Source organism: Gopherus evgoodei, chromosome 1 (assembly GCF_007399415.2).
Source record: "Gopherus evgoodei ecotype Sinaloan lineage chromosome 1, rGopEvg1_v1.p, whole genome shotgun sequence".
NCBI lineage: Eukaryota > Metazoa > Chordata > Testudines > Testudinidae > Gopherus > Gopherus evgoodei.
The window spans coordinates 253,977,300-254,264,013 of record NC_044322.1 but is presented as its reverse complement, the minus strand read 5'-3'; the positions used below and the strand labels follow the sequence as shown (position 1 = coordinate 254,264,013).

Sequence of the window (286,714 nt, the reverse complement as noted above, 5' to 3'; positions counted from 1 at the left end):
CATGTGGGTGTGAGTCACTTGCCAGGATTATCTGGGTACATCTCACTTAATCATTTCCCTGCCATTGCAGGGACCTTGGGCACTGGTGCACCTTGGTCCCTCCTATTCTCTGCCTGTAACACAACATGGTCTCATCTCCTGTAGGGCTGTAATACTTTGGTCTCCTTTTGGGTGCTAGGTGGTATTGTTGGCCTGTGCTATATAGGAGGTCAGAGTAGATGAGCTAGTGGTCCTGTCTGGCTTTAAGCTTTTTGACTCTGTGATTGAAATGAAACTGTTTAGACTGAAGCTTGATGCAGATTAGGCCCATAGTGCTACTGTGCTTCACGAGGTGGAGAGGAGGTGAGGGGTTGAAAGTGTTTGCTTCTGTTTTCTTTGCTTGCTGCTTCTCTAGGCATCCACCTCCTCCCAGACTCACGTGGAAGGAGGTAAATGTCTAGAGACAGGCAGCCTTGCGAGGCTACCTGGCAATCCTGATTAACACGATATTGGACACCATCCTCCGCCTTCAGTCCAATTTAAACCAGTGGACGATGGGTACAGCGAAGGACAGCTGAGGTGAAGATGAGACTCTGATGACAGCCTCCCAGACTCTGCAATTGGAGTTAGGAGCCTAATTACCTTTGAGGATCTGGGGATGATGGTGTTTCTACAGCAGTAGCACCCAGATGACCAAGGTGTGTGTCAGGCTGGATGCTGTACAAACACATAACAAGAATAGTCCCTACACTGCATGCCTCTGTTTCCCCTGTAAAAGGTGGATAGTTATGCCCACCTTTATACAGCCCTTAATGATTCTCAGCTGAAAGCTGTTCAACACCATCCTCAGAGCTGGAATTCAAAAACTGCCCTTGGAGCTCTTAATTTGTGTCCTGAACAGGTAAGTTGTGTAAAAAGGTTAGTTTTCAAAAAGATCATTTCCTGTTCTCCCAGAAGGGCAGGCTAAAGCCACCCCGATGCCTTCATACTTCCCAGGTAGCTGTGAGTAAAGGAGGCAACACCCCCACTCTGCCCCACACCCCTTCCCACCAAGCGAATGGTGACTAGTGTCATAACAGGATTAGGGCACAGGGTTACTGGAGTCCTGGGAGCTAAATTCTTTCTCAGTCAGCTACTTAGCATGAAAAGGTAAAGAATGGGCATATTTCAAAACAGGAAGGCTAGAGCCTGGGGGTGATAATGACAGGGAGAAAGAGGGGGACAGATGCAGAAAGCAATCGCTACTGCTTACGGTGCAATCTCTGTAGAGGGCATAGATCCTGCAGGAATATTCTGCTACTGCTAATGGGGTCACCTATTTAATAGGGCTCCCCAGGAGGCCTAACAGAGAGGGAGAAATGGTGCAGGCCTGAGAGAGGGGGGTGGAGTCTAGGTAGAAATTGATTGGGACCCGCTCTATAGGTGGCTGGTTTGCAGTGCTGTGACTCCACCTGCTGAGGCTTATTCAGCCCCTTATCTATTAAGCAATCCTGGCAGTGGAGCTACAGCTGTGGGAAGGTTTGGACTTTTTATAGGGGGGCAATGAAAAGCAAAGCAGTGTAGAGGCTAGTTGTGTTAGAGTCTCTTTTTCTAACCCCTTCTCCCCTCCCCTCCCTTTGCTGGATGGGGGTGACAGTTTGACTTTGGTGTACTTTCATATGGCCATGGGAGCATCTGTGCAATCCCTCCTGTTTGTTTTTCTCTCTGCTCAATGTGGTAAGTGAGTTCCTCCTTGTTCCAGCTCAAGGGCATGAAAGCAGAGCCTGTAAGAAGCATTGGTGCTGGGTCAGGCAGAGCTCTGCCTGGGAGGCTGGGCTAGAGTTCTCATTGAGCCCCTGCATAAGGCTGGAAGGGAGCTGAAGGATTTGAGAGAGTTACTTTCTCAGTCTAGAGAACAGGCAAGAATCTCTATCCCCTCTGGATGGACCAATTTATGCCTCAGAACACAGGGTTGTGCCATGTGACTTTATAACTTGTGAGCCAAGTTCCAAATGAAGTGAGAAACTTGGTCAAAGCGTAGTTTGTGCTACCAAATGTCAGACCAGGAAGCAGACACCACATAAAAATTCCCTCTGGGTGATTTGCTTCACAATTGTTCCCTTTTCCCTGCCCCTTATAATTTTGTCTCTTGGTGGCTGATATCCATGATAAAATGTAGTTAAGTGTAATAGGAGTAGTCTATATACTGTGTGTTGTCTTGGCATCTCAACCACAACAGTCCCTGATCTCCATGTGCAATGGTTAACTAGTTCAGGGGTTTTCAAACTTCATTACACCGCGACCTCCTTCTGACAACAGAAATTACTACATGACCCCAGGAGGGGAGACCAAGTCCTGAGCTTGCCTGTGCCCTGCTGTCCTGGGTGGTAGGGCCCAAGCCCCAAAGGCTTCAGCCCCAGGCAGGGGGCCTGTAACCTGAGCCCTACCACCCAGGGCTGAAGCCCTCAGGCTTTCTCCCTGAGGGGTGGGGCTTGGGTTTCAGCTTTCACCCCAGCAACTGTAAGCCAGCCCTGGAGACTCCATTAAAATGGAGCTGTGACCCACTTTGGTGTCCCGACCCACAGTTTGAGAATTGCTGAACTAGAGACGTTTTGCATGATCAATTATATAAACTGCTGTAACTTGAATAGGAGCAGCTGTTACCCCTTCCCTGTACTACTTGTCTGCTACAACACCTGTTCATTTTTCTTCTTTCTCCAGGAGAGATCCCCAGTCACGCTAAACTGTAATGCGTACAAATGATGATAAATAGGCTGAATCCACTAAACTTAAACTGGTGACCTAAGAAAGCTCTGTACAAGCTGGGGCTCAGAGCAATGTTCTTCAGCTGATATTGTTTGTGTTCATAAAGCCTTTCTACGTATCCTCCTTTATTAGTTAACATACTAATGAATATATGCCTTGACGCCCCCCCCCCCCCACAAGACCTTCACTAGATTATAAGGGACTCTTCTTCCCAGAAATGCTTGCAGGGGAGAGGGGTAAAATGGTGCATGTTGGAAGCACAGTAAATTCATCAGAGCAGAGGATGTCAGGAATGTAGCATTGTACAAGGGACCCCCATGACCCTCAGAGAAACTTACAGATGTTTTTCATGTGAAGATCACAATAAATAAGCTTGGAAGGATTAGATGTTGGTTTCACTGTACACACACAAATGATGGAAATATTTTTCATCAACTTAAGTTTACGGATAGGCAAAATAAGAAAAATGCTGTTTGAGAATTGAGCTTGATTTGATATTTACTTTGTATATTTTGACATGGGACAATGCCAATGTGTGTTTTTAATGGTCATAAAGCTTTAGTTTTTTTGAATCTTGTCTCCTGTCCTCAAATAATTATCTGACTTCCCTGATAATTTTGGGAAACTGAAAAATTTAAATAGATAAAAATTAAAAATGCTTAAAAATAAACTTTTTTTAATGATTTCAACAGAAAATATCATCTAATTCTGCCAAGCTTAACAATAAAAATCCTGGCTGGAAATGATGTAATTAGCTGTGAGACTGTCTAGCATGGCTAGTTCTCTGCTGTTCCTTCCACTCTGTTATGGTGCGTGCTATTCCTCCCTCGTGAGCATGGTCTCTCTCTCCACCTAGATCAATGGTCATCTCCCATGAAAGCCTGTTTATTTTCCACTGCTTACAACAGTCCTGACATGTTGCTGAGACAATAGTGTCCTTAGGCATATGCATCCAGGAGTGTCTTATCTATACATCCAACCCACCAAGCATGGGCCTAGTTATAAAGAAGAGGGATTTACCCCAATGAGAAGGCTTTGAATGCTGCTGCCTCTTTCTGAGCTTTCTGGGGTCATTCAGGACCTTTAGACTAGTGGTGGAAGGGAGAGGAAAACATTTTTCTGGTGACTCTGGTAACAAAATTCAGTTTAAAAGCAAAAAGAAAATATTCGCTATGGTCTGGGTGGGACTCCAGCTTGTTTTTCTGTAGAAAACATTGACATAAGAGTTCTGTGGGAATGGAAGCTTCTTCTGGAGAGATGCTGTTTCCCAACTATTTACCATCCTAGTCTCAATTCCACAGGACAAGTTCTCTATATGGCTCACCACGAAAGTAATAGATAAGGAAATATGGGGCTTTAATTTGGTTTGAACTCATACAAAGCTTTCTAAAACCTCCATCGTGTGATCCTTCGTTTCTGATGCCGATTAGCCAAAACAAAGAATGAGCAAATAAAACCCCTTCAGGTTTGTGTGGAACCGAGATAAATATGGGGTTGCCAATGAATGACATTCATCCACATTGCAGAGCAGCGTTAGGGCTAAAGGAGTATAGAACCTGTTCTATAGCAGCTGCTTGTGAAAGAGCCAATGACATTTAGTAACTAGATTCTGGTCTCTACTGGACCAGTATTAATTGGGAATGACTTCCAAGGAGTTACTTCAGGCATATGCTAGTGTAAATGAGATCAGAATCCAGCCTTTAAGGTGTGTATATATAAGCACAAAGCTGTGGCAACCTGGCATTCTGTCTAGGGTAGAACTGAACAACTATCCAGTACTTCTAGGTTTCACTTTGCGTGTGTTTCATTTCTGGTGGTGGGGGGGAAATTCCACCTCTCAGGTGTTCCTGTGGGAAGTGTGTTGGCCTTGAACTAATGGGGTACTGCTTACAGCCCTCTTAGGTGTAGGAACAGACCAGCTGAGTGGTGCAGAAAAATTGCTGTTGTCCCATCAGGGGAGGAGCAAGAATGCTGAAGATCTATCTGTCTCTGAACCATCCAGCCTGGGGATACAGGACCCTGGTATGAGGAGTTACCATACAGTAGCTCTTTTCTTTGTGTCTCAGATCTTTACAGTCACTTGTGTATACTGTTAACTGTGATTAATAACTTTCTGCAGTGGATAAAGTGAAGAGGGGTTTCTTCAGGCCCCAGCATGTCTTCTGCCAGGTCTGTGAAACAAGTACGTTATTTTCTGCTGGGTGATTTTTTTCACCCCAGAAAACATAAATGAGATTGCAACAGATTTATTTTGAATGTTCTGGCTTATTACAGTACCTAAAAGCAAACCAGACACAACTGGGCACAATCATATTTTCCCTCTGTTTGTGTCTCAAGTTTCAAAGGTACAATCACTTCTCAAATGGATTCAGGAAATGTATGTCTCTTTGGACTGCTTGTCAACCTGAAGCAAAAGATTGCATGCTGAGCCTGTTCAGTTCAGTCAGAGAGAGAGGATCTTTCATAACTGACTCTAGCTGGCCCCTTTGTGTATTGCACAAGGGGCTTTTTAAACTTGAAAGTAGTAAATACTCAATTAAATATTTAATATTGCAGAGCCCTCTTGGGTACTGAAAAAATAGATTAAACAGGCCAGCACTGTATCTCATAGCACTTTTTAGGTAACTTTATAAGTGCCAATAACATTTGATCAGTAATAGTTTTATCGTCTCTATTCTTTCTTCAGCTGCTGAGTGAATGAATAGCTTTGATACATTTGATGGCAGCTGAATTAACTATTAAGCACCATCACACTTAAGACAAATTGACTTCAGTCTCTCTCTCGTTCTGATTTATTCTCTAGACGCACCATTCCTGTGTACTCTATATATTCTCCACCTGAGTTCACTTCATTTTGGAAGTCAAACTTAGTACAGTAGAGCCTCAGAGTTACGAACACCTCGGGAATGGAGGTTGTTTACAACTCTGAAATGTCTGTAGCTTGGAACAAAACGTTATGGTTTTTCTTTCAAAAGTTTACAACTGAACATTGACTTAATACAGCTTTGAAACTTTACTATGCAGAAGAGGAGTGTTGCTTTCCTTTTTTTAAAAAGTAGTTTATATTTAACACATTACTCTACTCTATTTGCTTTTTTGGCCTCTGCTGCTGCCTGATTGCATACTTCCAGTTCCAAATGAGGTGTGTGGTTGAGTGGTCAGTTTGTAACTCTGGTGTTCATAACTCTGAGGTTCTACTGTTGAAGGCAGTGGTTCTCAACCTTTCCAGACTACTGTACCTCCTCCCGATTTGTCTTGTGTACCCCCAAGTTTCACCTCACGTAAAAACTACTTGCTTGCAAAATCAGACATAAAAATACAAGTGTCACCGCACACTGTTACTGAAAGTCTTACTTTCTCATTCTTGCCATATAATTATACAATAAATCAATTGGAATATAAATATTGTACTTATATTTCAGTGAATTGTACATACAGGAGTACAAACAAGTCATTATGGATATGAAATTATAGTTTGTACTGACTTTGCTAGTGTAGCCTGTTGTAAATCTAGGCAAATATCTAGTTAGGCTGATGTATCCCCAGGGGTGTGTGTACCCCCAGTTGAGAACCACTGGTTTAAGGCTTTGTAATCCAATACTTAAACATGCAATTCCCAGTATTGGCCACTAGGGATTCTGTTAGAGGCTGATTACAAAATCAGCGTTATGTCCTACTGAGACTCCTGAGGCTGTACACTCATACGTATCAATGTTGTTTCAATGCATAACATTTTCCTTTCTGTCTGGCGTAGGATTAAAATGTGGAGTTCGTCCCGTTGACTTGGAGAACCAGAAAAGTTTCCTGCTGTCTGGATTCTTTTCTAGAATTGTTGGAGGCAGAAATTCAGTGGCTGGGGGGCAACCCTGGCAGGTCTGTGACACAAATACAGTAACTTCTTGAGGGAGAGGTGATTTTTTTTTTTCATGGCATAGACAATAACTGAGATGTCTCCATTCAGTAAGGAGCCAAATGCCCTTTCTTAACCTGTATCTTAATTTAAAATCCCTTTTCTCCCTTAATCCCTGAAGTTACTGAAGTACAAGTTGCTTACAGTTTTGGCATATGGCTTTCACAAAGGATTTGGAAGTAATCTGTGGGGTGAATTAGTTTGAGGGATTTTATCCCTATCACTGATAACTCTGAGGTTACGTCTGACCTTCAGGGAATAAATTCCAAACTGTTATGCCTCTAACATACAAAAATTGTCCCGTCCATATAAGGAAACATTTTATTAACAGTATTGCATACTGGCCTTCTGTTGGCTGTAAGAGTCCTAAAGTTCATCTGTTGCTTCTTCATAGTAGCTCAAAATGCTGGATTAGCTGTATTTGTGGTGGAGGAATTCTTGCCTAATTGGTTCTTCTGTTGGCAAAGTCAGGGAAGTCTCACTTCACAGAAATGTCCTCACTCTGTAAACTTAAATTCATGTAATAAAAGGATTGGGTCACTGCTTCCAGACTTTCATTTCAAAGCAAATTAGCAATTTTTGACACTGTCAGTGGATGTAACATTACTGCTTCCTGTTACTATAGTCCTATCTTCACCCCATGAAACAATTTCTGGTGATACATAACAGTAAGCAGGAAGGACAAAATTCTCCTTCTAAGCACTTCTCCATTTCAGAGAATTCCGAGTTTCGGTCTACACTCTGCTCCTTCAGCTCTTCCCAAATATCTGTGAAATTAGGGATAGCTATCAAGGATGAGTCCACAATTTAGACAACATTTCTCTGGACACCAGTCATCTGGAAATTCTTGTCTAGAAATGAGTACATTCAAAACCTCTTTTTTTTTTTTTTTGAGCACTGCCATCTGTTATGATCTAGGGCAGGGTGGAGAACTTCCTCAGATCTTTGTGAGATTTCAGATGTTCTTTTGGAGGGCAGTATAACAAGCTTCACCTTAAATGTGTATGACTTTCTTTTTGTAAAGGTATCTCTCAAGTTGGGTCGTTTCCACTTCTGTGGTGGCAGTTTAATACAAGAAGATGTGGTTGTAACTGCAGCTCACTGCGTATTCACCCTTGAGCCGTAAGTTAGAGAATGCTGTTTTTGTCTTTAGCCTTTAAGTTACTTTGTTAAAGCCCTTGTCTATTAGTAAGGAAAGCTCCATACTGTTAGTATGTGCTGCTTCCCAGCTGGAGAAGAAAATGGCATTAGAATATCTGAAGTAGGGCTGTGCTGTGCTACACTCATGTTCTCTTTGTGGAGCAATAGCGTCTAATCCAGGGGTTCTCAAACTGAGGGTTGCAACCCCTCAGAGGATTGCAGGGCTATGACATGGGGGGGTCCCGAGCTGTCAGCCTCCACCCCAAATCCTGCTTTGCCTCCAGCATTTATAATAGTGTTACAAATTAAAAACTTTTTTTATATACTTAAGGGAGGGTGTCTCACTCAGAGGCTTGCTATGAGAAAGTGATCACCAGTACAAAAGTTTGAGAACTACTGGTCCAATCCACTGGGTTTTTCCGACTGTTTCATTCTGCAAGCTACTTCAGGAGCTATAGATCTTAATGGCTTTTCTCCATGGCTTAATTTGTGCTGGGGCTTGCAAGGGCAGTTCATAGTCCCAGCACCTCTGGGCTCATCAAACCTGTTATGAAAATTTTAAAAATTGTTTGAGCCCTGGCGCCTCTTTCATTACATACAAATTAAGCCCTGCTCTTCACCCCTCCCAAAACCCTAGCTGCCCACTCCTTGGTGCTCAGAATATTTCACCTGATTACTGGTGGTTCTCAGATGGCAACTTAAAACCTTCACCATTCTCTACATGGATTAAATGGTAGTAGAGCTCACAATGGCTAGGACTCTGACTTTGCTAGCTGAGTCTTGTACTTTGAGTGAACATACTCTGTCCAAAGAAGGAGCTTTTACTGAGGGCTTGTCTACACTACCCACCAGATCGGCGGGCAGCAATCGATCCAACAGGGCAATTTATCACTGCACCTGATCTGTGACTAAATGGGGGATTTCACTCTCCAGGACTGGTACCTTTCAGGAGCACTAAATCCACGCAAAATAGGAGGGAGATAAATGCTGCACTGCAAGGGAAAGCACCTATGTAATTAACTGTTGTCTGCTGTACTTCTCTGCCGCACTTTAAAACATTCGTCCATGCTGAAAGTAACTGTAAAATGACAGTTGTTAAAACCCAGCAGAGGGAGAGGAGTTTGAACCCCTTAGTTAATAGTTCTGAAATCCTTCAGCACTGAGTCGGAAATGGGGATGGGGAGTAGTTAGGAACAATGATAGCTGTAGATATGAGAACTGATGACTGTAGGAAACAATCAACAGTGGAACCCACTGTGGTTTCTCCTTTTTCGCTCACCTATTCAGTATTTGAGCTAGAAATAATTATTTTTGAGCTTCCAAAAAAAATAACTTATTTCTGGAGATTGCCTAAAAGATTGGGTGGGGGGAATTTGTGAAAATATCCTTGATTTTTTTTTTCTTTTTTCTTTATTGAAATTGTGACAAATCTTTATCAAACTTGAAATTTAGAAAACTTTAGTCAGCTCTACTTATCTCCCAAGAGAGATGCACAATCTCCATAGTTCTGAATCGTTTATCTGTCTCTCAATACCACAGAGAACATTAGGAAGAGGAAAGGATGTTGTTTACATAACTTGCTTGTGGGAGACCTGCTGAATACATCAAATCTTGTTCGCATGTGTATCTATAAAACAGACATACCGTGGAGTGGGAGAAAGGCAGTATTAGGGTTCCTATGAATAGGTTAAGCAATTCCCCTGAAGTCACACAGGGGATGTCTACGCAGCAAAGAAAACTCCATGGCTGGCCTGAGCTAGTCAACTCATGCTCTGTGGGTTCAGGCTGCAGGGCTATTTAATTGCTGTGTAGACTTCTGGCCTCAGGCTAGAGCCAAGTTCTGGGACCCTCCCATTCCATAGGGTCCTCCAGCCTGAGCCTGGAAGTCTACTCAGCAGTGAAATAGCCCCACAGCTGAGCCCAGTGAGCCTGAGTGAGCTGGCGCAATCCATCTGTGGGTTTTTCTTTGCTGTGTAAACATACCCACAGTGGGAAGTATGTGACGGAGCTGGGGATTGAATCCAGACTTCCAGAGTCTTAGTCCAGTGAAAAACCATTCTACCCCTCAGTTATAACTTCCTGATCTGTTACCCTCCTGTACAGACTAGATCCGGTTTGTACACAACTTAGATACTACTTGTCCTTCTCAAGAGACTATAGTAAATACATTGCAAGTAAAAATAAGGGGATCATCTGTAAGCTTAGTGTACAATAAAGATTAAATGTAGCTTACTAATTAACATGGTAAATGCTAAAAGAAGTAACCCAGTGTGATTGATTGTCCCAGGCAGCACCAAAATGCCTGAGTTCATTGATCACAATGCCACATTGCTGTGTTCATAAACCCCCAAGAGCTATACCAGAGACATGACTGTGTTTTCAAATAAATATTAAACATTTGTCTCAAGTATATGTAACCTTCTAAAGCCCTCTCAATGGTTTTATTCTTGTGAGCAATCCTCCTCCTCCAAATCTTCTCCTCTAGGTGCCTCCTTCTCCCAAACACCGTGAATTAAAAACAAGCAGGGGATTTTTTTCAAAGGGCTCAAAAGGACTTAGGCACTCATTTCCCACTGATTTTAAGGTGTCTTGGGACTCTCTAAAGATCCTAGTCTAAAGGCTGCAGGTGGTCCATTGTTGCAAGCAGAATCCAGGCCCAAGCTTATCAGTCCTTGTATTACTGAGTGGGAGGTAGAACAAAAAGCCAGTCAATTAAGAAATAAAATCTCAACAGTATTCTAGCACTCTGACCCTGAGGCAATATGGCCCCTTAAGGCATGAGGCCAAGTGAAAGCAGCATAGCTGGGAAAAGCCTGCTATTGAAGGCTAGATTCAGGCCCTCAGCAGGGAAGGATGTGGTAAGGTCACATTTTCCATGTATTGAACTTCCCAGTAATGAGAGAATTGCTTGTACTTAGCTGTTTCTTACAGGAAACTATCAGACTTGGCTCCATGCGTAACAGGCTGAAGTGTGTTGGCAAATCTCTCCATCATTAACCTTGTCCTTTGTTTGTCAGGAAACTAGTGAAGAATCTCATTGTGACTGTTGGAGAACATAACCTCAGAAAGACAGATGAGCAAGAACAGAACATTCCTGTCTCACAAGTCATTGTTCACCCTGACTTCAACAGACTTGGCTACATGCATTCTGATATTGCTCTGCTATATCTGAAATACAGAGTAAAGTACGGTAAGGGAGGAGACTGAGTGAAAGTGCTTCAGAGCGGATCCTTGACTACATGTAACTTGTTAGTTTAGCGCATCCTTTTATTCTCCTATCTCTCTGTAATGCTCTTTCCAGCATATAAAACACTCTCCTGGTAGTGTCTTTACTCCTGCCCAAGTAGGTTACCCATGCTAAATCCAGTCTAGTCTTAGTGACCTTGTCCAAATAATTGTTCCTCAAGTCTTTGTTCTGGGGCTTCTCGTGTATTGTTCATAGTACTGATCTTTGCAACGCTTGAGAGCACAAAAAGTCACACTGTCTTCCAGTTGTAGTAATTCCATGTTTTCTTTACCTCTCGGAAAGTTCTCTCCTCGCTAATTAGCTTGCTCCTCTTGTCCGCTTCATTCAGCACCCCCAGTGTCCACTGTTTGTGATAGCGGAACTTTTCACTGTAGGAAGAGATGTGATGCCACAAACAGCAGATTGTTCCATCACTGAATGGATCTGGCAAAATGAGAAGACGGCTTCAATTTTAATGCCCCTGATTTGAACACACATCATCCAGTATCTGTCATAGCGGCAAAGGTGAACACAAGAGGAATTTTAAAGCCATTTTAAAAGGCTTTCTGGAGTGTGGCTTTTTGCATACAGATTCATAGATGGTCAGGAGACCATATGGGATACATAGATCCTTTCACTGCTTGATCAAATCCCACCCAAGTTAGCTGTGATTAGCTACCTTGTGGTAACAATTCCAATCAGTGGCCCTTCTAAAATGACTTTAGTCTTAGTCTAGCTCCCAGTGGACAGGTGTCTGCATCACAAAACCATTGTGATAAATGGCACTAAAGTTGCACCTGTTTGCTGCTCTGAGTGGAGAGGAATGAATGGGTATGAAAAATCAAACTACGCTCGTTAGCCAGGAAGTGATCAGTTAAGGGTTGAGGCCTGTTGACTGGGCAGTGAGAGGAAGCTTGCTTTACTACTACCTATGTACCTATTTTGTGGATAAAAAAACTTAAGTCTCCAGTCATAATGCTTGAAAACAGCTTTTGAGTCATCTAGATGATCCCTCCAGGAGAAGGTGGGGCTGTCTTCTATACTGGTACGTGTTCAAGGTTTGTCAATATCTTGACTTGTCATGGCCTAATTAATTTATTTTCAAATATCTTTGATTCCTTTCTCCTCTGATCCCCCAAAAGAAACTTACAAAGGTATTTGCTTAGTTTGAGATCAGAGCTGACATTTGAGTTTTGAATGTCCTGTGTAAATCAGAACTCCACTTCTTTTGACATATGGTCAGCATTCTTGTCTTCAGAGAATAGAATGCTCAACAGGATCTACAAATGGACACTATCGCAGGCTGTATGAGAATTGTACATAGGACAGTTTCCTTTTCCGTCCTCTTCCATGCTGCTGCTCCTTTCCCTCTCTCCATCCTCCCCTTCCCCCCCACACACCCCCAGTCTCTTTCCTCTAGTCTTGTTCTTGCTGCTTACATGTCACTTGAATATGGCCGGCCAAAACATTGTTCACATTATTTTGTCTAAAACAATGTGATGTCTCAAGATTACCTCAATTTAAAGGTGATTGACTTGACTTATTTTTAGCCGTTTGATTGAATTGCTTTAGAAAAATGTCTAGTTCAAAGGACCTTGATCCATTCTGTTCACACAATAAAGGGCATTGTTGCTTTTATCTGGTTGGTGCAGAGAGAATCACTTCCGACAGCCTGTAGCTCATGTACTCACATCTGTGTGCACTTTCCTCCTTAGGACATAGGGTTCAGCCAATCTGCCTTCCCCACAGAGATGATAAATTTGAGGCCGGGACTCTTTGTGTTGCTAGTGGCTGGGGCAGGGTGTCTGAGGGTAAGTAAAACGCTCGGTTCTTACAATGACAACATTGATGTGTGGGTACTGAGATAAAGAAAAGGGAGCTGCCTTGTTTCTGCAACAGAAATGCAACATCTGTCAAAGGGAAAAGCCAGTCAGTGGTTCTCTATTTTTCTGATACCATGATGAACCATCATGTCTGGAAGAGACTTCCAGAGCATAGCATGTGCAAAGGACCAGTGTGCCAGAAACACTGTCCTGTGCAGAGCTTTGGAATCTCTATACCCATTATTCTGCAGCTCCATAGCGCTATTCCTCCACCCATCTCACAACTTTTTGTAAACAATTAAGTTCCTTAACACACTTGTGAATTAGAGAAGTATCCTTCCCTCCTCTTTTCCCATCCCAATCTCACACATGGGAAAACTGAAGCACAGAGATGACTTGGTGAAGGGCTAGACATAAAACCCAATATTCTGATGCCCAAGTTCCATGATCTAGCTGTAGTCTTTTTGTGTTACATAACCACTAGATGATGCATCTCCACCTTCTTCCTAGTTTTTTAAAGATATATATAATAAGATCACTTGGGCCTTAATTTACACACGCACACTGTTAAAAGAACATTATTAAGGTTGCAAAGTCAAGCACTCAAAAATTAAGCAATGCCAGAAGTAAGGTTGCTTGTGCATAGTATTATGTAGCCCTTTATATGATCAAAGCAAAGATCCCATTGACTTCAGCTGCAGATCAGAGAAACAGACCTTCTGATCTCAATTCCAGTTCTCGGAATCAATCGTACTCAAGCCAGTTCTAGTGGTGAGTGAGCAGGGCTGTCATCCTGGGTGCCAGCTACCAGGGGGTTCTGTACCAGTGTGCTGCTTGGCTCTTTTTTGCTCCGTTCTCATTGGCTGGCCATTTTTGTTCTGCTGATTGGCTGGCCTTTTTTTCTTTTTACTCCGCTGCTTGGGAGCTCCAGAAACATTTTCCATCCTGGCCGGCAACATGGGTAGGGCTGCTCCTGCCCCTACCTGAGGCAGCTATTACAGGAAATGTCTTTCTGAGCCCACATAGCCCTGGGCTGGAGGGAATATGCTCAGTCACCGTGCATGCATAATCCAGTTACATGGAGAAGCTGTGAGGGGATGGAGGATGCAATCATCAGGAAGTTTGTGCGCAGAAATAAAAAAAAAAAAGTCTCTACTGAGCATTTGAAAGCAGCAGTGTTTTTTCAAAGACTTCTAACAAAAGTAGGCAAACTTTTGTGAGGACAGTAAAAGGCACATCCCTGATACCAAGGCTGTTCCTCTGCTAAATTACAGGTCCTTGCTCCAAAGCTGGAAGCACCAGAGCAGTTTAGATAAAATGTCATTAGAATGATTTTACCCAGGAAAATCAGTGTATTTTTTTTCCCTAGCCTTGTTTGTGGATATGGTCGAACCATTTCGGCTGAAACTTTTTGCCTCAGGCTGAATTGTTCTGAAGACACCAACATGAAAAATGTTAGCTTAAAGGGTTCTAGTTTGGCAAAATTTATACAGACCTGAAAACAAGGCCTTTTAACGAGAGGTCTCCACTAATCTAAATAAGAGGCAGCATTGCCAGTCCTGCCTTTGTAATACTGAATGAAATCATGGTAGCTTGGATGTGGCTATAGATCTGCAGTGTAACTTCCTGCTCTGTGCAGCAAGGAGGGTGTTTCTAGAATGTCTGATGTTGTCTGTTTCCTTCCTTCTGTAGCTGGTGAACTATCTAATGTTCTACAGGAGGTTGAGCTCCCCATCATTGACAGGGGAACCTGCAGTGCCCTGTTAAAGCAAATGAATCTGCCTCCAGTAGCAAACTCCATGCTGTGTGCTGGCTTTCCTGATGGTGGGAAGGATGCTTGCAAGGTAAAGGGTCATTGTTCGGCAGGGTCTTCCTGTATAGTGAGTTCTGCAAATGGAGGCAGGCTCCAATCCTTCCCACCAGCCACTCCTGTATTCTTGCTTACCAGAATGGCCACCTGCCGTAAAGAGGGAAGGAAGGGGAAGGAAGGAAAGGAATCTTGTCCACTACTACTTGTACATTGCTACTGAACTGAGGCCTTAAAAGGAGCTTTAGGCTAATGAAGGCCTTGTCTATCCTAGCCTTTTGGGGGAATTTTCCCACTGGTAGGAGTGCTGCTATAGACAAGGAACTGGTGTGTGTAATCACCTTGTTGTCTAGACCTGGCCTGAATGGGATTAAATGACATCGTGAATGATATGCCTGATCCCTGTCTAAGCTACTGTTGCTACCACTGGTGAAACTGCACAGATGGGAGAAGAGTGGCAGCAGGCAGCCCAAAAGGCTACAGGAGACACAGCCTAAGGGGTACATGATACCACTGTATTGGGAGAGAGGAGGCTGAAGTGAGTTTTTTGCCTTCTCTTTAGGCTTTAAAAAACATACCTTGACAGTTTCTATTAGGTGTATTCATTTTTCTTGTTGTCACCTCTCCTTCCCATACCTATCAAGCTGCTGGCAGCTGTGTTCATCAGAAAACCAGCCTTTCTCTGATAGAAAGGTGCTTCTACTGCCAGGAGACCAAGTCGTGCCCCCTCTGCCCCGCAGCGCGCACACAGTCCACTGTGCTGCCATTGCGGGAGGGCCAGATGTAGTCCGCTGGCTGAGGTACTGCTGCAATGAGGACATTAACATCTTAGCGCAAAGGGGGCAGAAATGGTTAACAGACATATAGTGACACCGAACCTTTCTGTCAATCTTCTAAAGAGCTGCAACTTCTGCCCTGAGAGGTGAAACCATGAGGTGATTCACTGAATCTGTACCATCTCATTTGAACAAATATCTGCTCTTCTTTCCTGTCTCCTCCCCAAACCCATGCTTGGCAAGGGCGATTCTGGAGGGCCTCTCGTGTGTAGAAGAGCCAGTGGCATCTGGACTCTGGCCGGCATCACATCATGGGGAGTTGGCTGTGCAAGAGGCTGGGATGTCCTTGAGAAAAGCATCAGTGAAAGGGGTTCCCCAGGCATCTTTTCCAATGTAGCTGAACTGATGGACTTCATCACCCAGAACATTATCCCTGGTGGGTACATTTACCAGCAATTTTTCTCTTTTCCTGCTTGTTTATCATGAGGTTCTAGAAGGTACCTGCCATGTGCCTCACAGTTAGGCTCTAGAGTGTTTCCATCAAGGTGCAAGAAGCATTTCTCATTTTAGAGCAGGAAGTGGGGATAATGAAAGTTAAACCAGAACTACCACCTCTCTTGGAACAGCATCTGTATCTAGGCCCCTCTGCCGTAATGCTTTGAGGGCAGCTTTGATCCACATGCCCCACTAAATGGAATGATGATGGCCAATCTAGCTAGCATTTCCGGGTGCATGTGGTTTTGTTGATTTTGAGAACCACTTCTCTGGCCTAGAAAACTTATCCAGTTCTAATAATACATTTTCTAATCCTTGTCAACTGGGAATCTGTAAACTGTTATTGTAGAATCCCTGAAATGGTCCACACTATTTATTTGGCGCAAATATGACTTTAAACACACACACGGAGCAGATCTGTGGAATAAACTTGCCATTTTTTTAGCTGATTATCAGGGCCACACTTTTAAAGCTACAAACAGATCTATGAAATCCTTATAGCCCAACCATACACTTAAAATTGCAGTTCAAATAGAACCTATTGAATAGAGGGCATTAAAGTTTCTGACCTACACTTCATCTGTGTTGTTACTTATTTGCCACAATATCTTGTTGGGGCTGATATCCTCATAAAGGGAAGAACTAATCTGCAACCATGCAGTGCCTCTTACTCTGGAATAATAATAAGTAGAAGCAGAATAAAAAATGTTCGCATGAACCCTGCAAAGCAGAACTTGGAAGATTCCTGCAACTCAAACTACGAGCATGATTGGAGAAGGAGCAGCGTTCAACTGTAACCCATAGAAATAGCATTAATAAAATAGTGCATTTAGAGCCTCAACTAGTGTAAAACCATGTAGCTCTATTGACTTTGATTCACGTTTGCAAAGGATTTTGGCTCATTTATAAGTAGGACTCTAAGGGAAGGCCTACACTTAATGCACTAATGCAACTGCACCTCTGTAGTACTTAAAATGCTCCTATGCGTCTTCTGTCAGTGTAATTAATCCACCTCCCCAAGAAGGAGTAGCTATGTTGATGAGAGAAGCTCTCCACAAACATAGCATTGTGAACATCAGGGATTAGATCTATATAACGGCGTCACTCTGGGCTGTGGATTTTTCACACCCCTGAGCGACAGTTATACTGATATTAGTCTCTAGTGTTGACCTGGCCTCAGAAGAAGTGTGGCTACCACCTAAGACCCATCTCTGGGTCTTTCTCAAGCACTCAGAGTGTGAAGTGACATTAATCGAATGGTTTCACAAACTGTAGACCTGCTTCTCCCAAACAATGCCAGTGTCAGAACTGTATTTCATAGATTTATAGATTTCATCTATTTCTCTTCTCTTTCTAGCTGCAGAGCCAGATCACCTTCCCCCGCACTTTCCTGAAGGATGCAGCTCCCATGGAATGCTGGTCTTCGGAGAAAGCGGCCGCATTCAGTATCCCCAACCCAGTGAGATTAACTACCTAGATAACAGGTATTCACTGTACATCATCAAAAACACCTGCCCTTTTGTGAAGGGCCACTTTTCATGGGGAATTTTGTTTGTCTGTAAAGCCAGAAGGGATGACTATCTCCTCTGACCACATGCGTCGCTCTAGCCATAGGACTTCAGCCTGCAAATGCATGAATTCTTACTCTGGAATAGTCAGTGAACACAATCAAGTCAATAGTTTGTGGCTGAACTTGCAGGTATGTGTCAACCTGAAAAAATTAGTATCTAGAGTTAAACGTCTCTGTAGAGATGTTTGCTTGTCTGGGATTGGTACTGGGCAACAATAGTTACCCAGAAATAGCACGTTAGAATGAGAAACCCAACTCTTGTTGGTCTAGTTCTTATGTGAACTGTGCTAATAAAATTGATGCCCTTGGATTAAGCCTGTGAATTAGCTTAATGTTAAAATTCTTAAACTGTTCTAATATCAGGTTCTGCAATCACTGAAGTCTTTAGGACTTTCAGAGGGAACAGATCCATCCCTTAATGTCTTCTGAAGATACTTGAGAGCTGGACATGTGCCAAAAGAAACCTCCAGATGAGATGAGTTTATTGCAGATCCTACTTGCCTGGCCTAACAAGGAGATGCCATTTTGTCTCTACTACAGATGCCTGTGTGCCTATCCACACTAGGATAAAAGGTGGTTTTGTTTTAAAAATGTGTGAACTCCAGGATATACTTGGCAAGTTGTTCTTTAACCTGTTCATGGGCTGAATAATGTGCTGAAATATAACTTGTTCCGTATACGCTAACGTTTTGAGCTGTTTGCTAACAGATATTAAAGGATCATGTTTTGTCCTAATGCGGATATGCCCTGTAGGTCTCTGTATAAGTTTTAGCTGTGCAATGTGGAGGTTGTGCAGAGAATGGGCCAAATTCAGTGCCAGAATAACTATTGACTTGATTGGATTTATCCTGGGCATGAATTTAGCCCAGTGAGCCCAGTCACTGGTTGGGGAATGCTAATGGTTAAGATCTCGGTAACACTGGCCATAGGCGCCGACTTCCCTTCTTTCTAGTGGGTGCTCGAACCAGTCCCCACACCATCCCTTCCGTGAGGCCCTGCCCCCATTCCGACTCCTTCCCCAAATCCCTGCCCTGCCCCAGCTCCTCCCCTGAGCACGCCACATTCCTCCTACTCCTCCTCCCTCCTGGAGTGTGCTAATGGTGCCAAACAGCTGTTTGGCTGTGGCAGCTGGGCGGGAAGCATTGGAAGGTTGGCAGAGGAGCAGTGACACGGAGCACTCAGGGGAAAGGGAGAAGGTCAGCTGGGGGGTGAGGGGAGCTTGGTTGCCAGTGGGTACAGAGCACCCACTAATTTTTCTCTGTGGGTGCTCCTGCCCCGAAGCACTCATGGTGTCAGCGACTATAACACTGGCCATAAGCTGGTATAGGCTTTTGCATGTGTGAGTATTTTCCTGGCTTCCTCTCTTGCCGTGAATTGCCTGGGCACACAATCCATTTGGCAGCACAGCCACAGATGGAGAAAGAGTATTGTCAACCATCTGGATTTCCCTGCGTTAGAGTTGTGGAAACACATCTGGAGTGAGCTGGAGGGCTTTAAGAACACTTAATGCTGAGGCCAGACAAAGTTAAAGTGGGTGGCTAGTTGGTGATGCGGTGCAGAGTGAAGAAGGAAGGTGATAGTTCTGGGAAGAAGCTAAGCTTCTCTCAGATGAAGCATAAACTACTTTGCTTTATGATAATGTGCTCTGTCCTTTGTGTCTTTTACACTCCTTCTGGCACTCCAGCATGCACCCCCCCCCCCATCCCTGCCCCTCGGAGCTGCTTGGGAGGGAAGGGTGCAGTCACATGATTTTTTTACTCTAGCCCCAATTCTGTTGTCTGACTTAATTGTTTCTTTGTTTTGAGCCTATGCGTGTGGAATATAATTGTGCCAGAAGACAAGATTATATTGATACGGTTCACCAGAGTAGACATAGAGAGCCAGATCATGTGTGACCATGACTACGTGTCCTTCTGTTCAGACAAAAGAGAGCTAATTGGTACGTAGAATGCCTTCATCTCTTATATCAATACTTGGCATGGCAGGCACTCAACAATCTGAAACGTGAACATTGATGACGTTAGAGCCTTTTCATGTCTTATTACAAATCAAGGAACCTTTAACTTCATCTGCCCTGGCACTGAAGCTGTCAAAGCAAAGCTAAGTAAAGGAGGTGGTGGGGAAGGTAGATATTCTTGTCCATTCTGACAGCTAGTGCATGTCTATAGTCTGAAAACTGTCTATGTAAAAATGTCTTTCTCCACTGTGTTTTTTCAAACTCCTATTTCTGTCTTGTATACCTGAACTGTCATCTAATTCACATTGTACATCAACAAAACTGCCAGCTAGTTTCTGTTGCTGGAGTCTTTACTGAAGGATGTTCAATGGCAATGGTACAAAGCAGAACATGCTAGATAAAGACGCAATTCTACCTATCTGAAAAATCTTGTCTCAAACTTTTTACATATACAGCACAATAAATATGTCATGTCTGTTGCTTTATGGATAAACAACGATGGGACTTTTCCCTTGCAGTCTAATTTTATTATCCATTCTTGAGACTGAATTGCTAAAGAATAAATATTTCATGCAAATCTTTGCTCCTTCTATTCTCTGAACAGTACTAGTGGCTATGTGCCAGTACTAGCCCACCATGAAACCTTGAGCTGAATCGCCTCTGTGGGTGTTTTGGATGCAGTTCTTTCTCCAAACATTTTACCTTATAGACAGCTGAAACTGATGTTGGAATAGTCTTCTCGGAGTCTGCCCTGGAATATGAGACTTTCCAATATTGTATACAGTTTAGTGAATCTGAAAAAGTAAGCTGTCTGACAAAGTGGGTGTATGCTACCACCCTAAACAATAAGTCTAACCTTTTCCATATAGGTAAAATCTGTGGGGATGTGTTACCAACCCCCCTGCTGATAGACTCTAACCGAGCAATTGTTACACTCGTTTCTGATGGAAGCAACACGGGCAGTGGCTTTGAATTCACCTTCACGGCTATACATAAGGAATCGGAAGCAGGTGACTTCAGACATACCGTTTGTACATACTTCTCTGCCACCTGACCCCCTTTAAAACCAAAGAAACTGTCGCTGGTGCCCGTGGTGGTGGTGGTTGGTTTTTTGTTGTTTTTTTAACTTTGCTATTAAATCTGACCTTTTCTTCTTAACCCAATGTGATAGGTTCTGGTTGTGGAAGTGTTGCAGTGCTGGTGGAAGAAGGAAAGATGGATACTGCTAATTACCCTGGCTTGTATCCCAGTAATGTAAAGTGCCATTGGTTCATTGAAGCCCCAGTAGAGAATGTCATAAAGGTAATCATAGAATATCAGGGTTGGAAGAGATCTCAGGAGGTCATCTAGTCCAACCCCCTGCTCAAAGCAGGGCCAACCCCAACCATCTCCCAAGTGAGGGGAGATGCTGCACTTAAACCTTTGCCATTGACTGCTCAGGGAAGCATTTAAATAAAATCCTGCTGGAAACATATACAGTGCACAAGCCTGTAAGATGTAAGGTTTTCTGCTTAGGCTTCTAGCAGGGTGTGTTTTAACCAATTTAGATGGTGTGTATAGCTCTATGTGAACTGGAATACTGAACTGCTGCTGCTGTAGATGCTTGAAGCTGGTTGGTACCAGCCCTTCCAGTTAATGTAACTGCATCTTGGGAAAGACAATGCAAAGTTTCAGTAGGGCGGGGTGGGGATGTGGGGGGAGGAACCTGACCACCTGCCCCCCTTGCTCTCTATCTAGTCACCTTCTTCCACCAAAGTGTTAAATGTGCAGAAATGGTACTGAGCTAAGCAAGCAGTTGCTAGGACTGACCCATGATGACTGTTCCTACTGAGGGTGCTGGAAATGACATTTTACTGTTGCAGTTTGATGCCTGCCCTTCCTCCTGTTGTCATTGCAATTGTGCCAGCTAAAGTGAGGTTCCCTGTTGGATTAACCTCATCCAAAGATAAAAATAAAGCTACCGTATTGTACCATCCAAGGCAACGTCTGCTGCCTTTGTGTAAAAGCAAAGAATCATTAAATCCATGTTGTCTGCCTAAGAGCATGCGGGTTTGTTGCTCATGGGCTGGCCTCACACTAATGCTCATGCAGTTCTGTGATCTGCTGTTTGTGTTAAGACACTGAACGTACTTTTTCCTCTTCACACGCTCAAGGTTTTTATACAGGCAATGCTATTGTTGCTGTGAGTGTTTCAGAATCACAACAGCAGCCAGCCATGGTTTGGATTTTTAAAGGGTCATTGTGACGATGATGTGGTTTTAAGGAGAAAATGTAAGCCTTGATTTAAAAACTTAGAAATTGTCATATTTTTTTTTTCTATTTAAACCCACCTCTGTGGTTCAGCTGCCGCAAACTCTTCAGCTTTTTGCTGGTCACAGAAAGCAACCCTGGCCAGAAGGGGACAAGCTTAGGTCCACTGCGTGGTGGGTCAGCTCTACTACAAGAGGTGCTCAAAGTAAACGTTGATTTAAAGAGTCCATGCATCTTTTAACTTTCTTTTGGGGTGCACTAGGAACAGGCTCTTTAGCTGTTACTCAAATCTTGGCAATGACGAAGACTCACAGCTAAATTTAGAGTTAATGTTTTGCTTACAAAGGGAGTAAAAAGAGATCCCAGTTATTAATTTTTTTCTCTTCTCTTTCCAGCTGGAGTTTGAAGACTTTGCCGTTGAATTCAGTGAGGGCTGTATCTATGATGCAGTTGTCATTTACAGTGACACTCACGATGAACACCAGCTGGGTAGCCTGAATTAGTTCAATCTCACATGTAGAATCCATTACAGAAATGAAGACTTATATAGCTTGCTGCCAAAAGAGTACAAGCTACATTAGTGACACTTCAGTGGTAGAATTAAACCACTTTAGTCAGAAAATGCAAAATTAAGGTTCCTACAACCACCTTAACTCTGCCTCCTTGCACATCTAAGTACAGCAGGGTGTTCCAGTGCCACAGTGATTCCCAAACCTTTGGAGTTCTTGCTGATGGACTGCAGAGATCTGACTGGTCATGTGGGGCTTAATCCTGCCAGGTGCTGAGCACTGTGCTGCTGATCCAGCAAAGCACTGAAGTATGGGCTCCCGTGCTCTGTGGAAGGGGGACAGAGTGCTTGGCACCTTGCAGTCCATAGTACTGGTTCTCCACTTTGCTTCTAGCTGCTTTGTTGCATTCAAAGAAGGTAAAAATTAAAGCTGGTCAGGGAGACTTTGACATAACCATAGTCTGCCGGACTATGCAGGTCTGTCAAAATTTGAAACACTTCAGCAAAATTGGTTAGATTTCATGGACTGTTTCGTAACAAAATCAGGGGCACGGGAGGGAGGGGGCAGATCTACCAATGTCAAAATGAAATATTTTGTTTACGAACATCTTTTTGTGTACAAACATCTTTTTGTTTAGAATCTTAATTTTTTTATATGGTATAAAATTCTAAAAGTCTCTAAATCAAAATAATATCCACCTTATCTTTCAGGGTGAAATGTGAGGGGATATATAATTTATTGAACCAACTTCTGTTGGTGAAAGAGAGATGCTTTCAAGTTACACAGAGCTCTTCAGCTGGAAAGCTTCTCTTTTTCACCAACAGAAGTTTGTCCAATAAGCTACTACCTCAACCATCTCTGTCCCAGGATAGCGGAGAGACAGCACAGCTGTAACAATACCATGAACAACATTTCATTCTCAAACTTTCAGTTCGGAATATTCCCTTGAGAATTTTGAAATGTGGGACTTTTGTTCCAAGTAGAAATGAAGCCAGACTTCAAAATCTCAGTCCTTTGTGACATGGAACTTCTTTCCTCCACACATGTGAGTTAAAACACAGTTCAGTTTCCATTTTGAAGAAGAAAAATAACTGTACTCAAAGTGGGAGTTTACAAAATTTCAGGAAAACTTTTGGACAGCAGACTTGCACCTAACTCAAGGGGGAGGAGGGGAAACCAGTACAATGCGGAGGAATAAGAGGCAAGGAATTCTGATCCTGGCTTTGCCACTTGGCCTTGGACAAATAGAAGGGAAGTGGCTTGGCCATCTGCCACCTGATGGTCATTGCACTTCATGTCTTTAATGTGATGTATAAGGGTTTTTAAAAATAAATATTAGCACTAGAGTGAACCAGAAAACAGAAGTTAGTTACCAGAAAAAAATTGTGAACTCTTGAAAACATTTTCATTCTGAATCAGGATGAAGTCACAGATTCAAATAAATTTTGTGGGAGCTAAATTCTATTTTTTTTAAGTCAATTTGGGGAGAACCAAAACAGAGCTTTTCAGTTTTTTCCCCAGGCTGCCAGTCTCCTCCTACAGTGATCCTGGCAGCTCAAAGAGCTCTCATTTACATTTTCCTGAGGAAAATCCAAATTTTCCAGCAAAAAAAATCCCCTCACCCCCGAATCCACATGTTCTATTGGAATATCATTCCGGTGGAAAATTTCCAAGCAGCAATAAGTAGCAGCCGGGCAGCAGGGAGACGGAGTGCTTTATATAGGCACAGAGAAGGAGAGCTGCCAGTTCTGCTCCTAGTCCTCAGAATGGTGGCTGATGTGTGTGCGCAGGTTTAAGATGCATTGAATGTCCATCATATCTAGCTGGCAAATGCAACTCTCTTAAGAGGCTTTCCTGATGGGAGGCACTTATGCAGCTAACTTGTTTTTTGTTAGTTTAGTTCCTATAGCGGGAAAACGAGGAGGCTGTCTCATTCCTGAGAGTATATAGTAGCTTATTATAGGCTTCTACTTCCTTCTCCTTGGATACCTTTTGACTGGACTTGGCCAACATGTTTGTTTCAAATTTAAAAAAAAAAAAGTTCCCCACAAAATGGCTTTTGAGCTAAGTGAAAATTACAAATCCCTATTTGGTTTTTCCTCCTGTGGACAAAATTTAGCAAAGCTGGAAGTGAGTTTAAAGTGATATTCTGATTTTAAAAACATGGGGGTTTTCTTGCTTTTTCTTACAGCCAATCTATGTGGGTTCTCAACCCGCAGTCCAATTCTGAGCCCTGGCAATGAAATGTTGATACATTTTGAAAGCGATGGGGAGAACAACTTCAGAGGGTTTAAGGCCAGATTCACCTTTGTTCCTTCAGGTTAGTAGAAAGACCTTTGGGTTCTGAGCTCTTGATCTTAGTTTTGAAATAATCCCCTATCACTATGCTGGGGCAGTTCAAGATGGAACAGTTTCTACTGGGAGAATTCAGCTCTTTCAACAATGGTAAGGAATCAGAATTCTCACACTGGGAACACCAATAGGACACTAACACTTTTTTGATACTTGAAACTTGCAGACTCTGTGGCATTCTGAACTACTTCTAGAAGTATCCCATCCAGGGACTGCAGTCCTGTTACAGAAGTGGGCTTGGGAAATTGGGGTAACAGTCCCCTGAATGACTGGCCTTGCTTCTCTCTCTTATATGCCAGCTGCTAACATTGAAGGATCTGGCGTTCACTTGTAGGAGGTCCTCCTACAGGACTGGGGCTTTGGGAGGAGGAGGAGGAAGTGGGGCTATGACTGATGCCTTGAGAGTAAAATAGGTTCCATTTATTCTGTCTTCAGCAGAAGAAGCTGAATCGGTAGTTGCAGAACCAATTGTTCTACAGACGACCACTCCAAAGAATATCCCCTTAGGTAAGCTGGTAACAAACTCATTGTAATGGGCTGTGTCAATAGTTCTTCCTGTCTTATAACCAGAGGATCCTCAGGAAATAGACTTCAGTGGTGGAGGTGCACTTGGGCTGTAAGGTATACACAATAAAGAGGTATAAAGCATGTTCAGAGTGAAGAAATGGAGAGAAATGCCCACTTATTTTTCAGGGGTTGTGCCCATCCAGTGCCACATTATCCATCTAGTATAATCCTTTCTAACTTGCAGGGGAGAGAGAACTTGAAATTGATCCATGTATTTATAGGGTAGGAGAAAGATACTAGCATCTATGCCTAGGCCTTATTTGTTCTTTGAAGTATAATATGGAATCTCTGTCGGGGATTCAAGTTCTCAGCCACCTACATCAAGCTTACATTTCTTCTGCTCAAAACAACTGACCACACCCAGCTGCTACCCCTATGAAGGGAGCCTGCTGTACTGCATCTTTTTGAGGTGTATCTGCTTTATAGTCTTAGTTGCAAACAAAACTAGTGTGATAGATGCAAAGGAGAGACAGTCTCGGAAGTTAGTATGTCACTCACTAGCTTTCTGGCTGTTGTGTTGCAGATGTCTGTGGCTTTCCCCCATTTAGTCCCCAGTGGCTGTCCGGACGTGTTGTCGGGGGAGAAGAAGCATGTCCCCATTGCTGGCCTTGGCAGGTAGCCTTGCAATTTTTAGGTGACCATCAATGTGGCGGTGTCGTCATCAGTCCAACATGGGTACTCACAGCAGCCCACTGTATACAGTCGTGAGTAAATCTGTCTGGAAAATGTTTCCCTGTGCTCCTATGTGCAGATATTCCTTTTGGGACGGTGTATGTCCCCTCCTCTAGGATAGAGAAATAATGCTGAAAAGTACCCACACTCCCACTTTTAAAGCTCTCCTTTGCTTATTTCCAAGGCTGTATTTTAGCCTTTTCCTGTGGAAAACATTGGCTCAGTGCGGGAGATGGGGTTCACATGAAATTTGACCTGGTGTATTTCAGCAAATTCCACTTGTAGAAGACTGTCATGGTGAAACTCTGACTTGTCAGTCTGGGGGATTGGTGACTAATTAAACTGGCACTGAAGACCAAGCAAAAGATGGTCAGTATGCTGAATAAAGAATACATAAGGCTGGTTATACGCAGATCCAGTGCAGTTATTTCTGTTTTACAGAACAAACAGACCACTGCATTGGACTGTCATCGTGGGAGACCATGATAGAATCCTGAAGGAGTCAACAGAACAGGTAGAGACTGAACAAAACAATCTAAAATGTGGGTTGTGTTGATTCCTCTTCCCTGCTTCTTTGTAATAGATCCATGTACACTAAATAAAACGCGATGCTAACCAATAAGATGAAATAACCAAAGAAAGGTGGGTGTCTTGGGTGACCAAAGGGGGGAAGAAGAGCATTTGAAACAAAATAGTCTGTGGACTTGCATGGCAAACCTAATCCTTGATGATACCCTTTTTTTAAGGCTTTCTCATGTTAGTGTCTTTTTAAGTCTAGTAGTTGGCAAAACACAAGCTGTAGTGCTTTCAGCGTCTTGCTGTCTTAATGTTGGGCTATATGTCTTCCTACAGAATCACTTGTTGACCAGTGCCTTTCTGTGCATTAAGTTGAGCCAAGGGGGCAAAAGCTTAGGGATAGTTTATGTTGGTCTGCAAAAATATATCAGCTTAGATTAGCAAAATGAAATAGAATCCTTGCTCCTAAATTCAAGGAATTTAAATACAGTCTCTTCCATTTGTGGCCCATCTGTAATCAAGAGTTGAGGGATATACTGAGCTGACTTCCAGAATCCTGAATGTTCCCTCTTTTTTAATCTGTTTTGATACTTCTCCAGCCTGACACCAATTTGTCTCTTCCAAAATGTACTTTAAACCTATCTCCCTTTAATGGCCATTTTCAGCTGTATCTTCCTTGGTCCAGCCTCTTCTATCTCATCATTTTTTGCTTTATTAATGTTTGATCCTGTTTGGTACAGGTGAGAAGGGTGAAAACTATTGTGGTGCACCCTGAGTTTGATACAGTGAGCTATGACTCTGATATTGCACTGATCCAACTGGATGCCCCTCTGGAGTATAACACTGTTGTGAGGCCAATATGTTTGCCCAACAGCACACAACCGTTATCTTCCTCTGTTCTGTGCACCATGACTGGCTGGGGGAGCACCCAAGAAGGTATGTAGTATGTTCTTCTCTAACTGGGCAAACAAGATGGAAATATCTGTGAAGATTCTACCTCTGTCCTGCATCTCTTAGTATCATTGTCGGGTGTGCTGAGCATTATGCTGGGTGGGGAGTGGATGGCAGGATCCACAGCTCTTCGTACACACAGGTGATTTTTAGCATTTAGGAGCTTTCTGCTATCACTGTGCAAACAGATATATCTCTTACATGTTGCTTATGGGCTGACTGATTTGCAGCTGTCTAGCTATAATTAGAATCATGTCCAGGATTGCAGGCCTAGCAGTTGCTCTTAAAACTGCCGTGCTTTTGATTTTATGTTCTGGGTCTTACTTTCTGGTTTGTAGGGAGTGGGAAGCCTCACAAACCATAAAAGGGTTAAAATGATCAGGGCACTGAGGAGAGATTCATAAACAAGAGGTTTGTTCATTCCAAGACAAACTTAGTGGGCTGGGGAGACACTAGCTAAAACCTGGGCTTTTTCTAGCAGGAGCTGTTTTGAGTCCATTTACTGAACAAAGCCAAATTGAGCATCTACTTCTGCTCTGAAATAGATATACTGTACTGTCGGCAAAGGGGATCCGCCACAGTGTGTACAGGCACCAGCCATATTATTACATAACCAGAAGGTTCAGAAAACCTGGAGGAAAGTCCAGTTCCCATACTCAGCTGCCTGGTTGGATCAGAATTGTGGCTGTTAGCAAGGGGGCAGGAGGAAATGTGTGGTTTTAGCAGACTTCTTTCTGTTGGTTTCCGTCTCCAGTTTTGCATTCTCAGCAGGTTCTTTAACCCTGCAAATAGCTTGCAATGTGATAAATGTTCCTCTGCCAATTTCTCCCCCCAGCAGATGGTAGCCTTGCTAGTCGACTGCAGCAGACACAAGTACCCATACTTGAGAGTGAAATCTGTGAGAAAAATTACTATTTTAATCACCCTGGAGGGATCACAGCTAGGATGCTTTGTGCTGGTTTTGCTTCCTCTGGAGGGCAGGATTCCTGCCAGGTGAGTTGCTACTAAATGCAAGTACCATTGAAGAAGAGTCTTGGTGATTTGTTTTTCTGTTGTATTTTAATGTGGTAGAAAGCATTGGGAAAACGCTGGTAGACCAAATTCTATCAACAAGGCAACCGCCCCTGATAACTGTCTACAGCAGGACTGGGCAACGCACAGAGCATCAAAAAAACCAATAAACATAATTAGCCCAAACTAGAACTGAATTCAAACCATGGAGCTGGAGAAGCTTACTGGCAAAAACAACCATTGGTGTATTTGGGCTTTCAGCTGTAACTGTGATCAGGCCTGAATAACTCTGGGTGACGGGATGCTCTTCCTTTTTGTTTCTTGAATCCTACCCAGTGAATAGATGGCAAAACCAGGTTAGAATATTGGGTCACACTTTTTATATTAGTTATATGAAAGAATAATGTTCAATAACTGTTCTAGAATCCAACCAGTCAATAGGTTGCTTATAACAGTCTGTAACACCTACTGGTGTGTTTACCTCTAGAATACAAAATATTCATGCCTGTTATGCATTTCTATTTACCTTTATTAACCCTTAATAAACTAGTAGCTGAAGGCTTGTTCTGTTGCACGGTTATGGCAATTAGTCTATTACTTGGCTCATTTGTGCAGTCTCCCTCACACAACCAATGAAATTGAAGCATGCAAATTAGCTGTGGAGTAAGGGTGGTGATTGGTTATCTATATCACAGCAGTCTAGGAGTACTGGCAGAGCCTAGATACATGTCTTATGGTAGCTGACACTGCACAGGTGTCATTTGTAAAGTGAGAATGGCTGAGAACTTAAAAAAATGGACAGTAACAGACTGCAAAACCCGGTGATGTTTTGAACCTGGTGGTACCCTAAACAAAAAGAGCTACAACCATAGTTGTTGCTGTTTACATCACTTCACACTGATTCTACAGGTGTGCTACATTTCAGAGTAACAAGCTTGGAATCTAAAAGAGATTATAAATGGAATATTTATTTCAAATGTGACTGAATTTAATACCTCCTGAGTCCCAACCCTGTGTTCAGTCTTCCATACCACTTTGCCTTACTAACAATCTGATTTATTGAATTAACCATCCCAGTCCATGACTAAGAAACCAAGAGAGTGAACTGGGCACACTCAGTTCTCGTATTCAAACTTTTCCCCTTACCTATGATCTGTGACTGCTCTTCACTTCTGTGACTAAGAGTGCAGAAGACAAATGAAGGAAGTTTCTACTAATATTCTAAGAAGTCCCTCTGTCTGTGTGCTTTCAGGGTGATTCTGGTGGCCCACTGGTTTGCCGTAATGAGAGAGAGCCATTTATTCTTTATGGCATCATCAGCTGGGGTGTTGGTTGTGCCAGGCCAAAGAAACCAGGAGTTTATACAAGGGTGAGAGTCTTCCTGGATTGGATCAAATCCACAATAAGAGGTAAATATCTTCTTTCTTCTAAGGAGTGTGTGTCCTAAAGGAAGAGCTTGCTGGAAGTATTCAAAGTATTTTGTGGACAGCAGATAGAACATTTTTTATCTAAAAACAAAAACCTTTTTTTATGACTTTATTTGATTTAGAACCAAGAAAAAAATTAAGAAAAAAACCCAAACTTTTTTAAAACCAAAATTTTTCCAGTTTTCAGGGAGGAGTGTGTGTGTGTGTGTGAGAGAGAGAGAGAGAGAGAAATGTTATAGGAAATTTCAGACAAAACATTTGTGCATTTTTTCCACATTTCTTGTGAAAAATAATGGTATTTTTCTATCAGCCCAATTTTAGAGATGCAGAACTTCCAGGATAATCTGAAATGAAGTACAATCCACCAGTACACACCAAACTCTGGACAAGTGCATTTTGTACACTTCAGAATATGTGCTATAGAAAGAGTAATCAATAACACAGCTCACTAGAGAATGACTGACTAAAACACAATATGTGCCTGTTAAAAGGAAGTGGACCGTGTTCTTTACAATGCAAGGAACACTTAGAGATGACAGGAAGAATGTTTTAAGGCAGTGTGTGTGGTTTCCTACTTGTTATCCTCACAAACCGCCATGCCGTGGGAATTGGGGTGTTTTCCTAACTGAAGTAGAGCAAACCACTTATTTCTTCCCCACAGCAATTTGACTGCTGATGTGGCTGCCATCCATCCCAAGGGATATTCCTAATTATCCATCCTGTATCTTGTCAAGCTAGTTCAGGAGGATGCAAAACTAAAACCTACTTTGGTTAGCAAAAAAATCCTTTTGATATTCTAGCTGTGTGTGACTCAGCATAACGCTTTTATATATAGATTTTTTTTTTTTTTAAATCATCTACCAGCAGAACTGCAGTGGTGGCAAATGCAGCTCCTGTTCCCTGTCCTGATTTCTGGCATAAGAGGTTAATACTATTCACTTGTTGGCCTGTTTAGAGCAGTTGTCATCTGGTACCTTTTCACAGAATAAGCATGACTTTTAGATCTGCTGTTAACTCAAATAAGGAAGAAGAAATGAATTTCAGCATAGTCAGGGACTCAGTATGAGCTTTTTTTTTTTAAGTCTTTTTACAATGGTCACTACTAATTTAGGATTGCTAAATGCCGTTCATGAGGGTAGCAGTCTCCAGTCATCTCCCCCAGATGAATTATATGACTACTAGAGGTCTCTTCCATATTGGAAGATCTAGTATCAATAATTGGTGGGCATTAGCTTTCTATAGTTTGCTTTTTGATGAGTTTACTCTAAGATAACCAGTCTCAGGAAGAGAAGTGCACAGATCTTTACCTGTAAATCAGTTTCTATGGTGGAGGTTTTACTATCGCTTGCTCGTGTTCACTTCTGCCTCTATATAGATGGCTTCATTTGAAAGGTTTAGCGTACCATTATCACTTCACGAGCAAGGCTATGGTCAATCTGACTCTTGCTGGGATGTCTTAATCCTGAGAATGCAGGGCCGGGGGGGAGAGCCACGATCGTGATCTGCATCTCTACCACCACCGCTTCAGTCTTCGGCAGCAATTCGGCAGCTCGTCCTTCAGTCTGAGAGGGCGTGAGGGACCAGCCGCTGAATTGCCACTGAAGACCTAAACGTGCCGCCCCAAGCAGCTGCTTGCTGGGCTGGTGCCTGAAGCCGGACCTGTGAGTATGGGTACTGTCTGGTTTCCCACAAAGCTGTGTCTCTACAGATTATACATAGCCCAGGATCTCTTTATTAAACTGTCCTAGTAATAGACATGTTGTATCTTTCTCTACAGAGTTTGAACCAAATGCCCTTCAGGTAAGCAATAATGGACATGAAACCTTAACACAGACATCAATGAAACGGCCTACAACACCAACAGGAGCTGCATACAGACAAGGTAAAAGCTCTCCTGCAGCTACATTCAGTTAATAGTGCTGCTGGTCTGTTTCTTGCATACCGCTGTATCCTGTGGAAAGTGGTGGGCCAAGATTCAGCCTGGTAGTACTGTGCGGGGTGCCAAGCTAGGCAATTGTTGCCAAAGTGTATAAAGACCAAAAACTTTGTAATTACAGCAGTTTTGTGGAATTGCCTATTGACAAGGGATCTTAGGGTTAGATACAAATAATCCTCTTTTAACCCCAAGACTAGTGCAGACAAGCTGAGAGAATCTATAGTTGCAGGAGTCTAAAGTGGGAGCACGTAACGGGGTCTCTTCCTCAGCCCCCCTTGCTGCAGCTCCCTGCTGTCTCAACAAAGCACTCTGAGCCTCCTAGATGCAGCACCTGTGGCTTTTTATTCACACACAGTTCCCACCACCAGTGATTCTATTTACAGCTTTACAGGTCTTACTCTCCTCCTCTACGGGGAGTCTACCCCAGCCTGGAGACTGCCGTGCCTCTGGCTGTTCTCTTCCCCACTTCCTCTGGCTGCCAGCCAGCCTTTATGGCCCTTGAGCCTGCAGGCCCACAGGTGCAGCTGTACAGAGGCCAGTCACCAGCTTCTCTCCAGCCCCAATCCATTTCACCTGATTGGGGCTGGCTGAGCAGGGGCTAATTAGCTGCCTCTGCAGCAGCACCCTGCTACATACCTCCCCCTTTAAGCTGGTGCCAGACCTGGTCACCCTCAGCCTCTCTTCCCTCTGCCCAGGATATTACTATGCAGTGGGGCCGCCTGCCTTGTGGAGGGGCCCCCAGGACCAACCCCCTGGGGCTTTTGCACACCCCACCCACAAGAGATACATTGGGTAGGGGGTGGGGCACCCCACCGGTCCACGCTCACCCAGAGGTCCTCACACCATTCACACGGCTGGGCCGGCCGCTCCAGAGGCGGCTCCTCCCTTTTCCCTGGAGTTGTTGACTCCGAGCCCCCTGCCCCAAGTCAGCCCCCCGCTTCCGGGCCAGGCCCTTCACCTCCATGCTGTGAGGCCTCCAAGTGTGGGGTGTCTTTAATCTCCCCCCGGGTGTCACCCTCCCCAGGGGTCTGGCCCTGGAAGCTTCCTGGGCTTCCCAGCCATTCCCTCTGGTTTGCTATTTTGGTTTTGTTGTCTAGGCTCTTTCAACTGTTCCCCTGGAGGTTGTAGGTCCATCCCTTGCTCTGGGTCCACCTTCCCCAGGGTCTGGCTCCCCCTTTCCAGGGTCCTCTTTCCCTTCTTCCTCTTTAATGGTCGCTCCCGTCCGGCCGCCCTTCCCTTTAGGGGAGAGCGCCAGTCCTGCCCTAAGAGGACAGGGTAAGCTAAACCTTCTCGTACCCCCACCCACTTCCAGGCAAACCGCCCGTTTGCTTCAAGCAGTACCTGGGCCACGGGATAATATTCCCTGTCCCCGTGGATGCATTCCACACACATCTGTCTCCCGGGGATAAGCCAATGCGGCCTCACCAAGGGCCGCTGTACAAAGGAGTGGGCGAAGGCCGTGTCCACTAGACCCCGCTGGGGCTTTCCCCCTACCCTCACCGGGACTGTGTCCAACCCACGCCTCCTTTTCCGCACCCCACTCCAGGTCCAGCCACAAAAGTCCACCGCCCCACACTCCATCATCGGGCAGTCCCGACTTTTGTGTCCCAGCTTCCTGCACCGCCAACACACGGGCTGCCCTGGGCAGCTAGGGGTCCCCTTGGGCTCCTCCCGTCGCTTGTCCAGCGGCTTCATCCTGCCTTGTTCACGGGGCTTCCTGCCCCTCTCTAGATCCCGCAAGGCTCGAGGTTCCCTCGCTGAGAGGTCAGTCTCCGCATATTCCTCGGTCCTTTGTACTGCTGCTTCCAGAGTGACCAGCTGGTGTTGCCGCACTGTCTGGGAGGCCCTGTAAAAACTGCTCAAGGACCACCTGGTCCATTATCTGGCCCACCGTGTGGGCATCGGGCCTCAACCATCGGGTTGGCCAGTCCGTTAATTTCTGCGCAAAGGCCCAGGGTCGCACATGCCCTGCCCACTGGGCTGCCTGAAACTTCTGGCGGTATTTCTCGACCAACAGTCCAGTCCAAGGTGGTCTAAAATTGCCCCCTTCACCGCATCATAATCCCTGGTTTGGATCTCTGTCAGTGCCATATATGCAGCCTGCGCCTCCCCAGTGAGATAAGGGCCCAGCCGCAGGGCCCATGTAGTCCAGTCCCAACCAGCGCCTAGGGCCACCCGTTCAAAAGTGCCCAAAAAGGCATCGAGGTCATCGGCGGGGGCCATTTTACAAAGGCTAAGGCCTGGGGTCTGGGTACCATCCCCCACAGCAGGACTCACCACTTTCTGCAGGAGCTGTTGCTGCGCCATCGACTGCTCCTTTATGAAATCCTGGAGGGCCTTCTGTTGCTCTGTCTGTTAGACGAGGAGGGCCTGCCGCTCCACCTGGTGGGACTCCTGCAAAGACTGTAGCATCTTCTGCATTTCAGTCTGTTGTTCTGCTAGCAATTGCAGGGTGTTCTCCATGCCAGGCTGCCACACTGCATCTATGGCACTGGTTCCCGGACAAGCCCCCATGTGTAACCGGGTCTCTTCCTCGGCCCCCCTTGCTGCAGCTCCCTGCTGTCTCAACAAAGCACTCTGAGCCTCCTAGATGCAGCACCCGTGGCTTTTTATTCACACACAGTTCCCACCACCAGTGATTCTATTTACAGCTTTACAGGTCTTACTCTCCTCCTTCACAGGGAGTCTGCCCCAGCCTGGAGACTGCCGTGCCTCTGGCTGTTCTCTTCCCCACTTCCTCTGGCTGCCAGCCAGCCTTTATGGCCCTTGAGCCTGCGGGCCCACAAGTGCAGCCCATTCAGAGGCTTCTCTCCAGCCCCAATCCATTTCACCTGATTGGGGCTGGCTGAGCAGGGACTAATTAGCTGCCTCTGCAGCAGTACCCTGCTACAGGGCAACAAACAAAATTACTTGTTTTCTTTTGAATTCCATCAACCATAAAGTATTTTCCTCAGTGACTGTTTTTTCTTTTTTTTTTAAACAAACAAAAAATCCTTCTTGCTGTTAGTTTTTCTTACATTGCCCCACTCTACAGTCTTAAACCATTTGATACCAGCCACCATGTTCTCGTGCCCTTCCCAGTCCCATACTACTAGCATAACTGCCAATCAGAAAAAAATTTCCATCCTCCCTTTAATTTGCTTGAACTATTAGCCACAGGATTCAATATATTTTGATTGTTGGCTATAAAATAATTCTCCATTGTCTACTTTCATAAGAATTTGGCCCTTAACTAGCAGGTTTTCTCACAGAATTATGACTCGCTTGACTTAAAATATTAACTAACCCTCATCCGTGTAAGTTAGGTAGATGTCAGAATGCCCTTTTCACAAACTGGTAAACTAGGGAGTAACCAGCCCAGCTTGGGCCAAGAGCAGGGCTTGAACCTGCTCCTCTCGTAGCTCAAAAGCATGGAATGCGGCCACTTGAGTTGACTGACCAAGTCCCCTACCTGAAAGTGGTGGTAGACTTTCACAACTCTTATATGGACCAGCCTCTACTAGAATGACCAGTTTATAATGTAGGTTACCTACTTTCCTTAATGGAACTTACTCAGTACTGTAGGTGGTCTGAAAAGTAAGTGACAGCACTGGGACTGAATCCATGGTGCTGAGGGGTATTTTGCACCATCTGCTTTCAGAACGTTCTATTGAAGAATAAACCTTGGACAGCTTTCTTTGAGAGATAAAAAGGACACAACTGGAGTGCATGATTTTTAAAGCCCCACCTCTCAGGGCTCTGTACTCAGAGGAGGGGACCACAGGGAGTGCTTGGCTTTTTTTTTCTTTTGGAATGGGGTGGATGAGAGCAGACCCAAGCACATCCTTAGAAGAAGGATCCTTTTGTGGTTAACGGACTGGACTAAATCAGAAGAACTGGATTCAGTTCCTGCATCTGCCCAGATGTCCGTGTTATCTTAGGCAATTCACTTAATCCTTTCTACCTCAATTCACCATCTGTAAAAGGTGTAATATTTCCTGTCTGCTACCCTTTGTCAGTCTTGTCTATTTAGACTGCAAGCTGTGCAGGGTAGAAACAGTCTTTCTGTGCTTATGTACAGCACCTAGCATAACTGGGTCCCAATTTTGGCTGGGGCTCAGAGGCTACTGTAATACAAATACGATGATGATAAACAATTTTGGCTCTTGACTTAACCTCTCCCACCTGTCACACACTTAACACACCCAGAAAGGTTTTCTCCCACAGCTGAGCAGACAGCATTGAAGGAAAAGAATGGTGAAAACATGGAGTGAAAGCAAAAGAACCCTTAAACAAGACACTAGCTTTGGCAAGGCCCCAAAATCCAGTCTGTTCAGGAGTTAATGCTACCAGCTCAGCTTGCTCGCACTGTTACCAGAGAACCCAGGCAAGCAATACATGCCTCTAAACTGTCTATCTGGTGATGCTAGCCAGTTAGAAAATTGTGCGAAATCAGGATGGGGCAGCGGGCTAATAGGTGCCCATATAAGAAAAAAAACCCAAATATAGGGACTGTCTGTATAAAATTGGGACATCTGGTCACCCTATAACTAGCACCCATGCTGATAATTTCAGCAGAGGTCAGAGATTTGAGTGGCCATCGAGACTGAAATATCCCGACTGAATGGTGCCTCCAGGACAGTGTGGGGAAATAAGGGGGGATATGATAGAAATGTATAAAATCTTGACTGGTGTTGAGAAAGTGAATAAGGGTGTGTTGTTTACTCCTTTGAATAACACAAGAACTAGAAAGTCACCAAATGAAATTAATAGGCAGCAGGTTTAAAAACAAAAGGAAGTATTTTTTCACACAATGTACAGTCAATCTGTGGAACTCCTTGCCAGAGGAAGGTGAAGACTCTAACAGGGTTCCAAAAAGAACTAGATAGGTTCATGGAGGATCGGTCCATCAATGGCTATTAGCCAGGATGGGCAGGGATGGTGTCCCTAGCCTCTGTTTGCCAAAAGCTGTGAATGGGCAACAGGGGATGGATCACTTGGTGATTACCTGTTCTATTCGCTCCCTCTGGGGCACCTGGCATTGGCCACTGTCAGAAGACAGGATACTGGGCTAGATTGACCTTTGGTCTGATCCATTATGGTCATTCTTATGTAGTAGGTGGGGATGCTCACACAATTGTTAGCAATGCTGTTCCTCTTCCATACAGAGAGCATCAGTTACCAGCATAGCAACTTCCGCATAGGATACATTTAATTTGCTTGCATATAGAATAGAGATGGGGTGCACTCTCCTTTCTTTGGGTTCCTAGCCTAACCACCCAGCCTACTAAACTGTGAACTGCAGGCTTTTTCCCGTTGTCAGCATTCTGTGCTCATGCATAATGTGTGGGGCGAGGTGTGGTGAGGTCAGTGCTAGCTTTAGCAGGGATTTCAGAAACTTCAGTGGTGGAGGAAATGATTTACAAAGTACTAATGGTATTGCATAGAGATTATGGCTTTTAAAAGATACTGCTGTGGGATGCAAAAAGCCCTATTGTATACAGGATTAAAGGGGGACACAGATCTCACTAGCAGTTTTGTTTTCTCTCGTCCAGTTTACAACACTCTCACAGATGCTTCAAAATATTTCCCTATTGATTTGGTCTCTTTCCACTTGGGAAATGCTGCATTTGATTCCCCTGTGTGTGCATGGAGCACAAGCCAACACAGCTCTGTTTTTCTTATGCCTTTATCTGTGTGTTTTTTCTAAGCAGGGAAAGTATTCTTTGCTTTCCCAGAAAACATCCATTAACTTGCTGAGCCTGTTGCCTAATCCTGGACAGGTTGGTAAGAGACCAGTGTCAGATAAAGATTAAATCATCACACTGGAAAATTGTCCAGATCAATGAATATGTGAAAGCTTGAGCTGGATAGCTTTGTGAGGTTTCTCCCCATTGAATACCCAGTTCACTCTGGAACTGTCCTGGGTCATTGGCTGTTTTTTGGTCTCCCCTCTTGCAGGCCGGCCTCTGTCACTTTGGGGATGTTGCCTATCTTGCTTCCAGTAGCTGGATTGCTGGGGCTTTCTGCAAAGCACTGTGCTTGCCTTTTAGCACTGGAAACTCATCCTCTGTATTGGAGTATTTCACTTCTATCATTCCAAGCACTTGAGACCAGGGGATTGCTTAAATAATAAATTATGGGAACTATACCATATCTGTATTAGGGACAAGCAAAAGTTTGCTCTTGGTTACACCTATGCATTTCAACTGGCTTCTGAGGACTGCATGTTTGTAACTGAGGGCAAACTTTTGCTCTTTGTCTTACTAGAGAGACATTTAGTGCCCTGGGTCTCAGTGATGACTGAAGCAGTAACATGCAATACTAACAAACTGTTTCCCATTGGCCATATTGTCTTCTTAGGATCTCTGATTTAAGATGTAATTAATAGGAGTTGTAGAGCAGTAAAAGCTCTTTCCCAGTGCTCCTGTGACCAGCATATGCTCTTCTGTGCAGAATGTCCATCGGAAGTGGAGTTAACAGAGCCCAGAGGTTTCTTCTCATCCCCTTGCTCATCAGGCTACATGGGGAGCTTGAATTGCTCTTGGGTGCTCAGAATGTCCCCCAGAGGCATGGCAAAGCTCACAGTAAAGCATCTATCAATACCAGCCTCACGGAACTGCCAAGTGGAGCTCCTAGGGATATATGAAGAGAGCCAGAGAGGAAGAAAAGTAGTAGGTAATCAATAATCTAACTGAAGCTTTTCAGCACTCTTAGTTTCTCCTCTGTGTGTGGAATCTTTTTTTAAAAACTGGCCAGTGTCTATAGAGTGTGCCATACTGCAGGCTGAATTTACTTTAAGCTACATTTTAAGGCCAGATTCTCTGAGTGTACATTTGACTTAGTTCTGTTGACATCAGTTTTTAAAGCAGCAGAGAATCAGGCCCTTAATTGAATTGTATGAATGGCAAGGGAGGGTGTGTGGAAATCATGGTGTAGTATTTGGATAGATATGCAGGTACTATACATGAGACATTCTGGACTAAATCAGTGTTTCATGACCTTTTTTTTTTTCTTTTTTTTTTTCTTCAGGTGATGTACCCCTTACCTGAAGTAAAAACATTTTACAGTTCTCCTTACAGGTCACTTTTCAATGATAATGATAGGGTTATATATGTATGGCTTCTGATTATAGTTTTTAACTGATAAAACACTCCTGATTTAAAAACGAAAAAGCCCAGTCATTTCATTATTCAACAAACATGGGAGATGGCTACCTGCATCTAAAAGTTTGTCTATTCTGAGCAGTAAATTACTCCTGGGGGAATTCTGTGCCATTGCATATATGCAGAATTTGTCCCCTGAAGGCTTTTTTTTTTTTTTGCTTCCCTGCAGAAAAATGACTTTCTGATGGGGAAGCAAAAGGAAGCCACAAGATCAGTCATGTGACCCTCCCCAGCAATATGTTTTGGGTGCCCAAGGCATCCAGCAAAGAGGTAAATTACTCTGGGGCAGGAGGTGGAAGCTGGAGGTTCCTACCCTGCGCCAAGCTCAGCTGCTAGTCCCAGGTGGGCTGGGGGGGATGGAACTGCTTCTTTCTCTGCACAGCATCCAGGACTGTGTCAGGCCCACCCCTAGATTTCTCCCCCAGTTGTAGGAAACTGCAAACTTCCCCCCCGCCCGATTTTTCTCCCTCCCCCCAGCTTCCTGCACCCATCACTCCTCAGATGTAGGGGAGGGATCACTGTACAGGGAGGTGCTCCCCCATCTGCCCAACCCCTGTGCATCCAGGTACCCCTCATACCCTGATCCTTCCATTGAGCCTCATCCCCTCCCCTGCACTCACTACCGCCAGATGAGTCCCACCCTGTTCCTGGACCCCACTACTGAGCCCCCAACTACCTTCACCTGGACACCCCCTGCAGGGTCCCATTGCACCCAGCCCCCCCCACAAGCCCATGTGCATTCAGATCCCCCCGCTACTCAGATCCTCCACTGAGCCACCTGCACCCAGATTGCTCCACACACAACCCTCTCAACCCACACTTGGATCCTGCCACACTAAGCCCCTTCACATTGAGATCCTGCCTTGCTGAGCCTGTCTGCCAGCACCTGGTGCAGAGGGGCACGGCCCTGGGGTGTTTTCTGGGGCAGGCCCAGTCCTTGTGCTGTGTCTGAGTTGGGTGCAGCCTTGCCGCTGAGTCCATCTCCCAGGGGAGAGCTGCGCAGTGATCTCCAACCTCTGTGGAGCCAGTGGCCTGTGCTCCCCAATGCCATGCTGGAGCCTCCATGTTTATTTGACAAATAAATTATGCACAATTTTAAAATATTGTGTGCAGAATGCCCTCAGGATTAAGGACAGACTACAGGGATTTGATGGGTGGTGGTTATCCATGTAGACCCGCTGATGCATGCTAAAAGTTTCCTACTGTACTTCAATGTACTGCTGTTTGAGGTAGAACTACGTTAACACCCATAAGGGAACATTGCAAAGAGATCACTTGTTTCAGTGTATACTAGTGTAATGAGTAAGACTGTCTACACTACAAATTACTTTGGTATAACTTAAGTCGCTCTGGGGTGTGAATAATCCACACCCTGAGCAACATATATTACTGACCTGAGCATCAGTATGGACAGCACTATGTCAGTGGGAGAGCATCTCCCACTGACATAGCTACTGCCTCTCACAGAGGCAGGAGTTAAGTTGATCAGAGAGCTCTCTCTCTCATGGGCTTAGAGTGTCTTCACCAGAAGTGCTGCTGTGGCGTGGACAGTATAGAATGTCCTATAATATACTGTTACCCTTTTGGCCCAAGCAGCTACTAATTTATTACAAGATTTTAGCTTTTTAGCCTGAATCCTGACCCGAAAACCTCCCCAGGTTCTTTCCAGGTTCAACCACTGTGCCTTCAGCTGCTCCTTCGGGCAGTCTTCCCCTTCCATGTGGTCTTGTCTGGCCTCTGTTTCTGTGTGACTTCTTTCCCCATTACCCCTCTCATCACTTACCAAAAAGAATACTATGCCAAAAGTTCCTGGGTGGGTTCTCATGTACTTCTTGTCTTAGTTATGTTAATAGAAGGGAGAGCTCATGCCTGCCCATTTCAATCGGGTTATAACTCAACCCATAACAAGGTTTCACCCAGCTCATAACACGTTAATCATTACATTATACAAAAAGAAGGCCCTGAAAAACCTATTTTTTGGCTCAAAAATTGCTAAACCTACAACTCACCCCAAATTTAATAAAGTCCCCCTGTCATAGTATAATTCCCAACTCTGGACCTTAGTGTCCAGGATATGGGTACTAGCCTAAAGTCCTCTAAGCTTAATTACCAGCTTAGATTCTGTAGCGCTGCTACCAATCAGGAATTCCAGGGCCTGATACCCTCTGGTCCCCCCAAACCCTTCCCTGGGGACCCCCAAGACCCAGATTCCTTGAGTCTCAAAACAAAGGGGAATAAACCATTTCCCTTCCCCCTCCTTTCTTCCTCCCAGCTCTTTCCCACCCTGGGTACACTAGGAGACCACTGTGATTCAATTCCTTGAATCCCCACCCCAAGAGGAATGTTACCTTCCCCCTCCCTTCTTCCCGGAGAGAGATACAGAGATAAATGCAGAGAGCAGGTTTTTCTTCCCTCCTCCCTTTCCTTTCTCCCACCAGTTCCCTGGTGAGTGCAGACTCCCTTCCCTGGAGTCTTACAAAAGATAACCCCAAAAAATCAATTAGGTTCTAAAAAAGAGGAAAACTTTATTAAAGAAGGAAAAAACATAAAAATTGTCTCTGTAATCAAGATGGTAAATATACAGGGTTTTTCTAGCTTATAGACAATAGAAAGAAGCTTTCTCCAGCAGAAATACAATTTAAGCTACTTCCAGCAAGTACACATCTGCAAATAAAGAAAAACAAGTTAAAGAACTATAACCGCCTTTGTACTTACTCACTATTCTGAATAGATAAGAGACTGTAGCAGGGAGATTGGCGGAAACCTGGTTGCACCTCTAGTCCCGTCCAGGACCCAGAGAGAACTACGCACAAACCCAAACCCCACAAACAAAAGCTTCCCTCCACCTAGATTTGAAAGTATCTTGTTTCCTGATTGGTCCTCTGGTCAGGTGTTTGGGTCTCAGTCTCTTAACTCTTTACAGGTAAAAGAGACATTAACCCTTAACTATCTGTTTATAACACTCCCAAAACCCAGAAGACCTAAATATATTTAAGTGGTTATGAGAGGTTGACAACAACCCTGGAAGTGTAAGGGAGCATGGGGATGGAAGAGGGAAACTTTTTTTTTTTGCTTTAGATTTTAACACTTTCAGTTCCTCATGACCCCACAATTGTCTTTTGCAACCCTCTGCACCCACTGGTTGAGAGAAATGGGTTTAATAAATAAACGAAGTAATATTGTGCCTATATTTTTTAAAATAGGCCGAAACTATGGAATCGGGTTGGAGGGGGAGGGTCAAAGAAAGTAAGGTGCCAGCTCCAACTTCATCTTACTTGTTTAAGTCTACAAATCTGTAAATCTGCATGAAATATCATAAGGGACCATCATGATCATCTAGTCTCACTTCCTATACATTGCAGGCCACAGAACCTCACTCACCCACTTCTATAGTTCAGGTGCACAACATTCTGTACTATACAACCATAAATAAAATAGAACCGGAGCTGCTATGTGCAGAGGAAAAGGGAAAATCAAAATAAGAACCTTGGAATCCCTGTGAGGAAATGGGTAGGGGAATGGCTATTTCTTCTCTATTTAAAAGTGCTGTGCCGATGGTGAGGTGAGGGGTTAAGAGGAGGCAAATGACTAGCTAGCAGCATGCTCCCATTGCTGCTTGAATGCCAGCTTCATCCCCAAAGAGCTTTAACGTTCTCCTTCCTATTCCGTATGTGCTCTGAGTAGAACAGGAAGTGGAGTGAATTGTAAATGTTTCAGGAGAGGGCTTGGTGTGCGCTTGGGGAGAAACAAGGCCTTTCTAATTGTTTAAAACAAAACAATGCCCCCCACGCAGAATGTTTCTGGGAAAAAGGAGGGGCTAAAAGCCCCTTGGAGGAAATAGTAGTAGCAGTTGATGTAGTTAATCATAACAGAACAAGAAGCGCAGGGAAACAGACCTGAGATGGGAGGACTTTCTACTGTCCTTGAGACCTGCAGTTCCCTTGGCAGTTTGCATTCACCCTTGGAGAATAGGATTAAAATTCAAAATGATCTGGACAAACTGGAGAAATGGTCTGAAGTAAATAGGATGAAATTCAATAAGGACAAATGCAAAGTGCTCCCCTTAAAAAGGAACAATCATTTTCACACATACATAATGGGAAATGACTGCCTAGGAAGGAGTACTGCGGAAAGGGATCTGAGTGTATAGTGGCTCAACGTGTAACACTGTTGCAAAAAAGCAAACATCATTCTGGGACGTATTAGCAGTAGTGTTGTAAGCAAGACATGAGAAGTAATTTTTCCACTCTGCCCTGCGCTGATTAGGCCTCAACTGGAGTATCATCCAGTTCTGGGTGCCACATTTCAGGAAAGATGTGGACAAACTGGGGAAAGTCCAGCAAAGAGCAACAGAAATTATTAAAGGTCTAGAAAACATGACCTATGAGGGAAAATTGAAAAAATTGGATTTGCTTAGTCTGGAAAAGAGATGACTGAGAGGGAACATCGGTTTTCAAATATATAAAATGTTACAAGAAGGAGGAGGAAGAATTGTTGTTCTTAACCTCTGAGGATAGGACAAGATGCAGTGGGCTTAAATTTCAGCAAGGGAGGTTTAGGTTGGATGTTAGGAAAAACTTCCTAACTGTCAGGGTGGTTAAGGGCTGGAATAAATTGCCTGGAGAGGTTGTGGAATCTCCATCACTGGGGATTTTTAAGAGAAGGTTGGACAAACACCTGTCAGGGATGGTCTAGATAATGCTTAGCACTGCCATGAGTGCAGGGGACTGGACTGGATGACTTCTCAAGGTCCCTTCCAGCCCTATGATTCAGCGAGTCACACTCATTGTAAACAATGCTCTGCTTCTGATATGCCTAAAGGAAAAGCTATTTTCAGACCTCTATCCAGCTTCTTGCATTGAGCAGGCAGAGCTCAGACATTCCTTTAGCCCCATCGGCATTAATTCGGAAAAGCTGGAGACAAGGGAAATCAAAAAATTGGGAATCAGAGGATCCAAACAGGACGGAGTGCAACAGGGGTCCTGGAAACAATTTCAGATTCAGAGGCCCACACACAAGGTGTCCCACAGCAGAGGACCACAGTTTAATCCAAACTGGCTCTTTGGATGGCAAGCAAATAGTCCATGTGATCTCAACTATCTGTGGGTCATAGGATGACCAACAGTTCTGTTCCCTATCTTGTCCTTAAGTTATTGCATGATGATGGAGTTCTGCTCTATAAATTATATGTAAGCTTGGAAGGATTAGGTTATCAGTAAATATTGATTTTACTGTGTACACACAAACCGACAAAGTATTTCCATCAATGACAATCAAATTTACAGATAAGCAAAGTAAGAGAAATGTTGCTTGAGAACTTTAGTTCAATTTAAGGATATTTACTTGGTATGTTTTGATGTGATGTTGACAATTTTTTGTTTTTAATGGCTAATGAAGCTTTAATGCTTTGAATTTCCATGTCCTTTGTCGTTAGTCTGACCTCTCCATAATTTTCATCCTGTGAACATTTTAATTGATAAAAATTAAAATGCTTAAAAATCATATCCAAAATTAATTTTAAAAAAATCAGTCAGTGGGCTTGGCAGAAGTTAGGCTTTTTTAATTTTCATCAAGAAAGATACTGAAAAATACAAACAGATAAATGACTTACAGCCAGTATGTTTCCGAATACTGTATGCATTAGGCTTTATTTCCTCTTCCCCTTAATTTTTCAACTTCCCCGAGAGAGAGCGGTATATTAATTTTGTAACTATTATGCAACTAAAAGTTGCACTTCAGGATTTGTTTCCAGAGCAGTTTCTAATATTTCTCCTTTTGCTTGGGTTTGTTTCTCTCCTAGCTGAACTATGCGGTGTCCTGCAGTCACCTAGGACCTTTCTGAGTCCTGGCCCTGTGGTGAAAGTGGTGTTCCATTCTCTTACCCTTGCTACCTTTGGCATTGAGTACATGGTCTTCAGAGTCCAAGGTATGGTAAGATGACATCCCCACTGCTAGAGAGAGAGAGAGGTGGCTGGTACAGAGTGAGCTGAACCATTTGACCTCCAATTCAAACTAACCTATACAATTTCAGGACTCTGCTTGCTTCCAGAAGGCAGTGAGGTGGATATAGAATAAGGGACTCTCTTCTGGAGGAACCAGTTGAATTCTTATTGAGCACCAAAATAGAGTTCTTATTTTACTGAGGCCTACATGGGAAATTAGAAAAACACAGAATGAAGAAAGCTGGAATGACCCTAAAATAAGCCTTGATATTTCTTTTTACAGAGAACTTAAATAGCAAGCAGAAATATCTTGAATAATGGAAAATAATCACTATTGGTATCAAATTAGTTGGCAGCCCAACTGTTTTGTTTTCCAGACTAATTTTAATTTTTAAACGAGGCATTTTTAATTTTCAGCTTTCTTTAGATGGACTTTAGCCTAGGGACCATCTTCTAGAGGCACTCATGTGGTATCGTCTTGGAGATTGGTAGAAGTGTATTTAAAAGACAGTAGCAACTTGAATCCCAAATTTTACATCCAGTTTCTTTCTAGGGCCAAAGATTGGAAAGACAGTGAAACGTCCCAAGGATATGAACCAAGAATTGTCACGCTGCAGGGATGTCATTCTCACAGACCCAGAAGGATTGATCCAGTCACCAGGCTATCCCCATGGCTATCCTAATGCCACCAGGTGAGAGTGAACTTGTTTAATCCTGATTCTTGGAACTCAGTTCTACAAAACTGTGGCTGAACTGGGATGAACAAATATGACTTTTTCCACATCTAACTTCTGTATTTCATTTACACATCTTTTAAAAACTGAACTGGTGCCACAGAAAGCAATTGTGGAACCTGTCTGCCTTTCACATAGAAACATGGTGATCAGAAGGGCTAATGCTGCTACACCCTTTCTAACAATTAGTGGCCAAATCTAGCATTGTTCTGGTAAAATCTTTCTTTCATCATGTTGTCAACTGGAATGTTGAAAGGGACTCTCCCTCCCCCCTCCCCTCCTCTGGCATAGAATAACTCAGCAAGGTGGTAAAAAGGGCACTCTTGATCAGTTTTATCCTCACCCTTTTTGCAAGGCTTGTCTAGTTCTTAGCCCTTTCTTCCCCCAGCTTTTCCTACTAAGAGGGAGCAATGAGTAGGAGTGGTTGCTCAGTGAAGTGTTAAGCAGCTAGGAAGCTTCATTGGCATTGGTCCATCTTGTTTCTGAATAAGTGTCATAATTTTATGTACACTTTCATCAACTGGTTGATAGTTCATTTTATTCATAATTTCTATACCAAAATGGATTCAAACCAACATCCCACCCTGGATTAGAATCTCCACTTTGTTGTTTGGGGTTTGTTTTTTAAAACAGACTCAAATTCTTTTCTTTCCTTGTTCCTTCCACACCATTTTAATAACGATCCCGTGGAAATATGAGCCAGTTGTAGGGTGCATGTGATTGGGTGTTAATTTGTTCTTGCTCTGCAGCTGCCACTGGCGAATCGTAGCCCCGTTAAAATTCATTATTCGGCTTGATTTCCTGGCCTTCTGGACTGAAAAGACTGTGTCTGATTGCCATGGACAACTGATGGTGTATGAAGGATTTGAGCCAACAAAGGAGCTGATAGGTGAGAGATTTACTTGTGGTGTTGCTGGGAGTGGAAGAGGAAGAGGGAAACTCTGTCCAATGGTCTGCTAAGAAAGCTGGAAATTTGCCACACGAAAAGAGGAATTCCAACTTTGTTTCTATTTATACTGACTTTAGGGGAGTGTCTTCTAGCTAGTTCATCATCATTTCCATTTCTAGGAACCATTTCTGTAGTTCTATTGTAGAGATGGGATTGGTTGGTGGTTTCACTGTTCATGATAAATTTCCCTTAAAGGCAGATGTCAGTCAAATTGTTGGCCATTCAATATCTTAGGAACAAATGAACATTAGCATGTGGAGTGCTTCCTATGATGCTTCTCTCAACACTGCTATGCACGACAGTGAGCAAATGACAGTTGAACTGGAAATAAATTGCAGCAGATACTATTATGGGGCCCTCAAGGAATTTCTACTAATTATTTATACATTGTCTCAAACAGTTCTGGCCTACAGGGCACTGAAGTGGCTCATTCTCCAATGAACGTGATGCCCTGTGATCGATCCATTGGTCTCCACATAAAAATGTGTCTTATGAAAACTGAAATAACAAAATAACTTCCAAAGAGACTGTTCTCTCCCTTGTGTGCAACCCTAACAGTCCAGACAGTTAAATAGAAAAGTAACTAAAATCTCATTAGTGCCATAGTATACGACGTCTATGTGGATCAGTTAACTTTCAGCCATCAGAGATGTCTATCTGAAAGCATTCTCTTCCCCAACCCAGCCACCACATCCTAATGCTTTTAATAGTTACAGCAAGGGTGTTTTTACCTTTTTGGTTTGGTTTGTTTTAGTCAAAGTGCACTTCTTCTGTTGTGAGGAGGACACTGTTTTGTTTATAAGAAGTGTGTACAATAACCTTTTGAAATTCTGCTCTATCTTAGCACCAGTCTACACTACAAACGTAGGTCAATGTAACTGCGTCACTCAGGAATGTGGACGTTCCATACCCCCTGAATGACAGTTACACCTACCTAACCCTTAGACTAAACAGCATAATGTTAATGGGAGGGCTTTTCCCATTGACATAGCTACCGCTTCTCAGGGAGGTGGAGTACCTATGTCAACCGGAGAAGGTCTCCCATCGGCGTAGGTAATGTCTCCACTAAAGCTGCACCAGGGCAGCTGCAGCTCTGTAAGTGTAGACAAGCCTCTCAGTCTGTTAATCAGAGTAGAATGAACTCAAGGCGGCTCAACAGACTGAGGTTTCATTTCTCACTGATACATGAAGGATTTATACAGGTATAGTTTAAGGCTTCATTTTTCTGAGGTGCGGTATAACAGGTCTGGGCGAAATACAATAGCCTAGCCTTGTGCCCTTCATGGTTATCAACTGGAATCCTACTTCCTGGCAGGTAACTTCTGTGGGGAAATTTCACTCTATCCTTTAAAGTCTGATGGTCCAGTGGTGACGCTGACTTTCATATCCAGTGCTGAAGTGGCTTCAAAAGGATTTGTTTTGACCTACTCTTTCCATGATCTACAACCTGGTAAGTTGGTTACAGATTTGGTTTTGAGTGGAGGAGTGGGAGTGCAGTATAGAGGAAGGTTATGCAAAATGTAAGAGAAAAATACATAGCAGGAGAGTCTCATGACCATTTATAAAAAGAAAACAAACCTAAAGAAGAAGCATTAATGTTCAGACAATATCTGGAAGATGTAAAGCACTACGAGAGAGAGAGAGAGAGAGAGAGGCTCCCAACCTATCCATTCCAGAGAGGAGGCTTATTGAGTGTCAGAAATCTGGTTCTAACCCAGTCTCTACTATTTACTAGGTATTGAAGCAATTCACCAAACTTCTGCATCTTCTTTTCCCATCTGTGAAATGAAGGTCTCTAATTAACAGTCTAACCAATGTACTGTATCTTCCAGTGACCCCACTGATTCTGCTCTGCATAAACTACTAACCCCTATCACCATCCCTACTTGTTGACTTCTTTCACGACTATTCTTTTCCTTTCCCTCTATCCTTATGCACTGAACTCCCTCCCTGAGCTAGTATGCAAGTTCATAGCTTTTCTCCTTCAAATGCCTCCCCGCACCACCAAAACTCACTTCTACTGCACCTACAAGAAACCAACTAACTCATACAGCAGTTAAGGTTGGTTAGTTTTTAAAAAATGATAGATTAAAAAAATCAATTTTTTTAATCACCTTTCTCTTGTAGCCCTGGATTGGAAGCCCTTTGGGGCAGGGACCCTCATCTTTGTGAGGACAACAGCTAGCACACAGTGGGTGCTATGGTCATACTACGAAGTAACTTTTGATACCCTGGGATCAAAGACATCACAGATGTGAAAAATTACTGCTTTGTCCCTTAGGATACTACTTCTGTTTTTCATGAAAGCAAATCACTTTGTGACCACAGCAACCTAATTCATCAGTCCCCCCGACGCCCTGCATTTGTTATGCCACATAACAAAACAAGCCAAATGTTTTGTCCATGTAGAAGGTCAATCCAATATAAATATACTATCAGTTCTGGTAAATGAGCTTATCCTTGTAAATTAACAAAACACAATCATATTTTTAAAACTTCTCCGTTTTTTTTTAATATTACACATTTGGAGACCACATAAGGGAAACTACCTGTCCTTGTGTCAGAGTATGGTTCTTAATGCCTAATCGCTCAAGAGTTCTTGTCTACCCATTGAGGCATTCAGAATTCCTAGTTTATTTGTATGGTGAGTGTAACCATTAATGATAAGTATGGTGACTCTCTCATTTTAGGTTCTGCATTAGGAAAATTGAAAGCTGCTGAAAAAGGTAAGGTCAGTTCTAGGTCTTTCTACCAGCTATGCGGGGAGGTAGATGCAAACAATCAAACCATAAATAGCTTTTCTAAATGTCTCCTGGATTTTATTTGGAGGAGAGGCTCTGTGGTGGTTAACTTCAATACCAGAATGTATCCAATAAAACAGCCAGCTTAGTGCCTTAACAGTTGCCCTTCATTCAGTCTGGGTGGTGCTTCCACAGTTGTTTCTTTAATATCAGCTGGCTGCTTCTTTGTTTCTGTTCCTGCATGATGAATTGTCACACAGGACCAGAGAAGTGCGTTGGTAGCCGGAACATAAAGGAATTCTTAGCTAATCTCAAAGTCAGCCTCAACTCCCTCAGATTTTGAGTGATGGGAAAGGAACTCTATCTGCTTTCCCCCCTTTGCCCTTGCATCCTGGAGTTATGGCTTGATAGCCTAGTCATTTTAGCTGCATGTGACACATCTGGGAGAAAGAAAACACTTTTTTTTTTAAAGCTTGAAAATGTGAACCAAGTGTGACATCCCGTTTTTCCAGACCCTTCCCCATGTCATTCCCAATAGCCTGCAGTTCTCCCTCCCTCACTGCCCCACCAAATGTACCCAGCGTGCACTATCAGTCCCATGCCCACCTTAGTCTTAATCTAAATGTATGTGATGCCAAATTGCTAGTGGTGAAATAACTGAAAGTGACTGTCCTTTCACAGCTATGTAAATGAAATGTACAAGCAAAAGGACTTTGGAGAAGTCTGGAGTAAATAAAGAGTAAAATTTATTTTAAAAATAAGTTAATTCCAGCCCTGCAGCCTGCTCTACTCTACTAAATAAAACTGAGGAAATACATCCATTGGTTTCAATGGGCTTAGCCCAGGGATGTTTTTCCAGGTATGAATCTGTCTAATTAGAAATGTTACTCCTATGGCTGAATTGCACTGGTTGTAGGATCTCAGATAGCTTGGCTTTTGGCTCTTCCAGAGTTCAACACACTTTCCAAATGATGGATCCCTTTTCTTTCTTCTAGAACAGCTCTCCTATATTAAATATACCTGTTAAGGGCCCTGTCTCAAGCTGTGTGGAGAACTACGTTTGCTGGTCAGGTAGATCTTAGTATCAACAGGAGCTTTGTTCAAGCAGAAACCAACAGAATTTAAGTTCCACTCATGGGTCTGCTTGTTTTTGTTATTAGAAAATCATAGGGGATCAGGATTTTTCCAAAGCTGGGTGGAAATTTTTGGATGAAACTTTTTTTTCCACACACCTCCCTCTCCAGCCTCTCCCTCTCCCAAAAAAGGGCTTGAGGTTGACTGAGCCCTTTTGTGAACGTGTATAGAATTAACTGAATTGTTTCAGTGGAGGTGGAGGAGGGAGAGAAATGGAAAAAAATCAAAGCATTTTGTTTCGACATTGAAAATGACTTCATTTTGAATTTTGGTTCAATTTTTGCTTTTGATATGCCAAACGCAAAGAAAATGTTTTTCCTTTTGCGTCTAACAAAATGCTTCCTTTGACTAATTTTTTTTTATCTTCACATCTCCCAGTTATGCCAGTGATCCAACCCCCCCGCCCCCAATCAGTTGTTTGTACAGCTGTAGCATTTTCAGACCATTTTTAATGGATGTTAGAGAAGACTGATTTCTGTCAGGGCAAAATCTTAACCACTGAAACTCTCTCATTTTTCTCTTTAAGGGTGTCCAATCTTGGATCTAATTCCAGTTGGATCTGCTGAGATAACATCTCCTAATTACCCCAACACTTATCCCAACATGCTGAACTGCACCTGGACAGTTTATTCCACTTCAGGAAATAGGTTGAAAGCTGTGATCAGAGACTTGGTAACAGAGAATGCAAGAGACTGCATTTGGGACTCTTTGAACATCTATGATGGCCCAAATCACTCTTCAGGGCTGCTCGGTAGGTTGATCTCTCTCTCTCTCTCTCTCTCTCTCTCCTGCCTTGTCTCAGGGAAGTTGGCCAACATATGATGTGGGGACCATCTCTCTATGTGGGGAACTAAACAAGGTGAGGGAGTGGGAAATCTGAGTTACTGTAGGTTTTCCAAAGGTAATGAGTGCTTCCAGAATTGTTCTACAATTCCTATTGGGTGTGGACTGGGATGGACTCTGAAGAAATTTGAACTCAGGGACTTCTATCTTGAACTATTTGGTGCGGGGGTGGGTAACAGTAAGAGGGAGCTGATATCTCATACTATCTTTCTCTTTCCACTGTTCCTTTGCTAAGTCTTGTGTATCTTTTATGACCTGCTGCACTTTATTCTATTTGTGCATCTGATCTAATATGCAGTTAATGGAACAGATACTACTCCTTTGTTTTGAATAGTGAAGGTAGTCTTACTGTCTGGGCATAAACAGAGTAGGATTGCTTTAGGATGTAAGTGTCTCCTTTTCTTGAGTATGGCTCTTCTTTTTTTAAAAATTCTGTAGCTTTGACAGAGGACCTTTAAGGGCTGAAGCTGTTAGCTTGATAATTAAGGAAGTACTGTGTCTTGTGAAACACAACAATATGGAGGACTTTGTCAAAGCTTTTCCTCAGACAGTTTACTAACAAATGGCCCAGAGCATCTCACAACTGAATATTCTTGAGGAGAAATATTTTCATAGACTCATAGGTCAGAAGGGACCAATATGATCATCTAGTCTGACCTCCTGCACAAGGCAGGCCACAGACCCCACCCATCCAATTTTATAACAACCCCTAACCCAGGACCGAGTTATTGAAATCCTCAAAATTGGTTTGAAGACCTCAAGCTGAAGAGAATCCACCAGCAAGCGACCCGTGCCCCACGCTGCAGGGGAAGGCGAAAAACCTCCAGGGCCCCTGCCAATCCGCCCTGGAGGAAAATTCCTTCCCGACCCCAAATATGGCGATCAGCTAAACCCTGAGCATGTGGGCAAGACTCACCAGCCAGCACCCAAGAAGGAATTCTCTGCAGTAACTCAGTTCCCATCCCATCCAACATCTCCCCACAGACCATTGAGCAGACCTATCTGGTGGTAATCCAAGATCAATTGCCCAAATTAATGATCCTATCATAACATCCCCTCCATATACTTATCAAGCTTTGTCTTAAAGCCAGAAAAGTCTTTTGCCCCTACTACTTCCCTCGGAAGGCTGTTCCAGAACTTCACTCCCCTAATGGTTAGAAACCTTCGTCTAATTTCAAGTCTAAACTTCCTAATATCCAATTTATACCCATTCGTCCTCGTGCCTACATTAGTACTAAACTTAAATAATTCCTCTCCCTCCCTTCCTTTTCACCCTCTCCAGGAAGGATATTAAAATACTCCTGTACTTAAAGTATTATCCCCACATATTGTAGCAGTAGATTTAGCCCAGAGCACTCAGACATGGAGTGACTTTGGGCAAATCATTTAAGATCCTAGCAAAGTTAGCAAAAGAGCTGTAAGTGGACCCCTGCCCCAGGAATCTTCATTGTCATTATAACGTTTTGACATATCTAATTGGCCTGGGTTTTATTTTCAAAACTGTGGCTACGCTAGGAACAAGTTTAGCTCAATTTGACAAACAAATTTGCTTTGTCACTCTGTAAGTGCTCACCTCTTCGTAATTTGCAGCTAGTTTATGTGGCCAAAAAAAGTCTCTCAGCCTGTTATCAAGCAGCAGCTACTTGACTCTACATTTCAAGACGGACAGGTCTGTGGGGAACCGAGGCTTTAAAATTCTGTTTGAAGAGGTGAATCAGTGGCCAGCACAGAAGAGTAGGAGTGGCATAGAACTTGAAAGCAAATGTAAGTAATGCTGTAGGTCTTTCTTCCTTCCAGTCCAAATAGCCTTCTTGTGCCTAAATAGTAGTAGAGGTTTCAAGGAAGGGAAACTTGAATGTATGCAAGCCTGCTGAGGTGACCTGTCTCCTAAAGGAATCATCCTACACTCAGCTGAGGATGCCATGATGGCCAGTTTTCATTCTCAGCTATGGACTTGGTTGTTAATTGTACTAGAGGTATGTTGCTGGGGGGTTGATTTTCAGGCCTCTGCATAATTCCAGTCATGAGTGGATCAAATAGCAATATTCTTACTGAATTAATGTACAAAGCAGAACACTAGAACGTACCTTAGTGGAGGGAGAATACAGTTAACATACCTAATTGGACTTTGGTTCGGACCACCGCACCAAAGGCTTAACTGAAAGAATGGTTCTCTAGATGCTGATTACACCCACAGGAAACCAATAAACTCTTCCATGTCTGCTCATGTCTCTTTGAGAACTCATCCAACAATTCTAAAAGGATGTGTCATCTTCTGTGGCTCTGGATGCAGGCCAGAGGTGTCTGTCACAAGGCTGTGTGATACAAGGCAGTGTGACCCAGGTGCTGGAACTAGGGGTGCTGGTTTCCATCATATATAGGGTTTGCAGTTTTGTTCAATGGCTTTCAGCACCTCTATAAAAATGGTTCCAGCACTACTGACCTGTGGAATGTTCCAGACTATCTTCCATAGAGATCAAAAGAGAGGCTCTAATGTACCTTGTCTGTTACTGTTCTTGATAATTTCCTCCACTACACTTGCACTGCCAATGAAAACAGCTTGACAAGGAATTTTTAACTGACTGTCTTTCCCTTCAATTTCTCACAGGTCCACCTGCTAAGTTAACAGCTTCTGAGGAAAGTAAATATTGTTCATTTAAGGTTTCAACTATCTCTTCTCTCTCACACCAGCCCCTCCCACAGTAAACACCTATTGGAAAATTAATGGTGTGGGAAACAAATGATTCACCCAGTTTTTCAGGCTCTCCCCTCTTAATCTTACCAGATGTACTTGGGGATCTTGGAACTCTTGATAGGATATTGCTTCTGTTTGAGCATATGTCTGATATTTCACTGTCTGGATTTGTATGCATGTTTAGCTTTGTAAAGCTATGACCAGTAAAATATTACTAACAAAATTAAACCGATTCCAGACAAATGTGGTATTCCAGTGGTGGATCCATTCCCAGTGGACAAGTCTGAGATGAACATGAAAGCAGTCAGAGAAGACCCAGGCAAGCCAAGGGTGGTTGGTGGCAGCCCAGCACCTCAAATGTCCTGGCCCTGGCTGATCAGTCTACAGTACGAGAATGAGCACTTCTGCGGAGGCTCTCTGATTGCTGAGAAGTGGGTCCTAACAGCTGGACACTGTAACTTCAGGTGGGCAATGTCTTTAACCCTTCCAACACCACAGTGGCATGTGCTAGCCTGCAGACTTTGGCAGCCTCTAAACCATTGTTGCTCCGTGACAAGCAAAACCACTTCATACTACTTCTTGCTTCACAGCTGTCCCAGAAGTGTGTATTTACCACCTCCTCCCTGCTGCTACAGCCCTTTTGAAAAATCCCAGACAGACACACATTCCTCCTTCTCCTCAAAACATACAATTTCCAGGGATCATCCATCGGGGCACTTGGTGGATACTAAGGTTTAATTCATCTTGGTTACTGGGTGACCAGTGTAATCACCCCCCCTCCCCGTCAGTGAAAATATCCTCCTAAAATAACTTCTGGCACTAATAGGTCTCTACACAGGTTTGCTTCTACACATACAGTAGTATGGCTAGCTTAGTGTGGTGCCTTTGCCAGCCCAAGCCAAAGAGTTAATTATTACACTACATATGAGGGTTAACTAACTTGATGTATGCCCTGGTATCTCTTCACTATTCAGTGGTGGTGAGATTGTGGCAATTGTGCCAAAATTTCATACAAAAGCATTGCGCTGAATTGTCTGACACGACTCCATAACAGAGAGAGACGTAGAATGATTCTTGGAAAGGTTTGGCATTTAGCTGCTGACATAGACACTAAGTTGGCACTGTTGTGTGGCCTGAATATTTGTGTCAACGTAGACTTCAGCAAAACTAGAATCCAGTTCCTGCTCTACTGATTAGTTTCAGAGTAGCAGCCATTTAGTTTGTATCTGCAAAAAGAACAGGTGTGTGTGTGTGTGTGTGTGTGTGTGTGTGTGTGTGTGTGTATATATATATATATATATATATATATATATATATATATATATATATATATATATATATATATATATATCCACATACAGAACATGAAAAGGTGGAAGTAGCCATACCAACTATAAGAGGCCAATTAAGTTAAGCAATTATCAGCAGGAGAAAAAAACTTTTGTAGTGATAATCAAGATGCCCATTTAGTGTCACTAAAACTGAGTTTCGAGAATACTGGACTGCCTTGTTTAAAAGTACACATGAACAGTAGTGCATTTTGGAAACTGAAGGTTGATCTCTACATTTTTTTTACAATATGGTAACTGATTGTTTTGGGTAGAATTTTCAAAAGCATCTGTGTGACTTAGGAGCAGAAGTTCCATTAAAAATCAATCAGATTTATGCTTCAAAGTCATACAAGTGCTTTTGAAAATCTCATCTATCATCTTAAGTAGAATTTTTGTATATGGAGGTTTTGTTTCTTAAATGAACTGAAAATGTGTGTTCTGTTTTTCCTTGCCCAGTGCTCAGACAGACAGGATAGTTCTGGGAAAAACATATTTGTTGCCAGACATAAAAGACAACAACCCTGTGCTTGTGAAAGCTGTGCACACACACTATAACTTCGGTGGATTTCCTTCCAGCAATGATCTCTCTCTCTTGGAACTGGAGAAACCCATCAAACTAGGTACTATCTGGAGTCCAGTTTTTGTACTACAACTCTAGCTGTGTCTGAGTATGTGGTGTGGGATTGGCATGCTCCACTGAAAAAGTTTTGATCCAAGACATGCTGTCTGATAAATATATGTAATAATATAACTCTGTTCTCTTCAGTAGCCATTAGGAACAGACTATCTGGATAAGCTCATGGGGAGCCTGATCCAAAGCCACTCCCATATTTAAAATAGTATTTAAAATACTAAATTTAGAAGAACCAAGAGTAGGTACATAATTTCCATTATAAGGCCCTTCCTTTTTCTCACTGCCTAAAGATTTGCGCGTATAACTCTCTGGCACTAACAGGTACATATACCTTTTTCTTTTGAAGCGAAGTATATTGCTTTGAACAAAGTATCTTGTTTGACACAGCAAGTTAGCCGCGTTCAGAATTTAAAGGAATAGTGTGTTTCTTTACCACTCTACCAAATATCTTCTTAACTGTGTATATAGAGACAGTCAGAGAATATCCATCCATGGTTAAACATAGATTTAATTCATGAGTGTTTGTTCCAAAAAATATTAATGTTACAGCTCGGTCAACAACATAGTGGAGGAATAGAAACATGGTGTAAATGGAGTTAGTACCCGCTAATATTGAACTTTGAGTGAGTGAACCATGGACATTGCTGTACATCCTCTTTGTGTGCTGTTGCTAATGCAGATCAAGCGCCTCTTTCCCTCAATCCATTGAATCACTGTGTAGCTAGGGGGAGATGGGTCCACTAGTGAAGGTTTTTTGTGACTTGCTTGCATGACAGGGAATTGTGACTGATTTAGGAGTGTGTACTTGCTTGAGTTCTGCAGGAAGCCTAATTAAGTCTCCAACTTGGTTTCTCTGTCAGTGTTTCAGAAGTCTCCCTCCCTCCCTCCCTCCTTTATCAGACCAAAGTAAAGTGATGTCAGCCATATTGTGGTATGGTCACTAGGCCGAGACTTAATATTGCGAAAGACCCACATTTCATGTAATTGTGACTCTTTAAAATGGTTCTCTCAGGCATTCAAACAGTCTGTGGGGAAAACCTAAACAATACTAGAGCCCATATGGTGCACTGATTTGTTTCATGGAATACTGGGTTGTTTGGTTTTGGGGGAAGTGGTGACTAGGAGAAAAGGGATTAGAAAAACGAGATGGCTTAAATAAAAGAAGGAAAACTATACCAAATACTGACCTGATTCTTTTCTATTCAGGAGACGCTATAGCAATAATTTGCTTACCAGACAGAGATGAAGAAATAAGCATTGATGCAAGATGCTTAACAGCAGGATGGGGAGCAACAGAACCGGGTAGTAAGTACATGTTACTTCTATAATACTAAAGAAAACCTATGCAGTCCAGAGCCTTGTGAGAGCTTAGCTGCTTGTTGCCTTCTAAACTCGGTTCACTTTTTGTTTCCAGTATTGCCCAGATGTGTAACACATTTTCCAAACAGAAAAGGTGTAGTGACTGTCCCAAAAAGCTCACTCTGTTAAAACATAGGGTAGGGAAAGGGTAACAACAAACTTTTAATGTGGTGAGACAACTCTCATGGTATCTAGATAATTCTGATCTCCTTGACCCTTGTCAAATGGTACGTTGGTCATGTTAGATGATCTCCACTTGTAGGGGAGGAGCTGGTGTTAAACCCCTAATTACTCTTGAATGATAGTACAAGAGAACCAGGACAGTTGTTTGGTTTTTTGTGGGGGGTTTTCCACTGGCTTTTCCCTGGCACGGGTTTATTAACATGCTCAGTGTTCTGTTGGCTCACTGCATGCATGTGTAACTGAGCTACAGGAGAATGGGGCTTTGTCCCCATTCAACGGCTGGTCCATATAGTGCTTCCTGTGAATGGACTTAATTCATGCTTTAGCTCAGTTGACCTTCAGCTATAATTTTAGCTCTCGGGGTCCAGGGTTCAAACTCTGCTGCCACAGGTGCAGTGAATTATACCTGGCTGTGTGAATGGAGGGGAATTCTTTTTCTCTGAAGTCACACATGGAATCTTATTCTATGGAATGTGTTGAATGTGCATATGAAATGATGCAAGGTTCTAAAACCGTGTGTAAATAGAAATAATTTCTGCAATAGTAATCCCCAAATTGTAGTGTCAAGAGATGCCTGGCATGGCTGAAGAGGTTAAAGGATAACTGACATAGTACACGTCTTAAATATGTAACCTCTTGTCATCCTGCCTCAATGGCATGTCTCCGTGCATTCCTTTGTTTTCACTAGAGGATGAATACTCCATCAGACTGCAGCAGACAAATATACCTCTCCTTTCCAATGAGGCCTGTGTGAGCTATTGGGGACAGGATATTAAAAATACCAACATTTGCGGTGGAGCTGCCGGAGCAACTGCTTGCTCGGTACGGACCTGGAGGGGGGGTATGAATACATTTTTCCAGGCTACTACTGGTGGCACAAATTTAGCTACATAATCGGCTCCTGGGGACTATGGTAATACTACTAATATATCATTGAAGATCAGAGTTTGAAACAGTACCCTTGTAATTCAGCTGATCTAAATATTTGTGAGCTGATTAAAAAACCCTTTTTACTCTCTAGTAGCAGCAAGTAACTTTTTTTTTTCCTTTTTACAGGGAGATTCTGGAGGGCCACTGATATGCATAATAAATGGGTATTATAAGCTGATCGGCATTGTGAGCTGGGGCAGTGATAATTGCCATCCAAAGTCACCAACGGTTTATACCAGAATTTCTGCTTACAGGGACTGGATTTCCTCAGTCACTAATGGAAAAGTGTGATTCCTGAACTGAACTCTTATTTATTCCTTTTTAAATGGGGAGGAATTTGTGAAATATGCCTGGTAAAAATCCCCAATAAATACGGCAGCATCTGTCACATACTCTGATTTTCTTTAAACCGCTAAAGTGACTGTGTTAATGCTCAATCTCAGCTGCCTCCTTCTAATGGTAAATCTAACACTGGCAACTCTAGCATGAAAAATCCATCTCCCAAAAGGTGTACATATGTGAATACACATCTCTCCTTACATGGTTAGCATTGCCATTATTAGGGCCAAATTCTCTGCTGGTTTAAATTAGTGCAGCTCTTCTGAAGTCAAAAGAACTACGTTAATGTACAAACAAAATGTGTGCGTTTAAATATATATATTTAGCATGGCAATGTTCAGCTGTTGTTTCGTTGACCACGCCCAGAACTTTTAGATCCACTATTCCCAAAAGAATAGTACAGATCAGCTGATCAGATTCAGTTCAGGATCACCGCTGTACTTAACACACTGCACTTAGATCATCTTATTGAAACAAAGGGGCTTGTCTGGTAGAAGTAAAAGTGGAGATAATGAAGAAGCATCTTGACCAGCTGTTCCAGGGTAAAGGAGCCTAGAAAAGGTGGGAAAAGCACAGACATGGAAGCTGCTGACCATGTCCCTTCCCAGTCATTACTATTCATAGGAAGATGATGTAAATGAAAACACTGTAGAAGGTAAACCTCAACAATCCAATGAGGAACAAGAGTGTGGTGTACCTCCTGCTGCTACTGGTCTTGTCCCCCATGACCTCCCACTTCAGTGGCCATTCTGGGCATGCTGGGTGATGCACGGTTGGTCTGGCAATTGGAGGGAATCAGTTGTCAGCAATTGTAACAGGATATGAGGTGCAGCTCTATGGCTGTTTGTTTTTTTTAATTCTTCAAGTTGAGAGGATGGGGTGGATCTGCTCCATTTACCAGGGGGGTTTTCTCCTCTCATAAACCCTTTATAGAGGGGAGGGAAGGGGACTAAAAGAATTACCTTGGCAGGAAAGGATCTGTGAAGGAATAGGATCCAGAGATCTCTAAAATACAAGGTTCCCCCCACTTCTCTATGTTAAAGGTGAAGATGACTAGCTGGAAGAAATTACTGCAGCTACATAGCATCACGACACTTCATTTAGCTAACAGGCTTTTGTTTCTGTATTGAGAAGTCTGTTTCTTGCTGTTAGTTTTAAGATTAAGTTAACTAGATTCATGAACTCGTGTTCTTGCATCTTCAAAGTGTTTTCTGTGCATGTCTCTTGTATCTGATAGTGCGTTTTCATTACTCCACCCAGTGCTAAATGCTCATCCTGTCAGATGCTTCCAGCCATGCCATACACGCAGACCTCCTACACCACTAAAAACAAGTATTAAAAACTACTACAGCTGAAAAGAGTAGTGTGTGACTAAGACACAACTAGGCCTTTTGTCTGACTGCTGTCTGTACCGCCAATGCCAAATATTTAAAAAATCATGAGTCAGACCCTCTCAAAATTATGAGATTGGCTTAAAAACAATACATTTAGGGCTCTTTTATTTTCCTTGTGGTTTAAGATTCATGTTTTTAGCCCTTCTAATTAGGGAGAAGAGCTTGAAAAAAAAATTCCCCTACAAAAGCTGAGATTCTCACAGTAACATGACTCTGGGGCATTAAGAAAACCCCCCAATAGGAGACTATCTCTACAATCATGAGTAGACCATATTGTGTGCTCAGACACTACTAGAAGTCTCCTGTCTGTACAGGCAGCTGCCATTTTTGTGTTATAAAAGAAAAATGCCCTGTTCACACGCTGTCATGGAGATCTCCTGGAGACTTGACTTTTCTGTTTTGATTTCTTGTTTGCCCTTTACCTACAATGAAAGTAATTTAGGCAAGTTACATGGCTGCTTTGATATATGCAAAGCAAACACTGAACTTCAGAAATTGGAGAGAGATTTCTGAATGACTAGTTTAGATTGATCCTTATTGATTCTGAAGTCAGATCACTTGCTTCCAGATACCAAAACATACATGGAGAGCATGTGATTCTGACAAAAGGTCCATAAAGGACAGCAGCTTACACTCCTTTTTGTACAAAATTTTCAGATGCAGGAGACTTGGTGTTAATCACTTCTATTGGAAGGGAGGGGGATCTAATTTTTCTTTCACTTCAGCATATAACCTGCTCCTTGGATCATAAAGTCATGTGACCTTACAAAAGTCCCTCTGAATACTTTCACTAGCTAGGAGGTAAGCCAGCTCCCCTTGGCCAGTGCTGAGCTCAGATGCCTTCTTGGCTGTTATCGGTAGCTGCAGTTTCAGGAAACAAGACGCCTAGTATGGTGAGAGACTTCTTAGAAATCCCTAACCAAATAGCTGTTTTCTCCTGAAGAAAGTAAATAGGAACAATTGGAAGCTGTGGAAGTGCCCTACTAGATACTCAAGGTTCCTGCTCAATATTCAGGATCCTGGACCTGTTCCTTTTAATGTTCCAGGTGGCTTGCTGTGTGTGTGTGTGTGTGTGTATGTATGTATGTATGTATTTTATTTGTAAGACAAAGGCCTTGCAAGAGTGACTTTTTTTAAGACTCAGAATAATAGAACACTGTATAGATCTAAAAATTAACATATCGATATGTTTTTTGAAACAAATTACTTGGAAAATAATTTATTCTCTTCCTTACTAGCCAGGACCTGAGCTCAGGACTCTAGATTTCCTCTACTTTAGCTGATGACCTTACACCTAAAGGAAAGGTAAGGAAGACACACAAATGATCTGATCTTCAGAGATGTTACGCACCTACCACTCTCATTGAATTCAGTGGGTTTATTCATGTGAGCAACTTTTGGCCAGAAAAGAAGCTAGTGTGCTGGAAGCTAGTGTCAATTGGAAGTTGACATACAAGCGGGAGGTTGGGAGAGAACCCTCTTCTGTTTGTGAAAATAGGAAGTTCTTGGTTGAAAGGTTTGGTTTGGTGTCTGTATGTAAAACTGTGCAGAATGTGTGTGTATTTATATATACACATACACACCCATTTTCTCCCTTGTTAATTATATTAGATACACTGTCAAGTTTAGAGCAAAACTGAAAGCTATTCTCTCTGTACAACATCTTCTGAATGCAGCTGACGGACAAGGAATTTTACCTGAAGAAATACTGCAGGCTTACTTATGCTTTCTCTCCTCCAAACCTGCTTGCTGCAGTTTTAATGCCTAGTCATTTCTCTCACCCTTTTAAACAATGCAGTTTTTCACCATGGCTATTTTCCTGTTACGTTTAGGATAAAATTTCCAAAACATCTATGTAACTTTGGAGCTTGCACCCGATTTTCAAATGTGACTTTAGATGATGTAGGAGCCGAAGTCACTTCTGAAAACGAGGTGTAAGCTCCAAAGTCGCTTAGATGCTTTTGGATACTTTTACCCTTCTTCTACTGGACAATCACTTTTAAAATTAGCCTGTGCTGATAGGACTTTGCTGTGGAAAAATTTTTAGGGGATTGCTAACTATTCCTGAATCTACAGGGTCTAAGCCATATTACTTGAAAGCATAGCAAAAACTTACTGCTGATTAGCAGCTCTTCAATTTCATGTTGTTATAACCTTATTCCCAGATCTGGACCTTAGCGTCCAAAATATGGGGGTTAGCATGAAAACCTCCAAGCTTAGTTACCAGCTTGGACCTGGTACTTGCTGCCACCACCCAAAAAATTAGAGTGTTTTGGGGCACTCTGGTCCCACTGAAAACCCTTCCCTGGGGACCCCAAGACCCAAATCCCTTGAGTCGCACAACAAAGGGAAATAATCCTTTTTCCCTCCCCCCCTCCAGGTGCTCCTGGAGAGATACACAGACACAAGCTCTGCGAATCCAAACAGAGTGACTCCTCCTCTCCGTTCCCGGTCCTGGAACAAAAAGGGCTTTCCTATTCCCCCAGAGGGAATGCAAAATCAGGCTAGCCAATTCAACACACACATAGATCTCCCCGATCTCTTCCTCCCACCAATTCCCTGCTGAGTACAGACTCAATTTCCCTGAAGTAAAGAAAAACTCCAACAGGTCTTAAAAGAAAGCTTTATATATAAAAAAAAAAAAGAAAAAATACAAATGTTCTCTCTGTATTAAGGTGATACAATACAGGGCAATTGCTTAAAAGAATATTGAATAAACAGCCTTATTCAAAAAGAATACAAATCAACGCACTCCAGCACTTATATTCATGCAAATACCAAAGAAAAGAAACCATATAACTTACTATCTGATCTTTGTCCTTACACTTAGAAACAGAAGATTAGAAAACAGAACTACTTCTCCAAAGCTCAGAGACAGCAGGCAGACAGAAAACAAAAGACCCCAGACACACAATTCCCTCCACCCAAAGTTGAAAAAATCCGGTTTCCTGATTGGTTCTCTGGTCAGGTGTTTCAGGTGAAAGAGACATTAACCCTTAGCTATCTGTTTATGACACATGTGCTGCCAGATGTAGTATAAATATTAGATATTAGTTTTGGTGGGGATTAACTGAAGCACTGGCTGTATCACTGGGTAAATACTAGTTCCTATCCGGGTGTGACTTAAAAAAACATGGGCGCATAAGATCATAAGAACTCTTGGTTTGTCAGCTGCATTCAAAAGAGAAGTTGCACAGAAAGAATAGCTTTTAGTTCCTGCCCTGAATATATGGCAGGTTTCAGAGTAGCAGCCGTGTTAGTCTGTATCCGCAAAAAGAACAGGAGTACTTGTGGCACCTTAGAGACTAACACATTTTTTTTTGCTTGGGGCAGCAAAAAAGTTAGAGCCAGCCCTGTCCCTGATCGCTGCCTCGCAGTATGGGAAGGGCCAGATAGTGGTGGTAGCTCACAAGGGATACCTGGGGAAGCCCAAGATGGCTCAGTTCCTTCAAAATGCTGTCAGCTGGCTCAGCATCGCCCCCTGAGCAGTGTGGGGGGTGGGTCCATACAACTTGATGTCTCTCATGGAGATTCTCCGTAGGTCCGGCACTAGAATGCAGCCCTGCTCTGCAATCATGTCCTCACTTGGCGTTTATTATGCAGATGCCTATGATACACAGAGGAGGGACCTGATCCACTTTGTAAAGGAAGGTGGGAGGTTGCTCACTGGGGGTCAGGCTTGGCATTGGACCTGTGAGCACAGCCGAGAAAGAGTGCTGTTTGATTTCCCTGGGAACCATGTCACCCGTGTGGCTGATATGTACTTCACAGCCAGATATGGTGAGAAGAGGATCTTCAACTTCTCAGGAACAGTGCCAGCAATTCCTTTGATCACTCCATGAGTACCAGAACCATTCTACACATGTTTAAAGGTATCATAAAAAGTACTGTAAAATATTATGTAGCCCGTCCATAATTAAGGTGGCAATATGCTTCCATTATAAAGCTCTTTGTTAACATCCTTATAACTTCAATATGGAAAATCTATTTGGCCTGAAAAATACTGTGCAGTCTCTGAAGGCAATAAATAAATAAATAAAATTTTTAAAAATTTCACCTTTTGAAGGAAATTGGTGAACCCATTTTCTTAATAACGAGTCATCAAAAATTACATCGATTTGAGTTTACTTTTCCCCTCTAGCTCAAACATAGCTGGTTAGCTCCCCTTTCAAATTTTCCATAATTAGTTCTCCTTAAAGATTCACCTGCTAGCTATATTGGGGGGGGGAGGGGAAATACATTCCAATTACATAAGTAGTTGTACATTTTTGATGGGATAATAAAAGGGGTACAGTCCTGCTTCCACTGATTTTTGCTGTTGATTGCAATGAGTGTAAGATTGCACAGCGTGCACCTTGTTTTCAGAAGACTTCTGAAAAAACAGGTTCAAGATAGGTAGGCAGGGTGTGTGTCTGTGTGTGTGTGAGAGAGAGAGAGAGAGAGAGAGAGAGAGAGTGCAATTTTGGCTTATCACACATAAGGAACCTTCCACAGGTGACGGTTAACAGAGATTCCTATAGCACAAGTGCTAGAAACATTTTGTTTCTTGTCGCTGTAGGACTAGGGTTTGAGTTCTGACTCTGTGTGGTTTATTAATAGAAATGTGATGGCCTCTCAATAGCCAAGCCTCTGCCTGAGGCCCTATTCTCTGGGCTGATCTTCACTACAGGGAGATCGATGCTGCTACAATCAATGCAGCAAGTGTCGATTTAGTGGGTCTAGTGAAGACCTGCTAAATTGATGGCAGAGCACTCTGGCTGACCCAGTATTCCAGCTCTCCTAGAAGAACAAGGGAAGTCTACCAGAGAGTGTCTCCCATTGATGGAGCACAGTGAAGACACTGGAGTCAGTCAACCTAAACTACATTGACTCCAGCTACGTTATTCACATAAGCTGACAACCCCGTTGTGAAGACAAGCCAAATGGCTGATATCAATCCCTAGTGTAACTTGTAATTGTAAGAAATCATGGTTCTTTCACATGTGGAATTTCGAATGTCAAAACTTTGAAGCAAACTCTTAAAAATTAAAAAATTTATCTTTTTGCTAAAAATGTTAATGGTTTAAGAAAAAAAGGATCCTGACCAGTTGTGTCGGCACAAGCACTGTGACATGCGTCAGCACAAGAGACCATCACAGAATTTTGAACATAAGTAGATTTTTATCCTAGCTCATGCACAAGTTTTCTAGGGAAGTGGTGGTGAAGGATTTAGAAAGTTCTCATGCTTGAAAACGTTATGTGACTATCTGCCATTGAAGCAAGCGAAGAAAAGAGACTATAAATGACTTGCCAAAAGTTGCATAAGAAACTTGTAGCTGCTCTTTTCAATTTTTGCAGTAGCACTGCAATTTGTGCCTCTGTGTTTGTGCTTCAAAAATATTTTTATAAAGATCACATTTTCAAAAGTGTCATTCTAGGAATATAACTAAGCCAATTGTACTGCTGTGCTTCAAAGCAAAGTGTTTTCAGATATCCGAAGAGCTGAGTTGCTCAGTGAAAAACACATCTCCTGACCTCTCTCATTCCTTTTATCTCTGCTACCATATCTGTCATTTGCATCTCACCCTGATCTCAGCTGCTCCCCACATGTGGCCATTTCATATAACAGAAAGTAAAGGGCAAGAATGAATGACCTGTAACAGCCACATCATGATGATGCACAGTAAAGGGTCAAAAAAAGGCAGACTTTGGTTTTTCATACATGGAGGGGGGGAAGACCAGATTTGCTGTGGAGAAAAGGAAAGGATATTTTGGGTGGAATGAGAGAAGGGCCAGCTTGGTGCTGGATGTGGATAAGAAAGATGAAGGATTTAGGCACACACTCTTATCAAACATCTCCAGCAGAATTGAGCAGTCCTCAGAAGGGCATTACCTTGTCATGGCTGAACTGGCAGGCTTAGGCAACCAGATGACTCTAATTGAAGGATATTTTGATCCTACAATGGACAGTGTGGATAAACCAGACTCATGTCTCAGCTCAGATTATTCTATGCTAGTGTTGGTGTTTCACCTGATGGTGACCTGTCTTGGTTTTGCAGACATGGGCTAGATCTCTGCAGAAACTTAAAGCTTCTCTTAAGAGGGGTGTCTGAGCTGGACATAGTGACGGGTGGCATGCCCTCTCATTTTCTTGTCCATGGGGCTTTGGCCTTCCCCCTGAGCATGGATGGCTCCTACCAGTGTTTTCTTGCAGCAGCTCACTATGGCTAGGGCTGTGTGGTAGTAGCTATGCATGAGAGCCAAACTTATGTGCTGCAGCTGACGCGGTTCCTTCTCGATACCATTAAGTGGCTAGGTGCTGGGAAGAAAGGGAGGATTGGCATCAACCCTAACCTAAAGAGCCTCCATGACCTGCTAACTCAGCAGAAGGTGGTGTGCAAGATCTCAGCTCCGACTGACAACCTGAGCATTTACTGCTGCCAGTCCTACAGCAACACAGAGGGCAAAAAGATCCATGAGTTTGTGGCAGAGGGAGGGGGCCTGCTGATTGGAGGTCATGCTTGGTGTGACCTGTCTGTGACTCTTACTTAAAAAAGAGGGTAGGGGAGAGCTAACTGCCTGGGGGGGAGGGGGCTGACTGTTCAGCCCCCCACCACCTGTGACAGCTGCGGGGCCTGCAGCAGCAGCTCAGAGCTCCAGGGCTGAAGCAGCAGATGTCATGGAGGTCTGTGAAAGTAATGGAATCTGTGACCTCCATGACAAAATCTTATCCTTAATCATAAATTATCAATATACAATGGGTATTGGGTTAGGTGTATTCCATTTCCATTCTCTTCCCTCCATCCCTTCCAGATACCAGGGTAGGCTTGCCCTACAATCTTGATGGGAAAATACATTTCTAAGAAGTGCCAGTTGCTTGAGTCGTTTAATATTGGACTGGATAAAGCAATTGAGAACAGGACCTAAGATGTGCCCCTATGGTGATATGCAAGCACAGCATTGAAGATTGGGAGATGTCTGTCTCTTCTCTCTAGGGTGGCCTCATTTATATCATAGTGCCAAAGGGCAGCCAGTTGGGTGTGAAAAGGGTTATGCAGGCTCCTTTCAGGCTTGGTAAGTACACAGATAAATGTGCTGCACAGCTTTCACTAGACAATGTTGCTACAGCTCCTGTTTTGAAGACCTAAACAAAAGCATACCTCTAAGTATCAGTGACTCCACTTGGAACAGTTTTCATTCAGCTGTTCAATGCTTGCAAGTGCTTTTCCCCCTTCATCTTTCACCTCTCCGGACACCATGTGGCAGCATCATGTTTCTCATTTAACATTAATATTAATTTTGGGGAAGCATAGTTTATATTCTTCCTAGTCCTTTGTGTATTCCTTTTAGTCTTGTTCTTTGTCATGCATCTCTGACCTCAGAGCTGTCCTCTACTTCTGGGTCCCCCTCCACATCCTTGTCCAAGATTTCCTCCTTCTGGCTCGATCCACTCTTGACTGGCACATGAGCCACTGAAGTATCCACAGTGGCCTTTGCAGTGGAGGAGGGGTCGCCGCTGAGTATCACATCCAGCTCTTTGTAGAACTAGCAGCTCATGGGTACAGCATCAGAGCGGCGGTTTGCCTCTCGCACCTTGTGATAGGCGTTCCACAGCTCCTTTACTTTGACTCTGTTCTGCAGTGTGTCCCAGTCATGGCCCCTTTCTGTCATGCATCATGAAATCTGTCCATAATACCATAGTTCCTATGGCTGAAACACAGCTGGGACTGGACAACCTTCTATCCCCAAATGTTGATGAGGTCCAGCAGCTTGGCACTGCTCCAAGTGGGGGATCGCCTGGTGTGCGGAGCAGGCATGCCCATCTGAAAAGATGTGCTGAGACCACTGCATGTGTCATCAAGCAAACAGGAGGGGGACTTTCAAAATTCCCAAGGAATTTAAGGGGTGAGACACAGTTGGTCACCTGGAGGCAAGGCAGTAGAGGTCAAACTGATGACCAGAGAGGCGAGAACAGTGTGCAACACCTCCTGGAGGTCAGTCGCAGTGCTGTAATCAACCAGGGTGTCTATACTGGCACCGCAGCGCTGTACCTCCGGTGCAGAAAGCGGTATGCCTCTCATCGGGGTGGGTTTTTTTTAATAGCGCTGCAACTGTACACTAAGTAGCTTGACAGCGTGTACACCGTGGGAGTTACACTATAGAAAGTGGCTTTACTGCATAGAAACTTGCCAGTGCAGACAAGGCTGGAGACAGAATCATTATGGCACATTCTTGTGTATTTTACAAGTCTCCCGCTTCAAGCGCTTAAGGGACGTGAACTCCATTGACGTGGACAGGAGCCATGTGTGCATGGAAAGTGTATTTAAGGCCTTGTCTACACTACACAATGAAGTCTACCTACGTTAGGTTGATGTACCACCACCATAGTAATTACTGTGGTTTTTCATGTTCACACTGCCCTTTTGCCACTGGTGTGTGTTCTCTCCAGGAGCACTTGCACCAACTTAAGTGGGGCAGTATAGGGGGCTGAGAGCCCAGGTTCTCAGTGCCGGGAGCTGGGCTCCCACCTGTTGCTGACAGGCGATATAAGTAATTCAGTGTCTACACTGCATTCACCTCTTGTGGTGGTGGAGTTATTAAGTCGGTGTAGTGGGGGACTTATATTGGCAGCAGCAATGCTGTAGGATAGACACTTACACAGTTTGGTCGACTAAGGCAGTTTATGTTGACCTAACTCTGTAGTGTAGACCTGGCCTAAGTCTGTAGTGAGTATGTATAGCTCACTGAGTAGAGCAAACTCTAAGACTGTTTGAGACTTCTCATAGGTAGGGGCTAAACTCAGACCTGCGGCAACATTATCACTGGTATGGAAATGCAACTCCACTTAACCCAGGGGAGTGGTGCCTGGGTACATTAATTTGAATTTAGGCCACAGATTAAGATTATTAATTTCTGATTTAAAAATTAATTGTGAAGTATTTTCCTACATAATTTTTCTTCAGTTTTATCTATAAAGCTCATAATTAAACTGACTCATAATCTTCAGTGCTTCTTGTACATAAGGCACAAGGAGCCCTAATGAAAGTAAACTCAATGCCACGGAAATCAGTGAGGTTATAGTAGGTATATTTTTGCCCCATAGCCCTTAAAACATCTGCTAGTCTAACAAAACCGATCATCATCAAAAGAATTTGTGAGGCAAAAACCTTTAGCCTTGAGTATTCAGACAAATGGAGCAGGGACTATGTGACAGCAACAGCATTAAATTTTCCCTCACAGTAAAATGCCTGAGGTGCCCTCTACAGGAGGGAAGAGGATTTAACACTTTCCTTCCCCTGAAGTAATGACTCTAATTCCCTTCCCCCTTCACTGTTGCTATTGTCTTTACATGGAAGGTGTTCAGATACAGAGATGAGCAGCAGGATAAAATCCTAAAACGATCTTAATGTTTTGTTTGCTTTTTTTTTTTTTTGACTTTCACTAAAGACTAAGCAGTGTTTTTACTGAGCTGTCGGCAGTGACAGCCACATTTTTTCCCCTGAGTGGCTGCAGTCAATTTAGAACCCATCAAAACAAATAGTACAATTTTCATAACATTTTGCATGGAATATATGAATTTAAAAACCTAAATGAATCCACACGGCACAGGGGGTGCAATATAACTGTGTTAATGTTGCTCTGGGAGATCTTCCTTTTGAATTTCCTGATTTAGAATTCAAACAAACCAAAAAAGGTACAGCTGAAGTGATATACTCTGCTGTAGATGTTTGCATTTAATCTTGTTGCCACATTGCTACAGGAGAGAGACGTCTAAGCACCAGTGGCTGGCCAACATCTGTCACTATCCTGCTCCATGGTGAGGAACTAGCTACCAAGAACCTCATCTTGACAGTCCCTTCTGACAGCATTTGCCATATAGAGAACCCAGGGCCTTTATCTGCTCCCACAGGGTCAACAATGGCAGCTGTAGCTAAGCTGGCAGCAGTACTGCAAAAGTTTCCTCGGCCAGAAAGGATTGTAGCAGATGTTCAGTCTAGATCTCAGCTGATGAGTATAACCTACTGTCATAAAAGGCAGTTGAGTAGCCCTGTAGTGCAGACAACTGAGCTGGAGATTAAGAGCTCTTACATTCCAGTCTCTCACTGTGTAACTTTGGGGCAAGTCATTCGACCTTTGTATGCATCCTAAGGTTCCTATGGGCTTGCTTCTGGCTGTCCTGACTAAAAGGCAGGGCCAGTAGAATTTGTCATTGTTACTGATGCTCATAGACCATATTTAAATAGGCTTTTTCTAGAGTGCACCTCCCACTCACCCAAGCACTTAGGGAAGTGGGTATAATATGATAAGAAAACACTAAGATTTGTGGTATTCACCTAACCCCAAATATTTTTCCACACACATCTATTGTAATGTCTTAACGAATTCTGTTCTAATACCACCCTCATCACCCTAGTAATCAGGCACCTTCCAGTAGTGCATTGCTAATAGTTGTCACATGTGGCTTGTTCGCTCATCCTCTCCCCACAGGGAGAATTGGGTGTGCAATGGAGTGTTTTGTTTGGGAGCAGGAGGGGATTTTTAATGTGCATGCTTCTATTATTATTACTTGCATTTCTGAGGAGCCCCAGTCATGGACCAGGACCCCAATGTGCTAGGCGCTGTACAAAAACAGAACAAAAGGATGGTCCCTGCTCCAAAGAACCTTTTTTCCCCTGTGTTGAATTCTTTTGCTGTGCTCCTCTCTTGTTTGCTTGTCTCACGAATAGTGGAGCAAGCATTACTGGTAAATGCTCACGGAAAACAAATCTGAGTTGCATGATCCAGTATTTGTGAAAACTGAATTTTTAAAACCCATGTGCAAGTATTCTCACCAGAAATGCATTACTTGGGGCGGGGGGGAGAGAGAAATAGAAACAAAATCATGTGACTTACCTGAGCAACATGGATCAGTGTGTGAATGTGGAGCATCAAATACAGCAAATGGTGTTTTTAAAAATAATTTAACTTGTCAAATAAAATGTGAGGAAACCACAGACTGCTTTAGGATAGCTCACAAGCAGAACAAGGGGTTGAATTTGCCAGATCAATTACTTCTTGTGAATTGTTGTATAGCTCTAAAGCGTGTAATAAAGTAACAGTTTTTAAATGAGTTCCCCTCTGGGCTGTTAGCTCCATCTCTTCCTACCAGGCTGGATGTATGCTGGGTTCCCCATCATGTGTCATTTGGATTCAGTGAAGGAGTTAGTGAACATGGAACACATACAAGCCAATGTTCTGTGCAGGGCCGGCTCCAGGGTTTTTGCTGCCCCAAGCTAGAGGGGGAGAAGCCGTGATCGCAATTGGCAGCTGCTCCACCCGCTGCTTTCTTCTTCGGCAATTCAGCGGCAGGTCCTTCCCTCTGAGAGGGACTGAGGGACCCGCCACCGAATTGCTGCTGAAGAACCCGATGTGCAGCCCCTTTCCCTGGGCTGCTCCAAGCACCTGCTTGCTGAGTTGGTGCCTTGAGTTGGCCCTGGTTCTGTGGGATCCCAGTCATGAGCTGGGACACCACCAGTTGTGGGGAAGCTGGGAATTCCCCCCACACACACACACAACACTGAGGCCACCTGGAACCTCTGCTCTGTCTATGTGCATGAGAAAGTGCTAGGGATTCCTAGACAGAGAGCTCATGAAGAGCTTCACCTGAGGTGCCAGAGGGAGAGGGTCAGATGTTAGCCTGAGAAAGGGACCTGGCTAAAGGACTAGACTGTCTGGATTGTGCTGGAGACTTACCTGTAGGTGAGATGGGGAGAATGGAGTCAGACATTCTTATGAAACTGCTTCTACAAAAATGGCTCCTTGATTAGATCTCACAGCTTCCACAAAGTGGTGTTTTATCAATTTTCTCATCTTTCTGTGAGTGTGAGGCCCTTCATGGACAACTCCATAATGTACTCCTCAGGGAATTGTGTGCCAAAATCTTAAATTCTACAGCAAAAATTAAAAATTCTGCACACTATATTTAAAATTCTTCAAAATTCTGCACTACAGTCCAGCTAGTTTCAATTATTTTGGTAATTTATTTCAATTACAATACAATGGATGGAGAATGGGAGTGGGGAGCTGTGATAAATAAGGGGGGACAGCTCCCTTTTATGGACATCTAGCCAAGCCGTAGCTATAGAATCCTCCTTAACAGCTGTACCCTAATTGCCTTAACTGTAAAGGGTTAAGAGAAGCTTAAGCTGAGTTGGTACCTGACCAGGGAATCAATAGGGAGGCTTTACACTTTCAAATTGGAAAAACTGCTGCATGTGCAGCAACTTTTTTTTTCTCTCCAGTTCTCACAGCAAGGCTAAATTAGGGCAAGAAACAGCCCAGTACATGAAATTGTGGTCAGGCACCGAAACCCAAGAGTAACCAGTCTTCCTAAAGTGACATGCCCAGAGGAGACAGACCCAGATCAGGCCCAGCCATCCAACCTCATGGCAGAACTGTTGGGAGAGGCTGTGGGACTAGAGATTTCCCTGGCAGGGATGGTCAGCCCTCCCTAACCCAAGATCCAGGTGCCAAGATGGAAGGAGGCCCTTAACCCAGACCGAGCTCTACCTGTGGAAGACAGGAAGTTCTTCCCAGAGATGAGGTGCTTAGAAATAGAGGTGGAGGAGAGAAGGGAGGAGAAGCATCTAGCAGTGGAGGAGAAGAGGGAGAAGATGCACTTAGAAATGGAACTAGAAAAGGCTAAGCTGCATCAGGCAAATGCCCTGAACCACCCACGCAGACTTAACAACCCTACTCCAGGTACCGCTCCCCATTCCAAAATGTTTCCCAACTACAAGGTAGGCAATGATACAGAAGCCTTCTTAAACAAATTTCCAAGGGTCTGCCTTGGATTCAGTATCTCTACAACCAGTACTTGGTAGAGCTGAGGCCACAACTCAGTGGACACTTAGCAGAGGTGGCAGCTGCACTGCCTAAAGAACACATGAATGAGTGTGAACTTTTTAAACAAAAAGCCCCATCCTAATTCTGGCCAACCGCCGAGCATGCCTGTCAGCAGTTCAGAGCCGTAAGGTGGAAACCAGACGTGCCATTTCCCCGACATGCCTGCCACGTTATAAAAAAAAATTGTGAAACCGGGATATCAGAAGCAAAAGTTAAGTCTCTGGAAAATCTCCTTTTCCTAATAGAAATAGAGCAGTTACTAGATGGTATTCCTGAAGAAATAGAAAGATATATCCTACAGGGGAAGCCCAAAACTGTAATCAAGGCAGGGGAAATCGGAGATAAATGAGTGGGAGTAGAGGAGAAAAAGAAAGCTAGTAGCAGTTGGGGGGGATACCAGAATGAGCAGCCCGAGATGACACCCCACCATCGGGGTCAGCCCAAAACCCCACCTCACAAGGAGGAGCCCTCCACATAGCCAGGACGACCCCAGATGCCCTCTTGTCCCACCACCCTATTTTCCAACAATTCACCTCACCCCAGCCCCCTATCAGTTGGGTGATGCTTCAGATGTAATGAGCTGGGGCATGTAAAGGCCAACCTCCCCAAGAGCACCGGCCAGCTGCAACTACTCACCCAGGGGATCCCACCAAGAGCCTTTGAGCCCAGATGCCTCGCAAATTCCCCCAGAGTGGAGGGAAACTGTGAGTGTAGGCGGGAGCAGGGGCGGCTCCAGGCACCAGCGCTCCAAGTGCATACCTGGGGTGGCAAGCCACGGGGAGCGCTCTGCCGGTCACTGCTAGGGTAGCAGGCAGAGTGCCTTTGGCAGCTTGCCTGTGGAGGGTCCGCTGGTCCCGTAGCTTCGGCGGACCTCCCACAGGCATGCCTGCGGAGGGTCCACTGGTCCCGCAGCTTCGGCGGACCTCCCGCAGGCGTGCCTGAGAGGGTCTGCTGGTCCCACGGCTTCGGCGGACCTCCCGCAGGCACGCCTGCGGGAGGTCTGCCAAAGCCGCGGGACCAGCAGACCCTCCGTGCTTGGGGAGGCAAAATGTCTAGAGCTGCCCCTGGGCGGGAGGAAGTTTACTGCGTGGATGGACACTGGAGTACATGTGTCAGCTATCCACCAGTCCCTAATGGACCTCAGATTCATCCACCCAAAGGCCCAAGTGATGGTGCAATCCTTTAAGGCTAACTCTTTTAACTTGCCTACAGCCAAGTTGCCTGTCCAGTACAAGGGCTGGTCAGGAATATGGACTTTTGCGGTCTGTGATGATTACTCCATTCCCATGCTGCTGGGAGAAAACTTAGCCAATCATGTGAGGCTAACCAAAAGGGTGGGGATGGTCACCCACAGCCAAGCTAAACAGACCTCCACACCTAACTCCATTCCTGAGCCTTCTACAAGAGCCCAGTCTGTGTCCCCAGATACCACAGACCCAGGGACCCAGCCAGAGGTGGGGGAACCAGACTGCAGACCAGAGTCTATGACAGCAGTTGTAGATCCAGTTCCTGGGACCCAGCCAAAACCAGCCCAAGGATTGGAACTGGCAGAGCAGTCAGCACCAGATCCAGTGCTTGCAACCCCACCAGAGTCAGGGGAGCCAGCAACAGAGGGTGCAGCAGCAGCTAAACCTGCACAAGAGGCTCAACTGGAGCCTGAAATACAACCTAGTGCACCAGCAGAGAGCGAGTCACAGTCGATGGAGACACCCCCATCACCTGCATCGCTTCCAGTGGCACCAAGCCCAAGTCCACAACTCAGCAAGGAACTATCATCTCCAGCATCAAGGGAGCAGTTCCAGGCAGAGCAGGAAGCAGATAAAAGCTTCCAGGGAGCTTGGACAGTGGCACAGAGCAGCCCACCACCTCTCAGCATTTCTGATAGGTCCAGATTTGTTGTAGTAGGAGGACTCATACAAGGAGACCCTTTCTGGTGGGCATAAGGAGGACTGGCATCCTCAAAAACAGTTGGTAGTTCCAACTAAGTAGAGGGAAAAGCTCTTGAGCTGAGCCCATCATCACTCTAGTGACCCTGCTGGGATGAATAAGACCAAAGACCATTTGGGAAAGTCATTCCACTGGGAGGGAATAGGCAAGGATATTTCTACCTATTTCCCGTCTTGTGAGGTGTGCCAGAAGGTGGGAAAGCCCCAAGATCAGGTCAAGCCCCCTCTCCAGCCACTCCCCATAATTAAGGTTCCATTTCAGTGTATAGCTGTGGATATTCTGGGTCCTTTCCCTAAGAAGACACCCAGAGAAAAGCTGGTACATACTGACCTTCTTGGATTTTGCCACCTGTATGGCTGGAAGCAGTAGCTCTAAGCAACACCAGGGCAAAAAACATGAGCCAGGCATTGGCAGACATTTTTGCCAGGGTAGGTTGGCCCTCCAACATCCTTATGGATTTGGGACCTAACGTCCTGGCAGGGACCATAAAATGCCTTTGGGAAGCTCATGAGGTAAACCACTTTGTTGCCACCCCTTACCACCATCAAACAAATGGCCTAGTGGAGAAGTTTAATGGGACTTCGGGGGTCATGATACATAAATTCGTGAATGAACACTCCAATGATTGGGACCTAGTGTTGCATCAGTTGCTCTTTGCCTTCAAGGCTGTACTACATCCCAGTTTGGGATTTTCACCCTTTGAACTTGTTTAAGGCCATGAAGTTAAGGGGCCATTACAGCTGGTGAAGCAGCAATGGGAGGAGGTTACATCTTCTCCAGGAACTAACATTTTGGACTTTGTAACCAACCTACAAAACACCCTCAAAGACACTCTAGCCCTTGCTTAGGAAAATCTACAGGATGCTCAGCAAGAGCAAAAGGCCTGGTATGATAAACATGCCAGAGAGCGTTTCTTCAGAGTAGGTGACCAAATAATGGTCCTGAAAGCGCTCCAGGCCAATAAGATGGAAGTGTCATGGGAGTGACCATTTATGGCCCAAGAGTGCCTGGCGCTGTTAATTACCTCATGGCGTTCCCAGACTGTATCCTAAAACCCAAAGTATACCGTGTTCATTCTCTAAAGCCCTTTTATTCCCGAGAAATCAAGGTTGTCCAGTTTACAGCTCAGGAGAGAGACGATGCTGAGTGACCTGAAGGAGTCTACCATAAATAGAAAAGCAACAGTGGCATGGAAGAGGGGAGTCTTTCTGTGACACTCGGGCATAAGCAGCAGCAGCAAATCCAGGAGCTGTATACCAGCTTTGCGCTGATGTTTTCAGCCACCCCAGGATGGAGAGAATTGGTGTACCATTCCATTGACACAGGTGATGCTCGCCCAATTAGAGTCGAACCCTACCGGATAGCTTCTCAAGCAAAAATTGCAATAAAAAGGGAGATCAAGGACATATTACAGATGGGAGTAATCCTCCCCTCTGAGAGTGTGTGGGCCTCTCCAGTGGTTCTGGTTCCCCAACCAGACAGGGAAATCCGCTTTTGCATGGACTACTATAAGCTAAATGCTGTAACTCTACCAGAAGCCTATTCAGTGTCCCACACATATGAGCTATTGGAGAAACTGAGACATGTCCAGTTCATTTCTACCTTAGACTTAACTAAGGGGTACTGGCAAGTGCTGCTAGATGATGCAGCCAAAGACAGGTTAGCCTTCATCACCCATGTCGGGCAGTATGAATGCAACATGCTCCCTTTTGGACTGGGAAATGCACCTGCCACCCTCCCGAGACTGGTGGATAACCTTTTGGCTGGATTTGGGGAACTTGCAGTTGTCTACCTTGACGATGTGGCCATATTCTCAGATTCATGGGCAGAACACTTGGAACACCTCCAAGATGTCTTCCAGCACATAAAGGAGGCAGGATTAATCATTAAGGCCAAAAAGTGTCAATTAGGTCTAAACAGGGTGACGTATCTTGGACACCAAGAACTATCAACCCCCTACAGGCCAAAGTAAAGGCTATCCAAATGTAAGCAGAGTCAAGATGAGCTCTACCCTGACATCTGGTGGTGAATTATGAGGAGCATGAAAAGGAATTTTAGGTATTTGCGTTAGCACACACACCCCACCTAGCATAGCCTATGGCAGCCTGGGATGGTTATTTTGACAGCTCTGGGATCCCCAATTTCTTTGTTATTGGGGCAGGAGGAATAAAGTGTTGTCACCCTGATTATGTGAATGAGGAACTGTGAGACTGCTTTTTGACAGAGATGTCTCAATATCAATTAAGTAGCACTTGCTAGACAAGGGACATGGGTGCTAAAACCCATTGAAATGAGAGAGGTTGGGGACTGGTGTGTGTACCTGATGGTATAGGCCCCTTTTGAGGGCCTGGAACACCAATTGCACATCCTCCTGTCTCCACTGTTGAAGAGTAGAGCTAATTTTGATTCCATTAGGAGTCCATCTAGAGGCTGCTGAACTGAAATCACATTTGCGCCAATGGTGCACCAGCACCGGGGTTCCCCTACTACAAGCTGAAATCACTAAGAGCTGAAATCACTAAAAGAGCTAAGCTTACTGAGCTGAAATCACTGAGTGCTGTGTTAACTAGTGGAGGAGCCTGAAGATCTAACGCTAAGCGGCTGGCAGAGCGGAGCAGTTTGCAGCATGTTGGAGCAGCCCATGGAACAGTGAGTGGAGTGGTTTGCGGGGATGGCTGGAGTGGTTCACGGGTCGGCTGGAGGAGCAGCACAGCTGGTGTAGTGAAGCTGGTCGTGGGGAAGGCTGCAGCAGAACTCCACAGAGAGACAGAGCAGTTGGCCCTGGCCCATGTAAGGTGCCCCTTAACACCCTGTGTGTGCCCCCTCTCACTTCCACCCAGGCTGAGGGGGTAAAACTCTGCAGATAAACTTTTGAACTCTGAGGTGGCACTGACCAGAGACTTTCGGGTTGTTGAACTTTGGGGTGATTGGACTTGACCCTAAGGGGGAAAGGACACTGCCAAACGTACTTGGAGGTGGGTTTTTGCTTATGGTTTGTGTTATAATCCTGTTTGTGGTGTTTCTCCAACGTGATGCTGCATTGTTTCCCTCCTTTATTAAAAGGATTTTGCTGCACTCAGACTCCATGCTTGCGAGTGGGGAAGTATTGCCTCCTAGAGGCACCTGGAGGGGTGGTATGTAATTGTCCCAGGTCACTGGGTGGGGGTTCAAGCCGGTTTTGCATCATGTTATTGAAACGGAACCCCTGGATACTGAACCCGGCCTTTGTTGCTGCCAAATCAGAGGGGCAGAAGGGTTACACAAAAATGGCCTGTCCCTAAGTCAAAAAAGCAGGTCCAATCCTTCTTGGGCTTAGATGGGTATTACAAATTATTTGTACCACACTACAGCCAAATTGGCACCCCACTGACAGACCTGACCAAGAAAAAAAGTCAAATGCAGTTCAGTGGACTGAGAAGGGTCAGAGAGCCAGCTTAAGGCAGCCCTTATGTCTGACCCTGTATTAAGGGCCCTGGACTTTGACCAACCTTTTGTCGTAACCACAGATATTCCCAAGCGTGGTGTAGGAGCAGTTTTAATGCAGGAAGGCCTAAATCAACAATTTCATCCTGTTGTGTTTCTCAGCAAAAGCTTTCTGGGACGGAAAGCCACTCAGAAAAAGAATGTTATGCCATTGTATATGCTCTGAAGAAGCTACACCAATATATTTGGGGACATTGTTTCCAACTGCAGACCAATCATAGAATATCAGGGTTGGAAGGGACCTCAGGAGGTCATGTAGTCCAACCCCCTGCTCAAAGCAGGACCAATCCCCATCTAAATCATCCCATCCAGGACTTTGTCAAGCCTGACCTTAAAAACCTCTAAAGAAGAAGATTCCACCACCTCAGTAGGTAACCCATTCCAGTGCTTCACCACCCTCCTAGTGAAAAAGTTCTTCCTAATATCCAACCTAAACCTCCCCCACTGCAACTTGAGACCATTGCTCCTTATTCTGTCATCTGCCACCACTGAGAACAGTCTAGATCCATCCTCTTTGGAACCCCCTTTCAGGTAGTTGAAAGCAGCTATCAAATCCCATCTCATTCTTCTCTTCTGCAGACTAAACAATCCCAGTTCTCTCAGCATCTCCTCATAAGTCACGTGCTCCAGCCCCCTAATCATTTTTGTTGCCCTCTGCTGGACTCTTTCCAATTTTTCCACATCCTTCTTGTAGTGTGGGGCCCAAAACTGGACACAGTACTCCAGATGAGGCCTCACCATAGAGCCCAAAATGCCATTAGCCTTCTTGGCACAAGGGCACACTATTGACTCATATCCAGCTTTTCGTCCACTGCTGCCTAGCCATTCGGTCCCTAGTCTGTAACAGTGAATGGGATTCTTCCATCCTAAGTGCAGGGCTCTGCACTTGTCCTTGTTGAACCTTATTAGGTTTCTTTTTGCCCAATCCTCTAATTTGTCTAGGTCCCTCTGTATCCTATCCCTACCCTCCAGCGTATCTACCACTCCTCCTAGTTTAGTGTCATCTACAAACTTGCTGAGGGTGCAGTCCACGCCATCCTCCAGATCATCAATGAAGATATTGAACAAAACCAGCCCCAGGACCGACTTTTGGGACCCTTTGCTTGAAACCAGCTGCCAATTAGACATGGAGCCATTGATCACTACCCATTGAGCCCAACGATCTAGCCAGCTTTCTATCCACCTTATAGTCCATTCATCCAGCCCATACTTCTTTAACTTGCTGGCAAGAATACTGTGGGAGACCGTATAAAAAGCTTTGCTAAAGTCAAGGAATAACATGTCCACTGCTTTCCCCTCATCCATAGAGCCAGTTATCTCCTCATAAAAGGCAATTAGGTTAATCAGGCATGACTTGCCCTTGGTGAATCCATGCTGACTGTTCCTGATCACTTTCCTGTCCTCTAAGTGCTCAGAATTGATTCCTTGAGGACCTGGTCCATGATTTTTCATGCTGCACTGAAGTGGCTTCACACAGTCAAAAAGACTAACCGAAAACTTCTTTGGTGGAGTTTAGCTCTTCAAGACTTTGACTTGGAGATGCAACACATTTCAGGGGCCTCTAACAAAGTGGCTCACCCAGGAAGGGTTCCCAGAATTAGCTGGTTAAAATTGTCCTTGTAGTCTGTCATTTCCCTCCTTGAAATGTGGAAAATACTATTGATTTCTTCAGGAAGAAATCTCAGCCAGTGTGGACCCAACCTAAACCAGGCTGGCCAACACTGTCTGTGATTTATGGGGCGTGTGATAAATAAGTGGGGGTAGCTCCCTTTTATGGACAACCAGCCAGTCAGTAGCTATAGAATCCTCCTTAGCAGCTGTACCCTAATTGCTTTAATGTAAAGGGTTAAGAGAAGCTTAACCCGACTTGGCACCTGACCAGGGGACTCAATAGGGAGGCTTTACCCTTTCAAATTGGAAAAACTGCTGTTGAAGGGGGAGGATTCTTTGTCTCTTGGGCTGGAGAGAGGGGAAGGCAGCACCAAGCTTTAAGCCAGGTATGGGAAATCATCAGCATCATACCTAGAAACTCCTCACTTGGAACCCCAGATATGTAAGTAGCACAGGAAAAGTTAGGACGGATGTAATTAGGAACCTTTTTGGGTGCTTTGGTTTGTGAATTCCTCTGTGCTATCCCCAGGTGCTTTTGCTTCGCTTGTAACCTTTAAGCTAAACTCCAAGAAAGTTATTTTTGGTGTTTAATCCCTGAAGCCTGAGTTTTCAGATGTTTCTTTTGTTTTTAATAAACTTTACCTTTTTTTCTTAAAGAATCCTTTGATTCCGAAGTCCTTAGACAAGTGGTTGATCTGTGCTCACATTGCTAAGGCAACTGGTTGGTATTTTATTCTCAAGCCTTCCCAGGAAAGGGGGTGAAGAGCCTTGTGGGGATTGGGATTCCAAGTGACCCTTTCCTGAGTATTTGGGAAAATCATTTGGTGGTAGCAGCAATATCTGTCCAAGGCAGAAGACTATGCCTTGGAAAAGTTTTGACCTAAGCTGCTAGAAGATAAGATGAGGGAGTCTTTCATGTGGGTCCCCATATCCGTACCCCAGAATTCAGATTTGGTGGGGTATACCCTGGCAGGAGCATTAGAGGGAATCCCATAACCCTCTCTATCTAATAATAATAACAATGTAGCTAGTGTTGACCCTTTACTTCTATTATTAGTCAACAAATATGCAGGCATATTCTCCGTGTTACGTCATTGGCAACTGAAGAGCAGTGAGGGTTGGGGACTCAAACTCATAATTTATATTGGCTACTGACCATCTCCAGAAAGGTCAGTAGTAAACAGCTCTTGGAGCACATTTTAATAGGAAATTTTTTCAGTCTAAAAATTTAGACCATTTCTAATCACTAAAGCTCAATAAGCATTTATAAGGCCATACTGTCCTTTACTATAAGGCCATACTGTCCTTTACTATAAGGCCATACTGTCTTTTACCATAAGGCTCCTTTACACCACTCTGGCAATGTAAAGAAGCCTTAAAATTTTTACATCTGTTTTATACTTCTGGGGGAATTCACTAAGAACAATGGGAACAATTCACTAAGCAGGCAGGCAGCTACATTCTCCTCTGCCTGAGGGAACCCACCCACCCTCTACCCAGCCCCTTCCAGGCAGTGATTTATGTCTCTACCAGCTGCTCTGGGTGCCCAAACTGATCTGTCTGCACTGCCAGGAAGTGGGCGCATGACCGCTCTTGTGGCTTTCCTTTACTTCCTCATCAGAAGTCATTTTTCTGTGGGTAAGCAAATAAATCTGCAGGGGCCATGAATTCTGCATGCACACAGTGATGCAGAATTTCCCCAGGAGTAATAACGGGATTCTGAGGAAAGAGATTGCTTCATGCGGTGCTTCCCAGATGGCTACATTGATTTCCACTCCACCCCTCTTTCAACACTTTGAGTCACGGGCTGCCCAGCTGCATGCTCCATTCAGTAAATTCACTGGTCTAGCAACAGGTGAAAAAGAAGAGACCTCTCCAAGCTGAGTACTGAACTTCAGATAAAATAAGAATCTGTTCACTGTATGGCTTATTTATTTATTATGGGCCTAAGGCCATTAAAGGATGCTATAGTCACATATTTGAGCAATTCTAACACACTGTTTAATAGAAGGCAAAGATGGCACATACACACCAATCAGCACATTAAAATATGCAAGCTGAAGTGTTTCTCCACTCTGGAAGGTGACTCATTTGAAAATGGAACCTTCTTACTTCACAGATGTACTTCTAGAGCGTATCTATTCACTTTGGTGAGAAAACTGTTTACTCCTGTTGGTTCTGCAGAACCCATCTAGCCAAGAGAATACTAGCTGTTTCCTATACTTTCTTGTGCATCATAAATAGAATTGTTTGACTCACTTACACACACCGAAATCCACTGAAAACAATGGTGTTGCACAGATGTTAGTGGGGGCCTAGTTCAGTCTGCAGAGCCTTTATTACTGCTGATACGCAAACAGTTAAGAACCCAGGTGTGTCCCAGTTCTCAGGCTGACTTTTCAGGGCTGTTTTTTCAAATAAACCTCATCTTGTTTATAAACTGAGCGTGCCTGATTTGGAAACTTGTGAGTCACATGAACTACAGAGACGCAAGATACTACTTTGAGCATCACTTTTCAGAATAGAACAGTTTTCAAGGTCCCTCTTGGTTATTTAAGTCTGAACTCTGAAGTTTATTTTCAATAGCTTTACCCCCAAGACGACAGTGACCAAAGAACTAGATACTCAGAGATGTAGTAACCATTTGGTGTTCGTGAGGTGTAATTGGAAGCTTAATCATGAATGTTCAGGAGGTGGGATGAGGTGCAATGTCTTTAGTTAACCTTAATTTAGGGGCGTAGGCTACAGCTTTAATGCAGCTCCTTTTGCCTCCTAGCTGCAGAAAGCCTTTGGCTGAGAACCCTTCATTCAGCTCTTCTCAGATGATCAGAAAATGTCTAACATCTCAACAGACAGCCCTTCCAAGATTAACCTGTGGGCAGAGAATTTCTCTCAGCAAATGAAGAAGAATTTGGCCCCTTTCTTTAGCACATGGGGGTGGTCTATTAAGGTGGAAGTCTCCAAGAAACTGGAATCTCTGCCCAAATGGGATAAGAACCCAGTGAAAAAGATTGACTTAGTCCTAAGGAATATTAGCTGTAATGTTGTAAAGATCTTTGAGAGTTTTATGTTTGCTATAATATAGGAATATTATAAATATAATAAAACTGTATTAGACTCTCCAGGATGTAAATGTACTATCCGTTTCAGATTATACTATGTTGATGGGTATGGTTTATAAGGACCTAGAGAGAGAGTTATTTCCTGGATCTGCTTTCTTGGTCATGTGAGACAAATATCTGTCATGCACCTGAATTTCCTTCTGAATATGCTAATTCCTTTCTCTTTAAGGAAGCAAACCTAGGTCCTGACTGTGGCATTTAGTGACTGGTCTGAACTGGGGATTGTACAGAACTGCACATCTTTAGTAGGCACAATACTCGCTCCCAGCTTGCTGATGTATGGTGAGCATATATATGGAGAAATTGAGGGGAAAACTCCATCAGGGCTCCAGTGTATGGTTATATGTTTGTCCTGGAAACAGGACAAATGCAACCATGGTAATCGCTTAGCATTTGTGTGGAAGGAAACCCATTGTACGTACATGACTCCTGCACCAGAGATAAGAGACTGGAAAGAAGCAGTGAGAGAGGGCTAGGGTTGTGGCCAAGAGCAGGTCAGCTTGAGAGAGGGGCAGCAGTAGTGTTGGCTCTGTGACTGCATTTGGGTGGGAGGGGGACTGGAAGACAATTGTGGGTTTTGTGCATCTGCCAGTATTCTGGGGTGGACGCTCAGCTTTGTAAACTGTTATAGTTTTTAGGAAGAATGACTGAAATTATGGAGATAGCTTTGTAATTGGGTGGACTAGAAAGCCATTACAAGGGTTAAGCTCCCAGATGATGATGGCTTTCTTGCAGTAGCATTGGCTTGGAAGTAACTGACATAAAAGGAGCCAAGCAGGAGAATACTGGTCAGATCAACATGTAGTTTCTAAGCTGGATGTTTCATATTACCTTTTGTGTTTTGTTAACATTACAATATAATATCAGAATGATAACTTCCAGGGGAATTCACTGCATCAGGGCCTACCATTATGCTTCAGTCTCTGCATTTTATGGGCAGACCAAAGCATGCCTTATTGCCCATAAAACAGGGAATTTAATTAGTTCCTGAAGTCTCAGTCAAATTAAATGGAAGAACAAACTACCCGGTGTTTGAATGAAGGAAGAGGTACTGTACACTGAGTCTTCCAAATGGCACAAGATTTTAATTCATTTTAATAATCTTTTAGAACAGCAGAGAATGCATGAAAGGTTTAATTATCACTCATTTTTCAAACAAACAAGGAAATGTAACACTTATTAAAACGTATCATAAAATACACTGAACAAAAAGGGAAAATCGAGCCCCCTGAATGGTAATACAGTATAACAAAGTGAGTTGGGTAACTTGGCTCAGAGGAAACTGACTAATCCCAAACACCCAGGAAGTCACTGTAATAATTTTTTGGCTCAATTAAGAGTGTTAATGCAAGAAGATCTGAGACTTTCAGGAAGGAAAGGAGGATGTAAGAAGTTCTGTCCCGCATTTCCACTGCTGCTGCAACGTCTCACTGACTTTGTGTCCTACACTCCATGGGTGCTCAAAATTAGTAATAAGATAAGTTTTAATGCTACAAAACTTTAACAATTTTAAATCTTGGGGAGAAAATGGCCACGATGGTCTAAAATAGAAGCCCGGCATTAACCCCCTAAATCTCCATTTAGGCATCTGTCCAACTTTCAAAATCTTGGCCCAGGTTTTTTTTTTTTCAAACTTAGTGAAAATATAACCATTGATAACATTTGTACTAATGTACTGTGTTGAACAACTATTAGCAAACTGCCCATCTGGTGAGAGGAGACCTCTGGAAACCAAATGGACTCCTTTTTCAGGTATGCTGGAAAGCTTTTAGACATGTTCTTACCTAGCACTCTCTGTGCATCCCCATGAGACAGGTTGTAGAACATTCTGTAGGGATCATGGCAGGAAGGAGATGGGGTGTGGGGGATGGAAAGGATGGTGTGCTGCTCCTGGGAAGTGTTGGGTGTCCTCATCAGTGAAGCTTCATATTCATAGTGAACATTAACTGCCCCTCTTCCTAGAGCTGTCCATCAATCATCTAGCACCACAGGGTCAGATAAGAGTTTGTAGCTGATCAGGAAGTATGGATAGCACTGGTAGCTATTGAAGATCACATAAATATTTGGACTGGTCACATTATCCACACATGAGTCAAAGCATTCCCTACCAGACTGTATTTGTGGAGGCTGCCAATAATGCTTTTTCCCGCGTGTACATTTGCCAACCAATACTTTGGCCAAGAACATGTGGCGCAGTCCACCCTTCCCTGCCTGGGAATAGCGGTCAGCCTGGTCTGCGTTCACACTGAAATAGCAACCTCTGCCATACATATGTGATCCTGAGAGGTGAGTGTCAAACTTTATCTGGCAGGTGAACCCCAGGCGTTTGGCTGAGGTGCTGTGGAAGAGGTGCTTCTCTAGCCTCAATTTCTCCTCTGCTGAGAGACTCTGTGACATTAAATCCTTCTGGCTGAGGAGGGAGCAAAGGAGAAACAAGTGTGGTTAGTTACCGACCTATGGGGAAACTTGTTACTTCCCCAGCACCTCAACCAGGAACCTAATCCCATCTCCACCCTGTGCGTCCATCTTTTTGCTTCCTCAACATGAAGAAAACAAATTGTGGGCTAAATGTTTCTCTCCATTAATCTGGAGTTCAAGTTCAAATAATCTAATCACTCATTCTGAAAAATGGAAATGGGGCTACAGAAGCTCACCAAACTTCTAGATGCTCTAGCCCTCTAAACCTGGGTAATAAGCACAGTTGTATAGAGCATGTCTAAGAGTAGGAGTGTAGCTCATGCATTTGCAGTTGTAATTCCTGTACTTCTGTCTGCATCAATAAATCACCCTTCATTTAAGAAATTAAATTTGACCATCTCACTTATTCCTGCCTTCACACAGTGAGGCTTCAGCTTCAGCTTCATCCCAAACCTAAATATCATTTGTGACTCACTGTGTCTTTCTGGCTACCATGGAGGTAGTGACAGAGAGATAGAGTTAAGGTTGTTTAGGTAACCTTAACCATGTATTTCTGCACTCTAGCCCTCTTTTTAAAGAATAATCACACCACGTGGAGGCTGGCCATTTAAATCCCACACTGGAATGTAGATACTGACATTGTGCTGGTGCATGGTTCAGATGTTGGAAATGTAAATCCTGGCATTAGTACCATGTGCTGCTGATCCGCACCCTAGGACTTAAGCCCTGAGATTCACAGTTCTTGTTTATATATGCAGCAAGATCCCACAGTGCTCAAACAGGTCTTTCTTCCCATCTCTGAATATCGCAGGATCTGCACAGTGGGGCATTAGCACCTGGATTCACTCATCCACCTACCTACTGCAGGATCCACACACTAGCACATTAGCAATGAGAGACAGATTTCCAGTCCTCAAAGGGCTCATGTTTTTGCATCCCAGGCAATGAGCAACACAATCAATACTTCCACTCTGGTATAACCCTCTTTCTCTCCGAACCCCTCTGGAACAGCATCAATTTTACCTGCAGTATTTTTGCCAGAGAAAGTCATTCCGGATCCTGTGAACTGAGAGCAGAAGAACTTTGTCCTCTGAGAGAGACTTGTGGAAGAGGGTGTAAATGGTTTGGTATGCTGCTTCTGATGGCAACACCTCCTCCTGCACAAATGGGACACTGCCTTCTGGACGCTTGATCCAGTAGGCAGGATATGGGCCATTGTAACCATCTGTAGGATCTTCTCCAAGGATGTTAGAAGTGGGAGGATAATGCATTTCTGAGGGGCTGCTTGGAATTGTCCTAAAGTGAGAATAAGACACAATTGAATTCATCCTAGCACCACTTAGATGCCATTAGTGATGGTATCACCTGTTGTGTTTCTTACCACAGCTGTGGCAACATCTGGAGGAGTGAGCGATAAGTGGGCCGGAGCTGGATAGTGTGGCTGTTTCCTGTATTATGGTTGTATATTAGACTCTGCTTGAAGTCAATGGTGTAGAGGTGACCTCGCAGCTGAAAGACATGCTCTTGTGTGCAGTCTTCAAAGGCAGCAAGGAAATCTTGCGAGAGGGGCTGAGAAGGGAGAGAAAGGGGGAGCTGCAGTTACAGTAGCTGGAAGAAAGCCAGTCACTTCCACCACACATGTTGCTCCTCATGATTAGAGCTCACCCTCGTGCTGGAGCAACCAATCTCCTGGCACTAAAAGGGATTCCAAATCCATGTTCATTCAGTCCTGGCCTTTACCACCATACACAGACAGATTCTCAAAATGGATTTATACCCTGAAGAGACAGCCCTCCCCCCAAAAAGGGTGATCTGAGTCCTACTGTTTTTACCCCCTCGTATTTCTTCCAGATGCTGCCATCCTCCCAGTATACTGTCCACTCAGTGGGGAAGTAGGAGTTCTGCTCAGGATGACTAGTGTTGGACAGCCGCCGTATATTACTGAAAGGCCCATGGTGACCTATTTTCAATGTATTCAAGTTGACTTTCCCAGCCAACACCTTCCTAGGAAAGAAGAAAAATTACTCTTCTGTAACTGGAGTTCTGAGAGCAGATTCAGTACAGATCCCCATTTTTGGGATGCTCTTGTGCCGCTTACATCGAGCCTGGAAGCCTCTAAGATATCCTGACTATTGAGGCCTCCACCATGAACAAAATTGTATCTCCCCTCCTCCCCTTTCCCTATTCTCAGTTCCTTCCACCCTCTCAGGCTCTGAAGAATTGAGGATGAAGGGTGGGTGGTGTGAATTTGTATTCCAGTTACAGGTGAGTAGCTGTTATTTTTCCAGATATTGTCAGGACAGAGCCACACAGTTGGGACAGTCACAAGCAATTAGTCCAAGGAGGTAGGGATGAGATTATTCTAATTAATAATTGCAAAACTACTCTCCTGAACTGGAGCCCAGGGCTAGGCTGAGCTCCAAGTAGCAGGTCTACAGCTTTCCACTATGGAACTTTCTGAAGGCATAACCTAGAAGCTTCTGTGAACCTAATGGAATGCACCCTGGCACCTTCAGGCACTGGGATACCTGCAAATCCATGACATGTTTTGATAGTAGCTTTAGTCTACTTCAAACATTTGGAGATATCTTGTTCCCTAACTCTGTCACCATAAACCACAGATAATCTAGGGATTTATGACAAGGAAACTTTCTAACTCGAGCCTTTCTTTTCTGGAAGGAACTTCTTTCCTATTCCATCATTAATGGAATCTTCAGCCTCTAAGAACTCAGGTCTGTTGCAGGAAGGACTCTACTCCTGGCCACAGCTCCCCTTTATTTCTGCTTACTGAAAGAGTACTACCTACGCTGTAGGGAAACACTCAACAACTGATAAATAATCCAACTTTTAGAATACCGGGATCATTTAATTTTATGATTGAATTGTAACTTTTTGTACAGGCTACACTCAGACATATTCACATCAGGAGGCCAAAAACTATGTCTTCTGTTACTCTAGTACAGTGGTCCCCAGCGCAGTGCCCACAGGCACCATGGCGCCCACCAGGGCATTTATGTGCACCCACCTAGTGCCTAGCAGTGGAGAGAAGCCATGGCCCCACGCCTGATGAGGACAGAGAACTCAGGCTGCGGGCGCGGTGTTCTCTGTTCCCGGCAGGTGTGGGGCCAGCCTAATGCCCAGCAGGGGAGAGAAGCCAGGGCCCCCTTCCCCCACCATGATCTTCTGCACTCCTTTCCCTATGATAGTGGAGGGAAGGCATAGAATACATGGTTTGGATATTTCTGAGCAAGGCCATCTTTTCCCAGGAACTGGGTATCTGCTTCCCTTGTGAAGTAGAGGCAGGTCTTTGCATTCCTCTTGCAGGCAAACTGATCCACTTCAGGTTGGGTGAGATGTTGAATCCTGGTTCAGCAACCATTCCATGTTGGCTGAGCAGGGTTCTCAAGAGAGAATCTGCTTTTTGAAAGAGTGCTTTTTATATGGGACGCTCGCATGGGATAAAATCTCTATTGCCTCTGAGTAGAGTTTCTAACACCTGGCTCCTTCCTGAGTGGTCAGACCACTACAGTTGTAGTATTGTTGAATTGCATTGGAAAATAATCTCCACTGATCTATAGCTGGACCACCAGAAGAGTCAGCCTACCAGCTCAAAATTTTAGCAAACTGATGCTCTCCTCCTCTGTGGGAGTCCATTGACCTTGTGCTGTCACATTGTACATAAGAACAGCCATACTGGGTCAGACCAAAGGTCCATCTAGCCCAGTATCCTGTTTTCCAACAGCAGCCAGTACACCAGAGGGAATGAATAGAACAGGTAATCATCAAGTGATCCATCCCTTGTCGCTCTTTCCCAGCTTCTGGCAAACAGAGGCTAGGGACACCATCCCTGTCTAAAACTGTTTCCAAATCCTTTGTGGCTGTCTTAGTGGTGAGCACCCTTGGGTCTAACAGTCATAGGGGATAGACTGGATGCTAAAGTTCAAGCAGATGGAGAATCAGTCTGGTGCATTTCTGTCACACAGTCATCTTAGGCATTGGGTATGAGGGTCGGAAATTGGGAATTTCAAACTAGAAAATTGGCATTCTTTAATAGGAGTCTATTTTTTGTGGACTACCATCTATAAGGGCTACATGTTTCCAAGAATCAAGCTCTCTGGAGGATATAAATTTGCCCCAGTAGGACTACAATTATCTATCTACATAATATCTAAAATGTATGCACAACTGTTCCTACCGGGGGCAAATTAAAAATGGTGAGTGGACTCTCAAGGGGAAGGCCCAGAAACGTTCAGCTCTGCTTCTTTTGGCAACTGGAAGTCACTGAAGTGGGAGTTTGGGAGGGGAAAAGGTAGCACATCTCCTTGTATAACCTCACATAGAGCATTCTATGGCTTGGTGCAAAGTCCTCACAACTCTAACCTGTCAAAATTTTCTAGAGGGATGCAGGCTCAGCCCAAGATTGGGTTGTATTGGAAATACTTGAAGGAAAAATGTAGTTCTTAGTGATTCCTGATGGGAAAATACCAGCACAGGAGGAGCTGTGAGCTTCCTATTCTGCCACCACCAGTGTATTCCCTCTAGTGCTCCCCACTAGAAGAAGCAGGAAGAGGGAATTGTGAAGCTCAGAGAGGAAATGAGTGCTAATTATTTTCAAATGTAAATCCCTACATTCTTACACTACCTTCCGTTGGGAAAGTGCAGCATCACAGCTGCTAGTCCCTGTTTTCCCTGACAATGGTTTTACCAATCTGACTCAGAGAGGATCAGGTTGCTTGGAGGCATAACTAAAGCAGTCCAGCAATCTACTCTGGTAGTCAGAGACAGCAGGTTGTCTACTATGGTGGCAGAAAATAAAGACCAGAAATGGAGCTCAGTTTCTTTCTAAAGGATAATAATGGATGATCCAGAGTGATGGACACTGGTCCTCACAGGAAGTAACATGAGGAGCCACTGCAGAGCTTCTGCCAGGTTACATCTGTGCACGACATGTATGCTGCCAGAGCTGTGACCAGCAACCATATTTGACTTGGTATTCTATTTGTTGTCAGTGCATGTGCACCTATGCAGATCTTCATTATTTAAATAGTATTAAACACTTAAATCACAAACACTTGTAAAAGCAATCACTGGACTGGTTTGTATCAGTCCTGGTACACAGCTGCAGTATCCCATAGGAAAGCCAGAATGAAGTAATGGTGCTCTCCCTATGGAGTCAGTGTTTCCACAGCCAGATTAGGACTGGAGTTTCTCATCAACTTACTTGTCAATCAGTTTAACATGCACTCTCCCAATGTCACTGTATAGCTTCTCCAGATGTCGCTGAGCCGAGTCATTCACACTCTGCCAGACCTGGCTATCCTTCCACTTTATTTGCCAGTGGTAGGGATAGCGAGTGTGGTGAAGCTCACAGATAGACCCATGAGGGCAATTCCCCAAAAGAAAGTGGTCACAGATCTGGATTCCCTCTTTCTGATGAGTGTGGAATTGGATTTCCGTCTCACTCATTGGCCGCTTTGGAAACTCTCCTTGGTTACATGAACCAGCTACTTTTGAGCTGCACCTGCGCTTTATGGGCACAGGGGATGGGCTGTGGGGATGTGACATTTCAGAAGCTGATATTGAGGCCAGAGACGAAGCAGACCTTGGTCTTTTGAAGGAACATGATTCCTGGAAGAAAAGGAGGGAGTGCAATTTAGAAACAAGATGCAGATTGACTTTGGATAGAAGGCCCGGAGGCCTGGCTCCTGCCCTACATGTATTATCTCCCAATGGCAGGTGCCTCTTCTCCTGGGCATCACACATGCACCACCACCATCAGGACACTATTCCCCTCAGCTTCACCTCTCAAAGCACACAAATTAGAATCCTTCCTCTTCTGGGATTCATCCCCCTATGGCATATACAAACACTGCTCCCCTAGTTTACTCTCCTGAGATTTACCCTGTCCCTGAACACTTTTCCCCTACAGGACCCGGGCCCTGCAGATCTCTCTGCTTGCCTCAGGCTGAGAGGGGAATGGAGTTGCTATGCCAGGTCCGGAAAGAATGAGTTTGTCAGTCCACATTTCCTACAAAGACTCCTGATAACATCCCCTACCCCTTGGGCCTGGCTGCAGCAAAGGGAATATTGACTGATTCTATATGGAGGTTATGCTGACGGCATTCGCATAGGAGTCTAAGGTTTCTAATCACAGGATTAATTTTTGTTTCACCCAGAAGCTCATCTGAGACAGACTGACCATTTGCCCCCTTCCCCAGCAGTTAATGCTAGGAGGGATTCTCCCAAACACTTTCTGTGTCTTTGCCCATGGCAATTTCAACACATAAGCCAGAGGAGCTGATAATTTTGGAGTGACTGCTGCTCCCTCATTCACTACTGAGGTTTCTGCCCTCAGTTCTCTCCTCTTTTTCCTCTTCACCCTCTGTATCAAGTGGCACCTAACAAAACGGAACTCTTATTGCTCTTATTGCTGCTCTGTCTACACTGATGAGTTGCCATTTTTACCTCTTCATTTCTGACTTTTCACCCATCCACCCAGTTCTGCAACTTGGCCTGGTTATCTTACTTCTCTTCTGTTATCTGAAGATTAAAATGACCATAACTGAACTCTTTGTCTTCCTTCCCAAACACTCCCTTCTACCTCCTCTCATGGTTGACAATACCGCAACCTCCTCATCATTCATTCTGGGTTATCTTTCGAATAGATGCCTGCCTCTCTCTCTCTCTCTCTCCTCACACACCCAATACAGATCCAGATCTTGCCTCGCCTTCTGCCTTGATGTCTCTAAAAGATCTGTTCTCCTCTACCTCTGTCTCCACTGCAAAAGGGCTCAGCTAAGCCTTCCTCAGGTCTCATCTTACTTCTCTATCTGTCTTCTGCTCTATCAGCTGCTAAAATAATCTTCCTGGTCTATTGCTCTGAGCAAGACTCACCCCCGGGTTCTTTGAATATCACCAGTGGTTCCCTCTCAGCTACTTCACAAAAATCTAAATTTCTTGTTACTATCTTTACAGGCCTCCTCCCTACTTATCTGCCCTTGAAAAGGCAAGGCCCAGGTCTAAATATTTGAACAATAATTTCTGTAGAACTCTTCTGGTTTCATTCTTAAATTCTACAGGATTTTTTCCATCAGACTGACATTCCAGAGAGAGGACAGGAAGCACTGGCTGAAACCCAGAACTTTGGAAACAGGGGGCCCAGTGTACAACTGGAAAATGCAAAATCAAATAGGAAATTACTGTGAGTAAAAGCAAGATCAAAAAGGCTATTTCAGCTCCAGTGCAGCAGGGTGAATTTTGTCTGACAGCATCAGTCTGCAACCAGAGAACCAGATACACAACTCCAGAGATCTACATTGATGAGAGATGTCAGGAAAAAACTGACTAAGAAGATTTTGGAGGGGGTGAGTTACTGGCAGCTGGAGAACATATTAGGGTGTGCACTCAATTTCCCCAGTCCCTCTCCCCTGTCAGAATAAATACACTACAGTGAAAGACGGTAGTGTGAGAAAAAGTTTATTTACCCTTCACCTTCCTTGAGTGCTTTGCCAGCCTCTCTCTTGTTTTAATTGCGCTGCCCTGCTCTGAACCTTACCTTATTCCCCGTCTCTTCTACATCTATATATTCTCCTCCTCCTCCTCCACCTTCTGTAGTTTCCCTATTTTCATGCTTTTTTTCTCGCTTCCGTTCCTTTTTCTCTCTTTGTCCTTCACTCATAAAGGAGTGGGGTTTCAGCCTTTCAACCTCCTGTGTCAAGGGCAGATGACAATTCTTCATGATGGAGCTGTTCTTAATGCTGGGCCTGCCCTGAAAGCAGCTGCCTCCTCCCTGCATACTTTGATGACCCAGGAGGAACTAGCTTACACAGACACAAACACACGCTCTCACTCTGCTCCTACAATAGGACACTATTAACCTGGACTTCCTGCCCCAGTACCGTACTTCTCCCTTAGTGAAATCCCCTCTGTTTATTAATTATAAATAATTATCAGTCCTAAACAAGCCTATGGTGGTTAGTCAATGAGATGCCCTCCCTTAAGCTTTACACACACACTTCTACCTTTGCACAACATTCCTCGAAGGGAGCCTGTTTTCTTAGGCGTTACTCTTTCAAGAAAAACACCCACACTCATACATGTTTAGTCCATGTCTAGACTAGGAACCTTCATAGGTGCTGGCACTAGAGGTGCTGCCACAGCCCCTGGCTTGAAGTAGTAACAACACCACAAATACATGGTTTCTGCCTTCAATAGCCCCACTATAAAAATTGTTCCAGCACCAGTGGGAACCTTGTAGAAAAATCTCCATTGGAACCAGTAGTAGCACCTATAGAAGCTCTAGTGTAGATGAGGCTCCTGCTCCCAGTGTAGTTCTTTTAGTGTTAAATTCCACTTCTCTTTTTCGATGTCTAAAGTTCTGCTCTCCTTCAAGATAGGTCTTGGAATGCAGGTGACAGCCTCAGGCCCATCTGCACTGTTCCAGTCCAAGGAACGTGGAGACAGAGTGTGACCAGATTGTGAAAATGAGATGCTGAGTTCCCCACTTTAGTGTGCAAGGGCATGTATATGTGCACGTGAAATCTGTTGTTGGAGAGGTTCCTGCTCCTTTCTCCACTTCTGGCCAATCATCTCCCCACCCCCCTTTCAAAAAACTAGAACACATTACAGTACAGGATGGAACAGGGTAGAAATCAGTCTTCACTCCTTAAATACCCTTTAGCCTGGTCCTGGTTCCTATCCCACCAGACTTTGCTCCCTTTTTTTTTCTCCACACTGCCACCATCCTTCCATGAATCCTGCCTTATTTTTTTCTGCTCCTCCTTCAGTCTCCAGACTGTCTGCTCCTTCTTCTCCTTGGCCTTTTCTTCTGAGTTTTTTCTGCTTTTGTCTTAATATATCTTTCTTTTTCTCACCTGGTCCTTTGCTCAGAAGGGAAGTAAATTTGAGCCTTTTGGAGGGAGGTGCCTCCTGGGAGAAGTGGAGATGAGGATATTTAATAATGAGGTATGGAACCTGAGTGCTGGTCCCTGGGCTTCAACAACGGTCCACCACACACACATCCTCTGTAGTAGGACCTAGCTAATTTTGACTTCACTTCTTAATGCAACAAGGCTCTAAGGGAATTCTCCTGCTAGTAGGCTTTGCAGCTAATACACGCAGTGCTCTCTGAATGGAACCCCCACCCTCTTCTGGGCTTCTTCCCTCACTGCACAGCTCCAATGGGAGACTGGTTTCTTATGCTTCACTCTCTCACCTCTCAGATGTATGTGCCTACAACCTACACATCCCCAACTCCAATGCATAGATTCCATCATCAGTGGGACTCCCCCATCCTCAGTTTCACACACACACACACACACACACACACACACACACACACACACACACACACACACACACACACAGGTCACCACCTTGGCATCACCCCCTCAACATGCACTGCGCTCTAAAATGAAATGTCATCTTTGCATAAAAAAACCTATCCCAACCCCCTCACTTTTCTTCTCCAGTGGGACGAGCGACACTGCTCTTGGGGAGACTCACTTCCTCTGGGGGTGAGAAGGAACGCCATACCCATAGTGCCTTGCTCTCTGCTGACCACCACAATGTCCCTCATGAATCCATAGGTCGAGAGTCTTTCCAGTGCGGGCCAGATAAGGGAGTTATAATACTTGTCAGTGCTATGTGCAGAGCAAACCCCGCCCCCTTCCCAAGGTAACCACGGCAAAGTGTCATGGCAACTAAACAGCCAGTCCTGACATTCCACATTATCCCTATACCCGACACTGTGCGAGAGGAGGGGTAATTTGTATAGAGGGATACTGGCTCCACCAGTTGGGGGCCAGATTGGTGTCTTGACTGGCCCAATCTGCATAAAGTAAGGACATATTATCTGAAGGAGTGGCTACTCTAGGAGTTCAGCAGGCTTCTAGGCTTCCCACACACTGCTCCTGTAATGTGAACCCCCAATCCTTGCCTTCACACCTTCTCCCAAAAACACACTTCTAGCTCAAAATGACATCCTAGTCTTCTGGGTTGCCTGACCTCATTATACACACTACTTCCTCAGCGGGAAGCTCAGTCCACTCTGACTCTCATGCACTAGCTCAAACAGAAGCCTGCCTTACCCTGGAGAGATCCCCATAGGTAAAGAAAGATTTCCTCAAAGACTTTAAAAAAAAAGTATGAGGAGAATCTCAGCTGGAAGGAGCTCTAAGAATTATTTTTTATGATGTCAGACTCAGGAAGTGGCACTTAGGTTGATAGTCTGGCTATTAAATCTCTGCTCGCCCGTGAGCCATGGCCCCTATTTCCCTGTCCCAGGATGCAGATAATAACCTGCTTTTTACATAACCAGAGACAGGGAACAGATTTTGAAGTGAGAAACCCAGGACACTCATATGGGAGTGCAGGAAATCTGCAAAAGTGGTTGAATGCAAGTATGTTATTGGGTGGGTAGCTGTATCTTTGCCCTCAACAGCCTTTGTCCTCACAGAACATGTGACACTAAAGCAGTGGAGGAGGAGAATGGGACACACACACTCCACCCCCACCCCCGACCTGCTTCCTTTTTCTTTATCTCTCTCTCCCTTGCCCCTTCTCTTCAACCTGCCTCATTTCTTCCTGTGCTTGCCCCCATGTCTAGCCTCCCTCCTTCACCTTTCCTTGCATTTTTTGCATTGCTCCATCTACAGTGTTTTTTACTCATAGACTTTAAGGTCAGAAGAGACCACTGTGATTATCTAGTCTGACATCCTGCACATTGCAGGCCATAGAACCTCACCCATCCACTCCTGTAATAGACCCCTAACCTCTGGCTGAGTTACTGAAATCCTGAAATCATGGTAAAGACTTCAAGTTACAGAGATTCCACCATTTACACTAGATTAAACCTGCAAGTGACCCATGGTCCATACTGCTGAGGAAGGCAGACAAAAAAACCCAGGCACTCTGCCAATCTGACCTAGGGAAAAATTCCTTCCCGACCCCAGATATGGCAGTCAGATAGGTCCTGAGCATGTGGGCAAGACCTACCAGCCATATACCTGGGAGAGAATTCTCTGTAGTAACTCAGAGTCCTCCCCATGTAATTTCCCATCTCCCACAGCTGGGGATTTTTGTGACAAAGAAGGAAATTGGATTTGGGCCTTTGGAAAGGAGGCAGAGGACTCAACTGGCTTCTCCAGGCTGCCAATTTAAAAGGCCCTGGGCTCCCTGCAGCAGCTGGAGCCCAGGGCCTTTTAAATCACCCCTCATGCCCCAGCCACCTCTGCAACTGGTAGCTCCAGGGGTGATTTAAAGGCCCCAGGGCTCACAGCCACAGCTGATTTAAAGTTGATCTTGATTTAAAGGCCCTGCCTCTTCTGGTTGAGGCCACACCCCTGCCCAGGACTCCGGTGTACGGGTAAGTCCTTTAACTTTCTTTCACCCCTGAAGGGAGGCGACTCCTGGAAGAAGAAGAGATACAGCAGTTTAATACTGAGATGTGCACTCAGGACTTAAATTCAGCTGGAGCTGTCTGGAGCAGAGCACTGGTAAATATTTTCAACCCCCCACGATGATTTTATAGCATGTTGAGTCTGGGGCAGGGGGCCTCTAGGAAATTTAAGCCCTGTGTGCGCTGGTTTCAAATGTAGGACCTGGGACTTCAATTTTCCACTATGATTGCATGCACTGGTTCCCTCAGTAGACTTGCTCCCTTTGTAAAGACATTGCTCCCCAGTGGGGGCTCAACCCACTCGTCTCCACACGAACACGCGCAGCCCCTGATCATGCCACAACTCAGCAGTGGTATGGTTTCACAGGTATGTTAGAGAGGGTATATTAATGAAAGTCTGTGAAGTGTGTGATGCTGGCAGACTAGATGCCAGCTCTTGCCAAGGGCTTTAGGCCTCAGCTGAGCTCTGACAAATTCATTGCTGGAAATCAGTCTGTTTCACCTGTGTGCTATTATAGTTAAGATTATATTAGACTTATAAGAATGTGTTTAGTGTTTAGACTTCATGAAATGCTTGTAAGTTGCTGCCTGCATTACTCTCACAATATCTTTATTACATGCTACAAGGTACCATTTAAAGTTTTTTTGCTTTTTTAACTGTAAAAAATGTTTGCTCTGAAATTGAGAACCCAGTCAGGAGGGATCATCTCCTGCCTTTCAAGAAGACCTATCAAAATAAATGGACCACTGTAAGACATCACAATACAAAGACGTTGTTAATTGACCCCTCACACCCATGAAGAAGCTAGATGCAAAAGGGCTTGTCCCATCAGCTTGAATTCTGGAAGAAGGAAATAAAAATAGCTGATAAGAAAACTTTTCATCTTTTGCTGTTTGGATGCTCACAGGGCCAGAGTGATGGAACAGAAGCAGAGATCCCCAGGGTCAACATGAGTTAGCCCTAAAAGACATTCAGAGCTGACAGATTACTACAACTCTGCTATGTATGTTTGGGGAGTGTTAGGCTGGGTGAGAATTTGCTTTTAATTGTATTTATTTTGGTTTTATAAGGGTAAATTCCATGTTTCCCTTTGAAGTAAAAAGCTCTCCAGTCTTGAGCCTTCTGTGTCTCTCAAGGTGCGGCTAACAGCCTCCTTTTCACCACAGTGTTCCCTCTTTAGGCCTCTGCAGAGAGGTGTACGGGATTTTTAAAGTAAGTAATCAGGACCCTGCCATGAGAGTGCAGATAGTCTGTTACGTGTGTGCATGCAAAAGTATTGCTGGCGGGGAAGGGGTTCTGTTCCTTCCCCTCCTGTGGTAACTTCCTCTCCCACTTCTAGACTGAAAATACTGAAAGGAAATTAATAAGGGAATAATTCAATCTTCACCCCTTCACACCTCCTGTGCTGCTTTTCCCAGTTCTAATCTTCCCATGCCCGAGGTGTCTTCATTTTGCCAATACACGCCCTCTGCCCCTTATGTGACTCTTACCTCATTTCTTCTGCCTGACTCTAGTCTCTGTGCATCTCCGTCCCCTTCATTTTCTTGTCTTTTCTGTTTTCTCTGGGTTAGCTCCGTACAGTGTTTCGTTTTCTCATTTTGTGCCATGTCCAGAGTAGAACTGGATTTCAGCCTCTTGGAGGAGCCCAGCTTCTGGAAGAAATAGACATGATGCTATTTAATAACGAAGCGCAGAGCTGCCATAAGTGGAGGTTGCTGGACTCCAAATCCTGCCCCAGCACTTCACGTGCCATTCTACCATATTCCTGTCACTGGTTTCTCCTAAGCTGATTTCTCCCACACCCTGCTTCTTATAATGTCTATATCCTATCATCCTTTCTGTGAATCCTTAATAATAAGGCAAGAAACTGTTCTGAACACCAGGCTTTAGTCCCATCTTTCCTGCCACACTTACATACACTGTCCAATACTTCTCTCATACTAGTGTCCTGCTGACTTGGTCATTACTCCCTGATACCCATCTCCCTTGATGGAACTAATCCTGTTAGGAGTCACACTTAAACATATGCAAAGGACCACTTGTCTTAGGTTTCATCTCTCCACACACACCCAACATTTGTACTGCTCTCTGTTCTTTTAGGCCTAACTTTTCCAACACACACTCCTCTAACCAGACCCCACATAGTACAGTCTTCATTAGCAGTAGGACTCTAATTATGTGTACCTACTCTACTGGCTATCACCTTCTCCACTCCCAGCATGCACAAACTCGTACCTTGCCATAATTAGAGAGTTCATCCCTGGGCTTCAACTGCTCCCCAAGTAAATACAGTTAATCTCCAGTGAGACCCAACCCTGCAGGTTGCCTTCCACTGGCGGGGCCTGCTCATCTTTCGGTTTAATCTCCCACCCTGCTCCAAATACAACCTTCATTCTTGCCGCTGCTGCTTCCTCTGCTTTTGTCTCCAGCCCATTTTCATCACCTTTCCCGGTATTTTCTGTTCTCCATTTCATGTGTTTGTTCTTTCTCTCCCTTTGCTCATTGCACAGAGGGAAAACAGACTCAAGCCTTTTGGAAAAAGGTGTCTCCTGTTACAAGAGAAGAAGGACCAAACATTATGTAGCACCTCCGGCTTAATTTCTTCCCATGTTCTATCCACAGTACTCCCCCCGTGGAAGCTCGACCCACTCTGACCCACACAGTAGAACTACAACCCTGCACTGGAGAGATTCCAGGGGATATATCAATCTGCATTAATAAACATTTGTAAGGTGTATCCAGAATCTCCACTGGAGGGCACTACTTACTAAGTCATATGTCAGACTGGATTTGGGAAGGGCAAATTGAGTTTATGGAGATTTCTTTCTGGGGAGCGCTGTGGTGAGACAGAAGGAGATGTAGCCTTTAATCATTTTAATTTTTCTTTATTATTTAGAATTTCATTTCATTTTTTTTTTAAGTGGAAAACTGTCTACTTTCACTTGGGAGAGTCTCCTGCCTGCTTTTCTCCAGTAGCCAACAACCGCCTCATTCCCACTTTTAAGTCAAACTCTCTGTTCTCCTTTGGGAGAGTAGCCTGCCTGTGTGTCTCAGGATGCAGGTATCAGCCTCATCCCCATCACAATGTGTATCTACAGGGAGAGTGAGGACACATTTTGAAAGAGAGAAAGTAGCACAGCTGCTAGGGGAGTGCAAGACATTACCAGTGTGCATGCAGGAATGTGGCACTGGGGTGAGCTGCTCATCCTTTCCCCTCTTGAACTAAAACAGGAATACATTACAGTGAAAGAAGGGGAGGGAGAAATCTGTATATATCCCCCTGCTTCTCTTTTATCCTTTCTCCCAGTTCTAATCCTCTTATACCCTGGCCTCTTTTGCCTTCACTTGCCCCTCCTCTCCACTTCTGTGATTCCTACCTCATTTCTCCTATCTGTTCCCTCTGTCTCTTGGCTCTGAAGGTGTACCCCTCCTTTGCTTTGTGTTCCTAATTGTTTGTGCTTCTGCTTTCCCTCCCATTTCTTTCTGTCGCTCTGTCCTTTGCTCAGAGGGGAAGTGGGTTTCAACCACGGAGGGGGAAGCAGCTTCTGGCAGAAGGAGCGAGTATGAGAAACGAAGACTGTGGATGTGTGCAGGTAAGTGTGCTGGGAGGTCCATGCTCTAGCCACATCCAGCCCTGATTCTGCTTCATCTGCTTCTGTCTCCAGACTGTCTTTGTCACCTCCCCCAGTATGTTCTGCTCTTCTCCATTTCCTGTGTTTTTTCTTTTTCTCTTGTTTCTTTTCCTGGCTTTGTCCATTGCTGGGATGGAGAGTGGATTCAGGCCTTTTGAAGGAAGAGGACTTCTGGCAAAAAGAAATACATTGAAATGTAATGATGAGATACGGAGCAGCTCTGAATGCAGAGCCTCGGGCTTCACTTCTCCTCTAGCCCTATATACACTGGTCCCTCAGTAGGACCTGTAAGCCTGATTTCCTATACCTCTCACATAACCAGCCTGCTTGGTCTGAATTCCCTATTATCTCATCATATGTTACACCAGGCCCCAGGCTTCCTCTCCACAACATCACTACTTTTCCCCAATGGGGCCTCCACCCTATGATGGAGCACATCTCTCTGGAGAAGCAAAATAATTTCCATTATTAGTTGTGATGCTTATTTATTTGTAGTAGTGTCTGCTGTGTGCTAGGTGCTTTCCAGCTCTAGAAAGACTGTTACTGTTCAAAGGCGCTTTTAGACAAGGCTAGACAAGCAGAGGTCAGGGAAAGGGGAAGAACAAGAGGAGATTTATATAGCAGTGAACTAGACAGAGTGGCTTAGAGAGCTGGAGCTGATTTGGTACTCATTTTCATGCCTTTTCCACAGGAAGTGCAGAGAGTCCCTTGAGGAGTAATTAGCCTGAGGAAGGCCAACAGGTTCTTGAACTGCACAGCGCTACACACCTTTCATGGAGAGAAGGGAAAGAAAGCTTATCTACCCTTCCACATTGCCGCCATTGTTTTTCCCCAGCTCCTGCTCTTTGCAGTGTTTCATCTCCCATCCTGCTGTAACTAAAACCTCAGTTATTACTGCTGTTGCTGCTTTGTCTTCTGCTTCTGTTTCTAGACCCACCTCATCACCGTCCCCAGCATTTTCCATTCTCCATTTCCTCTTTTTTTTCTTTTGCTCACTTTGCCAGTTGCTAAGAGGTAAAATAGATTTAGGTCTTTTGAAGGAAGGTGACTCCTGGCAAAAAGAGAGAGCCTGAAATTAAATGATGTGACATGGAGCAGCTGAGAATGTAGGGCTCTGGGATTGGCTTCTTCTCTAGCTCTGCATACACTGCTCTCTAAGCTGGCTTCCTACCTCAGCAAGGATGCTGCCCCTGGACCATGAGCTCAAACTATTCTAATCCATGTACACACAATTACCTGGGGACACCACAGTCCTGCACTGGAGGGATCCCAGGGATAAATCTGAAGTTACATTGTTTGGTTTGTAATAGCCTCACTCCTGTTTGCCCTTTAACTTACTGGGTGCATGTGGAAAAGTTGTAACCAGAGAACTGAAATATAACCAAGAGCACTTGCCGTAAGGGTCCAGGGAGAGGGAGAGAGAGGGTGTGAGTGTGGGTGGCTATGGGTATGTTGGGGGTTCCGCACTATGTGCACATCAACTCTGCTAAATTCTGTGTTAAATCGCCCCACCCTGAATTGAATATTACCTTAATCCTTGCTGCTGCTGCCGCTGTCTGTAGAGCATCTGCATCACCTTCCTCTGTATGTTCTGCTCTTCTCCATTTCTTGTGTTTTTTCTTTTGTTTCTTTTCCTCACTTTGGCTGAGAGGGAATCTAGATTCAGCCCTTTTGAAGAAAGGTGACTCCTGGCAAAAAGACACTGAAATTTACTGAGACATGGAGCAGCTCAGAACATAGAACCCAAGTCTTGTCTTCTCCTTTAGTTCTGCATACTATACAGTGGTCTCCCAGCAGGTCCTGACTCACTTGGAATTTGTTCTCCATTATCCTACTGTATGGTATAGCTGGTTCTGGACTTCTCCTGCCCTACTATTTCAGTTTCTTCCACAATGGGACCCGATGCAGATACAGCTATAGTGCTGAGCAGTGGGGCCCTGATCCATGATTTGGGCCTCTACACACTACTGAGGTACAGAATCTATTATTCTTTATTATTTGTAAGTGAGAAATCAGGACACCGGCCATAGGAGTGCAGGAAGCCTTTAGTCTTTACACAAAGAGCAATTTGGGGTACAGGGGTGTGGTGATTCCTGCTTTTCTCCTTTCCTCACTAAATTTTTCCCACCTCCTCACTCCCCTCCTTTTGGATTAAAAAGCAGGGATGGATTACGCTGCTGGGTTTGTAAACTAACAAAAGGAACCTTGAGACAATATTTATTTAACCATCTGTGGCTGTTTTTCCTGTTTCTCCTTTTTTTTTTTTTTTTGATCCACTCAGACTCCTAACTTTTTTATCTTCCTCTCTCCTGTATACAATCAGTCCCTTCTATGAATTCTAACTCATTTTTTCTACTGTCTCTTGACTCTGATCTTTATTTTCTATGCTCAGTGGTTTGTGCTGCTGTTTTCTGGCTTTTGTCCCCTCTACATTCAATTGAGGCAGCTTCCTCTTCCTCCTTGTCAGGGCATCAGCAGGAATGGCATCGGAGAGAGAGGCTCTCAGTTCCTGTGCCCAGACCTGGCATAGCCAAGAGCCACTGAGAACTATAGTTTTGCAGAGAAAATTCTGCTGAGCCCTGAGCTGAAGCATGCTCAGAGTGGCTGCAACCTTAGGGAATTAAGTTACAAAGCTCTAGAAAGTGTCTGAGTATATGCAAACTGTGATTTTTTTTTTAAAGGCTGTAACCATGGCCAAAGTTGAGTGGATTTTCACAGGGACAGCAAAAGGTATGTCCCTGACATAAAGAACATGCCCCTGGCCAAATTTCAAGTCCCTGCTCCAAAGTACAGGAACACTAGAGTTCCTCAAATAAAAGTTATATTTTAACATGGACAAACCAACATATTTTTCCCTAGCCTCATTCTCAGAAATGACTGACCTGTTTTGATTGAAATTTTCCAAAAAAAAATATAATCAGTGAGACAGGTGGCTGGTATGTAAAATGTCAGTCCAAAGAAAGTTTGGTAAAGTTATAAGCAACTAAAAACAAGATCTAAACATGGGAAATATTGGGCAACCTTAATAATAGGTAGTGCTACCAACCCCAGCTATGCCATGTAAAATTTGACTCCAGAGCTGGGGTTTTGGCAGATAGAAGCTGTTTTGGTTGATTACTGGGGGCTTTTTGCACATTTGGCTTTAATGCATGAAAAATTCCATTTTTTACTCTGAAATTTAAAATCTCAGGACTCTTTTGGGCTAGTTTTCCTTCCTGTCTCTCTCTGAATGCAGGAAACACCCTCATTCCTACCTTCACTCATTTCCCTGTGGGGACACGGAGAGAATGTGCTCATAATCTGAAAGTGGTAAACTGAGATATCTACTACAGGGATGTAGGGAGATTGCAATTATTAATCTCCTCAACCTGCCTTGAATATTATTACCATAATTCCTGTTCTTCCTGCTGCTGATGCCTTTGTTTCTTCTGCTTTTGGCTCTAGACCACTACATTTAATGCTTTCCCCTGCATTTAATGCTTTTCTCCATTTCCTGTGGTTTTTCTTTTTCTCTTGTTTCTTTTCCTCACTTTGTTCTTTGCTGTGAAAACTAAACTCAGGCCTTTTGGAGGAAGGTGATTTCTGGCAGAGGGATAGTTTCTGAAATGTAATAATGAGGCATAGAGCAGCACAGAATGTAGGACACAGGATTTCAATATTTTCTTTCTCCCTTTTCAGAATAAATACTGTAAATGCAGAGATGGCAGAAGAAAGTGTATGCCCCTCGACTTCTCTTTGTGTTTTTTCCCAATCTAGTTTCCCTTTTCCCAAACCTAGGCCCAGTTCTTTTTCTTCTTAACCTCCTCATGCTCTTGTGAATCCTACCTCATTTCTTGCTCCTTTTTCTTCAGTCTCTAGACTCTTTTTTCCTCCTCTCTGTTCACTGTTTAGTGTCTGAAAAATCAGGATAAACTTTCTCTCTTGTTTCTTTATCACCCCTTGTCCTTTGTGCAGAGAAGTGGAGTTCAGCCTTTCGAAGGAAGGTTTCTCCTAGGAGGAGAAGAGATGGTGTCACTTAATAATGATGGTTCCATTGCTCTGAAGGCTGGGGCCTGAGCTTCAATATCCTGCTTCCTCCCATCTCCTACATACATTGATCCCATAATAGGACTCCACTTTCCTGGGCTTTGTCTCCCAATGTCTCACGACTATTTAATGGAATTTTCCCTTTATTTAGGTTTCACCCAAAATGCTTAGTAACAGTATTCCCTAAATGGGAACCCACCCTCCCGTGCTTCATTCCTCCTCATCCCTCCACATATGCTCAGGCGCTTCAGTGGAAGTCTGTTCTTGGGCTTCATTCTCCCAACACATCCACAAATTTAGGCTGCACCTCACATGTTGGGATCCACCCCACTCCCTACTAGCCCACATTTCTCCATTAATTGGACTTTCCCATCCTGGGCTTGACCCTTCAGCACATACTCTTCCCCCAAGGGACTCACCCTCTGTCTTGGATTTCACTGTCCAAACGCATATGACTCTATCACATGCCTGAGCTCCAGCCTCATCACAGACACACACTCATACTGCTCCCCCCAATGAGAAACCCTGCATGTGATCTTCACGACAAAACACACTGCTCCTTCAATGGGGGGAGCCCCCTTTCTATGGTCTTGCCCCACCAGGGACACACAGTACCTGCACCTCCCCTACCAATGGGGGCTCCCACTCCTTGGTTTCATTCCTCCAACAGGCACCATGCTCCCCTTGTAGCCTTACTCTGTTTTTCTGGGCTTCACCCCCCATGACATATACAGCTTTCCTGTCAATCCCCACTGCAATCCCTCATTGCCTGCTGCCACATTAGCACCCAGCCCTGCCCTACTGGGGATGAGAGGGGTGAAGTCCGAGGGTGGCTTGCTTTCTGTTGGCCACCACTCTGACTCCCCTAAGAGGCACGATCCCAGATGCATACCATTGAATCCAGCTGGGGAGTCACACAGGGACCAGCCCAGCATTGTATCTCCCCTCTCTACCATTGGAGTAAACAACACAAGCCCTCATGACAGTTAAACTGCCCTCCCTGACATTCCAGACCCCGACACATATTCCCTGCTTCTCTCCACCATCTCAGCTCAGGAAGGGCTGTTGCATATTGGCTTGGCCAGTCTGGTGCCTTGCACCAAGTCGTTTCTTCATATACAGGCACTGAATTTTAAATGTTCCCAATCAGTATTAAAGTGGTAAAGTTAGGGATGCAATAAATCACACTTAGTTTTGAGGTTTGAGTCTCTAAGTCAGTTACAGACAATTTAATTTAGTAGAAGGCCCTGGATGACCCTTTGAATGTGCCAGGAGCTGTACCAACCCCCAGCAGCGCAAGGACAGGGTCATCCCAAGATGCCGCAGCCTTCCCATAGTCCCTGTACCAAGATCTGCACCTGCATGAGTCAGACTTAGAGGCTGGCAGCTGGTGCTAGATACACTGAGGGAGATGCGAGGAGTGTGACGTGAGCAAAAGTCCAAAGGGGCGTTGAATGAGAGAGGACGGGGTGGGAGTCAACTGAGGGGCCTGGGATGGGGCAAAGTGTATGTATGTATGTGGAGAGGGAGGGGGGATATTAACAGCAAAAATTCATGCCAACCCCTAGAGCTCAGGGCTGTTTCTAGTGTCCCTGCTCAAAGCTTTCCGGGGCTAGTGGGCTGGGAAGTGGGGCCCGGGCATGGTGCTATGGGGTGAACAGCTCAGAAAACTGCCCAGACATTTAGGACACCACGGGGGGGGGGGGGAGGGAAGGGAAGGGAAGTATCTGTTTTTCTCACATCTGGTAACCTGGGGGTTAAAGTTACAGAGCTGATCAGCCTGTATGTCCTAGAGAGGAGCAGGAAGTAGCGGGTGGGGTGGGGGGTAGGGAAGAGAGAGGGACCCTTAGGTGCCAGCCATCAGGTTTAGTGAAGGATGCTGCTCCTGGTAGGAATGTGCTACCAGCAGCACAGTCTGATCCTTAGAGATGTTAGAAGCTGCGATTGTATTAAGCTGCTACCTGATGTAGCAAATGCCTACAGGTAGCAGTTTCTTGCACTATATGTTATATGTGAAATTGGTACATGTAGAAATGTGCTATCTGTAGCAGTTAGTGATATATATAGAGATTGTAAGAAACAGCTTCTGTAAAAAGATGTTACTTTATTAGTACACGCTTGAAAATTGTTATCATATATCTATGCCATTATCTCAATCTTATGCCATTATCTCAGTCATTAAGATTTTGAATAGAAACATATCCATAACATTGTTATGCCCATCTTATTTATTGTTATGGCCATCTAGGTTTCATTTCCATAGTTAGTTTATAAGAAGGTCGTGTAGGCTTATTACACTGTTAAAGAAAGCTATCAGGTTGGTTTTACATGTGAGAATGCTTGAAATACCTTTTTTAGCAAAGTTTGACCTTTCCCTGTTGCGTGTAGCACAGTCCTACAGACAGCATTTTCACACACACATTTGTGTATGAAACTGCAGACTACAGGGATGTGCTCCCTACAGCACTGCAATGTGGTAAAGCTAATTCCGCCAGGCAGCAGTTTCTCATCCTGTCGATATATGGGACTGTTCTTTTAGGAATCAGCTACATCTGATGGGCTTTTTTTTAGCAAAGTTGGACCTCTCGCTGCTGCGGGTAGCACGGTCCTACAGGTAGCATTTTCACACACACATACATGTATGAAACTGCAAAGCTGGACCTCTTACTGCTGCCGGTAGTGAATTCTAACTATTAGCAGTTCCTGAGGGCTGCGAAGGGCCGTACCCAGAGGTGAGCTGGAACAGGTTCGCACCAGTTCGTGAACTGGTTGTTAAATTTTGAAGCGGTTTTAGAACCACTTGTTAACCCATTTCCCTGTGAGGAGCGGGTGCTGTGGCTTTGATGGGCTCTGGCTGGGAAGTGTGTAATTCCTCCAGCCGCTGGGGGCGCTGCACTGTGGGAGACATGTGGGCCGCTGCCTGGCCCTGTTGCTGCTGCTGCTGCGGCCTGGTGGGTCCCCAGCTGCTCTGCTGGGCCTGGGCTGCATCCTGCTGCTCTGCTTGAGCTGCTCCGAGATGCTCTCCTGGTGAGTACCCGCCACCCTGCCCGCATCCAGCCCCTGCCGCACCTCCTGCCCTACACTGTCTCCTGTCAAGAATAATTGGGTGTAACAATTTTTAAAGTGGAAGACCAAGATGAGGCTCATCCTTTCAGAATATCATACCAATGGTGCATTTTCAGTCAGTTGCATATTTTGGTTATTTTTCTTCATTAGTTTGTACAGACTTGTCCAATTGACCCACAAAGACAAGTTAAAGTTTAGAATATTACTGGTATCCAGTGTGTTAGTTCTTTTATCCTCATGAGTGGGGAAGTAATAGGTTAAGATGGGAGTTTTTAACATAGTTACATTACACACATTGCTCTACTGGTGGTTCTTGCCACAAAATCTTCCCTTATCCAATGGCACTGTAGCGAGGTCAAGACTCACCAACACAGCGCCACCTGCTGGTCATCTAGGAAATTAGCTCTCCAGTGTACAGAGCACCTCCTACTGGCCAGTGTCTCACCTGCTGCTGGCACCTGTGTCCTGCTGGACCCCAGTGCCCTTTAGCTTGGGGTGCTGACCCCACAGTAACCCCTTTATTCTGCATTTCCCCTCCCAGGGGAACCCCCAACCCTCTAAACACACCTTGCCTCAGTGGCTACTGCCAATCATCATCTAGCCCACGCTTCCTGGGGCAGACTGCAGTGTAATGGCCACTCATCATTGGCAAGGGACTACAACCTGCTGCCTTTCCATATCCCTGGGCTGCCCCCCTGCAGCTCCAGTACCTTTTCATAGGCCTGCAACAAGGCCTGCAGCCTTTGGGTTTAAAAGGCTGGAGCTTTCCTTGCCCTTTCCCAGCGCTGCTCAACTTCAGGTACTTCTCCAGCTTCTGATCCACAGCCCCCTTATCAGGGCCAACTGGGCCCTAACTGAGTTGACCAGAGCTGTGTACCATCCAGAAACATATGTTAGAAAAAGGTTATTTTAATGTTTTGTCAGCAGAGGAGTTAAGACTGTCATATCTTTAGGTAATACCCAATCCATCTCACTTTCTGTTAGCATAATAGCTAATAATTGTTCAGAACACCACAAGACTAACAGGTACGGCCCTTTGCAGCTCTCAGGAACTGCTAATGGTTAGAATTCACTACCTGCAGCAACGAGAGGTCCAAGTTTGCTTAAAAAAAAAAAAAAAAAAAAAGAGGCCATGAGATGTAGCTGATGCCTACAGACCGCAGTCTCACATACTGGTGGTGTGAGAAACTGCTGCCTGTGGGAATTAGCTTCATCACATTGCATTGGAACAGGTAGCAGCACATCCCTATAGTTTGCAGTTTCATAGTTGTAGCCGATTCCTACAGAAAGCAGTCTCACGTGCATATAGGTTGGATAAACACAGTCAACAGCTATCTTGCGTAAGGTATATATTAGCTATGTCATATCCATATCATAAGCATATTTTCATAAAGAATGTAGAGTATAATGTCACACCCCACGTGTATGTTTGCTGATCTGCAAATAATAAAGGGTGCAAAGACTCATGACAATAGTACAGAGCCATGCAATCTCCATGATTCTGTGTGAGATGGCAGACCGTGAGGAGGGCCAGGCAGGTTAGTGAGTTTAGAAAAAAGGGTGTAAACATTATGTATACGTTTATGCATTATAAGAAGTTTGATCCCCTGGCCACAATCACCCCTGTCTGACCTGTTTGGTACCCAGCATACACTGCCAGACCAAAGCTTCACAAAACACAGTGCATACATACAAAATACATGCAAAATACCTGTGACATAGTAACCATAGTGACTCTGTGGTGACATAACTTGAGTTAACCCACACTTAAACTGTAGGTATGGCCTTAGGTATATTAAATGTTTGGGAGTATGAGGGTAGACTACAGTTCATTCAGGTGTTTAGGCTCAAGGCATTTGAATTGGCCTTACTGCACCCTACAGACTCAGGAACAGAGACGCACAAAAAATATCATTTATTTATTACAATTTCTTGACTTGAGGGTGTATAACTCATGATTTTAAAATTCTTGTGGTTGTAAATATATCTTGGGGTTGAGATGTGTGTTCATTATATTTTGAAAGGAAAAACTATGAGTGAGTTGAACAAAGAATTAGATCAGTCCCTCAAGTAGATTGGCTATTAGTCAATATAATCAGGGATGCAGACCCATGCTCTGCATGGCCCTAAAACATTCTTTGACTGCCAGATGCTGGGAGTAGACAATGGAATGGTTCAATGAGTCATTGACTGGTCTGATCATTCCCTTAGAAGCACCTGGCATTGGCCACTGTCACAAGACAGGATACTAGATTAGGCGGACTATTGGTCCGACCACCAATATTTACACCATTGATGGATTGACTCAAAACAAAGTTTTGACAATAGCCCAGAAATTCTGTCAGAGTGGAAGTCAGATGATCCAACAGAATAAACATCTGCTCTAAAAATCAGAAGAAAAAATTAAAATAAAAAATTCAGGGAATCCCAGCAGCAGAAAAGACAACTTGGGAAACTGCTCGGAGACTCTATGCATTCAGAAACAGTGATAAGGGATTCTTTGTTTCTGAGGGGATATATGTAAAATGTTTCACTGAATTAAGTATCAGGGGGCAGCCGTGGTAGTCTGTATCTACAAAAACAACAAGGAGTCTGGTGGCACCTGGTGCCTTATTTGGGCATAAGCTTTTGTGGGTAAAAACCTCACTTCTTCACACCCCGCCAGCGCAGCAAGTTTGAGCTCTTTAAAGCGCTGGTGTGGACAGACTCGTCTCCCAGTGCTCAGAGCTAATCCGCTCATCAAGGTGGATTACCAGGAGCACAGCGCTTTGAAATTTGTAGTGTAGACATAGCCTCAGTAGATTATATCTAGGGTGACCAGATGTCCCGATTTTATAGGGACAGTCCCAATTTTTGGGTCTTTATCTTATATAGACTCCTATTACCACACATCCCCATCCCGATTTTTCACATTTGCTGTCTGGTCACCCTAGTTAGATCAGACAAAGAGGAATTGCATTGATGTGCCTGTGCCTTTAAGAACCCAGCCCTAGGAAGCCAGTGCTGAGAGGTGCTGTCTGTGAGAGGGGAAATAAAAAAGGCCCTCTGCATCCCACCATTTTTGCAAACACTGGTTTCTCAGTCACACTGGGGTAACTGCTACCCCCTCTGCCCCTGACTGTGCTGGGTTTTGCCCTTGGTCACCCTCTGCCAGCACCTCACCTCGAACTTAACTCCTGCTCCTCCCCCCTGCCCTGATTTTGCCTTTTAGCCCCTCTCCTCCTGCTGCCTGACCCCCCTGACCAGTCAATTTTCACCTCCTGCTCAGATCGTGGGCACCCCCTGCTCCGATTCACCCTCTTTGCCCCTTTTTAACCCCTCTAAATAGCAGTCAGCAGATTTTTATGGCTAATAAGGGCAGAGTGAAGGGCAGTGGCTTCAGCAACTATAACTGAGCATGCTCAGTTCATGTGACCATACAAAAAAGCCACTTTGCTCAAATAAAAAAGCCTCTGCCGCCCCCCCCCCAAAAAAAACTATTTTGCCAAGCACAGATGTCTCAGTGCCAGTGGAGTAACTGCTGCCCCCCCAACCCCTGCCGGGTTTTGCCCTCTGTCACTCTCTGCCAGCGCCTCCCTCCTGGGATTAACTCCACCTCTTCCCCCATCCCTGATTTTACCCTTTAGCCAGGGCCGGCGCTACCATTTAGGCAGCCTATGCAATCGCCTAGGGCTCCAGAATAATTGGTGGGCTCCATTTTGCTGGAGAGGGCGGCAGGCGGCTCCGGTGGAGCTGCCGCAGTGGTGCCTGTGGAGGGTCCGGTGCTCCGTGGCTCTGGTGGAGCCTGAGGCTCTGGTGCCTGCGGACAGTTGGCCGCTCGCGCGGCTCCGGTGGCCCACCCGCAGGCACGACTGTGGCAGCTTCACCAGAGCCACGGAGCACCGAACTCTCCGCAGGCACCACTGTGGCAGCTCCAGAGGAGCTGTGGGACCAGCATGCGGGGCGGCGAAATTGCCATCCACCTAGGGCACTCAAAACCCTAGCGCCGGTACTGCCATTAGCCTTTCTCTTAATGCTGCCTCCAGCTGCTTGAACCCCGCAGACCAGTAAATTTCCACCCCCTGGTCAGACCCTGGCCGCCCCCCTGCTCTGATTCTCCCCCTTTGCCACTTTTTAACCCCTGTTAAAAGCAGTCAGCAGAATCCTACGGGTTTAAGGGCAAGGTGAAGGGCAGTGGCTTCAGCAGATGTACTGAGCATGCTCAGTACAGGGTAAGTAGCACATTTCTACAGGAGCAGTATCCTTCACTACACCCTTGCTGGGCTTGCCCCTTTAGCATGGCCCAGCAGCCTGGTGATCAGGCTGGGAGGGCTCGTGAGCTGATTAGGCTAGTGGGTAACCAGATCCTCTGCCTTTCTGAACCCACCTCTGCCCCCAGGAAAACATCCCCTGCCCGGGCTCTGATTGTCTCACCCCTCTGGCATGTCTGCCCCTCTCCTGTGTTTCACATCCTTTGTTTTCACCACTGTTCCTTCCTCTGCCCAACCCTCCCCATCCTTTCCCTCTTTACTTTTTCTCCCCACTCTTTCCCCTCTGCTCTGTTTAATCACACAGCAGTCTCTCTGCAGGGTCAGGAGCAGAAGGAGGGGCTGCCACAGGACATTCTGGCAGTCCCAGTCAGTGGCTATCCTTGGGATTTGTAAGCAGGACTGCCCATAGGTTTCTTGAGGTCCTGCTTGAAAGGGACTCCTTCCCTCTCCCCCTACCAACCCCGAGGCCTCAAGGGGACTGGGAGTGACCGGAGAGCAAGCCCACACTGCAGTCACCCCACAGCGGTGGTGGTGGTCTGTTGCAACAGCACTCAGGTTTTGCCTAGCTGCCCCTCTGTCAACAGAGGGGTGACCAGGCCAAATCTGAGTGTAAGGCATTGTGACCTGACCCTCGGAGTGGGCATTCAAACATGAAAGAAACCTACATCCAAAAGGTCTCTGAGAGTGGATTGTATCTGTGGCAGAATGATTTAAATATCTGGCTGCCAAAGAACATCAGACCCAGAGCCATAGGAAGTATGTGTGCATTAGCTATTGTAACCCAAAAATGTAACCCTTCTGCCCCTCTGAGTTGGCAGCAACAAGGGCCGGGTTCAGTATCCAGGGGTTCCGTTTCAGTAACACAATGCATAACCGGCTCGAGCCCCCACCCAGTGACCTGGGACACTCACATACCACACACCCCTGGGCGCCTCTAGGAGGCAATACTTCCCCTCTCGCAAGCACGGAGTCTGAGTGTAGCAAAATCTTTTTAATAAAGGAAGGAATCAATGCGGCATCCCATTGGAGAAACACCACAAACAGGGTTATAACACAAACCATAAACAAAAACCCACCTCCAAGTACGTTTGGCACTGTCCTTTTTCCCCTTAGGGTTTTAAGTCAAATCACCCCAAAGTCCAACAATCCAAAAGTCTCTGGTCAATGCCACCCCAGAGTTCGAGAGTTTATCTGTAGAGGTCCCTCCCCCCAGCCTAGGTAGAAAGGGGCACCTTACGTGGTCCGGGGCCAACTGCCCTGCCTCTCCATGGGTTCTGCTTCTGCCTTCTCCACGAACTGCTCTGCTTTACCAGCTGCTCCACTCTGCTCCTCCAGCCATCCTCAGAAACTACTCCGCTCCAGCAGCTGCTCTGCTCCAGTTCTCTCTGCAAACTGCTCGGCTCCGCTCGCTCTGTGGGCCGCTCCACCCATCCCACAGCTACTCCGCTCTGCCAGCCGCTCTGCTGCCACCAGCTGTCCCGTGGTCCGCTCCAGCCGTCGCCGCAACTGCTCCACTCCACCAGCTGCTCTGTTCCACAGTATAACTTCAGGCTCCCCCACTAGTTAGCACAGTACTCAGTGCTCTCAGCTCAATTATTTCAGCTCTTTAGTGATTTCAACTCTTAGTGATCTCAGCTCTTAGTGGGGGAGCCCCAGTGCTAGTGCACCATTAGCCCAAAGTGAGTTCAGTTCAGTAACCTGTATTTAGATTCTTGAGGGAATAAAAAAAAATCAACTCTGACATTCCACAGTGGAGAGAGGAGGGGGTGGAACTGGTGCTTCTGGCTCCACAAGGAGACTGCACCACCAGACACAGATACCTGCCCCCAGCCTCTCTCTCAATTCACTAGATTTGGAACCCATATCCCTTGTCTAGCAGGTACCACCCAACTGAGGGTGAGTCATTTGTCACCAAGCAGTCCCACAGCTCAGCAGTCTGGGATAGGGTAGGCGTGCCTATGCAAATACACTCTCTGAAATTCTTTCCACCAGATGTAAGGGTAGAGCTTATCCTGACTCTGCTTACACTATTAATAGTGGAGTTCTTGGATTAAAAACAGGAGAAGAGACTGTAGTTTTTGAAGCTACTGTCTCTTTGAGGAGAAGCAGTGCATGCACAAGACAGAGGAGAGGGAATGGAGGTATCAGCCTTTATGACTGATGCAGGCAATCTTTAATAGCATTCTGTTAGGTATCACTCATTGCTGTCTGAACCTGGGTGTGTACACAGCTGGGTGTGTACAGGGGCATATTTATTTCTAGAGTTGGTCAGACATTTCCCCAAAAAATATAGCTTTGTTGGAAAATGCTGATTCATGAAGTCTGAATTGTTTTATGCAAACAGTGAACAGTCAATGAATTGTCAGCTAAAAGAAGGCAGGGTTCTGCTGGAAAACTTCCAGAGTCTGTGGCTCTGGGCTTCCAGGGTCCATGATTCAGATGCAGCCCTGGGAGCCAACTAGCCTGGGAGTCTGGAAGCCTTGGGTTCCCGGACCCCAAGGCAGACTGCATGGTGGGTATGCCGCAGAGCCATGGACACAGGAAGCCCATTCTAAGACTTCCAGGATCCTGGTTCTGTAGCAGGGAACCTTGAAGCCCTGAAAGCCCTCATGGTTTCCAGGCTCCTCGCTCCATAGTAGGGAGGCTGGAAGATCTGACAACTCTGGCAGGACTGCCAAGCTCATGGCTTTGTGGCAGGGAGATTGTAATCCCTGAAAGTGCCAGGTCTAACCCTATAGCAGCCATGAAACTGACAAGAATGCCAGTTTCAGTCAGTGGCTACTGGGATTCAGGGAGCCTATTTTGTTTTGGAAACACCATGTGTCAGTGTTTCTGAAACTTTTTTAAAATTGCCAGTGTGATAGTGCACCAGTATTCTTCATAGTGGTATGGTTATGATATGACTATGACATAATTATGCTGCATCTTGAACAATATATGTCTTGTAAGGTGTCATTGAAAAAGTTATGATTTGCTGAATGTGATTATCCTATTTGTATGCATGTATCATTTTTGTATCTGGAGTTATGAATATTGATGGTGTATCTGTATTTCAAATGTGCTTACTCTGGAAAACTCCCCCAGTCAGCTAGCATTTCAGGTAAACAATGAAGAAAATAAGCAGTGCTGATGACCCATCAGCAAAGACAATGGACTGTGGCAGAGCTTAGCCATCCTGTAAACATTTCAGCCAGTCTGTGAGTAATGGCTGCTATGACTCAGCATGGGCATGTGACCAGACTACATGATACTGAACTCCATTTTGGATAGCTGTATTTTGACACAGACTGGGCTGGGAACTGTTTTTGGAACCAAGGGTTCCTGATATGTGTAAAAGCTATATAAGGTGGGGTGTAACATCATTTAGAGGCCTCACTTTCTACCCAAGGAGACTCCTGGAAATACCTAAGGAACAAAGATTGAACTGGGGGAAGTGCTGGACCCAGGCTAAAAGGATTTTTAGCCTATGTATGGAAACATGGTGAACTGCTTGTATCACCAGCCAGGGTGAGAACTTGCTAATTCATATCCAATCTGTCTAGTATGTTAGGTTTAGTTTGTGTGTTGTTTATTTGCTAGGTAGTCTGCTTTGATCTGTTTGCTATCACTTAAAAATCTATCTTTTGTAGTTAATAAACTTGTTTTTTGCTTTATCTAAACCAGTGTGCCTTTGAGTGAAGTGTCTGGGGGAAGAAATCAGCTTTGTTAACAGAGGGTTGTTGCATAGCTTTCCCACATTGAGAGGAGAGCGAAATAATTATGAATTTACATTGTGCAGATCCCTGTGCAGTGCAACTTGGTATAATTTTGGATTTATACTCCAGTGGGGAGGTGGGGTGAGCCTGGAGAGCTGGGAAATTGGCTGGTGTCTACTGTTTGTACTTGGGTTGCTTAGGTACAGCACTCAGGTAGCTCACTTTGGGTGAGTGGCAGCACCTGCTGTCGTGTTGGGTGATAACAGGGCCTGAGGAGGCTGGCTGTGTCTCCAACTAAGGAAGCAGTGTGAGTAGGGCCAGCCCAGCTGGGTGGTTAGAGGAGTGCAGCAGTTCCCACAGCTCCCAGACTGTGCCCTGTGGGTGGCAACCTGTCAGAAACAGGTTGTAAGAAATTTCAAAAAATTCAACTTTGGTCCAATTTGGAATAAACCCAAATGTTGAAATATCAAAATTTCCAAAAAACTGGAAGTCCTGAATTTTGGCCAGCTCTATTTATGCAGTCAATTACAAGTGGCATTTTCAAAAGCCGCTGGCTCAGAGATACTGTCTGAAACTATGCTATTGAATTCTATTTCGGTTCTTATACCATGTCTGTCACTGTGGGCTCTGAGCACCTGGCTCTCATTGAATTCAGTACAAAGCTGGAATTTCAACATAGCTGATACGAGCTCTTGTACTTCAGTCCCATCTCACTGTCTCTGCAGTGGTCTGGCAGAGACAGAAAGGAGCAGTCATGTATCTGACTTGCCAATGAGCCTTCACTTTAATATGAACTGCTTTGGGATTTTGGAGGTAGGAAAATTGTATCCCCCACCCCATAGCAGGAGATGCCACCACAAAACTCCTCTCCTGATTTACCACTATCTTACAACACAAGCCTTCAAAAGTGGGGGGGAGGGGAGAAGAGAGCAGATTCCCCTTAAGTTCACGCTCCTCACCATTCTTTCACTGGTATCTCCTCCCTCCCCTCTTTTCCCCCTTCATCCCCATACTCCCTCCCCTCCACCCCCACTTAGTCACTCTTTCTTCCATGCCTCACCTCCAAGGGTACAAGAGGGGGAGGCTCAAGGAGCCCAGCCTTCTGACCCCTCTCTTGGCTAGCTCTAAGCAGAGACCCAGCAGCCCCTGTCTCCCATCCTGGACATGCCCAAGACAGTAAAGCAGGGAGGCCCCATGGCCAGGGCCCACTGCCTGCATGGGAGTTAATGGCTGGGGCACCTGCTTCCCTATCCAATAGGGGAGCTCCTACTGGAGTCTCAGTACTGCAGACTGGGAGGAGTCCTGGCACTTTGCTGAGCCCTGTGCTCCTTGCGGGGCAGCAGCAAGGAGGGAGTCTGCCGCCTGGGTGCCAGGGCTTTCCATGGGTAGTGGGGGTGCTGGGCTGGACAGTACTTCTCCCTGCAGTCTCCGGGCTGGGCCCTGCCCTAGCATCAGGGGACTTGGCTTGGTATGTCTCAGCACTTCCTTCTCTGGCTGAAGCCCCAAAGCCCTATCTACAGCTGGCTCTGCCCTCTCTGAGCTATGTGCCAAGCTGAGCATGCGCATGGGGGACAGTGTGCCCTGCCATTTTCTCTGTGCCAAGACAGGTGCCCTACTGGAGAGGAGTCCTCTCCCTGGGCCCCTTTCTTAGAGCATTCTGATTGCTCATCTCATTCCCTGGATTTTGCTAGAGCTGGACCCAAGGTCTAACATCTTATGAAGAGTGGGTTATTTGTGACACAGACTTTTCTTCTCTCTGAGATCACCTTTCTCCCAAGCACAGGAATGAAGCATTGTCCAGATTCTCTGTGTCTTCTGGTAGATGGCAGGATTGTGAGAGAAAGTGAAGAGGAGGATCCTCATCTGAGGAGACCCTAAACACAGAGCAAACCTATGTATGTACTGAATGTGGGAGAAGCATCAGTGACAGATGAGGACTTTACTGAGCATCAGAGACTGCACACAGGAGCCACATCTCAACATGAGAAAAGGTTCAGCAATAGCTCTCTCTGACTAAACAGGCTGTAAGAGTATCTGCATGCAAGGAGAGCTTTTTGACCTATGCAGCACAGTAGACCAATGCTTTTTGTCAATGGTCTTAATTTAGGTCACAGGACCGTATTTAATTTGTCAGTGAATGGGAGTGATACAATAGTCTTAACTGATGATGAAGATGGTCAATAACCAAGTGTTATTAAAAGCTAAGAATGCATCAAACATGGAAAGATCCAGCAAATGGGGGGAAAAGAGAGAAAATAGATTTGCCTTAGAAGCTGGAGAAATTATTTTTTTTAATCATTAAATTCTAAATCAAATGGTTAGGAACGTCTCAGGAGCTCTGGTGCAACTAGACATTCTGGATGGCAGCCACATACCTCTTCCTACAGGACCACAGAAAGTGTGTGTGTGTGGTGGGGAGGTGGAAGTCAGAGTCAGACGGGGCAAAGGGGAGCAGTGAGACTGTAGGAGAAACAAATGCCATCTGGAACTGCTAAGCCATGCAGGAGCAAAACTGAAACATTTTTGTCATGGCAAGTGCCTTCCTATGCCATGCAGCTCCCAACTGGGCAGCACATGCTGTGAGGATCTCCTCTCCTAAGCCATCTCTGCATGGTCTAGGACCTGAACAGGAGTAGAAGGTGAGTCTTAAGCACTAAGGGATGGCAATTGCGTCCCTCTGCTCTTCCACCCTAAGACACTGCTTCAGCTCCATCTCCTGCTCACCCCTTAAGAGCAGCTCTGATGGATCATGTCATTCTTTTCTTGCTGTTGTGAGTCACAAAGGATCTCAGTCTCATTGCCTCCCACGCTGTTCTTTGAAGGCAACAGCATGGAATCAGGCCCAGCTTACCCATCAAACTGCCCCTTGTGAGCAAAACCACAGAAAAAGGCACATATGTGGAGAAGGGAAGCAACTTGGCGGTCAGATAAAGTGAGGAGCTGGAAAATAACAGGAGAATTGGAGTTGGTCTATGGGACAGAAATGCAAATTCATACAACATATTTGTAAAAAGAAATGATATAGCCACTTAAAGAGCTCAAGTGTATGAAGGATGGATGACAGAAATCCTCTTGGGGTGCACTTCAGACTAGACTTTGTGGGCAGAGGGAAAGGGGACGGCTGAGAAAACAGTGGATAGGCTGTGTACAGGAGAGCAGAGTGGATATGGAACAAGTGATGGACTGGCAAGTCCAGGAAAGGCGGGGAAAAGGGGAAAAAGAAGACTTAAAGAGCTTATATACCATAGTAATGAACATGTATGAACCTAGTGAAGGAACAATAATCCACACCATGTAGAGTCAAGCGCAGGAGTTTATTATGCACAGCGCTGGCGGAGTGTCACTTTGCTTATTAGGCTCAGAGACACTGCAAAACAATTAGTTACAATAGATTATATATGGTGCTCTTTGGGTGGAGAGAAGCGACAAGGATGGGTTTTCCCAAACCCCTGGATAGGTTCTAACAGCAAGACAAGATGAGCACAATAAGCCAATGGTCTAAAAGATTACATAATGGTTCCGCCCATGGCCCAGATTAACATATTGCTGATACACAGGTAATTACCCCCAAACTATGTCTATTAAAGTGTATAGGTTAAATCCTAATTTTGGAGTTCAGGGGAATGAGGTAGAAGCTCTCTCAGTTGACCAACAGGTACATTCCTAGAGATTTAAAGCTAAAAAGCAGTAATTAGTACTTAATAATTTCAAAAGTTTACCCTTGCATTTCTGTGGGCTAGGACTGGCATACATCTGTGAGGGAAGGGTGTCATAACTCCTGTCAATCATATTAGGCCTTTCTCCCGAACTTTGTCTAGAATCTGAGGAGTATTGTACCACTATCTTCTTCCTGCATTAGGGAGTAACCGTGAGGCCTTTCTCAACACTTCATTTACATTTGGAGTTATGCTGACTCCGCTCACTGACTTGAAACAGACAAGGTTATCTGTTTACCCCAGCTTCCTCCGAGCTATGTATTGTTCTCTATTAGCCAGCCCCTGTAGCTCAAGCCAAGCTCTGGACTCTGGGCCTATATTGAAAAGTTCTTAGAAGAAACTGTAGATCTTACATCCATAGCTAATGGATTCTGACCCTTCACCTAGATAGAGAGGATCCTCCCTGTAGCATTGAGAATGCTTTTTATTCTATCCAGTTCAGCTTGTGACTGAACAGACACTTTGGCCCTGGAGTACCTTGATATCTGATTTTTTTCCCATGTATATTTCCCATCTGTTCAGATTACACCTTTCCTCAGCAGAGAAAGGTGTTGGTTTGGTGAGTTTAACCGTTTCATAGCATGGACAATTAAATAGCTCCAGATCCTCTCCAGAGCAGCTTCTTTCCCAGAGCCTGATACAATGACATCAATAATATTATCTCAAGTATCTTATTTCAATGTATTTCATATAGCTCATTGAATTCCAATGAATGAGTGATTCATTTCTAAGTGTCAGAGGGGTAGCCATGTTAGTCTGGAGCTGTAAAAGCAGCAAAGAGTCCTGTGGCACCTTACAGACTAACAGACGTATTGGAGCATGATTGGAGGCATCTGATGAAGTGGGTATTCACCCATGAAAGCTCATGCTCCAGTATGTCTGTTAGTCTATAAGGTGCCACAAGACTCTGCTAATTTCTTAGTGTAAACTAAAAATCTAAATTCACATTTCTTGGTTTGTATTAACGCCCCCCCCCCCATAATGTAACTCTCTCTCCTTTATTTCTCACCTCTCTCCTACCCTACTTGCTCCTCCTTTAGTCTTCCACCTCAATCCACTGAGCTACGGCAAGCCTCCTAGTGACCTGCTTTTCACCACATGCAGTAACATATTGCAGAGGGCCAGACTGAGAGAAGGGACAATAGCACATAAAGCAGCTTGCTCTGTGCGATAGAGGTGCAGTGGTCCTATCTCTTGTGGTTTTATCTAGAGTCTTGCAATATTTGGTGTTCTCCTTAAATCCCCAGCTCCTGAAGCCAAGTGATTACGTGAGAATCTTTTATTTAAAAAGGAGAGGATTTTGTGGACAAAATCTTGAAAATACAAGCTCTGTGTGCCCTAAAGACTCAAAAATCAGAAGGTATTTTTTTCAAACCCAACCATAAAATATGACTTTTTAAATTCTTAAGATTTGTAAGTCAGTCTCCTGATTTTGGGGGCCATAACTCATGAGTTTTGAATGCTTGATGCTGAGAACACTGGAGGTAGGAGACCGGAAGTCTGTTAGGGAAAGAAGAGGGGTAGTAGTCTACAATGTAGGAGGCGACTGCTAGAGACTGAGGTGTGCTAGAAGAGGCACAGGACTGGGAGGAAGCTGCAGGAAAGTGTCAGAAATCAGGGGTTTCCAAGGAGGGGATGCTGCACAAAGGAAACAGGAGGAAAGGTGGAGGAAGAGGAAGTGGCTCTCATTTTTGTGTTGGTTTCCGGCTGAATTGCCAGGCAGAGTCCTTGACTTAGGAATCCTCTGACACTTTACCTCTGAGTGCAGAATTCAACTCACGGACTTTATTTTTTTAAATATTGCCTGATTATTTTGCTGGAGGTTGTTCTCAGATTTTGGGGCGGGGGCCTATTGAAAGGAGGCTGCTAAGGTGCCAGGGGCTGCAGAGAAGAAGTCTCCCGCACAGCACTGCGGGCAGTAGCAGGCAGCAGTGTGATGAACCTGCTGAACAGCACGTTCACTCCTGGGCTACCCCTGCCCCTAGGAGTGACCCTGGGGGATCATATTCTGGCAGGGGGAGGGTAACTGCCCTTCCCCTCTAGACACACCTGACCAATGAGAGCAGGCAGGCGGAAACCCTTCTAAAAGGAACAGGAGTAATTGTGGCACTGTCATAAACAGAGTGTTAAGGGTTAATGTCTCTTATACCTGTAAAGAGTTACAAGCAGGAAACTGGACACCTGACCAGAAGACCAATCAGAAGACAAGATACTTTTAAATTCGGGTGGAGGGAAGTTTGGGTGTGAGTTCTGTGTTCTTCTCTCGGAGAGTCTGAGAGAGACCAGACATTACTGCTGTCTCTCTAAGTTTCTTTTCATATAGTAAGTAAAACAGGCGATTTAGGCTTTTTAATTGTTTTACACTATTTGCATTTGTGGATCTGGCTGGTTAACTTTTATATGTGTAGTTGCTGGGAATATTTTGATTTGTATTGGTACTGGTGGGAAAGTCTCTTTCTGGAGTCTGTAAGCTATAAGACCCTGTAATATTTACATCTTGAAGTTACAGCGATAATTCTTTACTTTTTCCTTTCTTTTATTAAAAGATTTCTTTTTGGAGAACCTGATTGATTGTTTTTTCTCTGTTTCCCTTGTTTTATCCCAGGGGATTGGGATAACTCACCAGGATGGGTGGGGAGACAGGAGGGGGAGAGATAAAATCTCTCTCTGTTTTCCTTGAATCTGTTTGCCTCGTTGTGGAAGGGAAGGGAGATGCTTCTCTGTATGGTGATTTAAGAGGTTAGAGCAGTATCTCAGGATAGCCCAGGGAGGGAAGTTCTGAGAGGGGGAAGGTGGGGGAATGGTTTATTTTTCCTTGTTTTAAGAACCTAAGGGATCTGGGTTCTTGGGGTCCCCAGGGAAGGTTGGGGAGGTCAGAGTGCCCCAAAACACTATATTTTTGGGTGGTGGCAGCCTATCAGATCTAAGCTGGTAATTAAGCTTAGGGAAATTCATGCTAGTATCTCATTTCTGGACTCTAAGGTTCAGATTTGAGAAAGAATGCTATGACAGGCACCTTAGAGACTAACAAATTTATTTGAACATAAGCTTTAGCCCACAAAAACTTATGCTCAAATAAATGTGTTAGTCTCTAAGCTGCCACAAGTACTGCTGTTCTTTTTGTGGATACAGACTAACACGGCTGCTACTCTGAAACCTTCTAAAAGGGGCTGCCGCAGCTGGGAGGGGCCTTTCTTGGAGACTGGGCTGGTGCAGGTAAGAGGCCAGCTGGGATTTCCCTGGCAGAGTCACAGAAGCACTGCAGGCCAGAGAAGCAACATCTGGCAGCCTGTGAATGCTGGCGGGAGGCTACTAGCAGCTGTTGCTGGGAATGAGCAACAGTGGGGCCAGGTCTGAGCACAGCCTGTGGGAAACAACAGGTTGAAGGGCCCTGCTGTGGGTGAAGGGGCGCCCCAGGAGCAGAGGCAGCAGCCCTGCAGGCTGCCACGGCTGAGGCTTCCCACCTTTCCGCTCTGAGCTGGAACGAGCTTTGTAGGGACCTTTCTCACTGCCCTGTCCCCCTGGCCCCAGCACAGGAGTCTTTTCTGGCTTAGTTTCCCACTCTCCCATATGTGTTCCCCTTGCAGCTGTTCTGCCTGGTGCTCCCTTCAGGCTCTTCCACCCTTTCAGCTCCCCTCTGCCATCCCTTGTCTCCTGCCTTGTTCCTTCCAGTCACTCCCTGCTTCTATGTGCCATTCCCCTCCCATAACCCCCCAGGCCTTGCCTGCTCTCTCTGCCAGGGTCTCCACCGCCTGTCCAGCACGTACTCCCTATTTCCCATGCTCCACTTCCCTTCTGCCCCCTGGCACCTGTTCTCTCTCTGCCCCTCCTCCCCAACTTGGTTCCCTTCCCCCTTCTGCCTATCTAATACTGATATCTGGTCCTCTGTCCTCACTTTCCTGATGGTGCCAGCGGTGAAGGGATGAGGGAGGAGTGTTAGGCTCCATTTTGGGGCTGCCTTTTACTGGCAGCTCAGGAATGTGGGGGTCAAATGCTCTGTGACTACCAGTAGGAACAGCCCTGGGCTACATGCTAGCTTGTCTGCCTAGGCTCTCAGCCCCACTCGCAGCTCCCTGCTGGGAGCCTAGGTGCTGCCCCAAGGCTCTCGACCCCCCACTCCCTGCCAGGAGCCCAGGTGCTGCCTGAGGCTTCCCACCCCCTGCTGAGAGCATGGCTGCCACTAGGTGGGGAGCAGAGAGCTGGGGGGCACCCCCAGGCTTTGGGCAAGAAGGGAGGATCTGGGAGCCTTGGGGCAGCATCTGGGCTCCTGGCGGGGAGCCTCAGTGAACTAGGGCTACCAGTGGGGTATGGGGAACCAGGAGCCCAGGGGCAGCTCAGCTGGGAGCAGGGAACCAGGAACCCAGGCAATAGCCGAGTGGGGAGTGGGGAGTCAGGTGGGTGCAGCCTGGCACTGAGTGGGGAGCCTGGCAGGTGCTGCCCGTCTTGGAGTGGGGAAGCTGAGCAGTAGCCTGGCTCTAGCTGGAACCCCCTACCCATGCCGCTTTCTTGTCAATTTTACAGCTCTATCTTGGAGCCTAGACAATGACAAGACTGACAGCCAACTGCCGATGTAAGTAATGTGCAGTGTCTGCATAGCAGCAACTACATGGACATAAGCCCTAGGCCTCTTATGTGGGTGGCGTTATGATGGCAGTGTAGTAGGTCACTTACATTGGTGGGACAAGGCTGCAGTGTGTACACTATTGCTGCCTTTCAGAAGCCACCCCACATTGACAGTTAAATTGGTGTAAGTGCTCCTGGGGAGGACACACACACTGCTGACCCAAGGAGCATAGGGTGGAGAAGATGCAAAAGCGATACAATTACTGTAGTGGGAGTGGCTGTATATCTGTGTAATTTAGGTTAACTAATTTTGTAGTGTAGAGTTGCCCCAAGGCATTTATTTCTCTCTCATGGTTTTCCCGCTAATCTCTTGTCATTTGGTGTTACTTTGGGGTGGGGTGAGGTGTCATGATTTTTGCCCTCCTGGGAGTGGCAATACAAGATTCCAGGGAGCAGTGGTGAAGCCCCCAGTACCCTCCAGTAAGTGGAGAGAACTGGATGGGAGAATATAGCAGGGTAGCTGCTATTAGGGCTTGGCTACACATGGAGTTATTCAGGACCAGCTGAAGCTTCTTTGCTCAAGGTCTTGCAGGGGGTCTGTGGTAGACCAGGGACTTGCAGCCAGATCTTGCATGTCCCCTGTGCCCTAAGCACTGGACCCTCCATCAGGTCCAACTATTACTGTGGCTTTGAGCAGTGCTGCGGCACAAGTACTCCAACAGCACCCCGCCCCTCAGCGTGCCCCTTGGCACTCCCCGATTCTGGGGGCTTACCAAGGGCCAGCTGAGTGATTTGCAACAGCTCAAACCACCCGAAAGGGGACACAGCAGAGCCCTGAATCTTGCCCCTGTGCTTGAACCATTTTCCTGGCTACGGCTGCCCAAAACCAGGAGGGGGAGACAATGGCCCAGGAGCCCGTGGGAGCTTTGTCTTGAGTGGCAGGGGATGGTGCAGGCCAGGGGGCGGTGAGTGCCCTTTAGCAGGAAAGGAAGCAAAGGAGCACAACAGAGGGAAAAGGGGACGTTTCTCTCCTGTCTGGGGAAGTGAGGGTTAAAACCAAAGAGCCAGTTCTGGAGAGAAGGCCTAGAAAGTCCTGGCCCGGGGGACTTCAGCGACCTGGAACGTCTTGTTCCCTGCAGCCCGCCGTGCACATGGTACCTGGCGCCGAGCAGCTACTGCCCCGCACCCCCGGGCGTTCACACTGAGCGACCCGCTCCTGCGGCTTCCCCCAGCCACACGGGTGAGCCGGGCAGGGGGGATCGGTAATGCGGGGGGAGGGGACGGAGCAGGGCGGGGGCCCAGGACGGGAAATCACTGCCTCGAGGAAGTGACCGCAACAAAGGTGGAGCTGGAGTCTGGATTGGGGACTGACTCAGGAAAAGAGAACGAATCAGGAACCCTTATTCTGAAGGCGCCCACATCAAGGAGTGCCCCTGCAGGATTTCTCCCCTACCTCTCAGCTGGACAGCTGAGGGACAGCATGGGACGGTGGGGTATCGCTGCGGATTTCCCCCCAGCTCGGGGGCAGCATGTGGGGAGTTGTACAGGGATCCTCAGGCTCTGGCACAGCTGATAATCTTTAGCAAAACCGAGTACTCCGCCTACCCTGATTTCAGAAAATCGTGGAAGGGAGATTGGGGGAGATTGGGGAATGCTAAGGGAGTGGTAAAGGGAGGGAATTTAAAATTAAATTTGGAGGCAGGAGATAATGGGAGAGGGCTGGGGTTAAGGGAAGAGACTTATGGTGATGCAAGTACATTTTTTGCAGTGGGCACACTTGATTTTTTTTAAACAAAATAAATAAATTGCAAAACACCCTCCCCCCTCATTAAAAACTGTTCTGAAACGCTGCATGAATGGTGGAACTAATCAGAAATTATAAGCCATTACCAGATCAAAATAAAAAGCAGAAAGTGAGACCTTACATACTGTAACTTAGGGTTTGTCTAAACACAAAAGTTGTGTTGTTTTTAACTATACCCCTATGCTGTAGTTTTAAAGTGGCACAACCCTCCCAGTGTTATATAAAAGTGCTTATGCGGATATAGCTTATTCCAGTATTGAAAGGCAGAGTGGATAGAAGTTGATTTGTTTTACATTCAAAAAATTGGATTTTTTCATTTAAATATATATATGTTTTTAAAAATAAACCCATTTTAAAATTAAATTTGAATATTATGACGTTAAGGCTGAAAGTTGCTATAAACTATTTAAATAAATACATGGGCTGCATCAGGGAACTCTCCTCAAATTTGAATGAGTTAAAGGGTGCTGCTTTTTTAATGATGTACATCGTTGGGGGAAACATCTTTAATTTTTGAGGTCAGGACAAGCTTTATAAATATGTAATAAAGTCCTGTACTGCGTTAAGTAAGAACCTGTATCATTTTCCATTTTTACAATGCAATGAAAGTTGGTATTCACATTTTTCCAAATGTTAGTACTTCAGAGGTCTTTGTTCAGAAAAAGTTTTTCCTTCTATTCCTTTTGGTTTCAGTTTAGCTAGCTGGTGTAGAGAGAATATTTCCTTCATTTGGACTAGTTCATTCGAAGTTGAGAAACTACTTGGGATTTGAAAAAGGAGGAAAGTTGGGCTTCTCTTCCAAGCTACAAATAAAAACCACATGCAAGAAGATGAGATTTACTCATTCTAAAAACATGAATGCTACTGGACCACTTTTTTCAAAGGTATTTCGGCACCTAAAGATGCACGTAAGTGCCTAGTGGGACTTTCAAAAGTGCCTAAGCAGGCGGCTATTATTATTATTGTTGTTATTTTACTTGTTTGTTTTATCCTGGCACTGAATAAAATCAAAAGAAAAAGATGGTCCTTGCCCTGAGCAGCTTGACAGAAAGTGATCTGAGCTCATGAACATGGTCAATGTTTTTTTGTATGATCACAGCAAAGAAGAGTTTTGAGGAGAGCTTTGAAGGATGCTTCCAACCTCCAGGACACTCAGGGCTTGTCTACATCACAGAGTTGCAGCGCTGGTGAGGGGGTTACAGCGCTGCAACTTAGGAGGTGTACACATCTGCAGGGCATCACCAGCGCTGCAACTCCCTGTTTGCAGCGCTGGCCGTACTCCCGTTTTGGTGATCCAGCGCTGGTAATCAAGTGTAGACACTTACCAGCGCTTTTCTTGAGCTCCGTGGAATAAGCAGGTATCCCAGCATACCTGAGGAAGCCTCTCCATCAAGCAGGTCTCTTTCCCTGCGGTTTGCAGGGGGGTCCGGGGAACACGAAAGCAAACCGCGGGGAAGCTGGTCTCCTTCCCCGGTTTGCTCTCGCGTTCCCCGAACCCCCCGTGCAAGCAGGTCTCCTTCCCTGCGGTTTGCTCTCGCGTTCCCCGAATCCCCAAGCAAGCAGTTCTCCTTCCCTGCGGTTTGCTCTCGCGTTCCCCGAACCCCCGAGCAAGCAGGTCTCCTTCCCTGCGGTTTGCAGGGGGGTTCGGGGAACGCGAGAGCAAACCGCGGGGAAGCTGGTCTCCTTCCCTGCGGTCTGCTCTCGCGTTCCCCGAACCCCCGAGCAAGCAGGTCTCCTTCCCTGCGGTTTGCTCTCGCGTTCCCCGAACCCCTGTGCAAGCAGGTCTCCTTCCCTGCGGTTTGCAGGGGGTTCGGGGAACGCGAGAGCAAACCGCGGGGAAGCTGGTCTCCTTCCCCGGTTTGCTCTCACGTTCCCCGAACCCCCGTGCAAGAAGGTCTCCTTCCCTGCGGTTTGCAGGGGGGTTCGGGGAACGCGAGAACAAACCGCGGGGAAGCTGGTCTCCTTCCCGGTTTGCTCTCGTGTTCCCCGAACCCCCCTTGAAGCCGCCCAACAGCGCTGCAGTGTGGCCACATCTAACACCACTTGCAGCGCTGGTTGCTGTAAGTGTGGCCACTCTGCAGCGCTGGCCCTATACAGCTGTACTAATACAGCTGTAACAACCAGCGCTGCAAAATTGTAGATGTAGACATACCCTCAGTTAAGAGCATGCTGAAAGCAGGGGTGGGACAGGTGGTAGCTTGCCTGGTGGCTAACTGCCGGCTGAATGTCAATGAGAGTTAGGAACCTAACCTGGGTTCCTAGCTCTCATTGACATTGAGTCAGGCAGTTGTGAAAATTCCTCTAGGCATCTAAATACCTTGTTGGATTTTCATCTGGCTTTGGTCACTGGCCTCTCCCAATTCCTCCTCAAATACTTTCCTATTGTTTTACAGTAATAAATGCCCAGGTGTGTGCTGAGCACTTCACAGGAATGTGTAAAAGCCAGGTCCTGCCTTGAATAGCTCACAGTACTGCACCACCAGTCAGTGGGAGCTCTGTCACTGATCTCAGGCCATGGCTACACTCACACTTTACAGCACTGCAACTTTCGCGCTCAGGAGTGTGAAAAAACACCCCCCTGAGCGCTGCAAGATACAGCGCTGTAAAGCGTCAGTGTAATCAGGGAGGCAGCGCTGGGAGAGCTCTACACCCGTAAGAGCAGCGCTACACCTGGAAGGGATGTGGTTTACATGCAGCGCTGGGAGAGCTCTCTCCCAGCGCTGCCACTCCGACTACACTCACACTTCAAAGCGCTGCCGCGGCAGCACTCCCGCAGCGCTGCCGGGGCAGCGCTTTGAAATTCCAAATGTAGCCATACCCTTAGTGTGTGTAGGATCACACTTCTGGGTCCCAGTTCTGCCAAAGAATCAGCAAGGATGAACCCTGCTGCGTGTGCAGAGTCGTGACTAGGGCCAGTCGTGACACTGGCGCTTTACAGCACTGCAACTTTCTCGCTCAGGGGTGTGAAAAAAACACCCTCCTGAGCGCTGCAAGATACAGCGCTGTAAAGCGCCAGTGTAAACAGCGCTGCAAGCTAAACCCCATGAGGATGTGGAGTACATGCAGCGCTGGCGCTGTGACTACACTCACACTTCAAAGCGCTGCCACGACAGCGCTTTGAAGTTTCGAGTGTAGCCATACCCTAAGGGTATGTTTATACTTCCCACTGGATTGGCGGGCAGTGATTGATCCAGCGGGGGTCAATTTATCGCGTCTAGTCTAGATGCGATAAATCAACCCCCGAGCGCTCTCCCATTGACTTCTGTACTCCACCGCCATGAGAGGCACAGGCAGTGTCGACGGGAGTGGCAGCAGTCGACTCACCACAGTGAAGACACCACGGTAAGTAGGTCTAAGTACATCGACTTCAGCTACGTTATTTACGTAGCTGAAGTAGCGTAACTTAGCTATATTTCCCCCCTCTCCCCCCACCGTGTAGACCAGGGCTAAGTCAATAGGACTCCATCCAGACGCCACACTCTCCCTGTACTGATTCCTATGCAGAATTGGGGCCAAAATGTTCTCACTTGTCTGTCTTGTGAATCATATCATTCCCAAGAAAGGGAACAGGTCAGGAAAGACCGACTCACAGTGATAAGACTTAAGGTTAGGCACCGGGTTTTCTCTGTGTGGGGCTTTTGGGCATACTTTCCCTCATTAATCACATCTGATTGTTATTGAGGTTTCATTGCCCCTGTTTTCTTTCCCAGGACCAGGATTTTTGACTGCTAGGGGTGAAGTGACCTCTTAGATGGAACAAGGATAAGAACCTTGTATCTTTGATCTCCGGAGCCCTGAGAAAATGGAGAGCCTTAGAGGCCCCTATACAGGTGAGAGCTATTTTTTAATAAATTTACATAATTAATTAGCAAGTTTTAAAGCTGTAATTCCAACACAGCTCGTGAGTAAGGCTAAGCTTTTGTCATAGTTATTTTTAGTAAAAGGCATGGACAGGTCACAGGCAACAAACAAATTCACAGAGCATGTGACTTTTATTAAAAATAACCATACAAGCTGCGGGGCAGACGTGCACAGCCCCAGCGCCAGCCCTCACTGCGAGGCAGAGGTTCACAGCCCCAGTGGCAGCCCCCACTACGGGACAGGGGCGCACGGTCCTGGTGGTGGCCCCTGGTGCAAGCGGTGGGGCAGGGGCGCACGGCCTTGGTGGCAGCCCCCACAGTGGGGTTATGTGGAGAGCATAGCTCCAGGCTCAGCCACGGCTTCAGCTGCTGACAGCTGAAGCTGAAGAAGTCACAAAGGTCTGGTGAAGTCACAGAATCCGTGACCGCCGTGACTAAACCGTAGCCTGTCTCATGAGTTCTCGTATCAGTCTCATTTTGTGATCTCATAGGCTTTGCTCTAGTAGAAGTGCATTGTTAGGCTCTGAGCAAGAATCACCTATACATTGGTATGCCAAGCACTACTTTCTTGGGATTCTTCTGCCTGTTTTAAAAACTTGAGTCTGCCCTATATAAAATCCAGAGTATTTGTCCAACTGTCTTAATACCCTGAATGTTGAGGAGAAGAAATAGACAAGTTTCAAAAATCAGAGCCTAAAGCTTAGGCTCCTAAGTGACTTACAAGGAAAAGGTGCCCAATGAGACATGTTCCCAAATCACTCAGGCCCCAAAGTCCATATTGAGACATACAAGTGGGGATTTTTATAAAGCACATATCTTTTTGACTCCTCTTTGGAAAGATTTGGCCAATATTTTCTGGTTATTCACACCACATACTTTCTCTTTATTATGGAGGCTTTGTAGCAGATCCCTGGCTAATATATGGTTTTCCACTTAAAGTGGAGTTCAAATCTCTTATAAAACAAAACCTTACCCTTGTCATGACCCAAATTATACCATTTGAATCAGAATAAGCTTGAATTTTCAATATACTTTCCATTCTCTAAAAATGTCTAATTTGAAAAGTTTAACCCACTTTAAAATCACTAACTTTGTAATTTTTTTTAAAAAGCAGTCTTAAGTTTTGGTTTTTTCCCCCACCAGGCCCTCTTACTGCACACTGCCAACATTTACATACTTGGTATTTCATGCACCGTGAAGCAGACAATATTCCACCCTTTTGAAATTACAAACAGTAGAAGGTTATTAGGTGAGGTGTGGGTGGCAAGATGTGACATGATGTTGGTGTGGATAGTAATGTTGCTCTAATTGGTGATTTTTCCTGTTTTTTTTTTTCCAGTGATTGCATTGATAGGAAATGCACTGGAGCACCCCAAGCACCGAGTTAATTTTTTTTTGTATTCTTCAAAAGGTACCTCAGTCCCCTGATGTGGGGGAGAGGCAAAGTCCACTGTTATCTTGGGTTAAAAATAGATAGGGTGGGCTTTTGCCTCAATAAGCTGGGGAGACCCATGTAACAGGAGATGCTGATGGCAAACTGCTCCTCTAAGTTTCCCTGCTTATGATGGACTTTGCTTTTCTTCCACATCAGCAGCCTGAGATACTTTTTGCAGAATAAGTCATGCTAAAAATGGTCCTCAGTAGTCTAGAGGGAAAGAGCTGAAGGTCCCACGGTCCATTTCCCTCCCCAGTCTCTCCTCACACCCATTTACTTTCCCTTTCATCCTCATACCTTTCTCCACCTCACTCTCTTTCACTCTGTTCCTCCTCCCAACTCTTTCTTCCATGTCCCTCTCCTCACTCCCTGTTCCTGTCTGGGGAAGGATTGTGCTGGGGCTGGATGCAAAGCTTATAGTCTTAGGCCTGATCCACACCTCACACTTAGGTCAACCTAACTACATCACTCAGACCTGTGAAAATTGTCATGCCCTGTGCAATGCAGTTAGCTCGACCTAACTCCCACTTTAGACATAGCTAGGTGGATGGAAGGATTCTTCCCTCGACCTAGCTACCTCCTCTAGAGGGGGTGGATTTACTACAGTGACGGAGAAACCCCTTCCGTCACTGTAGTGAATGTCTGCACTACAGTGGCATAATTGCAGCGCCGCAGTTGTGCCAGTGTAGCACTTGTAGTGTGCAGACACACCCTTAAGATCATACCCTTAAGCTTAGCGGCTTGCTTGTAACACACCCTTTACCCTTCCCTGAGATTGCCTTTCTCTTGAGAACAGGAAATGAGTACTGTCTGGATTCTCTCTTTACTTCCCTAGATGATGCAATTGCGAGAGAAAGCGAAGAGGAGAATCCTCAGCTGAAGCTAGACACAGAAAAGAAACTAGACACATATGCTGGCCCCATTAACTGTCGGAGGCCACACAGCAGAGAAAATCACTATCAATGTACAGAATGTAGGAAAAGCTTCAGTGTTCATTCGGCGCTGATCAAACACCAGAGAATCCACACTGGAGAGAAACCCTATCAGTGCAGTGAATGTGGGAAAAGCTTCAGTGTAAGCTCGACGCTGGTTACTCATCAGAGGATCCATACAGGGGAGAGGCCCTACAAATGCGTGCAGTGTGGGAAGAGCTTCAATCAAAGCTCACACCTCACTCAGCATCAGAAGATCCACAAGGGAGAGAAGCCATGTACATGTACTGAATCTGGAGAAGGCTTTACTGACAGCTCAATGTGCGTGAAACATCCAGGACTGCATGCTGGAGTGGGGCCCTATAAATGTGCTGAATGTGGAAAAAGCTTCAATCGGAGCTCCACTCTCTACAACCACAACAGGATCCATACGGGAGAGAAACACTACAAATGTGATGAGTGTGGGAAAAGCTTCAGTGTGAGCTCCAACCTCATTAGGCATCAGAAAATCCACACAGAGCAGAGACCCTATAAGTGTCTTGAATGTCGTAAGAGCTTCAGCCTGAGCTCAGATCTGGAAGCGCATCAGAGACTTCACCTGGGAGAGAAACCCCACAAATGTTCTGAGTGCGAGAAAAGCTTTGATCATGAGTCACAGCTCCGGAAACATCAGCGAGTTCACGCTGGGGAAAACTCATATGAATGTGTGGAGTGTGGGAAGAGCTTTAGTAGGAAGGGGAACCTCCTGAGACACCAGGAGATCCACACTGGGGACAAACCCTACCAGTGTAATGAATGTGGGAAAAGCTTCAGCCGGAGTTCATCGCTCATGCAGCATCAGCGGATCCACACTGGAGAGAAACCCTACAGCTGCATTGAATGTGGCAAGAACTTCAGCTTTAGCTCCCAGCTCACCACCCACCAGCGGATCCACACAGGGGAGCGGCCCTACAAATGTAACGAGTGCGGGAAAAGCTTTGTGGATAGCTCAGGTCTCATTCAGCATCGGAGAATTCACACAGGAGAGAAGCCCTACCAATGCACTGAGTGTGGAAAGAGCTTCCGGCAGAACTCGGTGCTGATTCAGCACCGGAGAACTCACACCGGTGACAAGCCCTTCGAGTGTGGGGAGTGTGGGGAACGCTTTAGCCAGAGCTCCACGCTGATCACACATCAAAGGATTCACACCGGGGAGCGGCCTTACCACTGCAGCGAGTGCGGGAAGAGCTTCAGCGAGAGCTCGCACCTCACGCAGCATAGGAGAATCCACACGGGGGACAAGCCCTACAAGTGTGGTGAGTGTGGGAAGAGCTTCATTCAGAGCTCGCAGCTCACCACCCACCAGAGGATCCACACAGGAGACAAACCCTACCAGTGCCACACTTGTGGGAAGAGCTTCAGTGACAGCTCGGCGCTCACCCAGCATCAGAGAGTCCACACGGGGGAGCGACCATACCAATGCACGGAATGTGGGAGGAGCTTCAGCCAGAGCTCGGCCCTGGTGCAGCACTGGAGGATCCACACTGGAGATAAGCCCTATGAGTGCACCGAGTGCGGGAAAACTTTCAGCCAGAGCGCAGGGCTCACTCAGCACCGGAGCACCCATGCGGGAGAGAGACACTGAGACAGAGACCCGTGGGCCATGTGGCACTCTATGCCCATGGTGTCAGGAGTGGCTCTTTGCTGTGCTGAATGATGCAACAAAGCAGAAGCAGTGCTGCTATGTTAATTTATCATGAAACTATTGACTCACAATCAAACTCTTAATTAAAATTCCTCCTAAAAATGCATTAGGCATATGGTGATGCCGAGAAAGCTAACCCCTCCCCCACACATGGCCTCCAAACATAAGAGGATATTTTTATAAATTTTTATGCCGAATCTTAGGGGAACTTAGCAAGAGCTTCTGTGTAGCATGGTTGCCTGCTTACCCCTCCTATGTGGCTACAAAACTTGGGAGTGGGAGCAGTCTGAGAAGTGGCGGAAGCTCTGTCTGAAGGAATATGAGGGAGACTGAAAGAGAGACTTCTGAAGCAGTTAGGCCAGTTGTATCAGGTAGAGAAAATGCCATTCAGTCAGCTAAGCAGCCCATCAGCTGAGCTCCAGTCCTGAGCTTAGGAACTCTGCATTAGAGTTGCCGCTCCCAGCTGTGCAGCTCCCAAACTGTGCAGCAGGGAAAGACCCCACCATATGTCTCTCCTCCGCACCTAAAACATGCATGGATCAGGGCCTGTACAGGAGGAGGTGACTGTCAGGACAACCCTTCAGGATGTCAACCAGCTCTGTCTGACCCTCCCACAAGTCACTGCTTCAACCTCTTCTGCCCCCTTACCTGAAAGAGGGGGTTGTTCTTTTCTTTGCTATCCTGAATCACAAAGGATTCCCCATTCCGTGCTTCCCACTCTCCTTTATCAGGGAGCAGGGTGAGAAGAGGCACAAGAAGCCCCCTGATCCCCCCATTATGGGGAAGACCCAACAACACAGAGATCAAGAGAAGGAAGGCAAAATGTTAGGTGGCCAGGCTGATGTGGAAGAAGGCAGGAGAATATCCATTTTGTTGAGTGTATGCAATACAGACACAAATGTGTGTGCTGTTCTGGTAAACAGAGAAATTATGAAGCAGTTTGTAAGCTTAGATACCATGGGAACAGTTCTGGTACAAAGGCTTAGCTAGATAATGTCCCCAGCACAACACTAGGAACACTGTTCGTAATAGCTTGCCCTTCCCTTCTTGGCCTGTGACTGAGCAGTGGGCTTGTCTTGGGAGCAGCAGGTGCTGCATGAAGAACACCTGTTTCATGTGCCAGTGACCTTCAAGGAGGTGGCCATCTATTTCATCTAGCAGGAGCGGGCTCTTCTGAACAAAAGGCAGAGGACGCTCTGAGGGGATCTGCATTATTAGCCATTAGAAGACCTACATGGCGTTGAAATGCTGTCAGTATACTGAATATGGGGGCATTTCAGTGGTAGCTCAAATCTCATACATCAAGAGAATCTACATGGATGAGAAACCCTATTGTAAATGGACAGGGCATATGTGGGAAAAGTTTTCAGTCATAGCAAAGTCCTTTTATCTGACCTACAGAATGATGAGTTCCATGCCCATTGTGTTGTACAGGGGTCAATAGCCAATATGGGTACAGTGGCAGGTGGGTGGGTTTCCTATTTGGGTTTGGATTTCTTTATATCTAAAACTCAAAGTGATAACTATAATTTTGAAACATCCATTTATTTGTTATTTCTGAAGCAGGGAACAGCCTGCAGCTCTGAACTTCTTAAATTTGGACAGATCACTGTAAGAATGCTGGAACCCTTCCACCCCCTAGCTTCCATTCATTTTCTTTCACAAGAGCTTTAAGAAGTCTGCATCACATGATGGTGCACTGCTTAAACTTGGAAAGGACTCTGGGCTTGTATGCTTTGCAGGTGATAGTTGTGTGTGACTGTGATGACAGATCTTTGGGTTCATTGCTTTCATACATAAAGCACATGCTATACCATTACATTAAACTTTGTTCTGTCTTACAACCTTTATACCGTGATTTCAGCTTATGAGTTTTGTATAGGTAACTCTGCTATCTAGTTGGCTAATGACACTTGTATAGCCGGTGGTTCATGGAATCTGTGCACTGGGAAATGATTGCTTTCAATAAGTTGTTTGATCAGGAATTAGAAAAGAAAACCTCTGACCTGTGTGCACCTGTATGAAGGGTGCACTATACAAATAAAAGTTAAAAAAAAAAATCTAGTTTTGTGATCATGGATCACCTGACTCTGCTTGTTCTCAGAGCATCACTGTGGGAGCAGAGTTAAGGTGTTTGGGTGACAAATTGTCTGTCTTTCCAAAATTTCAAATGTTTGGATTTCTTATAAAGTTAAACTTGCAGAGGAAAAAAACATTGGCTTTTTCCCACTCTTTTGATTTCTTTGAGATGTTTAGAGTCTTTAAAGTAATATATGCTATTAAATTAGAAACTCAGGCCTTGTCTACCCTGGATGTTTGGTGAACAAATAGCTGAGATTTTCACTGGACTGAAGGATTTAGCCACAGAACACTTATTCGCTTCCATGGGAGTTGTGTAGCTAACTCTCCTAGTCTGCTTTGAAAATCTTAATCAGAGAAACCATGCTACTGAAATTTGATTAACCGAGAAGGGAATTGATGTGTGGGCCTGTGTGTGGAGAGGTTGATTAGAACTCTGCCTTCTGAATTGGGTTTTTGTGTGTGTGGTTTGCTTGTTTGTTTGAATACCTATTTAGAACTCTGGTGAAAAGGTGCCTTGGGAGGCTTCCTTGTTAAGGTACCTTCACAGAGGGGCTGAGAAAGACGCTAACCCATGTGTGAGGCATCCAAGGAGACTAATAGGGAAGACTAGATTTGATGATCTCAATACTTCTAAAGTAAAAAGCAGAGGGCAGACTAAAATCTTCTGGTGCAGAATATGGGGAATCTATAACGCTGTCCTTACACATCAAAAAGAAGCAGAAAAGGCACAGATCCATTTTTCTTCCATTATAGGTCACCCTTAAGACTAAACTCTGAACTTCTAACACTTGTTTTTTCATAAGTATGGTTGTTATACCAATTATATTAGACCAGTAAAAACCAGCAGGATCTTATTAAAGGGGACAAGACAAAGATGCCACATTTATTATGATAACAATTTGATTCATGACTAACGACTAATATCTTAATTCTTATATATACACACACACACACACACACACACACATATTATACCTAATACCTATACACACACACACACACATTCACACACACACACACACATTCATCAGGTGTTCTGCAGCTGCTGCATAGTTACCAGTCCTGAAGATAGTTTAAGTTCGTGGCTTGATTTTGCAGCTTGGGTTCGTAGCTTGTGGCGGCTAACTGGCCAGGAAAGCCAGGCACAAGGCCGAGCTGGATCTCTGTTGGGCATGCACCGATGTTCTTCCATGTTGGCAGCAGAATGTTACCCAGATTCTCATCACACCCTTCTTTTTTATAGGCTTTTAGTTTGGATTCAAAGTCTATAGGTCTTGCTGTGTCACGCTGCCTCTGGGTTTAGATTGATCACCCATCAATTGTAGGCCTGACTTTCAGCCTTGAACCTGGCTTTGATCTTCCTTCTGTTGTCCTTTTCTTTTTAGGGTGGATGCTTCTTACTTTGTTTAGGGCTGTTGTTTAGGTCTTCAGCCGTTGGTATTTGAACTTTATCTCATCAGGACAGGCTGGGGCTGGAGGTTGATTCCGTCATTCATACATACTTCATTCACACATCTAAACTAAACTAATAAGATTACAGCAGGGTTTGCAAAAATGAAGGTTGGAGGAAGCTTTTACAAAATGGAGTGAGTGTTTTAAAATGGGGTTTGAATTACAATATGGAACAGAAGTTACAGTGTAGGCAAGTGTAGTGAATGGTGAACAGAAGTTACATTAATAAAGTGAACAATTAAAAACAATTTCATTTATCAGTTCTACATGGCGTTGTAAGTCTTTTTAGTATGTATCAACTTTAATTCCAGTGTAGCAGGGATTTTGTGTGTATAGGTGTGTGGAATGAACACTATATAGTTTTCAGTAACTTAACCCTTTTCTCACCAGTAACGTGGTGGTGGTGGGGGGGAAGTTATGGGACTTGGTTCAAGGTAACATTAAGGGTCACAGTAGGATTGAGGGCTAAAGTGGGTGAGGAAAAGGCACTTTTTGTTATCTGATACATTCTGTCTTTCCTGGCCACAGGTGAGTGGTAATTCAAAGGGGAGAGTTTTAATGAAGGTAAGGGATACATAAACCTCTGCAGAAACTGAACATTTGACACCTGTCAGGAATGGTGGTGTAATTATGTAGTCCTGCCCTGAGTGCAGGGGACAGAGCTAGATGACCTCTCAAGGTCCCTTCCAGTCCTACACTTCTGTGATCTCAGAGATGGTGTCAGCAGGAAGAAGCAGAAGGGTTTTTTTGTACCAGTGTTGGATCCCCAATGGAAAAGATCCTTGACTGTCACGACCAGCTGTAATTGCTGCAAGCAGTGGGACTGGAGATCTTTCCTAGAGACATTACAAAGCAGACTAATTAAACTATTCTAAGAGAGGTTGTGGATGTTTACTCCCACTAAGGACTTGGTTGCTAGGAATCTTGGATTGCCCCTTGCCAGCTGGACAGTGAAATCTTTACTAGGCAATAGGGTTAGCAGGTCTTAGCTTTTATTTTTTATAGAGTGGTGGAATGATGTAGAGCTTGAGGATAAGGAATGGGACAGCTTGAGAGTAAGGAATGGGACAGTTTTTGTATACTATTTCTGTCTTCTCTTAAGCTTGTCTCTTTATTACACTAAGAATATACATGGAAGAGAGGTGCTGCAGAGGGTTTCTAATGGTGCAACCTCCAATAAAATGGCATGATCGATGCAGTCGGAAAGCATGAATTTAAGGACATTATTGAACATCCAGTATCCAGATAAACAATAAGATGCATTGACTGCGTGTATTTATTTTGGCTGTAAAGGTTGACATTTTTGAAGTAGTATTAAAATAATGGACATCTTGATAAATCTGACCCTGTTGTGAAAAACTTAAGTCACTCTTCTGTTTTAGGATGCCAGCCAGCAAGAAACCCATTACATTTCCCCTTGATGGAGAAACAGATTAACACAGAGAGAAGAAAGCTGGAATGGCAGCTGGAGTAGAAAGGCCATTTCACTGGATTTATGGGACAGCTTGGTAAATAGATAAATTGTGTGGCAATTTGAAGCCCTCAGCCACTACAGAAATGAACTCTGACTTGATAGTATCCTTCCTGCAGCCTTGGGGACACTTCCCACTCTACCTGACTTAGTTTTGCCCTTTCTCTGATCACCCTGTGCCTGAACACTGGGTTTATCACCAAAGCAGCAGGGCCTGAGTGGGGAACACCTGTTTCATGTGTGCCAGTGACATTTGATAAGATAGCTGCATATCCCACAAAGGAGAAGTGGCTTCGTTTTCAGATGAAAGGCAGAGGTAGTTCTAGACGGGCAACATGCATGAGCTTATGCTCTCTAGCTGCAAAGTTATCCCCTCCAAGAAGCTGTGTGTGCCTGAGGCATCTGCATAGGTTCACGTTTCCATTTGGTCAATCTGATTTCCCTGGTGTCAGCAGCAATGTTGCCTGCAACCCAGTACTTGCTGTCCTAGAAAGTTTTGCCAGCCACACTTATGCCAGCTGCCTGCCGCTATAGCAATTTTGCTAAGAAAGGAAGGACTCCTTTTTAATGGTGTAGGAGACCGGGGAGGGGTTAGAGGAGAGCAAGTGACCTCGTTACATAAGTACCCCTGAGTCATCAAGTTCCTTCTTCCTGAATCACCGGAGGGCGCATGTCACAGCGATTCACTTGTCATGTGACCGGGGCCTTGCAATTTCCTGCAGTGGGTTTTCCTGCTATATCCAGGGTAGCAAGTGGCGGCTGTCGCAGGCTCTTGGGAACATCCAGGGCCAGCCCTGGGTACGTATATACAGACCGAGCGGAAAGCCTTCCTGTAACCGCGGCTTCATGAGCCTTGGCCAGATAACGGCTTGTCACAGGTGCTTTGGCCGGAGGCTTGGGGGTTGTGTGAATTTCCCGCTGTCCTTAACGGCGGCACTTGCGTTTGTTGCACCCGCGCCCGCACAAACTCTGCGTGGGGCTGCTGCAGCGAAACTAACTGCGGTGCGCGTTAATCCCTCGATCGCCGGTTTAATAGAGGACAGTAATTGCTGCGGTTTCTCCTAGCAAAAACCAAACCAAACGTTTCAAACCCAGTTAGTCAGCGGGAGGCCTAATTATTGCCTTGGGGGAGGGGAGGAGACGGGAATCCTGTTGGGGTGTCAGAAACTGCTCCATCCCAGCTGCCTGCTGCTATAGCACTGCGAGCCTGTGTCAGCTACTGACCCCCAACAGGAGAGATGCAGGGACCATGAGTGCAGAAAACCTTAGACCCAGGAGGAGAGTGGAACCGCAGACCGGTGACTCTCACCCTTTCCGGACTACTGTAGCCTCTCCAGGAATCTGATTGGTTTTGCCTACCCCAAGTATTACCTCTCTTGAAAAAACTATGTGCTTACAAAATCAGACAAAAATACCAAAGTGTCACACGGTTATTATAAAATAAACCAATTGTAATATAAATATTGTATTATATTTCAGTGTATAGTATATAGAGCTGTATAAACAAATCATTGTGTGAAATTTTAGTTTGTACTGACCTTGCTAGTGCTTTTTATGTAGCCTGTGTAAAAGTAGGCAAATATCTAAATGAGTTGATGTACCCCCTGGAAGAGCTCTGCATTTGGGGAGGGATAGCTCAGTGGTTTGTATTGGCCTGCTAAACCCAGGATTGAGAGTTCAATTCTTGAGGGGGCCATTTAGGGATCTGGGGCAAAAATCTGTCTGGGGTTTGGTCCTGCTTTGAGCAGGGGCTTAGACTGGATGATCTCCTGAAGTCCCTTCCAACCCTGATATTCTGTGAGTCTATACCCTCAGGGTTGCATATCTCCTGTGGTTGAGAACCTCTGCTCTAGGCAGCCTCTTGACAAGGTTTGCCTAAAGGGTAAATACCACCCTAGTTGAGACTGTTGTAAAACCTATTCAGGGGCTAGTGATCAAATCTGGACCTCTCTGCTTGTCAAAGCCTCTACATGGGACGCAATGTGTGACTCATTGAGATACATGGAAAATATGTATGGGGCTTCTCCTTTATGGTATGTCTGCACTGCACTGGAGAGTTGGGTTTGTAACATGGACACCCGAACTAGAGTCAGTTTGCAAAACCCAGTAGTTAAACCCAGATAACATAGCTGGAGACATAGTGTAAATAGTTCTTTCTGGTCACTCTTGCTCCTGGGGATGTAGGGGAGACACGATGGTGGGGGAGGGAGGACTCCAGCCGGGAACCACGTGTGGGGTTTGCGCTGAGGCCAGTGGGAGATTAACAGGGAGGAAAAGACAAAGAAACTAGTTCGGCTCCGGTTTGGGCAGGATGAAAACCATCGAGCTGGCAAAGCCTCCAGCTGCTAGAGAGGACTGCACAGTCCTGCGCAGGGGGAGGGGAATTTCGGAGGGTACAGCTTCCGCTTCCCTCCCCGCAGTCAGCCCGCTCGCTCGGAGTCCGCAGCGCTGGGAGCGAGCGCACATGGGCGCTGGTGGCGCGGGCCCAGGAAGAGACTAGGTCGGGCCTGCGCGCTGGTGAGTTGGAGGGAGGGAGTGAGAGGAGGGGGTCTGGACTGAGGGGTGCGGGCAGAGCCCTGGTAGGCAGGGGCAGAGCCAACAAATCGGTGCCTCTGGGAACTGCCTGCTACGAAGGGGGAACTGAAACAGGAGCCACGTCTCAGAAAGAAAGAAGAAAAGCCGGGCAGGGTCCCCAGGCCCCCCACTAGCCAGCTCAGCTCTGGGGAAAAGTGGAAGGAAGTTTGAAGAAATTTGAGGAGCAGATGGGTTATAGCAGGAAGGAGGAAGTGGGTGTAGAGGGAAGTGGTTTAAAGGATATTAGGGGTCAGGGAAATGGGGGATGGTGGAAGAGAGCCGTGGTTAGCGGAAACTGGCCTAGGGGAAATATAGTACATTGGGGTGATATGGAGGTTTGTTTATTAAAAGCAAACAAATACAGCAGCAGAAAAGGTGAAAATAACCAGCAGCAATCAGCTCAGCATGAGGAGGGATGGGCTATAAATGCTTTAAAATAAAAAGTTAGGACCTGGAAACGTAAAGGACCAACAATACTTTTTAAAGGTAAAAAAGCATGTTAGGTGTCAGCAACAGTGGTGAAACTTACAGTGCACCAACCAGGATCATTCATCTTGTTTATTGTGCTGGAGCCTTATCCCCATGGTCCACCTGTATGTTTGCCTGCCTAGATTTTTGGCTTTTTGGTCCAGTGTGCACTGAGGAAGCTTTCCCCCCAGACTGTAAGCAGTCTTAAAATCATAACGCTGGAGCTGTGGTGCAGATCAGACCTGCAGGCAACTTGAGCCATTACTTCGAAACTGGCTAAAAGTGGTTTTGGCCCGTGAAGGCTTGCCCTTTGAAGTCAAAGGAAGACTTGCTGTTAATCTCAATTTGGTGGTTTTTGAGGAAGTGGTGGGAGGGAGGGGGCATCTATGGGGAGCCACAAGGAGACTTCATGAGAACACCTCACTGCTATTTGGCTATCAGCTGTGTCCTCCTCCTAGCCCAGAGGTTCTCAAACTAGGGGTTGGGACCCCTCAGGGGGTTGTGAGGTTATTACATGGGAGATCACAAACTGTCAGCCTCCACCCCAAACCCCACTTTGCATCCAGCATTTATAATGGTGTCAAATATATTAAAAAGTGTTTTTAATTTATATGGATGTCGCACTCAGAGGCTTGCTATGTGAAAGGGGTCACCAGTACAAAAATTTGAGAACCACTGCCCTAGCCCCCCCTCCATGTTCCCCCTGAAGCTGAATTGGTCTTGAGGAGGGAAGGTGATAACCTATGGGCTGAGAGGAAGGCATGATCTACTGGTTGGAGGCAGCAAGGTGGAGTGGAGGGGAGTCCTGGACTTCCTACTCCCACTTCAGGGACTAGTGGTTGCAGGAAGAGGGCTCTACATAGCCCTTTTCAGCATCACCGGATTGCAGTGGTGTGAAGTAGTTTATTCATCTCAATGAGATGTTCCCAGATGAATCGGAACCCCCCATGGAGATTAATGTAACCAGCCACTGATAGCTCTGAGTGATGTGAGCTGACCCATTCCTCTCAGTGGGTGTTCTTTCTTCTTTCCCAAAGTCTTCCCTAGCCCCCTGTTGTGGGTTTTAGAGCAACTTGAATATTCAGAACCACTCCTTATTTGTTGGGGGTAAGTTGTATCTGAGGAACCCCTAGACCACATTACTCCAAATTCCATACTCCAGTTGTGGCATACCAGCATTTGAGGTAATCTCACTACGCATATAGATTTTCAGGGCGTTTTGAAAACTATAAGATTCGATCATGTGGACTAAAAACACCTCAGGCCATATGTTCAAATATGCTCAGCACCCACTTTTGGCAACAAAATGAAGTGAATTTTCCAAAGAACCGTGGGATTTAGTGAAAAGGGGCATCAAAACGCTTCAAATTTAGGCAGTTACTGAGTCGTGCTCACACTTCATCTTTGCACGTGTAATCGGTATTGCCAGCCCCAAATACTTAAAAATGATGAGATTGGCTTAAAAATCATGAGAATTTAAAAGTAATTTTGGAATCTTTTTGTTTGCCCTCTGGTTTTGAATCTTTAGGGGTCACATTTTCAAGCATTTCTCCACAACCACCAAGGCTAGAAGCCTTTTCTTTTTATTTTTTTCTTTAAACGAAGACTCTGAGATCAGCATGGATGATTTAAATCACCAAGTGCAGAGCTGCACTTTTAAATAATTGATTTTAATCAACTTTTTCATTTGTATTTCAGTTATTTTTCTAAAGAAAAGTGCATTCTCCTTGGTGGATATAACCATTAAACTAAGCTGGTTTACAATTAAATAGAACCTTTATAGTAGATTTGATACATTTTTTGCTACCTAAGAGGTACACTATAACTATATAGATTTATTTAAGCAATTATATAGCTTAATATTTTCAGTTTCTTTTTAACTGTACATTTTTAGTATGTTAGAAAATGGTGAATAATCTTGCTTATTTACTAGATGGTTAACTTTTTGCTCATGATTTATGTCAAGCTGCATTAGGATGGAATTTAATTAAAGACCCCAAATAGCATATTTATTCGTATTAAACAAAAACAAGCCCTTAGTACAGTACATGACCCATTGTGCCATATTCGTAAAATTCAACCTCAACAATTAAATTCCCCCTCCCATTCTTTCTTTACATAGAAAAGCATCCTTTAACTTAAAGTTTTTAATAGAGGCTCATGGATTCAGCATACTTATTTTTTATTTATCGTAATTGTTTTTAAGAAATTGTAATAAGCTTAGGCCTTAACATATTTTGTATTAAATTCAGATTTCATTTTAAACAGGTTTACTTTAGCAGAAGATCTTGTGAGCTGGATTCAGATATCACTTTCCCATCTGAGACAGGTGGGCCCACTTATTGAAATCAATATTAGTTCTTTGTTTTTATAGATATTTTATTCCAGAGGCAGATCACAAGATACAGACACCATGATTGTAGGAGAGGAAATGCCCTGAACCAGAAATTACCTTGGAGGGCAAGACCTTCCTGATTTTAGACTGACTGTTGTTCAACTGGAAAGTCTCATTTAGAGAAGGAAAAATTTGATGTGTGTTTTTGGCTCTGAATGGAAACATCTACACTTGCAGATGAAAGGCCTGACTTCCTCCTAATGTATTGACTGAATCACACACACATCCCCTCTCATCTGTGCAGAACAGACTTTATTTTGGGGGCAGGATACAAACCCAAACAGGCAATATGAGTCACTTTCTCCACCACCATTCCCCCTCCTTTCTGGGAATGGAGACCTGCCATTTTAAAGAATGACACAATAGCAGAATTCATATGAAAGAGGGAAACCTTCACTTAGACCTATTGTTTCCAAAGGGAAACTTTCTTCCTGTTGAATCCTTGGTCATCCCATTTCAGCTGATGGGATTCACCCTTCTTCAAACCCAAAACAGCCACGCATTCTCTCTTCATTCCCACACCTGGGCTATGGGAAACACAGGAAACCTTAAAAGAACTTCACATATTTAGTAACCTGAGCACCTCCCTTACACTGATGGTTCCAAGGAAGTCCCATATTTAAGATGCTTTCCTTTCAAAGGTCAGCTTAGACTGAAGCTTGCATATTGGACTCTTCTTTTATATAAACCAGCCAGCATGGGCTTCATGGCTGTTCCTTCCCTGCTGCCGCTTCTCTCTCCTGAACTGTTTCTGTGGCTGTTGGCTTAGCCTCCTGCTGTATGTCTGCATGGTTCAGTGCCATCAGCAGCTTCAGGGAAGTAGCCTGTATCTCTTGTTCTCTTGCTGGCTTCAGCTTGGCCAGCAGCACCTGCATTGCCTGCATCCAGTGCTGCACATTTGGGTCCTGTAGCCGCAGAAAGAGGTCTTCCAGGTCGCTGGTGGGTAGATGGGACTCCTGGGGGAGGGACAGCTCTCGTTGCTGTTGGCCACTTTCAGCCTCCTCTCTGATCTGGTTGACAGGGGAGTTTTCTGGTATGCTCTGTGGTTTAGGTAGGCTCTGAGATAAGATCAAGAATATTCTCGTGTGGGAGTTGGTTTGGGGTGAAGTTGGTAGGAGGATATCCTTGACAACAGTTGCTCCTGTACCAGAAGGAGGTAGGGGTCCTGTGGTGATGGTGGAAGACTCGGGAGATGGCTTTGTTGGGGACAGAAGTCTGTCGCTGGCAGTGACATCTTCGTTGAAGATTCGTGTCCTACCAGACTTGCTTTGGATCTCTTCTGGGCATATAACCCTCTGAGGAAGAGCAGAGATGCATAGGAGGAAGGCAGAAAAGCACAAGGACCCTGCACCCGTTCTGCTCTCAGGTGTATAGGGTCACTGCTTGCTACACAATTATATATCTCCCATTCCCATTATCTAAAGTAGGCACCTGGACAGGCCAAAAAAAAAAAAAAAATCTCTCCCGGACTCCTTTCCCTATGGTGTCTTGCCCACCATATTTTTCTGAATGTCTGTCTTCCTACTCTCCTCTCCTTCCTTCTCTTACATGCTCCCTTAGTTTTCTCCTCATGTTCTGTTCTTTCCACAGTTCTTTATCAGCCTTCTCCCTTCATCTGTTCCACCGCCCATTTTCCACTCTCTTTGAGTGCTACCAGCCATGTCCTGTGTCTGCGTTCCCCAGTGCATTCCTCAGTAACAGTTTCATCCGGAAACAGTTCAGACTCACCTTAACAAAATACTTTTTCATAGTACAGCGATAAAAGGTAAATGTACAAAAGTCTGCGAAGAAGGGAATTTCAGGCAGGTCTGAGCATACAGGTCCTAGAGAGAGGTAAATAATCAAATTTATTGAAAAACTCCAGTGTTGGACAGTCACTTCCCCTCACCCTCAGTTATAAACCCCATTGCCGGGCGGTCCACATCTGGCAGTGATAAACCCCAGTGCCATCCAGTAATCTCCCAGAGTTTGAATGGTTAAAAACCCAGCACTGGCTGGTCATCTTCATGACCCACAGTGATTTAAAAAAAACAAGACAGGATTGTAAGAACATATGAATGGCCATACACGGTCAGACCAATGGTCCAGCTAACCCAGTATCCTGTTTTCCAAAATGGCCAGTTGCTTCAAAGGGAATGAACAGACCAGGGTAATTATTGAGTGATCTATAACCTGCCATCCAGTCCGAGTCTCTGGTACTCAGAATTTTAGGGACACCCGGAGCATGGGGTTGCGTCCCTGACCATCTTGGCTAATAGCCATTGATGGACCTATCCGCGATGAACTTATCAAATTATATTTTGGACTCCATTTTCTTTTGGCCTTCACAACGTCCCATGGCAATGAGTTCCACAGATTCTTATGTACTTAAAGAATTTCCTGCTTAGTTTTTTTTATCTTTTGCTGGTTGCTCTTCAAGATATTTTTTGTAGAGTCTTGCACGGATACAAAATTTATATATGCGGATATCTGTGGACTTGCAGGGCTCTTCCGGGAACCACAGCAGTGAAAGCAGCAGAATGTCAGGCCGTCATTCGCAGGAGCCAGTGCTCTGCGTGAACTGCTCCTCTAGCGTAGCTGTACCACCCCCAGCCCCACCCATTGGGGCGCCCACCAGGCTCACACAGTCCCTTGTCGCGCTAGTGTATGCAGGTGGCTCGCATGCTCCCAGACAGGAGTCTCTTCCATGCAGAGGTGTGCATCTCCTGTCTGGGAGCATGTTACTGTTCAGCAGTATCAGTTTGATCATATTACTGAGTGCTACTTTAAAAAGTGGTTTAAAATGTGTTACGTTTACCCTATACTGTATATCTGCAGGATGTGCTGTTTAAATTGTAAGATTTTTTTCTGTAAAATCATTTTTTTCCCATTGCAATCCAATTCTGAACATTTTTATGCATTTATAGTAAGGCTACTTAATTGCTGTCAACGTATCAAACAACTTTGATTAAAAAACATAAAGATGGAATTAATTTTTTAAAAAGTGGAAAAAAATCAGAAAATAATAAATCCACAATAATAAAACGGATCATACGGCTCTATGTTGGCCCTCTTACTGTTTTTTGTTTTTTTCTGTGATTTGGCATATACATTTAGTTTGATCTTCTATGGTGTTTTAAAACAGATTCCATGCAGCTTCCAGGAATTTCACTCTTTTGACTGTTTCTTTTAATGACCATTTAACTAACTCCCTCATTTTTGTGTAGTTCTCCTTTTTGAAGTTATATGCTGTTTCTGGTAGGCCTCCTTGGAATATCTTCCTCCCACAAGGATGTTAATTTGGTTACATTTTGGTCACTATTACTTAGTGGTTTGGCTATATTGACTTCTTGGACCAAATCTTGTGTTCCACTTGGGGCTAAATCAAGAATTGCCTCTCCCCTTGTGGGTTACAAGACTAGCTGCTCCAAGAAGCAGTCATTAATAGTGTCTAGAAATTTTATCTCTGCATCCTGTCCTCAGGTGGCATGTACCCAGCCAATATGGGGATAGCTGAGATCCCCCATTATTATTGAGTTTTCTGGTTTTTGTAACCTCTCTACTCTCCGTGAGCATTTCGCAATCCCTGTCACCATCCTGGTCAGGTAATATATTCCTGCTGCTATACTCTTCTTATTCAAACATAGAATCTCTGTGGATAAAAATTCCATGTACTATTTGATATATTGAAGATTTTTACTATATTTAACTCTATGCTTGCTTTCCTATATAGTACTTCTCTCCCACCAGCATGACCTACTCGTCATTCCTATACATTTTGTACCCTGATATTACCATGTCCTGTTGATTATCACTCTTCCACCACATTTCTGTGATGCCTATTCTATCCATAGCCACTTTTAATATCAGGCACTCAAGTTCATCCATCTTAGTATTTAGATTTCTAGCATTTGTATACAAGCATTTATTAAAAAATTTTCAATATTTAGTTGTGTCCCTTCATGTGATGTAATTGAATGGGACTGTTTCTCTTCAGTTCTATCTCATAGACTTTAAGGTCAAAAGGGACCATCATGATCATTTAGTCTGACCACCTGCTCATTGCAGGGCACAGAACCTCACCCACCCACTCCTGTAATAGAGCCATAACCTCTGGCTGAGTTACTGAAATTCTCAAATCATGACTTCAGGTTACAGAAAATGCACCATTTACACTAGTATAAACCTGCAATTATGCTGCAGAGGAAGGTGAAAATCCCCCAGGCTCTCCGGCAATCTGACCTGGGGAAAAATTCCTTCCCGACCCCAAATATGGTGATCAGTTAGACCCGGAGCATGTGGGCAAGATCTGCCAGGCAGATACCTGGGAAATCATTCTCTGTAGTAATGTAGAGTAACTGTATTCTAGTTCTATTAGAGAAGGAAAGACACACTTCTTCAAACTTGCCTTCTCTAATATAAACACACAGTAACGTGGATAATAACCCTCAGAACCTCTACCAAAACAAAACCCTCCACTGCACACACTTATGCCTCTGGGAAAAGAGGGACAGAGAACAAATAAACCCCATCAGCAGATGGCTCCCTCCCCATCCCTGTTATAAATCCAGGCACATAAGGACTCCTTCCCATCTGTCATTTGATCATTCCCGGTGCCGGATGGTCTGAGACCCCAGTCCTCCTGCTTTTGGATGCTGTGGTCAGCCTTACCCTGAGGGATGACTCCATGGTTTTCATATTGGTCCAGTCTCTGGATCAAAGGATTCTGGCAGCCATACAAGGCACGAATGAGGCAGGTGGCACTAGCTCGGTAAGGGGCACGAAGAGGTTTGAAGAACTGATCATACTCTGGCTCTGAGAGTGGTGTTCCAGTTAGCAATGGGCCCTCATCCTGAAGGTGGGCAGCAGAACGCCAGCTTGAGAGTACTGCAGAAGAGGAGCAGGAAGGAAGTGAAATGCTGCAGATGATAGACATTGGGAAAAGAATTGCAGGGCTGTAGATGTGGGTATAACCTTTCTCTTGGGTATGGGTCCAGAATTGTGGAAGTTACAATTTCTTGAAAACATGGTGCAGAACTGAAGGGTGACCTCCTGGCCTGACCCGCTGGGAGGAACCCCATCCCCTGGGGATTGGGTCCATAGCTGTGCGAATGACCCCTTGTGAATGGGGTCCTGAATTATGAGGGAGACCTCTTCTCACCTTTCCTGGGAATGATGGTTGTGACTCCTTGTTCTGGGACTGGGGCCCTGAATTGTGCTGTTAATTCTCTCCTCCACACACATACTCTCACACCCTCATTTTTCCCAGGGAAGGGAATTGTGGGCTATTGTTTTCTTTCAAGAATTTGTTCTATAAATCCCCATTCTTAGCAAATGGATCCAGAACCTTCTAGAAATCAGTGGCGGTTGGATTTGTGTGCATGCTCTCTCGGGCATTCAAACGTTCAATGAACCTGTATATAACATTAAAAAACTTGGAGCTGTGTACACACGCAGACTGCTTTTAAAGAACATTATTAAGGTTCTCCTAGTCTCCTCATCTGGGCTCGTTGTTGAATCCTGGTCTTCCCACCTAGTGTCTCCTATGCCTCTTCCATGCCCTGCACCTAGTCCCAGGCAGTCCAATCTATCCCCTCTCCTCATCTCCTCCGGACTCAGTGTCCCCCACCTCCTCTGAGCCAACCAGTTCCTGGTCCTCCCCCTGTTTCCCTGTACTGCTCCCAGTCCCTGTCTCCTTGTCCAGTTAGTCCCAGCCTCCGCTCCCAGTCCTGGTCTCTTTGCTCGAGCAATCCCAGTTTATCTTCTCCCTGCCTCCAGACTGTGTCACTAGACTCCTTGTCCCAAATTACTCCTTTCCCTTTCCTGGGGTCTGACTTTTGTCCACTCTGCATTCTAATCAGACACTTTCATCCTCTGCATGGCCTGGGCACCAGCAGGGGTGTGTGTCACTGATAACACAGGAGAGACAGGCCCCTTATGCTCCGTTCCAGTGCTCTGCTTCACCCTAGTTGGGAGCAGCTATTCCAAGGAAAGTTTGGCTTCAGCCTTGTTGACCTGGGCTGGAGGGAGCATACTCAGTCCCCCCATGGTGATGGCATATATGCAGCCAGCTCATGTGTAGGAGCTGGGAGGGGATGGAGCATGCTCAGTGGGATTGGTGCATGTGGTTAGCATTATGAACTATGAGAGGCTTGAGTGTGTTCTGTGAAAACCATCTTTGGAGATTTTAGTTGCTGAAATCCAAGAAGTCTCTGCCAAGCTTGTGTGAACGGATTTTTTCAGAGGTTTTTAACTTGGCCGGATTTGAGTGGGTTATCAAACAGTCATGCTGGAACATTTTTAATAGTGGGGGTGCTGAAAGCCACCCCCCTTACCTCTGTCCGCTCTCACCCCTGAGCTGAGGCTGGCAGCCGGGACACCGGGGGTGCACAATCCCACACCCCTAGTTCCTGTGCCTATGTTTTCACAGAGATGGCAACGATACCTCCCTCGTGCACAGGCTAGCACCCAGCCAATTTCAAGACTGCGCTCCAAAGCACAGGAGCACTAGAGCTTTCCCAAGAAAAGGTTACCAGAACATGTATTGTTCCTTTAACCCTGTTCTCAGAAACGGCTGAACCACTTTGGTGGAAATAAATTAATAATTAAAAAAAAGAAGTCTCAGGCTGAGGCAGACATCCAGCATGGAACATTTCAGCCTAAAACTGTTAGTCTGGCAAAGTTATAAGCACCTGGAAGCAGGGTCTGTAATGGGAAGCATCTGGCCCTGTCTGTAGTTCAGCCACCTGCAGTTTTTTTTCTTCTGTTGTAGGATACTGTTCTGACTAATTGCTGTGGCTAAACCTTTTCAGCTCTCTGGCCTGCTTCCAGGCTACTGCGCAGAGTTCAATTCTTTTATATAGGAGAACTGGTAACATTTTTCTCCCTAACCAACACTGAAGGGACCAGGATCAATGTGGCAGACTGTGGGGGTGGCGGGGAGCCAGGCTTCGGGTGTTTCTCTAGTTGTAGCTATAAGGTGTGTATTCAAAGTCAACAAGTGGGCAGGTTAAAACATCTGGAAGAAAGGGACTGAGGAGGCAGTGCTTTGTGCAGCCAAGATTTAAATGACAGTTACTGATATGTAAAGCTGTCCCCTCCTTCCTTGTTCTGAGGTGCCAAGGCTCCTGATTTGCAATGAGCGAGGATGGGGAACAGAGGACTCTCCTGTCCCCTATCACAAGTCAGTGTCAGCGGTGTATGATGAGGAGACGTTTCCCTACTCACCAGAAACAATCAGGAAGGCCCATGCTGCTATCTGACATCTCATCTTTCTTGTATTATATGTGAGTGGGGGTGGGAGGTGTTAAATACCATGGAGGGAGTTCTGGGTTCCTTGCCTTTCCCTCACTTTGTTCCTTTTTCCTGTTGCTGTTTTTACCTGAGGTGGGTCAGGAGGAGAAGGCGGGGAACTCTCTGAGTAGGGTTATTGCTGCAGACCAGTTCACAATAGCAACTTGATGACATCATAAACTTGGTGACATCACAAACTCTATCTCCTCTCCCTTTTGCCAATGCACCATTTTGCCTGTCTGCTGCCTTTTCTGTCCTTCGTTTCCTCCCTGCTCTACATCTCTGTCTGTCTTTTATGGTTGCTGGTGCTATGTTATTATAGAGCCTTCTATGAATCCAGGGGCTGTGCACTGGTTTGTTTGGCTTTAGGAGTGCTGAGTTGCCCATACTGGCTTCTTGTATGGTTTCTTATAAGCACTCGCATGCACTATTTAGTTATTGTACAAGGCCCAATTCATATTTAATTATTCAGTTATTTAAAGTGGAACAACTTCAGGAGACGAGATTGAAGGAGACACACCCTTAGACTATCCTGAAATCCTGAAACAGTTGTTAGGGCACTCATCTGACAGATGCCTGTTCAAATCCCTTCTCATCAGGCAGAGGGAGGATTGAACTGGTGGTTTCCCACATCATGGGTGAGTGCACTGACCGCTGGGCTGAAGGTTATAATGGGGGAGGTGGTGCAGATGCTTTGTGTGGTGTTAGGCGGCCTCCGAGCATGCTTACTAAATTAGGCTTTCACAGCTGACTTGGGCAGATGAATGCTTATTTCCCCTGGATAATGGATTGTTCTGGGGCTCAGGCAGAAGATGGGCATCTGGATGTCCAGTGTAGGACAACAGTGCAGGTGCTCTCATATGTACCTAGCAAGTGCAACTGAAGTGCTGAGCAAGTTTAGGTGTCTGTAGGGTTAGACAGAAGCCAAGTGAGAGTTTTGCGGATCACAGTGGCATCTGAGAATGGGACTTAAGTACCTTTGTGGATCCCATTCCAATGCACAATTTTGGGGTTCTTCCTCCCATTCAGCAAGAATTAGTTTATAAAATAAATTACATTTCATGCATTTTTGTAATGTTAGTAACCAGAATGTTGGAGAGAGGAAATAACCAAATTGTGTGGTGGTTTTCACTCCACCTGTATTTTCTTTTTCTTATGTTTTTATTCTGCAGCGTTGGGATCCATTCCTTGCTTCAGAACTGTGCATCAGAATCTCAGCTTTCATTTTAAATGTTTCTATCTCTGATGGTCATAAAGAAAACCTTGCAAATTAGTATAGTCAATTCAGCATTGTCTTCCTAAGTCTGCAGAAATCATGAAACAATAGCTGAAGGGTTTGAACTGCCTCACTCATCTCAAATTGTTAACACTGACAATTTGAATGGCAAATGAAAATTGTTAACTATTCCATTGCTATTTGTTTAAGCAGAAGCAACCAGTTAATGTTTTTCTTCCACATTCCAAAGTTTCTTCCCAGGTGAGGAACATAGTATCATTATAAATAATAAAGGGGCTACTGTACTCATTGTATTATTCATTTTCATATTTAATTCTTAAAATAACTGGTGGCTTTTTACATGAAGTTGCTATAGAATTTCCAATCTGCTGTCCCAGTGTTGTCGACAAAATTTAGGGTCCAGCTTGTTACAGGGATGCATGGGGCTTTGATTATTTTAATTTGAAAAGATGGTCTAGCCCCTGAAGTGAGGGAAGGGGGACAGTCTAACCAGGGAAAAAAGCCCATTAGAACTCTTTGGTTCTCTACCAGTTAAGCAGAAGACGACCAAAGGAGGAGGAACACTTGATGAGTTACAGGGAATGAAACTAGTAGGGAGAGGAGTGGTTACAGTGGGAATTTCCGAAGGGGAACCTAGGTTACCACGTTCCTCCTCTGCCCCCTTGCAAAATCTGCCAAGAGCAGGATTTTTGAGGAAAGGCAAGTGATGGACTTTGTCCCACTGAGTACATCTATACTGTAGGTTAGGGACATGTGATTCACATTGTTGCCCAGATCCACACACACAACCCTTAAACATGGCCTCCTGTGCTCAGCTTGGGGTATGGCCTGTTGCACTTTGGGCTGTGGTCCTACCTGCCCACTTTGTAGGGTGGAGGAACCTAAAGCATGTGTTGCTGAGCAAGTGTTTCAACAGAATATCCTTCAAAATAGAGGGTGCACACCCATTCTCTTGACAGTTTCACCTCACTCCCTTTGTGATCCTCATTCCACTTCCTGCACGCATATTGGAGGACTTGGGCTCTGGGATTAAAATGTTAGGAAGAGTGGTTTATTTGTGGGAAATCATTGTCGTTATGTGTTGGGGTTTTTTTTTTAAGGCTTCCTCTCTCTTACAAGCACAGGGAATTATTCATGTCTCATTTCTCTTTCTATTCCAGCAAGTGAGAGTTGTGAGTAAAATTAAGAAGGGCATTCATCTTCAGGAAGGTCCTGGGAAAATGAAAACACGTAGTGCATTGTTGAGAAGATTTAAAGGGAATATTTCCAAGAATCCTGACCAAACAGAAGCTTGCAAGAGTCAGGAGAAGTCAAAAAATGAAATCAGAAAATCTCCTCGGAAAAGAGAGAGAAAATCCCCTTCCCAGGAAGTAAGTGTCAGGCAACCTGAAGATGATGATCACACTGAAGATAAACCAAACACATCTGATTGTGAGAATGACTCTGACTCTGTTTTGAGCCCAGGCCTCTCTGGGCAAGAAACAGCGCACACAGAAGAGAAACCCTATCAGTGTTCTGAATGTGGGAAAAGCTTCAGTCGAAACTCCTACCTTACTCAGCATCAGAGAATCCATGTGGCAGAGAAACCCTTTGGTTGTAGTGAATGTTTGAAAAGCTTCATTCGGAATTCAGACCTGGTTAAACACCAGCGAATCCACACAGGAGAGAAGCCTTATCAGTGCAATGAGTGTGAGAAAACCTTCAGTCAGCGATCAAATGTTATCAGACACCAGAGAACCCACACGGGTGAAAAACATTACAAATGTAAAGAATGTGGGAAGAGCTTCAGTCAGAAGTCACACCTCATCGTACACCAAAGAAGCCACAAGGGTGAAAAGCCCTACCGTTGTACTAGATGTGAGAAACACTTCGGTGATTGCTCATCGCTTATTATACACCGGAGAATCCACACTGGGGAGAAACCTCATCAATGTAAAGAATGTGGGAAAAGGTTCCGTGACAGCTCCGCCATCATCCGACACCAGCGAATCCACACAGGAGAGAAACCCTACAAATGTGGTGATTGTGGAAAGAGCTTCCGACAGAGCTCATCACTTATTACCCACAGGAGAACCCACACAGGAGAAAAGCCCTACAAATGTTCTGTGTGTGATAAAAGCTTCAGTCAGAGCTCGGCACTTGCGAGTCATCACCGAATCCATACAGGAGAAAATCCCTATCGATGTTCTGAATGTGGGAAAACCCGGAGTGAGCGCGCAGCACTTATTTCACATCGGAGTGTCTACACACAAGGAAAACCTTACAAGTGTGCTGAATGTGGAGAAAGCTTTAGACGGAGCACAGCACTTAATGTGCATCTGAGAATCCACAGAGGGGAGAGACCATATACATGTGATAAATGTGGGAGAACCTTCAGACAGAGCTCAGCACTTGATGTGCATTCGCGAATCCACACGGGAGCAAGACCATATAAATGTAGTGAATGTGGGAAAAACTTCAGACAGAGCTCAGCACTTAAAGTGCATTTGAGAATCCACACAGGAAAGAAACCCTATAAATGTATTGCATGTAGGAAAAGTCTCAGTTTGCGTTCACATCCAATATAGCAGGGGTGTCCAAACCATGACTTGTGAACTGCATGCCGCTCTTTTACAGTTTAAAGTGTAGCTCGCAGATCCCCCTCTCTCTATTCTCCACCTACCAGACTTGGGGGGAAGCTCAAGACCTCTGCCTTGCAGCAGGGTGGTGGGGTAGGGCCTTCTTCCCAGTGGGAAGGGAGTCTCAGGGCTTCAGCCCTGTGGGGCCTGCCTGCTGGGGTTTAGGGCTTCAGCAGGAGTGGGGTTGAAGCCCCAAGCCCCATAAGATGCCACCCGTGGGGCTGAAGCCCAGAGCCCCAGCAGGTGTGTCCCGATTTTCAAACTTCTAAAGATTGTCAAATGTGGCTCAGAGGGTCAAAGTAAGTTTGGCCACCCCATAGTATAGGATTAGAGTGGCCATATGGAATAGAAAGCAGTAGCAGACATTGGTTGTTTGGGGTATATAAAAAGGAGTGAGGCCCAGATTCACAAAGGAGCCTAAGTTTCAGTTTTAGGCACTATTACAATCCACAAAACCCCCAGTAAGCTGCTGCTTAACTCTGCAGCACCTAATTGATTTAACACCTACATTTTCACTGTAACCATCTCCTAGTCAAGTAAGTATTGGCCTCTGGGAATGCACCCTGCCCCATCACTGTAAGCATATGGACACTTAAGCACCAGTGTGATGCTCAGACCAGAGGAAGTTGGGTGATCCTCCTGCCTTGCCTGCAGAGCCCAGGCCAGTAGGCATGTTCTGAGCACAGCTAGCAGATTTGGGTTACATTCAAAATCCTGATGGAGGAGGAGGAGCCTCCTGCCCATAACTTTTAGCCTAGTGGTTAAAATGCTTACCCAGGAACAAGTGGAACAGCTTCAACATGAGAGACTGAGGAAGCCCCACATCGGAATTAAGGGTGTAAAATAAACTGTTAACCAGTAAGCATTAGTCTTACCAGATAACCCACCCTAACCGTTACCCCAGCTGCAGCCCCAGGCCAGCGTGAGCAGCCACAGCCCAGCCACAGCCTCTCTCCCTTTAATCAGTTAACTGACTAAATGATATAATTTTAATCATTTAAGTGGTTAACTTTTTAAACAATATTTACATCCCTAATCAGAATATCCCATAGCCCAGTGGTTTGGGCATTTTCCTCAGAGATAGGAGATCCCTGTTCAAATACCTTTTTCCTTTCAGGCAGAGAAGGGGCATTGAACTGGGCATGAGTGGAAAAGACCTGGCTGTTGGACTAATTATTTTGATATCGGAGCGAGGCGGTTGATGCTAGACTGGAGTATTCTGGAAAGAATGAGTGAATTGTGGGGAGCTGAGTGCTGGTGGAGTGGGTTGTTTTACGGATTGTGCAGAAGAGGTGTAATGCGGATCTGAGGGATGGGGTGTTGGGTGCTGGATAATTTGGGGATTAGAAGTGGGAATTTGTGGTAGAATAGAAAGGGAGATTATTTTTTTTTTAGATTTTATCTTATTTTCTTTAGGTACAAGAAGGTTAAAATAATAATTTCCAGATTGGGCCTCGGCCATACCTTCAGTTTATTACAAATTGTAAGCAGTCCTGGGGATGTCATCTCTTTTTAAACTGTGGATAGCAAAGTAATGTGTTTTTGGTGACTCTCACCTGGTAACTTCACCAGGTTTTAGACAAGGGATTTGGGCTGTTTCCTTTCTTTGATCTTAAAGATATGCAGCTCCATCTGTTTCTTTTCTTCCTCTTTCCGAGAGATTTATGGTAGGACTTCAGAGTTATGAACTGACCAGTCAACAACACACCTCATTTGTAAGCAGAAGTACATAATCAAGCAGCAGCAGATGGGGGAAGCAAGTACAGTTCTGTGTTAAACGTAAACTATTTAAAAAGGGGAAAACAGCATTTTTCTTCTGCATAGTAAAGCTGTATTAAGTCAATGTGCCATTGTAAATTTTATGGTGGTTCTTTCAAAAGTTTTGTTCAGAGGTACGACAACCTCCATTCCCAAGGTGTTCATAACTGTGATGTTCTACTGTGTTCAGTTCAAAGGATTCTTACCTCCATAAGCAAAAATCAGGAGAGACACTCAAGTCAGAAGTGAAGTGGCTGTTCTCAAAGAGGATGGATACATAGCACTCACTGCGAAAGTGTTTATCTCTATCTTTTCCTCCCTGGCAACATCTCCAGAATTGTCTCTTCGCATTGAAACACCTTTAGCATGTAGAGCGGAAGACTAACAAAACCTGGGCAATAATGTAACCTTCTCATTTAAACAAAACAAAAGAAGCTTTTGGATGTTCTGGCTAGGCCCATTTCACAAACTGTTTCCAGTTTTCTAGTCCTTTTGGTAATGTGATACTTTTGTTCCTTTAATTAATGCTAGTAAAATATTTTTAACATATAAAGCACCGCATAATTGCTAGCAATCATTACTTTCATTACTATGTTAATGTTTCCATATTACATAAAACCTCTCTGTATTGTATATTACTATTATTGTTGCACTTACTACTGTCAACAGTGTTTCTATATTATATATATCCTCTCTTTTCCCTATTGTCCCATCTTCTGTTTGTGAATGTATTTCAGCTGGGGCGAAATCCTGGCCTCATTGAGGTCCGTGGCAAAACTCACATTGCCTTCAGAGGGCCAGGAATTCATCCCTGGAGTACTTCATAAAATTTTATATAAAGAGATACAGTAGTCCTATATGAGGTTTTATTTTTGTGGGATGAGAGATTCTTGGAGAGGTCTAGCATGTCCTGAATTCTGCCTTGTGTAATTTTATTCATGAATATGTCACCATATCTGAACAAAGGCAACACAAACAGAAAATGTTTAAAGCAAGGCAGTGGAAGAATCAGGAGCTTTCCACATGAAAAGAGGTTTAAAGTCCAGGACTGTTACATTTGAGAAGAGAGAGAGAATACAATAGAATTTTATAAAATGTGAAGGCTCCCACTTATTTGTCCCTTAATACAAGAACATTAACAGGTATGTTGTGAGCAAGACATGAGAAGTCATTCTTCTGCTCTACTCTGCGCTGGTTAGGCCTCAACTGGAGTATTGTGTCCAGTTCTGGGCACTGCATTTCAGGAAAGATGTGGAGAAATTGGAGAGGGTCCAGAGAAGAGCAACAAGAATGATTAAAGGTCTTGAGAACATGACCTATGAAGGAAGGCTGAAAGAATGGGGTTTGTTTAGTTTGGAAAAGAGAAGACTGAGAGGGGACATAATAGCAGTTTTCAGGTATCTAAAAGGATGTCATCAGGAGGAGGGAGAAAACTTGTTCACCTTAGCCTCTAAGGCTAGAACAAGAAGCAATGGGCTTAAACTGCAGCAAGGGAGGTTTAGGTTTGACATTAGGAAAAAGTTCCTAAGTGTCAGGGTGGTTAAACACTGGAATAAATTGCCTAGGGAGGTTGTAGAATCTCCATCTCTGGAGATATTTGAGTAGGTTAGATAAATGTCTATCAGGGATAGTCTAGACAGTATTTGGTCCTGCCATGAGGGCAGGGGACTGGACTCAATGACCTCTTGAGGTTCCTTCCAGTCCTTGAATCTAAGGGAGCATTCAGTGAAGTTAAAAGGCAGCAAATTTAAAATGGATACAAGTAATTTTTAAGGCAATGTATCATTTGTGGCTAAAGAACAACCAAAGAGCTTAGTACAGAGGTCGGCAACCTCTGGCACTAGGCTCGCCAGGGCAAGCACCCTGGCAGGCCAGGCCAGTTTGTTTACCTGCCACATCCACAGGTTCGGCTGATCGCAGCTCCCACTGGCTACGGTTTGCCGTTCCAGGCCAATGGAGGCTGTGAGAAGCAGAGGCCAGCACATCCCTTGGCCTGTGCCGCTGCCCCCATTGGCCTACAGCGGCGAACGGTGGCTAGTGGGAGCTGCAATCCGCTGAACCTGCCGACGCAGCAGGTAAACAAACCGGCCCAGCGCACCAGGGTGCTTATCTTGTCGAGCCGTGTGCCAGAGGTTGCTGACCCCTGGCTTAGTAAATGTGAAAAAAGGAGGGTGGAAGAAAATCAGTCATTTGTGAATGAAAACAGCATTTGGGAGGATGAAAACAGCTGGTGTAGGAAAAAATCTTCCCCATTGTATGCTATTGCACAATTAGATGGATTGTATGTTTCAGAACTTCTGCTTGACCATCTGGCATTAGCCACTGTTGTTACCTGTCAGCATAGTGTTCTTGAGGAACCAGGATGCAGTATCCAGCCTGTCTGACTCATGAAAGACATTCCCCCTCCCACTCGCCTCTGCTTGAACCAAAGCTGATCAGAAGAAAGACATAAAAAGTCAGTGGGAGACACACCTAAATTCCGGGACAAGGGTGACAGGATTAAGGAAACTCCCCTAGCTTTATTTGCATCAAAGATAGGACAGGGAGGCCTCCACATTAGCATACAGAATGGAAAACAAAGATTCCAAGGCAAGAACCGCATGGAACTTTGGGACCAGAAAAGCAAGGAAGCACTGCATGATGGGGGATCTCTGTTTCTGATGTTAATGAACCCACACCTATACACATCCAGCTCAGTAGTTATCAGACCAATTCTAGTAATAAATCCTTTACTGGTATCCAAAATACCGAGGCATCCTAATTGCATTATGAGCTCCCTCCAAGGAACACTGCCCATAGCCAGGAACAATCAGTTCCTATTGTCTAACCTGAACAAAACAACTTTGGTATACTTCCTTGAGCCATCAGTTTACCCATAAACAAATCTAGTATTCTCCCTTAAACCATTGTTTCCCTAACCCCCCCCCCCATGCTCAAGTAAGTGTTCTGATGCCTGGATCCAAAATCTGCATCGGTTCCATTGGGACTCCATCTTCTTCTGACTGATCGTGCTGTGGGCTCTGGGAGGGAACGTGCAGCAGGGAGAAACAGAGCTCTGCATGAGAACACAAGTAGTACAGTAACAATTACAGAACCTCTCAACCCCAAAGAGTAACCCTAATAAATCAGCATACCCCAAAATAAGAGGCAAATCAGGTAACACTGTTGTAGCTGGGAATATCAGACTAAACTGATTCGTTAGTCTGTTCTAGTATCAGAGGGTGTCATAAACAGATAGTTAAGGGTTAATAGAACAGGAGTACTTCATGTCTCTTGACTGTAAAGGGTTAACAAGTTCAGTGAGCCTGGCTGTCACCTGACCAGAGGACCAATCAAGGGACAGGATACTTCCAAATCTTGAGGGAGGGAAATTTTTGTGTGTGCTTAGTTTTTGGTTGTTGTTCTCTCTGGGTTCGGAGAGTGACCAGACGTGCAACCAGGTTTCTCTCCAATCTCTCTGATACAGTCTTTTATATGTCCAGAATAGTAAGTACTAGGTAGATAAGGCGAGTTAGGCTTATGTTTGTTTTCTTTATTTGCAAATGTGTATTTGGCTGAGAGGAGTTCAAATGTGTATTTGGCTGGAAGGAGTTCAAATTTGTATTTGGCTGAAAGGATTTTAATTTGTACTTCTATACTTAGGCTGGGAGGGTATGCCCAGTGTCTGTAGCTGAAAGACCTGTAACATATTCCATCTTAAATTTACAAAGATAATTTTTACTGTTTTTCCCTCTTTAATTAAAAGCTTTTCTTGTTTAAGAACCTGATTGTTTTTTTTATTCTGGTGAGACCCCAGAGGACTGGGTCTGGATCCACCAGGGAACTGGTGGGGAGAAAGGTTATTTTCTCTCTGTGTTAGGATTACTTTCTCTCTCAGGGAGAGTCTGGGAGGGGGAGAGAGAAGGAGGGGGGGAGGTGAATTTTTCTCACTGTTTTAAGATTCAAGGAGTTTGAATCACTTATCTTCCAGGGTAACCCAGGGAGGGGAAGTCTGGGAGAGGCAACTGTGAGGGAAAGGGTTTACTTTCCTGGTGTTAAGATCCAGAGGGACTGGGTCTTGGGAGTCCCCGGGCAAGGTTCTGGGGGGGACGACCAGAGTGTACCAGGCACTGGAATTCCTGGTTGGTGGCAGCGCTACAAGTACTAGGCTGGTAATTGAGCTTAGAGGAATTCATGCTGGTACCTCACCTCTTGGACGCTAAGGTTCAGAGTGGGGAATTATATCATGACAGAGGGGCAGCCGTGTTAGTCTGGATCTGTAAAAAGCAACACAGTCCTGTGGCACCTTAAAGACTAACATATGTATTGGAGCATAAAGCTTTCATGGGTGAATACCCACTAGTGCTTGCAACTGAGACAGAAATCTGTATACTTTATTAGGTATGTCTACTCAGATCAAGGAAGTGAGCCTCAGAGCTTAAGTCAGGCTATCAGGGTTCACACGGGCACTCTAAAAATAGCTCTGCAAACAGCGATTTGAAATTACAGCTTGGGTTCTGAAGCACAGGAATGGTGGATAGGCTTCACAGCCTCATCTACACAGCCAGCCTGAGTCTCTTGCCTGGGCTGGGAGGCTCACTTCAGCAGGTCTGGGAACACACTTTTTAGGTATGTCTACACTGTAATGCATGCCCAGGCTCAAGCCTAACCCCCTTTACATCTACACTGCAATTTTGTGCTAACCCAAGGCTCAGATCCAAGGTCCCAGGGACCCTGCAAAGCTGGAGGATCTGAGCTCGAGTTAAACTGGAACCCAGGTTCTGAGCTCTATTACTTTGCTGTGTAGATGCAGCCCCGCTTGATTCAGGTCCTGGGAGTCAGCTGGAAGTATCTCACAATTCCACAGGACAATTGCTAGTTCTCTGTAGCTCAATGGTTCTCAAACTTCATTGCACCACAACCCTTCTCACAACAATTACTACATGACCCAAGGCAGGACCAAAGCCTCAGCCCACCTGAGCACCACCACTAGGGGGGAGGGAGCGAGCAAAGCTGAACCTCATTGCTTCAGCCCCTGGCAGGGGGCCTGTAATTTGAGCCCAACTGCCAAGGGCTGAAGCCAAAGCCTGATCCCTGCAGCCCAAGGCTAAAGCCTTGGGCTCATCTTTGGCCTCAAGCAGTGGAGCTCAGGTTTTGACCCTGGGCCCCAGCAAGTCTAACACCAGTCCTCATGACCCCATTAAAGCAGGGTTGTGGCCCACTTTGGGGTCCTGAGAAAACCCCTGCTCTAGCTCAACAATGTACAATCCACTCTACTGAAGGAAGTCACCTATGCTTTGCAAACAGCAGCAGTTCTGGTCAGCATTAACCCATTCTCTTCTGATCACTCATCTGCAAGCATGCTCTCAGCCATCCTCCTGGGTTTGCAGTGGGGAGTGAAGAAAATGTAAGTGCAGGCTGGACAGTAAAGTTTTCCAGTAGTACACCATGGTCCTAGGGCTAGAGTGGCCACATTTTGGGAGAGGAGCACTAGGGACTTTGGAATATCATGATTTTGACTTGGGTCTGCATACCACCCTGCGGATGCCAGAGCCCTAGTTTTGAGCATGGGTTAGAAAAGTCTTAACATCTGCTTAAAGTACAGCATAGAGATGCTCAAGCCCAGGGTTCCCTCTCACAGGTCATTTGACTCAGGTCTCACTAACCCTGATCTTACATTGCAGTGTACCTTTTGAAGCCAGTGGACAGAGATCACGTAGTCCTCCCTAGCCCTCTGCTACTGACTGACTAATACCGTCGGTGCTGCCTGCTGTTATTGCACAGGGTGTCCTTAACTGCTGTCCTAAATAATCACATAACCGAAATTACACTATCAACTACATAATCCATTATTGACCTGAAAAAAGCCTTCCCCAGCCAGCATGAAACTACTACCAGACAAACGGTAAACCCGTTTGTCCCGCTCTCCCCACTCCAGATCCTGATTCCCGTGGTCTGAGTTCCCGCTTCCTCGCCTGTTGTTCCCTCTATTCCCCCATTATTTGTCCCTCGGCCCGTTCCCCCAGCAAGGGGCCCTGCCGGGTTGCACTAACGGAGGGATTTAATGCCCCCGCTCTGGGGGTTAATCCCAGGCTGCAGGCGGTGACTCCACGCCGCTGCCCTGGCGCACTGGAAGCGGCAGCGCGGCCGGAGTGCAGCTGTGGCCTCCCCCGGTGCTTCCCCGGCCACGGCTTGGCCCTGCACAGGAGCCGCCCATGCGCGTGCTGCCTCCGGCCCGTATGCAGATGAGAGGAGGCGCGTGGCTGCCTGCGCCGAAAACCGCGGCGGGGTGGGGGAGGAGGAGCATCGCTTGCAGAAAACGATGCTTTGACGGCTCCCCACCAGGCAGGCGCCAACAGCAGGCGTAACTTCATTCCTCGGTCCGCGCGTGCGCAGCGCGAAGATTGGCAGGGTCTTCCTGTGCGAGAAACGTCTGACGTTAGCGCTGGAGCGAGGCCGACGTGATGGCGTCAGACGCAGGGGGCGGGGCTGAGGCCGCCCCACATCTTTGGCGCTTCGTTCGAAGTGGAACCTGTGGTGACGGGTCTGGCGCGGCCCGTGGGTGGCGCGCGGGGCGCCATGGAGCCTGGGCGCGGAGCGGGAGCTCTGCCGGGCACGGAGGTGGGCACCAGGGCTGGCGGCAGAGCGATGCCGGGGAGCGCGGCACCTGGCATGGGGACTGGCGCTGGGGGATCAGGCTCGGCGCTGGGGCCCCACTGGGGGTTGGGGGATCAGGCTCGGGGCTGGCACTGAGGCTGCATTGGGGGCTGGGGGGTCAGTCTTGGGGGCTGGCACTGGGGGATGAGGCTCGGCGCGGCACTGGGGGCTCAGGCTCAGGGCTGGCACTGGGGGCTGGGGGGTCAGTCTTGGGGGCTGGCGCTGGGGGATCAGGCTCGGGGCTGGCACTGGGGGCTCAGGCTCAGGGCTGGCGCTGGGGGCTGGGGGGGTCAGTCTTGGGGGCTGGCGCTGGGGGCTCAGGCTCAGGGCTGGCACTGGGGGCTGGGGGGGTCAGTCTTGGGGGCTGGCGCTGGGGGCTCAGGCTCAGTGCTGGCACTGGGGGCTGGGGGGGTCAGTCTTGGGGGCTGGCGCTGGGGGCTCAGGCTCAGGGCTGGCGCTGGGGGCTGGGGGGGTCAGTCTTGGGGGCTGGCGCTGGGGGCTCAGGCTCGGGGCTGGCACTGGGGGCTGGGGGGTCAGTCTTGGGGGCTGGTGCTGGGGGCTCAGGCTCGGGGCTGGCACTGGGGGCTGGGGGGTCAGTCTTGGGGGCTGGCACTGGGGGATGAGGCTCGGCTGGGGGCTGGGGGCTCAGGCTCAGGGCTGGCACTGGGGGCTGTGGGGGTCAGTCTTGGGGGCTGGCGCTGGGGGCTCAGGCTCGGGGCTGGCACTGGGGGCTGGGGGGTCAGTCTTGGGGGCTGGCGCTGGGGGATCAGGCTCGGGGCTGGCACTGGGGCTGCACTGGGGGCTGCCAGAGGGGCTATGGGGTCAGGCTCGGGGGGTGGCACCGGGGCTGAAGTGGGGGCTGGCAGAGGGTTTGGGGGGTCAGGCTCTGGGGCTGGTAGAGGTAACGAGAGGCATGCAGAACTGTGTTAGCACACTTCACATTGAATGTGTTTTCTATGCCAGAAGGCGGCTGGTGCAGCTCAGGGGAAGGGCCGGGTTAATTTCCCATTTCCTTACACTCCTTACTCCATCCAAGAGGATTTCATGGCCAACCTGTATGATGTTCTGGAGGCTGGCAAAGTCGGGATCTTTGAGAGTCCTACAGGGACGGTAAGCGAGAGCTGCATGTGGCTGAGCTTGTCCCGAATTTGGATATTGAAGAGACTGCAGTTAACAAACAGTACCCCCACTGCAAGCTGCTTCAGTATCCCTTTCAATCCTGTTTCAATCCAGAATTATTGAGTTGTCAGGGAGCGTAGAGTTGTTCATAGCCACCTTTGGCTTATAATTGTCATGGAGACAAGGTGCAAACAAAAATATGAGAAACATGCTGGCAATAAAAAGGTTCTGCCTGGACAAACTACATCTAGGCTGGGGAATAACAGCAGTAGTTAGTCAATGGCTTGGAGAAACCTGGAAAGCAGTAATTCTGAAATAGGTCATAGGGTAGGTAGCAGACTTCAAAACTTGTGCTACTAATATGATATACTGTAGTAGCTTAAAAGTGCCCGTGGAAATTTGAGTTGTATATTAAAAAGAATAAATCACACTGTATGAAAGCAATAGCCCCTGTCTGTATGCTAGTGATGGGAATATACCTGTAATAGTGTGTGTAGATTGTTCACCTCAATACCAGAAAGATTTAAAGAGAATCAAAAATAAGTAGGAGCGGAAGGGACTGACTTAAGGTGGAAACATAAAAGCATTAAAAGTGAAATGTGCCTTTATATATAATGTAATTATGATTGTGGTGTTCTCATTATTGCAAATACTACCGAGCCACATCTGTGGGGCTTGTCATCTAGCAGTGGGCTAGTGCTTCTTCCTTATGGAAATCCTTCTTATGAAACTTGTATTAATACATCTTGTTTTGAATCAATGTATCTCCTCTTGTGGGTTTTCTATGATTATTTTTTTAATTGATTTTCTTAAAAAAACAGATGAGAAATACAAAAAAGATAAAGGACTTGCAGCTTGTATATGTTTCTGAATACCATGTGCTTCATAGTAGAATTTATGCAATTACTCAATTTTACAGTTTGTCAGAAAGTCAGACCAAACAATACAAGACCAGACAATTACAAAATCAGGCAACACTATATAGACACAACATGTTAGGGTGGAGGTAACAATAATAAAACAGAAGAAGAAATACATGAATAGGGAGAGGAGGGAAGGAGGTAATGGGGGGAGGGAAAGAGAGGAGGAGTTAAATGGAATGGAGGTCTGGCATTCTTTGAGTCAACTCAGCATTTTTTTTATCCCAGCATATCTAGAAACAGGGTCCAGATTTCTTCAGATTCATATAATTGATCTCTGTGGTGATAAGATATTCTTTCTTTGGCTGCTAACTCAGACAAGTCTGAGTACCACTGCTCTATTGTAGACATAAGTGTACTCCTCCATTTTTGTAAAATCACGCACTTGGTGATCATTGCAGTCCTCAAGAACCAAAAACTTTGTGGCGGAGTTAACACAGCTTAGCATATAAATGTAGGATATACTTTTTGGTTGAGGTTTTGCTGCTGAAGCTGAGCACCGTTTTCCCTCATGTCCACCTCTTTCCACAGCTGCCTGACTGTTGGACTGTTCCATAGCATATGCCTTAGGGTTCCTATTTCTTATTACAATACCAGCAAACATCAGAGGCTAAGGCCTTTATCTTGTGCAACCTCTATGGCAGGGGTAGGCCACCTATGGCATGCGTGCCAAAGGCGGCATGCAAGCTGATTTTCAGTGACACTCACACTGCCTGGGTCCTGGCTACTGGTCCAGGAGGCTCTGCATTTTAATTTAATTTTAAATGAAGCTTCTTAAACATTTTAAAAACCTTATTTACTTTACATACAACAATAGTTTAGTTATATATTATAGACTTATAGAAAGAGACCTTCTAAAAATGTTAAAATGTATTATTGGCACACAAAACCATAAATTAGAGTGAATAAATGAAGACTCGGCACACCACTTCTGAAAGGTTGCTGACCCCTGCTCTATGGCATCCAGTACATTTTGAATAAAATCTTTTGTTGTTTCAAGCATAACTTGAGATCCACAGAGGCATTTTTAACATAACAAAATATGTTTTGCCATTGGGATTATTTTAAGGGCTGTGATAATTCCCATTTCCACCATGTGTTTTTGAATATTTTTGTTCTTTTTTTAATTGCAGGGAAAATCCTTGAGTCTTATCTGTGGAGCACTCTCTTGGCTCAGAGATTTTGAAGAAAAAAAGAAGCAGGAGGAGGCCCGCCTCCTTGCAGATGAACATAGTGGACAAGACAAGCAGCAACAGCCTACATCATGCAGCGCGGAGGCCTCGAACTGCCAGGGCTCAGCAGGGGAGCTAGTTTGGATCACTGAGTTTATGCAGAAAAAAGAAGAGCAGGCCATGGTGGACAGACTAAAGGTCGGGAATGCTTCTTGTAGTCAGGATTAGTAGCAGTCTGTAAGGAACATAATGGATAGCATAATAGGAACAGGGAACTTTATAAAGTCAAATGTTCTGATCTGCTAAGCACTTGTAGCTGATCATATATAAATGATACTTTTACTCTTGTCTCTAAGGACCATAGCAAGTGTCTCAATTAATATTCTTTTGATTATTAGTATAGGCAGGACATGCAGCTATTTACATGTTCATAACTTTCAGCTGTATTTCTGGAGAACATCCTCTCAATGAGCTGGAACAATGGCAGCTGAGAGGGACTTTCAGCTCCAGTGGTTTAAACCATTAGCTGGATGTTTCTGGTGTGTCTAACTGCAGTGAAACAAGACTGGCTCACAGTGACCATAAACTGGCTTCAAAGATAATCTCATATTAAAAATGGGAGGATTCCCAAACCCTCTCTGCACCAATGTCTGGTTGTGTCACTAGATGACAGAGATTAATGGTCACATGGCTCTTCACAGCCAGAAAGATCAGAAACTGTGCATGTGTGAGAGAGAACAAAAGCATAGGGTCTACAGCAGTGGTTCTCAACTGTTTACCATCGTAGGCTGCTTATGAGGCTCTCTAGGTGTTATATATATTGTGTGGATGCCGCCCACATACTACCTATACGGTCCTGAGGATGTCACGTGGACCACAGCTGTGTGCTGTTTGGCCCCAGGTGAGCTGCGAGTTGAGAACCACTGGTCTAGAAAAACATCTAAATCAGCAGATGCCCCATAAATCATCAGAATTCGCTGATTCCGGAAGTGCCTTAGCCATATAGCAGATGGCTGACTGCTGATTGCTGGCAGTTGGAGGTATAAACAGGCTGGCCTTTGGGGTGGGCGGCTGGGGCTGTTGCGCAGGGCGGCTCACCAGAGAGGGTGCTGTGCACTGGCCTGGCCTGGCACTCCACTTGTGCACTGCGACCAAGCAGTTGCAGTGCTGCTTCCTCTTTCTCCCCTGCCCAGCATCCCCCCCGCAGGGCCAGGGCTGCTTTCTCCCTCCCCACTCCCTTCCTCCCTCTCCCCTTTGCCCCCTTGCTCCTCTCGGCCGGCCAGCCAGCCACAAGCTGAGTGTTCCCGCCAGTGATGGCGGCTGAGAGGAGCCCTCAGCTGCTGTGGTCCCACCTCCTCCTCCCAGAGGCTCGTACCACTTGGTGGAGTTGGGGAGGGGAAGGGGCAGAGGCTCGGTGGCAGGCCTGTAGGGTTTCTGGCTGCCTCGGACAGCTGGGCTCTCCTGTGGTGTGACCACTCGCCACCTCCCTGGGCTCTTGGGCCCCTGCCAGGCCTGGGGCAGTGCTGGTGGGAGGATGCTGCACATGTGTACAGAAGCCAAGGAGTGTGGGGGTCTCGGACCATGCTGGGCAGGAGGTGGCACTGGCACCCAGTGGACAGACACCCTGACCAGTGGGTGCTCCTTGCTCCAGATAAGCCCTCTCGGCACAAGCCCCACGGAGCATCTGGAGTCCTCTCACCCCATCCTCTCACCAGTGCCCTTGGGGGAGACACAGTGCCCCCTGCCCCATCCCCCTGCCAGCACCCCTGGTCTAGGGAGGGATGTGGGTCTGGTTCAGTTCAGGGGGGTTGGTCTGGGGAGGGATGCGGGTCGGGTCCAGTTTGGTCTGGGGAGGCATGTGGGTTGGGTCTGATTTGGAGGGTTGGCCTGATCTTGTGGAGGGCACAGCTGGTCTTGATCCTAGTCTCTGTGCCTCTCTGCCTGCAGGGGAGGACTAACAAGATGAGTATGAATAATGATACTGTAAGAAAAAAAAATGTATTAAAGTTCTTCATATTTTTTAAATGTTTTAAACAATTTTTAAATTCAACCCAATTTCATATGAAAATTAAATTCAAACCCTGGTAGTTAATATGAGAAATGTGAAGGATGCGATAGTGTGATGGTTTCCTTTTAGTAGGAGCAGCACATAGCTGGTGCTTTGGCTTTTGTTAGCTGTACACCCCTCCCCCCCCCCCGAGGAGGGGAACATGACCTGGATACAGGGAGCCCTGATTTTGCTCCTCCCCCCCCCCCCCGCCCCACAGCCCCTTAGGGGTATGCGGGGCAGAGGAGCAGCGGTCCTGGGGGAGCGAGCAGCAATGTCCGCTGCTTCATGCATGCAGGTCAGTTTCCCCATGTGGGTGCAGGAGGGGGTGCAGGGGTTAGGAGTGAAGGGGGTGCAGGAGGGGGATCAGGCCTTCAGGGCAAAGGGAGGTTGGGGAGCCTAGAGAGGAATGCTGTTTGGGTTCGAAGCCTAAATTATTAAATTGACCTATATACATCTTTTGTTTCAGGAAGAACAAATCAGGAGGAAGAAGCGAGAGGATCGTCTTGAGAAAATTCGCCATAACGTGCAACTCAAATATGCATCAAAAAGAAAGGTGAGTTATCCAAGAGTGCAGAGGAATTTCTGTACCAGAGGTTCAAGTCCTGCTATCGCTTGTTCATACATCTGCCTTTACGCTCATGAATATTCCCGTTGAAGTCATTGGGACTACTTGTGTGCGTAAGTGTTTGCAAGATTGGGGTGTTAAAGTCTTGGATTGTGGGTCACAAATTTCTGTCTGTGTTTGTTTTGGAAGCTCTCGAGATATGGGTGTGAAATGTGATTTTGATATGGAATATTTCCTGTGATTGCATTTGTATGCCTGGAGAGGAAGAGGCTGTACTTTGGTGGACTATACTCCCTTTTGTTGTCATCCTGTATGTCTACTTCTAGTGTTTTCGAAAAGCTTTATTTGGTTGCTTTGAAAATTCACTAAAAATAGTACAAATGTGTTGGATTATTATTTTTTTAAATAGTCTCTAGATTTGGGTTCAACTTCAGCTCCTGATTGTGGCAGAAAACCCCCCCAAAACGGCTCCATGAAATTAATCTGAGGGTTTTTTATTTCATTGATTTATTTAGGTACCCCTTTGGGGAACAATTACATCTATTGTCTTGCTTCGCAAAGTGATATGTTAAGGTGGTTTGGAAATGGCCATGCTTTGTGAATAAAGACAGTAGATTTTTTTTTGCTCGCTAAGAAGAGGGCTGGTGGGGCGGGGGGGAGGGGGCTGGTCTTAGTTCTCCCAATTCTGAGCATCTAATTATGCATCTGGTTATGCTGTGGGCCAAAGTTTCAGAGACACCTGCTGAAATTTGCGTACACTCATTTTGTGTGCCTGAGCAGGCAATTCTGTGTTCAGTTGCCTATTAGGAAAATATGCTATTATATAAATTGTTGGCATGCCTTCACCTGGAATACGTATTCAGTTCTGGTCACACCGTCTCAAAGGATATAGCTGAACTAAAAAGGGCGCAGAGACAAAAAATAATTAGGTATAATGAAAAATTTCCATGTAAGGAGAGACTGAAAAAAATGGAACTGCTTAGTTTAGAGAAGAGACAAATAACAATAATGTGGAGTTACACAAAATAATGAATAATCTAGAGGTTGAGGATCAGGTGCTGTGTTTTCCCTTTTTCATGACACAAGAACAAGGGGGCATTCAATGAAACGGAAAGGTGATTAATTTAAGATTGATAAAAGCCCCCCTTTTTACAGAGCACAAAATTAAGCCATGGAACTTACTTCCATAAGATATTATTGATGACTGTTTCAGTAGAATCCATAAAAGGGGCTAGATACTTCTAGGAATAAGAATATCACAATGTTTTTGTTTTGTTTTTTAAGCTGTAAGGGATAAAAGGATATGGAATATGCTTCAGGACATAAATCAACCACTAGTAGCTTGGAGCTAAGAGAAAATTCATTTATGGACAGTTTATGATCTACTACATGCTCTCTTACATGCTACTTGTACAGTACACTGTCTTGTACTGGCCCCTGTCAGACAAGATGATGGACTAAATGGACTACTGGTATGATCTGGTATGCCGGATACTTATGGGCAGTTCTGCACATAAGTACTTATTTTTGCACATCTGTTCACTGCACAAGCCCATCTGTATTGTCTTTCTTGTACTGACTGCATCCTGTGGTGCTGTTCTGCTGGGGATGTGGATGAATCCTGTTCCCTCCATTCTGAACTGTCTGTTGTACAGAGTGGTGCTCTCTGTCCTTGAGTGAATGATAGTTCTTTGTGTTAATTTCAGAGGCTTGAAGATGATGAGACACAGCGGCTGCTCCAGCTCAGTAAGGAGATCTTGTCGACGGAGTTAGGGTCAGATGTTCTAGAGCAGCTGGATCACGAGGAGGAGGAGCTGATCCTCGCCGAGTATGAGAGTGATGAGGAGAAGAAAGTGGAATTGGGGTAAGGGTTGGGAGTGGGTGATTCCTTGCCAGGGACTTGCTGCTTGTATCACGTTCAGATAGTGATAATGATGTGGGAGGGTTTCTAGTTTGCTGGTTCCTGGGGTTCTTTTGTGGAAAATCAGGCATCCTTCTTTTAGATCTACATGTATCTCTCTGTCACATAAATCTGGAGTTTCTCCCCTATGTGGTCCTTGGAAGGCACAATTTGTGTTTCCATGTTATTACATGAACCCCGAAGGCTTTTGTTCAGCTGGATCAGCTTCATGCTGACAGCATTGTGGCTTGAACTCCGATCTGAAGAAATGCTTCTTATCTGGAATGTGTAGAGCCATTTACTTCATCCAGGCCTGTTTCCCCACATAAACCCTCTGAGTGCTGGGTAAATGACTTGAATTCAAATTCCTTACATCAGAGAAGCAAAATACTCCTCAGGGTGTCAGTAAAAGATGTTAATCCTGCAGATTAGTACTGACAGCTTTTGAGGCTCTAGCATTTAAAAAGAAGACATGAACATCTTGCAGGACACTGAACCTCTGCATAAAAACCACACACAATCTCTCTCATATAAACACAGTTGTTCCTTTGACATCTGGATTTCAGTTTAAACCATGTGTTACCAGGGAAAAACAAAACACACTTAAAGTTTGGATTTACCAGCAAGTATAATAAATACTTATATAGCACTTTCCATCCGAATAAATCCAGAGCACTTATTAAAATACATGTAAATGGAATTGCTTTGCCTAGGACTAAAGTGCAGTCACTTGTGGGGTAACCTGGAGCGTATGTTGTTATACAGTAGTATGGGGAGTAAATAGCACCTGGAGCGTATGTTGTTATGCAGTAGTATGGGGAGTAAATGATTTTAGTCAAAGACACTAGGGCAAATACCTATTTGCCCCAAAATACCTTTGATTCTTTACTGAATGCAGAGAGCAGATCGCACCTCAGTTTCATCCTAAAGGCTCAAACAGATGGCAAACTGCATCAAATTCTGTTTAAAACGTAATGCCTGCACCACTCAGCCAGGCACTCTGGTTTATTTTAACACCTTATGGAGATTCTCGTGTGTTAAATTTTTGGTTCATCTGACCTCTGTCTCTGCTTTGTGTGCATACATATGTGTTTGAGGTTTCATTTTAAATAGTGTAGCAGGGAATATTGTGGAACTGATAAGCAGTGGCCTGGAGCTCATGAGCTAGTAAATTCTCATAAACTTTGTAAAGTGCCTAATAAAGAGAATGCCAAAGAATGCTCAGGTTAGTGCTGGATACTGGAGTCGTAATTGCTAAAAAGTGCATGTTTGACCCCTGTTCGCTGTTCATCAGACTTACATGCCACTTCTAGAAAATCTGACTTTAATACAGCTAATGGTTCAGGAGACTGAGGTTTCTCCTGAGCTGATGCTGCCACCTCACTCGAAGTCACCTTCTCATGGGTGAGCACTGTATATGAGACAAATCTTTTGGAGAGCTGCTGAAAGAAAACGGTTTTGTTTTCCCCACCCCCGCAGGTTGGATGATGATGATGATGATGATTTGGAGGAGGAGCATGTGACCAAGGTAAGATGTGGTGGGGCCTCTAACGCTTCCCCTTTACAATGTGTGGAAAAGAAGAATTCAAGTTTCCTTAGAGCTACAGTGTGATATGGGACAGTGGGATCTAAGAACCGGGTATCTGGATTACTCCTCAACCTGTCAAAAGCAGCTTTGTGGATGCCACTGCCCAGCTAAGGAGATCTCTGCCACCATCTCCTTTTGAATTATACTGGCTGTTTAGGCAGCTTCCTCTGCTGAGATCACTAGGATTTCTTCCCTGAAGTCACCGTAAATGCACACTACTGAAAATGGCCATTTATTACTTTTAAGAGCCACTGCTTGCTTGCCACTTGGTTCTCTAGTGCCTGGACTGGTGGAGCATGCTGCTGTGTCCCCTGGAGAGTCTCTCTGAAACATGGGAGAAATGGCAGGAATCTCTTAAATTTTGTCTTAGCAGGTATTTTTTCCTCTGCTTTACTCCTGTTAGTAAGAGACAATGCTAGAATCTGCTGGCCCCTGACAAGGTTCAGCCTTTGAAAGGCGCACCTGATACATAAGGCAGGAAATGCTTTATTAAATGTCCCAGCACCTTGTAGGGGCTATTTGAAATCCAGTCGCACGTTGACTCCTTGGTTAGATTGGGAGACACAGATGTCACCTTTCACTGCTAGGTTGTATTGTAGGTAACTTGCTACTCGCGTGCCCCCTGGCATCTGGGTGTGGCATAGTGAGTCTGCGACTTGCCAGCTGTCAGGTTTGGTCCTCAAAAGTGGGATACTAGTTCCAGGGGCTGAACCCGCCTACTGAGTCACACAGTGCCTTATTTTGCTCAGGATATTCAAGAGCCAAAAGATGGTCCTGTGTGCGGTCATGAGGTCTTCAAGCATCCAATGAGTCTGTCTCAAAGTCCCTCCTGCCCAGGTTTTGAGGGTCTTTCCCATCCAGATTCTCTCATGGCAGGGTAGGCAGACAGCCCTCCTTGAGTTCCTCCAGTCTTCCTTTTCTTTTTTATCACAGATTTACTACTGCAGCCGCACACACTCCCAGCTGGCTCAGTTTGTGCATGAAGTTCAGAAGAGCCCTTTTGGTGAGGAGATACGGCTGGTGTCACTGGGGTCCAGGCAGGTATGGAGCACTCTGAGATGGTTCCAAGGGGAATTGAAATGCTGTCTTACAAATACCACAATCCTTGAAATCCTGGGAGATGTGTGTGGTATGGCAGCTATGTCACCAGTAAACACCTAGTAAAAATATTTGAGACTCACTTCCTCAGGTGCCCAGATTTTGCTCCTCTGAAAGTGACATTAGTGATGCGTGGGCTTAGCTTAGGTTGCCAGAATCAGAGTGAATACTTGCTACCCTAATCTTTTTAATTTGGCATTGTGGTGGTGCCGTATGCCCCACCATGAGCTTGGTGTGATGCCCTGCTGAGTGGCTCACAGTTCTGGGAACCTGTGTTACCCCTCTGAGCCTCAGCAAGTGAGAGCTTTGCTGCTGCTAAGCAGTGTCACAGCTCCCTGACATGCCAGCTTGTCTGCCTTGCCAGCAAACTCTCTTCGGGACTCTGCCAGCCCAAACGTTGCCTAGCAGGTAACAGTGAACTCCAATTCCTGAGTTCTGCAGAGACCTCTTTCTCTGCAATGCTCTGCCCTTGCTGTAGCACCCACAAAATCTTACCAAGTTTGCTGCTCCTTTCAAAGTACACAGCATCTTACTAACCTAACTGGGGTTGACAAACCCCCCTTCTCAGTGAAAGCACTGAGTTGGTTTATGATAAAAGTAAAACAAGTTTATTAACTTGTGGCATAGGTTTAAGTGATACCAAGTGTAAGGATAGAAATGGTTACCAACAAATACATGCTTCTAGGACTCAAAGTTAATTTCAGCAAGTTACAATCTTCGCCTATGCCGGTTTCTCGCCTATACTCCATTCCCAGAGACTTCAACCCCCTTGGCTGAAGGATCCATTATCCTGTGACTTCAAGAGCTCTAGCCTCGTTAGTCCCTCAAGTGAGGGATGCCAAAATGGCTTTTTTCCTTTCTGCTTATATCCTCAATCCCTTCTTGGGGCTCAGCTTGCTGTGTCCACCAGGGAGCTGATGCCATATTCATGTTTGCAGTCTCTCCTCTCCCTTCCCCCCCTCCACCCCTTGAGTTAGTAAAGTGACTATCTTCTCACTTACTAGTTTGATGGCTGTGTTTGCCTTTTATGTAAATGTACTTTCACTGTCTCTTGCTCAACTGACATTGGAGACTCGTTAAAGCAGGAGGGACCGCATTCCTTTGTCTGAGGTGGGGGTGTCTTAGGCTTTCTCTGCCAAACACATCTTAAAAACACATTTCCAGCACATATGTATAACTTGTCATAGATCACCTGTACATACATGACCCAGTATTAACCACTAGTGTGTTATTAGTTTGCTTATGATACTTTTTAGATACAGATTATGACAACAGTGTGTTAGGTTTAGTATGTCCAGCCAGACAAGAGTTGCTGACACAGTGTAATGAACCAACAGTGGGTCTCTGTGTCGCACTTGGATCAAGTGCTGGAACCTGTAACCTCCAGAGGTGAACGTCTATATTAAAAATTAGAGCACCCAGGGGCCACGTTTGGCCCATGGACTGTGCTTTGGCCACCCTTGTCATACATTCAAGAACCTTGCTTTCCTCTTCTACTTTGGGGACATCACAAACACCTGAAGTGTTAGGAGAGGAGTTGCTTGCTTTGTTTTGTTATTCCTGCAGGTTCTGATGTAAATGGGAAAAGCACAGAGCCATGGATGCAGGCATAGACCATCTTTGGGGCACCTCTCTTTTTGTTTTGGTCTGCTTGCTGGTTTATAAACTTTATGGTGGCGTACAGGAGATTTGGTAACTTGTTCCTGAGTAAGGCAAACTATGCACACCTGGCAGCATCCATATACTGTACAATAGTGGTTCTCAACTGGGGGCCTGGGGGCTGCGAGCAGGTTTCAGGGGGTCTGCCAAAATAAACCAGAGAGCATGGCCAGTGTTAGACTCACTGGGATCTGGGGCTGAAGCCTGAGCCTCACCGTCCTGGGATGAAGCCGAAACTTGAGCAACTTAGCTTTGCAGGCCCCCTGTGGCGTGGGGCCCGAGGCAGTTGCCCTGCTTGCTGCTCCCTAATGCCAGCCGTGGCTTTTAATCTACTGGTGGCAGAGGAGGGCCATGACGTTTTTAATAGCATGTTGAGGGGGGACTCAGAAAGAAAAAGACCTTTCCAGTTTCTAGGGCTAGTCTTAGATTGACTGTTATAAAGGAAATTATACCTTGCAAATGAAAGTGAGAACACATAATAGCCTCTCTCATTCTGTTTCTCTCGAAGAACCTCTGCGTGAACGAGGAGGTGCGCCATCTGGGGGCTGTCCAGCTGATCAATGACCGCTGTGTGGAAATGCAGAAGAACAAACATGGTATGAGCACTTCCTAACTTGGACTACTGGGGAAGCAACTGCTACTGCAATCAGTGTGAACACTTTTCCAGTGCAATGTGCTTTGTCTGGCTGCTGATAGAGTAGCCTGTGGAGGTACAAGGGGCTTTCTTCAAATGCTGCTGTTTCCCATGTGGGAAGTGGGGCTTGTCTCTCTAAGCCAGCTAGGCTGTGTCTTGGGGGTGTTTGTTTCAAAGGGAGAGGGTGTCATTTCCAGCTGGACTTTGGAGCTTTTGTGAACGGACAAGTGGAGATCCAGAGTGATGCTTCAGTGAGTGGAAGGTTGTATTGTAGATATGGAAAAGAGTTGTCTAGAATAGGAGCTAGAAGTCAGGAGATCTTTTTCTTTTTTCTCCTAAATCTATTCCCAGCTCTGCCACTGAGGACAATCCTTCCCTAAACTACCATCCACCAAGATACTCACTTTTTAGCTCCCTAGAGCACGACTGACAAGAATTCCCTGAACTCGTTGGCCTTTAACATCAGTGGTGGTAGGGTAGGTTGTGAGCCAGAGTTCCTGCTTCCTGTCCTGGGCTAGCCCTGGATCTTATCAGCTGCACTTGGAATGTTCCACTTGGATTCTTTTTGACCACGATTGGTGATGGAACTTGCTGCAGAAGCCCCACCTTCAATACTAGCTGCTCCGCTTCTTCTGCATTACTCAAAGCTGCTGAGTCACCTTTTAAAAATTCAGCTTAGCCTTCCCGTCAGGTCCATTAAGGAAATCGAATTTTCTCGATGAGGCTTTTGGTCTGTGATTGTTTTGGTTATCCTCACTCACCCATTCCATCTTCCTTTGGAGTTTAGAGGTTATCTTTGTTGACATGGGGCCATATTTTCAAAAGCAGCTAAGTGAACGAGGAGTCCATGTCCCACTGAAATTCAGTTGGACTCAGGCACTTTTGAAAGCATTGCCCTCAGCGATGCTTTTTTCACTTTGTTCTGAAGCATATTTTTGATTCTGGAAACTTTCACCAGTTGTGTAATTGGAATTGACTTGAATGTTCCAAGTGCACTCGATATTCTGGTGATAGGCTTTGTACAGGCACCTGGATGGAACAGAATAGAAAAGTCAAGTGCTAAGTGTGTGGTAGCTTGTATTGCTCCCTGCTATGACTGCCCTTAAGAGCTAAAAAATCCTTTTAAGAGCTTGGAGAGTTCTGGGGAGAGACTGGTGGGAGTGAGAATCCTGTGGGAATGGTATTTTTCAGAGAAGCAGAACTAGTCCAGTAGGGTGTGGAGATCCTTCGAGACTGTTGTGCTCATTGAGTACTTTGAATCTGTCACTGCAATCGGGAGGATGTTGAGTGGAAGGTCCTTGTGTTTGTAACTCCCTACTGCTACTAGAGGCGATCAGAGTGATCCCCAGTACGAGCATTTTTTACAGTCTGTTGTTGAAGCCAACTTGTGATAATATCAGAAGCTGCACACTGGTGTGGGGGTGAGAAAAGAAGAAAAAATTCCAAGTGGCTAAATCTCATGATAGTAAGAGCAGGATCCACTGGGGACAATACTATGTGCAAGTCTTAATTCTCTATTCAGTGTCTCGATAGTACAGCACTGGGCACTATATATACAGCAGGTAGGTAGTGGATGGTCAGATGTGTTGCAAAATCTACTTTGAAATCCCTGGATGAAAGGTGCTGTAAAGATGCAAAGTAATTGTTCTGACTCTTGTGAACGTTGCTTATACTCACAGTTCCTTTCTGCCTCCTGCACTCAGGGAAGAAGAGTGAGGGAGAGGAATCAGAGGGAAAGAAAAGGCGTGTGAGCCGGGCTGTGTGTCCATTTTACTCCTATGAGCAAATGCAGTTTCTCCGGGACGAGGTTCTTGTCAAGGTGAAAGATATTGAGCAGCTGGTGGCCTTGGGCAAGGAGACTAAAGCCTGTCCATATTATGGGAGTCGCTATGCCATTCCTGCTGCCCAGGTGAGAGGCTAGGGCTGTTGGTGAGGAATAGCTCCCTAGCACCAGAAAATAAACCAACTCGCTTGTTCTCTGTAATGCTGTATTCCTCAGGTTTCCTGCTGACCATGTTAACCAAGAACTGGAAAGTTGAGTGTTTTCTATGCATCAGCAAAATTAGATCTGATCGAAAAATGGAAAATCCAATATTTCAGCTTTGGTTTCAGTCCCATTTTGGGATGAAAAGTCAAAGTATTGAAACTTGTCTTGGAATGAAAAGTTTCTGAAAGATTTGGAAATATCTAATTTTTTTTTCACTGTTTGTGATTGGAATGAATTGTTTCAATGTTCCTGAATTGAAATATTTTGTTTGTTGATCAAAAATGAAACGTTTCTGGTTGTTTCCGCATTATTCTCTGGCTACCAGGGTTGCCATGGAGCCTCATGGGAGTTGTAATTCAGATGCCTCAGACTCCCATTTCCCAGCATGAGTCAGGACTATGTCTTCCATGTTCCACCTCGTTCCTGGGAAACCCAGGATGCACATGGCAGCTTGGCTAGGCGAGAACGTGGTGTGCCATGGGACATGTAGTCTGGCTGGGGAGCCCAGCCCATGAGAAAACGGGGGCATGAGGCACACAAAGTCCAACTCTCATGGTGCACAGTGGTGACTCAGGCTGATGTTGGGATGAAGGTTGAATTGACTCACAGTGAAACATATTTTGTTTGTATTTTCCTGAAGGAAAACTGAAAAATTTCAGCAAAACTGACCCATTCCCATGGAAACGCAGAAACCAAATTCCCTACCAGCTCTAACCAAAACGTAGAGCTAAATATAGCCCTTTGGAGGAGTGGGAGAGGAGGAGAGTGGTTAGAGCGGAGGGTTGGGGATCAATGCCACTATTTAATTGTGATGTGGCGCAATTTGTTTAGTCTCTCTGTGCCGAGTTTACTATCTATAATACCTAGCTCCCTTACCAGGGACATCGTGAGGCTTACTTAATGCTTGTAAGGCATTTTGAGATACTTGGCTGAAAGGTGGCTTATAAGTGCAAAGTGGTATTTGCAATGGTACTGTGGTGCCAGCCTTGACAGGGGAAGACAGTCTGAGCCATTTCCATTGCTCGCTGTGTGTTTCTGTCGGAAGAATTTCTCTGACCATCTAATAACATGAGAATTTGTGAAAGGCATTCATCCGCAGGTTCCTTGCTAAAATAGCGTTTTTAATGTAAATACTTCAGGGGAAACACACCTCCAGTGGCTAGAGCATGGGACAGGCAGTTGGAAGACCCGGCTTCTCTTACCAGCTCAGCTGTTCACTTGCTGTATGATCTTGAACAAGTCCCCTATCCTCTTTCTACCTCTGTTTCCTATCCATAACGAAAGGGAGTAGTAATACTTACCTGCCTTTGGAAAGCCCTTTGGAAACGCCCATTATTCATACTATTAAAATAGTTAGGTCATTTAAGGCTTGAGTTTCTCCCGCAGCTGGTGGTGTTGCCTTATCAGATGCTCCTGCATGAATCTACCAGATGTGCTTCTGGGATCAAACTGAAGGATCAGGTGGTGATTATTGATGAGGCCCACAATCTGATAGACACTATAACCTGCATCTACAGTGCTGAAGTCCGTGGCTCTCAGGTGAGTCAGGCACTGGAGGTCACTGCTCTGTTAATCACTTTTGTGTTCTGTATCTAGTAGGTTGCCACTTGTAATGGAACCCAGAATTATTGGAGGAGTTAATACCAGTTCTGCTTCTGTTGTAGCTGTGCTGTGCCCACTCCCAGCTGCTGCAGTACATGGAACGATACAGGTGAGGATCCCAGAGAGGAACAGCCCCACAGCTGCAAGCAGAGGAGATGCCAAAGCTTATTTCTCTCTCATCTGCAGGGCCTTGTCCCGCTTTTCCCATGTGGAAGGCTATTTGTACTAATACTCTGAGAGATGAAAGGAGAGTGCTGGTTTACTAGCTCTGTTTGGAACCTTTGTAAGCCTGGTTCCCAGGGTTGGTATTAGACAGCAAGGGTGGACATTTTAGCATGTGTAGCTTTTTCTCGTTCTCTTAATTTCGTTCCCCGTTTCTCCCTCTACTTTCTACTTTGGTAGCCCCATGCTGTGCCATAAGCTCCAGTTTTTAGTTTTTCGCATCTCTCCCAGGCCTTGACCCTTCGTGTTCTAGCTGCCTTTGTGGCTGAAACAGAATGAATTCTGGTGACCTCCAAGGCAGAATTTGTGTACAGTGTATCAGCCCTGTCCAAAGCTTGCATCAGGCTTATCAGCTCTACAGTGATTGTTGCATATAGGGTTAATAATTGTGTATTTGTCTAGCACAGTGGATCTCACACTTTTTTTACTGGCGACCCCTTTCACATCTCAAGCCTCTGAGTGTGACCCCCCCCCATATAAATTAAACACAGTGTTTAATATATTTAACACCATTATAAATGCTGGAAGCAAGTGGAGTTCGGAGTGGAGGCTGGCAGCTCGTGACCCCCCCATGTAATGACCTTGTGACCCTGAGGGGTCCCGACACCCAGTTTGAGAACCCCTGGGCTAGCACCTAGCGCAGTGGGGCCTAAATACTCATTGAGCTTTGGGCACTACTGCAATATAAATAAATTAACCCTAACCAGAGAGGAAAAAGTCAGTGCTAGAAACTGTTAAACACTTGGACTCTTGAAGTGACATCGCTGGGTAGTGCAGTGATTCTGGCACCTGTGAACACTTGGCCAGGGCTTTCTGGGGTTTGTCCCTTGCACACAAACTGGAAGAGTGAGTCCAAGAGAAAACTCTGTCTTAGTTCTCATCTCCTCATGATGAAGAAATGAAGTTGGGCTGATCAGCTTGATGGCTTGTGTTTGGCACTTAGGAAGCTGTGTGTTATAGTCCCTGTGGGCCATTTATTCTGATGTTTAATACCATCAACTATCTCATAGGAAACGTCTGAAGGCAAAAAACCTGATGTACATTAAACAGATTCTGTATTTGCTGGAGAGGTTTGTGTCCATACTAGGAGGTAAGAAAGCTTCCACTTCCATTGATGTTCCAAAGACTCTGAGCTGACTGGTGCTTCCTCGGAGTGTAATTGCCTCCCCTCTCTCTCCCTGTGGCTTTTGCAAACTGTTTATATCCTAGCTCTATCACCTGCTAACTTTATTTGTCAGCCTGTTCTGCAAATTGGGGGTGTTGACTGTTGAATCCCCCTGAAGCTTGCCGCCTCTTTCATTAAAAGGAGGCAGCAGATTATGCTGTACATCACTGGGGAAAGGTTTCTTTTTCCCTGTATTCCCAACAATTTATCAGATTTGAGTGATAGGGGACTTAAGGGTGCCAAGTTACTAAGATGGCAGACAGATACTACAGTGATGAGCGTGGCTTAAGAGACTGAATAAAACAGAATTGCTGTACTAGTAAGCAGTGAGGCCCTTTGCTTTGGCAGACTCTTAACCATCAAGTGAATTTCTCTTTATGATTAATGATCTGGAGGATGGCGTGGACTGCACCTTCAGCAAGTTTGCAGATGACACTAAACTTGGAGGAGTGGTAGATACACTGGAGGGTAGGGATAGGATACAGAGGGACCTAGACAAATTAGCGGATTGGGCCAAAAGAAATCTGATGAGGTTCAAAAAGGATAAGTGCAGAGTCCTGCACTTAGGATGGAAGAATCTCATGCATTGCTACAGACTAGAGACCGAATGACTAGGCAGCAGTTCTGTAGAGAAGTCCACTGTAACACCTAGGTCCAAGAAGCTGGATATGAGTTGACAGTGTGCCCTTGTTGCCAAGAAGGCTAATGACTTCTTGAGTTGTATAAGTAGGAGAATTGCCAGCAGATCGAGGGACGTCGTCATTCCCCTCTATTTGACATTGGTGTCATCTGAAGTACTGTGTCCAGTTTTGGACCCCACACTACAAGAAGGATGTGGAAAAATTGGAAAGAGTTGAGCAGAGGGGAACAAAAATGATAGGGGGCTGGAGCACATGACTTACGAGGAGAGGCTGAGGGAACTGGAGGCTTGGCTACACTTGAGAGTTACAGCGCTGGTGGTGGCTTTACAGCACTGTAACTTACTCCCCGTCCACACTGGCAAGGCACGTACAGCACTGTATCTCCTTGGCTACAGCACTGCATGTGCTCCACCTCGACGAGAGGGATAAAGAGAACAGTGGGGTGCCAGCGTAAACAGTGATTGATCTTACTACGCTGTAACTGACCTCTGGAACCTTCCCATAATGCTTTTAAGTAAAGATAACACTCTCTTTGTTTTGTTGTGAACTCTGGGCTCCTGGAGCTGCTTATCTGAAAAACAAACACAGCTACTGTTTGCTCGAGCAGAGGCAGGCAGGGGGCTCCTTTGGAATGTCCACAGCTAATGGAGGAGGGAAGCAGCACGGCGTGTGAGAGGGAGCGGGGGTCCGTTTCGGAGCAGCTGCTTATCTGGTCTGTGAGGAAAAAAACGGAGAAGGCTATTTGCATTTAGTGAATGAGAGAGGGGTGGGGGAAGGGGTCGGAACTTGCAAGGCAGGGAACTGACACAGTGTCAGCTCCAAAAACCCACTTTCTCTTTTCCCCCACACTCCCTGTCACACTCCACCCCACTGCCCTCTTTTGAAAAGCACGTTGCAACCACTTGAACGCTGGGATAGCTGCCCATAATGCACCACTCCCAACACCGCTGCAAATGTGGCCACACTGCAGCCCTGGTAGCTGTCAGTGTGGCCACACTGCAGCGCTTTCCCTACACAGCTGTACGAAGACAGCTTTAACTCCCAGCGCTGTACAGCTGCAAGTGTAGCCAAACACTGGGATTGTTTAGTCTGCAGAAGAGAAGAATGAGGGGGGATTTGATAGCTGTTTTCAACTACCTGAAAGGGGGTTCCAAAGAGGATGGATGTAGACTGTTCTCAGTGGTACCAGATGACAGAATAACGAGCAATGGTGTCAAGTTGCAGTGGGGGAGGTTTACGTTGGATATTAGGAAAATCTATTTCACTAGGAGGATGGCGAAGCACTGGAATGGATTACCTAGGGAGGTGGTGGAATCTCGTTCCTTAGAGGTTTTTAAGGTCCGGCTTGACACAGCCCTGGCTGGGATGAGTTAGTGGGGGATTGGATCTACTTTGAGCAGGGGGTTGGACTAGATGACCTCCTGAGGTCCCTTCTAACCCTGATATTCTATGATTCTTTTGAATATTGCCTTTTATTCTGCTGTGATTCTATACCCTCTGGAACTAACCTGGCTCCTTGTTTACTTCTCTGCTTGTCCACTAGGCATCAGATATGCTGTGAGGGGAACCGCTGCCTTCTGTAAAGAACCCTTCATTGTCACTAATAGGAAGATGCAATTTGACACACTCTTCTCCCTCTCCCTTTCCCCTCTTCTCTCAGGTGCTCCATCCTTTCTTCCTTACCTCCTTCCCGCCCTGGCCCTCCCTTAAATACTTCCATCAGGAAATGCAGTGTGTGCACGTTCAGGATTTTGGCTCCAGAAGTGTGAGACGTGAGGTGGCGATTAAATACTAGAAACACAAAACAAAGTTAGGCACCAACTAATCTTGGTTTGTCTGCTGGTGGATTGAGGGAGAACTGTCCCCCTTCACTTGCCTATGTGCATTCCAGCTCCCTCGCACTGTCTCTACAAAGGTCACTTAGTGCCTGTGTGAGAAGGTGCTTTGCACTCCTTTAAGTCTCTGCAGCATGATGAATACTGTGGTGGTGTTTCTATGCGCCTACCCATCTGTGGCCTCCTGTACAAAAGTAACCTAGGCATTAGCTTGCAGGGATGCTACAGAACATTTGTCCTATGATGTGGAACTATCCTGCAGAGGAAAGCAAAGAAATGAGTGGTAAATGGCAAAGTTTTGACTGTAGAACCACTTTCCAGTCAGAAGTTAATTTCTGGGTGCTGTCTTCTGTGCTAGAGTTGCATTCCCCCTTAGCTCTTTTAAGTGTGTGGTGTAGTTTTTAGACAAACCCAGTCTGAATCATGCTGCCTTGAACTGGTTTGATATTTTGCAGGAAACGTGAATCAAAATCCAAATGCTCAGAGCATTTCACAAGCAGGTAAGATGTGCGTCTGAATGCCTCAGGTGCCTAGAGCAGTGTGCAGCTCAACAGGCAGGGGAGATGGGTGGGGTGAGGATCTGTGGGCCCAGCAGGTAATACATGTTTCTCTTCTCTCAGGGACGGAACTAAAATCCATCAATGACTTCCTGTTTCAGAGTCAGATTGACAATATCAACCTCTTCAAGGTAGTGTGAAGATTGTCTTCTGGTAGGACACAGAGGGGTAAAGTGACTTGGTGGGGGTCATGCAGGAAGCATGTAGCAGAGCTGGGAATAAAACCTAGATGTCCTGACTTGGTCCTATGCTTTGTTCAGCACACTAGCCTACTTCCTGCCAGCTTCTCTCCATTGCCTCAGTTGGCCTTAGAAGGTATTCTTTATGTTGGCTATGGCAGCATGCTAAAGCTGTGTGCACCCAGGGAGTGTAGTCTCAGGCCACGGCAGCAACACATGAGTGGAGGTGGGCTGTCTGTGGGTGAAGCAGGGTTATTTATACATTTGGGGATTGAGATGCTCTCCTTAAGGTGCTCAGAACTAAGCCAGGAAGAGCTTTGCTGAGGCTTAGAATGTATTAGCTCCCTGCCACACTTCTGTCAGCCTCACCAGCAAGCACCTTGAGACTCTGCCAGTCTTAACCTTGCTTTGCAGGTGACATTCAGCACACCCCAGTTCCCCAGAGATGTCTGCAGTGTCCAGTCCCTCTTACTGGGCCCTCACAGAATTTATTAATTCTGCTGTCTCTTCCGTTGGCTCACTGAGGACGCTCTTTCCCTTAGTATGTAGCATTGAGATGGTTCATTAATAAAAACGAGAATACGTTTTTTATTAATCAAGAACATAGACTTAAGGGTTACTAAGCAAGAGAAAGAGAGACTGATATGGTTACAAACTAAATAAGTAAAAATACATTTTCTAGCATCTAAAACTCACCAGTTTACAATCCTGGTCTCAGGCAATTTCTCACCTACAGTCCTCTGCATCTTCAATCCATGAGGTTGAAGGATCTACCTTTAAGAGATTCCAGGAGCGCCAGCCTCTTGTCCCTTTAGTGATGGATAGCTAAGGGTTCTCTACATTTCAAGGGATTACTGGACTAAAGAAAGGGATTCTTCTGAAGTGTGTCCCTAGATAAAGTTCTTCTCCTCTGCTGTTTGTCTCTTCCTGATGACTTCCCATGCCCTGGTTGACTTGTATATAAATATAACTTCCATTGTCTTTAGCTGTGGCTTACTTTAGGTTGGAGATGCAGGCAAACAGGAAAAACAACATTCCTTTGTCTAAGGCAAACTTATTTATCAAGTCTGCCCCCAAAAGGTATTTAGGAATGTATTTCCAGCACACATACATAACTCTGTACAGACATCGTGGAATAATGCAATTAATGACCTGCGTGTTACCAGTTTTTACGTGATGCTGGTAACTAAGTCGTATTCACCTCTCCCAATCATTCCCTGTCCGAGTGCGGGTGCCTGCACTCTTTGTTTGAGGTGAGGTCTTCGGTGACTGAGCCCTGTAGCCGAGTCTCTCTGTTTGCATGTGAAATAAAAATCCTTTCCAGGAAACAGTCTGATGGGGGGGACCTATCCCAGTACCCTTGATTGGCCTTTCTTTCCATGGACTCAGGCCCTTAATTAATCCAGCAGTCTTTAAAATGGCCTCAGCTCTGGTATTGAGCTGTATTCTGATAGCACCTTCCCTGGAGGCAATGCCCTCCCACTCTTTGGGCCTTTCAGGCCCCAGCTCTCCTGCTGGGCCACTAAAGAGTTCAGTTCCTCTTCTGGGATGCATCAAGTCCAGACCACTTTCCCTGGGGTGGGGGTGGGGGGACCCAGGCCTGCCCTCTACTCCAGGTCCCAGCCCAGGGACCCTAAAGATAGCAGCAGTCCGCCATGTCCCTTTAACTAAGCTGTGTTGTTGCTAGGATTCCCTGGGCCACTTCCCTGTGCCCCAGCACGTTCTTCACTCTTCCCTCAGGACCTTGTCCTGGTTGAGTCCCAGCTGCCAGCCTGGAGCTCCTTCTTGCTCCCCACAGTCTCTTCCCGCACTGCTCCCTCAGACAGCCAGGCACATTGTCCATGCTCCTCTAGGAAGAAACAGAACTGAACTCTGCTGCTCTGCACTGCAGCTCCTTTTATATGGGCCTGCTGGGTCTGGATTGGCTGCTTCCTGCAGACCTTCTGTGGTTGGCTGTGTCCCACACCGCCACTCTAGGCAGCTTGGAGGACTCCATTGCCCTTTTCTGGGCTAGGGTGTGGCAGGGCTGTGAAGCCTCCGTGGGGTTGCAGAGCCTAGTCCAGCCCATCACAATACCTTACAAGATGCAGTTTGGCTAAATATTCTGACAACAGTGTGTTGGGTGTGCCCTTTGCTAGTTGGCCTTAAGGAGCTCTTAGGTCACTGGGCTTGAAGAACACATTCTGGAACCTACTAAGTCATTTAGCTGCAATTATAATAAAGTATAGCTCACAGGCTATTAATATTACACTGTGCACTCCTCTCCCAGCATCGCTATTGGAGAAGAGACGGGGGGGGTGGGTGAGGAAGGGATAGTAGTCCAGCAGGGGGTGCTGTAGGATGGGAAAGGGGATTCTGAGTATTAACATGCGCTCTGTCTTCCTCCCACAGGTTCAACGGTACTGTGAGAAAAGTCTGATCAGCAGGAAGGTATTTCCCCACTGCTCCTTAACCAACATGGCAGGACAGTCAGCCTCATCTAGTTCAAGACAAGGGGCAATCTGGCATTTAAAAGGGAAAGAGCATAGCAGTTGGGCATATGGCTGTAAGCCTCTTGCTTTCCTCTGCATGCTCATTATGCGTTCCTCTGATTTATAAAATGGCCCCTTCAAACGTCCCCAGCTTCGGTGGGTATTTGTTCATAGTGTATGGCAGTTAGTAAGCACTGGAACGCTAACAGGTGCTCGTTCTGCACTGTCTTTTCTGGGATTCTGTAAAACATGCCACCTCTAGAGGCTGCGTCGTGTGGAAGGGGCGAGCATTAGCTGTTTTGGTTCAAGGGAGGGAAGACACTCCGGCTAGAAGAGTTGGGAAGCACTGAGACATGCCACAGTGTCTGGCTTCTGTAACAGGCATATAACATGCGGTGAGGGCCTTTGTATGTGATGTGCTGTCAGTGCGTTTGTATCCTTTGTAAATCCTACTTTTTATTTATGTGGCAGCTTTTTGGGTTTGTGGAGAGATATGGAGCCACCAGTGTTGTAAAGATTAACAAGGAAAAGCAGAAGATGGCTGGACTGCAGAACTTCCTTCTCACCCTGCATCAGGGGCCAGACAAAGGTGAGTTCAGATGCAGGGTAAAGAGGCTGTGGAGCTTGCATCTATATGGGCCAAGGGGGGAGATGAACTCGGCTTCAGAGCTGTCTCTGGGGAGCGAGACACGGGCTGCCTTAGGGAAGCGAGTGAAGCAAGGGAGGAGTAGGCCATGAGGAAGGTGAAATTTGAGTTCCCTACTCTACCTATTCCGTTTGCCAGAGTGGGTGCTATTTATCGGAGAAGATTTGTTCCTTTCCTCAGGGAAGTGGCATGTGTTCCATAGTATACACCTTAGGCCACCTTAGCACCATGGCTAAACTAGCATAATCCCCGAGGGTAGATGCAGTGTATTGCAATGGATGGGGTTGTCTGTCTCTCTCAGAACTCTACTTCCTGGACCAACAGTAGCTAGGTTGACGGAAGCATTCTTCTATCGACCTAGTTGTGTCTGCACTGGGGGTTAGGTTGCCATAGCTTCAGCACTCAGAAGTGGGGATTTGCACATCCCTGAATGCCATCACTTTTTCAACCTAAATTTTACGTATAGACCAGGCCTTAGCTCTTGCATTCTTACTCCTCTGGGAATGGAACCTAAGCTCTGATTGGGTGATTTTCCCCCTCCCCTCCTTTTCTCTTTTGATCTGCAGCTGCTATTCAGTGCCATCCTGTGGAGGTTGAGGATGGCCAGCCCAAGATGGCATCTCCTCTGATGCAGATTGAAGGATTTCTCTCTGCTCTCACCAGTGCAAACCAAGATGGGAGAGTCATCCTCAACTGGCAAGGTATTGGAGCGAAGAGCACTCACAAGGCTCAAGCAAAGCAGCATTAAAGCCACTGGCTAGTACCTAGATACCTCACTGATGGGAGACTTAAATTTCTAAGTATGATTAGATTGTAAGCCTTAGATTGCATAGTAAGAGACAGGGCTGTCTCTTACTCTGCTCAGCATCATATACACAGCATCTAGCACCCTGGGGTCCTGCCGGATTGGGGCCTGGGAGCAACATAAATAATTAGTACTAGCTGACTGGTCCAGCAGGAATGTGAGACCTCTGTTGGAAGGGCCTCATTCCCTGAGACAAACAGTCTATGTAGGGGTCTCATGAAGCTCACGGAGAAACCTTGGCAGAGTCACTCACTTGACGCTGGAGCTGGCCATCCAAACTATTACTCCTGGGGGAATTCTGTGTCACTGTGCTATGCAGAATTTGCACGGAATTAATGTTCTGCACATAACTTCCTTTTTCCCTCGCAGAAATGGGCTACAGAAGCTGCTGGCTGCCACTAGGACCATTAGACCTGGCAGAGCCCAGCTCCTCAGCCTAAAGATAGAAAACACTGCTGGGGTGACAGGGAGGGAGTTAGAGGGTTCCTGGCAGCTGCGGTTTCCAGCACTCCCTGAGGGAAGGAGGTGGCGTGCAGGAAACTCCACAGAAGCCTGGGACCCAGCATCAGGCTGTTTCTCTCTCTGGGCTCTGAGGAGTAGTGAGTGTGGATGTCTGGGCTGGGGGGGTGCCCCATGGCTGGGATTTGGGGGGGAAGCAGGTCTGGGCTGTGGGGGCTCTGTGCCTAGACTCAGTGGGGGATGGGGTGTGAGGGTCTGGGATGAGGGGATGCCCTGCGGCTGGGCTTTGTGAGGGATGAGTTGTAGGTGTCTGGGGGAGGGAGCAGAGAAACAGGAACTGGGTTGTCATCGGGGTTTCTTTAACTCTCTACTCCTGGGGGATTTTTTTTGTTGTCTGTATTGTTACAGATGTACTTGCTGACAAGTATTTTGAAATAAATTTCCAAAATAATTGAAACTGGTGTGATATTATTTGTCAAAACAACACAAAATATACAGAATTTTAAAATATTATGCACAGAATTTTTAATTTTTTGGCGCAGAATCCCCGCAGGTGTAAATGATTTAGATGGGCCCTGCAGCACTCTGCTCCTGCTTTGAAAGTGGGATTTCCCTTCACAAAGTGGTCTGCTGATAATCATGAATGTTCTACTAAGTGGTGTGTGTCTGTTTGTCTTCTTTACCCAGGCACTGTAGCTAAGAGCAGCCTCAAATTCCTCTTGCTGAATCCAGCTGTCCATTTTGCGAAGGTGCTGAAGGAATGTCGTGCTGCGATCATCGCAGGGGGCACCATGCAGCCGGTAAGGGAGCAAGGTTGCTTCTTTAAGATCTAACTGGCCTGTTAGGCACCTTCTGCCAATCCACAGGCAGCAGTAGGAGGAGATGGATATTGGTTGTAACTGGGATGCTTTAAAACACACCAATGAACCATTAAGCAAAACGAGAGCCATGTATTCCAACCCCATTTTAGCACATTTCTCCATGCTGCCCCCATTGCAGTGATCAGGCTGGGAATCAGCTTTCCCATCCTCCTGGTGGCGGGGAAAAGGTGACTGTCTCTTTGCGTATTAGCATGAGGCCTGGGGACTTTGTGCTGTGCCCGTGCTTCATTTATTGCTCTGCTCAGCAGCAAAAGAAAAGCACTGTAGGCACCAAGCAAGACCCTCCTCTGTCCCATTGCGCAATTCCCCGTGAGGTAGCTACAGGATTAACAATTCATGATGGTACAAGCGTTGCAGGACCCAGTCTCCCTGACACGCTGTCCATTTGAACTGCTAGGGGTGGGTGTGCTAATACCCCCTTTGCTGTGCCTCCCACCTGGGAGGATACTCACCCGAACGCTTTCAAACATCGTAACTCCTCGGAGTAATCTCTTCATTAGACGTCTCATCCTGTCTGAATGCCTGGCTGTGGCTTAACATTGCATAAAGGTGGGATGCCCTGGGCCAAGTCTCCCAGCCTTCAAGATATCGGATTGCCCTTTGAGTTATGTGGTCTAATCCAGTCCCTCAGGCTGAGTGCAGCTCAAAACTAGCACTGGATAGAAATCTTCTGACCGATCTTATAGTGCTGATCTTGCCAGAGGGACCTTCCAGAAAAATCGGGATTTCAGTAGTGCCACAGTGGTGTGCACGACCCATCCATGTTAAGCTTTTCTGTCTAGCCCTTCTTCCCATGGTTTGTAGGTGTGCATACCTCAGAATGACAGCACATGCCTGCTTCCCTCCTGGTGTGCACCTGCAGCAGGAGGCAGAGGGGTTCTTTTAGATCACTGCTCATGCCAGATATTTCAGTTTACTCATTTAATTTTACCGAAGCTCAGTCGTTTCCATTGGACGAATGTAAGCCACTCGCACAGTCACACCAGAGAAGAGGGAGTGGTTCCCGTGCTGCAGCTCTCTGTGCGTAAAGCCATGTGGAGGGACAAGGGACTAAAGACTCTAGGGGAAAGTCTACACTGCAGCTGACTCGGGCTTGTGGGCCTCGGGCTAAGAGGCTATTCGGTTGCAGTGTAGATGTTCAGGCTCAGGCTGGGGCTCATGAGATGGGAGGGTCCCAGAGTTCAGGCTGCAGCCTGGGCCCCATAATTTACACTGCAATAGAACAGCCCTGCAGCCTGGGCCACGGGTGTCTAACTGCAGCATAGACATACCCCAAGTGTCCCTCACTTAGCATGTGCTGCCTGCAGTGACTGGAGGGTCCTTTAGCTGTTGTGGAGACTAATAAAGGGAGGGAGGGTGCTGGCTCTGTGTCTAGTAAAATAGTGATTCTCCTATGGTATCCCTCTGGGAAAGTCACAACCCAGCCACCCATCAAAGCCCATAGTAGTCACAGTTCTACTCTTGGCATGAGCCTGGCTCGTGGGAGGTCTGGCGCCTTGGCATCCTGGCGTGATGGGCTTCCCTGTGAGAGACCCAGTTGCCATGGTTACGCTGCGAGCCATGCCCCCGAGCACTGCAAGGGTAACACATGCAGACTGTGTCGTACCCTGCTGTCTGGATCCTCCTCCCGCCGTAACTAACCAGCCCTAGGGAAGGTATTCAGTCTGTTGCCCGTTAATGGCAAGGCAGGGGAGTGGACGAGGTGTGCTATGGTACTAGGAGTTGGTCCCTGATCAAAGAGGCAGACCCAAGCTTGGAAAGCTGGGCTGAATGCCTCGCTCACCATGTACGCTGTGGATGGCTTTGTCTAAAAAGAGCATTGCGCTGGTAGGATGAGGCTATTGGACCACAGGGTGGCGCTCCTGCTCTGTGCCTACTAGCACTGGCCATAGGAAGCCGTGGAAGCGGCTGGCTGCTGCTTCAGCCCATGCTTTGTGGGGTCTCTGCTTTCCTGACTAGAAACAAATGGTTCCCCCAGCCCTGCAGAGGGCCCTACCCAAGGACTTGAAGAAACTTTAATTGCAGTGTGGGATGGTGCAGCTGTGCTGGCTGTGGAACTGCAGAATTTACCTGCCAATCAACCCCGCCCCCCCGGGTACAGCTCTGGTTTGAGGCCAGAGCTGCACCTACAGTATTTCTGCACCCGTTCATCCCTCTGTGGGACCTTGTGTTTCAGGGTCCCACACCTGCACCAAGTACCCAGCACATGTCTTCCCTCTGTCCTTTTCCCCAAACCATTGGCCTGACTCCTCCTCCTCCATCCTTGCGTCTGATCCTCCCACCCGTGCTGTGTGCTGACTGCAGCCCTTCCCCATCTCCTGATGAGAAAACTTGGGCTTTGCTGATTCTTCTTGGCTCCTGGTTTGTAGGTGTCTGATTTCCGAGAGCAGTTGCTGTCGTGTGCCATCGGTGCTGACAGGGTGGTGGAGTTCTCCTGTGGTGAGTGTCGGTGGAGGGGAGCTGGTCACATGCTCTTTCTGTGGCTGGGCCCCTAGTTTGGCTGTATGGGAGTTCAGGCAGGTGCCGTTGACTTGTTTGCCAGCTCCTTCTAGTGACCAGACATCCTGCCTGGAAATCCCAGCAGCAGAGGGCAGCCAAGTTCCCTTTCACCTCTGGCTGCTGGTGTGTACTGTATTCCTCTGCCCCAGAGAGAATGGGCAGGGAATGATTTGAACCAGGTTATGGCTGATGTGATCCATGAAAAGGCATTGACAGGCTTGTGCTAAAGCTGCCTGCACTCCCCCAGACCAAGGGAAATTAATGTGTACCTGTGCTGCTACGTGCATGTGATCTACTCCCAGGGACCTTGCACTATCAGCTTGCTTTGCTTGAACATCTGTGGCTTTTATTCCGTCTACTTGTTTGTCATCAGGTCATGTGATTCCGCCAGACAACATTTTACCCATAATCCTCTGCAGTGGTCCATCGAACCAGCAGCTAGAATTCACCTATCAGAAGAGAGACCTGCCTCATATGGTCAGCACAGCTATTTCATTCTTAAGCTATGCGGTCTGATGGTTCAAGGGGACGGTTTGTGTGCAGAGTGGGAGATTCTGGGGGGCTCTAAGTCCAGAGGGGTGTGCACATTGGCAGGGGAGTAGTCCAGTTGTGGGGGGTTGAGGGTGGGCATACTGGGGGTGGTCTGTTTTTGTTAAGCCATTTTAAGTGAGTTTAGTGCTAGTGAAAGCTGACTTGACAGGCCTGGAGTGTGAAGCAAAAGCTTCCCCATCCTCCTTTGCCTTTGAGGAGCCCCTAGGAGTGAGACATCGGTTCTCTGGCCCATTCAATCCTTAGCTCAACCTGCTAACAGAGCTGCCAGTGTGCTCTCGCCATCATTCCGGGTGTGTGAAGCGGACACCTGTTCCCTGGGAAATGAACAGACGCACTGAACAGCCATTGCTTTACAGTGACTCAGGCCTGCGGCTTAAGACGGGGAGACCAAGGAGTGAAAGGGAGCATGTTTGTTCCCAGGCCCGGGAGCCAGCCAGTGCCTCTAGGCAACTGTTGGTGAGCTAGCACTGCACTGATTTCTCTACGTGGAAGTGGCTACACAAGTGTCCTAAGACTTGTCAGTGGGAGGCATCTGTCTTCTGGGTCAGGGACAGGGCAGGAGAATTAGGCCATGGCAGTGCCATGGTAAGCCCCAGCAAACACCAGTCTTTCTACTCTTACAGATGGATGAGATGGGCCGAATCCTGGGTAACCTGTGCAATGTGGTCCCTGGGGGTGTGGTGTGCTTCTTTCCCTCCTATGAGTACGAGAAGCAGGTGTACACGCACTGGGAGGGGACGGGGCTGCTCACCCGCTTGGCAACTAAGAAGAAGGTAATTGTGTAACTGAGGGTGGTTGGTACTTTAAACAGAGGTTTCAGAAGGCCAACAATTATCTGCACATTACAGGCCTTGTCTCTCTCTCCCCCCAAATTGTTCTTATATCCTGCACAGCAGAGCAGAGAGGATGTTTATCTAGCCAGTCCCTCCAGTAATGAATAAATGAAACTTCCCACACGGCTGATCACTGAGCTGGGATCTAAATTAGATTAAATGCTGTTACATGGCTCCTGTAAATGCAGAGACGGTCTTCATCTGCATTAGTCAGCCTACAGTGCTCTCTGATTCCCTTGCTATGAGGGGCAGGTTATTAAGTTCTTACAGGGGATTTGCTTTCCCCAGACTTGGCTGCACATCCCCTGTCCAGGGAATAGTGTGATTGACTATGGGCTTGTCTTCACTCTAGTGGAGACCTGCTAAATTGGCGGCAGAGCGCTCTCCGCTCGACCCCGGTATTCCACCTCTCCGAGAAGAGTAAGGAAAGTCGACCGGAGAGCATCTCCTGTCAACGCAGCGCTGTGAAGACACCGGGGTAAGTTGATCTAAGCTATGTTGACTCCAGCTACATTATTCACGTAGCTGGAGTAGCAAAACGCAGGTTGACTTACCCCGGTAGCAAAGACACGCCCTAAGACTCAACTCTATGCTGTCAATTACACACAAGCTTTCAGCTCACTGTGGGCCTACTGGGAGGACGAATGGGTCTTCTGGTTAAAGCACAAGACTGAGGGTCAAGAAATCTGTGTTCTGTTCTTGACTGTGGCACAGAGTCACTATGTAATCTTGGTTAAGTCACTTAATCTGTCTGCCGCTTCTGTAAAATGGGGATAATACTTGCCTACATCTCAAGGTTCAGTGTTTTAGCATGGTACAAAGGGTGTATAACCAGGAGTAATAGAATGAAATTGAACAGAAGAAAAGTGGCTGAATATCAGGAAACCTTTCTGAACAGTGAACTCTGATAACAAGGCCTCCAAAAGCTTTCCTGCTTGTGCAATTTAAAACTGGATTGAACAATGCTCAGAAGGCTGTATTGTGAGAAACAGACCTGTACTGCTCCTCAGGAGCTGAACTGGCAATAACCTCACCTTTCTGTAACTCTGCTTCCTCTCCTACCCTATTTGAGTTCTAATCTCCCCTGGGCAGGGACTCTCTTACGTTGTTTGAACAGCACATCAGCACACATGGGCTCTAGTCACACCTGAGTGCTACTGGTCTATAAATGATCATACTAGTTCTGGAGATCTCATCCAGCTTTGTTACCCTCTTGCTACACCTGAATTCCCAGATCTTGTCCTCTTACGTGGATGTTTCTTTCCACTCTTCAAACAGTAGAGATCTGGGAGCATGGACCCATGAAGGAAAAAAACCTGGTTAACATCTCAATAACTGGACATGTCTCCAAAGTCACTAATGGCCATCACTGCTGCTACTCTGGATTTGCTAGGTCCACAGGTGCTGAGCAGGGTACCATTAGGATGTGTCTGCATTGCTTAGCCAGGGGCATAGTTGGACATCAGTTAGAGATCAATGGTAACATGCCTCTAGGCCCTCCTCTTTGTGTTATTTTTGGAATGGCACCATTAAATCTTCCTGCTGCAACTTATGCTTTGTGCCTCTGACAGATATTTCAGGAACCCAAGAAAGCAAACCAGGTGGAGCAGGTGCTGGCAGAGTACACCAAGTGCATAAAGGTAAGCAGCGTTGGCAGACTGCTGGACGTTCAATACTCCATAATGCAAGAGCGTGTTTCTAAAGTAGGTGATGTGGGTGGTTAATTGCTCTGGCCAATGTAGACAGGTCTCTGTGCTGCCAGTGCACAAAGTTTCCACAGCTCCAGTGTCTCCTGAGTCACTGGGGGTTCTTTTGTACAGCGCTGCAGCCAGGTGGGCGGACATGTGACAGGGGCCCTGCTCTTTTCCGTGGTTGGAGGGAAAATGAGTGAAGGAATCAATTTCTCTGATGACCTGGGAAGGTAAGAAATATCTGGTTTGTTGCTCATCTCCTGAGGTGGTATCTGAACACAGCTCTCTGCTAATGTGGTTGCTGGTTCTCCTAGGCTAGAGGGGAGGCTGGTCAGGACTTGGGTGGGAGACCTGCAAGTAAACCTCAGGGGTGCAGGAAGTGGGGGTGGTGTGATTGAGTCAGGGCTGAAAGCAGTGTGCCCGGCATGGTGTCAGGAAGCACTGTGAGCTAAAGGGGCCTTTCAGACACAGCAGACACCCAACCACTCCATGGTCATGAAATAGCCTGAAGTGCTTTTCACAAGACAATGTTGGGGTGGGATAAATCCCCCCTCTGGCTCCCCGAATTCCCCTGGCAGTTTTCAGTTCAGTATTTCCTTGTCACATACGGCTGGGCTGTGTTGTTGCTTCCATGTCAGAGTTGACTGCATTGCAGTGGTAACCTCCTCCAGTATAGTGTCCCTCTCAGTTTGTTTGGGATGAGAGGGTATGGAAATATGAGCAGGCACTAACAATGCTTGTGTGTGTCCCCCTCCTTCCATTTCCAGGTGTGTTGTCATGGTGGGCATGCCTTACCCCAACATCAAGTCCCCAGAACTCCAGGAGAAAATGGCCTATCTTGACAAAACAATGGTAGGAGGAAGCACCCCAGCACCTATTTCAGCTGCTTCACTTACTGTCCTTTCAGGGTCCAATTCCCTCTGTGAACTAAAGACCTGGCTCTTCCTGTGCCTTTGCCCATGTTTGCTGTGTCTGGGTCAGTCACGCTGGGCAGACGGATCTCCTTGAGTGGCTTTGGGGGTAGTAAATGGGCTCAATAGGGCTGGGGCCAGGCAGAGATCTGCAGGAATAACCCTGCTGAGTTCCAAAGGGGCACTTGGCCCAAGAGAGGCTACCAGAGCAATACTGCACGGAGAACTGCATTCCAGGGTCCTGCGCCTCTTCCTAATGCAGTGACTCCTGCTCATTGCCTGCCACAGCCCCTGTTCCATGCAGCTCTGAAGCCCTGGGGGTTGGCATTGAAGCTACCTTCCTCCTTCAGATGTCCTGGAGCTGGTTAGTTTGATTGTCCACTCTGAGAAGCGTGACCACATTTCAGTCACGCACTAGAATCTGGGAAGAGCTTTAATTCCTATTCTGAACTGCATATGCCTTTTACTCAGGCTGTGTCTACACTGGCAACTGAACAACAAAACTTGGTGTTAAAAAAACACACACCTCCTGAGAGACACAAGTTTTGCCGACGACATGCACCAGCGTGAATAGGTCTTGTTAACAGGAGTGCTCTCCTGCTGACAACGCTAATGCCATTTGTTAGGGGTGGAAGTTTTTTGTTGGCAGGAGAGCTGACAAACAGCAGCTACACTGCGCACTTCTTAGCGACACGGCTGTAGCAACACAGCCCTGGCACTAAAAGCTGCTTTGTGTAGACAGTCTTATTTCTCTCCTTTAGCCAAGAACTGCGGGCCAGCCACCAAGCAAAATGCTGATTGAAAATCTATGCATGAAAGCAGTAAACCAGTCAATAGGTACGACTTCATCTTTCATGGGGCTGGATGGGCGGAGTATGGAGAGCAGTTTATGGTAGCTAGGGTCATGGGATAGGCAAAGAAGCAGTTGTGGCAGAGTGGAATTGGTGGGGAGCTGCATAGGGAGAGGGAAGAATTGTCATGGCACATGCAATGTGGGTGACAGGAGATCCACCGGTTACCTGATTGATTGTGTTCAAGCTATTGGCTAGCAGCCTGGTGGAGGCCTGTATCTAGAGTGGATCTGCTGATAATCTTGGGCATGTAAGGATAGGGGGGATGCAAAGTGACAAAAGTCAAGTTTCCCTTTATGGTGATCTGTGCAGGGCGAGCGATTCGCCATCAGAAGGACTTTGCTAGCATCCTGCTGGTAGATCACAGGTATGCACGCCCCTCCGTCTTCAACAAATTACCCCAGTGGATCAAGGAAAGAACAGAGATCAAACCTACCTTTGGACTAGCATTTGCAGCGTTAAGGAAGGTCAGTACTATTTCATGCACCTACCAGTAGCCAGCTGTTCTGAGCATTCACTATGTCTCACTTCCCCTTATGCACCCATCAACTCCACCCCTGTATGTCCTGTAACTGCTCCCCAGCAATACCTTCATGCCCTCTTCCCCCTGCTCACAGGCCTGACTCCTCTGGATACTAGAGAGTTGGGGCTAGGAATGAACAATGTTATGTGATTTCCTCTCTTCCTAGTTTCACCATGAGAAGAAGTCATGTTATAGGTCAGAAGCCTCCTGAGGGAGATGGAAGAGCATTGTGCTGATGAATGGGTAGAGGGGTACTGAGTGGCTGTATCAGCTCAAAATGGAGCCTTCTGCAATTGCTGTCCCTGCAACAGAAGCTGAAAATTATTGACCAAAGTTATTCTTGCCTATGTGGCTACTGGACCGATTATATCACATCTGAGCTGGGCTGGACAGTGGAAAGTACCTTAGCTCAGGGTGTGTGCGTGTTGTGGGGGGGAAGCACCCTCAGCTAGTGCATCTGAACTCCACTCAGACTGGGTTTGTGTTACTCCTCCTCTTTGTTCTGTTTCCCAGCCTTGGGTATTACTATTTGCCCTCTTTGGGGCAGGATGAAGTAAAGTATTAAAAATCAGGCTAATGTTCCATGGCGGCTGCTGATTTTTCTTTCTAGTAGGGCGTGGGGGACTAGAGCTTCTTAGGGCCTCCATGGGAGCAGTACAACACCAAAAAGCTCTCTGGAAGCTAGAGACTAGATTTCTATCCCCCTCAGCTAAAATTCTTAGCCCATGCTCCATAGATCAGCTAATTCAGGAAGGGCAAAAGCCTTAGGCTGCTTCAACTTCTGAGGCATTTTCAACTCTTAACTTTGCCCTGCCTGAAGTTACATCTCTGACCACTGGCATTGTGTTAATCTGTGCTTTACCAGAGCTGGGGGATGGCAGTACTGCTAGCTGGAGGGATGGGCCTGACTTGCTTTCCCCTTGCAGAGGACAAGAATGTTTAGGGAGCATACAGGAAACTTTGGAAACTTTTTTCTGCCATGGCAAAAGTGCTGGGAGAGCATGATGCTCTAGCACTACACACAGGGCTTCAGTTGTTGGGGGCTGAATCCATCCCAGCTGGGTGGCTTGTGTTCGTATTTACCCACCCCCAAGCTTTATTTCCTCATCAATGCTGTGTAAGCATTCTCCAATTGAGGCTACAGCCATTCACCTCCCTCCTGGCCTTTCTGCTAATGGGGACCAAGAATGTTAAGCTGCTGCACAGACCAAGGCCTGTGTCACCATTCCAGCAGGGGCAGGAAGTAAGTCTATTACTCCACTTTACTGACCTAGACATAAAGCAGTACAGCATTTATTTCATTTCCTTTTGATTACACACCTGTCTGCATGTGTCACCTCCAAGTGTTCAACTTTACTGCGGCCTTTTCCTGGGGCTCAGCATAGTTTAGTGTAAATCCCTTTAAAACACCCTCTCCCTTTCTTGTAAAGGGTGCCACATTCATTCCTGGCTTTTGGATATTTCAGCTTTGCAGGGTCGTGGGCGGCTGCCAGGAACCAGGGGCAGCTCTAGACATTTTGCCCCCCCAAGCACAGTGGCATGCTGTGGGGGGGTGCTCTGCTGCAGCTCCGGTGGACCTCCCACAGGTATGCCTGCAGAGGGTCTGCTGGTCCCACAGCTTCAGGAGGTCCACTGGAGCCACAGGACCAGCGGACCCTCCCCAGGCGTGCTGCCAAAGGCTGGCTGCCTGCTGCCCTCCCAGCAACCGGCAGAGCACCCCCTGCAGCATGCGGTCCCAAGCACACACTTGGCATGATAGGGCCTGGAGCTGCCCCTGCCAGGAACCCCCCTAATCAGCTATGATTACTTTTTGCCACCTGATAATTCAGGCAAACCATTAACTGATGTGCTCTAGGCATGGGCCTTGGCTAACTCCTGTCCCTGCATGCGTCTACACATACCTGGATAAAATCTCCATTCTGCTGCACCCGAATGGTACCAGTCCCTGCAGAGTCTAGCCTATCTAAACAGAGCTCTGACTTGAACACAAACACTACAAGGTGGTGCTAAAGGACATCTCCTTTCCACCTAAATGAAACATCAACTTGTTAGACACATGTTCCACTTAAGCAAACTATGACTAGACTGTACTGTAGTTGCATAGTTCACCCTTCTAAAAGTTGTAGGTAGAGGCTTTCAAAGTGTGCAGTAGAGGTAGGTGTACAGCAGTTTCAGGGCTTACGTTTGTCTCACACACAGTACCCCTCTGCAAAATGCCTGCTGTTCCCTAGCTCTAATGGTGGACAGCTGGGCCTCTCCTCCTTGAATGTGTTAATTAAAAGCACTCCACTTGTAGACTGGAGTGGGCTAGAGAAGTCTGCTGGGTACTTGTAACTCACTAAGGGAGCACTACAGCTGCTGTAGAAGGCATTCATATCCAACAACAGAGGTTCCATGGTTCTCCTACAGCTGTTTTCATATGAGGGAGACTGTGAGGCAGCGCTGGACCAACCCCCTTCTATCCTATCACCCATTTCAAGAATTCCTGCACAGGAGAATCCAAACAAGTAAGGCCCAGGATGCAGCTGGCTGAGGAGAAGGCTGTTAGAGCTGCCCCTGCAGTTGTGCTTGATCACGCGCAGTAGAGATGCTAGTTCTGATCCTCCGTGAGCATGAGCTGCCCTCCAGCTACAGCAGGATTTATTGAGTGAGCAAGGAACAGCAGCATTTGAAATTAAATGCACTATTTGTCAGGGAGGGGAAGTAAACAGAGCAGAAGTAAGGTTCATTGATAACTATACTCAACAGTGGTTAGAGATGAGGAACAGCAGGCGCTAAGAGAAAGTGATGGGGTCCCTCTGCCAGGCCTGTGCCCTCTCACCAGCAGTTATTTCCAAGAGCTGGTCCATTTCTGAGGTGCTGAGCTCAGCTGGACTGGGTTCCCAGTTGGCCAAGAGGAAACCAATCCCAGGCGTGCGGCATGATAGCATTTACGATTCCCAGTCGTCTTCCTCCTCATCCCCCAGGGGTGGTTGTGGGGCTGGCAGGGGTGGGATTGAGTCCGACATGCGGGCAAAGGCACCAGCAGGTGCACTGGGAGCATCAGCACTTCCTGCAGCTGCAGGCCCCTTGCCTGAAATGCCTAGGGGAGGAAAAGCAGGTGAGTGAGTGAGGCCTAGGCACTAGAATTGAGAGGTGAGTTGACATGAGGGAGGATGAGGAAGGCAGCAGCTAGCCCTGCATGTGTGTGAAATCCTGCCTCATCAGCTGAGTGATTCAGGCACACAATCTCACCTCCAATGCTGCTGGGAAAGGGTTCATTAGCTAAAGTGCCAGGTCAGCATTTCCAGCTGCCAGAACAAGGGAGAGCAAGGACCAGAATCATCTCTGACTCTGCGAGCAGGGGAGGAGGCAGCCTCCGGCTGAAGCAGGACAGGGGCGGAGGTGGCTGCCTGGTACCCACAGAGGGCCTTGTCATTAGGCTATGGCTAAAAAGCCTCAACAGCAGTGGGGAGGCCCCAGCCCTTAGAGAATAGGCATATTCAAAATGCTTCCCCCCTCTGAGGCTCTCTGGATATGCTGAGCCTTTGCCCAGCATGTGCAGTGAGAGAGAGAGACAGACACACACAGAGTGCAGAGACGGAAGCTTTCCTTGCGAGTATTAAAAACATACAAATCACACTACCTCAGCCAGTGCCCAGGTTTCTGCCTTGGGGATGCCAAGTAAAGCTTAGGCACTGAAGGCAGCTAAGCCTCTCCCCACTACAGCATGCCCCACACCAGCACCCCTGGTCTGGATTCACTGCAGTGACACTCCGCCATTGGCAGCATTGGTATACAAATCAGTTCTTCCTGCTCTGCAAGGGGATTGCCCTGTCTGGTCCATAAGGGCATCGTGTACCTCCCCCACAGCATCGAAGCATTCAGCAAAATGACATGCCAGGCTGGCCAAAAGCTTCCTTATTTCTAACTTCCGCAAGCTGCAGCAAGGAGGCAAGAGAACCTGCCCCTCTTCATGTCACGATACAGGAAAGGAGCAACCCCCCCCATGGCACGGTACCTTTGCGCCTCAGGAGCAGCTTGTTGAAGAGGTCGGACATCAAGTCTCCACCCTGTGCTGTGGTTATCACTGAAAAAGTAAAGCCCCACAAATCACGTGACAGACCAAATGCCCTGCTCACAAGGTCCAGACCTGTACTAATGGCTAGTTATTAACTGGGGACCAGCTCAACACGTGGTCAGGACACAACAGGAGGACAGGGTATGTCCTACCCTATTCGACGTGACACACTGACCCTGCAGGGTACATTGTTGCTGTATTGGTAGAACTGCCTGGGAGTTCAAGGTTGACTAGCAGGATATGCTGAAGGCTAGGACGGAGCTGCCTTGGCACAGATTGTGTTGGGACCCTCACTTGGAGATTAAATAAATAAATTGACCCCTCCCATCCTTGTACCACATTTACCCTTATGGATGGCCTTCAGATCAAAGCACCGAAGGCCTGCCTGGGAAACGTGTCAGCTTCCTACAGCAGCTCGGAGGAAGGAAAAGGTTGGGTGTGTCAGCCAGTTTAAATGAACTGGAGTTAACCAGTCTACTGAAAACAGCCCAACCGTGCCCCAGGACTTCCAATGGCACAGTTTCCTCTCCAGAGGCAGCCTGCCCTGAGCTATCTTTGAAATGCTTCCAGCGATACAAGTTCACATGAAACATGCTCATTTCCACCCTCGAGAGAGGAGAATTCCCAGTGCAGAGCGCTAATGCATTTCTGGCACCTAGGGGCTATCGAGTTCAGGCAAACATTCCAAACTGTAACATGAGGTGAGATGAAATCCCTCTGCTCCAAGGCTTCTGTGCAGTGTTGGCTTTGCCTCTCAGGTGTTTATGGGACCCCTTCACGTGGGTACCGAAGCATATCTAGCTGGGGGTGGGGGAGTGAGGATGACAGCGCTCTGGGCACCTTTTTCTTGCTCCTTCTGCTTCTTCTTCTCCAGCTTTCTCTCCTTAACGCTTCGGAGGTTGGCCTTCCCAATGCCGCCAGCCTGGCGGATGGACTCCAGGAGAGTGGCCCGGCCAGTTGAAGGATTCACAACTTCCTTTGGAGCCCCCTGGACTGGAGCTGCAGGGATACAGAAAGGAGTCAGCCCAGAGGAACCAACACCATCTGATGTCTCAGCAATTAAAAATTTTATCAGCAGGGATTCTACGTGCTGCTGCTTTAGCTAAATCTAAATCCTAAACCACATGCCTGGGTATAAAACCTGAGAGTGAAGAGCTCTGGCACCTCATCACTTGCCCTTTCCAAGTCGCCGGGAGATGATGCAGTGTATAGAATGCAGGGGAGCCTATAAAATAAATCAGTGAATACTGTGGGCTGTGCAGGGTGCTGCCAAATGAAGGGCTTTGAGCTAGAATCCTTCCCTGCACCCTCATATTCTGTCCCTTGATCCCAAACTGACCATCTCACACCGTTCTCCAGAGAGCCCTCTGCCCTACAGGGGAACAGCACCCACTGGCTCTACAGGAAGACCTGCCCTGCCCAGTTAGCAACACAGGGATTGTCAGAATGGATCAGAGCAATCCATCTAATCTGGGGCCCCCATCTCCATCCAGCAGTGGCCAGTACGAAATGCTCCAGAGGAAGGAGCAGTGTAACCCCAAACTAATTCATAGCCTGAAAGCAGAAACACTGCTGCTTCCCTGGGTTTGGATGTAGCTTTTTTGCATTGCTCCTGTTTTAAGAAATTCACTTCCTTGTGGAACCAAGAGAAAACAGCCCGGACCTTATCAAAGGAGCATTGTAAGGGATAAGAGTTCTTGTGACAAATGTTTGTATCACACTAAAGCCAATAGAAAGGTCCAAGAAGATTTTAAGCTATTCAATTCTATTAAATTAAGTGAGGATGAGTAGACTGTTGTTCTTCGAGATGTGTTGCTCATATCCATTCCAGTTAGGTGTGCGCTGCGCATGCACGTTTGCTGGAAACTTTTTACCCTAGCAACTCCAGTGGGCCGGCAGGTCGCCCCCTAGATTGGCGCCACTATGGCACTCGATATATACCCCTGCCGGCCCGCCCGCTCCTTAGTTCCTTCTTGCTGGCTACTCTGACAGTGGGGAAGGAGGGCGGGTGTGGAATGGATATGAGCAACACATCTCGAAGAACAACAGTTACAAAGGTGAGTAACCGTCTTTTCTTCTTCGAGTGATTGCTCATATCCATTCCAGTTAGGTGAATCCCAAGCCTTACCTAGGCGGTGGGGTCGGAGTGAGAAGTCACGGCATGGAGCACTGCAGAGCCAAAGGCTGCATCATCTCTGGACCGCTGGACTAGGGCGTAATGGGAAGCGAATGTGTGGACCGATGACCAGGTCGCCGCCCTACAAATGTCTTGGATCGGCACGCGGGCAAGGAAAGCCAGCGATGACGCCTGTGCCCTGGTAGAGTGTGCAGTCACATGGCCTGCAGGAATGTGGGCCAAGTCATAACAGGTCCTGATACAGGAGGTTACCCAGGAAGATATCCTCTGCGAGGAAATCGGTAGTCCCTTGACCTGGTCCTCTACCGCCACGAAGAGCTGGGGGGACTTGCGGAACGGTTTGGTCCTGTCCACATAAAACGCTAGCGCCCGACGGACATCTAGCGAGTGGAGTTGTTGCTCCCTGCGGGACGAATGGGGCTTTGAGAAAAAGACGGGGAGGAAGATCTCCTGGTTAATGTGAAAAGCTGAGACCACCTTGGGTAGAAAGGCAAGGTGTGGCCTCAGCTGCACCTTGTCTTTATGGAAGACCGTATACGGGGGATCTACCGTGAGGGCCCGGAGTTCCGACACCCGTCTAGCTGAGGTGATGGCCACTAAGAAGGCGGTCTTCCAGGAGAGGTAGAGCAGGGAGCAAGTCGCTAACGGCTCAAATGGAGGGCCCATGAGCCGAGTTAGAACTAGGTTGAGATCCCATGAAGGGGCAGGAGGGCGGATCTGTGGATAGAGACGTTCCAGCCCCTTCAGGAATCTTGCCACCATAGGGTGGGAGAAGACAGAACGGCCATCCCCTCTGGGATGAAACATGGAGATAGCCGCTAGGTGAACGTGAAGGGACGATAGCGCCAGACCCTGGGCCTTGAGGGACCAGATGTAGTCCAGAATAGTGGCGATGGGAACCTCCGTAGGGAGAAAACCCTTCTCCGAACACCAACAGGAGAAACGCTTCCACTTAGCTGAGTAAGTAGCCCTGGTGGAAGGCTTCCTACTGCCCAGGAGAACCTCTTGAACAGGGGTAGAGCAGCGTAACTCGGAGCCGGTCAACCACGCAGGAGCCATGCCATAAGGTTCAGAGACCGAAGGTCCGGGTGACAGAGCCTGCCGTGGTCCTGGGTGATCAGGTCCAAATGAAGGGGCAGGGCAACTGGGTTGGCTATTGAGAGGTCCAGCAACATGGGGTACCAATGTTGCCTGGTCCACGCTGGAGCTATCAGAATCACGCGAGCTCTGTCCCTGCGCACCTTGAGGAGGACCTTGTGTACCAGCGGAAAGGGAGGGAACGCGTAAAACAGATGGGTCGCCCATGGGATAAGGAAGGCATCCGCTATTGACCCGGGCTCCCGACCCTGAAAGGAGCAGAATGTCTGGCATTTCCTGTTCTCCCTGGACGCGAAGAGGTCCATCCGGGGACGACCCCACCTCTGGAAGAGTGAGAGGGCGACGTCCGGGCGGAGGGACCTCTCGTGTGAGCAGAAGGATCTGCCCAGTCGATCCGCTAGAGTGTTTCGTACTCCCGGGAGATAGGAGGCCGAAAGGTGAATGGCATGGGCTATACAAAATTCCCAGAGCCGCATCGCCTCGTGACATAGGGGAGAGGATCTGGTGCCGCCCTGCTTGTTGATATAGAACATGGTCGTCATGTTGTCGGTGAACACCGCGACACAACGACCTTGAAGGTGATGGACGAACGCTTGACAAGCAAGACAGACCGCTCTCAACTCCCGAATTTTGATGTGGAGGTCCAGCTCCTGAGGGGACCACAGGCCCTGAGTCCTCCGAGCGCCGCTATGCGCCCCCCAGCCCAGATCTGAGGTGTCCGTCCTCAAGGATGCCGAGGGTTAGGGCGGATGGAACGGGAGCCCTGCACAGACTACGGACTGGTCCAGCCACCACCGGAGGGAGTCCAGTACCCCTTGGGGGATGGTGACAACTGTGCCCAACGAATGTCTGGCCGGCCGGTACTGCGCGATGAGCCAAGATTGAAGAGGCCTCATGTGGAGTCGAGCATACACTGTCACGAACGTACAGGCCGCCATATGGCCCAGGAGGGCCAGACATGTTCTTACAGAAGCCAGCGGGGCCGCCTGCAAGCACAGAATGATGGCCGATAGCGACTGGAACCTGGGCAAGGGTAGCAAGGCCCTGGCCAGGGTAGAGTCCAGAACGGCCCCGATGAACTCTATCCTCTGCGTGGGGAGCAGAGTAGACTTGTCCACGTTGACCACGAGGCCTAGGGCAACAAAGAGGCTGCTGATCCTGCGGACGTGGTTGCGGACCTGCAGCTCCGATGTGCCCCGGACCAGCCAGTCGTCGAGGTAGAGGAACACGTGAATGCGGCCGCGCCGAAGATATGGACGACGATTGCCATGCATTTCGTGAACACCCTCAGGGCCGTAGAGAGGCCAAACGGGAGGACCGCAAATTGATAATGTTGGCGGTCGACCACAAAGCGAAGGAAATGCCTGTGCTGTGGAAATATGGTGATATGGAAGTAAGCGTCCTGCATGTCGAGGGCGGCGTACCAGTCTCCAGGATCCAGCGATGGGATGATGGTCCCAAGGGATACCATGCGGAACTTCAACTTCACCATATACTTGTTGAGTTCTTGCAGGTCGAGGATAGGCCTGAGGCCCCCCTTGGACTTGGGGATCAGAAAGTAGCGGGAATAAAACCCCTTGCCCTTCTCGCTCTCTGGAACCTCCTCTATGGCTCCCTTGTCAAGGAGCGTCTGTACCTCCTGACGGAGGAATTGCTCGTGAGAGGGGTCCCTGAAGAGGGATGGGGGGGGGGGCGATGAAAACTGCAGGCGGTAACCGGCCAGTACCGTGCGCAAGACCCAACGGTCCGATGTTATTTGGGTCCACGCCTGGAGGAAAAACGAAAGACGGTTGGAAAACTGCGGGGAAGGATCCGAAGGGGAAACTGGTACTGCAACCTCGGGCGCACCTTCAAAATGAAGGCTTGGGTCCGGGTGGGGCCTTGGAGGAGCCCTGGTTTTGCCCCACTTGGCCACCCGACTGTCTGCGCCTACTGTTCCTGCCGTGGCGCCTATTAAGGTCCTGCGGCGGGAGGAACTGAGGATACGGCTGACATTGCTGCTGCTGGTTCTGCTGCCGGAAGGGCCTGCGCTGCGTCACAGGCGTATGCATCCCCAAAGACCGTATGATGACTCGATTGTCTTTAAGGTTCTTTAGTCTGGGGTCTGTCTTATCGGAAAAAAGGCCCTGGCCTTCGAAGGGGAGGTCCTGGATGGTATGCTGGAGCTCTGGCGGAAGGCCAGAGACCTGGAGCCAGGAAATGCGGCGCATCGTAACCCCTGAGGCAAGGGTCCGAGCGGCCGAGTCCGCAGCATCTAAGGAGGCTTGCAGCGAGGTCCTTGCGACCTTTTTGCCCTCGTCAAGAATGGTGGTAAATTCCTGACGTGCGTCCTGCGGTAACAGCTCTTTAAATTTGCCCGCCGCTACCCAGGAGTTAAAAGAGTAGCGGCTAAGGAGGGCCTGCTGGTTTGAGACCCTGAGCTGTAGTGCCCCCGCTGAATAGACCTTACGGCCTAGGAGGTCCATCCGCCTCGCCTCGCCTCCTTAGACTTGGGCACCGGGGCCTTTTGACCATGGCGCTCCCTATCGTTCACTGACTGGACCACAAGGGAGCAGGGTGTCGGGTGAACGTGCAAGTACTCATAGCCCTTGGAGGGGGCCATGTACTTTCTTTCCACGCCTCGAGTGGTTGGAGGGATGGAGGCCGGTGACTGCCAGATAGTGGTGGCGTTGGCCTGAATAGTCCTGATGAAGGGTAGGGCCACTCTGGTGGGAGCATCGGCGGAGAGGATGCTCACCACCAGGTCCTCGACCTCAGAGACCTCCTCTGCTTGTATGTCCAGGTTTTGCGCCACGCGCCTGAGGAGGTCCTGATGTGTCCTAAGATCTAGAGGGGGAGGGCTGGAGGACGAGGTACCTGCCACCGCCTCATCAGGGGAAGATGACGAGGAGACCCCTGGCAGCAGAGCGTCCACGGGGGGTTCTGTCTGGGGCTGCACCTCCGGCTCTGGAGGGAGCTCTGGGTCCTGGTGGCTGGACCTGTCCTCGGCTTCCGGGGAGGGAGGGGGCGAGACACCGTTGCCTCTGGTGGCCTGCGTTCCGCCGCAGGGCGGGGAGTAATATGTTGTGGACCCTGGGCTTGGCGGTACACCCAGGGGGTCCAAAACCCCCACTGCTGAGACCCTCAGTCTTGAGGCGGAGGATCCTGAAACAGGGCCGCGTGTCTGTCCTGCCCCAGTGTATAGGCGCTCTGCGCCTGAGAGGACACGGATGGTTCCCTCGAAGGCCATGGAGGCGCCGAGCTAGGCTGATAGACCTCTCTATGCGCCGACGCCGACGATCTTCTCGGTGCCGAGGATCGGGACCAGGATCGGTGTGGTAGTCGGTGCCGGGATCCGGATCGGGATCTGCCTCGAGGCCGGTGCCGAGAGCGGGCCCGCGATCTGTGTCCATCGTGGTGCTGGGATGGCACTGGGGACCAGGACCTGCCACCGGCTCAGTGCCGGGAGGTCGACCGGGGAGCTGAGTGCCGAGGCGAACGGCTCCTAGAGTCTCGGTACCGGTGGTAAGAGGAGCCAGACCGGGACCATGCAGATGTTGACCGGCGCCGCGAGTGCAATCGGTACCACTGAGGAGAACGGTGCCAGGACTGCGAGCGGCGCCAAGAGCACAAGCGTTCACGTCTCCGAGGTGATCGGTGCCTGGACTCCGGAGACAGCGCTCTCAGCATTGGCTTGCCTCTGGAGGTCACCTGCACCGGGGGTACCGGGGGTTGAGGCTGGGATGGCTCAGTGAGCGCTATCGAGTGCCGTGCCGAGGCAAAGGTCTCCGGCGTAGATGGGACTAACAGCTCAACCCCCCATCTCAAGGGGGAGCTAGAAGGGGCCGGACTCGACGGATCTTCCCAGCCCGGAGTCGACAGCAGCCCTGCAGGCGGTGCCGCGGCCAAGGTAGGTGCCGGGCGCTCCACTCGAGCCTGCCGAGATGGTGTTGCAGACATCAAGGGTCTTGGATCGGGTCCCGGTGCCGGGGATAGACGGTGCCGGAGAGTCTTGCCGGTGCCGGCGCGGTCTGGTGCCGGAGTAGAGGTGGCCAGTTGCGCTGCCGGTACCGGAGTCAGTGCCGCTTCCATTAGGAGAGCGCGGAGTCTTTGATCTCTCTCCTTCTTTGTGCGAGGCTTAAAGGCCTTACAGATACGACACTTCTCGGTGATGTGCGATTCCCCCAGGCACTTCAGGCACGCGTCGTGGGGATCGCTAGTTGGCATCGGCTTCTTGCATGCCGAGCACTGCTTGAAGCCCGGCGAACCAGGCATGAGCCCGGTCCCGGGCGCCGCGAAGGGCAACGGCCCAACCCGCGAATAAGCTCTATAACTATATACAATAGACAACTAACTACTATACTACTTTAAACTGTTTTTGAAACTATTTACAACTACAACTACTAACAGTATACAAACGAGAGCTAGGGACGTGGAGGACAGCAAGCCGCACTCTACAGTTCCAACAACCGACATGGCGGTAAGAAGGAACAGAGGAGCGGGCGGGCCGGCAGGGGTATATATCGAGTGCCATAGTGGCGCCACTCTAGGGGGCGACCTGCCGGCCCACTGGAGTTGCTAGGGTAAAAAGTTTCCGGCAAACGTGCACGCACGGCGTGCACACCTAACTGGAATGGATATGAGCAATCACTCGAAGAAGAAGTATTTGCACCCAAAGCATAGCTGCATCTTGCTAATGCATAAGAACCTTCATGGAAGATTCCCTAGTAAACCAATACTATCCAGAACAGTAAAACTGATTAATCTTGCTTCCATTGCCCCTGGGGGGGGAGATGCAGAAAGGGGAGAGACTACCAAGGGAAAAGGAAAGGAGAATGACCGTTATTTCCATTCTAACTAAGCTGAAGTTGTTAGTTACACAGAGTAGAAGGGTGCATATCTTCATAGTGTCCTATTAAGTGATAGGGCTTTTAACAGCTATAGTGCTGCACAAACGGTTTGTTATAGCTTATACTCCACACTGCTATATTAAACCAGGGGGGCTAAAGAGGGCTGCACTGGTAGCTTGCAAGAAACCAGAGGACCACACTCAGTTTAAACTGGAGCACATGTCCACTCTCATTCAGTACAGAAGTGTGGACAGCAGAGACTACAGCTCCCAGCATGCAGTGCACTCCATTGATGATCATGTGAGCATCCACTGTTGCAGGGGTTCTCAACCTGTTTTCTTCTGAGCCCACCCCCACCTCACCATGCTATAAAAGTTCCATGGCCCATCTGTGCCGAAAAACTGTTTTTCTGCATCTAAAAGCCAAGGCCAGCGTTAGAGGGTAGTAAGCTCGGCAGTTGCCTGGGCCCCACTCCACAGGGGAACCTGTGAAGCTAAGTTCATCAGGCTTCAGCATGCTGGCCTTGCTTGGTGGACCCCTGAAACCTGTTTGCTGCCCTGCAGTGGGCCCCAGACCTCTGGTTGAGAACCACTGCACTATTAGATCTAGTCTCTCTGCAGCCTATGCTTGGGTACCAAGGTCTACTCAGTCTGCTCTCCTGGGGCTGTTTGTTCAAGTCAATGAGCCGCAGCTACAGTCCCGTTTGCAGATTGAAGAGTTGAAGGATTCTGCACCAGGGGAGGAAGCAGCCAGCATGCCACTGAATTTTCATCACTGGTGTACGGAGAGAAGAGCTATTGGAAAAGCTGGCCTAGCCTTGAGGTTACCATTGGAAAAGTGGGCCCAGGGAAAAGGGCGGGGCCAACTTGCTAGGCTAGATCCTGCCAACTAACAAGCCATAGCAAAAGCTCAGTCCTTACCTGCAGACATTGCACTGCTGCTCGACTCGCTTGCTGGCTGTTTGGAAAGGGAGGCAGGCTGGGGCAGAGGAGGGGGTGGGGGAGCACTAATTGGCATCACAGGGGGTGGAGGAGGCGGAGGTGGGGGCGGGGGCACTAGCACACCATCTTGAAGACCTGAAATGTTAAAGGGAGCAGTGTGAAGAGTCACCAAGGGACGTTACCTGCTAAGACACTATCCCCCCAGCACATGCGGATGCTCAGAGCCCTCACCCACAACAGTACCACCACTAACAATCCTCAGCACTTTGTGCGGATGAAATGGGCAGCATTAGCCCTGCTGTTATAGAGAGGGACAGGGAGCAGGGCTCCAGAGCCAGCCCATGGCATCAGGGGGCTCTTCCCCCATTTGCCATATGTAGTCAGGGTGGCACTAACTACCAGTTTCTCATCACAACAAGGCTGACCGGCAGCCAGCAAAATACAAGTGCTTACACGCTCCTGTCCTTCCCAGCTAGGCAGGAGGAGGGGCTGACATTTTTTGCCACAGGCTGTGCAGCAAAAGGCCAGGGGCACACTCACTGTCTGTGTGGGGGAAAGGCGCTAGATTTGGCCCACGCACATGACGCTGGCCAAGAAAGTCAAGGACTCCTCCAGCTTTAATCCTGCTGGGGCCTCTAACAAGGAACTCTTCTAGGTCCTCACTAGGATCCATGCAGAAGTCAGTGCTGGGGAGAAGTCACAATCCTTGCCTCTGGGGCCTGCCACTGGGCAAGTCTGCATCTGCAAATACTTATTTGCTCACAACGCCTTTCCCTGATGATCCATCTCCGCCTTGTCCTAGCGGCCTTCCCCCCATCGCCTAGATAAGCCCCAGACAAAGGGAGCTGAAATACCTGGCCTGAAGTTCTCCACAGACTCAGTGTTGAAGGTGGGTAGCTCTGGGATAGCGCTGCTGGATGCTGAGGGTGCAATGCCAGGCCCCAGGTCTGCGCTGTACATGAGATCAGCAGCGATGCCAGGCAGGTCTGGTAGGTAGGACGGCACATCTATCTCAGGCACCTGACCCAGATCTGGTACGTAGAAGTAATTTTCAGCTACCTGGAAGACAGAAATACATGGGCGTCTGGAGACTGTTTTCTCTTAGAAAAGCCAGTAACTGAGGGAAGGGATGCAGCCTGCAGACAGTGGCATGTGGGCTGCAGTCAGCTCTCCTGGTGGCTCTCACTAAGGGGCCATCACCAGGTTTCAGAGCCCTGAACATCTGCTCGGCTATTTTTAGCTCTGCAGCCCAAACCCCACAAGCCCAAGTCCTCTGAGACTCAGAGCCACGGGTTTTTCTTTGCACTGTAGATGTGCTCTTCCTGGCAGATCCTCAGCACACTACATAGGTGTTTCATCAACTCAGTCTGCACTCTGGGATAACAGCATCCCTAGTGTTACTCCAGTGTCGAATGTGTGTGCTAAAAGCAACCTGCAGAGGGGCAAAAAGTGGGTTTGTGCCCTTTCTTGCTCCATTCTGGAGGGGTGTCTGCGTATCTGTGTTGGTGTGTGTGTTCCTTCAAAGGGTTATTTCCATCCAAAATTCTGGTCCTGTTCAGGCTAGAAGATGATGGACAACTGACAAGCTGATGAAACAATGGCATTGCAAGGTCTAACGATGAAGCTGAGTTGTTCAGCAGGGAAAAGATTTTCTTTAGACGTGTTGTTAGTTTATTTTGCTTCCACTCAAACTCCAGTGACGAACAGGCATTTTAGAGAAGGGAAGTTTGAGTTGCAGATTTAACACTGCCATCTCTTCAATTATGGCCTCCAGAGCTCACAATAAACCCCCAAGAAACCTTCCAAAGCTGCCAGGGAAGACTGGACTTTACATTCCTTTTTCTTCGATGGGAAAAACCCAAGCAGGAAAGAGTTAACAAGCTTCCAGGTCTCCTCCAAGCCTCAAAAAGGGCACAACACAATTCTTACTATTTCCTTGGCAGGTTCCCTTTACTCAAGATGCCAGAAGAGAGAGAGATTCAAAAACCAGCCTGTCTGTAGAGGGATGCAGACTTGCTACCCTCTCAGTGGCAGAAGAGACCCCTCTCCCTTCCTTGCCTCTTTCCCCTCCCATTGACTGACACTGGGGGACAAGAGCAGCTCAGCACCCACCATCAAAGGGCACTGGCAGCTGGTGTGGGCTGCTCTCCATGGCTGGACTTTTCTCCACACTTGGGCTGAGCGCAGCCCTGCTCAAGGGATTGCTCCACACGAGAGGGGATAAAGAACTCAGCTAGATTAGTCTGAGGGCATTATCTGAAATCCCTGACACCACAGCAGTGCTGTGATCACCCGCCTCCAACTAACAGGCTGCTCCTTCCATCAGCCCTGTCTCCTGCTGTGCCACGGGCACTTCATATTAAAGAGATAACAGTCCTGTCAGGCTTTCCCAATGGGTTAAACGCAAGGTATTTGAATGGCCAATAATTTTTTAAGAGCCTAGCGCTCCTTTGGTAGTTCCCAAGCATCGCACTGCAGCCACTTTCCACCTGAGGGTGAGGGAAACTGCTCCTCCTAACACCTTCCCCTCGGGACCAGAAAGAGGGACTCAGAATAGTTCCGGCTTTTCTCCAACTCAAATAAAACTGCCATTTCTCCACATGCCTGCCACAAACCCCTTCTGCAGCTCAGGCTCTGAGCAGGCCAGTGCAGGAGGGAGAGATGTGATACTGGAGGGAGCTTGCCCTGCACCAGAGGAGGCCACATCAGCGCTGTCACTACCCAACCCGCCAAATCTCCATAGAGTCTGGAGAAACACAACCCTCAGACATAGGTGGTGAGTTATATGGGCCCGTGGTGCCTGTGTTCCACCAATATTCAGGAACGTGGGCCCAACTCCATCAGTGTTTGGGCTTATATTTTCAGAGCCATCTCACTCATAGGATGGACCTGGTCAACAACCTTGGGCCCCACACTTTGGGAAGCCCTGCGCTTCTGAGAGATGCGGGGTCCAGTGTGGCCTGGGGGACAACCAGGGGGCCTGGCGCTGGCAGCAGTGACTGACCTGGCCCTAGTCCGCCCCGCTCAGCTCTGCCTCTTCCCACCCCTGCTCTGCTCTGCCCCCGCCCCCACTTCACCTGTTCCCCCAAACCCCCGTCCTGCCTCTTCCTGGCCCTGCTCCGCACCCACCCCACCTCTTCCCATCCCTGCTCTGTCCCCTCCCCAGCCCCATTAAAGCCTTTCCCCCAAGCCCACACCCCACTTCTTTCCAGCTTCTGTCCCCTCCCCCAGGCGACGCCGGGAGCTGGCAAGGCGGTGTTGGGTGGGGACCAGGTCACTCACTGCTGCCGGCGCCAGGCCCTCCGCTAACCCCCAAGGCCACCCTGGACTCCACATCCCTCTGAATCACAGGGCCTCCCAAACGCAAAGCCTGGGGCAGTTTCCCTGGCCCATCCGATGGATGGGATGGCTCCATTTGGACCCATTCTAGGCGTCACCAAAATTATACAAACCTGGCACCCATGCCTTCAAGTGTGGAAGTCTCATTGCATCCACCAAGTCCAGCAAGGACCATACACACAAACCCTCATGAGGTTACTAAGGCAGGTGAAATGCCCCACTGCCCATCCCCAAGATCTTCCCTCTGGGCCATTCTCCCCGTCAACTCCTGCACCTACAAAAACCAGCTCTCCTCTAGTAGATGAGCACGGTGCTGTCTGCAGCATGGCGTCCCTTCGCTCAGCAAGTACAGCCCCACCCGCTGCTGCATCTCACCTGCCGATCCAGCTGCCCCCTTTTGGTGATGGAGAGGGGTGCATCAAAGAGCTTCTCCTCAGTCTCTGTTCCCAGAGTCACATGGGTCTTGGTCACCGCTCCCGCCAGAGGATCCAGGAAGACATACTTCTTGTACCTGGGGATGGAGAAATCCTCAGTGGTTCTAGCTCAGGGAACAGCCAGAGGATGGGACCAGGCGTTAAGGGGTGACGAAACAGCTTCCTGATGTCCCAGATCTAGTCCCAGTTCCAGTCAATACTACCTCCACTCAGCTACATCGCCCATAGGTTTGTCCCCTCCCTTCTTCACCGCCACAGCCAGGAGCTTGGATTTCCCCAGCCTGACCTCGCACCCTGCAGGCTAGTGCAGGGCGAATCTGAACACCTGTCACTACCATCTGGATTCCACCAAGCTTCTCTCCCCTTGCACACCACACACCATGTTACGGGGACAGCAGTTATACCACTGTCTAGAGCAGGGCATGCCTAGCATGCCAGTCTCTGCTGGACACACTGTGAGAGGGAGGAAGAAAGCCAGGAAGGAGAACATCAAGAGCCCCAAGAGCAGAGAGGGAAGTACTGTCCAAAGCAGATGAAAGATCAAGGACGATACGCACCATGGGGGCGTCCTTAGATTTGACCAGGAGAAGACCTCCTTGGCAAGCACTGTTCCACTCAAGGAGAACAGGAAAAACAAGGACTGCAAGGGACTGATTCAGTCAGGGAGGAAGTTGAAGTAGTGGGAATGAAGTGACCATTCAAATTTAGGCAAAGAGGTGGAGGGAGATGTGGCAATATCTGGATAAGCAAATGAGACAGACGGAAGGACAGAGAAAATATTCAGGTGCTGGACAAGTAATGATGGGGGAGAGGAGAGGTGTCCAGAGGCACATGCTGGGTCAGACGTTGACAGTAACAAACAGCTCTGACTCAGAGTGGAGTGAGGAAGAAAGGATGTTGGCTGGAGGCTGCTATTCAGGGGAATCAACCCACCAGCCCCCCAATGCGAAAGCATCTCCCCAGATTAGGTGGCAGGCCAGGGTGAGGAGGCAACAGATCAGAGGCCAGGTGATGGCAGCAGAGCTGCTTGGTGCTACTCCAACACTCACAGGTTCTCGGTAGTGTTGAACAGCAGCAGGGAGCTAAGGGAGCTGATGTTCCTGGGGAGGCTGCCAAGACCTTCTTCTGCATCATCCTCCTGATGAACTTTTGTGCTCACACACACTGGGAAGTACTTAAGCTTCTCCTGCAATGAAATAAACAGGTGGCAATACAGTGGGAATGTGTGGCACCTCTGGTGGCCGCCTTCATTATCCACATGCTATCGCTGCTGCTCCACCTAACCACCCTGCTACGTTACCCTTGTTCACACCAAGCAGGATACCGGCTCCGTGTCCAACAACAGACATGGTCATGTTTCAGAAGAGAAGCCACAGCAGTGCATTTAAGATGTTGTACACAAATCACCTGGACCTGAATTTCTGTGGCAAGCACCTCTTATGGACTGAGCCCCACAGCCCTTCCATTAACCTACCCTATCCTGTGCAATGCCTCCTGCTGAGAGGGGCTGGGATTGGAGTGATTGTGCATGTCCACACAGCCAGCGCTCCTACATCAGTATCTACAGCTCCTCCCTCTGGGACTGACCTGTCAATTCTGGCACCTTCAGCTCTCCTCCTACTGAGATGCCCCCACTCCGGGTGCGGGGAGAGAAAGGCAAGCATGCCAGCACCAACTAAGAGGGCAGGCAGGAGAGGGTGAGCGGAGGGAAGAGTGTGAGAGCCAGATGGATTTACAAAGCCCAGGAGATTTGCAGGACTTTTCAACTCCAGTGAACCAAAATCTCCTCTCTCTCAGCTCTACAGCTTCATACATAATGTATAGAACTCCCTTTAGAAAGGGAGTTATTTCATCTGAACGACTTCACTTTTAAAGAACATGGGAACTGCCATCTCAGATCAGACCAATGCCTGATGCTGTGGGGAAGATGTACAACCTCCATAATGTACTTAGGTGTACTGTACTATACATAGACTCCGGATTTAAGATCAGATGGGACTACAAGATCATCTGTTCTGACCTCCTCTATATCACATACCGTACCACAGGGGAGGGCCCAGTCGCTGACCGGCTTAAGAGGCCACAGGTCTACTGGACTGAGCACAGGACTTAGAACAAGGAACTTGTGTTCCTCATCTGCCTCTGGCTTGGCCAGTTCACTTAACCCCTGTCAGTTTCTCCTAACCGTAAAATAGGCACAGCCCTTGTCTCACAGGGATGAAGTGATGAACCCTCAAACCAGAAGTGATTTGTACAATCAAGTCAATTAGCCAGATTCATATTTTCACTGTTCACATATTTAAAGTGACCACAACCATGTGGCATGGGCCATTAGCAGCAAATAAAAAAAGCCTGATGTAAATTGTTCTTCAGTGACTGTACAAGTGGAGATTCAACAGAGATTCAGAAATAAAGTTCCATTTGGTCATTAATATTCATTTCCTAATGTTTAATTTTTAAGCATCATGGAATCCTGACGTCTTCGGTAGAACTGCTCACACACTAAGCTCTCAGGCAATGTATTTTTTAAAACTTTCCTTTTGTAAATTTCAATTAGCACTGGAAGAGTGGGTGTCGCTTATTGGGTGGAGTGAGAACTCAACCATTACTCACATTTACTTATTAAAAAGTCTAATCCTTCTAAGGCATTTATAAAAAGTACAAAGCATGACTATTCCCCTGAAGTATGAGGCTTTATATAGTCCTTGTAAATTTTGTGCTACTTAAAGTAACTGCAAATGACACTTTTATACAAAGATCTAATCTTGTTCTGAAATTTATAATATCTACCTTAGTAATACCCCGCAACTGCAATTTCCACAGGTGAAACCACATCATAATTTTTTTTCTTGTAACTGTTTTAAAAGGACTAATCCTGCAATATGTTCAGCATACTCAGCTCACTGAAATCAGTGGGATTCTAGGGCACTAAACATTTAGCAGAACAGGCAGCTCTGGACCTGGCAGGATCAGGGCCCTAAATTTGCTGTCTTTCAATTTACTCTCTTTCTAAATAGCCAAAAGTTCAAATACATGAACCTATAACAGGACTTCATCTCTCACCCTCCAGTTACCAGGTTTCATTAATACTATGGTGACCAAATGTCCCGTTTTCATCATAGAATCAGAGAAGATTAGGGTTGGACAAGACCTTAGGAGGTCTTCTAGTCCAACCCCCTGCTCAAAGCAGGACAAATCCCCAACTAAATCATCCCAGCCTGGGCTTTGTCAAGCTGGGCCTTAAAAACTTCTAAGGATGGAGATTCCACCACCTCCCTAGGTAACCCATTCCAGTGCTTCACCACCCTCCCAGTGAAAAGACAGTCCTGTTTTTTGGGGACTTTTTCTTATGTAGGTGCCTATTACCCTCCACCCTCTGTCCCGTTGTTTCACAGTTGCTATCTGGTCAACCTATTAATACCTTCTCCTGTTAGGGGATTTAGGGAGTCTAAGTAAGTTACATACAAAAACATACAGTAAAAGAATATTATTTCGGTTACAAATTCAAGCACTTGAAAGTCAGGAAATGCCATAGTCATGGTTATCTGTGCAACCTTGATTGGCCTCCCCATGTGCTCATGGTGTGCACTGGATGGGGCAGGGTCCATGTGCTCATGTAATTAATGACTATAGCATGCATAGGCACTAGTGGGCCATATTAAACTGGTGCAGGCAATGGTAGTTCTGGCATTTCCGCTGCACACTTGTTAAATCTTCAAACAAGCACCTTCCTGCCTTCTCCCATGCTGCCCCATGTGTATTGTAGGTAGCCCCCATAAACATCTGCAAAGCTACCTCATTGTCCACCTTCAAATCCCGCCTCAAACCTCTCCTTTGCACACCAGCAGCCTGACCATCACATTTTTTGTAGGCATCACAGCAAAAACGAATGGAAGTTCTGCCTCATTGAGTCCTTGTACTCCCTCATGAGTCAGTATCCATCCTTTGTCTATTGTCAGCTCCCTGGGGAACAGCCTTTCTTTGTGTTCTGTGTCTGTGCAGCACCTAGCACCATGGGCTCCTGGTCCATGACTGGAGCTCCTGGGTGGTCTCAGTACCACAAATAATAAATAAGTTTGGTGATGGTGACGGCAGCAAAAGCCACAGCAGATATGAAGCCCTTCGGTTCCTCAGCCCAGCCAGGGAAGGCCCCGCCAGCTACTCTCAGCATGTAATGCACAGCAATGAGCCTCGTCACATGTGACAATGGGCAAGGAGGCTGCTGCTGAAAGCCTGGAATAACTGAGGAGGGTATAAATACCAATATGAGACTTTCCTTTGTCATGTCTCATTATCGCGAGAGCCTCAGTCTCTCTCCCCAGCTGCAAGCCGGATCCCTGGAACCAACTCAGCACTCTGACTATACTGAGCATTACACAACGTGCCAGCTGCCACTTGGCCCAGACCTCTCCTGTCATTAATAAACCAAAAGCCACCTGGCAACACAGCACTGGGCCTCTCTGCGCACCCCCCATCCAGCTCTCCAGGGAGCTTCACCAGGAGGCAGTTAGACAAGGCCAGGGATGGGACTAGCTGGCAAAGTCAGGCCCTGAGGTGAGTGAGTGGGCAGAAGCCAGCAATGCAGAAGGGTCAAGAGTTACAAAGGAGGGTGCAAGGGCTGGGAGCTGGAGGTAGCCCAGTGCAGGGGAAGAGGGCCAAGTGAGGCACTACCGGAGCGTAACGTTGCATGCACACGTACCGTGGGGGTTGGTCCTGGAAAGTAAAGGAAGAAATCGGAAAGATGCAATGTAGGAAAGCGGGTGCAGAGAGGCAGCACAGAGCAGGGAAAAGGAAGGCACTGCAGACGACTGTGAGGTGGCGGTGGAAAGAGAGGGCAGACAGACGGAGCCACCATGGAAGCTGACATAGATGTACAGCATACATGGTAATGAATGATTGGGATTAGGTGGTTAGGATGTCATTCCCAGACCAGAGAGACACTGCCCTTCCCTGACAAAGTGCCGATGGCACATGGAGACATAGAGTGGCAGCTGCCTTTTTGGCTCTGGAAGCGAGGGAGGGAGAAAGTCTTGCATGTCCCTTACTGAGATACAGTTCCTCAGCAGGCTCTGACCTCCAGTCAGCAGGATTCAAAGCAGTCTCTGCCCAGGGGCCATCAGCAGGTTTCACACAACTGCTACCCTGAAGCCATAACAAGGGAAGCACAAGCCCAGGTTGTGTGAGCTATCAGCTGCCTGCCCAGCCAGCAGCTCCACTTCCCTGGGAAGTTCTGAGGACTGGCTGAAATATTCATGCTGCTTTGCAGGAAGAGGCTTCAACTCCTTTTAAGCTCAGGAAAGTTTACAGCACTGAGTTATTCAGGGACAGCTTTATTTTTGGGCTGAGACACACCAGGAAGAGAAGGAAGAGGAAAGTACTTCTAAGGGGAGGAGAAGAGAGAGGCAGGTCATTCGTCTGGTTTTAAACCAGACAGTCCTGCTTTTCTGAGATTTGTTTTCCATCCGGTATTGAGACAAGAGCAGTTATGTCCGGACACCCTGACGAAGAGAGCGCCACTGCACCCCACCAGCATGACGTTGTGTGCTCGGGAGGTCAGGCTGGCAGGGGTGGTGTACTCTTCAAACTGGTGCCTCCTGGGTGGTGAAGTCACTCAGAGGGGTGGGGTCACGCTGGCAGGGGTTCCTGAAAGTACTGGGGAGTCTGGTATTATGGGAATGTGTGAGCAGCCACCCTAGGAAGGGAGTTGCTGGGCTAATCCCTACCCTACAGGGATCAGCACCAGATAAAATTCCCAGCATCCTGCATTAGCCATCTCCTCAGAGAGCAGCACAGAGTTATTCTTCCTCTCCTCGGGGTGTTCGAGCTCTGACAGCTTCAGAACCACCAGGCAGCACTTCCCTCTAAGCCACCTCCTTGGCTATCCCACAGGCCCCCACTCACAGGCTGCCCTCCCCTCACCACCACAGAATCATTAGTGCTGAGGGGAATGTCATGGAGATCTTGGGTCATTCGCCAATAGCTACACATCTAAGCTTAGCCTTTAATGGCACCACTGGTTACAGACATTGCCTGCTCCCATAACACAAGTAGTGATGACAGAGGCCTCAGCTGACAGAGACTTTCATTGTGCTAGGTGCTGTACTAACAGCATGACAAAGTCTCTGCCAAGAGGAGCTTACAGTCTAATAGACAAGCATGGGAGGGGAAGGGACTTACCCAGTGTCACCCAACAGGTCAGTGGCAGAACTAGAAATAAAACCTAGGTCTCGACTCCCAGCCCAGTGCCGTAATCACTAGACCATGCTGCCTCCTTAGAAGAGTAGATCTCTTCCCCTCTTTCTCCTCCATACAGACTCACATATACGACACTTCCCTCTTCTCCTTCACATAATTACTGTGTAATAAAGAACTATGATCTGACAAACTGTTCCTGAAAGCTCCCCCGATCCTCCCAAACCATCAGCCCATGCAGGTCCCAACCACCCTAGCACTCCCCTGCCCTGCGTCACACAATAAAACACCCTCAGGAGAGTCGGCAGCTGCTGTCAATGCCACTGCAGGAAATAATCAGGTTGCTCAAACCAAATAAGAAAATGGAAACGCAGATGGCAAGGTGAGTAGCTCTGGCCTGCGCTAAGAGTGCCAGAGACTGGAGAGGGGACCCGATAGCCTCCCACGCAGAGCACACTCAGCCAGTAACCACCACTGAGGGGCCAGGAAAGTCTTCCACTGGCACAATCCTCACAAGTTCCGCAAGCTTTGGAACATGCTCCCACGTGTCTTGTCAAGTCAGGTGGAAAACAGACCAGAACCTTTTCTTATGCCCATCCCCAAATTTCTCCCATATACCCATATGCCTTCAGCCCCTAGTAACATAGTCCCCTCCAGCCCTCATCCCCCTCCAACTGCATACCCATTCACCCAGGGGGTCTCCCCCCTCGACTCCCTTACCTGCAGGGATTTCTCATCCAGCGGTCTGTGTTTGCTCTGAATCTTGTGCCTCGGCCATTTCTGTGTGGCTGGATCCTCTGCACCAGCGAAAATGGAGCTGTACTCCTGCAGCCGCTCTGGGGCAGGGTACTTGGCACTGGAAAACACCTGCCAGGAGAGGAAGAAACTAAAAATCCTATGGGCAGAGCATCCCAGCACCCCAGGAACAATCAACACAATGGGGCTAGGAGATGGGCAATAGGACAGGGATTTTCCACACGGTTCTGTCTGGATCCCAAGATTGGCAGGGGTTGAATGTGAGATGCTACAATAGCAGCTCCCAACTGGATGAACAAGGTGTAAGGGGTTAACGATGGTGAAGACACAATTCTTACTAACAAGAATGTGTCCTGGGTTCCTCAGCAAAATGGGATTTTGAGAGAGCCAGGGGAGTGGAGGTGGAGGGGGTGACCTTTTCTTGAGAGACTCCTTCCTATTCAAGGCCAGAAATATGTGGGCCTGAGAGAAGAGACATACCATGTGAAGGGGTGGTCATGTCAGGGTGGGTGTTCATACCGTAGCTCTCATCCAGTGGGCAGATCTGCCAAGATAGAGGAACTCTGACTGGAGAGCCCACGCGTGTCAGATTGCCTGTACTGCTAGTGAATTCACATCCAGAGACTAGAAAGTGAGTGGAACGAGACCCAGAGGACAGCTGTGCAGCCTACAAAGGCAGCTGTGAAAAGCACCCACTACCTTAATCGCCTTCTTGCTGCCCTTTATCTTCTCAATCTTAGCCTGAGCCAGTGAGACTCTCTCGCCGATTGCCTGCAGCTGCATCCGGCTGGCCTCCACCCGCTGGGAGATTCTGAGGGGTAAAACACATTCCCCTAGGGTAAGAATCCAGGATCCAGAGACACTTCTGCAAAAGCAAGTACCCCCACATGCTCAGGCTGGAGGGGGAAGGACATGGCTCTAGGCAGACTGCACTTTGCGGCAGGGTAAGTTTAGTGAGATTTAAGTCCTCCATTTTTCTGAAAACAGGTATAGCCAGGGCAGCGTTCCCCTCACTGCTGACTGACCCAAATGGAAAAAGGCCGGGCGAAGCAGGAACAACCAGCCTGGTGAATCCTGGCCCTCTGCTGAGACTGCTATCAAGAGGTCCAATTGGTATCAACTGCTGAGTGGTTTTTAATTATTAAAATCCTTTAATAAAAGGGAAGGCAGCATGGCATAGTGGCTAAAGCACTGGACTAGGACTCCAGAGACCTGGGCTCTAGTTCCAGCTCTGCCACTTGCCTATGGGGTGACCTTGGAGAAATCACCACCCCACTCTGTGTCTCAGTTACCCCATCTATAAAATGGGGATAATGATACCAACCTCCTTTGGAGTATCAGTACCATTACCTAGCTCTTACAGTGCTTTTCATTAGGTGCTTTCGAAAGCATTACAAAGGAGATCAGTCTCAAAGTGCTTTAAGTTCTATGGATGAAAAGCACCAAATGAGAGCTAGGCACTATTTATTATTAAGTACCTGTGTGCTCGGCACTGTACAATACACAAGTGATACAGTTCCTGTCCCAGAGATCTTACAATATGACATGGTCACCTGACCATAAGGAACAGGACTGAGATCATCAACTTATTTTGGACTGGCAATTCCTATGACTGCTGACCAGAATAAATATGCAAACTAGATACCATTAATTTAGGCTTGAATAGAAACTGAGAGTGGCTGGACCATTACACTAATGTTCAGTATCCTCACACCTTCTTGTCAATTGTCTGAAATGGGCCATCTTGATTATCACTACAACGGTTTTTTTTCTCCTGCTGATAATAGCTCATCTTAATTAATTAGCCTCCTAGAGTTGGTAGGGTAGCTTCCACCTTTTCATGTTTTCTGTATGTATATATTTCTCCTCACTATATGTTCCATTCTATGCATTTGATGAAGTGGGCTGTAGCCCACGAAAGCTTATGCTCAAATAAATTTGTTAGTCTCTAAGGTGCCACAAGTACCCCTGTTCTTTTTATGACTATGTAGTGGTTTTACGGTACAAGCCCAGTGGCCAGATTCATTCCCTTCCCACCACCCACCCTTCCTTTCCACTGAGTGGTTCCAGTTAATTTATACGCTCATGGCTTCTCTGAGTAGTTCAAGTCGCTCCTTTAAGTGTGCATTACAAAGCATTTGTCTTCACTGAATTTCGTCTGTCATAGCATTACCCAATTGCCTAACTTTGCTACGTCCTTCAGAAGCTCTTCACAATCTCTCTAGTCTTTATTATCTTCAACATTTGTATCACCAGCAAATTTTGCTACTCACTGTACTCTTTCAGGTCCTTAATAAGAGTATTGATTAACACTGTTCCTAGTACAGCTCCCGGGGGCACCTCACTATTAACCTCCTTTGATGCTGAAAATTGACCGTTTATTTCTGCTTTGCTTTCCTCTCTCACCAGCCTAAAATCCATGATGTGACTTTATCTTTCACCCAAGACTACTTAGTTTCCTTAGCAGCCTCCTGAGAGGGACTTTGTCAAAGGCTTTTTGAAAGTTCAGATATAATGTATTGATTCTCCCTGTGCCGCTCTTCTGTTAGTTCCTTCACAGAATCCTGACAGGCTGAGGAGGCACAAGTTTCTCACAGACGCTGTATTGATTTGTCCATTTCGTGTGTCCCTATCTGCAAGCAGAATGAACGGCTGCCTGAGCTCATGTTTCAGACCCACAGCAGCAGTCTCTTCTCTTCACAATTGACCATCTCCCTCACTCCATCTCCTCTTCATTCACTCACCTTCCTCCTACTTCTCCTTATCATCCCTTCTCCATCCCACGCCCTCCTCCTCACTTTCATTGAGCGATGCAGAAAGATTGGAGGGAGAGTTGTTGAGTCCCTTCCCCCACTGCCTGCAGCTGTGAGAAGAGGTGCCCTTGAGCACTGCCATGGCTTGAGAAGCAACTAGGGAAAGGGAAGCCCCAGAGCATCCCCTTCCTCCTAGTCAACAGCCCTGAAAGCAGCCCAGGGAAGGGGAGCCTTATGGCTAATGTGGTGGACTTGGACTCTGAGTCCAGAGACCTGGGGTCTATTCTGGCTCTGCCAAACACTCCCTGTATGGCCTAGGAGGACACATCTGTGCTCTCTGGCCCCCCCTCATAGAATGGGGATGACAGCACTTCCCTACCTCAGAGTTGTTGCAAGGATTAATACATCAGAGACTGTGAGGGGCTCAGCTACTATGGTGAGGACAACCATATAATAGCAGAGCTAGCTAGAGCCCTGGAGTGCTACCCTCTACCCTCCCAGCTGGCAGCTCCATGGGATGCCTGCACAGGTACATGGCTTAAACAGAGACCCCAGGTCATCAGACAGGAATGATTTATTGTCTCCACAACCTGGGCCAGATTCTAAGAGGCCTGGAGGTGACTTTATCCCACTACCAATTCCATGGGACAGCCAACTCCCCACCTTTTCATTGCTTTTAAAACATTTAGATGGTAGGAGCAGGTTCTTTCCTCAATAATCGGAGTTCTGCAGACATTGGTTTTCCACCTCGCCATGTTTTACAGGAGTGGAGATTCCCATAACTCCATTTCCTTCCCTGGCCTGCACTCCAGCATCATGAAAGTCACATAGCTCAAAGAAGTACTTTATGATGGTCAACATGTCAGCATTTGTTTCCTGTTGGCACAACAGAAACAGTGGCTACATTTCTCTCCCAAGTAAGCCACGTATGACTAGTACAACTATTGCACACAAACAGTGGTCAGGGAGCAGGGAAGAGAGAAGAGAAAAAAGCACCTCTCCACCAAAGCACTTTACAAGCCCTACTTATATAAGAATCACTGAAATGTAGCCACCTCTAGATGGATTATGTATGGCAGCTGGTGCACAACTTACTATCACAACTAGGACAGGAAGTGAAGATGAAAACTGCATGCAAAGGAAATACGGAGTTTGTTTTTTAAAAATAATGATCACTAGTTATCAGGGCCTCTGTCTCAAATCCCATCTAAAGATAGCACTTGGAGATAGCAAGCCCTCCCCTGGGGAAGCTGTTGAATACCAACTCAAATATAAGAGTACGCTGCACTGAATCACCAATGATATATTCCCTGACACACCTTGCATTTTCCTTTGTGATCTCCCATCCCAGGATTTACCAGGCCTAATCCTGCTGAGTTTAGCAGATCTGACAAAAGCTTAGCCTGCAGTGGTATGGCTAGGGGCACCTATTACAGGAGCAGTACATACAATCCTCAGGAATTAACCTATTTCTTGCTGAGCAAGGGAAGTATAAAAATAAAGATTCAGTCACCTCAATCCGACTAATGCAGTGAATACTCATCACATGTGTAGGGACCTAGAAGTTACACTACACTATAATGTTCCAAGTTTAAATTTCAAGTTACACTGATATATATAAGTTTAAAGAAAACTCAGTGTTCTCCCTAAGAAAGACTGTACTGTACAGGTATCCATTGAAAAGCACATAAAATAGTAAGACTCCCATTAAAGAACTCTCTGGAAGCTTCAGCCTTTCTATTGCAGTGATATGAGAGTTCACTTCCAGGAGGCGGCCATACGCATGTGAAAAGGCAGGACACTTGAAGGGCTGGAGAGCTCTTCCATTTGTTTATGGGGCAAAGTGCTCTACTCTGAGTGCTGCGTTAGGTAAGTTTTAGCCATGTATTTAAAATGGAGGGGTAAGCGTAAGGTTTTATTTGTTAAAAAAAGGTAGCGGGGGGTCTGGGATTGGTCCATGTAAACAGAATGCACCATCTGAACCCTAAACAGCAGACAGTGCTATTAGTATTTAAACGGATTGTGCTCGTATTAGTCACTGCTGTTTGTTGGTGATCTTGCTCTCAGTACTCCGTTCTGCCTGAGACGCTCCCTTCTTGGTTTCAGTGTCACTTTGGAGCTCCAGAGAGGAGCATGCAAGCAGCAAGATCTCTCCCCCTACTCTTACGAAGCCTCCACACGCAGGGTCTGAGCAAGTGTCTGAGCAAGGAATATGACTACATCACCCATATTTAAGTACAGATCCTAGTTCAAAACCAGAACAACAATATCCCCACACCCAAAACACAGTTGTCTTAGGGGAGGTAGTACAGGTTTTTCTAATGGATTAGTTTTAAATCCAGATTTAGAATCCAGATGGGTTTTAAATCCATCCTTTCAACTGCACAGCTTCACTAGATACATGCACCACTCCACATTCAAAGCCTTCCAGCTATCTAGCACAGATCTCATCTGTTCCTGCACACAACTTGCTCCTTTAAGCTCCTTTCTGTCAGAGGTGAACTCCTTGCTCCTGCCACACCAGATGATGGGAATATTCCATCCCATCTCACTATCATCATCCCTTTCAAAACCCACCTCTTTGACACTGATTACAGCCAGCGAGTCAATGGCCAGTTTCTCCACAACAGCACTTCCTGTGCATCCACTCATATCCTTATTGGGAGATCCTCAACACTGAGCTTTTAGAATTGTAACTCATTTTTCATACATCCCCCTCCAATGGGGAGAAGATTTGAAGCATCAGACAGCAGTCACTGCTACAGGCAGGACATTAGACTCAATGGACCCGGGGAGGCTCTAGACATTTCGCCGCTCCAAGCAAGGCAGCATGCCTCGGGGAGTGCTCTGCTGGTCGATGGGAGGGTGGCAGGCGGCTCCGGTGGACCTCCCACAGGCGTGCCTGCGGAGGGTCCGCTGGTCCCACGGCTTTGGTGGACCACCGGAGCCACAGGACCAGCGGATCCTCCACAGGCACGCCTGCGGGAGGTCCACCGGAGCCACCTGCCATCCTCCCGGCAACCAGCAGAGTGCCTCGCGCAGCATGCCACCCCAAGCACATGCTTGGCATGCTGGGGCCTGGAGCCACCCCTGAATGGACCAATAGTCTAATCCAGCACTGGCAAAAATCCTATGTTCCTATGAAAGTGTCTCTGGGCAGGACAATCACAAACCAATAGTCCCCGAAGCCAAAGCCTGGGTGATTTATATGGGATTAGAGGGGATCAGAGATGGACCAGATGTGAAGGAAGGTGCTTCCAAAAAGCATGTCTCAATGCCAACTTTTCAACTAGAAATGATACAAAAGCAGTACAGAGGACTTTTAAGACACAGCCCATATTAAAGGACCTGAGGAAAAACTTTATTAGGCTTTGTCTACACTACGCACCTTTTAGCGACATGGCGATGTTGCTACAGCCATGCCGCTAAAAGGTGCGCAGTGCCGCTGTTTGTTGGCGGGAGAGAGCTCTCCGGCCAGCAAAAAACTTCCACTCCCAACGAGTGGCAGTAGCCAAAGCGCTGTTCACACCGGCCTTTTTCCTTGACTAAAATTTTGTCTTTGGGGTGTGTGTGTGTGTGTGTGTGTGTGTTTTAACACCTCTGAACGACAAAAGTTTTGTCATTCTGTTGCAAGTGTAGACAAAGCCTTGGAATCAACTACATGTGGGATGGGTCAAGGCAGAGAAAGGTGATTCACAATCAGTACCTAGGTCCTGGACAGATTCAATGGGTAAGAGGTCACCCAAAGATGGGAAGAGGGACCAGAAGTATGGGGAAGTTAGACAAATACGGAGGATTATCAGAAATGCAAAGAGAGGCTGTGAATAGATCTCCCTGGAATACCAAGTAACTCCAATTTTATATCTGAAGTACAAAAGTAAGCGATCAGCCAAGGAGAAAGAACATTACAGAATGGAATGAGAAATGAGGGCGCACACGAGGATAAAGCAGCTGAAGTGTTAAATGACTTTTCCCTAAAAATGTACTGTATATACAAGGGACAAGCCAGCCTCTGGCTCCGTGTCAGCTTGAGCTGCAGTCCTGGACACCCACACTGAGTGACTCAATGAGTGGTGGCACAGAGCTCCATGGAGGGGAAGGGGATACTAGCAGAGTTATCCGATCAGCTACATGCACTTGTCAGGTTAACGCTACAAGCCCTTGGCTTTTTCAGGAGTTCCAACATTTACCAAAAGTTTTTGTAAGGTAATAAAATGGGAAGGCCCTGCTTAAATTACCCTTCTCAGTGGGAGGGCGGGTTAGAGGCAAAGGTTAGAAGCAGTAGCTCCTGGTTCAGCGCATCCTGAATTTTATAACAACTGCAGGACTCTGGAAGAGGCCCTGAAGGGGTGAATAGAGAGTGTTAGCCAGAGCAAAGAGGAGAGCACTACATGGTCTGGAGTTGTACAAAATGCTGCTGCCTTGGCCAATACACAGTAAATGGGATTTTGTCTTGACACTGTGCCCAAGATACACCTGTGGACCAAGGATGCCCATTCTGAAGTGACAGTAACTTTCCTCCACAGAAGAGTCTAGATGAGCAGGAGCTCAACGTGCGGGGGCCAGTTGGATGCTGCTAGGGGCCTAACAGGTGGGGGTGGGGGAAGGGTGCTTGGGTCCCGCTGTGGATAAGCTGAGCGGCTCCACTGGAAGGGTTGTGGGGTCAGATGGGGAGCCCATCCTCGCTGCAAACTTTAAAGGAGGTATGATGGGGCTGTCACACTGAAGTTTTACTTAGGGCAGTAGATTGGCTTGAGCAAGCTCTGAACCTAGGGATTGAAGTGTGCATAAAGCCTTAATACATAGCCTTAATACTTCTGGGTGTTGGGCAGGACACCCTTTTACAGATTGGTAAACGAGCACAGAGAGATTAAGCACCCCATGTCATGCAGTAATCCATGGCAGAGTCACGAATAGATTCTAGGACACCTGACAAGCAATCCCATACTCTAACCACTAATCACTTTGCCACGCCAGCCAGCATTTCCTCATAACAGTGGAGGAATGGGCAAGAGAAAAAAGCTGCAAAGACACTTACAATTTATGGTTGTTCAGGGAAGCATTCAGAGTCCATTAAAAATACCAATTCCCCTTAAAAGTTTGAAAGGCAGTGAATAAGAGTTTTCACCAGAAAGTCAAATAAGTTAAATCACTCAGTTAAAGAAAAAAAATGCAGCTTGTTTGCCTTCTGCTCTCTTTCTCCTTCACATTTAAGCAGCTTTTTAGAGTCTTTTTTCATGTCTGAGTAAGTGTAATCAAAAACTGTCATCTAGCACCATCCTTGACAGAATGAAATCCTAAGTGAGATAACGTAATCAGCATTTCTTCCTCCAGTAAGGGGTTGGTTATTACCCTAATTAATGTTTATCACACTTTGATTACTCCTTGAGCCTGATTTGCAGGTGTCTAAGTGTTAGCATATACTCCCATTTCTCTAGAGCCCAAACTTCCTTTCAGAGCTCACACAGATCAGAACTGTCAGGTTACATGCAGCAGGATCTTGTGTGCATTATATTACAGAGTATGTTTTCACTCTCAAAAATAATTCACGTAGCTGAAGTTGCGTAACATAGATCAGCAACCCCCCACCCACCCCCCAGTGTAGACCAGGCCTAAATGAAAGTCCAGGCTACCACAACTTTGTCCTATTCATAGACCACCGCTAAGGATCTTTCCCTCCCCGGGCTCAACCCCCACACACTTAGCAGCTATAAATTTACTGTTGCAATCAGGGTTCCAGAGGTATTTCCCAATACATCCTGGGGAGAAATTTCTTTTCAATCTCAAATCTGACAGTTTGGTTAATCCTGTGCACACACGAATCAGAATCCTTTGTTAAGCACCTTAAGCCTAGTCTACAACTGGTTTAGCATTTCTCATCAGTGGTGCCCAGAGTGTTAAGCACTTGTGTTTTCATAACTAGCATATCCACGGGGAGCTGCATCCTGTGCTAACAACGGAGGGAAATGTAGTGTAGACACACCCTAAAGGAAGGGCTATTTCATGGCTGGAGCCCAGGACTCAAGGGTTTAATTCCTGTCTCTGCTACAGACATTCTACATGACTTTAGGGATGTGGTTCTTTGTTGCAGTTTCCCCCATGCAAAAAAGAGTAATATTTACGTCACAGGTGTGTCAGACTTCATTCATTAATATGTTTAGATCCTCCAACTGAAAGATACCAGACATGATGGGCCAATTGTTCAATACAGTCTGGTGCAAATCTTATGATCCCATGCCATGTTGTTATTTCTTATGAGTAGCACCTAGGGGCCCCACTGTGCTAGGTGCTGTACTAACAGCAAACTTTTCCATGCACGAACAAAAATAAAAAAAAGATAACCAGTGTTCAAAGCACTAGCCATTCTTCTCCTCCTACCTCCAAATTCTAGTATGTGGAATCTTCTTTTCCCTGGGACAGAATGCCACATGCTGATCACCCTCTGGGGAAAAAGGCCTCTCTGTGTATTTAATCTAATAATGGTTTGAATTTCACTGCTTTTCATCCCAGGAGCTCAAAGCAATTCCCAAATGTTAAATAAGCCTCAATACCTCTGACACAAGCGGGCAGAGTTACATGTCCCCATTCAAAAAGCCAGGCTGTGATAGCCAGCAATAGAACCCCAGGAATTCTGATTTCCAGGCTCTTGTTCTAGCCACTACTTAGCTTGAGCTTTCTTTTTGTTACGTTCCCATGGGTGGCCACACGTTTTCCAGCTGCAGTTTACTTGTAATGGTTTGACTAATTCTGAACCCCTCACCCACTTTTTGTTTTTTAAAGTACTTCTGCACTGCAATGCATCTCTCCTACACCTACTTCTTTTTCCAGGCTAAATAATAGTAAATAGAGAGAAAAAGTGGGTGAAGTAATATTCAGTATCCTGGGAAGGACATGGCTATAACAACAGTGCACAGAGTAAATAAATAGCAAGATTTTCCATAGGCTTAAGCTTACTCACCCCTTCCCCCCCAACCCCCATTCTCTGGACCAAAGATGTAAGCCCCTTCAGATGTCCTCAAACTGGGGTCTCATCAATGAACAAATTTGTTTTATTTCTGGTATTCTCCCACCCTCTGATGGAGTGTGTGATCAAACAGCATTCTCTTTGCATGGTATTGATAACCTGAAGCCCTCAACACTTTGCCAGTCAGTAAAGCTATCAGAAGATGGTCCTGGTATGAACACTAACTCCTGTACGTCTAAGTGTATAATTTAAATGCCATCCATCACAAAAACACTGATCCATCCATGTATAACTAAAGTTAGCTTGTTCAGGAGGAGACAAGCCCAAGTCAGAGAAAGGGCCTGCCATGGCAAAGCAGTCTATCCCACAAGCACAGAGCTTGTAACCTGCACTGTGTAAGGGCTTGTCTACACTGGCACTTTACAGCACTGCAACTTTCTTGCTCAGGGATGTGAAAACACACACCCCGAGCGCAACAAGTTTCAGTACTGTACCAGTGTAGAGAGTGCACCAGCGCTGGTAGCTGTGCTCCCAGCACTGGTAGCTATGCCCCTCGTGGAGGTGGGTTTTTAGAGCGCTGGGAGAGCTCTTTAACATTGCCAGTATAGACTAGCCCTAAGAGAAACACAGACAGTTTTGCCAGAGCAGCTCGGGCTTTCTTCTCCCACTTGTTTCTATCCCCTTTCAACTTGCACCTTCTAATGAGGGCCAGTCATTTTGTCTTTCCCTCCCCCACAGTTTGGATGCCAGCAGGTTTGGTAAGTGGGTCACCTGGGCTTTTAAAGAGTTGCCCATCATCATGGTATCCAAGTCCTTGTTCTTTCTGGTGACGTGTTCACTTCTTTCTATGTATTTGCTGTAGTAATTAAACCCTCTTACAATTCATTGTATCAATCTGAAATCAGTCTCTACTCCTCCCTGCCCTACCGTTCAAAGTTTTTCTGCCAACATTTTTCTAGCTGTTTTTGTTCTAGTGCCAGAGATCTTCATCACTATCTTGTGATCACTACTGCCAATTAGTTCTTAAATGTCAAGATCCCTCATCATTTTTTCCAGGATTAGTAAGTCCAGCAGCACCAGAAAATATCCTCTCCCAATAACTCAAAGCCCCTGCTTGACAGGTTATCAGTTCATTCCTATTGCCAGTTTATCACTGTCTCTAAAAAAAAAACAAACAAAAAAACCCCCTTCACTGACATGTTCCTTTCCTCACCTGTGCTTCTAATTTCAGCTCCCAGTTCTATCTCAAAAGGTTAACTCTAGCAGCAAAGGCTTGGTAACAAGCCTACTTGTACCCAAGTATTTCTCCAACTTTTCTGTATTGCAAATGAACATTCCTTCAGATAGGCTCATCTTCTACCCTCCAGTTGTGACCCCAACACCTCCCCTGAAGAGATCACAGTGCTTGCTTACACACTCGGGGGGTTATGCTTAGGTGCCCAGGAAAAACCTTTGACACCCTGTGGAGAACATGGGAAATGTCTGTATTGTTTTTATGAAAAAATGTGTGACTGTCTCCCCCACTCACTTTTGTACTGTTACCTAGTGGGAATGAAGGGGTTCGTTTCTTTCATGGATTAGGAGAATAAGAGATGGGTATCTGTCACATAGTTTTCATACCAACCCAGACATGCCTATCAACAACTGTCAACATGTGAACGGAGCTCCTTGGAAAGGCAAGGGATGACCGCTGACTGGAATTAACTTCTAATACCAGGCAAGGGAGACAAAACGTGTGAACACGAAGGATGCGGGCTGCCCCATGTAGTGAGCTGAAAGGATCCAGGATCACCTTCTGCAAGCAGGGAGTCTACCTCTCAGACCAAGGCAAAGAAGGGCCCACCGAACTGAAAAAAGAAGAGGCTAGCAAGCTACGAGACAGCCATGCATGAACATTTTACTCTACCATTCTAACCCTGTGACCCTAAAATAGTATGTTCCAGGTGACTAATATATGCTGTCTTATTTTGAAATGGCTGTCCTATGTCACTGAAAATATTTGCTTGTTGTACAGCTTCCAAAAAGGCTAAGACCCCAACAGGGGTTCACAGTCTTTGGAACCAGTGGAAGGAGCCACTGTGAGAAACACAAATACTGAAGCCAGCAAGCCAATCTCAGAGTGGTGGGGCCATCGGGCTCACCACTGAAAAAAGTTATGGCCTAGGGTTTACATTAAGAAGATGATACTCCACCAGAGAGACTGTATAAATATCAGAGGCAGAGCGCACACTGTTGAACAACAACACATCCCTAGAACGAATCTCAGACTGGGTTCCACTGAGCAGAATTGTCACAGCTTGAACAGACAGATGCTCCACCATTCGGCTTCAAACAGCTCATGGCTCTCCAGTGACCCAGTTTGAGAACAACTATAGACAGGTAATCTTCTTTACCTCTGTGCAATTAAAGGCCCCACCTTTTGAATAAATCTGTCCTAAGTAATGACTTCCTTAAAATGAAAGTGTATTGTAGACAAATCATTAAGAATGGTATTCCATCTTTCTTGCATCTCCTTAATACTTGCTCAAATTTGCTCAGTGCACAGAAGTTTTTCTAAGTACCATCCCCACAAATGCAACCTGGGCTCTGACAGACATGCTGGCTTCTCTCCTTGTGGCACATCACAGTCAATAACAAAGGTTCTGCTGGACAAACTATATGTCCTATGTAACAGCCATCCAATCCCACAGGCAGATAATAAATAATAATAATTTATGGAGATATACCTATCTCAGGAAGGGACCCTGAAAGGTCATCGAGTCCAGCCTCCTGCCTTCACTAGCAGGACCAAGTGCTGATTTTGCCCCAGATCCCTAAGTGGCCCCCTCAAGGATTGAACTCACAACCTGTGCAGTAGGCACAAGTATAACGAAGGGCATGATTTGGCCTGCAAAATCTTTGACTGACCATGCCTCAGAAAGAAAGAACACAGCTTGATTCTCAAAGCTCAGAATTAGTTTTTGCAAGACTAGAAAAACATCTAAAAAATCAGCACCTTAATATGGAACCAGCAAGAAAAACTCTGAACAATGCCATATTCAGAAAGCCACGTTTTCAGAGGAAAAATAAGCTTTGAAAAAAATTCACTCCATGGAGCAAACACAGACCTCGTGCTTTCTACAGAACTACATTTGGTGCTGACACACTAAGGTGATAGGTGCTTCAAATATCTTAGATAATCAAAAAAACATTCCACTACTCTGCAGCCTTACCACAGCACTGGCACTGACAGAATGCCAGCCATACAGCATCATACCCTCTTTCCTAAAGCCCTATCCTGTTGATGCGGAGTGCTCATGTACTTCTCATCCGAATCAAGAGGTTCCTCTTAAACAGCTATTGAATGCAGCTCCAAGACCATGGTATTAGTAGTAAAAAGTTCAAGCCCCATTTGCTTAAAAGGTGCTTTAATTCAGATGCCAAGATCACTATTCTTGGATAAATTAAGAAAGGCAGCTGCCACAGGAGACACAGGCTCACCTATTTAGAGAACAGGGGGTAAAGTGCACTTACAAAACCCTTATACCTAAATAATACCCCAATCCCCAAAAATGTTTCCATTCTCTCCCCCCCCCACACACCTCCAATCTCACAGGATGGCACATTCCCCCCATGAAACAGACCCTTCTTTTTCTGTCAATACACAGGGTTTTTTCTTCAACAAATGAGGTTTCTCTTTCCTTACTCTATAAATGGAGTTTTCCTCATTTCATGAGTGTTTGCTAGCTCCAGAAATAGATTTTTTTTCTGACATAAAGATTGCATTTACACTCTGAGATCTCAATCCTATTGAATTTCAGACAAAGTCAATTGACAGCACCACATTTAGTCAAAGAAAAAGGACCATAAAGAGAGAAGTTATGTGCCAGCCAAGCATGAAGAGCAGACCTTTTGCACTCTTCTTTCCCCTTCCCCCCATTTATATTGGTAGGCGTCTGCAATACACATTTCAAGCTATTCAATGTTATTTTCCAGACAGTTTCCTCCACACCAAATCCCTGATGGAAGTCATGCCTATAAAATGAAGTGACTTCTCTGCGTCTCCTCCTTCAGGGCTGACTGAATAGAAGAAACTCATCCATAGGAAGAGAAAGGACTCAAGCCTGTGTGTGGGAGTTCAGTGATGGAAACTGGTTGAGAAGGTAAAGCTATCACATTGCACAGGAAAACAGTGACATCAGGAGGACGGAGGGAGTTGAGGCCAGTTCAGACAGTGCTGCCAAACCTGTAGGCTAAGGCCATGTCTACATCTAAAATTTTGCAGCGCTGGTTGTTACAGCTGTATTAGTACAGCTGTATAGGGCCAGCGCTGCAGAGTGGCCACACTTACAGCAACCAGCGCTGCAAGTGGTGTTAGATGTGGCCACACTGCAGCGCTGTTGGGCGGCTTCAAGGGGGGTTCCGGGAACGCGAGAGCAAACCGGGGAAGGAGACCAGCTTCGCCGCGGTTTGCTCTCGCGTTCCCGGAGCCACCCAGCAAACCACAGGGAAGGAGACCTGCTTGCTCGGGGTTCCGGGAACGAGAGAGCAAACCGGGGAAGGAGACCAGCTTCGCCGCGGTTTGCTCTCGCGTTCCCGGAGCCACCCAGCAAACCGCAGGGAAGGAGACCTGCTTGCTCGGGGTTCCGGGAACGAGAGAGCAAACCGGGGAAGGAGACCAGCTTCGCCGCGGTTTGCTCTCGCGTTCCCGGAGCCACCCAGCAAACCGCAGGGAAGGAGACCTGCTTGCTCGGGGTTCCGGGAACGAGAGAGCAAACCGGGGAAGGAGACCAGCTTCGCCACGGTTTGCTCTCGCGTTCCCGGAGCCACCCAGCAAACCGGGGAAGGAGACCAGCTTCGCCGCGGTTTGCTCTCGCGTTCCCGGAGCCACCCAGCAAACCGCAGGGAAGGAGACCTGCTTGCTCGGGGTTCCGGGAACGAGAGAGCAAACCGGGAAAGGAGACCAGCTTGATTACCAGAGGCTTCCTCCTTCCACGGAGGTCAAGAAAAGCGCTGGTAAGTGTCTACATTGGATTACCAGCGCTGGATCACCAGCGCTGGATCCTCTACACCCGAGACAAAACGGGAGTACGGCCAGCGCTGCAAACAGGGAGTTGCAGCGCTGGTGATGCCCTGCAGATGTGCACACCTTCAAAGTTGCAGCGCTGTAACTCCCTCACCAGCGCTGCAACTTTCTGATGTAGACAAGCCCTTTGTCATTTATTTTTGGGGATGGTGGGAAGGGGTGTCCCAGGGACAGGTTGAAATGACAGTGAGATTTTTCTCCCCTCTGCTCATGCTTCAGCGCTAAGTGATGTGGAGTACAAGCTGCTTCCTGGTGACAGATTTGTGGGGTGATAACTGAAACTACCTAGGGAAAAAACTGGATGTTTCCCCTGACTGGGGAAACAGGAAATCTCCATCCACTATTTCTCTAGGACTCTCCAGAGTGATCCCCTCTTTCTGGAATACTCTTGATTGGCTCACCTTCCAAGCTGTGGGACTAGAGCTCCTCCACCACACTGCTGTTAGGAGCAGTCTGAAGCAGGTAATGGGCTGAAGGGAGGGAAGAGCCCACATGACCTTGGTCAAGAGCACAGTTTGCAGAAGGCCTCAAGCTTTGCTTGAGCTGCTCATTGTGAAAGTTATGAAGAGAGTGGAGATTGGGAGTGATGTCAGGGTAAGAGGGCACATACACGCAGGAAGGCAAAGCATGGTTATAGGGTTGATGTGGGCAGCAGAGTAAGCTGAAGTTCATGTCTCCACTGTTCCTGAGGGTGCAATCATACCACGTGACATTTCAGGAACAGTCACACTGGGCCTGGTCTACACTTCAAAATTAGTTTCACATAGCTACAATATTCAAGGGTATGAATTTTTCATAACTCCTGAACACCATAGAGGGTTGCCAACCCTCCAGGATTATCCTGGAGTCACCAGGAAAATAAAAATGTATCTTTAATTAAAGATGGTCCTATGATGAAACCTCCAGGAATATATCCAACCAAAATTGGCAATCCTAGCACCGCAGCTATGTTGACCTAACCCTCAGTTGAGATGTGGCTAGGTTGACTGAAGAAGGCTACCATAACCTAGCTACCACCCCTCAGAGAGGTGGATTACCTACAGCAACTGAGAAACCCCTTCCATCACTAGAGGAGGCATCTACACTACAGTACTACAGTGGCACAGCTACAGTGCCAAAGCAGTGTCGCTGTAATGCCGACAGCATAGACATGGACCTCCTCACAGCATGGGCAGTAAGACAGCACTTTTTCCCAGTGGCTACATCTTGTGTTCCAGAAACTGGGGGCATGTCTATATTACAAACTTAAGTCAACCTATGTTAGGTCGACTTATAGCCACCACAGTAATTACTGCAGTGATTCATGTCCACACTGCCCTCCTTCTGTCAGTGGTGCGCATCCTCACCAAGAGCACTTCCACCAACTTGAGAGGGGCAGTATGGGGGGCTACCTGCCAGGGATCAGGCAGCAGCTCGGCTGGGAAAGAGGAATCTGGGGGGAAGTCAGGCTCTAGCTAGAGCCCCCCCAACCCCACCCTGGGGTGACAGCCCAAGTTGTCAGAGGCTTTCTTGTCTATTTCACAGCTCTAGCATGGAGGAGCACAGGAGAGGTGTCACAGGTCTGGATCAGAAAGGCTCATCCTTATTCATGTTTTAGACCTGGGTGCAGACTACTCGCTTTGATGCCACTGACCTACTCCTGCAGATGCTTCTGCTTGAGTCACCTATGAATAACTCGATGCCTTGGAATTTCTGAGGAAGGAATACTTTCACCTTCTCTTCAAGTCTGCTTTCGGGTATGCAGAAAATGCCACCTCTTCCTCCCACACTTGGAGACTGCAAACTTAGAACGTTGCCACATTAATCCATGCTTGTATCACATCAGTCCTGCATTGCTGGAACACACCATTCTGACAGCCCTGGATGAGCCTTCAGAAACATCCACTAGTGCAGCTTCTGAGTGGAATGGATCACTTGGAGAACATATCACTTGTGCTCCGTGATATCTGCTGGCTACCTATTGAGTTCCCATCACAGTTTGAGAATCCAGAGAATCCTAAAACCCAACATTGTTCTGAAACCCAGTTATTTAATGGATCACGTTGTTCTATCAGCAGATTGAAGGTCCAATGGGTATCTCTGTTGTCAGTGCCTGAAAATCTTTTGTGGTGGATGTGATAAACAAAGGAGGGAGGGGGAGGTAGCTCCCTTTGATGGACACTCAGCCAGCCAGTTAGCTGTAAAATCCCTCTTGGTAGCTGTTCTTGACTTGCTTTACCTGTAAAGGGTTAAAAAGTCCCCTAGGTAAAGAAAAAAAAGTGGGCACCTGATCAAAAGAGCCAATGGGAAGGCTAGAACTTTTTAAAATGGGAAAAGAAACTTTCCTTTGTTTGTGGTTGCTCTCTCTAGGCTGCAGAAACACAGAGTAGCAGTGCTATAAGAACAGGATTTGATTTTTGGTGTCCTAAGAGGTTTGTGCATATGCTGTTTGATTAGTTGGGGGCAACAGCTAATTTCCTTTGTTTTCTTACTCAGCTCTTCCCCGGAGGGTGGGGGTGAAAGGGCTTTAGGGTATCCCACAGGGAGGAATTCCTAAGTGCTTATTCCTGGGTCCAAGGGGTTTTTTTGCATTTGGGTGGTGGCAGCATTTACCAAGCCAAGGTCAGAGAAAAGCTGTAATCTTGGGAGTTTAATACAAGCCTGGAATGGCAAGTATTAATTTTTAGAATCCTTGCAGGCTCCCAGTTTCTGCACTCAGAGTGACAGAGTGGGGATTCAGCCTTGACAGTGGGCAACCCAGAGGTCGTGGCTGTGAAAGTAGAATGAATTATATTGTGAAAATAGAAAGGATTAAAGAAATGCTGTCTGTACCTTTAAGCAAAACTGTTGGAATGCTGCAATCCAGGTGTCAGGAATACAGACATTCACATAGAACAAGTGCACCGTTTAAGGGCAATTGGTGAAGTATTAGCCTTAGATCGATAAGAGTTAGTAAGGAAATAGGATATGCATGCTATGCCCCTGGTGAATTTTACTGTTTTGCTTTCTTTGTCCCTTTGTCTAATTCCTGCTCTTTTATCTGTATAAATAAGACTGTTTGGGTCTTGCATGGCCACTCACATTATCTGGGTGTTGTTGGCGGAGCGCTGCGCTAATAAGACAGAGTGGTCTGACAAATTGTGAGTCCTGATTCTAACTTTGACAATTTGGAGGTCCCACCGAGATGGCAACCGTCTTCACTGGGGCTGTGTGATTCCTGACCATTTTTGTAGGATGACCGTGGCAGCCAGCACCTGGGCATTTGGCCCGAGCGGTCCTCCACTAGAGCGGAAAGGCGCACAGCCACAGTGAGGTCTACGCCATCGAACCTGTTGGTTCCCACTCTGTTCTGGTAGGGATCCCAGGATCTGACATCAGGAATCTGGTCAGGTAATTATTTCTGTGTTTTGTCCGGACTGAGGACTGTCCTGTCTTTGTGTCTATCCGTCCTCTTGTGGAGTGTTTGAGTCTGGGTGCCATCTCTGTCTGGGGATCGGCCTACCAAGGGGTTCCTGTCCCCGCGGTCTGAGTGAGTGGAATCTGCACAATCGCAGCCGCACTGCACTTTGGGTAAAACCCCTGGTGTGAAAGCAAGGGCGACTGAAGCAGTAGCCTGTGGGCTTCTTTTGTGTGTTACATTGCGCATCGCTCTGACGAACCCGAATTTCCTTCTTGTGAGATTGGTGTGTGAAGTCCTCCTGTATTGGTAACCAGACATCTAAGTCGGGACCGTTCCCTAAATGAACGCCGGCTCATTTTATGTATTTAGGATGGGTCCGGACTCCTGTAAAAAGGGTCCAGACTCCTGTAAATTTCTAGAAAAATGGTCTAGGCTAACTCAGGGGGATCCCAAAACTCAGTGGCCACTGTTAAAATCTTGAAACAAAGACTGAGTGGACGTATTAAAGGACAAACTCAGCCAACCTAAAGCTAAATTGGCTAAAGGAGAGGTTAATTGTTTCATGCAGTGGTGGCAAGAGGCAAATCATAGGTGGACAAAATCAAAACTCGCCTCTCTTAAAAATTCAAATAATAAGTTAAAAGCTTTATTAAAAGCCTCCTCTCCCACCACGAGATTGAGCGCTCCCCTTTACCTCGTTCTCCAAACCCCGGATCGATCCAACCCCCTTCATACTCCCATCTCATTGTAAAAAGGACAAAAAGCTCCTTGTTCTGTTCCCCTTTGTTGTCTGCCTCAAAAACTGATTCTTCAGTGTTCCACTACCAATTCAGCAAGGAGGGTGGGCTCCTCAACTAGCCCCCACCCTTCCTGGTCCCTTTCCTTGAACATTTCTTTCAAAATTGTGAAATGACCACAATATCACTCACAAACGGTTCATTGGAAAAAAATGCAGGATCGGGCCCAGACAAGCAGGCAAGCAACAGATAAAGAAACACGTTGAAAGCCCTAAGGGAATAGTGTCAGGGGTAAGAAAAGCAGTAAGTGCAGGCATGAAGCCCTGGAACAATACTTAAAATGGTGAAATCTGAGGTGATAAAGGTGTCATTTTGGGACATAAACAAGTGATTTAAGAAAAGAGAGTGAAAAGTTAACTCTACAGAGGCTGGAGAAAATTAAGCAGTTAAAGTTTGTGGAAAATGTTAAAAAGGACCATGTTAAAGAGAGAGAATTCTTGGTTTCTTTGCAGCCATTCTGAAGGGAAAATGGGCCCTTTTTCCAGAAGAATGCCTGTAAATAATCCATATTATATACATTACACACACACAGCTATGTAAAAACAAAGCAGCGTAAAGAAATGTTAAGGAAAAGAAAATGTGTATGTAACTATTTGATTGTGAAAATATGTAACATTCTAAGAATCTAAACCAACACATCTGGTTTGTAAAACTCCTGTTTTCTAGGTGTGAGATAAATTGGTTTTGTTTTTGTTTTTAATGCCACTAAAAATTCATTTGACTCTTTAATTCAAAGTTGCAAAACTGACAGACCTTTTTGCAAGACTCAGGTAATTAGTGCTGTTTGGCTTTGGGATTTAGCATTTAACCCTTAAGGAGTATCTTGATTCTTTACAAAAATTAAAATATTTTTAAATAAAGACCAAGTCATGGCTGCAATAGGGCAGTCAAAATCAGGAGAATAGGGAGAGATTCTGAAGTCTTTTTGTTTGGTTGGGTTTTTTTTTTTTGTAACAATAGCAGATAAAAGCTGTAATGAAAGAATAAGAAATTAACAGTGACCCTCTGAAGCAACAGCAGAGGTGAGGTGCACAAAACAAAAAGAAGCAATGTTAAAAACACTGAGCCTTAAAATGGCTCTGTGTAATCAGACTGTCACTTTTATAAGGGTACATGAAAACTGTCAGAACAAAACAAACAGTTACACCTTATGTAAAAATTAATATGGCTAATGTTTTTAAAAAGTTGTAGTATAGAAGGAATGTCCATTTTCCCTAGGACATGTGCAGTGTATATTGTAGAAGGGGGTAAAAGAAATGCAAATGAAACGTGCTACTGAATTAAAATCCTATTAGGGCTCCAAAAAGAGCCGCAATAGGCTGTGTTTTCTTTTTCAGATCTCTGTTTGTTAAGAGAGTCTCTGAGCTCTGCTGATGGCTTTGAATCCAAAAGCCAACCCTGTGTTGATGCAAATTACCTAACTGATAAAGAAAGGTGAGAACTGCCAGCACAAAAGAAGCTGCAAATAAAGAACCTACCTGGTCAGCAAACAAATTGCCTACATAAAAGGCATGGTATAACAAGATATCTTTAATAGATTTGATGCTAATGTTATTGTTAATATTAAACATTAAAATAAATTTGATGTTAGTAAGTACCCCTGTAACAACTTATAGTGTGTATGATTTTTGGAAAAATCCTTTAAAGTAATATGGTATTGATGCTTCTCAGCTATTACCTGTGAATATACTTAAAGGTTAACACAGCAGGAAAAACATTACAAACTTGGTCTGCTATATAAGAGGAAAAACTTGAGGTACACCACCTCATGAATTTAATCACTAAACAGTGGAATAATTTCCCCATAACCCTTAAAAAGTAGAATCAATTAAAACCTGGCCTGCCTATTGAATAAAAAACACAGGAAAATATGGGGTAATTCCTCTGTTTTGCCTGCAATCAGGAAGAGTATTTGTAAAAGGATGGAATCTTTAAGCAATAATCAATGCCACCCCAAAAGGGGTAGAAAAATGTTATTTTTGTCTTTCAAAATATCCTAAAAAGCTAATACCAGCTACAGAACAAATGTAAGTAAAAAAAATACTGCAATAGCTATGGAATGTACTAAAATGCAGATATTTAGAACATAAGATGTTTTGGGTAATAGAAAATATTAAGTTTTTAATGCATTTGTTAAAGCAAAGAAAAAAAATCATTGTTTGATACCTAGCAATATAAATGGATGCAATATGTCTCCAGTACGGTGAGACAAAATTTGTTAAGTGAAGATATTGTTGTTAAAATCGCACACCAACAGGCTCTGGAAGCAAAGACATGGAAGGTTAGCCCACTCCCCAGATTGCACCTGGGATCTTTCTGGCTGTCCTGTACCTCAAGCCAGTGGGCTGTGGAGAAAGGGAAACTATTGAACACTACAGGTTGTACAAAGTGGACATGCTTATCCATGCCTGTTGCTCCAAAGCCCTGTAGTAAAGACATCTCACTAGAATCCTGTATGTGAAATAAAATTAATAATGAGACCAAAGTACTGTATAATGGGCTATGTGTATGTGTTAATTCTTGGGGGAAATTGTTTAAAAAGTGTTAGTAACCCACCAGAAGACAAATGTAAATGTAATATAAGTACTGTGTTTACTAATAATCACATTCACTATTTGCCACAACAATAACAAAAGAAAGTCTCAGCTTACTGTAAGCACTGATTTAGCTGAGTTCTCTATCAATCTTGGCGTTGAATGGCAAACAGTTACCAATCATCTGTTAAAAGGTAAAAAGGTAACATAGTTCCTAAAAAAAAAAAAAGTGGAAAACTGGACCATTCACATTATACACGCAAATGGGGACATGTTAAGAATTGCCACTGCAGAAAGACATAACAGCTTACCATTGGTATAACATATTTTCTGGATGGTCTCTCACAACTACTAGCATACTAATGTTACTACCCCTAATTGTGTTTGGTTTTAAATTGTATGTGTTTAATTGCAATGTTTAAAATGTGCTGTTGGATAAAACAAATGTATGCAAAGCTAAAGCCACAGGCCCAAATCACCTCCCAGTATTTTCTATTACGCGGACTAAATAAGAAGTGACACTAGCGATTAATAATCTTAGTGTCAAAAGGGGGATATGTTGTAGGAGCAGGATTTTATAATGTCCCATAAGAATTAAAGTATAATTTGATTTCATCCTGCTAGCCACTTTTTTAAATAGCAGAAAGAAATAACCCCCTGGGACTATAAGATTCTGTTTTCCCATATGCATTACAAATTGGGCCCTCTCTTAACTCTTTAAGATTTAGTTAGTAAGAGACAGGATTCTCTATTGTGTCTATGTTAAGTAAATTAGAGAAACATTGAAGGCCTGGGTCTTAGTGTAAATTGTCTTAGTTATCAATTGTAAAACTTAGCAAGGTTTAATTTGCAATGCCTTTTTTTTTTCTATATATAAAATACTACTGTTTGTATTCTCAGTCTATTTGTGTGAATGAGAAAGGTATGCATCAGGAAGAGATAAGGTGTGAAAGCCATTGTTATAGCCAGAGTCAAGGAAGAAGTAGTAAAGAGACTTAGGCCATGGCTACATTAGAGAGTTGCAGCGCTGGTGAGGGGGTTACAGCGCTGCAACTTAGGATGTGGCCACACTTGCAAAGCACGGCCAGCGCTGGCTGTACACCCGGTCGAGCCTTGGGTGTAGGGATTCCAGCACTGGTGATCCAGCGCTGGTCAGCAAGTGTGGACGCCCACCAGCGCTTTTATTGACCTCCGGGGTATAAGGAGGTATCCCAGAATTCCTATCCACAACAAACCGGAAGAAAGGGAGAGCTCGGAGTTCAGCCAAACTGCTTATTTAAAAAACAAACACAGCTCCTGTTTGCTGAGTGAGCAGAGGCAGGCAGGGGAATTACTTTGGAATGTTCACAGCTGTTTGCTTGAAGAGAGCAACAGCACTCTCACACGGCAGAGGGGGAGGGGGAAGTCCGTGTTGAGCAGTTGCTGATCTGGTCTGACGGGTATTTAGAAGTACATAATTTGCATTTAGTGAATGAGAGAGGAGTGGGGGAAGGGAGTTAGAACTTTTAAAATGATTGAAGGTAGGCACAGTCCTTAGAACTTGCAAGGCAGGGGAGCTGAGAACAGTGTCAACTCCAAAAATCCATTCTGTCTGTCTCCTCCACGCTCCCTGTCACATTCCACCCAACCCCCCTCTTTTGAAAAGCACGTTGCAGCCACTTGAATGCTGGGATAGCTGCCCACAATGCACCACTCCCAGTAACGCTGCAAGTGCTGCAAATGTGGCCACACTGCAGCGCTGGTAGCTGTCAGTGTGGCCACACTGCAGCGCTGGCCCTACACAGCTGTACGAACACAGCTGTAACTACCAGTGCTGCAAAACTGTAAGCGTAGACATGGCCTTAAAGAACATCAAAGAATCACCAGGCAGTGCTTACTATCCCGACGGCTGTTAAACTGTCTGGCATCTCAGAGTGGATACATGCTTCGCAGTGTAAAAATGCACCACCCCCAGTGAACCAATCACCACCTCAGGACCACACAGAGTCAATTTTGACTCCAGAAGACGATGTAGAAGAACAGCCTTCAATACTTTACAATCTATGCTCTCGTAAGGGTTGCCGGAAGCAGACGACTACATAAAGCAAGGCCCAAGAAGAAGCAGTAGTGAGCCTAGCGCCTGCTGCCTGGTGGACATAAAACTGTGACTGCAGTTCCCTCAGTTGAGGTTGTTAGAACCAGAAGGGCCCTGCCTCCAACATGCACCTCTGGTGGTGCCTGTTCCTCGGCTGTTGGTGTCTTAAGGTCTGGGGAGTCCACAATGACAATTCTTTTATCCAGCAGCAATTGTGGATAGCTCAGACCCTTATTATTTCTAAATGCTAGGTCTGCAGCCACATCCCAGCCCACTCTCAAACTGGTGTTCCTGTCCTGGCTACTCATTCTATTCCCCAGACCTCACTGGAGGACCTTGTCCGTTTAACACAACATGGAACAGTAATGACACCTGGGCAGAGGCTATTGGCAGTTCCTTTATCCCACCTGGGGGAGTAATACACCATGCAAAGAGGCTCCTGAGGTTACAAGCAGTAGTTAAAATAATGGCAAATGAAACCAGAGAAAGTTTAAAAACCCTGGCCAAAGAAACAGGGGCGATCTGACAGGTGGCCCTCCAAAACCGTCAGGCATTGGACATAGTACTGGTGGCCAAAGGAGGGACCTGTGCTCTCATTGGAAAAGAATGTTGTGTGTTTATACCTGACAATACCAATGAGGTAATAGATCGCGCTAGCCACTTAGAACAAAATCGCATATCTTCCCCATGAAGAGTCAAGTTCTTTATGGAAGTGGCTAAGTAACCTGTTCAATTTCTCTGGCATAGGAAACTGGCTGTTTCAGGGAGCCCTAACTATCCTGTTTGGAATCTTAGTGATTTTTGTATGCTTTCAGTTAATCTCCTGTTGTATCCAGAATTGTGTCACCCAGATGACTGCCCCAAAACAGAGTGCTAATATGATGATTTTGAACATCACTGATGAACAATGAGATAAGGAACGGTTAATTTGTGGAACCCAGTAATTGTTGGTCATGGCGTGCGCTTGACCAAAAGGAGGGATTGTGAAAGTAGAATGAATTATATTGTGAAAATAGAAAGGATTAAAGAAATGCTGTCTGTACCTTTAAGTAAAACTGTTGGAATGCTGCAATCCAGGTGTCAGGAATACAGACATTCACATAGAACAATTGCACCGTTTAAGGGCAATTGGTGAAGTATTAGCCTTAGATCGATAAGAGTTAGTAAGGAAATAGGATATGCATGCTATGCCCCTGGTGAATTTTACTGTTTTGCTTTCGTTGTCCCTTTGTCTAATTCCTGCTCTTTTATCTGTATAAATAAGACTGTTTGGGTCTTGCATGGCCACTCACATTATCTGGGTGTTATTGGTGGAGCGCTGCGCTAATAAAACAGAGTGGTCTGACAAATTGTGAGTCCTGATTCTAACTTTGACATGGCTTAGGATACCTTCCTCCCACCCTCCGCTGCTCTTCTGCCTTCCAAACTTCCTGCTGCTGTCACAGCCCCAACTCAGAGCGCTTCAGATCACACTCCAAAGTCTGCAGTCAGCCTTTAGACTGAACATCATTTTAGTTTGTGCTTTTGGACACTGTATGATACATTAGTATTTCATGAAAGGCAGAACATTCCTGTCTTTTTGGCTTGCGTGTACTGCTTCTATGTACTTCTGTTCTAGGCACCATAAGAATTAAAATATGCTAAGCAGTCAGCCAGTGGCCAGTTGGACTCATTTCTTAAATCCCTTTCAACTTAGCCATTCAGCTTGACCACTCACTAAGCTCACCTTTGGTGAAATAGGAATGATCAGGCAGAAGTATTATTTCCTACCTGCATCTCCATCAGCAGTTTTAACATATGCCTCTTTTTCCCCTCCTAATAGAAACCTGGTTATGAATCTGGAACAAACTTTCATTCCATCTACAGAATCATCTATTTTGGCTCAAGATCCTTGGCCAACAGGCAAAGACAGCTACTGCACATGTGACATCCGTAGCATTAAATCTCAGCTGTTTAAAAATTTTAGAAAGGTTTTGCTAAGTCAGAGTGGGCGAGAGGTGGCAGAAGTTAATTTTAGCCTAGACATGTAAAATAGTTATTGAAAGAAAGTAAAGAATGAAGTAAAAAAACCAGTGTGAACTGAATTTGATTGGACTAAATGAATGTTTGATTAGCAGTTTTCCAGGGGGTTGCTACAGAATCTTTAACATGAGAGGAAGTATTCATATATCCAGTACCAGAAACTTAATTTTAAGTGTGGAAAGGTTGCCACTGACTCCTTTGGATACCTCTTTTCTGGGGAGCACTTGGCAACTTGATTAAAAAAGTGGGCATCACCATGGTTACTGCTCCTATATACTGAGACCTAAGAGATATACTATTGTACTGTTGAGCCTCTTTTCCCCACAAACCTGAAATATCATGACCAGATGAGATGAGAACAATTAAGTTGCTGGAAGACCACAAGCAACTAGACACAGAAGTGCATCTTCCTATCCCTCTTCTATTCTTTGGTTTCACCCTTACACACCTTTGCAGGAGTTTATCTTGTCTTAAGTGTCAGGATCAGACTTCAACAACAGAACTGGAGAGCTGTCACCTAAAATTGACATTTTCCCCTCATCAAAAGATCTGATGCAATTTGAGAGACTTTCAAGCAAGGTTTTAAAAAAAATAAAATGATATTCCAAGGTTGTACAGTGCTCTTCTGTACGGTGCTTTTTGTAAAATATATGTTATGTTCTGATCAGTCTTCCTTGTTCTCAGTGCAAATTTCAAAACATGGATAAAAGCAAACAGAAAATCTTCTCTGGTGGAATGCTCAAGTATCACTGGGAAGCAGGGGAAATTCTTTTTAAAATTAACCAACCCTGAGGCAGATGGTGGTCAGAGGTTTTTTCCCCCTTTACCTCCTGCACTGTGCTTAAGGCCAGTTAAGTGTTAGCTTCTTAAACACTAAAAGAGAGAATTGATACATCAGCAGTTTAACCTGATTGCACCTGAAGCACATTTTATTTTCAGTGATTGAGCATATGGCTAAAACCTTGTCATGTTTCCCTTTGCACTCTTGGATAGAATCTTCAGTAGCCTGCACACCAAGGTTCTCTGTCCTCTGATATAAGATCCAGCATTCAGTAAGAACACTTTCCCACCCATTATAAGGATGCTTTTGTAGATACTACAAAATAATTTCTCGTGTTTTCCCAAACATCTTGTATTAATACTGGTGCTTTTAGTTAGTCTTTAAAATGTACATTTCTTCACTTGTGGCATCTAGTAGCAGATCTGTGAATTTCAATCTGTTTCTATGAGTGCTTCAATCATTCCTTTAAATGGCACATTTTGTGCTATGCTAACAAGGCCTGCAGTATAAAAGAAGGCTACAGCTTTCTAATCAAGTTCAAGTCTTTGCCTTTAAGTCATTTATGGCATAACTGATTGAACTTTGCCATTCTGGGGGATGGGGTTCAAGGACAAAGACTGCTCCAGAATGTTAAAGAGTTGCTAGAGACCTGGAACAAGGACTTAAGTAATCATGGCTTCATTTCAATGACAATGGCATCCAAAGTATCTCAGCTGCAGGATTAAATTCAATATTCTGCTCCTCTACTTCAAGAGAGAGATTTAAGAAGAATTCAAAGAAACAGATACTCTGCCCTTTTTGAGGTGAGCAAGAATCCTGCATTGCTAATTCTTGACAATATTTACATTTTTATTTTAAAGGAATTATGTTATAATTACTCAATTCTATTCAATCTCTTGTCTCCTACCATTTCCTTCAATTTTAAGCTATTACAGCTCTAGCTGAGCTCCCTCTGTGGACAGTCACCAGGCTGCTGAATTGGACCCAGATTTGGATTTGACTTATTTTAAAGCCTATTGGTACAGAGGAGCATCCAGACACTGTCCCTGTGTCTGACCCAGGGGTGGCCAACCTGAGCCTGAGAAGGAGCCAGAATTTACCAATGTACATTGCCAAAGAGCCACAGTAATACATCAGCAGCCCCCCATCAGCTTCCACCCTCCACCCCCAGCGCTTCCCACCCGCCGGCAAGCCGTGCTGATCAGCGCCTCCTCCTCCCTCCTGCACCTCCTGATCAGCTGTTTCATGGCAGGCAGGAGGCTCGGGGGAGGAGGGGAGAGAAGCGAGGGCACGGTAGCTCAGGAGTGGGGGCAGGAAGGGTTGGAGTGGGGGCAAGGCTGTGGCAGAGCCAAGGGTTGAGCAGTGCGCATCTCCCTGCACATTGGAAAGTTGGTGCCTGTAGCTCCAGCCCCGGAGTCAGTGCCTATACAAGGAGCTGCACATTAACTTCTGAAGAGCCACATGTGGCTCCCAAACCACAGGTTGGCCACTCCTGGTCTGGCCTCTCTGGCACACAGACACCCTGTCTGGCACCCCCTTCTTGGGTATGTGGGAATCTGAAGTCCAGCCGCTCTAGGCCCCAAGACCAGGGCTGATTCCTCCAAGTCTCCCAAACAGCTTAAGCAAGCCCTCCCCAGAGCTCCACCCTCCTGGGTATTTTGATTTACATTGTAACTCTTAGGATGTATGTAAGCTACAGTTGACACAGCAGTACAGCTATGGCATTGCAACTGTGCAACTGTAGCACCATAGCTTAGAAGGTTTCTATAGATGGAAGGAGATTTTCTGTTGATGCAGTAAATCCACCACTCCAAGAGATGTTAGCTAGATTGATAGAAAATTCTTCCATCAACCTAGCCACATCTACAACTAGTCAACGTAACTACATCAGTTCAGGGTGCACAATTTTTCACAACACTGAAAAACGTAGCTAGATAGATCTAATTTTTAAGTGTAGACCAGGTCTCAGGATCTTGTGACAATTGAAACAAGAGAACACACAGACTCTGTAAAGGAACTTCTAAAACAGATACATTTTACTCGCAGACAAAGCACATGATTTACATATCCAGGCAAAAACAAGTGCCTCAAGCAAAACCCCTCCCTCAGGCTTCCTCACCACTTTTGGGTTTTGATTAATGTCTTCTGGGAGTCCCAGGACCCTCCTGCTCCCTTCTCCTGCTCAGACTTCCTGTTCCTGGCAGTGGATGGCTGGTGAGAAAGCCCCGCAGCTGGAGAAGACCAGGCCTTTAAACAGAATTGTCCTGGGGTGGATCTGTTTGAATGGAAACCTTCAAAGTTGACTACTCTTGGTGGCTTTCCCAATGTTAGTCCCTCTGCTAGGCATAAGAATTTCTCCTAATACCATCTGGGTGTCCCAGCTCAAGATGGAGGGTACAGTGCAAAAGCGAAAGGCGTAGTACAGTATGAAGTCAAAATGACATTCACAAAACAATGAGTTTGCAGATTGATATAGACATATACTAATCTAGAGTCAAAAAGATTCAGTGGCAAAAAAAAAATTCCATTTACACAGAGTTAAGGTTGCTAGTGGTACATCACCCCTTGCAGAATGATGAGTTGAGCAAAACTCAAATTTTTGAAAGCCAGAAAAATGCACATTTAAGGTTGCCTATGAAATCTTAACTCTGCCCTCTTTCAGCAATGCCTCAATACAGCCCTTTTAACACACACACACACACACCCCTTTACTCTGTCAACCCCACAGTTGCTGAAATGTACAAGCTCTTGCTCCTGGGGGAATTCTGCATCAAAAAATTTAAAAATTCTACACACAATATTTTAAAATTTTGCATATTTTATTTGTCAAAATAACACAATATAATCACACCAGTTTCAATTATTTTGGTAATTTATTTCAAAATACTTGTCAGCAAGTATGTCTGTAACAATACAGGTGACAAAAAGATTCTGGAAATGTTTTTTTTGTCAGATAGATTCCTTAGGCATATTAATACAGAACTTGGAGTAATTCACTTAAAACTATAATACAGAAACCCTTTAAACTCTCACACCCTTGAGAAGCAGTGCAAAGGCTTAGGGGATTCAGAGGTAATGGAGGAGCTGAAGGAGCTTGGGTGTGAACTTGGAGACTGGTTGGGTGTGGGAGGGAGAAGTATGAAACGGGTGGGTTGGGGGGGGACTGTTAGGGAGTTGCAGACCATGGTGGACCCTACTCTCCCATTCAATCAGGCACATCTGTCCCTGTCCCCATGTGTCCCTGCACCTCCCTCCCTCATCCCCATGTGTCCCTGCACCTCCACTCAGACACCCTCCTCCACCATGAGCATGTGTCCCTGCATCCCCACTCCCATTCAACCCTCACCCCAGTCTGTGCCGCCCACTAGCCCTTCTGAACTCCAGTCTGTGACCTCCCACCCATATACCTCATGTTGTCCATCCCCCCATATCCTGTGCCTCCTCACCTGGTCCTATGGGCAGGGTGCTGTGAGGAAGGCAGCCTGTTCTCTTCCCTATCCATTGCTGGAGCCCCTCCCACCTGAGAGTGGCTGCTCTCTGTTCTGGTGACACAGCAGCCCCTGGTGGGCGAAAGGCATAACTGAAGCACTTCTATGCAGAATGTATTTTCTGCTGAGAAAAAAAAAACTCTGCATGGCACATGAATTCTATGCATGCACAGTGGTGCAGAATTCCCTCAGTAGTAAAGCGCTTTACTTCCTTTCACTCTCAACCACAGGATTCCATTTAACACTATTAAAAGATAAGAAAGAAGGAAAAAAAAGGTTGCCCACCCCACCTTCCCTCTTTGAACAAGGCCTCAACATGCACATACTCACACTGACTTTTGGCATTACAGATTCAGGAAGTTTCAGATTCTGGTGTACGTACGTACACACACACACACACACCAGAAATAATACAACCCATGCACAAATTAAGAACCACTTCCCAGCTTTTTACAGCTCCCTTACACTTATCCACAGGATACCATCTCAACCTGCACTTTAACTTAGTCACTATAAAAGCATTAAAATCCTTTCATATTCCATCTTACTGCGGACAATAGCCTTTGCAATAAAAGCTCTATGTCCTGCTACTGACTTAACCTATACAATTCTGCACAGAAATGATGCATGCAGAATCCTGAAGGTATACATGCACCTCCTCCCTTTCCTCAAGAGTATGGAAAACATCTCCTCATATCACAATCACAGCTGTGTCACTCCTCAAAGTAATCCAAAGCTCACTCACTCTCTCACACACACACTCCTCTACCAAGCAGAGCTAACTATGGTACCTTCACCAATCAGCACAGTTACATCTGACGCTGACCTCACTCACCTTACCTGGAGTGCATGCGGATACTAAATGCTTAGACTGCTCACTGTTGACAATGCCCTTCATAATAAAACCCCTGTGCCCTACTGTTATATAATGTACACAATGAAACAACACATACTGGATCCTGAAGGTACACATGGCAACTCTTACCTTTGCTCGCTCACATTGGAGGGTGCAAAACATATCTCCTATCATAATCACAGCTTGGTCACACACCTTAAAATAATCCACAGATTCCTCGTATCATACATGCACTAGCAGGCCCTGCTACTGCCTCCACCATTTAGTGTAGGTAAACCTAACGCAGTGACTGTAGCTGCAGTGTATGCAATAATTCCCATTGGCTACTGTCAGCTCCACGGCAACATGGGCAACCCCCCACTCCTTTAATAGTGTTAGATGAAATCCTGTGAATGAGAATGAATGGGTTGTAAAAGGAGGTGAAGAACTTGTACATTTCACCCATTGTGTGGTTGGCAGAGTAAAAGTATTAAATGCACGGACAACCTTAACTGTGCATTTCCTGGTTTTCAGAAGTTTGAGTTTTGCTCATCTCAGGCTTGGTCTACACTATGCATTTAAACTGATTTTAGCAGCGTTAAACCGATTTAATGCTGTATCCATCCACACTACGAGGCCCTTCATATCGATATAAAAGGCTCTTTAAATCGGTTTCTGTACTCCTCCCCGAGAGGAGCAGCGCTAAAATCGGTATTACCATATCGGATTAGGGTTAGTGTGGCCGCAAATCGACGGTATTGGCCTCCGGGTGGTATCCCACAGTGCACCACTGTGACCGCTCTGGACAGCAATCTGAACTCGGATGCAGTGGCCAGGTAAACAGGAAAAGCCCCGCGAAATTTTGATTTTCATTTCCTGTTTGCCCAGTGTGGAGCTCTGATCAGTCCCAAATCCAAAAAGAGCTCCAGCATGGACCGTATGGGAGATACTGGATCTGATCGCTGTATGGGGAAACAAATCTGTTCTATCAGAGCTCCGTTACAGAAGATGAAATGCCAAAGCGTTTGAAAAAAAAAATCTACAGGCTACACAGTGCTGCGTGACAAGCGTAACGGGAAGCCAGAGACTCAAATGGACGCTCATGGAGGGAGGGAGGGGGTACTGAGGACTCCAGCTATCCCACAGTCCCCAGCAGTCTCTGAAAAGTATTTGCATTCTTGGCTGAGCTCCCAGTGCCTGTAGGTTCAAACACATTGTCCGGCGTGGTTCAGGGAATAGCTCATCAATTTACTCCCTCCCCCACGTGAAAGAAAAGGGAAAAAAATTGTTTCTTGACTTCTTTCAGTGTCACCCTATATCTACTGAATGCTGCTGGTAGACGCGATGCTGCAGCAGTGAAGAGCAGTATCCGCTCCTCTCCCCTCCCTGGTGGCAGACGGTACACAGTATTGGCCTCCGGGCTGATATCCGTCATCACCATCAGCCCATGAGTGCTCCTGGCTTGCCTCAGGTGAGGTCGGCCGGGGGCACCTGGGTAAAAATAGGAATGATTCCTGGTCATTCCCAATAGATGGGACAGAACGGCTGGTAACCGTCCTCATCATAGCAACTGGGGGCTGAGCTCCATCAGCTCCCACCCTTTCCTGTGTAAAGAAAAGATTCCGTACTGCCTGGACTATCATAGCAGCGGGATGCTGGGCTCCTCTCCTCTGCACCGCTTAATGTCCTGCCTGGACTCTCATAGCACCGGGAGGCTGCCTCCCCCTCATTTTATTTCACTAACAAGTCACTGTGTCTTATTCCTGCATTCTTTATAACTTCATGACACAAATGGGGGGGACACTGCCACGGTAGCCCAGGAATGTTGGGGGAGGACGGAAGCAACGGGTGGGGTTGTTGCAGGGGCACCTCCCGTGAATGGCATGTAGCTCATCATTTCTGCGGGATCTGACACGGAGCAGCTGTGCTCTCTGATACACTGCTTCTCTAGTACACTTGCCCCATATTCTAGGCAGGACTGACTATTTTTAGAAACCATAAAGGAGGGATTGACTCAGAGAGTTATTCCCAGTTTTGCCTTTGCGCCCCCGGCCGATCTCACAGTACAGAAGGACAGATAACCGTCATTTCATTGCCGATTTACACCGGCAGCAGACGGTACAGAACGACTGGTCTCTGCTATCATGCAAAAGCAAATGAATGCTGCTGTGTAGCACTGGAGTATCGCCTCTGTCTGCAGCATCCAATACACATAACGGCGACTGTAAAAAAAAAAAAAAATAGCTGAATGGGCTCCATGGTTGCCGTGCTATGGCATCTGCCAGGGCAATCCAGGGGAAAAGGGCGCGAAATGATTGTCTGCCATTGCTTTCCCGGAGGAAGGAATGACTGACGACATTTACCCAGAACCACCCGTGACAATGATTTTTGCCCCATCAGCCATTGGGATCTCAACCCAGAATTCTAAGGGGCGGGGGAGACTGCGGGAACTATGGGATAGCTACGGAATAGCTACCCACAATGCAACGCTCCGGAAATCGACGCTAGCCTCGGACCATGGACGCACACCGCCGAATTAATGTGCTTAGTGTGGCCGCGTGCACTCGACTTTATACAATCTGTTTTATAAAACCGGTTTATGTAAAATCGGAATAATCCCGTAGTGTAGACGTACCCTCAGTGTTCTGCAAGGGGATGACATCCCACCAAGCAACCTTAACTCTGTTTTAATGTAGTATTTTGCCATTGAATTTCCCACTTTATTTTTAAATAGAAAAAAGATGTTGTTTGTAGAAGTTAGCAATCATTTATGCAGTTGTGTGTACCATGTCCTGCAATTTACATACTGAACCAGCCACCCTCTCTCCCTCCCCATTAATTGGGCCCCACTAGCACTGCTATGGCACACCTCCCCAGCCACCCCCGTGACCCATTTCCCAACTGTTCCTCCCTCCAATCTGACCTCCTCCCCACTACTGTACTGAGGAACCCCCCATTGCAAGCAGGGAACTCATCTTCCTGGTGTACATACATATCTATTGCCATTACTTCTTCCTTCCTGTAACCCAACTCACATGCAGTGCCTGGAGAAAAGGACAGTTATGTTACAGTGGAATGGTGTTTCAGAATGGTTGGAGGGTGGAGTTCGTGGTAGGACCAGTGAGAGAAATCACAGACAGCGTTTCTGTTCCAAACAACTGAGAGAAAGATCCTCAGACCCCTGTCCATGTACCCCATCTACAAGAAACAGGGGATGTCAGAGCTTGTAATGTTTCTATGCCATATGGTACACGTTTTCCAGTCAGCCATGAACTCTCCAATTTCCTGATTAATGTTTTTCCAACACTTATTAATAGCTTTCATGTTGTCAATGTAGCAATTAGTCAGCTGCTCAGCCAAATCAAAGAAAGCTATTGCAGCTCCCGGACACAAATCTCTGATGCCATCCAAATCTGCTCTCATACACTCTATGAGGTGAACAGCAGGAATAAGGCCCAGATCATTTCTGCTCAAGTGAATCACCACAATGTCTGATAGATCCTCTTAGGTCCTCAGTTAGATGCTGCAAAGTGGGCAAAACATGATCCCAACACAAGCCACCCAAATCAGCCTGTTGTCAGCAATCCCCATGTCATGATGTACTCCTTGCTCTCCCACAAATTTCTGCAACCTTGTGATCCAGGAATCGCCAGAATCCACATGCTGGTAACCCTGGCAGTGCACACATTTCATTTCCCTCAAGTCAGGGAGCCTTTGGAAACATCCCATTAATCTGTCCCGAGATCAGGAAATAGCCCCTTGCCCTGCACTCCAGGGGCTAGTAATATACAGATTTTCCTTAAACAACCAATCCAAGGCTTGCCTACGATCCATCCTCATTTTCCCACCCTTCTCTCTCCCTATGCCCATCCTCTGTCACAGCTCTCCATCTCCTCTCCATCTGATAAAACAAAAATGTTGGTTAGATAAGTTGCTGACTGTTCTGCTGTGATTATAGCAAACCTCCCCCTAAAATACAAACACTTAGAGCTGAGACAACTTGTAGCAAGCAACATGAGTTACTAAATCTTTATTGCACAGGTGTACAAAGGTTTGGACTAGAAATATCAGCGGCAGGGTGTTCAGCAGGGGCAATGGCATCAGCATTATGCCGGAAAAACATAAAGCAGCTGTATAGACATCCTCTCATGGTTTTTTATTTTATTGGCACATGCGCACCGTAATCCTTCCTTACACTAGCAAAGAAGTCAACATGTTCTTAAATACCATTCATAATTTGGGTCCCACACAGACTTAGTGGGTGCCCTGCACTACCTTGGCTTCAATAAATAAATAAATAAATAAATAATAAAAAAGACCAACTGAAGGCCATGGCTACACTGGCGCTTTACAGTGCTGCAACTTTCGTGCTCAGGGGTGTGAAAAAAACACACCCCGAGCGCTGCAAGATACAGCGCTGTAAACCGCCAGTGTAAACAGTGCCGCAGCGCTGGAAGCGCGGCTCCCAGCACTGCAAGCTACACCCGTAGAGGACGTGGAGTACATGTAGTGCTGGGAGAGCTCTCTCCCAGCGCTGGCGCTGCAACCACACTCGAAACTTCAAAGCGCTGCAGCGGCAGCCCTTTGAAGTGCAAGTGTAGCCATACCCTGAGATGATTCTGACCCATCACAGCGATACTGATCTCCAGTGCTGCTTTAAGGGTGGGGTGGGGGGAAGACACCTAGAAACGTTAAAATATTGCTTTTTTTTTGGGGGGGGGGAGGATCTTATATCTTTGAACTCTGGCTCAAATGACCCCAAATGTGGGTCATAAACCTCACTCTGCTCTCCCACGAAGCCTGGCAAATTTCAAGGAAATTCATGCAAGCATGTGGATTTTAGAGCACATAGAAGTGTTGTCCTTTAAACAGGAAGGACAGAGGGATGATGGAGATAAAGGGCTCCTTCTGCATATTCATCTGCAGCATAGGAGGTTTGGAAGGATGTGATGTGGCCCATTCATTTCAATGTGATGCTCTCAGCTGACTGAGAATACCCCAGGAGAGGAATACAGCCTGAAACAATAGCTGAAACATGCGAACTGCTCCATTCATCTGAGTGGGTGTTCCTATCTCCCCCACCCTCGCCCCAGTGCTTTTGAGCTTCTGATATGTATGAAGTATTCCCCAGATCCTTGCTCACATGGAGCCAGGGAAGGGGCTGCACCACTGTAATAGAGATCACCATCGACTCCGCCATCCCCAGGACAGACAGCCGACTGCGACCCGACATCATCGTGATGGACGCAGAAAAGAAAAAAGGTCCTCCTGGTAGATGTCACGGTGCCTTTCGAAAACCGATCCCCTGCCTTCCACAAGGCTCGAGCTTGGAAGCAGTCAAAGTATGCCTCGCTGGCTGAGACCCTGAGAATCCAGGGCTACGAAGCCCAGGTACAAGCCCTGATCGTGGGAGCCCTGGGCTCATGGGACCCCGCAATGAGCTAGTTCTGAGAACATGTGGGGTCGGTCAATGCTACAACCAGCTCATGAGACAGCTCATGGTGCCCAACACCATCAGGTGGTTCAGAGACATTTATACCGAACACATTACCAGACATCACCAATACCACACTGAGTAATTGAGACAGCCAACCAGGGAAATAACCCACTTCCTTCCCTGAGGGACCAAGGGACACACCCCACCAGGTACCTATCTGCTCCATCGATACTGACTTGGACTCCTTATTCATTCCATGGGTGGCGAACCCGAGCCCACTTATTCACTGACACTTTAAAAACCCTTGCACTCCAATCTGGGTCTATGCCGGTTATGCGACATGTATGTAGCTTTTCATCCTTGCAAACGGTATCTGTAACCTCCCATAACCCAAGCCTGACCCCAGGTGTACAGTACCTTCCCTCTCAACCTGTGTATATTTCATTTCAAACATTTCCTTTAATAAAATTTTTAATTCTTAGTTTTTACTGATTGCCAAACAGCTGCCTATCACCATTTCCACTACTAAGCAGCAGCTTTCACATTTCCTACAGTTAACAGGAGAAAGACACACCTAATGCATTCAAAAGTGAAGCTACCTCTGCACTAGAAGTGCTACAGCGGCACTGATGCAGCTGCAGAACTTGTGGGAGTTGAAGTAATCAAACCAACAGGAGAGCTTTCTCTGTTGGCCCAGTGTCTTCACCACAAGAAACAGTAGCTATGTTGGCAGCAGAAGCTCTCCCACCGACATAGTGCTGTGCACACTGGCACTTAGGTCAGTATAACTTACATCAATCAGGAGTGTGGATTAATCACACCCCAGAGCGCTGTAAGTTATACCAACCTATGTGCCAGTGTAGACGTGGCTAAGGTTACACTAGAACTAGGCTATCTTTATACATCAGTTCCTCTGCCCACCTTCCAGAAATCTCTAGATCTTAACCAACCAAATCCCCTAACAGTTCACCTCTCCACCCATTCTCCTCTTCACTATTCAATAACAGTTGAATCCACCCACTAGCTACTGCCCATCTCCCCAATCACCAATGACTCCACCCATTCTACTTCCTCCCTAGGCTTGTAGGCTGTTCTGTATCATTCTTATTGCTTCCCAATAGGCCTAAAAAAACCTTAATATTTCCATCACTTCCTTTTTGACATTAAAATAAAAGTTCTTCACAGATTGAAATAACAGCCTAAAGTTTCTAGTATCTACAAACTCTTTCAAGTATATTTAATTTCCTTGAGTTATAATTTTGTATGGGAAAAAATTTTAAAGTTTCTCAAAATCCTGTTCCATGCAAATAGGGAGGGAATAAGGAAATTCAAACAAACAGAGACTTGCTCAGGTTTGTTTTTAAGTGTTAAACTTTTCTTCTGTGTTGAGACTGGTGATTTACAACAGGAAACCAGGACATGACAAGCAAGCTCCAGACCAAAATTAATGTAAATGTTGTGGCAGTAAAACACAAATAAGGTATCTTAAAAGCCAAAATATCCTAAAATCCCTATCTGATTTTCTACACATCATACTACAGTAACAAGCCTGGGGTATATGCTCCAGATCAGGGAGTAGTTTGAACAGCAAGTGTGTGTATCACAGGAGTTTAACAAGCTCTGCAAAAAAAACCACTACAAAAACAAAATACCACACCCACGCCAACAAACATTAGCAGGAAACCAAAAACTCCATAACTCGAGAGAAGAGCTAACTCCTCACAGAGAAGTCCCAGACAGCCAAGAGCCCATCAGAAAAGCAATGAAACGTGCCAAAGTCAGATGAATTGCATCACCAACAGCATCTGAGTGGCAGAAACAATGGCAGATGATTCCAATCCAAGGCCCCATATAGGGGACAGTAATTAGGAAAAGAAGAAGAGGGCCCCTTGTTAATCAAGTGTTGTAGGCAGTTACTCTGGTTCCTGAGGAGAGTATTAAAAGCGCTCTTTGGCTGCCCCAGAGTTAGACTCCTGACATTTCAAGATCAGTAAGAATCTGAAGACTATGATATAAAGACTTTTTTTTTTTAAAGCATAAAAGAGCACCCTTCAACATATAATCCTAACCGAGGGTAGTCAGCAGGTGGACCGTGGGCCAAATCCAGACTGCCAAACGCTTTTGAACGGAACCTGAAATTTTTAGTTACTTGTCATTATTGTTATTTTTTATTATAATTATTTTCTCTAGAGTTTGGACCTCGACCAAGAAATTTGGACTTTGCCAAAAAATAAATAATAATAGACTCCCCCTGCTCTAAACTGTTTTAGCCCTGACCGAGCAGTGAATGCTGCCTGCATTCTAGTTTCCACGGTGGGCTAATTACATGAACTCATTTCCTAGCTAACATGCGACAGAATAAAATTTCCATCAAACTGGAATATGGTCCCGATAACTATAGCTTCAGCCTCTCACTCCAGCAAATCCACAAATACTGGCATCAAGAGGACAGGAATTCTCTGAAGGGGACTGGACTGTTAGTAAGACTGGTAACAGAATACAGGAACTGACAGCTCAAGTGACAAGTGTTGTCCCAGTTTAGGGCCTAGCATCTATAGCAAACACTACCAGCACACCTGAGTTTGGTGTATTCTATTTCAGGCAACCCTGGGTGGGTCTCAGGCCTGATATACACTGCAAAGTTAAGTCAAAATAAGTCACCTTGTGTCAACCTAGTTGGGCCTGTGTCTAACACTTAAATGTGTCTCACCGATGTAAGCACTCGATTGCAACAACACAGTAATATCACCTCCCTAGTGGCAGCAACCAAATCACTAAGGTCTGACCCAGTCATGGAGGCCAAAATTCCTACCCATTCCCTGGAGATGGTGCCTCTTGGTCCCAATCCAAGGACAGGACAGATCAGATATTGCTGCTGCAGTCACACAAGAACCCTCCCTCTCCCCAAATGCTTTACCTGTTCTGAAGATAGGAGGGCTCATTCTTCAGGGCTGTCAAACATCTTTCACTAGCATTAAACTAACCTTAAAAATCTTTATCTGTGAATGGGAGAACTATAGGTCTTGACCACAGATCCCCCCAGCCACAGATCCCTTTGGCTCTTTACAGATTAGTCAACCATGAGAAATGCTTTCATCACTAAGTAGTTTACCAGAGCCAAAGCCAAGGACAGAGCATTTGCAAACTAGAAAACAAGCACAGATTTTCTGCACTTGTTACATGTGATGGTTCCTAAACCTTCCCAAGCTGCAAGAAGTTTCCTTTTTCCTTTCTCCTTCTTCCCAAAATCCAAAGATGTCCTTTGTGCCCTTTTCAAGGAGGCTAACTCCACGTATCCTCTTCACTGTGGCAGCCCCTGGCCTCCATTAACCTACCCAGCATATGCCCCTCCTCTGCCCCTATCCCAGGGTTATGTGAGACCTAGACAGTTCATGACAGCCCTCATCACATCACTGGCGCCCTTTCTGTATCATCAGCAACATAGTCCTGAGGATGGAGAGCATAAGTGCCCTCAGGAGGAAGATCATTCCTAAGGTAGATTGTTTTAACCAGAAGAAATCCTCATCTGTCATTCATGTCATCATCCAGTTAAAATTCAAAGCAGACGCTAGAGCACATAACATGGATGGGGTGAGGAAAAACTCAGACCTTCTTCCACTTCACCTCAGAGAAGTTATACAGATTTCCTTGTCATTCCTGGAAGTGCAGTACCAAGCAATCTGCTACTACAACACAGCAACAAAGTTTCTGTCTCTCTCACACCACATATGCAAGGAGCGTGACACACTCAGCTGAACCTGCTGTATTGCACAAGTGAGCTGGTGATTTGCAGTTCAGAACAGGCAGCTTCCTCTTGATAAGGCTGCTCCTTCCTGGAAACAGGAGATATAGCTGCCTTATCTCAGGGAAGAGAAGAGGCCACTTTTTCTAAGTAGCAAAGTTCTCACCTTGAAAGCCTCTCTCTTGATTGGCACAGAACACCCAAGGTTGGGGAACTTTTAATCAGACGCCTGCATAATTACTAAATCATTATTAATTATATTGGAGAGCAGAGACCTCAGAAGAAAGGCAAAGCAAACAAAGGGCCCAATGAAGTCTCCTCTGCTGTTGGAAAAAAATTGTAATTAAAAGTCATGAGCGCACTGAAGAGTGAGGGAGCAATGTCAAGTCAGCGTTCAGGACTTGCGAGTGACTTGCATGCTAAGGAGAAGGTCCTCATCCCCAGAGAAATTACAGAGCATTGCCTCACAAAACAGCAAGTACAGAAATGAAAGAACAGCTCCTGTTAGCTGATTGCTTTATTCATGCACAGAATAAGGATTTCAGACAGGGACCCCACCCACCACCCACTGGGGCTCCCATAAGATCTCCCCTCTGCATGTCTCTGGCCCCTCCAGAGCTCCCTCTAACCTCCCCAACCCCACAGAGCTCCCACAGTGCAAGGAGTAAGAGAGAACAAAGCCTCAGGTCTATCCATTCCAGCCTACATGTCAGTGATTCAATTGCTCAACTGAAGCAATCCCTGCATCCAAGACTCTTGCAACACAATTACATAGGACAGCCAGGGGTGAAAGTAACTTAAGGACTTGCCGGTACTACCGGAGTCCTGAGCAGGGGTGTGGCCTCAACAGGAAGAGGCATGACCTCAACCAGAAGAGGTGAGGCCTTTCAAGATTTAAAGGCCCTGGGGCTCCAGCTGTGGCTGGGAGCCCCAGGGCCTTTAAATCACCCCAGCGCTCCCAGCTGCAGAGGCGGCTGGGAGCCCCGGGGCTCAGGAGCAAATTAAAGGGCCCAGGGCTCCCCGCAGCGGCCGGTGCTCCAGCCCTTTAAATCCCCACTTGAGCCCAGCTGCCAGAGCTCCGGCAGCACTTTAAAGGGCCCAGGGCTCCCCACAGCGGCCGGAGCACCGGGCCCTTTAAATCACTGCCACAGAAGCCAGTCCAGTCCGGCACGGCATACTGGCTCTTGACAGTATGCCGTACCAGACCATACCGGCTTACTTTCACCTCTGAGGACAGCAGACATTTCATGTTGATAACCTAATCATACTATCACCCTCTCAAGATGAGGAATCTACACCAGCTAAAGAATTGCTATTAGCACGGAGGCCAAACATGTCCTAGGAAACGTTGAAATCACGGTCTGCCAGGGGAAAAAAAAGCAAAGCCAAATTGATGGATTTAGAGAAACCCCACAACCTGAATTGGACATGCCTAGACCTCACAATAAACCAGAGGAGTTTCAGGCTGGCTATAAAATCCAATCTGAGAAAGGACAGTGGAAATCTATCCAAACCATAAAAAAATATACTAGGCAAATACAACCTCACTAAAGCCACTGCAAGAACTATTTGACAGAATAATTTAACTCACCTGGGACCAAAGACTAGGACTTAACAGCAAACTCAAATACAGTCTCAGATCTCACGATGCACACACTAGGAGGTACAAGACACTAGAAACTTAGGGAGGAATCATACTGCAACCAACATGGCTGAGCAGAGATCAAAACCAAAAGACAAGAAAAAGACACTGCAAGTTATTATAAATAGTTAGATTTCCCGTTTAAAAGTGAAAAAGAAGAAAATGAGCAGATCTGTGGCAGAAATAACACTGGAGTATGTGGCAGCCTGCCACGGAGTTGAAGACAAACACTACCAAATTGCTGCATGCTAAAAGCAAACCCAGCACAGCAATTATTTGATCACACTTAAGGCTACGATTTAGTCATGGAGGTTGCAGAAAGTCACGGAATCCATGCAGGTGGTAGGGGTACACCAGAGTCCCCACGTGCTGCAGATGGCTCCTAGTCCCTGCGCAGCTGCCCTCCTCAGGCCATGTAGGGACCCACAGATCCCCATTTTGTCACCGATATTTCAGTGAAAGTCAGGGGCAAGTCACAGCTTCCATGAATTTTTCTTTTTTGCCCGTGACCTATCTGTGACTTTTACTAAAAATTAGAGCTGCCAAGAAATTTGCTGCTGGCGAGCAGTGCTGGCTTCAGAGCTGACTCCTGAGTGGTGCAGAGCTTGAGGGGCCATCAGCTTTAGCTGGGGGAGGCATGGAGCTGGGGGAGGAGGAGGGGAATAAGCCTCCTAGCTCGGGATGGGGGTCAGTCCCAGCCCTGGGCGGCACTGGGGTGGGCTGGGTCAGCCCCAACTCCGTGCGGCATGGGGATTGGGGAGGGAGGCGGGGGTCAGCATGCATCCATGCTGATGACGGGTTCTGATCAATAATGATTCAAAGCACAGTGGACCGACGCATGTTCATTTTCATCATCTGAGTCGGATGCACCAGCAGGTTGTTTTTCTTGTATTGTGTTCGGGTTCTGTAGTTGGAATGTTGCTCTTTTAAGACATCTGAAAACATTCTCCATACCTTGTCACTCACAGATTTTGGACAGCACTTCAGATTCTTAAGCCTTGGGTTGAGTGCTGTAGCTATCCTTCGAAATCTCGCATTGGTACCTTCTTTGCCTTTTGTCAAATCTGCAGCGAAAGTGTTCTTAAAATGAACAGCATGTGCTGAATCATCATCTTAGACTACTATACCATGAAATATATGGCAGAATGTGGGTAAAACAGAACAGGAGACATACAATTCTCCCCCAAGGAGTTGTCACAAAATTAATTAACGCTTTTTTTTTTTTTTAAACAAGCCTCATCAGCATGGAAGCATGTCCTCTGGAATGGTGGTTGAAGCATGAAGGGGCATATGAATGATTACCATATCTGGCATGTAACTACCTTGCAACGCTGGCTATAAAAGTGCCATGCGAACACCTCACTTTCGGATGACATTGTAAATAAGAAGCAGTCAGCAGCATCTCCCATAAATGAAAACAAACTTGTTTGTCTTAGCAATTGGCTGAACAAGAAGAAGGACTGAGTAGACTGCAGCCTCTACAGTGTTACATTGTTTTGTTTTTTGAATGCGGTTATGTAACAAAAACAAAAACATCTACATTTGTATGTTACACTTCCACAATAAAGAGATTGCACTACAGTACTTTTATGAGGTAAACTGAAAAATACTATTCATTTTGTTTATCATTTTTACAGTGCAAATATTTATATAAAAACAAACTGAACCCTGTACACTTTGTATGCTGTGTTGTCACAGAAATCAATACATTTGAAAATGTAGAAAAACATCCAAAAATATTTAATAAATTTCAATTGGTATTCTATAGTTTAACAGTGTGATTAATCACGATTAATTTTTTTAATTGCAGTTAATTTTTGAGTTAGTCACATGAGTTAATTCTGATTAATCGACAGCCCTAGTTTTTACTTTAAAAATGGGGGGATGAGAACTACATTGCTCTCTGTAGCCTTGTCTCTTCCCGCCCTCAGGTGGCAGCCTGTGTTACTGCGCCTGACCAAAAAAGTTTTTCGGAGCAGCTCTTGCTGCCTTCCCGCCCAGAGGGTCTGCGATTAATGCACGTTAATTGTGCTGTGCTGTAATTGCAGGCATTAACAGCAGTTAATTGACAGCCCTATTAAAAAGATCATGACACAATCTTAGCCTTAATCTTACTGAACACACCTTAACTCAGTCTATTTTTGCTGGGGTACATCTGGCCCTCCCCACCCCCTTTGGAACTCTGGTGGCTCTCCAAGGCCCCCTTCAGTGTCAAAGTCTTATTGCAGTATTTGATTTTCTCCTGCTTGGCACTCAGCATCAGTCCCATTTCCCTGTGTGACAGCAACATACCTGTTGAAGATATCACTAGACACTTTCTGCAAATACTGAAGTGCATCTGCAACCTGATGCACAGCCTCTTCCCTGCGCAAGTCCGGTTGGATCAGAGGGACAGAGTAAGTCTGCCCTTCCAAGAAGTGCTTCTGGGTCACTGCAGCCATTGTGCCTGTGAGAGAGAGTGTGAAGAGGTAATTGCAGCATATGCAGCTCCATCTCATCCCAGGAACCTTATATCATTACTCTTCTCCTTGACTTAGGCCACGTCTACACTACCCGCCAGATCAGGGGGTAGTAATCAATCTATCGGGGATCGATTTATCACATCTCGCCTAGACACGATAAATTGATCCCCAAATCAATGCCCGTACTCCACCTCAGCAGGAGGAGTAAGCGGAGTCGATGGGGAAGCTGCAGCAGAGGATGGCCAGGTAAGTCGAACTAAGATACTTCGACTTCAGCTACGTGAAGTCGCGTATCTTAGATCGATCCCCCCCCCCCCCAGTGTAGACCAGCCTTCAGGCAGACATGAGAGAGAACACCCAGAAACTGTGAAGGAAAGGGCAAGCTAGGCACATCCTAGAACAGCACCATCTAGAAATGTGCAACAGTCTCTTTCATGTAATTAGCCAAATGCGTTGGTGTCACCCTGAATTGCTCCTGTAGTTTTCCGGAGGGTCTGACTTGGTTCACCGTACAAGAAGAAAAAACTGCCAGGAACCAGAGAGAGGGAATCACTACAGAAACCAGCTTCTCTGGATACACTGAAAATGGAAGGCAAGTCTACTCATTACTATTATTTGGGAGATAGTATGGTCTAATCGAGAAAGCATTAGGGGTCAGGAGACCTGGGTTCCAATTTCACCTCTTCCATTAGCCTGCTTTGTGACCCTGGCCAAATCACTTCACCCATATCTGTTTTCAGCTTCCTCCCTTTGTGTCTTGTCTATTTTAGATTGTAATGAACTTGAGGCAAGAATTGTCTCAATGTGTTTGTATAGCACCCAGCACAGTGGGACCCAGACCGTACTTGGGTCCATAATACAAGTATTAACTCATTAAAATTCAAAAAGATGCTAATGTGGGATGAAAATTAAGTTTATTAGAAAGACGATAGTAAAAAAGCCCTTAGCCTTTGTGCTCCCTCTGCTGGTACTGGGAGATATTACAGTTTTCACACAGTCTTGTTCAGGGACCAGTCTTGTGCAAAGAACACTCTCGAGACCACATACTCTGCTGCTATCAGGAGAATTTCCCCCAATTTGCTCCTGGAGCCTAATTCAGAAGGGATGTATTAGGTGCTGCAATTACCATATCTGTAGAGTCTACGATGGGTAACCTACATGACAAGGGCCTGAAGAGACGAGTAGAGCCATTTATAAGAGGATGTAAAGAGATAAATTACAGCGGTCGCTACACACACTTCAAATCATCTTTCAGCTGCACAACACATGAGTTACACCAAATAACTCTTCCCTCTAGTCACTTCTTGATGGGTAAATTACACATCAGTTCTGAATTTGTTCCCTCAGATCCAAGATTTCCCACCGCATATGGTAAGGAAACACCTCCTATAATTCTGTGGAGTCAGTTTCCATTTTCCTGTAACCAAATCTGATTGTGGGGAAAGGTCACTAAAAGAAGTGGGGAACAGAGGTGTCTCCCTGTAGACACAATCTTAGTTTTGTTAGCAAACTAACCAGCCAAGTCCAGCTATCGAAACTGCAGACGACTCTAGAGGAGCAAGACCAATTCTGTTCTGCTTCAGGCATCACAGGCAGGGCTATTAGCCAAGTTCTGAATCCAGAATGTTTAGTGCTGATGATGTTTGAAGTAGAAGACATCAATTTTCACACTCCTAACCAAACCTACTCTGCAGATGGACAGGAAATTATTTCGATCTATAAGCCTAGCAAGTTTGATATGGAATTATCAGACGAGTAATAAGTCTAACAGCAAGATGACATTTTTTGATCGCTTTATTAAGCATAACTCAACTTCAACTCTTATGCTTCCACAATTGTTCGACTTTGTCAGCCAAACAGCGGGGTGACAGGCTGACATCCAGAGATATAAAAGCATTGAGCCATCTCATCATTGTAGGGTAATAAGCCAAGTCAAACATCATAAGCATCAACAAGAATTAGGAAAATTTAAAATCTGATTTGTTCAGAGATCTGTATAAAATTAATTGATTGCCTCAGTCCAGTTTCCAATTGAAAAGCGTCAACACACAAAAAAAAGCTATTACAAGTTGAATCAAGTTACTGGCACTCAGAAGCCATAAGGGCTACTGTCCAGATCCCATCACCCCTTTCCAGGAGATGCAGATTAGTGGGACAAGGTGTGAAAAACCCATACTGCCACTGTCTTAACTATAAAGGGAAAGGTAACAACCCTCCTGTATACAATACTATAGAATCCCTCCTGGCCAGAGGCACCAAAATCCTTTTACCTATAAAGGGTTAAGCAGCTCAGGTAACCTGGCTGACACCTGACCCAAAGGACCAATAAGGGGACAAGATACTTTCAAATTTTTGGGAGGTGGGGCGGGAGGCTTTTGCTGTGCTCTTTGTTTTAGTGGTGTTTGCTCTTGGGACTAAGAGGGACCAGACATCAATCCATGTTCTCCAAATCTTTCTGAACAAGTCTCTCATATTTCAAACTTGTAAGTAACCGCCAGGCAAGGCGTATTAGTTTATCTTTGTTTTCTCAACTTGTGAATGTTCCCTTTGCTAGAGGGAGGTATCCCTGTTTTGTTGTAACTTTGAAACTAAGGCAGTGGCGCTGACACATGTTGGAGGAGCAGCCCAGGGGCAGGGGGAACCAGCTGTCCTTCAAGTGCATGGTGCAGAGCTGGCATGGGCAGCAGGCCATAAGAGAGGCAGGCAGCAGGGCCAGGGAGTAAATAGCCCCAGTGGCTCCATGGAGGAAACAAAGTAAAGAAAATGGAGTCCAGGCCAGCATTTAGATCCTTGCAATCCAATGCAAACCACACTACAAAAGTGTTGGGTCAAGTGTGTAAACGACCTGATGGGCTCTGGTCAAGCCAGATTGGCTCTGGTGTAGTTGGTTCGTATCGGGCTTTAAATTTAGCCCTTTCCTGGCATATTGCTGGGGAAGCACAGAGTGTCTTCTGGTTGTGAGAGGGGAAAGAGTGATGCCCAACATGCAGTGTCTGGTGCAGGGAACATTAAGCAGCCCAGAAATTTTAGCCATTTGGAGCCAGCAGCAGTCACACTGCCCACTTCCAGCAGCCAGGTGAATCTATCAAGCCCCCAAGGAACATTCATGGGTGATTAGACATTTAGAAATTAATGTGTAGTCTTTAAAATGTGGCAACTGCTTCTGAAATTGCTTTTATACTGAACTCTCTCGTTATTGCATCATGGATTATTGTTCCTGGTGTGAGTTGGATTCAACTGAAATTTGATTTAACAGTGGAGCAGAAGCCAGATAAATAACCCTGGTGGGAGCACAGGATGGATTCCCGTTGACCCACAGGTGATAAAAGACAAGAGGTTTTCCCCGCTCCCTCTGCTAAGCCAACCTTTTCTCAGTTTGTGTAAAGTTTTATTTGGATGGCAGAAGAGAGGGGAAAACACTCTGAAAAGTTAGAGGATGAAAAAAGTCTATTTATACCTTTTTTAATTAAGCATGTTCTACAATGTTATTAAGCAGCAATCAGAGATGCAGATGATACTGATTTGATTGGGAAGAGGTGCACTGTGCTGAATATTAAGGAACTCTGGCCCTATAAATAGGTTTAATCACTATCTGAAGGCTCAAAGGAAGTGATGAAACAGACTTTAATAAGGTTGTAATTAGGCCCTGCAGCAAGCTGCACTCCACCATAGCTCTCCTGGTACCCAAGACCTCTTAAATAGCAGCTCACGAGCCCAGAGCCCAGGAGAGACAGACCTGATTTAGGTTTCAAGATCCCAGGTTGCCTACTTCAGACACAAAAACCCAGACAAGGGCTTCTCCATGTTTGGAGGGGCTCTCTGGCCAGAAAGACGCTGTGAGGACACAGAGCCCTATGAAAAGGGAGGCGGGTGGAGTTAGCTTCCCAGCTCTTCTATCAGAGAGCTGCAGCAAGGACCAACTCCAGCTGTGCCTCACAGTGAGCGAATTAAACAGGGCAGCCAGAGCTCCCCAGCCACAGGCACTGGCATATAATGCAGACAGCTGGGGAGCTTTAGAGGATATTGTTCTCTCCCTCACCTTCCCAGCAGCATTTACCAGTCCATGAAAGGAACCTAGTCACAGGTGCAGGATCTACATCACCTCATTGTTGCAGCTTCAGGGTAGAGACTCCTACCCACAAAATATGAGAGCAATACTCCCATCTACAGCCCAGCGTTTCTGGAATGTGGCACATCCACAGGGACACAGCTTGGGGAGGAGAGAAGAGAAAAATGGCCTTCCTATACTACATCAGAAAAGCAAAGTGCCCCTTGTGTACCTCCAATAGTCACTCGCTGGCAAGATGTCAATGGAGCAGCCAGTCCCTTTGCAAAGGGAGTTAGCCACCCATGTGTTATAGCCTCAGAAGAGGCAGCCTACTGAAGAGTTTGCCCTGGTATTCATCATGACTCCAGGGCTTCACGTGCACACCACATACTGCATCCTTGCCTCTCACCCATCAATGTGCCCCTGGACTGAAATGGGGTGGGCATCACCTATATTATATAGTCTTAATGGAATGGGTTACTGTAGGCTATTAACACACTAAACTGAGGAGCAAAGGTAACGTGATTTGGGACGTGCTTTAGCAGAAAGACCCTCCATGTTCTTTCTCCCTTCCCCACATGTCTATTAAAGTGACAGTCTCCTTCTCCATTCTCCCAGGGAATGGCAGAAGTGGTTTTCATTGCTGCTGTGACTACATCTCATTCCACAAATCCTGCACCGAAAGATGAAGGGAAAAAATCCTAGTGCCCTATTGGCAGAAAGCCTTCACTAATCACCATGCCTGCTCCTGGAGGCACCACCATTTCCCTGCTACTGTGCCACAAGGTATGGCATGGTCAGTATATACATCCTCGTCCAGGGGAGAGAACAGCACAGACTGGTTTCACCATTTCATCCCCATAACACAGAATTTCTACAGGCATTTTCCAGGTGTGAAGAACAGCAACCACTGTATCTGCATAGAGCACAAACAACATTGTGATCCAGCAGGACTTTAAAATGCAGATACCTTTTATCGGAATGACACTAAATACTGCCGTCTAAACTTCCAGTCCAACCCAACTCAACCCAACCCAGCCAGGGGATCTGTATACAAATGCCTTCAATCAGTCTCAGAGTAAAGATGAGCAAAACAAAAAGCCTAACAAGCCCACGGGACACTTCAAACAACTACTTAAAAATATTGCTTAGATGTTCATGTACATACAGCAGCAGGAAGGGACTTCTCAGCCTTATGGCTGAGGGGTGAAAACATTATCTAATATTATCTAAGCTGGCATCCAAAACTGAAGGTGTTTCGTTTCAGAGGGTTTGATGCCCCATCTTTATAGTCTACTTTGGAGTACCCCTATTTGCCCTAGGCTTAGCTTTTCAAACAGGTGAGCCTCACAGCTCTACAATTCAGACTGGGCCTTCGGATTACAACATCCCTGTTTCTCAGCGTGTCTGTATGAGTTCAGAATACTGTTAGAGACTTTACCCCTTCAGGGAACAATATAACCTCTAAGTATTTGCAGTGACATAGGAAAGCCTTTTCAAAGCTAACCAGCATTTATTAGTCACCTAGAGTACAGACTTTGACAGTCCTTAGGTCAGAAAAGCCAACCTCAGGACAAAGTCTCCAATGGCAAAAGCAACTGCTCCATTATTCTATGGCCTCCTAGAATCCATCAGAGGGCATGGCTACACTCGAAACTCCAAAGCGCTGCCGCAGGAGTGCTCCCATGGCAGCGTTTGAAGTGCAAGTGAGCTCTCCCAGCGCTGCAGGTACTTCACCTCCCCATGGGGATTAGCTTACAGCGATTGGAGTGCGGCACTGTTTACACTGGCACTTTACAGTGCTGTAACTTGCTGCGCTCAGAGGGGTGTTTTTTCACACCCCTAAGCGAGAAAGTTGCAGCACTGTAAAGCGCCAGTTTAGCCAAGGCCTGAGTCTCCGTCAAATCCTTTGTGTCTCTGGCCTGGTCTACATTTAAATCTTAGGCTGACAAAGCACAACACTCAGGGATGTGAAAAATCCATCCCCTTGAGCACCACAGCTATGCCAACCTAACCACCAGTGCAGATGAAGCTAGGTCAACCGAAGAAAAACCCTTCCATCACTGTAGGCTTCATCTAGACTACAGGGTTATAGTGGCATAGTTAGTGGCCATTGCTATGCCATGATAGCACCTGCAGCGTAGACCTGGCCATCCCAGTTTTCAACAGTCACCTGACACCTCCTGTCTTTGTCCTTCATTGCAGCTCCCATTGTGTTTCACATCTCTCCCTTGGTTGCCAGGTGTTAAGAGACAATGCCCAGTCAGAGTCTGGTCATTGGTTCTTCTATTTATATGTGCTGATTCCATTCAGTTCTTGTTAGCATTTTTGGGTCCAATCCAGACTACTATATGTGACATACACCTATCCCTAATTTCCCTGTTCCAGAGCAAGAAATTAACCCATTCACTCCTAGTGAGTAACAATACAAAGTGAGTAAGTAAACTGAGTCACACATTGTCCATAAAAATTATTTACAACTCTTCCCCCTTTACCAACCAACTGTGAAGGACTACTCTCCACCAGTGATCTAGGGAACTTCAAGCATCCTCCTAACCTGGGACGCAGGCTCCTCTCAGTTGAGCTAAAATACAAATATCATCAATATGTGTCAGGACAAATTTTCCCTCAGTAGCTGTTCTACCAGGCTTCTTCAAGATTTACAGTAAACATTCCATTAAAACCATACGGTTTTCATAAAACAGTACAGAGCAGTTTCTAGCAGAATAAACATGGAGGAGTTCTCATGTTCCCCCGTGGCACATTTGCCACCTTGAAACTTTTGGGTTTGGAACTGCAACCAAGTCTTACCACTACCTCCTCCCATTTATCATCTGGGAAGTGAGGAGGGAGGCAAACCCACATTCCTCAAGGCATCAGCCATCTTGGGGAGACAGCATAGCCTAGTGGCTAGACACTGGACTAGTACTCAGGAGACCGGAGTTCTAATCCCAACGTGGCGACTGGCTTGTTGGGCGACGTTGGGCAAGTCACTTTCCCACTCTGTGCCTCAATTTCCCATCTGCAAAATGGGGATAATTGCGAAAAATGCTGCACAAAAGTTAGGTATTATTGCTGAAGAAGTAAATTTCCATAACTGAAATGATTATCTTGAGGGGTAAGAGGGGAATAGTAAGAAACAAGACTCGATTGAAGTGGTTTGGCATCAAAAGATTAAATTCAGCCTATTATCACAGACACAGATGGATGGATTCTGGGAAGGGGTAAGCAAAAAAGGTAAATATCAAAGGAGGAAACTTATAGAAGTTACAGAACTGTGCTTCAATCATACCAGCTCTGTCAGTGAAGATGGCCCCGACAGACCCACCTGTTTCACAGCAGATGCTCCTCTTCTTTATAGGGTCCCTCCATTCTTTTACTAGAGAATAAGAGACACTACCTCACCCATCTTGTCTCTAAGACCCATTTTAACATTCTCAATGTCCAGGTCTAGCCTCCCCCTCCCTTCATTTGACTGCCTAATTGGAGCCATTTCATCTGTGTCCATTCCCACTTAGGCCCAGGATATGTTCAAGTTCCCTGTTCTATCTGTCTCGCCTTTGACACCATTTAAATGTGACAAACTGTCTTAACTATTTGAGTCTCCGTGAGGATTCCAGCTGTCCTGCTGCTGCAGTGCCAGCAAGCTCATACAGCTGGCTTTGGTTCAACAGAGTTCAAAGCTCCTCCGTTTTAATACCCTCACATACAAACAATATATTTCTCTGAAAATATAGCATCTCCCTGAAATAAAACAGCTGGTCACTTCTTCCAACTCACAGGGCAATAATGTTCTGTTATAGTCATCAGCTTCAGCCTTCTGCTTTGTGATCTTGCCCTCCCTTATCCCTCCACCCCCATCACCACCACATTTCCCTCCCACTCAAATACTTCCAGTATCCCACTTCCATCCCTTCCTTAGACCCACTAGAGCTTCCCTGCATTTCCCTCAATACAACAATTCATGAATATCACAATATTGCCCCCTCGTTACTACTAGGGCTCAATAAATCATATTTAGCACAGTCAGCTATTCAGTCTGGTCATGCCAAATCCATTAGACCCAACCGTACAGCTTTGCATACGCAGCAGCAAAGGGGATCCTTGTGCTTCTTACAGACAATGTGGCAGCAGCTGGGCCTCCCTGAGATAATACACACAAGAACACTAGAAAGGGGGAATTTATTCAGTACTTCCAATGTTAGCTAGCAGGAAGACCCTAACGGGGTGGCTTGCATAAGATGAACTGTCCTATTTTTACCCTAGCTTTTTGTTGCCCTGGAACTCAATAATCTAGGAAATAAACTGCAGATTGGAGTGCTTTTTGGCAGAGGTTATCTCAGGAAAAGGTCAGAGAAAGTGGAGATTAAAAACAGCAGAAATTGCTTTCAAAAGTGATGAAAACTATTCCCTTCAGACTCAGAAGCTATGGCCACAGGATACAGCATATCATTCCATCTTGGAGCAGCTTCTCTCAAGACAATTCTCCTCCTCTTCTCCTGCCCACTATTTTTAAACTTCTAAAAGTGCCTCCCTTCCTCTTTCAGGTTTATCTTAGTACTATTTCTCCCAGGTGTGTTCTTCACCCTCTCTCCTACAACTCAGGCAGAGTGTACAGTTTCTGCAGTTACCCAATATTACGAAGGCCCAGTAACCATACTGCAGAGTAGTTCCCTAGAGATTATCTGCTTGCAGTTTTCCTGCCCTAGAATTCTGGGAGACAGGAAGCCAGGGCAGTACTTTTTATCTGAAGGGATGAAGATTACCTCAGCAGAATGGAGTTTGAAGCTAAATTAACGAAGGAGAGATGAAGACAATGCTAGCAGTCCAAATTGTTCTGGCGCTACATGCACAGGTGTTTGTCTGCCAGAACCCCCCTCAGAAACTGTGAAGGAGCAGCCATGTCATAAGAGCAAGGTTTGGGAAAAACTAATTTACTCACCACTAGCAAGTGGGAATCTTTTCCAGGTGAGCTTAAGCTCCTTCATTATCAATTCATAGGTTCAATTTAAGCTTGTTTATTTAATAATTACATTCTGACCATCATGGGTGTTTAGACAGCATTTCAAACCTGAAGTGTTCTCCTGAGTCTCCACTAAATCTATCACTGCTCATAATTTTCCCAGTCAGAGTGAAACTAAAACACTAGCTAGACAGCTTAACTGCTGCTTTTAAAAATACTATGGGCATCGATGAAAGCGACAAGAATCATGTCAATTTTACTCTTGCCACTTGAGAAACTTGGCTGTTAAAATGATAGTGTTGTCGCCTCTGGACCTCCTTAGTAGTTCTCCCTTCTCCTCCTCCATTTCATATTTGCCTCTGGACAGTAAGTGTTTGGTAACTGTTTCCAAGCCCTGCGTGAGAGCAACAAACATTAAGACTCTTTAAGTGAAGGACCATTTCATACAGTGCTCCTTGAGGCTCAGAAATAGGCACAGCATTCTCAGCTCAGCATCTTTCCTGATCAATGTGACATCTTTTAAACTCAGAGTATTGCAGGAAATTTCCACGTCTGAGATTTGTTCTTAGATGATAGGGAGAAACTTTGGCAACCCTAATATCACCAAAACTGTAACAACACAGCGCTGACATAATATCCCAGGTTTGACAGGGTAAGGGGCACAAGGCTCACTCCAGAACCAAACTCCTATATATAAAGGAAATGTGGTTGGAGGAAAAAAAAAATGGGAGGGAAAGATTTCCCAGATTGTCAGAATTGTTCCTGTTCCCTTCCCCTTCCAAGTTACGAATTTTAACCAAAATTTTTAAATTTGACCAATTTTAAACGGTTTAATACTAAGGGTATGCCTACACTGCCCGCCAGATCAGCGGGTAGTGATCGATCTATCGGGGATCGATTTATCGCATCTAGTGTAGACGCGATAAATCGATCCCCAATCACTCTGCTGTCTACTCCTGTACTCCACCACAGGGAGAGGCGGAAGTAGAGTTGACGGGGGAGTGGCAGCAGTCGACCCCATGCCGTGAGGACGCAAGGTAAGTCAACCTAGGATATGTTGACTTCAGCTACACTATTATCGTAGCTGAAGTAGCGTAACTTAGGTCGATCCCCCCCCCCAGTGTAGACCAAGTCTCTCTCCCTCTTTAGCAAGACAATGTTTGAGAGAGTATGTTCATAAAGCACCAGGACTCCATCATCAGTATTACAGTTGACAAATTTCCAATCCCAAAGCACTGTGGGAAAGTCAGGACACCTATTCCTGTACTTCTGACAGGTACACTATAGCAGCTACTGTTAAAGTTCCAATTTAAGCCAGTCCAGTGGCCTAGAAATTGCTATTCTACACCACCGTGAAAACTCTCCAGTTTAGAGTCCTTGCCCTTGGGCAGGCATGAGCTGGAAATAGTTCTCTAATTTACAGAATGCTTCTCTCATGGATCACAGAAATGCAGGACTGGAAGGGACCTCAACAGGTCATCTAATCCAGTTACCTGCACCTGTTATCTAGACCATTCCCAACAGGTGTTGCTTAAACTGTTCTTAAAGACCTCTAACGATGGTGATTCCACAGCCTCCCTAGGTAATTTGTTCCAGTGCTTAACCACCTTTACAGTTAGGAAGTTTTTTCTTAATGTCTAACCTAAATCTCCCTGGCTTCAATTGAAGCCCATTGCTTCTCATCCTGTCCTCAGTGGTTATGGAGAACGCTATTACCCTCCTCTTTGTGACAATCATTTATGTACTTGAAGACTTATGTCCCCCAGACTTTTATTTCCAGACAAAACAAACCTAATTTTTGAATCTTCTCTCCTAAGTCATGTTTTCTAAATCTTTAAATCAATTTTGTTGCTCTCTCCAAATTTGGACTTTCTCCAATTTGTCCTCAAGTGGGATGCCCAGAACCAGGTACAATGTTCTAGTTGAGGCCTTATCAGTGTTGAGAAGAGTGGAGAATTACTTCTCATGTCTTGCTTAAAACACTCCTGCTAATACATCCCAGAATGACGTTTGCTTTTTTTTGCAACAGTATTACACTGCTGACTCTCATTTAGTTTGTGATCCACTATGACTCCCAGATCCTTTTCTGCAGTACTCCTTCCTAAGCAGTCATTTCCAATTTTGTATTTGTGCAATTGATTTTTCCTTCCCACTTTGAATTTCCTTCTTACTTTGAATTATTCCTTATTGAATTTCATCCTGTTTATTTGAGATCATTTCTCCAGTTTGTCCAGATCATTCGGAATTCCAATCCTGCCCTCTGAAATACTTGCAACCCCTCCCAGCTTGGTATAAAGTTTGTGGATAAGTGTACTCTCTATGCCATTATCCAAATCATTTATGAAAACACTGAATAGAATTGGACCCAGGAAAGATCCCTGCAGTACTCAGTATACCCTTTCAGCTTGATTGTGAATCATTGATAACTATTCTAAGTACAATTCTACAAACAGTGGTTTACCCATGTTATAGTAGGGTTCATCTAGGCTATATTTCCCTAGTTTCCTTATGAGAAGGTCATGTGAGACAGTATCGAAAGCCTTACTGAAGTCAAGGTATAGCACATCTACTGCTTCCCCCTCCTCATCCACAAGGCTTGTTGCCCCATCAAAGCTTTTTACAGGAAAAGCAGAAGAAATAACCAGCCAAGAAGAAACCCTAATTAAAAAAAAAAAAAAAAAGTAAATGCTCTACTTGAATTTTAAACAATATGGAACACCAGTCAGACCAATTGTTACCAGGGGTTTTCAGAACCCCCAACAGGGGCAACGTAACTATTTCACTCCAGGTGGTGCAAGGAATAAATCAACAGGAACACAGCACTTCTGTTTGATCAAGGAGTAATGCAAGTAAATGTGCTCTTGTCTAAAACGGCAGTTTATTAGATTTAAGCACATACAAACATAAGCAATTTGTTTAGAACAGCCCAGATATTTACCTAACATCTGGAATGGTATTGAGTAATTAACAGCAGGTTCGCAGTGGCCAGTTGCTTACCCACTGGGGAGAAAGTGTGTCAGGAAAAAATGTCTTTCAAGATGGCTTCAGAGGAATGCTCCAAAGTACACTTTATTAGGTAATCTTTTATAACTAACTTCTACAAAACACATGGGCCATAATGACCCCTACTGGATCATCACTTTTCTAACTTTCAATGAACTTTAATATCAGAGGCATCAAGACAAGGTTTTCCAACCACCAGGGTTTTCAGACTCGATTGTTTACATGTTTGTCCCCTCCTCCCATTCTGATTAGCAGAAACTGCCAGCTAGATATCACCTTGCTTCTGAAAGCGTGTCTCCAAATTAACCCTTAACTAAGTAGTGTTCTATTGCAGCATTACTTCATGGTGGCTGAATGCACATAATATGGTTGGCAATTAGCTTGATCACATTCTGGGGTATACACACCCCTCAAATCCAGGGCAACACAATGTTCTGTGGGAAAGTTGGGTTCCACACACAAGGAGCACACCTTTTGCCTGGCAGGAATGCTCTTGAATCAGGAGTTAGGGATGTAACAGCCTTATATTATTAGGTTCCATCTTATTCTCTCCCAGGAGGCCAAAGGAGAATTGTTTCATTCAGTCAAATATGAAAATGTTTCAAGCAAAAGAGCTCCCAGTACCTCCACTGAATACCTGCAGAACCTCCCTAAACATCTCACAGAGACAGTGTGTGTAAAGGGTTGATCCTCGTGCCCTGAAGTCAGACTCTTCTCCTATGACTTATTTTCCCCACATCTTTTAAACTGATCCTTAGGTGATGTCAAGACACTTGCAACTCTAGAGAGAACTGTATCTGTGATGCTAGATTGAGGAAGAATACAAGTAAACACAGCCCAACATGCTAAGAAACTGACTTCCTTTATTTTCTGTTCCTGTAGAAGAGCTCAAATTGGTTATGTTTCGAAGCAGCAAGACAGAGAGCAGACCATATCTGTAGTCCTGCCAAAGGCTTTGGAGCAGCAGTAGAGCAGAACAGATTTGATGTGACTAGGGAAATTGGTCGGACAAATGTAAAGTAACACAAAAGAGCCAAAGCAATCAATCAATGGAAATAAGAAGCCAACAGAAACAAATTAGTGCAGGCAACAGGCTTTGAAATAGGATCTACATTCCTCAGGAAACTGCCAGGCAAAGGACAAGGAAGAAATAAAGGATTCTGGGATACAGCTGAGGAAATTCCAGTGATATTACAAGATCCTGTGATCAGCCTCATGGAGTGGTCTGCTGAGTGTGTGTCATTCCAGAGGAGATGCTGCAGAAGTAGCAGCAGACGATACAAGACAAGAAAGCAGGGTTAAAAAAAAAAATTATTGCCATTCCTGAGAAGTATTTATGTCCCCAATCCAGTAGAGATGGTGAGTCAGGAAGTGCACTGCAGTGACAGCACCACTTCCATGTACAAGTACCAATCAGGTAAGGGTATGAAGGCAAGGCTATAGGGATCTGCAGTGAAATGAGGGATTTGAGGGAGGGTTTGAGGGAGGATGCAGCACCAATGGAGAACAAGCTTCAGAGTCACCATTCAATGGCCAGTACTATAAACGTCTCATTTTCAATCCCTGACCCCTCCTATCTCAGTGACAGAGCCCTCAGCCTCTTCAGCTAGTGCCACTGGCATTACAGTTACATGATTCTTTTGGTGGAACGAGTGAGAGATCTTTAAATGCGAGTATCCATCAGCACTCTCTTATCTACAGACCTTACAAAATTGTGGTCAGCTCTCATCATCTCATGTCTCGATTAGTGCAACATCCTTCTCTCTGGCCTTTACAAATGCAATCTTGGCCCACTGATATCCATTCAGAATGCTGCTGCAAAACATCAAAGTGTTGAGCTAGGAAACTGAGCATGTCACCCCCTCTTTGCATCCCTTCCTTGGTTCCCTCTTCTCTATCATATCATATATAAGCTACTTTGTCTTCACTTTCAAGACCCTTCATGACCTATCCCCACCAACCTATCACCTCTCATTCAGCAGCAAAAGATCAGCTTACACTTTCAACTTCTCCATGATGCCAGCCTCATCACCCACTTGTTATATTTTCAAACATGCACCTTTATGGTTTCTCCCATGCTGTTCCCACAGGTTTGGGAGGAGCGCCCCATAAACATCCTCAGAACTCAGTCATTATCCTTCTTTAAAACTCTCCTTTGCCATGAGGCCTACAAAAAAAATTGACAACAGCTAGGCTACTGGTGTACTAAGACCACTGTCTGTCACAATGCCAAATACCATCTTATTGTTTCCCTGCGCTCCTTCTTTGTCTGTAAATATCTGTTGTATCATTTTTGACTGTTAGACTGTAAGCCAGGGGTGGACAACCTATGGCATGGGTGCCGAAGGCAGCAAGCGAGCTGATTTTCAGTGGCACTCACACTGCCCGGGTCCTGGCCACCAGTCCGGGGGGCTCTTCATTTTAATTTAATTTTAAATTAAGCTTTTAAAAACATTTTAAAAGCCTTATTTACTTTACATACAACAATAGTTTAGTTATATAATATAGACTTATAGAAAGAGACCTTCTAAAAACATTAAAATGTATTACTGGCACGCAAAAAATTAAATTAGAGTGAATAAATGAAGATTCAGCACACCACCTCTGAAAGGTTGCCGACCCCTGCTGTAAGCTCTTTTGGGGCAATGACTGTTTTTGTTTTGTGTTTGGGGTTCTGGTCTATGCCTGGGATTCCTAGATGTTATGATAATACAAATAAATAAGAAAAGCACCACATTTAAGATGGAAGCACTGACGGACTGGTGGGTTGGGCATTTCTGTCTTCACAAAGCAGTCCCAGGGAACACATGGGTTTAATAATGTTGCCATTTTAGCTCTTTCCACTTTCTAAATGAGACAAGTTCATCAACCAAATATAATTAAACAAACACATCAAGGGACCCCCAGACATCCTTCCCAAATCACGACAGCCTAACCAGAGCAGAAAGCGGGGAGTGGCAAAGCAGCAGAACAAGACTCAAAGGAAGACTGAAATGCAGAAAATTTCCCAAGGGAGACATCAAAGTAAGTTTGCTTCCAGACCCTGCATCAGACAGATGAAGTGGTATCTGTTCTGTTCCAGAGTAATCTCAGTACTCTAGGAAGATTGGATGACTCAAAAAGTTGGCAATAGATATAGAGCCTCTTTCATCTTTAGGTCACCTGATCTGGGTCAGAAGACTGCAGGCCATTTCCAGTGATGACTGCCGAGTGGCCTAAGAGAAGTGAGATGGTGGTCTCAGTCCAGTCCCTAGCAGACATTTGTTCACATCATATGAATCACCACCGCAGCTGGCACTGATTGGTCCATTTATTGGCAATGACAGTAAGGAGGCAAAAAGACCCAGAGAAAGCGTACTTTTCCTCAGGGTGAGACCCCCTCGTCTAGTGGTGGAAGCATATCTGCAATGCTCTTAGAGAAATGAGAGTCACCTCTTTTTGGTAGGAAAGACCTTGGCCCAATCACTGATCAGTTTAACATTTCATGATGTGATTTTACAATGGGGTAAAGTTTTTCACTCAGTATTAGAGTAAATATTATCTGTGCCCACCATTGCTGATGTGGCCTCAATAACAACCTTTTTCACAGCAGTTGTTATGCCTGTCAGCAGCCTCTCAGTATACACAGGTAAATGTAATACCACTGCAACCATATGTATTACTGTTGGCTGACTCATTCTTTATTTTCAACACAGAAGAATTTTATTAGAATGAATGCATTTATCACAATAGCATGTGTTTATTTTGAAAACATTACCTATGCATTTATTTGACAAATAATTGCATCTCCACAGTGCAAGAGAGGCATCTATTTTAGTCAATGGTTAGTAAAATTGCTTTAAGCATATCAATGTACAGCTTAAATCCAAAATTTGTACTTTTAAAAAACAGAGCTCTCTCTGGCACATTAATAAAATGGATTCTAATGCACTGCTGAAATACAAATCTTCCACAAGCCAGTGGCTTTCTTTGAATTAGTTGCTGTTTCAACAGCAACTACTTGATATTCAGATTAATAATTTTTTTTAGAAGATTATTCATCAGAGCTTTACTGCAAACCATCAACTGATGTCCTGGGTAATGATGACTGAACAAGTTTCACAAGCTTACTCCCTCCTCCCAAACACACACTGCAGCTTTTGTTTGTAGAGTATTCCTCACTACCTATTTCAAATGGCAGCAATTCTTTCTCCATCAGTACAGAGTAACTAAAGCAAGGGCTTTCCTGTGTGTACAGAAACTACATCATAGTGAGTACACAGCAGCTTTCCTCATTCAGGGATTCTTTAGAAATTCTCCATGTCCAATATACAAACTGCAGTTCAAAGCCTTATAGTACTGCACTGCTTCCACTGTAGGGTTTGAACAATATAGTCCACAGCTGTGGAGATTAGAATAAGGGCCGGAACGAAGCCTGTTCCAAACTTGTCATCCCATCAAAACAGATACCATTATACATCAGTATGAATCTCATATGTTATCAAGCACCTCTTTCTAAGGCTTAAATTGGTCACAGATCTGTCATTATCAGGAACAACTGCACTTGTTTGCAGCATATTTTTAAATCTCAGAATGGTTCTTTAATACACTTACAATGTCCTGTCAGCAGCTATTTACTTGCCTCAGACCAGACTCAGATAATTTTTTTTAATAGTTCTGTGACTCCAAGCTCCTCCCGCAAGTAAGCTTTATTTCTGTGAATGGGATGGTGGTGCCTACGATTCTGGGGAAGGGCCAAAAATCGTCTAATGCAGTGGTATCTAACATCAGGTCCATTTGAGGTACTGATTCAGATTCTGCAGAATGCAAACTCTTTTTAAAGTAAATTTCTAGAGTTGTGAAGAGCGTCTTTCAAATGCAAACCAAGCATTAACTAATACAAAACTGAAGCAAAGTTGCCTTCCTGCATCTGCAACAGCCTGAAGCAACTCAGAGATGTAAGCATTCACAGCAATGTGATGCTAACTCTCAGAAGTCATTAATCATATTTCCAAAAATTACCAAACATGTGTACACAAGTCTGGTAACTGCCAAATTAGCAAATAATCAAAGGAAAACAAATAACAGCAGCCCCATGAGTGCCTGGCATACATAGAATCATAGGACTGGAAGGGACCTCGAGACGTCATCTAGTCCAGTCCCCTGTGCTCATGGCAGGACTAAGTATTATCTTGACCATCCCTGACAAGCGTTTGGAGATTTCTAAGAGCAGGTTAGACAATGATGGAGATTCCACAACCTCCCTAGGCAATTTATTCCAGTGCTTAACCACCCTGATAGTTAGAAAGTTTTTCCTAATGTCAAACCTAAACCTCCTATGCTGCAATTTAAGCCCATTGCTTCTTATCCTATCCTCAGAGGTTAAGAACAACAATTTTCCTCCCTCCTCCTTGTAACAACCTTTTACATATTTGAAAACTCTTATGTCCTTTTCAGTCTTCTCTTTTCCAGAAGAAACAAACCCAATTTTTTCAATCTTCCCTCATAGGTCATTTTTTCTAGACCTTTATAATCATTTTTGTTGGTTTTCTCCAGACTTTCTCCAATTTGTCCACATCTTTCCTGAAATGTGGCACCCAGGACTGGACACAATACTCCAGATGAATCAGCGCAGAGTAGAGCGGAGCAGAAGAATTACTTCTCATGTCTTGCTTACAACACTCCTGCTAATACATCCCAAAATGATGTTTGCTTTTTTTGTAACAGTGTTACACTGTTGACTCATATTTAGCTTGTGATCCACTATGACTCCCAGATCCCTTTCCACAGTACTCCTTCCTAGACAGTCATTTCCCATTTTGTATGTGTGCAATTGAGTGTTCCTTCCTAAGTGGAGTACTTTGCATATGGCCTTACTGAATTTCATCCTATTTACTTCAGACCATTTCTCCAGTTTGTCCATATCATTTTGAATATTAATCCTACCCTCCAAAGCACTTGCAACCCCTCCCAGCTTGGCATCGTCCACAAACTTTATAAGTGTACTCTCTATGCTGTTATCTAAATCACCGATGAAGATATCGAATAGAACCAGACCCAGAATTATAAATGTAAATGTATATGTACACATGTATATATGTAATCAGCCAAGCTTTGCCACAGAGCATTGATGAATATACTAGTAATGTCCATAACTAGGAGTTTTGTTATTACAAACGTGTCATTTTACCTTTGATCGCTTTATAAACCCCACTATCTGCAGGAGATCTATTATGCACCAAAGGTAAGATATGCACCTATTTTTTGTAGGTCTAACTCATGAATCACAATTAAAGATACAATTAAGCCATTTCCTCAGAATGCTACAACAACCCTTAACTTTAATAGTAAGGTATCCAGTGTCCTCCAGCAACACATGCACCAGCTCAGCAAGTCTCACACACACACACACAGCGATCAGTGGGACTGCAGGTAACACTCACAAGTCCTACCAATGTCCCAGTGAGATGTCATCTCGAACCCCAGTCCCTCCCCTCCCAGCCCTGGCTCCCCACACAAGCTTCAGGTAACAGGCGGCGTTGCTGAGACGCCCCCGCCAAGCCCCAGAGACCCCCCGCCCCCCAGTAAGGCCAGTCCCGGGGTGACCCGGACACGGAGGTCCCCACAAGCCCCCCGGGGACCCATCTAGCGGCAGCCGCAGCGGCTCTGCCCACCCGTCGGGCCCGAACCTCAACTCCCTCACCTGTCGCGAGCGGGACACGCCCCCTAAACACCTCGGCAGCAACGGTAGCAACAGCGGCCCTCACCCACTTCCGCCCCTACCACGGGTCACTTCCGCTCCCGCTGAACACCACTTCCGCCCGGACTCCCGTGAGGTCCTAGTGCCAGCCCGGGCTGAGCTGGGCAGCAGGCGGGGGCTGACGTAGGGGAAAGGGGGCGATGGTCCTGGGGCCGAGCTCTGGGGGCCCCAACACGCCTGTAACCTGGGTGTAAATAAAGTGACGGGGGGAGGCAAACGATGTAACCGGGGCCCAGATGTCTGCACAGGCCTGGCAGCGCCGGGGAGGAGCGCGGCGGAGGGGTCCTGGGGCTCACGCACGGCCCTGCCCCGGCCTGATGCCCCGGGCGGCTGGGAGTGGAGCTAGTGCAGAACGGGCATGGGGCTCGCCCGGCCCTGGAAGCCCCCCGCCCCCTCGCAGCCAGACCCCACCTGGGGAAGGGGCCTGTCAGTTTGACACGAACTGTTGGCTCGGTGTCATGTAGCCCGACCCGTTGCTCTGGATCCACAAAATCAACAGTGCCAGTGGTTGGAGGGGAAGTGGCGACTTCGCCATGCAGTGCTTAAAGTCCCCAGGGCTGCAGCTAGTGCTCCCAGCTTTTGGGAGCCCCCCATCTGCCACACTTTTTTCAGACCACCTTAAGCACTGGCTCCATGCTGTCAAGCCCCAACGTGTCCCCACAGAGCTATCACACTGTCTTTGGAGAAACTGCCAACGCTGCCGCATGTCGCATGACACGGGTCCTCAACCACCACCATAGCGTGATCTCATCTTACGACAGAACATATTTCAGGGCCTCCCCTCTCTGATATAATCACAAAGAAAGGGAAGCTGGTCACACTCCTCCTGGACCTGATTCTGGCCCATAGGCAGAGAAGTGAACGTATGACTTAAGAGCAGCAAAGAGTCCTGTGGCACCTTATAGACTAACAGACATTTTGGAGCAGGAGCAGGAGCGTCCCACTTCGTCGGATGCATTCACCCACGAAAGCTCATGCTCCAAACTTCTGTTAGTCTATAAGGTGCCACAGGACTCTTTGCTGCTTTTACAGATCCAGACTAACACAGCTACCCCTCTGATATATGACTTAAGAGAAGGTCACACAAAAAAACATTCCACTGTCTCCTCTGCCTCTGTTTCCAGCTGCCTTTCTGCTTTGGCATTTCTCAGATTTGGGGAAGAGAGAACATCTGACTCACATGCACTTGTTCTTCCTTCAGTGATTAGTTGAAGAACTGGGCAATTAAATACTTTTTTTTTAATGGTGACTATTTGCTGAAATTTTTTGAATGAATTCTCCTTGGTTCTGCTTATGCCTTTTTTGCGTTCTCTTTCTGCAAACATCCAAGCAAACAACTTTACCAGCACAAATATTCATGGCAAATGAACTTCCAAGCTATGTGCACAAATATTAATCAAACCTAAAATTTAATTGTGCATATACAAGTCATCAGGCCAAAGGTATATGCATGCTCATCCACTCAAGTATCACAATTCCAGGGGACTTATTTGATCAGTTACAACTTCACACAATGTGAACAGCAAATACCAAGTATTGAATGCTCACACAGAACTATTTGTGATTGATACATAGAGTTAAAACAGCACAAAAATGTAGGCAAATAACTTAAACTAAATATATTTGAGAAAATCAGGATCTGGTCATGCATATTCAACTAGTGGGGGAAAATGCTAAATTCATTAGATAAAATACCAGTTGCAAATTATTCACTTGGCTATGCTCATTTGCCGTGGGATCCAAAGTTATAAACACTTGCTGCAGGTTAAGGCAGAGAGTGATATCAAACTGGTTGGAATTCTAAAGCAAATGAGCAGCGACATAACATTTCAGGAATTCACAAGGAGAGTAAGCACAGTGCTGGCCCATGTGAAGTCTTAATGAAGGGACCAGATCATCAAGTTGTTTAGCATTTAAAGTGTACCATTAAGACAAGGAGGTAGAAAACAAGGTGAAAATCTCTGTAAGAGGAAGTTATGAGGAATATAAAGCCTGACACCAATAAAACACTGAGAATGAAAGCAATAAGACCTAGCTGAGTCTGAGCAAGGAGCGTGTGTGGGTGTCAGGACCTGTCAGAAAGAGACTATGGGAACAGATGTAGAAGCAGCAATCCAATCTATTCTGATCCATTTTTATTTATATACTGCTGATGGAAAGCCCTTCAAGTGCTTTGCAATTACTCAGATAAAAATTCAATTCAATACACTAAAAAATTTCAGATTAAAGAGAGAGGAGGTGGGTGCAGGGCTGGGCCAGCCCCACTGAGAATGAGAGAAGAAAGGTAGAGAGAGAACTACTGCAGGCAGATGGAAGACAGAAATAACAGAACTAGGCAGATAAGAAGACCATGAGAACCCCAGTAGGGCACTGGGAGGAAAGATAGATTAGACAGCAGGAGAGCCACAGGAATGGACTGGGCCCCAGCCCCCAGTTAAGAACTGGTATCAGAATGGCAGTGGCGCTGGCCAGAATCTCAATAAGAAACTGGTTGCAAGTGGAAGGGAAGTAATAATATTGTGAGCCCCAGTAAGGCCTTGTCATATACGAAAAACACAGACCAAAAAAACCCATTCCTCTGTAGTCTAGATAAGGCCTAAGGAAATGGGAGATGTGATTGGACTAAAGAATTTTAAAAAATAATAATCTTGAGGCAAATTAGAAAAAGCAGTTGTTTTACTATGTGTTTAATTAAACTGCACAAGCAAGCTGACACGGCTACCCTCTGGCTTACTTTTCATCT

General features: G+C 45.9%; 5 protein-coding genes and 1 pseudogene across 13 annotated transcripts in view; 4 read left to right on the top strand and 2 right to left on the bottom strand.

Moving 5' to 3' along the window:
* OVCH1 (ovochymase 1) overlaps positions 1-58,627 on the top strand; it is a 60,565-nt gene extending 1,938 nt beyond the window's left edge. The window contains exons 2-37 of the mRNA XM_030549263.1: positions 395-428; positions 758-880; positions 2,680-2,704; positions 4,844-4,906; positions 6,479-6,597; positions 7,659-7,756; positions 10,792-10,964; positions 12,716-12,811; positions 14,516-14,667; positions 15,650-15,842; positions 17,259-17,385; positions 19,277-19,410; positions 20,298-20,438; positions 20,600-20,730; positions 22,074-22,167; positions 24,379-24,507; positions 24,975-25,046; positions 25,630-25,810; positions 26,220-26,292; positions 27,035-27,230; positions 28,081-28,238; positions 29,509-29,665; positions 31,461-31,565; positions 38,055-38,276; positions 44,565-44,690; positions 45,260-45,398; positions 46,190-46,329; positions 47,705-47,839; positions 49,080-49,115; positions 50,791-51,015; positions 52,698-52,871; positions 54,041-54,266; positions 55,590-55,753; positions 56,974-57,072; positions 57,998-58,131; positions 58,366-58,627. Coding sequence (XP_030405123.1) covers positions 395-428; positions 758-880; positions 2,680-2,704; positions 4,844-4,906; positions 6,479-6,597; positions 7,659-7,756; positions 10,792-10,964; positions 12,716-12,811; positions 14,516-14,667; positions 15,650-15,842; positions 17,259-17,385; positions 19,277-19,410; positions 20,298-20,438; positions 20,600-20,730; positions 22,074-22,167; positions 24,379-24,507; positions 24,975-25,046; positions 25,630-25,810; positions 26,220-26,292; positions 27,035-27,230; positions 28,081-28,238; positions 29,509-29,665; positions 31,461-31,565; positions 38,055-38,276; positions 44,565-44,690; positions 45,260-45,398; positions 46,190-46,329; positions 47,705-47,839; positions 49,080-49,115; positions 50,791-51,015; positions 52,698-52,871; positions 54,041-54,266; positions 55,590-55,753; positions 56,974-57,072; positions 57,998-58,131; positions 58,366-58,530 — 4,759 coding nt within the window. The 3' untranslated portion in view covers positions 58,531-58,627. The remainder of the gene's footprint in view (positions 1-394; positions 429-757; positions 881-2,679; positions 2,705-4,843; positions 4,907-6,478; positions 6,598-7,658; positions 7,757-10,791; positions 10,965-12,715; positions 12,812-14,515; positions 14,668-15,649; positions 15,843-17,258; positions 17,386-19,276; positions 19,411-20,297; positions 20,439-20,599; positions 20,731-22,073; positions 22,168-24,378; positions 24,508-24,974; positions 25,047-25,629; positions 25,811-26,219; positions 26,293-27,034; positions 27,231-28,080; positions 28,239-29,508; positions 29,666-31,460; positions 31,566-38,054; positions 38,277-44,564; positions 44,691-45,259; positions 45,399-46,189; positions 46,330-47,704; positions 47,840-49,079; positions 49,116-50,790; positions 51,016-52,697; positions 52,872-54,040; positions 54,267-55,589; positions 55,754-56,973; positions 57,073-57,997; positions 58,132-58,365) is intronic.
* A 4,920-nt stretch (positions 58,628-63,547) lies between these two features.
* On the top strand, positions 63,548-82,962 carry LOC115644692 (annotated as a pseudogene).
* A 2,008-nt stretch (positions 82,963-84,970) lies between these two features.
* Positions 84,971-86,688, bottom strand: LOC115644676 (protein mono-ADP-ribosyltransferase TIPARP-like). Its single transcript, XM_030549262.1, has 2 exons — positions 86,441-86,688; positions 84,971-85,409 (listed from the first exon to the last, which is right to left on the bottom strand). Exons 1-2 carry the CDS (start codon positions 86,686-86,688, stop codon positions 84,971-84,973), a joined length of 687 nt encoding a protein of 228 aa, XP_030405122.1.
* Positions 86,689-124,929: 38,241 nt separating this feature from the next.
* LOC115640503 (zinc finger protein 883-like) lies at positions 124,930-156,109 on the top strand. Of its 3 annotated transcripts, XM_030543338.1 has the most exons (5): positions 124,941-125,004; positions 126,262-126,476; positions 129,279-129,398; positions 131,699-133,393; positions 153,910-156,109. In XM_030543338.1, exons 3-5 carry the CDS (start codon positions 129,371-129,373, stop codon positions 154,995-154,997), a joined length of 2,811 nt encoding a protein of 936 aa, XP_030399198.1. In that variant the 5' UTR covers positions 124,941-125,004; positions 126,262-126,476; positions 129,279-129,370; the 3' UTR covers positions 154,998-156,109. The 3 variants fall into 3 exon arrangements, with proteins under 3 accessions (XP_030399190.1, XP_030399198.1, XP_030399195.1); XM_030543330.1 differs by lacking the exon at positions 153,910-156,109 and having other exon boundaries at positions 124,930-125,004; positions 126,262-126,452; positions 131,699-136,432; XM_030543335.1 differs by lacking the exons at positions 126,262-126,476; positions 153,910-156,109 and having other exon boundaries at positions 124,942-125,004; positions 131,699-136,432.
* Positions 156,110-163,282: 7,173 nt separating this feature from the next.
* Positions 163,283-213,572, top strand: DDX11 (DEAD/H-box helicase 11). Of its 6 annotated transcripts, none has more exons than XM_030543264.1 (27): positions 163,283-163,406; positions 164,406-164,552; positions 166,615-166,851; positions 169,170-169,256; positions 170,975-171,132; positions 172,648-172,696; positions 173,690-173,797; positions 176,022-176,109; positions 177,851-178,056; positions 179,521-179,673; positions 179,799-179,845; positions 180,969-181,048; positions 184,055-184,099; positions 184,220-184,287; positions 186,727-186,765; positions 187,278-187,395; positions 188,019-188,153; positions 189,404-189,516; positions 191,967-192,036; positions 192,470-192,573; positions 193,272-193,421; positions 195,053-195,121; positions 195,302-195,402; positions 195,940-196,024; positions 196,845-196,920; positions 197,247-197,401; positions 212,466-213,572. In XM_030543264.1, the coding sequence occupies exons 1-27, from the start codon at positions 163,365-163,367 to the stop codon at positions 212,601-212,603; spliced, it is 2,868 nt and encodes a 955-aa protein (XP_030399124.1). In that variant the 5' UTR covers positions 163,283-163,364; the 3' UTR covers positions 212,604-213,572. The 6 variants fall into 6 exon arrangements, 5 of the variants coding, with proteins under 5 accessions (XP_030399124.1, XP_030399115.1, XP_030399155.1 ...); XM_030543255.1 differs by having other exon boundaries at positions 177,827-178,056; XM_030543295.1 differs by lacking the exon at positions 212,466-213,572 and adding an exon at positions 197,624-198,039 and having other exon boundaries at positions 195,940-196,042.
* Positions 200,065-284,001, bottom strand: WASHC1 (WASH complex subunit 1). Of its 2 annotated transcripts, XM_030543317.1 has the most exons (12): positions 283,915-283,984; positions 272,595-272,645; positions 265,049-265,202; positions 221,943-222,054; positions 221,208-221,354; positions 215,345-215,481; positions 214,237-214,372; positions 211,377-211,581; positions 210,502-210,657; positions 202,358-202,516; positions 201,458-201,526; positions 200,065-200,539 (listed from the first exon to the last, which is right to left on the bottom strand). In XM_030543317.1, the coding sequence occupies exons 3-12, from the start codon at positions 265,195-265,197 to the stop codon at positions 200,388-200,390; spliced, it is 1,422 nt and encodes a 473-aa protein (XP_030399177.1). In that variant the 5' UTR covers positions 265,198-265,202; positions 272,595-272,645; positions 283,915-283,984; the 3' UTR covers positions 200,065-200,387. The 2 variants fall into 2 exon arrangements, with proteins under 2 accessions (XP_030399177.1, XP_030399170.1); XM_030543310.1 differs by lacking the exon at positions 272,595-272,645 and having other exon boundaries at positions 283,915-284,001.
* Positions 284,002-286,714: the final 2,713 nt, after the last annotated feature.

Bases quoted from the DNA above. Each gene is read 5' to 3' on its own strand.
- LOC115640503 (XM_030543338.1), top strand. From the start codon at position 129,371: ATGGAGAGCCTTAGAGGCCCCTATACAG. The intron at 129,399-131,698 runs GTGAGAGCTATT...TTACTTCCCTAG, and splicing joins CCTTAGAGGCCCCTATACAG to ATGATGCAATTGCGAGAGAA. The intron at 133,394-153,909 runs GCACCCATGCGG...TCTCTGGGCAAG, and splicing joins AGGGCTCACTCAGCACCGGA to AAACAGCGCACACAGAAGAG.
- WASHC1 (XM_030543310.1), bottom strand. From the start codon at position 265,197: ATGGCTGCAGTGACCCAGAAGCACTTCTTGGAAGGGCAGACTTACTCT. The intron at 222,055-265,048 runs GTATGTTGCTGT...TTTACCCCTCAG, and splicing joins TCTAGTGATATCTTCAACAG to AATCTCCCAGCGGGTGGAGG. The intron at 201,527-202,357 runs GTGCCCAGAGCG...TTACTTTTTCAG, and splicing joins GCAGAAGGAGCAAGAAAAAG to TGATAACCACAGCACAGGGT.
- DDX11 (XM_030543255.1), top strand. From the start codon at position 163,365: ATGGAGCCTGGGCGCGGAGCGGGAGCTCTGCCGGGCACGGAG. The intron at 176,110-177,826 runs GTATGAGCACTT...TTATACTCACAG, and splicing joins AATGCAGAAGAACAAACATG to TTCCTTTCTGCCTCCTGCAC. The intron at 184,100-184,219 runs GTAAGATGTGCG...CTCTTCTCTCAG, and splicing joins TCAGAGCATTTCACAAGCAG to GGACGGAACTAAAATCCATC.
- LOC115644676 (XM_030549262.1), bottom strand. From the start codon at position 86,688: ATGCATTATCCTCCCACTTCTAACATCCTTGGAGAAGATCCTACAGAT. The intron at 85,410-86,440 runs GTAAAATTGATG...CTCCCTCCTCAG, and splicing joins CTCTGGCAAAAATACTGCAG to CCAGAAGGATTTAATGTCAC.